Source organism: Periplaneta americana, chromosome 8 (assembly GCF_040183065.1).
Source record: "Periplaneta americana isolate PAMFEO1 chromosome 8, P.americana_PAMFEO1_priV1, whole genome shotgun sequence".
NCBI lineage: Eukaryota > Metazoa > Arthropoda > Insecta > Blattodea > Blattidae > Periplaneta > Periplaneta americana.
In genome coordinates this window covers 33677944-33966301 of record NC_091124.1, presented here as the reverse complement: position 1 = coordinate 33966301, position 288358 = coordinate 33677944, and the positions used below count along the sequence as shown (strand labels likewise).

At 35.3% G+C, this 288358-nt stretch overlaps 1 long non-coding RNA gene across 1 annotated transcript; it reads left to right on the top strand.

Moving 5' to 3' along the window:
- Positions 1–56354: 56354 nt before the first annotated feature.
- LOC138704643 (uncharacterized) lies at positions 56355–275470 on the top strand. The gene is made up of 3 exons (XR_011333382.1): positions 56355–56401; positions 201287–201345; positions 275409–275470. It is a non-coding gene; the product is annotated as an uncharacterized lncRNA (long non-coding RNA).
- Positions 275471–288358: the final 12888 nt, after the last annotated feature.

Here is a 288358-nt window from a genome sequence, read left to right as displayed (position 1 = left end):
GCCCGTCGGCTACAATTTGCCGAACCGCAGAACATCCCCCAACTCCTTCACCCTTCATCCCTTCCACAACTTACCCTTTAAATCCTATGAACCGAGATATCCGAATCTACGTCGAAATTCTAACCTCCCCCCCACCTCATCGTTGCATTCCCCTGCCTGGAGTTCACTTCAATTCCGGAGGCGCCGGATCGCCACAGAATTCCTGGCTCCTTCCTCTTGTATCTCCTGCCGCACCCTAGCAGCATAAAAGAGCATTGTACGGGTCCGACACAGGGAGCACGGCCTAAATTATTCTGCGTCTCCAATTACAATTTGAATGGAACATCCTATACGGCTTGTTATATGTCTTCCTCATAGACTAGATGAATTCCTAGTACTGGAAGTTAGTTTCAGAAACTTCGTCCCCTCGCTTGATAATCTTAAGAGGCTTCAAATTTTGTGTTCGAAGTCATCTATCGATATTCTGCCATTCTCTTCAAACAACCAGTAAGTCAATTCAGTCAGTGAATTCACCCAGTGAATAAGTAATTCAGTTTACCAAACATCCTAATACATTACCTTCCAGACAGTTATTTATTCCTAGTGTGAAAGTTACACAGTCAGCTAGTAAGCTAGCTATTCAGTCATTCAGTCTGTAACTTAGTCATTACTTAGTCAAATAGTTTAAATAACCAGTCACTTGGTTCATCCAGAATGCCAGTTCTGTAAATGAGTCAGAAAGTCAACAAACCATTCACTCGCTCAGTCAATAAACTAGTTAGCCACTCCGTCAGTCAGAAACTTAGTCAGTATTCAACCATACAATAAACCAGTTAGCGACTTATTCAGAGAACCAGTCTTTCATTTATTCATTTAACCAACTTATAAACCAGTTATCCACGTATTCATAGTCAGTCTTTCATTGACCCAGCCAATAAAACAAGTTGTCCACTCATTCAGACAGCCAGACATTCATTCAGCCAGACAATGAATCAGCCATTCATTCAGAAAGGCAGGAATTCATTCCCCTAGGCAATAAACTAGTTGTCCACTCATTCAAATAGCCAGTCAATAATTCACTTAGTCAATAAATCAGTTGTCCACACATTCAGAAACCAAGGTATTCATTCACTTAGCAAATAAATCAGTTCTCCACTCATTCAGACAGCAAGACATTCATTCAGCCAGAAAATTAAAACAAGTTGTCCACTCATTCAGACAGCAAGACATTCATTCAGCCGGACAATAAAACAAATTGTCCACTCATTCAGACAGCAAGACATTCATTCAGCCGGACAATAAAACAAGTTGTCCACTCATTCAGACAGCAAGACATTCATTCAGCCAGACAATAAAACAAGTTGTCCACTCATTCAGATAGCCAGGCATTCATTCAGCCGGACAATAAAACAAGTTGTCCACTCATTCAGACAGCAAGACATTCATTCAGCCAGACAATAAAACAAGTTGTCCACTCATTTAGACAGCAAGACATTCATTCAGCCAGGCAATAAAACAAGTTGTCCACTCATTCAGATAGCCAGGCATTCATTCAGCCGGACAATAAAACAAGTTGTCCACTCATTCAGACAGCAAGACATTCATTCAGCCGGACAATAAAACAAGTTGTCCACTCATTCAGACAGCAAGACATTCATTCAGCCGGACAATAAAACAAGTTGTCCACTCATTCAGACAGCAAGACATTCATTCAGCCAGACAATAAAACAAGTTGTCCACTCATTCAGATAGCCAGGCATTCATTCAGCCAGACAATAAAACAAGTTGTCCACTCATTCAAACAGTAAGACATTCATTCAGCCAGACAATAAAACAAGTTGTCCACTCATTCAGACAGCAAGACATTCATTCAGCCGGACAATAAAACAAGTTGTCCACTCATTCAGACAGCCAGACATTCATTCAGCCAGACAATAAAACAAGTTGTCCACTCATTCAGACAGCAAGACATTCATTCAGCCGGACAATAAAACAAGTTGTCCACTCATTCAGACAGCCAGACATTCATTCAGCCAGACAATAAAACAAGTTGTCCACTCATTCAGATAGCCAGGCATTCATTCAGCCGGACAATAAAACAAGTTGTCCACTCATTCAGACAGCAAGACATTCATTCAGCCAGACAATAAAACAAGTTGTCCACTCATTTAGACAGCAAGACATTCATTCAGCCAGGCAATAAAACAAGTTGTCCACTCATTCAGATAGCCAGGCATTCATTCAGCCGGACAATAAAACAAGTTGTCCACTCATTCAGACAGCAAGACATTCATTCAGCCGGACAATAAAACAAGTTGTCCACTCATTCAGACAGCAAGACATTCATTCAGCCAGACAATAAAACAAGTTGTCCACTCATTCAGACAGCAAGACATTCATTCAGCCAGACAATAAAACAAGTTGTCCACTCATTCAGATAGCCAGGCATTCATTCAGCCAGACAATAAAACAAGTTGTCCACTCATTCAAACAGTAAGACATTCATTCAGCCAGACAATAAAACAAGTTGTCCACTCATTCAGACAGCAAGACATTCATTCAGCCGGACAATAAAACAAGTTGTCCACTCATTCAGACAGCCAGACATTCATTCAGCCAGACAATAAAACAAGTTGTCCACTCATTCAGACAGCAAGACATTCATTCAGCCGGACAATAAAACAAGTTGTCCACTCATTCAGACAGCCAGACATTCATTCAGCCAGACAATAAAACAAGTCGTCCACTCATTCAGACAGCAAGTCATTCATACACTCAGCCAATATACTAGTTGTCCACTCATTGAGACAGCAAGACATTCATTCACTTAGCCAATAAACCAGTTGTCCACTCATTCAGACAGCCAGGGGGGAAAATGGTTAGTGTTTCACCCTTAGGATATTAAGTAAACTGATCCAAACTATAGCACCCGCAGAAAAATCTATTGAGCCGCATATAGAGACACAAGGAGATGGATTTTATTGTATGTGAGACATAAAACATTCTGAGGTTTATAGAACTACATAATGTAAATGTAAGAGTTTGAATCTTACTGCTACGTTAATATAGCACCAACCAGTATAAAATATTAAACAAATAATTTAATCATACCTCATGTTCATTCTACAATAAAAAAAATGTTTGGAGTTTTAACGTCTCTTGAAGGTACACAACATGTTTAGGCATTTCAATTTAAAAAAATTATATTTCACATTATTTCATTTAACAAAGCATGAAAATAATCACTGCTAGAAATATAATGTTTCTACGTGGTGTTTTTTTTTTTTTTTTTTTTTTTTTTTGGTTGCTGCGCGAAAACAACGCTTACAGGAAGTTTCAAAAAGTAATTCACCTTCGTTTCTAGTCTCGCATATAAATTGCGCGAAACTTTAAAAATATTCGGCTAGTCCGTATAGTTTTGTACCTTTACATGCGTAACAGCGACTAAAACGCTTTAAAGACTTGTCAGTAGTTTTTGATGTCGTTAACGATGAAATTTTAATATTGTCATGGATGTTGAAAATGTTTCATATCAAGTGTTGTGATAGAGCCTACTATATATTACTACATAGATGCGCCTAATTAGCAGAATGCTTTGTGTCTAAAGAAATCAGAAAATGGCACAATGTGGTCTGTTGTTGTGACGTGAATCAAAGGCCCCACATACCGGGTAAGGCATCATGTCACAAACACGTTCACGTCTGAGTATTTGTCACAATCTGAATATTATTCAACGCCTCGAAAACGGCGCAATTATTAAGGATATTGCTGGAGAGTTTAAGGAAATATTTATATATTTACTTATTTATTTATTTGCTTACTTGATGACGTATTTATTTATTTATTTATTTATTGTCTCTTTACATATTTTTCTATTTATTTATTTATTATTTATTTATTTACTTATTTATTTGTTTATTTATTTATTTTTCTCTTCTTTCTGTATTTATGTTTTTATTTATTTATTTATTATTTATTTACCTATTTATTATTTGTTTGTTTATTCCTTTATTTATTTACCTCTTTCTTTATCTGATCTTTCTATAATTATTTTTTCTTTATTTATTTACCTATTTATTATCTATTTCTTTATTCCTTTCTTTACTTATCTGTTTCTGCCTTTAGTTATTTATCATTTCTTTATTTACCTCTTTATTTATTTGTCTCTTTCTTTTTCGTCTCTTTCTTCAATTATTTTTTCTTTATTTATTTATTTACCTATTTATTATTTATTTGTTTATTCCTTTCTTTACTTCTCTATTTCTGCCTTTCGTTATTTATCATTTATTTAGTTACTTACTTTTACTTTTAAAGGCTTCTCCACTTTATAAGCGGTTGCCTTGGATTCCCTTTTTCCATTCTTCTCTGTTATTCCAGGATCCATCTTCCAGGCCTCTAGCTCTCATTGCTTCTATAATTCTTCCCCTCCACATATATCTAGGCCGTCCTCTTTTTCTTCTTCCAGGTGGAGACCAATTCAATACTTTCTTGGGCCACCTCTCGTCTGACATCCGTTATTTATTTATTTACCTCTTTATTTATCCATCTCTTTCTTTACAACTCCTTTCTTTAATTATCTTTTTCTTTATTTATCTCTATTTATTTATTTATTTATTTATTTGTTTATTTATTTATTAGCTATTTACTTATCTATTTATTATTTATTTATTAGCCATTTACTTATCTATTTATTATTTATTTATTCATTTATTATTGTATTTTACAGATATATATATATATATACATATACACAGTATACTTGAAATGAAAATTAATTTCTATTATCGTTGTAGCAGATTCACTTTTTATAATGATATTAACAAGTCTTAAATACCCATTCCCGTATGATCGATTTTTTACTGTCCATAATATTAATTCACTTTCATGCTCTACCTAAACATGATGCTTGTCGATTGCAGGGGACTTGCTCCGCGTCTTATATCTTTCTACTATATCAACGAAGCAGTGTACTATGAACAACAATATTATAACGAGGAAGCGCTGGGATATGATCGTGAACCAGATTGCCGTTTTACTCGTACTAGTTCAAACTGGAACTGCTTAATGAATTTTTTTAATTTATTGACCGCCTCCACTTGTTCATTTGCCCCTGTTGTTGAGGAATGTAACGTAATGAAGACACGTGCCTTGTTATGCAGATGAGTGCCTCACCTGTAATTAGCTTCGGGCATTACGTAATTACAGCAGATTTCGCACAGTGTGTCGTGATTAATGTTTGACGCACACGGAACAGCCGCATTAGCGATGCAAACCGCTTCGAAATGGGGGGAATTTATACACTTTTAACTGGCGGGCTGACCTTTGCAGCGGGCCGCTCGATAGCAGAGACCCACACGGTGGGGCGAGAGTGCAAGTTAGCGCAGAAAATTCATAAATATTTTCACAATCGCAGTAAGGTTCTCGAAGTCCATGGGTTGTAAACTGGACGAGGGCGTTGGATTTTGAAGGATGACAAGAATTCTTTGAATGTGAGCATGGCTTCTTTCGAAATAAAAGTAAAGCCGACTGCCGTAATACAGGGTGTGGCAGAATGGTCTCCCCGATGAGGATCACAAATAACAAGAGTAACATAGATCCTTTTCAAAATTTATTTTACCATCTTACAGAAGAATGTTTGCAACTGACATCACTTTGTTTTAAGGGGTTAGGTACAGCTTTAACCAGTACAATTTTTGGAAATATTCAACATTTTTATCCTCCTTTGCTGTACCTTGTACAATAATGAAAATTGGTAGCCTATGTGTTAAACATTGTCCTCCTGCTATATGAAAAAAATATATATTTTTACGATTTAAAAAAAACTTATATATAAATTTAAAATGGTGGCAGTTCACTGTGCAGTGATGAAGCTTTTCCCTCATCACTCATAAACTTTTTAACTTTTTCATGTTATTTCTCTTTTATTTTATTGCTGAAACTCATGTTTGCAATATCATGCTCTTTCAACTACATTTCTTAATATATATATATATATATATATATATATATATATATATATATATATATTCATTTTGTATTAGAGGAAAATACTGATATTTGTCCATTTTTTAATGAATTTATTTTTTATCAGACAATCTATCAAAAGTAGAGAAGTGATTTTGCGTTATATTGTAGATATGACATGCATAAATAAACACAAAATTTCATCGCAGAATGTTGGATAGTTTTTGAGTTATGACGGAAATGCTTCATCATTGCATAATGAACTGTCACCATTTTGAATTTTGCAAAAAAATATAAGTAACTATTTAATCGTAAATATATATATGTATTTTTTCATATAGCAGAAGGACAGTATTTTACACATACTAATTTTCATTATTGTACAAGGAAGAAAAAAATGTTGAATATTTCCAAAATTTTACTATTGTAAGCTGTACCTAACCCCTTGAAGATAATATCGCTCACTCCTCAAACATTGACTTGCATTCTTCTTGCTCAAAAACCACAATATGTATACCATATATAGTTTTTGGTTTGACATAGGTAGGCCTATTTGAATATAATGTTTGTACATTAAACTGAAATCCTTTAACAACATTTCCTCTGCTACCCGATCTGTTCACATTAACGGACTGTTCCTTTAATATTCAAACTTAACAGGTTTGCCAACATCTAATCACTTACCAACTAAATGCAGCCAGTATAACTATTTTATCTCCAACTGAAATTGTAAATCCTCTATACAAAAAGCGATGTTATAGTTCAACAACAACAACAACAATAACAATAATAATAATAATATTAATAATAACAATAATAACAATAATGGGCTCTACCTCCATGCCCCCCAAGTGCCTTCATGGCATGTTACGGGGATACCTTTACCTTTTACCTTTTTTTAATAACAATAATAATATGAACTTTATAAAACTGGAAACTCCTGTAAATAATGGGTATTCATAATCTCTCTGTAAAAATATTAGATTGGCAACACTTATAACCAATTTCTTCCCATCATTCCTATAGGAACACAGGAATCACACTCCAACCCAGTTCGACAAGCTATTGAACTTCCATCATAAGGTTTAAATCCCCCCTTGATCCATACCATACCTTTCATAAAAAATTAATAATCTACGACAATATGAAAGAGAATATTCAGAATGCGTTTTATAATACAGTGTGTCTATGAAATAGTGTTACAAGGTTATACTGCAATAACTTGTCAACTATTGAGAGTTTTTAAAATCTGTTTGCTATATAATATTAAAAAATAAGTTTCTAGTTTTACAACGTTTGTTGGCTCATTACAGCCCACCGTTCTTCATTTGTTTTGTTACAAAATGCGTAGTGTGCACGAGAAGGCTCCTTGTATAGGAACGGTTAGAAAGACAAAAAGCATAACTCAGTTGCAAAACAACTTGTGAGGGTCTATAGGAGACGAAATTACTTCCAGGCGTGACATTAAGCTTAAGGAAACAGTGTAGGTAAGACTTTATGCCTAGGAAGACCATCTGTTGTTGATGTAGTTGAGGCATTACAAGAAGCATGTGAACTCTAATGTGTACTTAAACTTCAAGAAATTCAAGCATCATTGCCTGTTCGAAAACGTTTTGGTTCCCCCACGTACAGCTGTTAATGTGAGAGAGTTTTGATAGTCACTTCCCTGGACGATGGATCGGTCTAGATGGTCCAATCGCCTGGCCGCAGTGGTCACCAGATTTCATCCCCAAATCTTGCCCATCTGGAGATTTCTAACTAATAATCATGACTTACATAAAACTCGTTATGTCATAAATGTCCGGAAATTTTGTTAACGTATAACCATGCAGAGCATGTTAGATCGTACATACGTTGGTCGACTTTTGAAGAGAATCTCAGATCTGTTTCATCGAATTTCTTCCTGTAATCGTATTTAATGTTACACGATTAGTGTTTACTTATGTTCAACGCTTCACTAACTCACGCCTTGTGATCCCAGAATGCAATGGCCAGAATTTTACAGGCCGAGAGAGCGACTTTGAACTTCTTTTTTTTCTCGGTGACGTTGGATGCTTCCATTCCAGTGATGGTCATTTGGCTTTAGATGTGTAATGGTGCACCTCGGTACGATGGTTTCCAAGAAGTCTGCTTCTTCTTCATTAAATCGCTGAAAGCACGTTAGAGAAGCTGAAAGACAACTTCCTTTGTGTCCACTTTGAATTAGCCTTTCCCAGTCTCTCCTTCAAAGAAGTACTTCTTGGATATTGTGACGGACTTTTGTTATCTAATTCTGTGGTAGTGCCACTCATCTTTCGTCTGTCATTCAGAATAATTTCTTTAACGCTTGCTGTTTTCTTCGCATTTGTTCAGCGACTAGTCTGCTAAATGTAATACTCGTAAGAGATATTAATTTGAGTTTCATGAATTGATTTTCTCTTCATATGTTGAACAATGATTATATTTAAATATCTAAATAATTGTATTTTTACTTCGTAAATGGTAGTCCAAAGTAATTATCTTCACATCTCTAATGCATTCAGATTAACTGATAATTTAGATAAGTTTCAGGAACAGTATTTCACAAATTATTATTATTATTATTATTATTATTATTATTATTATTATTATTATTATTATTATTATTATTCAGTGAAGAAGTGTAGTGTGCCAGTGAAGTGTGAAGTGTGTTGTGTCAGTGAAGTGTGTTGTGTAAGTGAAGTGTGTTTCTGTCAGTGAAGCTTTATAGTTTATAGTGGCAGTGCAAAGTATTGAACAGTGAAATGTTTTTGAAGTGTTAGTGAAATCAGGATAGAATCAGTTAAATGTATCGTAGTTCCAGTGCAGTGAGTGAGTTGTCAGCGAAATGAGTGTATTGCTGAAAGGTACTTTTGCAGGTATGAACATATCATACTCGTGGGTTTTAGTTCGAACTTAGGGTTAAGATACAAATTAGATTTACTTTAAATGTTATTTTAAAATGATCGTGCTTCATTTAATTTAGGATGCTCTCTGTTATTATTACTATTATTATTATTATTATTCATTATTATTATTATTAGTATTATTATTAATTTATTATTAATTGCATTTTTTTAGTAATTGTGTTTGTTATTGTCCTTATTAAGTGTAATTAGTTACCACTGTCACCGGGTTTATACCCATTTTCAGTGTGAATAAATACATATACACATGCATTATTATTTATGCACTTGTATTAATTTTAGATCTGGTTGAGTGTAAGAGAAGGCCTTAAGGCCTTAGCTCTGCCAGGTAAAATAAAATTATTATTATTATCATTATTATTATTATTAATATTATTACTGGAGCAACTCTTTTTAGAACTCTGCCAATCATTATCTCACGTGTATTATTATTACTATTATTATTATTATTATTATTATTATTATTATTTTATTACTGGACCAACTTTTTTTTTAGAACTTTACCAATCATATCTCACGTGTAGCAAAACTACAGCATATACAGGGTGATCCGTTTGGGTATGGATAAAATAAAAACCCCGTAAAACATTTACTACTGAACTTTATTTCTTGAAACTTTGTGCATACAACACTGAAAGATGGGAGATTCCTCAGAGCTCAACATGACCCCCATTGCGCACCCTGCACAACTCCTATCGGTGATGCAATTCAGCCCATGTCCATTGTAACATAAGAGGGGTGATTTGTTGAAAAGCTTGAGTAATTTTTACTCTCAGATCATCAATGTTCCTGGGTTTCTGCGAATAGACAATGTCTCTAACAAAACCCCACACGAAGATTTCAGGAAGAGTTAGATTGGAGACTTTGGGGGCTAAGCCAAGAGATAGCTGCTTCTCGTACTGGGTTTCGCCTGCGACCTCCTGCGTGTCTTTTAACACAGAACCTGTTTCTCCAAATGTTCGATACTACAACATTATGGAATCGTATTTAGGTACATTACGCACACCATACTCACGTCGAAATTCCCTTTGAACTCTTTTAACACTCTCAAATTTAGCATACCAAAGAACATATTGTGCCCGCTGTTGATTTGTAGTAGCCATTTCAATCGTCTACGATTTTCATTTGTCCTTTCAGTATATAGAAACTCCCATCTGTTATTCATAATATAACCAACAAAAAAATTTTCCTATATCATAATACATTTGTAATAATAAATTAATATTAACCATACCCAAACGGATCAGACTCTAGTTTTTTTTTTATATATATTTTTTTCAATTTATCTGTGAATAAAGTAATAAACGTCCATGTTTGAGACACAAGAAAGAAAATTGTAATAATTTGACATTAAGGGTTTACTCTGACGTCACACATAGTACCATGGCAACAGGAGTATAAATGGTTGTTTCTCTGTTTTATGATATAGTATCCGCTTCAAGAACTTGAAAGTGTTTGTTATATAGTTTTGTTGTTTATAACTGTAGATAACAAAATTGGAAAATTATTCTTTTGAAAACGTGGAAAAATTAAAATAACTTGCAGCAACAGTAACAGTTATAAATGACAAAGTTCAGGAAATTAAACTCAGAATAAATATAGGGAATGCCTATTATTATTCGGTTGAGAAGCTTTTATCATCCAGTCTGCTTCCAAAAAAACTGAAAGTTTGAATTTATAAAAACAGTTAGGCCTATATTACCGGTTGTTCTGTGTGTTTGTGAAATGTAACGTTGAGACAGGAACAGAGGTTAAGGGTGTTCGAGAATGAGGTGTTTACGAAAATATTTGGGGCTAAGAAGGATGAAGTTACAGGAGAATGCAGGAAGTCAGAGAACGCAAAACTGCACGCTTTGTATTCTTCACCTGACATAATTGGGAACATTAAATCCAGACGTTTGAGATGGGCAGGGCATGTAACACGTATGAGCGAATCCAGACATGCATATAGAATGTTAGTTGGGAGGCCGGAGGGAAAAAAATCTTTGGGGAGGCCGAGACGTAGATATGACGTTGGGGAGGTCGAGACGTAGATATGATGGTAGAGACTGGATTAATCTTGCTCAGGATAGGGACCGATGGCGGGCTTATGTGAGGAAGGCAATAAACCTCCGGGTTCTCTAAAAACCATTTTGGCTCTTATGGGATCTTGGTCTCTAAATGCAATGGTCTTTGGTCTTACGAGATCTGTAGATATTATCGAACCATATTTTATGCATAATTTATATAGGCTACTGTATTTGCTAAAATGCCAAGAATTGTTTTCGCTGTTTTACAAATTCATCACATTTTAAGGACATTGAACCCAAGAACTTCGTATGTAAGGCTGAATTTTGCGTTGCAAACGTCGCATTTTGAAGTAATTATTATTATTATTTTTTGTTCATCTCGCCACTACGATGTATTTACGTCGTCTGTATGCCTCCAGGGGTATAGGAGCGGAATCCGAACAGTATTGTATGCAATTCTGAGATAATTGAGAAATTAAATCTAAAAAAAAAATATTAGGGAAATCCAAAATCTTCCTAAAAATGTTAAGAATTCTTATAATTGTTCAAAATCCATCGTCCTATGAGAGTATTGAACACAGGAAATGTCTTCGAGGATGACCCGGCAATGCTTGGTCGTAACCCAACGCTTTGGGAAGGCATGACCTACTCTATTCGCTGTTCCCAGACTCATTAAATCAGACTGCGTCTCATGACGCAAGGCTCAGGTTATCAGGTGATTAGTGGCGCCACTACCTGGCCAAGCTGTGCGCTTCCCGTCACTGGATTGCCACTTCACATCATCCACTTCGAAAAACGGTTCACGTGAGGATCCTCGACACACCGGCTGCAGCGTTTGTGCTGATTGGCCAATTTATGGGTTAATTTGACGTCAGGTGATTACCGACCGGGCACATAACTGAATGTTCGTTATTTCGATTATTTAGTTATTTACTTATGCACTGGTTTGTTTACTTAAATTGTTCACAAGGATACAAAAATTGATCCCACTGGTGATGAATACGTTGAAAAATAACTCAACAATTCCTATAAGTTCCAATAAAACTTTCTATAAAATTTTGTTCTCTTTCTGTAAATGGCCTCAGGGAAACATTTTTACGGCCCTTGTAATTGCGCTCGAGTGGCCAAAATTTGTGTAAGGACTTCTTTTGATAGGCCTATTATTAAAATGATGGAAAGAAAAAGATTAATTTTTTTATCTGCCCCCATGAGAATCTTTGCTTGTAAGTACAAAGGAGAATACCATATATACCTTCTTCATTGGCATATCCAGACAAATCGTGCCAATTCAAAGAGAGAAGCTTGACAATATATGCAAACTGATGCGTTACATACCACATGAATATCAAGAATTTTACAATAATATTCTTCAGTGGACTATTGTGGAAAAATAAGTTCATTTATCCATGACCATAACGAAAAACATGCCTTTACTAAATACTTTTGCGTTTGTAAAGTAGGCTTTTATTCAACATTACTTTATTCCACTAGTGAGATATAGTAATATGCGTTACAAGAGCGGTATGTTGAAGTTTTCATGTTCGAGGAAAAGTTTGAAAAAGCGAAACGTAGTTGAGCTTTTTTAATTTCCGAAAATTGAAAGAAAACATACCGCTCGTGTATCGTACATTATTTTGTGCGAAGATCGTTTATTACATACCTGAAAGAGGAATTTCTAATTAGTTGCAATGAAATCTCCATCTTGGTTTCTGTTCAATGACGGCAAATTTGCAAAACTAAAATATCTATCTTCAACATTGTTGCTTTAAAATGTTTTCTATGTTTACTATACTCCAGCAGGCCGTGATATACGTCTGTATTTTTTCCCCCCAGTCTATAAATGCGAACTTAAAACAAACTGTAAGGTTATGTAATGATTTAGAGTTTACTTAATTTTTGCAAATATTTAAAAACAATAATAACAGTGCAATTTAGGTGAAATTGCAGTGGTAAGTTTCCAATTTATAATTATTACTATATTGAACGTCTCTAAAAATAATATGTTAAAAGCTTAAAGCAGTAAAATCAATATGTCACTTAAGCGGTAAGAAGAGGGAAATTGTTGTGTGTGTTAGGTTGGGAATACTGAATGTGGAATTTTAGACTTTCCGCGGATTGGTTTTGTGCGGAAACCAAGCAAATACGCACGATCTCGCACAAAAGACTTTACCTCACAGTTTGAACTTTATCTCACAGTTCATTAGTATTTTCCTAGTACCCGGGCACACACGTATACTTTTCCATTCAACTATTACTCAAGAAGTTAATATATTAGTTACTAGATGTCACTACCTCTACTTTATTACCATTTCTTAAATATATATACACTCAATCTCTTCCTCCTTCTATTTTCTCTTGTAGGAGTTTCATTGTCAAAACAAAATTAATGGTTCACTGAACTTGTAAACATTTATAGGGTAAACTAGGGTCTGTTGGACAGTCGGGCATGTTGGACACTCCGTACTTTAACGTGTTACCACACCACTTGTGGGCACCACATTCTGCTAGAAATCAATGACGGAAATAGCCCCACTCGTGGCTACTTCTGTCATTGACTTCCAGCTGAATGTGGTGCCCACAAGTGGCGTGTTAACACGTTAAAGTACGGAGTGTCCAACATGCCCGACTGTGCAACAGACCCTAGTTTACCCTATAGTTAAGTACTCTTTGTCCCTTGTGGCAGCTCACGAATAGTGAGAAGATTTCTAAATTTCTACGTCATAATTTGTCCATTGCATTCATATCTAATACGTATTTTTTTTTAATTCGTAATAATTTACCTTTTGGGTTTTGGGAGGTGAAAAGACTTGAACCTGCGAAGTTGCGTTTATAGGATTTTATAACAACACGCGTTAGTCAACTGAGCTAAACAGATACGATGATAAATTACGTTTTAATATTCCTCTTAAGTTTACAGAAGTAAAATGTGAAATTATTTTAATCACATTAGCCCCGTGAACACTTCTAAATAATCCCTGAAACTTCAAAAAGACGAAAATACACGTTTAAAATGAAAAAATATATATTAAAATTATTTAATTAATTATAATTTGTTATTTATCCCAGGCCTTAGACACCACTCTTCACTAATCATAGCCTCCCAAATCATAACCTATCTAGTACACGTACTTACTGGCTTTTAAGACCCCGGAGGTTCATTGCCGCCCTCACATAAGCCCGCCATTGGTCCCTTTCCTGAGCAAGATTAATCCAGTCTCCATCATCATATTCCACCTCCCTCAAATCCATTTTAATATTATCTTCCCATCTACGTCTCGGCCTCCCCAAAGGTTTAGTACACGTATCGATTCTAAAATCCATGCCATGATACGTGATTATATGAGGGCTAATTTTCAACATATTTTCTTTTACAAAACAGAATTTTTCGTTATGGTCATGGATAAAATTACGTATGGTACTTATGAGCGTGATCTTTATTGCGCTCGTGTAATTTAATCTTTCCACTCGCGCAATAAAGATGCACTTACCTCACAAGTATCATAAATAACTATTATGTGCTGAATTTATGTATTAAGTACACAGTAGGCCTATACATATATTATATCCCTAATATGACAAATAAATTTTGTTGAACTGAAATTATTATACTACAATTTTGATTCCTTGCAGTAACAGCACATGTCAAGCTAATGTATGTATTGATTTATTTCATTAACAATTTATTAGATTCCAGTAAATTTGGTATAAAACCACACATCTATAAGGCTTCTGTCTGAAGAAGCCAGTGCTATAACCAATGATGTGGTCTACCACCAGTAATACCGGTTTTTTGTATCTATTGAAAAATTTAGTTTTCATGGCATATGTTGTTTCTGCAATCCCCGATTCAAATGTGTTGTGAATTCCATAGTTGCTTCGTACAGAATTTTTTTTTTTTTTCAATTGTTAACTACAAGATTACATTTTTCTTACGCATTTACCACAAAAAGTGTTACAAATCACGTCATTCTTGTAAACTCTTTAAGACTGTACAAACAACATAGCCTATATGTTTCAAATACACGTGATTTGACCAATGAAATACAAGCAAGTCTGGATGAACTTGGATTGGCAAATATTGACTCCTCTGATCAGATAAACGTACCATCTTTACGAAAACTCATACGAGACAAAGAATTTGACTCCTGGTGTACGTTGCCTCCTCAGAAGGGAAAGGGAGTCATTCTATACAAAGAATACACGCTTGGTAATAAATGGGTAACTAAACCGAATGGATTGACCAGCAGCGAATGGAAGGACGCTATTAAAGATGACTGCCAACGTATGTCCAGTACGTGCTCTACCAGGTAGGTCTCAGAATGGAACCCACTGCCGACATTGTCGGAGTGAGAAAGAAACACTTGCTCGCATTCTGGGAGCCTGTCCTCATGGAGAACTACTGAGGAATAGTCGTCACCACAAGATTCGATCCCTCCTGGCATCGGCCCTACGAGGAAAACACTACCAAGTAGAGGAGGAGGTCCATGGTTTGTCCACAAATGGATCTACAAGGCGCATTGACATAATCGCTATCCCGACAAGATCAACAAGCGGATTCATAATTGATCCAACTGTAAGGATGGAAATGTACGAAAATCAACCTGCTGAGGTACATCAGGAAAAATGCGACATATACGACCACACTATACCATATTATAAGGAAAAAATCATCTAACTCGATCGAAGTTATTGGATTACTGATTGGGGCTAGAGGGACCATCACAAAAAGATTCGCACATTTTTGCAAGCAGTTTGGTCTAGGACAAACTCTTGTGACTGAAGTATCTGTCTGTAGTGAAGGGATCTATAAAAATCCTAAGAAACCATCTCTACAGTTATATAGATTGATCTCTTTGCTATGGCGATCTGCTCACTTAAGTTGGGTCTTGCATCTAGTGCTAAACAGACGACAGTGATCACCTAACAGCAAATAGATACCGTACTAGGAAATTTTATGTTTTTTTCTGGAATTAATGATCTTTTGTTTAGTCGTCAATTATTTATAATTGTGTTATTTCTTTTTCTTTTCCTTCTCCATTGTTTTTTTTTTCATTATAATTGTTTACCTACCATTTACTAAAAAAAAAAACAATTTTTTGGTAAACTTTGTCTTCTAGGCAGGCTTCACTTGGAGGAAGCTGAATAAAATTCAAAATAATAAGGATGCAAAATTTAACTGTAAATAACCAAGTTGTTAAAGTCGTGTCACCTGTAACAATTGTGATAAGTGTGTAAGAATAAAGTAATTTTTATTTGAAAATTGGGGGAAAAAATTCTGTACAAAGCAACTAAGTAATTGACAACACATTTTTAGCTACAGAATACTAGCCAGTTAAAGAAAGAATACTTCTGAATTGTTCATTCTCTAGTTGTAATATTCTTTTACCTTTAAAACTAAAGAAAAAAAGATATTTTTTGACAACTTCAAATTAGTGTATCTCTGAAAATATTCAGAATAGAATCCTTGTTTATATGACAGTTTTTACTCAAAATGTCTCCAGAAATAAGCTCCGCAAGAGGCGGTAACTCTTTATGAATCACCCTGTATAATTACTAAATAATACAAACCTGCCAACAGAAAAAAACATTGACGTATTTCCCTACGATTTAGGAGATAAGATATAGATGGTAGGGTAAGGTGGTACATTATGGATCACTAAAGACAGATTTTATTGTTCCAACCAACATGCATGTCTGTGCATTATGATTTTATGTCTAAATAATCTTTGGACATGTTCTGATATGATACAAGTGTTTAAACAAAATTACTTCACTTAAGTTAAGCACTGAAAAATAAATTACATTTAACAAAAAATGATCCATAATGTACCTCAGTGGGTACAATTCGGATCCCTACATAGTACATATAGAATCACTGGCATTTGCCACAAATAAACTGTTTTTTACCTTTTCCACCTACACAGATATCATGATACCACATTTGGCACCCTTGACAACAAATTCAGTCCCCTTTCCTTTTGGATTCCGGACTATAATAATTCAGCAAACAGAATCTACATACATCTTTTCTTTTTGGTGATTCTTTGATGACACCAACACACTTCCTTTTAGCACTGTTGCGCTTCTCGCCTTGGATTTTGGTTTTATTTGTGGTTTCATTGCCACATATCTAAACACGAGTGATGTCAATGTTTTGTGGGGAAGGAAGGTGGACAGAGGTCTGCAGTTTCCGTTTTCGGTACGACTCCTTTCTAGGTGGAGAAGGCAACAAATTTTTTATTATATCCTCTGGTGACGAAAAACAACTTTTATGAATCGAGAAGTTGCCGCTAGTTTTGGTGGATGATCGAGTTTCTGAAACTATAGGCTTGGTCGAATTTGTTTGTCTGCTTCAGGGCTCTCCAGAGGTTTGGGGCCTAGTAGTGCTAGCGGTTGCATGACCAGCATTATTTCCGGCATCATTATTTGATTATATAGACGTGACTGCACGTTCAAATTTTTCCTCCGGAACAATGTCATCGTTGAATGGAAATATCCCAGTACATTGAAAACCTTTTAACAGTTGCACCTACGGAATCCGTGCTGTTCCAAGCCATGTTGAATATGGACAAAATCTTTTCTTCGACAGATTTTCATTTGGATGAATCCATTCAATTGCATTCTTATGGTATTTGGTCTTCAGTGACTTAAACAATGTTCTGTCTAATGGTTGTAAGACATGAGTGCTATGTGGTGGTAACCCTAAAAATTCATCTCATTCATCTGAAAATATTCCAAGGCTTGCAAACTCACATGGCTTGAATGATTGTCCAGAACTATCAAGACTCTGCCTGGGGTTTTGTATGTATTGAAGTGATTCAACCATGCCAAGAAGAGATTTTCATTTATGTACCCTGACTCGCTCATTGCCACTATCGATCCTGGAGGCAAGCTGTCGTGAAATTCTGGGTGTTTCCTAACACTTTCAAAAATGACTATTGGATGGATGAATCCACAAGATGTGTTACAACATGCAACGATGGTTACATTTTCATCTCTTTCTGCGTTCCCCTTTCCCCTTTTGACATACTATCTTAGAAGGCCTGTTATTAAGTGGAAAACCACACTCATCCATAAAGGACACATTATAAGGCTTGGCACACAATTCAAATTGGTCCGTAACTTCTTTCAAGTTGCCGAAAAAATACGTAACTGATTGCCTATTTAATCCTTGAGCTCTGGCACGTGACAGGCACTCGGGTTCCCTTACACTCGAATTTGAATACCTCGTTAGAAATGCGAGAAACCAATCAATCCCTGTAACTCTGTTCTCCGTATTCCATGGATGTTTCACCGGACTTGCCTCTGCAAAGTTAAATGCGGCTTGCCTCACCTGAAGAGGTGTTAAACCAAGACTATTGCGTCTCCTACACGACGCTTTCTCCCAGTAGCTCTCTGTTCTTCAAGCTTCAGTTTTCTATGGAGTGCAGTAAAAGTAACTCGAAAGCCTCACATATAAACAAATACCCTTCCTTGACGCTCTTAATTGCAGTGTTCATCACTGATGGCTTCCACTTTCGTCTGCATTTAGGTTCTGTTTTTACCCTTGACATCTACCTATGAACATGTAAGAAAAAAATATTAAAATCAACAAAAAAAACGAAAAAAAATTGTAATATATATATATATATATATATATATATATATATATATATATATATATACGTGTAGGACTATATATCAAAATAATTACAACGAAAATAATCGTCTAACTTCTCCCGACCCCAGTTACACTACTAGGCTATATCCATATTGTAGCTAGACTACTGATCCATATTGTACTTTAGTAATGTTAAATGTATGGGGATCGTTCATTGTTACAATGCAACAATAGGTGACAGCACTTGCACCTACAGTCGTCTATTTCATGGCATCATAAGACTGTATAAAAAGGAAAATGATTCTGCCATGTTTGAAGCTACACCAGGAACTTAAATACTGTGCAGTTTTATAAATTGAATATCTTCCATGTGCAAGTATTTACCTTCCTATGCAAAATAAATTGTAGAGCTTCAATGAAAGGCACAGCTGTACTGAAACTCACGTGATAAACACAACAAGGATCCTCCTTCTTGACGCACTGCTCAAAACAGTTCTACCAACAATAGTCTTGTAGAAAATTACGCTAATCTTAGCGTGATCCGTATTGTATCTATATCCATAATGTACCACCTTACCCTATAGGCCTATGTTCACTTTGTAATTCACAGTGTTTTCATTTGTCATAAACTGTGTAACCAAGACTAATGGACTTATTAGCATTCGTGTGGATTGTGGAACAGTTTTTGATGAAGGGTCATTCTTCATGTTATTTTAATACCTCTAACAAAACCTCTAAAGAAATCTTTCTGGACATCTGGTGTGGAGGGGATGTCTTTTCACCCCCTCCCCTATAAGCTGCGACATCAGCACCCTTCTGTGTGTCCAATATGTCCTGATGAACCCGACGTACCTGCAGTCTCTTGTTTGTACACGTGCGCAGACCCCTTGTCGTCGTTTTTGTTAGCAGATAGGTTGTGGCGTGTAGCTATCTAGCTTTGACAAATTAGGGTCTGCCTCGGGTGAGAAAGGGTTGCAAGGGTTAGGGGTGGGTTTTTTGAAACCCGAACAGTGAAGAGCGAGACCACCTTGACATTTTTTTACTATGAAAGCAGTACATAAATCTAACAGAATTTAATTCAGTGAAAGCTGCCTCATTTGTAATCTAAAATACATACTTTCTTGTTTTAATCCGGGATTCAAAAATGTTGTAGACTCAGTTTCATAGAATTCCAATATTTGTTGATATTATTATTATTATTATTATTATTATTATTATTATTATTATTATTATTATTATTATTATTATTATTATTACTTACTTACTTACTTACTTACTTATTACTTACGGCTTTTAAGGAATCCGGAGTTTCATTCCCCGCCCTATCGATCCTTATCCTGAGCAAGATTAATCCAGTCTCTATCATCATATCCCACTACCCTCAAATCCATTTTAAGGGGTTGGGTACAGATTACAGCAGTAAAATTTTGGAAATATTCAACATTTTTTTCCTCCAGTACTCTACTTTGTACAATAATGAAAATTAGTATGTGTAAAACACTGTCCTTCTGCTATATGAAAAAAATATATATATTTTTACGATTTAAAAACATTGTTTACATTTTTGTTTTCAAAATTCGGTTCACTGTGGAGTGATGAAGCGTTTCCCACATAACTCAAAAACTATCCAACATTCTGTGATGAAATTTTTTGTGTGCATTTATGTATGTCATATCTACAATATGATGGAAGATCACTTCTCTACCTTTGATAGATTGTCTGATAAAAAATAAATTCATTTTAAAAAATTGTCAAATATTAGTATTTTCTATTACACAAAATAAAATAAAAACTATTATTTATTAAGGAATGTAGTTGAAAGAGCATGATATTGTAAACATGAGTTTCAGCAGTAAAATAAAAGAGAGAGAACATGAAAAAGTTAACAAGTTTATGAGTTACTAGCTGAAAGTACCCGGCGTTGCCCGGGTTTTCCTTTCTGCTTCTATTTTTAATTAAACTGTTTATTAAATTTTCGGAAACCTCGGAAACCTAACTGTACACAACCAAAACAAATTGTCTTTACTAAGCTTCCCTCCCCCTTAAAGATGAATCTTTACTTAACGTCACTTACATGAATTAATGAAGTCCTTAGCCAAATGCCTGCCAGGGTTAACTCAATTTAAAACAGTTGTAAATCAGGCACCGAAAAGAAAACATTTCATCATGTTAATAAGTATTTAATGAATTTCAATCTTAAGGCATATAAACTTGCAAATGTTTATTTGCTATTTAATAACAATATATGAACGTTTTCGCCGTTTAGGGCATCTTCAGATATAACAAAACATATTATCTGGACCTATAATAGTATATTATGCAAATAACAAGGAAAATAGAGAACAATATATGTGATACATGAAATCCATGAGCTTTATGTAGATATAACATGATACAGGATGAATATTGAGATAATCTTTGAATTTGAACTTAGACTGGACGAATGTGTTATTTTATACATATAGCTCATGTTACAATTAATATACAATGTTTAAAATTTGTCAATGATGTTAATTTTAAAATTTACAATGATGATAATAAAATATTTAAAGTAATCATGGCTGAAAGTTGTTGTAAGTTACAAGATGGTATGCGCAGTTAATGTTCGTGTGTTTTGTAATTATTTCACTTAGAGGTCATTGACTTTGAAATGGCTACTCTGATGTGATGACATCCTATTACGTGTTCTCAGGTTTATTGAAGTATACGAATGAAAAAGTTCTATAAATTTGTATGTACTGGTGTGATGTGTTCAAGATAGTTTTCGTAGTTGATGTTGAGAACTGTTCTCTTAAAACCTCCAACACATCAACACCAGTACATACAAATTTATAGAACTTCTTCATTCATATACTTCAATAAACCTGAGAACACGTAATAGGATGTCATCACATCAGAGTAGCAATTTCAAAGTCAATGACCTCTAAGTGAAACAATTACAAAACACACAACATCAACTACGAAAACTATCTTGAACTTATGACAATTCTCAGCCATGATTACTCTAAATATTTTATTATCTTCATTATAAAATTTAAATTTTAACATTGACTAATTTAATCACTGTATATCAATTGTAAAGTAGTCATCAACGTCAAACAACATTCACTCAAATGCCAACGGCCTCTCTAAGTGAAATAATTACAAAACACACGAACATTAACTGCGCATACCATCTTGTAACTTACAACAACTTTCAGCCATGATTACTTTAAATATTTTATTATCATCATTGTAAATTTTAAAATTAACATCATTGACAAATTTTAAACATTGTATATTAATTGTAACATGAGCTATATGTATAAAATAACACATTCGTCCAGTCTAAGTTCAAATTCAAAGATTATCTCAATATTCATCCTGTATCATGTTATATCTACATAAAGCTCATGAATTTCATGTATCACATATATTGTTCTCTATTTTCCTTGTTATTTGCATAATATACTATTATAGGTCCAGATAATGTTTTGTTATATCTGAAGATGCCCTAAACGGCGAAAACGTTCATATATCGTTATTAAATAGCAAATAAACATTTGCAAGTTTATATGCCTTAAGATTGAAATTCATTAAATAGGCTACTTATTAATAATTTACCAGGCATATTGATATATTAAAATGAATTGTAAATTTCATCATGTGCCTGACGTTAAACTGTTGTTTTAAATTTATTATTTATTTGTTTGTTTTTATTTATTTATTTATTTATTTATTCTGATATAGTTAAGGCCATTAGGCCTTCTCTTCCACACCGCCAGAAATACAAATAAAGTAATAGAAAAATCAAACTGTAAACAAAGTAAAACCCAACGAAAATATAATTCCTTCTCCTCTTTCTGATCAATTTTAGCATCGAATCAATATATACATATATAATTTAATTTATATTGGAAGATTTTTTTACATCTTGATCGCTGTACACCCACTTATATCATACCCAGTTTTTTTTTAATATAACTTGAAACTATATCTCATAAATTCAGAACATAGACTATTATATTAATTCTAATTTTACACACAGAATACAGATACAGTATAAACTCGCAATAAGTATAGGTATAGGTCTACCTGTATTTTAGAAATTAAGAGATTTTTATTTCCACAACGCTTAACATACTAAATTTGCAAAGTGAACAACAATATTTTGATAATTAATATAATGTTATTTTCAGTGGGCTTATGTACATTCACATACTATATTAGCAACATGACAAAAGTATCACTGAATTGCTTATTGACATGTGTAAAATTTTTTTTTTTTTTTTTTTTTTTTTTTTTCACTTCTTTGTATAAAATATAGTTGAGGATGTGAAAAACACGCAGTTTTTAAGTTAATGTCTGCAACTTTGAGCGACTGCCCTTGAGCTTCATTTTAATATGGCCATTACAAATGCTAGTGACATTGAAATTGCAGTTGCTTAAAATTGAATAAGTATTCTAGCAATACGTGGAATAAAAACATCTCCTTTTATTTTTTCAGTTAATATTGCCAATTCTATTACGTTTCGTATGAGTTTTTCACACCAATTCTTATTCGTGCATAATTTTGGTGAGTCAATATTTCGCAATAGTACTATTGGTTATTCATTATTAAGTAAATTATTTGGTAGCAATCCTTGTAGTTTCAAAGAATTCTAGAATTCAGTTGTATGAAACAGTTTGCTCACTATCTACAAAACTGCATCGAGGAATTCATAATATGGTCCTGGACTGCGTAAAGATACTTAATGTATGAATTATCTAGTTTTAGCCTTCATGATGTGTAACAACAGTGTAATTTAATTTCGTGTTAAAATTTCCATGGCCTCGTGAAAGTCGATGTTGAATACAACAGACAATAATAGAAAACAATTGACTGTAGAAGATTTTGTATTATAATATTACGAATGAAGATTTGATCTATTTATTTTTATTTTTTTATAATTTTAATTAATTTAACTTCCATTTGCACAATTTTAATGTAGCCTATGTTCTTCTCCTGGTTATGAAGGTTAAATGTGCAAACTTTGGCACATATCGGTCAAAGCGTGTAGATTTGTATAGGGAACATACATACATACATGCATATATACCCACATTCAATTTTATATATTAAGATGAGGGAAACGCCTCATCACTGCCAACATTTTGAATTTTGAAAAATATATATATAATTTTTTTAATCGTAAAAATGTTTTTTTTTTTTCAAATAGCAGAAGGGCAGTGTTTTATACATACCAATTGTCATTATTATGCAAGATACAGTACTGGAGGAAAAAAATGTTGAAAATTTCCAAAAATTTTACTGCTGTAAGCTATACCTAACCCCTTAATATTATCCTCTCATCTACGTCTCGACTTCCCCAAAGATCTTTTCCCTCCGGTCTCCCAACTAACACTCTATTTGCATTTCTGGATTCGCCCTATTATTATTATTATTATTATTATTATTATTATTATTATTATTATTATTATTATTACTTTCCGTTCATAGTTTGCTGCCCGATGGCAGGTCTGCTTTTCTCTTTGTCTCCGGATATGATCCACATATCTTAATGCCGTCTATCATCTGATATCTTCTTCTGCCCCGAACTCTTCTTCCGTTCACCATTCCTTCCAGTGCATCCTACAGCAGACAGTTTCTTCTCAGCCGTGACCCAGCCAATTCCTTTTTCTCTTCCTAACCAGTTTCAGCATCATTCTTTCTTCACCCACTCTTTCAAACGCAGCTTCATTTCTTATTCTGTCTGTCTTTACCAACAACCAAAAATGCATTTAAAAATAGGCTTAAGGACCTTACTAATAGACGGTAATTATACACAGTATTTAAAGGGTGTAAATGATATGTTGTTATTGAAGTGTTGTATCAGTGAAGAATTATGTTGTGTCAGTGAAGTGTGTTGCATCAGTGAAGAAGTATGTTGTGTCAGTGAAGTGTGTTGTATCAGTGAAGAAGTATGTCGTGTCAGTGAAGTGTGCTGTGTAAGTGAAACGTGTTCCTGTCAGTGAAGCTTTATAGTTTATAGTGGCAGTGCAAAGTATTTGAACAGTGAAATGTTTTTGAAGTGTTAGTGAAATCAGGATAGAATCAGTGAAATGTGTCGTAGTTCCAGTGCAGTGAGTGAGTTGACAGCGAAATGAGTGTAATGTTGAAAGGTACTTGTGCAGATATGATCATATACTCGTGGGTTTTAGTTCGATCTTAGTTTTAAGATACAAATTAGAATATTTCAAATGTTATTTTAAGTGATCGTTTCATTTAATTTGGTATATTGACTTGTTATTATTATTATTATTATTATTATTATTATTATTATTATTATTATTATTAGTATTAATTATTAGTATTATTATTATTATTATTAGTATTAATTATTAGTATTATTATTAATTGTATTTTTAATTAATAAGTTTATTATTGTCATTATTGAGTGTAATTAGTTACCACTGCCACCGGGTATATACCCATTGCAGTGTGAATAAATACATACATTTCACACACTCTCATTTTTCTCCATATCCACATTTCAGATGCTTCCAGTCGCTTCTCTTCATTTCGCCATAATGGTCATCTTTCTGCATCATACAATGTCACACTCCACACAAAACACTTCACTAATCTCTTTCTTAGCTCTTTTTCCATAGATCCGCAGAAGATGCTTCTTTATCAATTAAAAGCTTCCTTGGCCATTGCTATCCTCCTTTTGACTTCTTGGCAGCAGCTCATGTTACTGCTTGTAGTACATCCCAAATGTTTGTAGCTGTCCACTTGCTCTACTGCCTCATTTAGAATTTTGAAAGTTTACCTTCTTTATTAGGATTATTTTTATAAATATTTTTATTACTGCATTACTGTTGTTATTAGTAGAGCCCGGATGTTTGGCAAAATGCCTTTTTTTACTGGGTGGAAGTAAATCATTATTTTCATAGATATAAATGTGATTTGGAGTAAATCAAAGTAATTGGGCCAATTTATATTTTGCCTCTTTAAGGTGTCTCTTACGAATAAATGCCTTTTTGTCATTTTAAAGCAATATTTCTTGTTTATTTGCAATTTTCTAATTAATTGTAATTTAATGTGTTTGAAATTTAAATATTTGAAACAATGACTAACTTTACTAACAACAGCAAATAAAAGTAATTTATTTCGGTGCTTAATCTGCTAATAATCGTGCTTTAATACTATTGGTGTAATATGAATAATGATCGACAATCCACAGTTACAAATATAATATTGTCATGTCTTCACGATACCTACAATCAGCTTTATAATTTTAAATATTAACCTCGTTCTCATAGAAGTTGTCACGTAGCATTTTCAATTGTTTGCTTTCATAATTTCAAATCTTACTGTTACAATTTTGTGCTACACGTGTTTATTATTGTAGGAGAAAGAAATTTGAGTGAGGAACAGTCAGTTATTGTCGGGTGACAGAAGGTATAACATCTGTTCGCTAGAATGCCTAAATTCAGTAAACCATTGAAAAGTAAACTTCATGCTTACATTAGTGAATTTGGTGCCCATGTGTTTTCAACCGATGGAAGAGTTTTGTTATTAAGGTTTGTGAAAAGACAGTTAATCACGAAAAAAAAAACTATTTTATAAGTCAACATGTGTCACCTACGAAGTAAATTATGTTGATATAATTTAAATTTATTTCTAAAATATATTATGCCTTTTCAAAATTTATAATGTCTTTTTCAAAGATTGTTGTGCCTTTTTTTACGTTTTTATTGCTTTTCTTGCCTGCCTATTTTAACTGTTTAAATTGCCTAAACATTTGGGCTGTAGTTATTAAGGTACGTCACACGTCGCTACTTTTGCAGCGCTGCAGTACAAAAAACTGCGCAACTCTTGTACTGCGACGTGTGAACAACGGTGCAACCCGAAAAGTAGCAGCTGCCGAACCTGCTGCCCGCTACTTTTCCATGCTGCGCGCAGCTTAAAAGTAGCGACGTGGGAACAGGGTTCTCAGGGTTGCAGCCGCAGCATTTTTGATATCGGTTTTGTTGAAACTTTTGCTGCGGTTGCAACCAGTGTTACCACCCAAATGTGCCAATGATACTTTTATTGTTTGGATATATTTTAATGTTAAATGTGATGAAAATAAATTATTTATAACAGTTATTAAATACACAACACAGTCTGAGCATAATTGCTGACGATATAATTCATTTTTTAAATTTTCCGTAGCGTAGTTCCAAACAAGAGGGTTGCCAACAGTGATTACGTGAATATGCTGTTGGATATCATTTAAGTATATAGGCGTTTTTAAAAGCTTTATATATATATATATATATATATATATATATATATATATATATATAATTTATTTCAAGAAATAGTCTGCCCAGGCATCCTGGGTTGCCAAAAACACAGAATAACACACATATAAGAATAGTAATGATTGCAGTAAGATAGATGAGCCAAATTTAAATGTGAACTAGGAGCTTAAGTTTAAGAAATAATAAATTTGTACATATATTTGTAACAATCACACACTAACGAATGGAAAAGGGGGGGGGGGTATTATGATATTCCGTATAAATGATTTTTCAGAATTGCCACAGACCCTTTAATGGTTGAAGTAATTATTTTTGGAATGATGTCATGGATTCCAAATGTTTTGATAGTGTTTACAGTTGATCGTGGGATGGTGCCCCTCGCTCCGATCATTAAACCATGTACTTCCCAGGTGCCTTCCATCTGATATTTTTCTCGAAAATACGGAATAGTAGGCTCATAATAATGTCAATTTCTCAATACTAGATACGACAGAAAAGCAAATAATAGATAAGGAAGCTTTCGCATGAGTTTCTTAATAATGCGAACATAACCACAAAATGTATATTGAGAAGTCAACACGGAGATGGAAACCTGCAGCATGACTGCGGCTGCAAAAGTAGCGCCTTGCGTGTGAACAGACTCGCAACCTCCAGTTGCAACTTTTGCAGCACTCGGGTTGCGCAGCACGAAAAGTAGCGTGCAGCGTGCTACTTTTGGCTTACGTGTGAACACGACACGCAACTTTTGCAGCTGTAGTACGAATGTTGCGCTGCAAAAGTAGCGATGTGTAACCGTACCTTTAGCGGTGGTGGTGGTGGTGGTGGTGGTGGTGGTGGTGGTGGCGGCGGTGGCGGCGTCGGCGGCGGTGGCAGGTGTGTTTTCAGTTCACACTCTTTTGGGCAAAATCATGAACACACCCCACCACAACAGGAAACCAGAAGATAGCGCTGAACCTCAGTAGGCTTCAGACAATGACAGACACCACGTCGAAACTAGTCAACGATGTAATTTTTACAATATTAACACAGTAAAGAAGATACAATCTAAATTAGTGATCATACAAGTGTTAAAAGTGTGCACCAAGCAATGAGGTAATATTCCACTGTGATCTTTAGATTATAACCGTATGCCTACATCTATATATATTATTTGAACTGGTAATGGAAATTACGGGAAAACGACTGAAAGGATTTTAATAAATGACCCCTCATTTTGAAGCTTGAAACCCAAAGTTTTTCAGAAAAATAGTAATTTTTAGTGAAATGTCAATTTTCCTACATCATTTTCCTATTTTACAAAATTCATCTGTCATCAGTTTTGAGAAATAGGTAATGGCCCTTTTAGAATAAAACAAAACACAAACACACTACAATAAACAATATCACACGAAGGCTATGACCTGCAGGATTGCTAACATATTTAGAGTTCAGATGGCTGACATAGCTTCAATTGTGTAACTTTTTCTGAACGTTTCTGTAATATTGGTTATTAAAAACTTCAAGACTTACTTAACAGAATATTCTCTGAAGTGTAATTTTCTGAGTACATCTGTCTGTGTATTGGATATTAAAAACTACAAAACTTAGGAATGTTTGATGACATTATTACCATTAAAAATGAAATATTATTATAGTTAATGCCATGATGTATTTGTCACAAATTATATAGATTAATGCTTTATTGATGATATGAAAGCGAAATCTTTTGGGATTATATAAGTAGGCGTAGAGAATATCTGAAGTTAGATCTTCATTTCTATAATATTTACTGAGTGACGGCTATATAGTAGTCTATACAAAACTTACGTAAGATAACAATATTGTTATTAAAGTGAAATATTTTTATAGTTATTAGTCAAGTGGTATGAGTCTTTTCCATATATTTAATTGCGGTATGGTATAGATATTTAAAGCTGAACGTTAGAATTTTTAAAACAGTTATGCTACCCATTGTTTTTTATGGTTATGAAACTTGGTTTTTCACTTTGAGAGAAGAACAGAGATTAAGGGTGTTCGAAAATAAGATGCTTAGGAAAACATTTGGGGCTAAGAGGGATGAAGTCATAGGAGAATGGAGAAAGTTATACAACGTAGAACTACACGCATTGTATTCTTCACCTAACATAATTAGGAACATTAAATCCAGACATTTGGCAGCGCATGTAGCACGTATGGGTTAATCTAGAAATGGTATAGAGTGTTAATTGGAAGACCTGAAGGGAAAAGACCTTGAGGTAGGCAGACGTAGATGGAAGAATAATATTAAAATCGATTTGAGAAAGGTGGGATGATGGTAGAGACTGGATTAATCTTGCTTAAGATAGGGACTTCCAAAATGTCTGGTATTCTTCATCGGAAATAAATATGAAAAATTTTAATTTGAATTGTAATGAACATAGTTTATAGCATTTGCTGCACAAGCCACTAGTTCACTATAAACACAGTCTATTACAGTATATATAGTCACGAAGCTCAATATGTAGGGAATATGCATCCATAGATTGTTGCTAACCACTAAGATCGCTACTATCGCCTCATCACAGACAATACGAAATAGTACCGCTGAGAGGATAAAAAGAAAGGAGGGAGCACTCCAAGCAAATATGCTTGAAATCAGTACGACGGATATGACGTCAAACTACACCTTCTATGCCCCTTAATTCCTCGCGAAATACCGCCAACCGCCAAATATTCAGTTGCTACTATCGGTTTCGGTCATATGTAGACGGTTTAGAATGGATGTGGAGGTAACAGGAGTATTAGCACATTATTATATAAATGTATATTTCACTGTATATTTATTAAAAGTGCTATGGTTGTGACAAGGACTGAACATTTCATTTCGACATTCTTTCTTTTATCAAGAAGGAGGTTGGCACTCCTTCACATGTTAAAACATAGGGGGACATATCAAAGGACATATTTTATAGTTGAGCCGAGCTGAATATTAGCTTATTTATAAAAAAAATAACATCTGCTGAACTTGACCACATTTTTTAAATATTCAAAACAACATGAAACAATTTGTAATCGCAATAATATGAACAAAACATGTGATAAAAACATCGGAAAAGAGATGAAGTATGAGTAATTTGACGGCCATACTAGTACACCTTTTTGGTTCCACTGTTTCAAGCTTATGGCCCAGTGTTGTAGTACCCGCACAGTCTATTGTTCCTAGTACCCTCAACAACTCAAGCTTCGTGACTGTATTACTAGACTGTGCTATAAAGCCGGTAATTCCTAGAGCGGTAACCTAGCAACCAAACTAGGCAAAATGAATGTTGCAACTTTTTAGCAGCACAGAAAAGCCTACACGTGTACCTCCCTCATCTGTTAGCACGTCGTTACTTTTAATCGCGCCATTAAGGGTGAACGATCCTTTCGGAGTGCTGGCGTGTCCCTCTTCACACTGCTGCAGCTGTCGCAATATGGGGCGTTTGACAGGAGATTGTCACCATGCAACAATATAACTCACAATGAGATGCGCGGGTTTTAAATTCCAACCCCTGTAGAATAAAGATGAAACCTCATCTCAAAGGGATCATTGTAACGTATGAAAACATGTTTTGTTGCCTGCAATATTGGGAGGTTTATTTCATCCCCTCGTGAGGGGTGGTTTTACACGGAGTACTACTTGTTAAAAAGGTGTGGGATATGCTAAAGAAAACCCCAGGGGGGGCTGTGAAACTTCATTTTCATAATCTGAAGATAGTTCAACATTGACAAGCATTCAATTGGGGGTTCGTGGTGATGTCATTCGCTTTATTCCCGCTAGAGGTCTACAGCTGACGACAGCGCAGCCGTTTTAGACGCCGTGTCGTAATGGTGCCTTCATTGCTTTGAAACTGAGTTAGAATTTAGTTGTTTTCAAACAATTACATGGAAGTGCGTGGGACGTTTTAAAAGTTATTTATGTTAAATTATTGAGTAGCTTCTGACCACGCTTAGTTGATTATTTTTAATTTAGGTCCTCCTCTTCTTCCCGTACTGTTATGTTATGTTATGTTATGTTATGTTATGTTATGTTATGTTATGTTATGTTATGTTATGTTATGTTATGTTATGTTATGTTATGTTATGTTATGTTATGAGTAGGCCTATATATCATAAATACTGGGTGTTTAGTTCAAAATGTGTATTGGCTCGCTGTATGCCGTCATGTGGCTAGCTGATGAGCCTAGAGAATTCAATCTTCCTACACTTCCGCAGCTCAGGTGTATAATCTAAGAGGCAGAGAAGTTGGCTAGCAAGTACGGCGTTCATTCTGAAGAGTACGTGCCGATACGTACGGTAACGCCGGTAGTGGCAGGAATGTGAACTGTTTGGAAATACATACTGTCGGGATATGGGGAGAGGGTTAAGACGATTACTTACGTATTTGTTGACATTAACTTCGACGGTCAACATGGACACGGAGCATTTGATTTGTGTTGTGGAATGTTACCGTACGCAACCGATGATAACAAATACCCTGCTTACGACTTGCCGGCGCAAAACACAGTTCGAAAGAGGTTATGGTTGCACACAGACCGTACAGACCGCCATCTGTTGCTACGACGTTCAAGTTATACCGTACACGTTCTCAAGTTCAGATTGAAGAACGCCTTAAATAATAGGCAACTTCTCTAACATATAAACTGAAACTCGCTTCAAATCGGTGACCCAACAACAGTGACGTCATGACACACTTTGAAATGAACACCCAGTATTATATTCTATTATATCACACGTTTTTAGCTTCAGAATACTAGCCAATTGAAGAAAGAATAGTTGTGAAAAGTTCATTCTTTATTTGTAACATTCTTTTGCTCTTAAAACTAAAGAAAAAAGGTATTTTTAACAACTTCAAATTAGTGTAATTCTGAAAATATTGAGGATAGGATCCATATTAACATCACAGTTTTTTACTCAGAATGTCTCCAGAAATAAACTCAGTAAGTAGTGGTGTCTCCAGCGTATAGGTAGGGTAAACTCATCGAATTCCGTGATAATAAGATTTTATTACTATTATTTCCATATTAAGACACAAAATAATATTGTTTATTACTGTAAACATTTGTTCAAACGTCGTAATATGACAATCCGTGAAATAATAACTGATAACTGTATTTACTTAGAGAGAAAAAAATTAAAATCGTCACTCAATTTCATTTAATTCCGTGATATTTCACTTAATTCCGTGACACTGTAACCTTAATTCCATGACACAATAGTTTACATAAAATGAAGACAGAATAATCTTACACTGTGACCTTGAACATTGACATGAACGTAATTATCCTAATTAAAGTTATTCATTATTCATATAATCAACTTGAATCATCACTATCAACATTCAGAAGTGGCACAACTATCACACACAAAATATCAGCAACATATTCTGCAATTTGACACTTCTCATGATATGTTTTCCCACAGAATGAGCAAGCTATCCAATTTTCATTATTTCGTTTTTAGACGTCAGCATTATAGGATCCGTTACAAACTCCACAAACCCAATCTTCATCGTTAGAACTGGCTCGTGATGTGGATGGCTTTCCTTGAGAAGATTTTGTAGACCTGCGGTGAAGCATCAGCTGGAGGTTTGGTTGGTAGCGTAAGGCACTTGGCTCTGACATCTATTTTGCTGTTAACGGTTCTCTTTTTCTTTGATGGATCATATGTGGGTGTTTTCAACAAATCTCTTACAGTCTGACGTCGTTTCTCTTGTGTTCAAACAGGCAACTGAACAGAATCATTTTGTTGTGATGAAACAGACAGCTGAGCGAACTCTTTCTTCTGGAAGGTCACCCTGCGTTTGTTGGCTTCCAAGAGTTGGCTTGTCTTTTAACTTGCTAGCTGTAAGGGCTTCATCTGTCACAGAAGATGGGTTGAATGGTTAAACGCCCGTTTTAGAAAACTCTGAACGGATATTTGTTGGTGTCATAGCTTTCTCATATGCCACATTGAAAAACTTTTGCAAGTCAAATTTTGTTGGAGCAACATTGGAGTTCGTCACGTGAAAGTTCTCCAACTTATTTCTCTAAGCTTGCTTCAAGGGACGATAAACACTGACACCTAATGGTTACGGAATATGGCTGTTATGAGAGGGCATGGTGAAGAGGACGATCTTGTTTTCTCTGACCAAAGCCAACACATCAGGACCTACGTAACTTCCATGTGAGTCCATCAACAAAAGGAAAGGTCTGTTTGGAGGGATGTTCTTCACAAAGTCACGCAGCCAATCAAGAAAGAGATCACAATTGATCCACCCATTTGCTGAGAGTCAGATACTCAGTTATCTTTAAGAATCTGGGTAGATAAAGCTTGAGACCAGTTCCTGACTAAAAAAATGTCTTGAGAGTTCCGAGAATCGAACCCACGTGCGGGTCAGAGAACAGAGTGCTGATCCCTACGCGAAGATGGTCATTATTAAATATGTATATCATATGCAAAATTTTGATTTTAATTGGCGTTAATATTCGATTACTTAATATAAATTATCTAATTATTATAAATAAATAATGTAAAAAATTTTATATATTCAAATTTGTTTTAAAATTAAGCAGATATAATTAATTAATATAGGTGATAACTAGTCATACAGGTCATGTGACGTTCATTTAACGAGTTTTCATTTGCTGTTCACTTAATTCCGTGATACAGTAATGGCTGCCAAATGTTAAAATCCTTAAGAAATTGTGCAGACAACTTAAGGTTTGTAGACTAAATCATATAAGTTAACTGACAACTGTGTACACATTCTAAATCTTCAAAGCAATCTCTATAGAAATATATATTTATACATACATATAATTATGCACATACCTGTTTTTAAAAACTTATTTTAGGATACGACACCAGGACAACTCAAACCAAGCTTCTTAGCAAGGGCGCGCTATGAAATGACTTCCTGTTAGCAGTGCACTTGTTCCCAGAAGCCCAAACTTCTTGAGATGGTAGCTGATTAGCGCTGCTATCCATTGAACAAACTACCAGCAATTTGTCATGTACACATAATTCAATGATATTCATTATATTCAGTATAACGGAATTACATGAGTCACGGAATTAGATGAGTTTACCCTACTTAAGTATGGACACTTCGCGTCGGTACCTTTGATATAGCCGGACTGATTTCAATGACCTTCAAGCCAGCTAGAGCGTGAGATTCTGCTTTCCCCCTAGAGTTGGCGCTGACATCACATTATCTAGCAGTCGACACAGCGGAAATATAACACATATAATTAATACATCTAGGTACATTATGTAATCAAATAAAATAAATTGGATCCATAAAATAATAAATCCGTCATTAACTGTAATGTGTAGACTCTAGAGTTCCTTTATAATGAGAGTTGAGACGTTGACCCCAACAACAATTAAAATATGTAATGATTTGATAGTAGTGAAAATGGAAAAACAAAACTCTAATGAGAAGTAAAACCATATAACTATGTTATGTTTTGTTTCCGTGGCGCTACAGCCCGTGAAGGGCCTAGACCGACCAGCCGGCTGCTGGCCTCACGCCCACATGTCGAAGCAGAGGTGGACGATCATCCAACCAGAATGGAGGTATCGTGTGGTTAGCACGATGATCCTCCCAGCCGTTATAGCTGGCATTCGCAACCGCATTTCGCTACCTATCGTTGCATCACGATGCTGGGTGGGCACCGGTACCATACACTGGCCGAAATTTAATGAGAAAATTTCTTCCCCCATGAGGACTCGAACCAGCGCGCATTCCGTAACGCGAGTCCTAGGCAGGATGCCTTAGACCACGACGCTACGGCGCGGGACTACCTATATTATATTATATACAAATATTAAACGAATTTGATACATAATTTTATAATGTATTATATTATTTTTTAATATAATTTATTATATCTGAAATATAAAAAAAAAATATTATTACAACTAGTTTGTCACTGAGAAATAAGGAAAAACTATTAACTTGAATTTATTTGAAGCAAAGCGTACTGGATTATGCAATAAGGTAGGCGATGTTTGGATCGTGTGTCTCAACTCATACTCAATTATTATCTTAGCCTATGATCGATTACACTAACCTCTAGTGCTTGAAAATAGAACTAAACGCCGGTGCACAGAGAAACAAAACACAGGAAAATTCGCTCAGTGTCCTTTCTTTATATCCCTATTCGCTGGTGTTACCTTGTATATAGTATATCTTTATATTATATTATATTATATTATATTATATCATATTATATTATCATATCATATAATTTCATTTTATTTTGTTTTGTTTTATTTAACGACATCTTCAGCTTTAGATTTTATTCAGTGCCCAAATTTGTGGATGAGAATTGGTAGACAAATTTTTATGTAGGTCTATGAGGGACGGATTCTTTTCTTCTTCTCCTCCTCCTCCTTCTTCTTCTTCTTCTTCTTCTTCTTCTTATTATTATTATTATTATTATTATTACCACTCTTCAAATATGTCCAGTATCCCGATGTTATTAATCTCTTCAACAACAAGTTTCCAACAAGTCAAAAAATTCGAGCACTCCCATCAGTTATGTATATTCCTTAGCAATGAAGACTGTCTTCTTTCAACACCACATTTACCTTCTGAATTACCATCCCATACAAAGCTCTCCTTCGAAAACCAAACAGTTGATCAAGTACAGCCCAATACAATAATAGACGTCAGGAGAATAATGGTGGTGGTCGTGGTGATGGTGGTCGTGGTGGTGGTGGTCGTGGTGATGGTGGGCGGGTGGTGGTGGTGGCGGCGGCGGCAAAATGGTCCCCTTATGATTAATCGAAGTCTCCGCGTGTTTGCAGTAGCCACATTCAAGACCTTACCCTTCTATACCCTTCACATTACGCCACCGGGGATAATGGTGTAATTAAATTACTGCATTATTGTCAAATATTAGAACTCGGTTCCCCTTAATTTGCAACCGGATATGCTTCCACTTGAGCCACAGTGCAGTACAAAGACCTGACTGACATGGCAGTAGATAAACAATCACATAAAATAAGTGATGAGCGAGACATTCTTGTTCAGCCTGTGCTAATGACTAACCCTTCCTTGTAGACGGCGAAGACAACGGGGCCTTTGTGAGCCTTGTCACTCCCTCCTCGCCCCGGTTAGCGCGCTTGATAAAGATGTGATTTATGCTTTCGGATGTGTCAGCAATCCTCTACCGTGACTCCAGTAGTAACATATAACTTTGTGGATGTGATTAGTGGTCGGTAGAATCGAATGTTTTGAAATTGAGTAAGTTACTCGAATACCTTTTATGAATCGAAACTTTCATTAGACTGCAAAAACTCGTGAAGATTCGGGTAATTATCTCATCTATACTAATAATAAATCTGTAGCCGAAATTTTTCTGGTAATTTTCTATTTTCCAAAAATAATTGGTCCTAACATTTATAATTAACCACCCTGAAACCGAAAATAGCTTTTTTGAAAGTTTTGTTTGTATGTATGTCTGTCTGTATGTTTGTTACCTTTTCACGCGATAATGGCTGAACGGATTTCGATTAAAATTGGAATATAAATTAAGTTCGTTGTAACTTAGATTTTAGGCTATATGGCATTCAAAATACATTATTTAAAAGGGGGGTTATAAGGGGGCCTGAATTAAATAAATCGAAATATCTAGCTTATTATTGATGTTTGTGAAAAATGTTACATAACAAAAGTTTCTTTAAAAATAATTTGCGATAAGTTTTATTCCTTGAAAAATTTTGATAGGACTGATATTTAATGAGATAAATGAGTTTTAAAATTAAAGTAACTGCCATCTAAGGCCGTGTAATGAATTAAAAAACAAATCACTTCGTCTATAAGGGGCCTTGGACAGCAACAATCGAAAAGTATGAAAGATAGCCTACAGAGAATGTTTCTCTGTTTGTATGAAGCAATATCGGAAGCTAAATTAACCGATTTCCATAATTAATTATTATTTCACCATTGGAAAGTGTAGTTTCTCTAGCTGGACATAATGCTATAATGTTATTACAGTAACTTCTGATATAATATAATATAATATTATATTATATTATATTATATTATATTATATTATATTATATTATATTATATTATATTATATTATATTATATAATTTAAGTTATTTGAAGGGTTCAGAACCATAGTGGGCCAAGCTCCATTTACTGAATACGTAGAAAACAAGGGTTAAAATTAAGTAATTCAATGGAAACCTATAACAAGTAAAATAAAATATACACATTAAATCTAAATAATGTCAATCTTCATTAAACTATGGTTGCATTTAATAAAAATTAAGAAACATGTTAAAGGAATTGTCATTGCACCAAATGAGTGTCTCTGGACCAAAATGATCGCATTTTAATTATTTGGATGCAATTTAAATTAAGTAACATATTGAACGATTAATCCTTGTATCAAACACGAATGTTCCCTGGATCAAATGTCCTATTTTAATAATGTAATTACTTTATATTTATATCTAACGGGTGCAGCGGAGCGCACGGGTACGGCTAGTATTGTCATATTTTTCACGATCTGATGTATCTAAAAAACATTCTGAGATCTAATATTTATTTAGGTACGGTATATATCAGCAATAACGTAGAATTCGCATTTCAGATGTTTCTGTTGCCTGGGTTACTCTGCAGTCTTCTTTTATTTATTTTTTCCTTTCTAGTTTGCTTTTCAAACTTTCTACCATAATAATACTGCACCATTAACCGAAGTTGCCCAGACAGATCTGCAGTCGGCATTCTTTTGTAAGTCTGAAGTTTTTATTGTTGATAATGTTGGTTTCTTCTTTACTTCCGAATGATTGGAAGAACTAAGGAAGGCAATATTCAAGTTTCTAGTTGATCAGCGCGTCTTATTTGCGTCTGATAATAAATCTAGTTTTCAACTGTTTTTAGCCCACTTTGTTTCCAAGACTACAACATGATGGTACTGGAAACCAGAAGCGGCTCGTGTGTTTTATTTACTGGCATGCGTGCCCATGAAATCATTTTATGTGACAGATATGTTGGGATGTGTTTTTCCTATTTATTAAATTAAGCACGGAATTTGTTTTCTTTCCCATGAGTCTGGTATTATTATTATTATTATTATTATTATTATTATTATTACTATTACTACTACTACTACTACTACTACTACTACTACTACTACTATTGTTCGATACATCAAAGCGGACATTAAATAGTTCTCACACTATAAAATTCGATATTTTTTTTTTCTTTAAGATTTATTTTGTAACACTTCTTGTTTAAACGAGTCAAAGTCAGGATAGGAGAAGAAATGTCTGAAGGAAGTGAAATAGGGGCAGGATTACGAAAATGATGTCCTTTATCACCCAATGCTATTCAACATCTACTTGGAGTATTTAGTGAAGAACTGTTTTCGGAACATAGGAGGGATGATAGTAGGAGGAAGAAGAATAAAGCGCATAAGATTTCCTGATGATACGGCTTTGTTAGCAGAAGATGAGATGATACTAAGGGATATGCTACTGGAGCTAAATGACAGCTGTGAGCAGTATGGAATGAAGATAAATGCAAACAAGACGAAGACCATGGTTATCGGAAGAAATATAAAGAAGGTAAACTTGCGAATTCTAAATGAGGTAGTAGAGCAAGTGGACAGTTTTAAATACTTGGGGTGCACTATAAGCAGTAACATGAGCTGCTGCCAGAAAGTCAAAAGGTGGATAGCAATGGGAAAGAAAGCTTTTAATATAAAAAGGAGTATTTTCTGCTGACATCTGGAAAAAGAACCAAAGAAGAGTCTAGTGAAGTGCTTTGTGTGAAGTGTGGCATTGCATGAGGCAGAAACATGGACTTTAAGACGAAGTGAAGAGAAGCGAATAGAAGGATTTGAAATGTGGATTTGGAGAAGAATGGAGCGTGTGAAATGGAGAGACAGAATAAAAAGTGAAGCTGTGTTGGAAAGAGTGGGTGAAGAAAGAATGATGCTAAAACTGATCAGGAAGAGGAAAAGGAATTGGTTGGGTCACTGGCTGAGTAGAATTGCCTACTGAAGAAAGGAATGGCGAACGGGAGAAGAGTTCGGGGCAGAAGAAGATATCAGATGATAGACGACATTATGATTTATGGATCATATGCGAAGACTAAGAGGAAGACAGAAAATAGAAAAGATTGGAGAATGCTGGGTTTGCAGTGAAAGACCTGCCCTTGGGCAGAAAACTATGAATAAAATGGACTCCTTGTTGATATTATTTTATGTGCATAAGTAAGACATAGGAATTCAAACAAAATTTAGTTTAGGTTATTGGCTTCAAGCCTAGGCGTTTGCAATGAAATACTCCAAAAACTTGAGTCTTGAACATGCTGGTCCTTCCCCCACCCCCACTTTTATTAACCTGTAAAATCCCCGCGGCCGGTTGGAATGTCCTTCGGTAATGAAAGCATTTCAAGAATTCTTTTCTTATTGGAAAACTTTTAGAAAACTAATCCCGCAACATGATGGCGGGATGAGGTTGGGGGGGGGGGTATGAAAGTCCAACTCTCATCAATTAATGGCCCTCTTCCCTTTTTTTTTTTTTTTTTTTTTTTTTTTCGCTCTTTCTTTAAGAGAAAGAAATTCTTCCTTCTGAAGATCTCAAAGTCATTAACTTCTTTTGTACGGTTTTAACAATGACCAACTAAAAGTTATGACATGTCAGGGATGAAAAGTCTAAAACTGTATTTATACGCTTTGTTACAACCCCCCGGATGAGGGAGGAAATGGACAGAATTGGACAGCTTGGTTTAAAATGGGATCACTACAGCGTTACGAAAACATGTTTACATCCCCCTCGTATGGAGGTTTTTGTCTGAGTGTATTTCAGCTTCTTCCTCTGTGTCATTTTGAGGGCTGAGGGGGGCATATGAGCTGTAATCCGCCCCCTTACCCCCACAGGAGAGGAAGAGAGGGATGTATTTAGGGCGGGATCATGGATTTTGTGTCTGGAAACAGGGCGGCATTGTAAAAACATTGCAGTGGCTGGATAGACCAGACGACGCCGACATCACTGCAGTGGCGGCTCGTGTGTATGCGTTACTATTCATTCAGCAGTGAAATCTGTTCGTCAGCCAGATATCTTGTTTCATCATGAGAGTGCGACTCTTTGTCTGTTTCTATTTTCTGTCATTTTTAGTGCTGTTAAGTGCTAGTGCACTTACTACCTTGAGGGCTGTTATTAATATCCCATGACTCTTAAGCACTTCTTCTGATACACCGAACAACAAATTTTTACTTTTTTGTCTTGCTCCGAAATAAAAATATATCCCTACTAATATGAGTGCCCTAAATCTGGATTTAAAATCCAAATTGCCTCATCACGTACCATTTTCCGGGGAAAATTAATTGGATTTTTTATCATAAAACTTATTTATTTTTAATTTTTTACTGCTACTGATAAAATTACAACACACTAGGGATTCAAAATGCCTCATCATAATTGAAAAATTTATACTGGATACAAAAATGATGGTACATAGTTTAAAACACAACAACAATAAAAATATTTCACGCGCATAATGAGAAAAATCTCGGAATTTGAACTTACATTTAAATAATTTTCTAGATGACTTTTGTTCATAACTGAACCTGGGACTATATTTTAGAAGGAACCAACAATAGTCTGCAAGCATGCTGGATGATGATTTTCCTTTATATCGCCTTTTCATTTTAAATAAATGGTTCAGAACCATAGTGGGCCAAGCGCCGTTTATTAAAAACGGAGAAAGCAAGGGTTAAAGTTAAATGAATACTATAGTTTAATGAAGATTGACATATCATTTAGTTTTAATGTGTATACTTTATATTAAGCTACTTGCTATGTGTTTCCATTGAATTATGGTGATAACTTCATTTTAACCCCTGTTTTCTACGGTTTTAGTAAATGGCGCTTGGCCCACTATGGTTCTGAACCCTTCAAATATTTCTTGATGAAATATTTCCCCATGCTCGTCACTTACCGCTCCAAAGTTAGGAGGAAAGAAATCCAAATGAGAATGTAAAAAGTGTATTTTGAGAGACATATTACACTCCATTTTGTCATATGCACCCAAGATGGTTTCCACAACAAGTTCTATGTAGTTGTCTGCCCTAGAATTTCCAAGGAAATTTGAGCAAACGACTTTGAAAACGCGCCATTTTTTCTGTAACGGAAAGTTTTTCCTCAAAGGGTCAGCCGTAACTTTGTGAATTTGTGGACCGATGAAAATGCCCTCTTTTAATTTGCCTTCACTCAAACTGAAAACCACAGCCTTGTTTGTTCATTGCATAGACCTCACTTTGAACTGTTATGAAATTTACTTAATAGAAGAGACCAATATCTGTTTATTAGAAGTACAAAAGAACATGCCAACGACCATAATAAACAGGGACTAAGCCATAAACTTATAAAATGCATTAGCTTTTGTTTTGGTTTATACCCCCAACCCGCGCCAATGTTTCCTGGAGGAGCGCTTATCGAAAAGTGAAATCATAGCGTATCTCAAAAACCTTACGTGATACGAAGAAAAGAGATGCATTTTCGGATTCAGCGCACATCAATCCATAAGGGACACGTTGTTTTAAGTTGGAGCAAAGTTCTTCTTTTTCAGTGATAATTTAGTAACTAAATTTTATTTTCTTCTGTTTACTTTTCTTCTTTTTTCCTCCATAACTGTTCTTCCTCTTCTTTTTTTCTACAGAGTAAAGAGGGGTAATTTGAATAACGGATAAATATGGATAATGCTAAGGTTTTAGGAGCACTAAAATAAAACGTGCGACGCCATGTTGAAAAGTGATAGGTAGTGAAAAGAAGGCAATCTTTGTGAATTCTCTCTCTATAAATCAGATCCTTCAAGCTGAACTGGAAATCTAGATATTTTTTTTTTTCTGTTGGAAGGTGTGTAGCAAAATTCATATACATTGACAGCTTATTAGTAATATACGTTACAAGAGCGGTATGTTGACGTTTTCATGTTCGAGGAAAAGATTGAAAAAGCGAAACGTAGTTGAGCTTTTTTAATTTCTGAGAACATGAAAACAAACATACCGCACGTGTATCGTACATTATTTTGTGCGAAGATCGTTTATTACATAGCTGAAAGACGAATTTCTAATTAGTTGCAATGAAATCTCCATGTTGGTTTCTGTTTAATGACGCCAACTTCGGAACATCAAAATATCTTTCTTCAACATTGTTGCTATAAAATGTTTTCTGTGTTTACTATACTCCAGCAGGCCGTGATATACGTCTGTCTTTTTTTTCCCCCAGTCTATAAATGCGAACTTAAAACAAACGGTAAGGTTATGAGATTATTTATTTTTCATTTTAATATTGTAACAATATTATTTATATAACTTATTGCAGTAATAACATCGGCATCTGGAATCTCGTTGATTTTTTCACGGCTTGCTTAATGTTACTTGTATCAGGAATGCAATAAGTTTCGTGGAGTAGTAGACTTTACTTAATTTTTGCAAATATTTAAAAACAATAATTAACATTGCAATTTATGGTGAAATTGCAGTGGTAAGTTTCCAACTTATAATTATTACTATGTTAAACGTCTCTAAAAATAATATGTTAAAAGCCTAAAGCAGTAAAATGAATGTCGCGCTTAAGCGGTAAGAAGAGGGAAATTGTTATGTGTGTTACGCTGGGAATACTGAATTTGGTATTTCACACTTACCTCTTATTGGTTCTGTGCGGAAAACAAGCAAATACGCACGATCTCGCACAAAATATTTTACTTCATTTACTTAAGCTTTTATAAAAATCTGTGATAATGTAGTGCACTTGTTTTAACCTGTAAGCATTTCATGGACGCCTTAGCAGTTGGTACCCCTAGTTGTGATGCACTCTAGTATATGAGCTTCGTACTATGATCAAATTCTGTTTTGTAGACAAGCGGGAAAATTTGAATAGTCTTTCACGGGGCAATTTGAATCACATATTTACAACACTAGTAGTAATTTTTAATCCCATATTTATTACTCATTCTTTATTTTCAAAACAGAATGAAAGTAAAAACTTATCTTAGACAAAAAAGAAATATCATGTACAGTCTGATCCGTTTGGGTATGGATAATATCAATTTATTATTACAAAGCTATTATGAAAAAATTCTTCTTGGTTATATTATGATTAAAAGATGGGCGTTTCCATATATAACAATCAATAATGTATAATCTGAAAGGACAAATGAAAATCGTAGATGATTAAAATGGCTACTACAAATCAACAGCGGACACAATGTGTTGTTTGGTATGCTAAATTTGAGAATGTTAAAAGAGTTCAAAGAGAGTTTCGAAGTGAGTATGGTGTGCGTAATGTACCTAAATACGATTCCATAATGTTGTAGTATCGAACATTTGGAGAAACAGGTTCTGTGTTAAAAGACACGCAGGAGGTCGCAGGCGAAACCCAGTACGAGAAGCAGCTATCTCCTGGCTTGGCCCCCAAAGTCTCCAGATCTAACTCTTCCTTAATTCTTCGTGTGGGGTTTTGTTAGAGACATTGTCTATTCGCAGAAACCCGGGAACATTGATGATCTGAGAGTAAAAATTACTCAAGCTTTTCAACAAATCACCCCTCTTATGTTAACAACGGACAAGGGCTGAATTGCATCACCGTTATGAGTGATGCAGGGTGCGCAATAGGGGTGATGTTGAGCTCTGAGGAATCTCCCATCTTTCAGTGTTGTATGCACAAAGTTTCAAGAAATAACGTTCAGTAGTAAATGTTTTACGGTGTTTTTATTTTATCCATACCCAAACGGATCATCCGTATATTATTTAAACCTGGTTGAGTGGAAGAGAAGGCCTTATGGCTTAAACTCTGTCAGGCGCAATAAAACTACTACTACTACTACTACTACTACTACTACTACTACTGCTACTGCTACTACGACTACTACTGCTACTGCTACTACGACTACGACGACTACTACTACTACTGCTACTGCTACTACGACTACTACTACTACTGCTACTACTACTGCTACTGCTACTACGACTACTACTGCTACTACTACTACTGCTACTGCTACTGCTACTACTAGACGGCATTTCGGAAGGCGGTTAGCTTCTATATGCGCCGTAGCATTTCTGGTATGTGACGTCACAAGCTTGTACAGTAGAACCATTCAGAATCAGTCTATAACAAGCACTTCCCGAGTTCGTTTGTTCACATGCGAGTGTTTCAATACATTGAATAAGTAAAACTAACATTTACTGTGTGTATGTAAGGTAAATAAATGGAAGAAGAGACTGTAAAAACACAAGTATTACACAAGCAGGCGCGGAAAATAGTCTTTAAGGTGTATAATTATGTTAAAAACGTTAACGAGCAGAACGCTGCCGGCCATCTTGATGCTGGCAGCAACGCTGCCAACACGCAAGAAACGACTGCAGAAGCATGTGGTGTGGGATTGAGAACCGTGCAAAAAATATTGTTAGTGAAGGAAAGAGGGTTTGTTTGATGTCATGCTTACAGTAATCAAAGGCTAAGATCATTACTGTCTTTTGATAATTTAAATTCTCTCCTGCACTATTTGTATTACACGTGCGCGTGGAGTACGATGTGGCAATGTTGTACGCTGCCTTGCTCTCTCTATCTGTCTCTCTCGACGCAAACGCTAGCAGACTACCGCCTTCCGAATTGCCGTCGACTCTACTACTACTACTACTACTACTACTTACTTACTTACTTACTTACCTACCCATCTATATCTGTATATAGTCGTGTATCTATCTGTATATTACTTCTTTTCTTAGCCTCTTCGTTTTTTTTCCTTAGTATTTTTCACATTGAGGTGTAGATGTATTTGCGTTTCTTATTTGTTTCATCCTACGCCGTTCTTAAGTAGGTCTAATGGTTGTCTCAATTGAATACTATTCGTATATTATCATATTTATTCTTGTTTCACATTAGACATGAAGCAGGGCAGTGGCGGTTCCTGGGGGGAGGGAAGGGAGGAACGTCCTCCTCACATTTTTCTTCTTTTGAAAGTAAATACCAAATGAAATATACTCCTTGAAATTCGAGAAAGATTCGATAACTTTTAAGTTCACAGCTATAAGAAAACCTCGGTTGATCGAGTTTTAAACGACGCTCACTCATATGCTGCTAGAAAACTGCGAGAATGATGCGAGATTGTTTGTGTGGAGGAAAGTCAATCCATTCCTCCTTTACTGCAGTTAACACATACAGACAACAGCGCGCTAGAGGCCAGAGAAAGAAGCAGAGTTTTAAAGCCAGTAAATGAACGGAGAGGGAGGAAATCCTCCTCTGAATCAGCGCATGGGCGGGAAATAGAAACCGACTGGTCTTGCAGCAAGCTCGCTACCGCTGCCATCTAACGATGTTGCATTCAACTAGAATATAACACATCTAGAAGGAGACACAATAAAAACAGTTTTAACGCAAGGCTATGAAAGACACCATATGATTTTTTTTTTTTCAATTATAAATCAAAATATATTATTATGGTTTGAAACTTTCGAGAATATCTGAAAGTTGAAGTTGGATTTATATAAAACAAAGAGGAAGTAGTTCTAAGTTAGTATCGCACATCTTTTTGGCCTCTGAAATTCACTTCCATCCATTGTCTACTAGACAGGACAACAACCAAGTTGTCATTGTTGTACAAATATATTTGATATTGAAAGTACTGCAAACTACATTATCTTTAACATAAAAAATTAATCGGCCACCGGCAGCTTTGAACAATAATGGTAGTATGACTTTACAAGAACTGACATTCTTCAAAAGCATGTGATACTGAACTTGTAAAATGTACATGTGGCAACACAGACCACGTAGTGGGTGCAGTGTTCTCGCTTTCCTAAACAGATTATTTCTCATTCCCATTTCCATAAAACGGTTCCGGTTACGTGTTAGTAACTGACCTCTTCCAACACGTGTGATGCTGTAGTGTGCGTGAAAAATGATGCGAGGTTGTGAATTTCCTTGTAATTGTTAATTTGTGCAGTTATTCAACAATGAATGGAAGTGAAAACATAATATATTTTGGACAATTTAGGAAAGACAGTTTACGAAAACAAATTATTGCTATACAAAAGGAAAGGCCAACCCTAACACTACCTGGTCTTACATGTATGCATGTAGGCTAATTTGTAGCATGTTTCTCTCAAGGTGTCATTTTACGCTGTTAACTTCTTTCCTCCTCTTAAGAAATATGCAGGAGCCGCCACTGAGCAGGGCCTCCGGGAAGTGGAATCGACACGAATTCCAAGCCTTCGCCTTTAACATACTGTAGTTGGGTATCACATTGACAACAGGTAAACATCGATGTCATAGCTGACGCTGTTAACTTCTTTCCTCCTCTTAAGAAATATGCAGGAGCCGCCACTGAGCAGGGCCTCCGGGAAGTGGAATCGACACGAATTCCAAGCCTTCGCCTTTAACATACTGTAGTTGGGTATCACATTGACAACAGGTAAACATCGATGTCATAGCTGGAATTGAAACCCAGGACCGTAGCTTCTACACGGCATTAGAAGTGTAGCGTACGCCAATACAGAGTTTGTTAATGATCCCTCCCCACCACGGCATGTCGTAGTGGGTCGGCTCCAAGAAGTCCAGAGCTCCGTGTTCCGCTAATTGTAGGCAGGAACATGTGTGCAGGCTTAGGTGTAAGCCCTACGACGAGACAGCAGGTCCTGAGTTATTGGCCCGTAGCCTGCTTCTGCTAGCCCATCTTGAAGCCCTTCTCTTCCCTGCATACTATTTTACATCATCTTTACTGTTCGCATTCAGACTTCACTCTTCTTTATTTTCATAAATAAACACAGCTAAAGACTTTTATTGAGAAGCAAGGCGACGATTGGCTTTGTACCATGTGTGATTAGTATTAAATAAATAAATAATTTTCATTAAAATTATATCAAGTCATTCAAAAATCATTTTATAGTTTAAAGTGTTACATAATATATATTATATTATTTCAGGTATTAATCACCCTGTAGGCTGTGTCTCAGTGAAACGTACAGCAGACTCGTATACCCCAGATTCGATCAGATTCTTTTCCAATTCACTGCGAGCTAAAGCAAGGAGCTGCACTATCACCTTTACTTTTTAACTTCGCTCTAGAATATGCCATTAGGAAAGTCCAGCATAACAGACAGGGTTTAGAATTGAACGGGTTACATCAGCTTCTTGTCTATGCGGATGACGTGAATATGCTAGGAGAAAATCCACAAACGATTAGGAAAAACACGGGAATTTTACTTGAAGCAAGTAAAGCGAAAGGTTTGGAAGTAAATCCCGAAAAGACAAAGTATATGATTATGTCTCGTGACCAGAATATTGTACGAAATGGGAATATAAAGATTGGAAGTTTATCCTTTGAAGAGTTGAAAAAATTCAAATTCCTGGGAGCAACAGTAACAAATATGAATGACACTCGGAAGGAAATTAAACACAGAATAAATATGGGAAATGCCTGTTCTTATTCGGTTGAGAAGCTTTTATCATCCAGTCTGCTGTCAAAAAATTTGGAAGTTAGAATTTATAAAACAATTATATTACCGGTTGTTCTTTATGGTTGTGAAACTTGGATCTCACTTTGAGAGAGGAACATAGGTTAAGGGTGTTTGAGAATAAGGTGCTTAGGAAAATATTTGGGGCTAAGAGGGATGAAGTTACAGGAGAATGGAGAAAGTTATACAACACAGAACTGCACGCATTATATTCTAAACCTGACATAATTAAGAACAATAAATCGACACGTTTGATATGGCCAAGGCACGTAGCACATATGGGCGAATCCAGAAATGCATGTAGTGTGTTAGTTGGGAGGCCGGAGAGAATAAAACTTTAGGGGAGGCCAAGACGTAGATTGGGAGGATAATATTAAAATGGATTTGAGGAAATTGGAATATGATGGTAGGGACTGGATTAATCTTGCTCAGCATAGTGACCGATGGCCGGCATATGTGAGGGCGGCAATGAACCTCCGGGTTTATTAAAATCCATTTGTCAGTAAGTAATCACCATGTTGGCCAAACGTAGGGGTTTGATTTTTACACAACTTTAGAAATATTATAGCAAAATCTGTTCTCCCGTTCACCATTCGTTTCAGTGTATCCTTCAGTTTCTTCTCAGCCAGTGACCCAACCAATTCTTTTTCCTCTTCCTGATCAGTTTCAGCATTATTCTTTGTTCATCCACTCTTTCCAACGCAACTTCATTTCATATTCTGTCTGTCCACTTCACACGTTCCATTCTTCTCCATATCCACATTTCAAATGCTTCCATTCGCTTCTCTTCATTTCGTCGTAATGTCCATATTTCTGCCCCATTTAATGCCACTCTCCATACAAAGCACTTCACTAATCTCTTCCTTAGTTCTTTTCCCAGAGGTTCGCAGAAGATGCTCCTTTTTCTATTAAAAAGCTTCCTTTGCCATTGCTATTCTCCTTTTGACTTCCTGGCAGCAGCTCATGTTACTGCTTATAGTACACCCCAAGTATTTGAAGCTGTCCACTTGCTCTACTACCTCATTCTGTTTCGCAAGTATATCTTCTGTATTTTTCTTCCTATGACCATGGCCTTCGTCTTGTTTGCATTTATCTTCATCCCATATTGCTCACAGCTGTCATTTAGCCCCAGTAGCATATCCCTTAGTATTATTTCCTCCTCTGCTATCAACACCATATCATTTGCAAATCTTATGCATTTTATTCTTCTTCCTCCTACTATCACTCCTCCCATATTCTGAGAACAGTTTTTCACTAAATCCTCCAAGTAGATGTTGAACAGGGTAGGTGATAAAGGACATCCTTGACGTACTCCTCTCCCAATTTCACTTCCTTCTGACATTTCTTCTCCTATCCTGACTTTAACCCGTTTCATATAAAGATTACTGAACAGTCGTCTCTCTTTCCAATCCACAACAATTTTCTTTAGGATCCCTATCAGTTTATTCCAATCCACTTTGTCAGAAGCTTTTTCTAGGTCCACAAATACTACATCTGCTTTAGCCTTACTTATATTCGGTATTTTTTGCTATTAATTTATTTCTGTTAGCTTTTCGCTCGGGTACATTAATTTCATTACCACCCTGTGAACTCACTCATCTGCACCTAATCTTTGTTGTAGGCACAGCATCGTTAAATGATGTACGAATAACTGTATAGTCTGATGCTTGACGCTGGTTATCTTCTGTGCTGCGGGTAATGGAGGTAATTAGAGATAATCACGGATAATCTGTTGTATGCAGCTTCATTGCTTGGCCTCCTAAATTCAGTGAGAATTAGTGCAGGAGCTGGAAAGTAGTACCAGTACAACCGTGGTGTTGTCAGCATCACGTTCCGGCCGTTTTATCCACAAGTAAACTTTCAACATTTTAAGGAGTACTTCCAGAAAAAAAGTGTAATACCATATTGATGGAAAGTTAACAGTTTTCTCAGAAAAAGAAATGTTTTTTTTTTCAAATGTTTAACACTATCTTATTTGACAAATGTTTCGAGTATGATCGTGATTTTTGCACATATAGAAAATCTAATATAGAATCACATATTCCGCTGGCGTATTTCAATAGCGTTGACGGTTTTCGTGTAAATTTAATTTGAAACCATTAATTTCAAGCCGCTCAACGATGCGAGCAAATTGTAACATTATAGCCAGAAAGGCAGGTGAGAGGTAGTTCACCTAGGCAGACAGACCTGAGTTCAATGACCTCTTACATCTGTATTACGAGAAGAAAGAGCGGCGATGTTGCCAGACTGCTGAAACTTCGAACTTAATTTTGTAATTAGCCGTGCATTTAATCACAAAACGTAATGTAGGTTTTCTATTCATTTAAGTGTACCCTATCGCCCCTTTCAATCTGCAGGATTATTTCACTTCCACTCTGTATACATTAAACAAAGCTGAACATGTTAAATACATTAAATAATACTGAAACATGTTAAATATGTATGTATTTATTTACACTGCAAGTGGGCAAGCGCCCGGTGGTAGTGGTATACACAATATAAACAATCTATGCTAATAATAAATCTGTAGCCGAAATTTTTCTGGTAATTTTCGATGTTCCAAAAATAATTGGTCCTAACATATGTAATTAACAACCCTGAAACCGAAAATCGGTTTTTTTGAAATTTTTGTTTGTATGTGTGTCTGTCTGTCTGTCTGTCTGGATGTTTGTTACCTTTTCACGCGATAATGGCTGAACCGATGTGTATGAAAATTGGAATATAAATTAAGTTCGTTGTAACTTAGATTTTAGGCTATATGACATTAAAAATACGTTATTTAAAAGAGGGGTTATAATGGGGCCTGAATTAAATAAATCGAAATATCTCGCTTATTATTGATTTTTGTGAAATATGTTGCACAACAAAAGTTTCTTTGAAAATGATATCCGATAGGTTTTATTCTTTGCAAAATTTTGATAGGACTGATATTTAATGAGATAAATGAGTTTTAAAATTATAATACAATGCCATCTAAGGGGCCTTGGACAACAACAATCGAAAGGTATGAAACATAGCCTACAGAGGATGTTTCTGTGTTTGTATGAAATAATATCGAAAGCTAAATTAACCGATTTGTATGATTAATTATTATTTCACCGTTGGAAAGTGTAGTTTCTCTAGATGGACATAATGCAGTAATGTTATTACAGTAACTTCTGAGTGCTCTCTGGACCAAATGACCGCATTTTAATTATTTAAATACAATTTAAGTTAAGTAACATATTAAACGATTTATCCTTCTTTCAAACACGAATGTTCCCTGGATCAAACGTCCTATTTTAATTATGTAATTACTTTATATTTATTTCTAACGGGTGCAGCGGAGCGTACGGGTACGGCTAGTACACAATAAAATTACAATACACAATACAATTATACAATACATAATAAAATTAGATGCACAATACAATAATTATATACACAATACAATTATACACAATAATTACAATTAACAATAATAATAATAATTATAATAATAATAATAATAATAATACATGAAATAACCTACCGTCGCGAGGGGTGACTTTGTGCCATGAGGGTGACTTTGTGCATTCGCGAAAAACGTATGGAAATATTCTTTAAGACCGTGACAAGGTTTTAAAGTCTACTTCCTTACGTTTAGTAGTCTTTAAAACCTTGTGACGGTTTTAATGACTACTTCCTTACGTTTTTTTATGAAATGCGCGAATTTGACAAAGTCACCCTCATAGCACAAAGTCACCCCGCTCGACGGTAATTAATAAGTGAACTTAATTTTAAACATCTATAGGCCCTACATAAGTTTCACATTGGTACTACGGATAATAATCTTTCACTTTACTCTCATCTCACTCACTGAACTGGCACTATGACACATTTCACTGACACTATAGAACACATTTTATTGACACTATATAACACATTTCACTGACACTATAGAACACATTTCATTGACACTATATAACACATTTCACTGACACTATAAAACACATTTCATTGACACTATAAATTATCACTGATCGAAACTATTCACTGCGCTGTAAAACCATAACTTCACTGACTCACCACGCTTCACTGATACAACAGTTCAAATAAGTCAAATAATTACACCCTTATGCATACTTATAAACAGAACTACATTTAAACTAAACATTTCTAGTCTAAGACTCTCTTACAAGCATTTTTAAATAATTACAATTCAAACCAAGTGAGTAACCTGTCAAGCTAAGTAAATACATGTCACCTTAAAAAATAGATGTCACCTTAATTTTAATTTACACTTTATACACAACTTTTTAAGTTATTCTTGAATCTCCTTAAGGAAGGACAGCCCTCAAAGACCGCTGCAGGTAGGTCATTCCAGTCATTTATATTTAAAAATGAGAATTTACCTACATCCGTTTTCTGTTTCCTACATTTTATTTTAAAATTATTATCGTTCCTACAATAGTACGTTGGCTTCTCTAACCGAGCAGTCATGTCTACCCATGCTTTTTGACCTAGATGTGCTCTATACAATGATGTTATATATTAAAACATAAAATTAAATTAGATGAATTTACACCCGTATGAGCAGCTCTCGTGTTTGGGGGTTCAAAATACAATTATAAGAAGGCTGATAGAAAAAGATAAAATTGATAATAAAAATTGGTATTTCATTTTGGCGGACCCCCAAAATTTTATGTATAATTCATAGCTTGTAATAATGTTTTATTCGTTAAACATTTGCATTCTATAGTTAAACATCGTTAATAAATTAACAGTGATATTAATTATCAGTTGTAGCTCTCGAATATAATCCTAAAATATATACGAGTAAATACAAAGTTATTTTGTGCGAGGTCGTGCGTATTTGCTTGGATTCACAAAACCAATCCGCGGAAAGTCTAAAATTCCACATTCAGTATTCCCAACCTAACACACATAACAATTTCCCTCTTCTTACCGCTTAAGTGACATATTGATTTTACTTTTTTAGGCTTTTAACGTATTATTTTTAGAGACGTTCAATATAGTAATAATTATTATAAATTGGAAACTTACCACTGCAATTTCACCTAAATTGCACTGTTAATTATTATTTTTAAATATTTGCAAAAATTAAGTAAACTCTACAACTCCACTAAAGTTACTGCATTCGTGATGCAAGTAACATTAAGGAAGCCGTGAAAAAATCAACAAGATTCCAGACTTATCATAGACTGGGGGAAAAAAAAAGACAGACGTATATCACGGCCTGCTGGAGTATAGTAAACACAGAAAACATTTTAAAGCAACAATTTTGAAGATAGATATTTTTGTTTTGCAAATTTGCCGTCATTGAACAGAAACCAAGATGGGAGATTTCATTGCAACTAATTAGAAATTCCTCTTTCAGGTATGTAATAAACGATCTTCGCACAAAATAATGTACGATACACGAGCGGTATGTGTTCTTTCAATTCTCGGAAATTAAAAAAGCTCAACTACGTTTCGCTTTTTCAAACTTTTCCTCGAACATGAAAACTTCAACATACCCCTCTTGTAACGCATATTAAGTACTATTACAATTTGCTGTAAAAAGAGCAACCAGATTTTAGGCTTAATGTAAGTTTATTGATGAAATGGTTGATGTTGCTTTGCGAAGTGTAGCTCAAAGATGCTCCAAGTTGCAAATCTACCTTAACATAAATTTTATTTCTATTTTTGTTCTTCATGAAATTAGAGCAGAAAATGTACTTTCACACAAGTATGCTGATGCAAATAGCATTAAGTGTTGTATAGTAATTCGGGAAAGATCGGAGTCTGACGTATGTGTGGTGATGCATTCAACCAAGATTGCTACATGGACTTGTAGGAAACACGATTTTTTAAGCTCGAATCAAAAAAAATATTTCTAACAACCCCTCTTATTAAATACCATGATTTATTCTCAGATCTGAAACCTGGACCCTGAAGAAAAATGTCGTAAAACTATCCTTCCACAAAGTAAACTTCCACGTCTCATTTTATTAAGAGTGCAGATATCGTATTTTATAACAGGAAGTTAATCAGAATCAAATAGAAGCATTTGCCTCATGTTGTGACGTATTGAAGTGTTGCTGTTGACTACTGTTCTGTACAGATTCTGTTCAAATGTTTATGTTATACGTGGGTTGAATGTGTCAATGTGTCATTTATTTTCGGTTTTGTCATAACCCTTGAAAACGTACAGCACGAAATAGCTTGTCGCTGCGTCGTCAACACTTTTATGGTATCACGTTTCAACTGTTAACATATGAATTTTCAATGTTACCATGACGATCGATTCTTTAATGTTTTTACGCTGGAAACAGAAGAGAGTAACAGCGGAATTCGTTTGTTTTATCATATAAATTTATCCTGAAAGAATATGTGACGATCAGGAAGTGGTAACTTATAATTCAATTAAACGTATTATATACCAAACGAATATTTTTGGGTGGTTTATAAAATTTATAGCTGAAAGACTTAGAGAGATGTGAAAAAGAAAATTAGTTCCTTTAAATAAAACCTTGACTACACATTAATTCCTAATTCTGAATCAATGTATTTCTATGTATTTTTATTTTAAGTTTATTATTTTCCATTTTGTTTTATACATGAAAATAATTGTAATATTATTACCTTGAAATATTATTATTCAGAAACATTCTTAAATGAAAAGGTTTAATGCATATTATACTGAAATGAAAATACTCATAGATGCTGAATATCAACAAAATCCGTTCAATATTTTAGTAGAAATTGCTGTACACAGACAGACTAGTACTGAAATTATTATATTTCATGTATATCATTCCCATAAGGAAGTAAGAGACCAGTGTGAAATAATAGACATTAATAAATTTGTGAAAGGAAGAAAAAAGGAATGGAATAATCATGTTACAGGAATGAGAGATGATAGAATAGCAGAAGTAGCCAGGGACATGAAACACCGAGGAAGAAGAGGCCGCAACAAAGATGGAAAAATGATCTGCAATCAACATCTAGTGAATCTCCAGGATAAAGCGTGAAGAAAAACAGGTTACGACCTATATAGAAGAAGAAGAAGAAGAAGAAGAAGAAGTATATCATTCATCATTCCCTGATAAATTGACTCGTAGATACTGAATATGAACAAATCCGCCTAACAGTTTAGTAGAAATCGCTGTACACAGACAGACTAGTACTACAATTATTATATTTCATGTACATCATTCCCTGAGAAACTGACTCGTAGATACTGAATATGAACAAAATCCGTCCAATAGTGTAGTAGAAATCGCTGTACACAGACAGACTAGTACTAAAATTGTTATATTTCATGTACATCATTCTCTGATAAATTGACTCTTAGATACTGAATATGAACAAAATCCGTCCAATAGTTTAGTAGAAATCTCCGTACACAGACAGACTAGTACTGAACTTATTATATTTCATGTACATCATTCCCTGATAAATTGACTCGTAGATACTGAATATGAACAAAATTCGTGCAATAGTCTAGTAGAAATCGCTGTATATAGACAGACTAATATTAAAATTATTATATTTCATGTACATCATTCCCTGATAAATTGACTCGTAGATACTGAATATGAGGAAAATCCGTCCAATAGTTTAGTAGAAATCGCTGTACACAGACAGACTAGTACTAAAATTATTATATTTCATGTACATCATTTCCTGATAAATTTACTTGTAGATACTGAATATGGACAAAAATCCGTCCAATAGTTTAGTAGAAATCGCTGTACACAGACAGACTAGTACTAAAATTATTATATTTCATGTACATCATTTCCTGATAAATTTACTTGTAGATACTGAATATGGACAAAAATCCGTCCAATAGTTTAGTAGAAATCGCTGTACACAGACAGACTAGTACTAAAATTATTATATTTCATGTACATCATTCCCTGATAAATTCGCTCGTAGTTACTGAAAATCAGTAAATTCCAGAAAATATATCAGGATATATTGCGGTACATAAATATACAAAGTGCCTGTATTGTCATAACCTAGGTTTTCCTTATCGGGCATGCTAAAACATGTATTGTCTGGATATTTTTTTTTGCAATAATCAGTGCATTACATGTGGTTTATACTTCATAGGCCTATTATGTGTTAGTAAAATGGAAACTCCAAGAAAGAAAATGTATCCTTTCAGAAATTTAATCATTAGAAAAAAAGAAAGAAAAAGAATTGAATGTCTCAAAACCACGAAATACACGTCACTCCGTGAAAGTTGGGACATGCTGTCTTGTCACCTAGCAACCGCAACTTTGGCGTTCCTTCTTACCCGTTCCCGTAATGCTATCTATAATTCCGCTCCCCTAGCTACCTCGGGGGAATTGACCCCTATCCTTCCGCTTCTGTAATTTTCTCAACATCCCCTCCTCTTCGCAACCCCTTTTAGTGTTACTTGGCAGTATTACCCGTATAAGAAGGAAAAGGGGGGCGGAATTAGAGGTGGCCAAGTCGTGAATGCACATTCGCAGGGAGTCGACCCCCTTGCATATAAATTTTACGAATGTGGTCACTTTTGTATTTGCATCTTGTAAATGTTGTAGGCAACCCCATATATATTTCCAAGGCTGTAACACAAACATAGTGGGAAAGAGGGTGAAATTTGAGGTTTTACGTCCCTGGTGCTTCCAGCCTTTCATTAAACTAAATGCATTAAAAATTTAACCAAAAATGTGGAAGGGATGAATTTATAGCACCTCTTGAAATCCTGTATTACATCCCTTGCAGAGAAACATGGCGTCTTTGGTTGTTTTATCTGCATCTACGCAGTCCTTTTTAAGAATGAGAAAGCTCTTTGTAGAAATAACATATTTACCTACCTAATTTTTACATTATCTTATCTATCTGTCTATCTATCTATCTATCTATCTATCTATCTATCTATCTATCTATCTATCTGTCTGTCTGTCTGTCTGTCTGTATGTCTGTATGTCTATCTATTAAATTTTTGTTATTTGCTTTTATATTTATTTTATTTGATTTAAAAGATCCAGGTCTCAACGACCAAACTAAAAGATGTGATACAATCATGATACACAGTATATATTCATAGCTTGTCTTTCCTATTATTTGTTATTTGTTTTTAGATCGACGAATCTTAAATTTATAAAATTGTATTTATGATACTCATTTCATTTGTTTCAGGTATTTATCTACCCCTTGATGTCTCTGATCTGGTTTCCATGGCATTGTAAGTACAGCACATGATTGACAACTGATATACTATAAACGGTATGAAGGATTTATTGATGGATGAATAGAGATGAATGGATGGAGAGATGGAAGGATTTATGGATGGATGGATGGAGAGTAGGAAGGATTTATGGATGGATGAATAGAGATGGATGGGGGATGCATGGAGAGTTGGAAGGATTTAGGGATGGATGAATAGAGATGGATGGATGCATGGCGAGTTGGAAGGATTTATGGCTGGATGAATAGAGATGAATGGATGGATAGTTGGAAGGATTTATCGATGGATGAATAGAGGTGAATGGATGGAGAGTTGGAAGGATTTATCGATGGATGAATAGAGATGAATGGATGCATGGAGAGTTGGAAGGATTTATGGATGGATGAATAGAGATGAATGGATGGATAGTTGGAAGGATTTATCGATGGATGAATAGAGATGAATGGATGGAGAGTTGGAAGGATTTATCGATGGATGAATAGAGATGAATGGATGCATGGAGAGTTGGAAGGATTTATGGATGGATGAATAGAGATGGATGGATCCATGGAGAGTTGGAAGGATTTATGGATGGATGAATGAAGAGTTGGAAGGATTTATGGATGGATGGATGGATGCAGAGTTAGAAGGATTTATTGAGGGATGAATAGAGATGGATGGATGTATAGATAGTTGGAAGGATTTATGGATGGATGTGGATGGATGGATGAAGAGTTGGAAGGATTTATGGATCAATGGCTGGATGGACGATTAGAGATCGATAGGTGGAGAGTTAAAGGATTTATGGATGGATGGATGGAGACTTGGAAGGATTTATGGATGGATGAATAGAGATGGATGGATAGATGGATGGATGGTTAAGCGTATGTAAGCAGATAGGCAGTATGTTTCATAGGCAAATAGGCAAGTGGAAAACCAAGTACAGCGACAGTATTTTTCGATTGCTGGTAAAATTCATATTCTGGGAATAATAAGTTAATTAAGTAATATAATATCGCTGCAATCGAAAAGTATTAGGAATAAATTTGAATAAGGAACATAAAAAAAATGTCCATCCCAGGCAGGATTCGAACCACAAAAGTCTTAGTTACCAGTCTATCGTGCTCTGGAGTGAACAAGGCTCTGAAATCAGCTATAAGGGTCAGTCCGGTCTTTTTGCCTCTACTGTATATATTTTTTATGAACATAGCCTACACAGATTTTATATCTTGTTATTCGCTTGAAATACCCGTATTGTAGGTAATCCTTGAGGTATTGAGAGAAGGAACAGGACTAGCTTACCCCTGGTAACTTGTTTGAACTCATAAATTCTACTTGCAACACTCCAGGACTCGAGGCTGGGTGCCTGGCGTGGGAGTACGACGTATTAACCACGAGACTAAACGCGTCACCACAGTTATCTGTCCTCAGAGTTGCTCTTGTGTGAAGGGGAGGTGAGCTATGCGATGTGTGTACCGCACGCAGATAAAAACTGAGCGTGTGCCTTAGTGTGCGAATTCCAGTCTGCGATGAGAACTCATCTGCTTTCGCTCCTTCCCCCTCGCACGCGATGTGGGCTCTTAAATCCAGAAGCGTCTTTTGTCTGCCTTGTACTCGTCCCCCCCAGCCCACAAAGGCTTCTTGCTCTCTTTCAGATCTCCCTTCAAAATTCAATTGCAGAGTATCTGCCTCTTCTTTTTTCCTCTTACTTCTTCGTATGTATTTTTTTCTGTTACTCCTCTTCTAACATTCGTATCTTTTTGTCTTTCTTTTCTTTTTGGTCCTATTTTATATCCTTTCACTCATTCATTCTTTGTTTGATTTGTTAATGTAATTGCCTTTCGTTTTTGGAAGCATTTCTCTGTTTTCATTCATTAATATTCATCCGTTAATAGATTTTATTTTCTATATCAATTAATCTCCTTTCTGATTTCTGTTCAGTCAAACATTCATCCTGCTATGCAAATCTACTCTTTCAGGTAAGGCTCCCTGTAAAGCAGATTTGAATAATTTCAAGGGAAAAATTGTTCCAGGACCGGGTATCGATCCTGGGACCTCTGGTTGAACGTACTAGCGCTCTTTCCAACTGAGCTACCCGGGAACTTCACCCGACACCGTCTCAACTTTTCCCTTTTATATCCACACAACACGCGTGGGCTGACGAAGCGCCAGAGACCCACATCGAGTGCACACAAACTCTGTGTGACTTGGAATTGTGGTTTTCTGTTAACGTACACAGTGACGTATATATTATGCAAATATACTCTTTCAGGTAAGGCTCCCTGTAAAGCAGATTTGAATAATTTCAAGGGAAAAAATCGATCCCGGGACCTCTGGTTGAACGTACCAGCGCTCTTTCCAACTGAGCTACCCGGGAACTTCACCCGACACCGTCTCAACTTTTCCCTTTTATATCCACACAACTTGCGTGGGCTGACGAAGCGCCAGAGACCCACATCGAGTGACTCGCTTGTTCATATATTAACTGGTTCGTTAATAGGCTACATTTATTCACTTGTTGAAATATCAATTGATGCCATGTATCGTCATACGCACCTCCAATTCCTGTGCTTTATACGCACTCCCTGTGTGTCTACGCACTTCTCGTTTATCTATCTACTCAGATATCCCTGTATCTACCTACGCATCTATCCATTTATATAATTACTCACCTATCTACGCATGTATCTTTGTATCTATCCATTCACCTACATTTATCTATATACATAAATGTAATGAACCACGTTACAGATCTTGAAACATTTTCGCTCGCTCAACAATTTATGTCCATCGCTGTACTCGTGTAACCTGCTCTTACCTCTCCGTGTAAGTCTTTCTACGAATCTGTCCATATTTCATCGTACGTTGGAAAGTAGTCATGAATCCATCAATCTACACAACTACCAGTGTATTACCTTGCATATCAGCTGTATATCTATGCGCCCAACCATGCTTTTTACGCACCTCTCCGTATATCTGTCTACGAATCTATTCATAGACTATGTCTATCTGAACACATATAGGCCTACATACATATATAAAAATCTACCGGTAAATATATCTACGAAACTAGTTATTTATCTATACAGCTACCTGTGTTTCTATGCGCCTAATCATGTATCTATACATCCATCCATATATCTATGCACCTACTCGTGTATCTATGCATCCATCCATGTATCTATGCACCTACCCTAGTATCTATGCGTCCATCCATGTATCTTCTTACGCAACTATTTGTGTATCTATACATCCATCCATATATCTATGCACCTACTCGTGTATCTATGCATCCATCCATGTATCTATGCATCCATCCATGTATCTATGCACCTACCCCAGTATCTATGCGTCCATCCATGTATCTTCTTACGCAACTATTTGTGTATCTATACATCCATCCATATATCTATGCACCTACTCATGTATCTATGCATCCATCCATGTATCTATGCACCTACCCTAGTATCTATGCGTCCATCCATGTATCTTCTTACGCAACTATTTGTGTATCTATACATCCATCCATATATCTATGCACCTACTCGTGTATCTATGCATCCATCCATGTATCTATGCACCTATCCGAATATCTATGCATCCATCCATGTATCTATTTACGCAACCTATGTATCTAAGCATGCATCCATGTATCTGTCTATGCACTTATCCGTGTTTCTATACATCCATCCATATATCTATATATGCACCTACCTTTGTATCTATGCATCCAGCCATCTATCTATGCACCTACCGTGTCTCTATACATGCATCCACGTATCTATTTACGCAACTACCTGTATATCAGACTGTGCATCCACCCATGTGTCTATCTATGCATCTATCCGTGTATCCATGCATCTATCGATATATCTATTTATGCATCTATCCTTGCATCCTTGCACCTATCCATATCTACGCATCTAACCGTGTACCCATGCATGTATCTACGCATCTACCCATGAATCCAAACAACCATCCATGTATCTATCTACGTATCTACCAATGTATCGTCCACACCTGTGGAGTAACGGTTAGCGCGTCTGGCCGCGAAACCAGGTGGCCCGGGTTCGATTCCCGGTCGGGGCAAGTTACCTGGTTGAGATTTTTTCCGGGGTTTTCTCTCAACCCAATATGAGCAAATGCTGGGTAACTTTCGGTGTTGGACCCCGGACTCATTTCACCGGCACTATCACTTTCATCTCATTCAGACGCTAAATAACCTAAGATGTTGATAAAGCGTCGTAAAATAATCTACTAAATAAAAAATAAAAAATCAGCGTATCTATTTATTTGTCCATGTATCTACGTACCTATTGTTGTACCTATCTTCGCAGCTATGTATCTACCTTCGCACCTGTCCATTTGATTATCTACACACCTCTCCCTCTATTTATTTACGCACCTATCCCTGTGTTTATCTATACAGATACACCTATTCGTGTTTCTACAAGCGCAACTACTCTTGTAACCTTCTCCGCACCTGCCCATGTATCTACGTACAAATGTCCATGTACGAGGCGTGTTCTTAAAGTAAGTTCCAAAAGGGTGTAGTAAGTAAACGGGAAGATATTTACAAACTATTTTTGTTGCATTGTATTGCCCACACTTCAATTACTTCTCAACATAATCTCCACCATTATTGGGGCATTTATCGAGTCGTGGAACCAAGTCCTTCTACCCCTCATTGTAGAATTCGCCCGCCTGCAATGCGAACCACTCCCGCACTGCTGTTTTCACTTCGTCGCCATCAAAACGTTGACCACAGAGGAACTTCTTGAGGTGCTGGAAGAGATGAAAGTCACTCGGAGCCTAACCCGGGCTGTAGGGGGGATGGTCAATTTGTTCCGAGCCAAATTTCGAGATGAGATTTTGGGTGTCGTCGCCATCAAAACGTTGACCACCGAGGAACTTCTTGAGGTGCAGGAAGAGATGAAAGTCGCTCGGAACCAAATCCGGGCTGTAGGGGGGATGGTCAATTTGTTCCCAGTCAAATTTCGAGATGAGATTTTGGGTGGCGTCGCCATCAAAACGTTGACCACCGAGGAACTTCTTGAGGTGCTGGAAGAGATGAAAGTCACTCGGAACCAAATCCGGGCTGTAGAAGGGATGGTCAATTTGTTCCTGTCCTCATGATTTTTTTTTCATCGACAGCACGCACCAAATTGTCATTGACCAAAGATGGCCGACCGGTATGCTGCTCGTCATGCACAGAGACGCGGCCCTCTTTGAACTTCCTAACCCATCTCCTGACCATTCCATCACCAATGGCATCATCACCATACACCTCACAAAGTTGACGATGAATGTCAGCTGGTTTGATGTTTCTCGCATTCAAGAAACGGATAACAGAGCGCATCTCACAGTCGGCGGGGTGCTCGAGCACTTTAAACATTTCAACTGATCACAACTAACCACACACACGGACTGAAGCTCTGAAACTGCATGCACAGCTTGTCTGAAGATTGAAGAAGAAAACACGCATGTGCAAAACAACGATTGCAGCGATGTGACGGCTATAATTGAAAACGGAACTTACTTTAAGAACACGCCTCGTATCTGTTTGAACACATATACATTCGAACCTACTAGTCAACCTATCTACACACCTACCGATTGACTATTTACTTGTACCTATCCGTATATTTATTTTCGTACCTACCCATGTTTCTACCTACTCACCTCTCCCTGTATCAACACACTTGTTCACATGTCCGCCGAAGTACCTACGCAGTCTAATGTAAATTACCAACATTTGTGTCTGTCCGCCAAATTAGTATTCAAACTTCTGAGTGTTTGTCGTTTACTATTTTTTCTTAGTTTATGTAATTCTTTCGCCCTTTCAGTCCATGATAAATTATTTATTCGACAATTTCGCACTTCCAGAATGGCTTTTCCAATGAGGTCATTCCTTCGTACGTACCCCTCGAGCAGAATGACGTAGTTTAGTCGTATTTTCTTATCGCTTATATTTCGCCTTTATATATCTGTTATTTTGTGCTGTCGTAAGTTCCTCTCGTGCGCTTTGGCTGTCTCATATAATCTGTTTCCTTATGCATCGTCATTCCTTTATCTTCGACTCGCCGAACTTCGAGTTGTCCGCTTCACTCGCTGCTGCCCGGTGTCAGTTGGATAGGTAGGCTGCCAGTGTAACCGCGATCAGTGGCGTGCACACTACACAAGACTGGCTCCACAATTTTTTACTTTTGACTCGCGCCAAAGATGAAGAACATCCAACATTTCGGAACTGTTTATCGGTTCTGTCGTTATAGAACGTAAAAATGAGAAAAGTGATCCTGTAACAATAGACATCCACAGCAGGGTTGCCACCTTTCATTTTCAGAAATGGGTAAAAATTTGGGGATTTTTTACCCATGAGAAATGAAGCTGTAGGGTAAAGTTGCCTAATTCCGTGACATATTTAATAAAGTCTATATTTATGCCAAAATTGTAATAAAAATTTCAAATAACACCTAAAGTTTTTACAACATTCAGTGTCAACAGTTTCACAAGTTTGATATATAATATATGATTTTTCATTGTTATACAGTGGCTCCTAAATCCGTGACAGGGATCCAAATTCCGTGATAATGGTTTCCTAATTCCGTGAGCGATATCCTATTTCCGTTATACTACAATAATCCTCATTAACTGCTCAGAAAACAAACCTGTATTTGGAAAAACACTTTAAAGTCCTGGTATATTGTTTTATCATGGATTAAGCAATAAATCACAACATAGAAAAGGGGCCTAAGTGACAAATTTAATAGAAAATACTTGTGTAACTACAGGAATACATATTAAATATTAATATATTATAAACAAAATAAACAAAGTTAAATTCAATACAAAATTAAATTTGAATAAATTGGATTATAAGACATTATTTCTCACTATTTATATTCCTAACAACAGCAGTAATTTAGTTAAATATATGCCCTATTATTTTATTATAATTATAATTGATGTTTTCTATAACTTATTTCTATTATTATTTCCACGAACTATTTTCTTGCATAGACATCAATTTTCACAATTTAGCGTTGACGTCACTGGTCGAGTGAGCCAGGAAGGAGAAATATGAAAATAAATCCGAAAATGGGAAAGCTCCTGTAGCATTGTTATTGTCTCATAATGTTTAAATAGTCATACAAATTGATTCAGCTGACTTTAATCTACAGTAATATATCATTTTTATAACGCTATATTAAATCTTACCTGAAAGATAAAATGTTTCTTCAGGAGCGGTCACAAGAGAAAGAAAAACTTACTGGTCAACCACTTTTCGCTGAACAAAAGCTTCTGCAGTCGACTGCTTCTATTCAAAAGGCGGGTAGTCAATAGAATAGAAAAGAAGACATCTCCTGGCGTCGTTAGGTATTTGAAAAACTTAAAAGTCAGAGACCACAACTCCATGACAGTCAATTGAAATTTTATCATGGGATTACGCACCTTTACCCTACTAGAAAGAGGGAATGAAGAAAGCTAAAGCTGATCAGGAAGAGGACAAGAAATTGGCTGGGTAGTAGTAGTGGTAGGTTTATTACATTAGGAATTTGATTAAAATTTATGTAAATGTTACAAATACAAGTTGTTGTGAAGTGAGGAATTGTATTTTTCTACTCAACAAAATAATGTATGGTCGGAGACCTAATTGATATCTCAGCTGCTGACTACGGACTTCAAGGTTCCGTGTTCAATCCCGAGTACTTGCGAGACTTTTCTCATCACTGAACATAAAGAACAATCCAGAGGTATATTTAGTTTCGTGTAAAATTGAGTATCGGTCTTTCCTGGGAGTTTTATTGGGTTATTTTACGACGCTGTATCAACATCTAGGTTATTTTGCGTCTGAATGAAATGAAGGTGATAATGCCGGTGAAATGAGTCAGGGGTCCAGCACCGAAAGTTACCCAGCATTTGCTCGTATTGGGTTGAGGGAAAACCCCGGAAAAAACCTCAACCAGGCAACTTGTCCCGACCGGGATTGGAACCCGGGCCACCTGGTTTCGCGTCCAGATGCGCTGACCGTTACTGCACAGGTGTGGACTTCCCGGGAGTAAAAAGGTGATTGGAGACAGATTTTGTCCATACTATTGATGATAAATTTAAAGATATGCTTTTAGCACAAACTTTTACGCAGTATAGGAATATATTGAATGCAATTTTAATTAATTTGTTTATAAATAGTTTTGACTTTTGACTAAGTCTACTGAATTTTTGTGGCGTTTAAATAAACTAAATACCACCTTATTCTAGTGCCGAAGTCATGAAACATGGACTTCTATATCTATTCACCCATGCGCGTCCATTATCTCTAATATCATATCTTTACTTTTGTATGAGTTATGATTTGCTAATAGACACAATTGATGTAAAAAAAAACTGTTCATTTACGTGCCTTTCAAACAATAGAACATAATCGTTTCGGAAATTGAGTTGACAGTGCTTCATTGCTGTATGCACAAACATTTAGTTTTTTTTTTTTTTTCAACCTATGTCATGGGTAGAAAACTTTTGATTTTTCATCCCACAGTTACAAATAGATCAGCCTAAACTTTCTCTGGATACGCAGAAAATCTCATGAAGGTCTCTAGGTGCAGTTACTGGGTCAAATATTTAAATCTTCTACTTCTTGAGGCGCTACAACATCTAGATGTTTGGCCTTTAGACCACTGAGCCATAGCGGTGGACTCATATTTAAATATTACTTACAAATGGCTTTTATGCAACCCGGAGGTTCATTGCCGCCCTCACATAAACCCGCCATCGATCCCTATCCTGTGCAAGATTAATCCAGTCCCACCTCCCTCAAATACATTTTAATATTATCCTCCCATCTACGTCTTGGCCTCCCCAAAGGTCTTTTTTCCTCCGGTCTCCCAACTAACACTCTATATGCATTTCTGGATTCGCCCATACGTGCTACATGCCCTGCCCATCTCAAACGTCTGAATTTGTTTCTAATTATGTCAGGTGAAGAAAACAATTCGTGCAGTTCTGCATTGTGTAACTTTCTCCATTCTCATATAACTTCATCCCTCTTAGCCCCAAATATTTTCCTAAGAACCTTATTCTCAAACACCCTTAATCTCTGTTCCTCTCTCAAAGTGAGAGTCCAAGTTTCACACCCATACAGAACAACCGGTAATTTAACTGTTATATAAATTCTAACTTTCAGATTTTTTAACAGCAGACTAGATGATAAAAGCACCTCAACCGAATAATAACAGGCATTTCCTATATTTATTCTGCATTTAATTCCACTTACCAAATCTCATGACCTTATTCTTTTGCTGTGGTTGTGCCGGAGAATCAGTCCCATTCCGAGGCTTATTGTATGGATTCGCAACAAGCTGTTTTTTACGGTGATGGGTTGTTAGCCTTTCGCCCAACCCCCAAGCTGGAGGACCACCCCTCATTGGCTGTCCAGGACTGCTTATTCAATATATTCGCAGCCACCCTCCATATATGGAGGTCGTCTCCTCTATCCGCAACCTGAGGACGCGCCATGCCGTGGTGATAAGGACCCACAATGCATGGTATAACTTATTTAAATCACTGAACATAAATGTAAATACTACCAGGAACACTTACAATTATCGTCTTTCTTCCCATATCGGTAAGAATACTTTTATAAGATGCAAATGACTTACTGATATTTATACTTTTAAGAGAGAATAACGAAGACACCACTTCTAACTACAAGTACAGCTTGCCTGACATAATTACTGCCTTAAAATCAGATATACCTCACAAACGATTTGTTGTGTAATAAATTTAATTTAAGACTTTAATACGTCTCTATCGGAGATACAAACGAGAAAAATTATAGCCGGAAGCATTTACCTCGTGCATTACTTGGCCACGTACTGGGGTTCTGTAAGAAGGGAGAGCTACTGTGTAACAACAGACACCATCGTGCCCGTACAGCAATTGCCAAACTGCTAAGAAACAGAGGAGTACATGAAGTCATGTTATAGTTGTAATCCCCTGGTAGAGGGGCAGAGAAGGCCTGACGGCCTTATCTCTACCAGGTTAAATAAATAAATCTAATCTAATCTAAGTACATGAGGAGATTCATTGTGTGTCTGAAGATGATTCTCATAGAAGAGTCGATATAATTGCCATCAATAGAAGAACCCAGAAAGCGATGGTCTTAGACCCTACGATTTTCTTTGAACGAGACACAAATCAAGCACTGCAGATAAATGATGACAAGCGAGCTAAATATGTACCTTGTCTTCCTTACCTCAGTGAAAAATACGGCATTTCGCTTTACAACTGGGATGTTGCAGGCTTACTATTTGGAGCGAGGGGTTGTTTACCAAAATTTACATGTAATATCCTTAAATCCTTTCAAATTCCCTTTTATGAGGTTCAGAAGATTGTAATGGAAATTCTGAAAGCCTCTCTTTAAATTCTACACTATCACCTATATGTTAACACGTAAAATTTTGTTTTAATGTACAAATCGAATCATTATGTTGCTCGTTTCATTTCCCTTTATCTTTTATGGTTGTTAATTCCGAATCCCAATGGTCAACCTCACTTGAGGACGGATGATTTGAAATAAATCTTAGTAGTAACTGGGGCCGGACTTACTTGACAACACTAGCCATCACCATGGTTTCCAGCAAAGCGAGTACATATCATGTATGTATGTATTGCGAGTAATTTTACGGCTGTCGCCGTCTCCCGCTTCTCAACTTCCAGGTACTCCGGTTTTGCCAATCGCCCATTTGTAGACCCCTGCAGACCATATCCTCCTGAACCTCCTTGCTCCATTTTTTCATTGGCCTTCCTCTTCTCTTTTTTTTCCGGGGGAGTCCAGTTGAAGACCTTATTAGGCCAGCGGTCGGCTGACATTCTCTGGAGATGCCCATACCATATCAGGCGTTTAGTTTCCACTGATTGTAAGATATCTCCTGATACTCGCATTCTATTACGGACATCCTGATTCCTAATGTGATCCATCCTCGAAATTTGACAACTACGGCGCCAGTAATCCATTTCTAAAGCCAACAATTTCTTCTTCATCCTGTCTCTCATTTGCCAAGTTTCATATCATACGAGGGAAATATTGTCAAGAACAAATGAAAGTATAGGACGAGTCTATCTCATACGAGGGGAATATCGTAAAAAAAAAATGAAAGCATAGAACGAGCCTGTCTCAAACGAGGGGAGAATGCTGAAGTTGCTAAAAAACTAAAGAATAAATTAACCAAACATACATCATGCACTGTTGGGTCTATTATACAAGGTGGATATGAAGTAGCCTATAGAATAGTGCTTGTAGCTTTCCTACTTTAATTTTATGAAGAAATTCTTCCATTTTTTTGTCACTGTGAACCGACATATAACTGTAGAACCTGGGGAAAGTGGAAACGCACACACAGTTGTTGAACATAAGACATGTAACAGTCCATCGAAACTCAACGTTTGGTGTATGCCTACCTTGATTTCAGCATTTTTGTGTGTAGTTACATTGTAACGTTCCTATCATAACATTTTCTAGGTAAATATTAATTTTATTGTCGAAGACATTTTACGTCTAGATTAGATGTTCATTTATTTCGCTCCTTCTCACAGACTTACTATGTAAATTGCAATTTAACTCTCGGAGACACTTCCTGTCTACGTGCAATGTTAATTTCGACGTGTCAGACGTTTTCTGTCGGCACGCCAGAGAGTGTCACCGGCTCGATGCAGATGGTATCAACTCGCTGCCGGGCACTTGCACATGGCGGAAGAGCCGCTGACGTCTTGCCTTCACTGGCGGATATTTCACAACTGCCAAACCGTAAGTTTCTACCCTGAAGGAAGCATGGCACAAGTCTGCTTGTAGCCTATATCACGCCATGTTACCATGGCAACGAACAGTTCTCTGATGACGACGGAAAACGTTTTTCATTTTATAATATCGCTTGCTTTTGTTTTATTTGAATAATCGTTTTATAAATGACAAATCTAGTAAACTAGTGGCTTGTACAGAAAATGCTGCTCCAAACTAAGTTCGTTAGATGTTCAAATAAAAATTTTTCAGATTTATTTTCAATGAAGAATACTTGTCTCTTTGATAGTTATTTGCTTCCATAATTCATTCATTCATTCATTCATTTATTTTATTCCATAGATCTTACATGAGCAATGAAGCTTTAAGATGTGGAACATGTCAACATTTTACAATATTACAATTACAATTTTTACAAATTTTTATAGTTTTACAATTTAGTAATTTTCTACAATTTTTACAATTTTGTACAATTTTTTTACATTTTTTTACATTTTTTTTTACATTTTTTTACATTTTGGCGAGATGTAGTGAGATGAGATGAGGTCCGAGGATTCGCCAAAATATTACCCGGCATTTGCCTTTTCGGTGGGGGAAACCTCGGAAAAACCCAACCAGGTAATCAAATCAAAGGGGGTAATCAAATCAAAGGGGTTGATGTCAAGGACTCGCCATAGACCATCCGGCTTCAGTCCCACGGCTGGGGAAAACCTCCGAAGAAACCAAAGTCCAAAGGGGGGTCCAACCCAAGCCCGAACGCAGCTCCGGATCAGCAGCCCAGCGAGTCTGTCGACTGACCAACATCGATGGCTCTACTAAAAGTATACAATACATAGCCAATCAGATTATTAAATTTACAAACGCAAACGATCATTCATAAGTTGAGCTATATTATAATACAAAACAATTTAATTAAATTTAAGGCATAAACAATTCAACCAGTTGTGATATACAGAAATTGATAATACATATCATGCAAACTACTTCAAATTACAAACAAACAATTTATCAGTAGAGCTATATAGATTACTATTCAATTTAAAGCATATACAATTCATCGGCCAAATCTATACAAATATATACAATACAAAGTAGCATACTTTCATTAAGCTATACAAATTTGTGCAATTAATATCAAGTAGATTAATTCAATTTATAATCATAAACAATTCATCAGTTGAGCTATACATATTACCATTCAATTTACAGTAGGTCTGTATACAATTCATCAGTAGAGCTACACTGACTAGTAATCATTTAAGAACATTTACAATTCATCAGCCAAACTATACAAACATATACAATCAAATTAGTTCAATTTACAAACTTATTTTCGTTAAGCTATACAATTCATATGAAGTAGATTAATTCAATTTATAAGCTTAAACAATTCATCAGTTGACCTATACAGTATACTATTCAATTTACAGTACATACAATTCATCAGTGAAACATACTCCCTCTGAATGGATTTTTTAGGCCAAATACTTTTTCCTGAACCTATCCAACTTCAGTTTTTGAGTTTCAACGCGAAAACGCAAGTATCAATGTCAGGACGATAGCAGTAGCTATTTCAGATTATTGTGGATTGTAGGCAAAAGTTTAAAAAATGTCAGGTTTGCTAAGCTTTCGAACAATAGCATTTTCGTATAGCTGCTGCATGTATAACTTGAAATGTAGAGCGTAAAATCATTTTATCCTACTAAGAGATCTTCCTGAAATGATCTGGAGACTACAAAATTTTCTAGGCCTCTTATTTTATCAGTAAGTAATACCTTTTTATCTTTCCTTAGCAACTGTAATTTTTGCGCTCTCTCGAGCCAATACTGAAGACAATGACACATCAATATCTACACTACACCGCCATTAAGTATATGAAAAAGACCCAACCACACTGGTTTAATAAGTATAAAAATATTTCAATTTTAATAACAATATTATTATCTTACTTAAGTTTTGTAGTTATATATAGCAGTCACTCAGTAAATTATAGAAATGAAGATCTAAATTAACGTCAAAACGTTTCACTTTCATGTCATCAATATAGCATCAATATTATGTACAATTAATGAAGAATAGACGCATCATGATATTAACTATAATAATATTTAATTTCTAATGGTAATAATGTCATCAAACCACCTCAAGTTTCGTAGATTTGAATATCCAATACACAGCTGTACTCAGAAAATTATACAATGCAGAATCAGTTTTTAATAACAAATTGAATTGAGCTCTAAATATGTCGGCAATCCTGCAGGTCATGGCCTTCGTGCAATAGCCTATTGTTTATTATAGTGTGTGTTTTGTTCTGAAATTCAATCAAGTCGGCCGTGATTCAATAAAATTAGTTCTCAAAACTGACAACAGAAGGATTTTGGAAAATAGGAAAATTATGTAGGAAAATTGACATTTCACTGAAAACTATTATTTTTCCGAAAAACTTTGGATGCCAGGCATGAAAATGAGGGGTCACTCATTAAAATCCGTTCAGCCGTTTTCCCGTAATTTCCATTACCAGTTCAAATTATATATATAGATTATGTTAAAGACTCGCATTCAGGGAGGTCCCAGGTTAAAATCCCAGGTTCGGCCAATTTGATCATGGATTTTAGTACTGATTCTAGAGATCTATATCCATAGTTTTACATGGTGAACATCTCTGCAGACTACTTATATATAGAGGTTCGTATAACTCCGGAGAGATGCCGGTAGATGGCAGCAAAGTGAAATCAAATTATAAACAGCGTATAGTTCCTAACAATAATGATATGATCTTACAATTAAAGCGATTTTATATGAACCTAAAAAAAAAAGATATTACAAAATAAATGCACGTGCCAATATAACGGGTGTCTCTAAAATACTCCAACAAACTTTGAGGGGTTGTTTTACACACAACAAGGAAGGAAAAGATATCAAACGCATGGATATTACAAAGTAAAGAGAAACGACTAGAAGCATTTGTAATGTGCATATGGAGAAGGATGGAGAATGTGAAATGGACAGACAGAGTAAGAAATGAAGCTGTGTTCGAAAGAGTGGCTGAAGAAAGAATGATGCTGAAACTGATCAGGAAGGGGAAAGAGGAATTGGTTGGATCACTGGTGAGAAGAAACTGCCTACTGAAGGATACACTTGAAGGAATGGTGAACGGGAGAAGAGTTCGATGCAGAAGAAGATATGAAATGATAAACGACAATAAGATATATGGATCATATGTGAAGACTAAGTGGAAGGCAGAAAATAGGAAATGTTGGGGAATGGTGGGTTTGCAGTGAAAGACCTGCTATTTAGCAGAACACTATGTACGTTTATGTCCGCAACAGAAGCATTTCAGAGCTAAAACCATTTTCATATTCAGAATAGATCTTAGAACTGCCATCAACTCAACTGAATATAGACCTGAGCACGATGCTTCATTGACCGTTTTACACGAACCAATATCCCAGGCATTCGGGGATTACACATGCTTAAAATTACCTTATGTTCTGCCAAACAAACTAGCAGGACAGGCTTACCTGTTTGGATTTCCTCTGAGAATTCTTAGAGCCTTAAAACGCCACATAACTGCACAATTAATACGTCTATAAATAACTTATTAGCCACCGGCGTGGCTCAGTCGGTTAAGACACTTGCCTGCCGGTCTGAAGTTGCGTTCGGGCGCGGGTTCGATCCCCGCTTGGGCTGATTACCTGGTTGGGTTTTTTCCGAGGTTTTCCCCAACCGTAATGTGAATGCAAGGTAATCTATGGCGAATCCTCGGCCTCATCTCGCCAAATATCATCTCGCTATCACCAAACTCATCGACGCTAAATAACCTAGTAGTTGATACAGCGTCGTTAAATAACCAACTAAAATAAAAATAATAACTTATTGTATTATGCTACGTGTTATAATATTAAATACGTTATGTAGTCCTCACATTACAGTGTAATTATTCATGAAACCTATGAAAAGAACATAGAAACATCAGCGTTTCCATGACTACACCGTGTGCTTGTCAGAAACTGAATAAAAACAAATGCTTTCCACCAAATTCGTTTCTTTGTCTTCATGTAATGCTTTTACCTTACACTGTGAAATTTAATTAACCTTAAGCTCGTGGGCACATCCCCTAAGAGATAAGCTTTCACTTCCAGCTTAATGTTGTAAATGCTGCTTTCACTTCCAACTGTATGTTGTAAATGAAGTTCTCTTCCAAGAACATGATACTATCATGAATGCCACTCAATTCTTCTTACATCTTGTGTTGTAGTAAACAGCTTAAAAAATATCATAAATTCTGATAATGTTTGTTAATATTGCAAGGACTTTCCTAGATACGGTACTGGAAACCTGAGTTCGATTCCTAGCAGAGAAATTATTTATTATTTAACTGATTCAATTTTACTCGCAGAGTTAAGACCATAAAATCTTCTCTTCCACTCACCCAGTAAAAAATACATAGAAAATACAAATAATAGCAATGCAGAAAATAATGTAATAATAATAATAATAATAATAATAATAATAATAATAATAATACCGTAACAGACGTAGCTCAGCCGGCAGAGACGCTTGCCTTCTGATCCGGAGTTGCGTTCGAACTTAGAGTTTCTACAAAGAAAACGTATGCCACCTGTAGCTCCTGTACGAAATTTCATAAAAATCTATTATTAGAATACAAATTATTAATTTTGTTTAAGAGCGCTCCTTTAAAAGGATAGTTCCTCTTACACAAACCCAATCAGAGTTTCTACAGAAAAAAATATTTGCTATCTGTAACTTCTGTACGAAGTTTCATACAAACCTGTTATATAGAAGAGAAGTTCCTAAACCATTCTCTGTAAAGAGACAAATCTAATTTCTTTTACATAAACGTAATCAGAGTTTCTACACAAAAAATATTTGCTACCTGTAACTCCTGTAAAAAATTTCATACAAATCTGTTATATAGAAGAGAAGTTCCTAAACCATTCCCTATAAAGAGGCAGATCTAATTTCTCTTACATAAACGTAATCAGAGTTTCTACACAAAAAAATATTTGCTACTAGTAACTCCTGTACGAAGTTTCATATAAATCTGTTACATAGAAGAGAAGTTCCCTATAATTTCTCTTACATAAACGTAATCAGAGTTTCTACACAAATATTTGCTACCTGTAACTCCTGTACAAAATTTCATATAAATCTGTTATATAGAAGAAAAGTTCCCTATAATTTCTCTTACATAAACGTAATCACAGTTTCTACACAAAAAATATTTGCTACCTGCAACTCCTGTACAAAATTTCATACAAATCTCTTATATGGAAGAGAAGTTCCTAAACCAAGTCTAATTTCTCTTGCACAAACGTAAGTAGAATTTCTACACCAAAATATGTACTACCTGTGAGTCGTGTACAAAATTTCGTAAAAGTCTAGTATATAGAAGAGAAGTTATTAATTTTGTTTTAAACGACCCTCTGTAAAGGGGTAGTTCCTTTTTCACAAACGCAATCAATTTCTATTTAAAAAACATACAGTATGCTCCCTGTAACTACTATACGAGCTTTAATAAAAACCTGTTACAGTATAAACGCAATCAGAGTTTCTACACAAAAAATATTTGCTACCTGTAACTCCTGTACAAAATTTAATATAATTTTGTTATATAGAAGAGAAGTTATTTCTCTTACATAAACGTAATCAGAGTTTCTACAAAAAAAAAATATTTGCTACTTGCAACTCCTGTACAAAATTTCATACAAATCTCTTATATGGAAGAGAAGTTCCTAAACCAAGTCTAATTTCTCTTGCACAAACGTAAACAGAATTTCTACACGAAAATATGAACTACCTGTGAGTCGTGTATAAAGTTTCGTAAAGTCTGGTATATAGAAGAGAAGTTATTAATTTTGTTTTAAACGATCCTCTGTAAAGGGGTAGTTCCTTTTTCACAAACGCAATCAATTTCTACTTAAAAAAACATATGCTCCCTGTAACTACTATACGAACTTTAATAAAAACCTGTTACAGTATAAACGCAATCAGAGTTTCTACACAAAAAATATTTGCTACCTGTAACTCCTGTACAAAATTTAATATAATTTTGTTATATAGAAGAGAAGTTATTTCTCTTACATAAACGTAATCAGAGTTTCTACAAAAAAAAAATATTTGCTACTTGCAACTCCTGTACAAAATTTCATACAAATCTCTTATATGGAAGAGAAGTTCCTAAACCAAGTCTAATTTCTCTTGCACAAACGTAAACAGAATTTCTACACGAAAATATGAACTACCTGTGAGTCGTGTACAAAGTCTCGTAAAAGTCTGGTATATAGAAGAGAAGTTATTAATTTTGTTTTAAACGACCCTCTGTAAAAGGGTAGTTCCTTTTTCACAAACGCAATCAATTTCTACTTAAAAAAAACATATGCTCCCTGTAACTACTATACGAACTTTAATAAAAACCTGTTACAGTATATAGAAAAGAAGTTATCAATTCTCTCCATCTAGATTTGCTCACTATGGCGTCCATTGCATGGAAAGAATCTGAAACGCTACCACTCTCACTAAGATCAAGATTAAGATACGTTTGTAGTTACAGAATTTAATATGCTTGCAGAGTGTACCATCAATAAGGCTTATATGAAGTTTTTTTTTATTGCCTGTGCTTTTCTATAAGCTTCGTGTAGCGCCTAGAAAGTTTTAGCAGTAACATGAAATTTGTTGGTCGACGTTTTCATTATTTCTTTTTCCGCAACAGTATATTCTGTACACATCTTCTTAAAAATAAATAACACAGAACGGGAAACATACCATAAAAGCAGATATAAGCCTTGGAGCGCGTCGCAGAGTTCATTTGTTTTATCTTGTTTCGTCTGTGCATGGAAGCCCATAGCGACAGGACAGAAGAACGTATAATAGCGTACCCAAGAGATGGAGATGGCTGTGCAGAGAATGTACAAACATCTAGGCAACTACGTATTTTTAAATATTACTTGAGGACAAAATTAATATTTTATAGCATTTAATAGCAGTTTCTTCATTTTCATTCCCTTTATATTGAAGTTTTTTTTTTCATTTCTTATTTTCTTTTAATTTTCATATGGAAACCACTTCGTATTTTACGTTTATTTTTTCTTATTCTTGGCTGCTATTAACCAAACAGTCCTTGCTACAGAAATGTAAATTCGTTTCTCTACTGTAGGTAAAGGACGTGTCTTATCTTAAAGCTATTCTGTGTTGTCTCTTGTGGAGTTAGTGTCAATTACCACGAAGATATTTACAGCAAAACCCGTTTTTAACAAATAACAGGGGAACTAATGAGTTTTTTTCACTTAATATAATCAAACAAGCGCTCATTGTAGAAATGAAATATTTTTACGCCATTTAACTGTATTATAATGAATATTCACCATTCATTTATTCATAGTTCTCTGTCCGAGAGCAGATATTTCATTGCAAACCCAGCATTCTCCAATCTTTCCTATTTTTCTGTCATAATACCTACTAAATTTACTATTAAAACACACTGTCGATGATATAAAAATTCACAATAACATTTTTTTTATTCTATTTTTAAATTTGCATTTTTCATACTAAACATAGGAAGATATTTCTACAAGCTTATACTTTCAATCGAGATATCGATACATACTATCGATTGTAATACACTGCTGCTAGTGTCGCACTACTGGTGTGACCATACTTGTAAAAGAATCGATCTCAGACGTTTGGAATTGGTTCGAAATTTCACCAAAACAGGTTGTGTATTCGAAAATCCATTATGGTAGACCTGCAGTGACTTTTCAAATCATTTCTTATAAAATAGAACGTTAAAACAAGGTTTTACTGTATATTCGTATACACGAACGTGGGTAATGTGTTTAAGCGAGAGAATATCTTAAATGTTTTTTTTTAATTACATTATTGTTTATTTAACGACGCTCGCAAGTGAAGAGGTTATATCAGTTCGCCGGTGTGCCGGAATTTTACCCTGCAGGAGTTCTTTTGCATGCCAGTAAAGGCACACTTTAATGTCATCGACCTGGGCCGGGATCGAACCCGCAACCTCGATCACCGAAGGTCAGCGCTATACCGACTACGTCTTAAATGTTCAATGAATGATAGCAATAATGATGATAATAATAATAATAATAATAATAATAATAATAATAATAATAATAATAATGCAATTATGGAAAACGGAAGGGTGGAATTTAAAAAACGAAGATAACACGAACTAAAATTTGATTCCTTGACTGCATAGAAAGGAGTATTTGCACAAAATCTGTCAAAAATACCTCTGAAAGAAAATACGAGTAGTTATTTACGTTACATGAGCCTGAAGTGAGGCTTTACCTATAAGGTCACGCAAGGCCGGAATTTCGGGTGAATGTATGAAAAGTTGTTGAATTTCCTTATATTTTGTATTTAATAATATTAAGATGAAATTGTCCACACCTTTGGACTAACGGTTAGCTCGTCTAGCCGTGAAACCAGGTGGCCCGAGTTCAATTCCCGGTCGGGTCAAGTTACCTGGTTGAGGTTTTTTCCGGAGTTTTCCCTCAACCCAATATGAGTAAATGCTGGGTAACTTTCGGTGCTGGACCCCGGACTCATTTCACCGGCATTATCACCTTCATCTCATTCAGACGCTAAATAACCTGAAATGTTGATAAAACGTCGTAAAATAACTTACTAAAATAAAAAAGATGAAATTGTCCACACCTGTGAACTAACGGTTAGCGCGTCTAGCCGTGAAACCAGGTGGCCCGGGTTCGATTCCCGGTCGGGTCAAGTTACCTGGTTGAGTTTTTTTTCCGGGGTTTTCCCTCAACCCAATAAGAACAAATGCTGGGTGACTTTCGGTGCTGGACCCCGGACTCATTTCACCGGCATTATCACCATCTCATTCAGACGCTAAATAACCTAAGATGTTGATAAAACGTCGTAAAATAACCTACAAAAATAAAAAAAATACTATCGTTGAGAAACTGTGAACAATGAGATCACTAGGACACCTCTCAACAGAACTACGTAATATAATAGACACGATGCGATGATATGTTTTTATGTTGGTAGAAGTTGAGTGACGTAAGTATAAAATAAGTATAAAATTTCATTTTCTCCATTCTTTTAAGCCTATGAAATTCGACAGTGTATGAAATAAAATAAGGCTATAATTATAGGAGTGCTATAGGATATTGTGATTTTTGGAACAGATTATGTCCTTGGAAACGTTTTCCTAAACAGCATCTTAGATAGCCTACATAGCAAATTTTAATTTACAAGGATAGGAGAAATAATAATTACACTAAGAAAACACTCGTACTATTTGAAATGCTTTTATGTCTTTCACTCATTTTTCCAATATAAAGATTTAATAGAAATTCGTTTGTTTTTGTTTCCATAGTAATTTTGTGCATTGGCTAACTACACTATTATAAATTTCAAAACATTTGAAGGCAGCTATCATGCAATGCTTTACACATACCAGGAAAGACGTCAGTTTTGATATAATCGTTGTTGACTTGCTTTACTATAATTGACTCAGCTAAATACCCATAAATCACCAAAATGTCGTCCCGGCTACAGAGTACAAAATCTCACGGCTTTTAGCTCGGACGACAGCGTGAAATCCCGCATAATCTCTGAAGACTCACGGCGAGGCGGTGCAGGGATATATCGATGTGAAATATGGACTTTAAAGGAAGGCAAACCGTCTATAGCTCAGTGGCAGGACAGTCTCACACCTAAACGGATACAGTTCGACCCTTGCAAGATTATGCGGGGTTTATGGTGGACGAAGCTGCTGTTGGAAAGATTTTCTCCTAACAAATTCGGCATCTCTTGTAATACTGTAATTCAATAATTTTTCCATTATCAGTATTTCGCCATCTCGTCAACTGTGAATTTCTTCTTATATTTAAACAGAGAAATACTTGTAATTAAAGAAGGAATATGGTGCGACATTTTTGTGTTTTTATGCTATGCCATAAAGCAGAAATGTCCAACGTTTCAGACAGAAATTCGAACGTTTCAGATAGACATGTCCAATGTTTCAGACAAATGCCTAGCGTTTCAGACGGGAATGTCCAACGTTTCAGACTGGAATCTCTAGCGTTTCAGACTAGATGTTCAACGTTTCAGACTGGAATCTCTAGCGTTTCAGACTGGAATGTATAAAGTTTCAGACTGGAATGTCTAACGTTTCGGATTGGAATCTCTAGCGTTTCAGACAGGAATATCTAGCGTTTCAGACGGGAATGTCCAACGTTTCAGACTGGAATCTCTAGCATTTCAGACTGGAATGTCCAACGTTTCAGACTGGAATCTCTAGCGTTTCAGACTGAAATTTATAGCTTTTCAGACTGGAATCTCTAGCATTTCAGACTGGAATGTCCAAAGTTTCAGACTGAAATCTGTAGCGTTTCAGACTGGAATGTCTAATGTTTCATACTGGAATCTCTAGCGTTTCAGGCTGGAATGTATAACATTTTAGTCAGGAATCTCTAGCGATTCAGACTGGAATGTCTAACGTTTCAAACTCAAATCTCTGGCCTTTCAGACTGGAAAGTCTAACGTTTCAGACGGGAATGTCCAACGTTTCAGACTGGAATCTTTAGCATTTCAGACTGGAATGTCTAACGTTTCAGAGTGGACTGTCTAGCATTTCAGACTGAAATCTCTAGCGTTTCAGACTGAAATCTCTAGCGTTTCAGACTGAAATCTCTAGCGTTTCAGACTGAAATCTCTAGCGTTTCGGACTGGAATTTCTAACGTTTCAGACTGGAATGTATAGCGTTTCAGACTAAAATCTCTAGCGTTTCAAACTGGAATCTCTAGCGTTTCAGACGGGAATGTCCAACGTTTCAGACTGGAATCTCTAGCGTTTCAGAATGGAATGTCTAACGTTTCAGACTGGAATCTCTAGTGTTTCAGACTGGAATCTCTAGCGTTTCAGAATGGAATGTCCAACGTTTCGGACTGGAATCTCTAGCGTTTCAGAATGGAATGTCCAAAGTTTCAGACCGGAATCTCCAACGTTTCAGACGGAAATGTCTATCGTTTCGGACGGGAATGTCCAAAAGTTTCAAACATTGTAATTTATAATTATTTATCAATCGTTCCTTTTAAATTAATGATATATTCACAGACAATAAGATAATTGTGATTATAGTTCTTTATTTAACGTTCCTTTGTAAACTACAAAACTTTTTTATAGAGGATGAGGTGAAATTATTGTAATTGTAAATCTATAGTTAACTTCCTACAAACTATAGAGATTTAGTACGTTAAGATGATAATTTTATTTATTTATTTATTTAACACTGCTTGTAATCGGAGGCGATAAGATTACAATTATTGTCATTCTTTATCAACATTCGTTTTAAAATAATCTTTTATCTGCAGAGGCAGATTAAGAACTTTGGGGTGATTATGATGATGATTCTGATGATTTTTAGAGGCAATGTGGTTTCATAAATTTGATAAATAATTACTGTGATGACAATGATAATGATAACGAAGCATTCTAAGAAAGCCTATCCTTCAGTAACTTTTTCGCACACAGATGCTTTCAACTACAGGAGCGCCCCTGTTAGAAATAGAGTTCTGTTACCTGCCGTTAATCTATAACACGAGACATCTTTATTCCCCTCCCCCGACTGAAAAAAAAATTGTCGTTCTTCTAAATACATCACAATAGGTCGGTTTTGAACCTGCGAACATCGAATGAAACACCTAGCATAATAACAACTACATCAGCGATGATAACGATTAAGTTTTCCCTCGTGAATCCCATAGAAAATGTCTGGGCTGTTGATTAAATATTTGGTAGTCATTTAGTGATAATATAAGAATCATGGAATATATTACAATGTGGGAAAATTGAAATACTCGTAGAAAATCTGGTTTCCATACGCTTTGTCACGAATCACCTTGAAACCTATCGGGGATCGATTTCCTATCCTTCTGGTCCGTAGGCGTTTCACTAGTCTTGAGCCCCAGTTTTGTACTGACCCAAATGTAAAACGAAAAAGAAATGGGGAGGAAATGTTAAAAATAAAGACAGCTCGTGTCTTGAAGAGGCATATAAAAAGAAGTGCCAAATCGCCTTTCGTCTTTGTATTTGCACGCAAGCTGAACAAGGGGGCCGTGCTGCTGAGTTACGAGTGAGCGTATCAATGCAATCAAGCCCCTTTGATGCAAGGCCTGAGCTGCCTATTGTTACTTCCAAACCAAGCTGCTTATGAAATACCTGTCCAGGATTAAGGTGCGCTGACGCAGTTTCAGGACTGCTAAGCTCCTTGGTTACGTCTATTAAGGAAAGCAAAGGCATTGAAGGTAGAAAGTCGATAGAAATAAAAATTTACGGAAAGTCAAAATTTAAGCAAAATGAATAAAATACGAGTACAGGGTGATCCGTTTGGGTATGGATAAAATAAAAACACCGTAAAACATTTACTACTGAACTTTATTTGTTGAAACTTTGTGCATACAACACTGAAAGATGGGAGATTCCTCAGAGCTCAACATGACCCCCATTGCGCACCCTGCACAACTCATAACGGTGATGCAATTCAGTCCATGTCCGTTATAACATAAGAGGAGTGATTTGTTGAAAAGCTTGAGTAATTCTTACTCTCAGATCATCAATGTTCCCGACTTTCTGTGAATAGATAATGTCTTTAACAAAACCCCACACGAAGAAGTCAGGAGGGGTTAGATTTGGGTAGTTTCGGGGCCAAGACAAGAAATAGCTACTTCTCGTATTGGATTTCGACTGCGATCTCCTGCATGTTTGTTTAACACAGTGTTTCTCCAAATGTTCAATAACACAACATTATGGAATCTATTTAGGTACTTTATGCACACCATACTCACGTCGAAATTCCCTTTGAACTCTTTTAACACACTCTAATTTAGCATACCAAAGAAAACATTGTGTCCGCTGTTGATTTGTAGTAGCCATTTTAATCATCTACGATTTTCATTTGTCCTTTCAGATGATGCATTGTTGATTGTCATTTATGGAAACTCCTATCTTTTAATCACAATATAACCAGCAAGAAATTTGTCCTATCATAATAACTTTACAATAGTAAATTAATATTACCCATACCCAAACGGATCAGACTGTATATACTTCTATTAAAAAAATTAAAAAATTATTTAATACCATGTGATATACAAAGTTTTACTTAAGTGTACAATATCAGTCCTGTCTATACAGGGTGTAACAAAAATAACTTGGGCAAACTTCAGGTATGGATTTCTCATATGTATGTATATGAAAAAGATCATAGTGCATTCCAATACGTTTGTAAGTTTGCTTTCTGGGATTATTGTGGTGCATTCTTTTTACATTTCCTTAGATGAACTATTCAAAATGTCCGCGTCCTGCCTGAATACAGGCCGCAGCTCATAGTCTCATCGAGATCCGTACATGGTTTCACCTAGAAACATCTGCTCTATAAAAAGATATAAGGTAAACAGATTTTTTCAGCCTACCCATTATTTACACCTTAGCTTCGCCACTGATATTGAATCTGTTTTGAAAATGGAAATCACATTGAACATATCCTATGATGTTGACGAGCTAGTTCTCATATCTCGGAAGATATTAATTTTAGGACCCATGTTTATTAGATTTTTTCTTTGTTTTGATTAATACTACCACCACTCAGAACATTGAAATTTTTAACACCCTGTATAAAGAGAAAGTTTATGTCATCGTCACGGCCTCAAGTTTCAAAACTCCCTGAGTTATTTTTGGCGGTATCGCGTCTAATTGAAAAGTTGAAAGAACGTCAAAACGTGATGAAAAAAGAGAGAGTCAGAATAATTCTTGTTTGCATACATCCATCTCCGTCTGTGGATGAAACGGAAGAGACGAAGATTGGTAATAAAATGCTCAATAGAGAGACTGCCTTGCGTGCCTCGAGAATTCTGAGAGCTGGCGTTATAATAATTCACTTCGGATTGAAATTCTATTTCTCCAAGAGACGCGAGAGGTAAGGTAAATCAATAAAGAAACGGTGCCTTCTACCCTTCTTTACTAACATATCCTACACCTCGGGAAAAATAAAATTTCAGCGCTTATGTATGAAGTTCTTCATTTTCAATATTTCACTCCAAACAATTTGAAATGTCGAGTTCTCTCTCTCTCTTTTTTACGTTGGTTATGGAGAAAGAGAGTGTGTAATTCTGAGTCATACTACGACCCCACTGTTACAATGTTCCTGCATATTCCCGCTATAATTCTGCTATGTTTGTAGTTTTCTGCCGCAGAAAACAAGAATAAAACTTTTACAATTATACTTTTATTCTTTGTATTACATGGAAATGTGATATAGAATTCGTTTAACCTTACTAAGGTTGCGATGTTCCTTTTTTATATTATTAGAGTCAGACATTTTGCTCTTAATTTTCGTTTCTCTAAATTTCAACATACTTACTTACCTACCTACTTACTTACCTACCTACTTACTTACTTACTTATTTACTTACTTACTTACTGGCTTCCAAGGAACCCGGAGGTTCATTGCCGCCCTCACATAAGCCCGCCATCGGTACCTATCCTGAGCAAGATTAATCCAATCTCTATCATCATATCCCACCTCCCTCAAATGCATTTTAATATTATCTTCCCATCTACGTCTCGGCCTCCCGAAAGGTCTTTTTCTCTCCGGCCTCCCAACTAACACTCTTAGGTATATGCATTTCTGGATTCGCTCATACGTGCTACATGCCCTGCCCATCTCAAACGTCTGGATTTAATATTCCTGATTATGTCAGGTGAAGAATACAATGCGTGCAGTTCTGTGTTGTGTAACTTTCTCCATTCTCCTGTAACTTCATCCCTCTTAGCCCCAAATATTTTCCTAAGAACCTTATTCTCAAACACCCTTAATCTCTGTTCCTCTCTCAAAGTGAGATTCCAAGTTTCACAACCATACAGAACAACCGGTAATATAACTGTTTTATAAATTCTAACTGTAAGATTTTTTGACAGCAGACTGGATGATAAAAGCTTCTCAACCGAATAATAACACGAATTCCTATATTTATTCTGCGTTTAATTTCCTCCCGAGTGCCATTTATATTTGTTACTGTTGCTCCAAGATATTTGAATTTTTCCACCTCTTCGAAGGATAAATTTCCAATTTTTATATTTCCATTTTCTACAATATTCTGGTCACGAGACATAATCATATACTTCGTCTTTTCGGGATTTACTTCGCTTTGCTTGCTTCAAGTAAAATTTCCGTGTTTTCCCTAATCGTTTGTGGATTTTCTCCTAACATAATAATAATAATAATAATAATAATAATAATAATAATAATAATAGTGGTAGTGGTGGTGGTGGTAGTATCAACATTAAGGCAACCAAAAACTTTGCAACTAGAAGAATATATTGTAACATTATCTGACGCTTCAGTTGCGTATGATGTAATTAATGTTTACTGAAGGCTGAATTCTGACGTCTGTATGTAAATTCCCTATCTCTCCGTTCATGGTCCGTTCACCATGACCACAGACTAGGAAATTGCATCAGTTGCCACTGCATGCTACTTCAAACTGCTGACGTCAGGGCATTTGTAGTAAATGATATCAGAAGAAAGAGTAAAAAATACGAGAGGCGAACTTCTGGAATGGGGTTTTAATTTCCGTCTTCTAGTACAGTTCTCGACCTTTGGTTTGGAAGCAATCAGAACCTCTTGCGTGTTTGGGTGATGCCTATAGCGTCGGGTTCACATCCAGAATAGGGTGACAGAGATTTAATCTCTATAATTACATCAAACGTTTATGCTGTTCGTGATTGTTATTGTGAGAATGGTAGGGATTGGTAAGGATGTATGGGATTCATTTCATTTAGTATTCTGCCCAAGGGCAAGTCTTTCACTGCAAACCCAGCTTTCTCCAATATTTCCTATTTTCTGCCTCCCTCTTAGTCTCCGCGTATGATCCATATATCTTAATGTCGTCTATCATCTGATATCTTCTTTTATCACGAACTCTTCTACCGTTCACCGTTCCTTCCAGTGCATCCTTCAGTAGGCAGTTTTTTTCTCAGTCAGTGACCCAAACAATTCCTTTTCCTCTTCTTGATCAGTTTCACATCGTTCTTTCTTCATTCACTCTTCCCAACACACCTTCATTTCTTATTATGTCTGTCCACTTCACACGTTCCATTCTTCTCCATATCCATATTTCAAATGCTTCCAGTCGCTTCTCCACTTCGTCGTTATGTCCATGTGTCTGTCCCATACAATGTCACACTCCATATAAAGCACTTCACTACTCTCTTTCTTAGTTCCTTTCCAGAGATCCGCAGAAATGCTCCGTTTTCTATTAAAAGCTTCCTTTGCCATTGCTATTCTCCTTTTGACTTCCTGGCAGCAGCTCATGTTACTGCGTATAGTACACCCCAAGTATTTGAAGCTGTCCACTTGCTCTACTGCCTCATTTATCAATTCGCACGTTTACTTTCTTTACCTTTCTTCCTATGACCATGGTCGTCGTTTTGTTGGCATTTATCTTCATCCCATACTGCTGACAGCTATTATTTACCTCTAGTAGCATATATTTTATCTTTTAAGTTTTAATTTTTGTATTGTCAAAATAGTAACACATTTTTTCCGCTAGTCGCTAAGACGTGCATTTTATTGTAACTGCTAATGTTAAAAAAAATCGTTAGATTCGTCTTACCAGTATCGGCTTGGTGACGTGGTGCTTTCATATCCATATCCATGGATTCACTTGTGTTCACCTTTGCTCTCACTCCATCCCCATCCAACGCCCTCGATATATGTAAGAGCACTCTAGACGAAAGCGCGACGCATGTAATGTTCTTCCATTAGGCGGGGGTAAGAGCTATCGGAAATCCTTATTAAAATTGTAACGGCGACAATCTGGCGCCTTGCCCTGCAGTACGTTTTTCTGAAATAAAATTTTACTTCTCTTGTGATAAAGAACTCTTTTGATTTGGCTCTGATTTTTATAAAATATTGTGGGATACATTAAAAATAACTTTATGCTCGACCATGCCGAAATGTAGTAATTATACACCTGGTAGCAGTCCTTTTTAACTTCGCTCTAGAATATGCCATTAGGAAAGTTCAGGATAACAGGCAGGGTTTGGAATTGAACGGGTCACATCAGCTTCTTGTCTATGCAGATGACGTGAATATGTTAGGGGAAAATACACAAACGATTAGGGAAAACACGGAAATTTTACTTGAAGCAAGTAAAGCGATCGGTTTGGAAGTAAATCCCGAAAAGACGAAGTATATGATTATGCCTCGTGACCAGAATATTGTACGAAATGGAAATATAAAAATTGGAGATTTATCCTTCGAAGAGGTGGAAAAATTCGAATACCTTGGAGCAACAGTAACAAATATAAATGACACTCGGGAGGAAATTAAACGCAGAATAAATATGGGAAATGCGTGTTATTATTCGATTGAGAAGCTCTTATCATCCAGTCTGCTGTCCAAAAATCTGAAAGTTAGAATTTATAAAATAGTTATATTACCGGTTGTTCTGTATGGTTGTGAAACTTGGACTCTCACTCTGAGAGAGGAACATAGGTTAAGGGTGTTTGAGAATAAGGTGCTTAGGAAAATATTTGGGGCTAAGCGGGATGAATCTACAGGAGAATGGAGAAAGTTACACAACACAGAACTGCACGCATTGTATTCTTCACCTAACATAATTAGGAACTTAAAATCCAGACGTTTGAGATGGGCAGGGCATGTAGCACGTATGGGCGAGTCCAGAAATGCATATAGAGTGTTAGTTGGGAGACCGGAGGGAAAAAGACCTTTAGGGAGGCCGAGACGTAGATGGGAGGATAATATTAAAATGGATTTGAGGGAGGTGGGGTGTGATGATAGAGACTGGAATAATCTTGCACAGGATAGGGACCAATGGCGGGCTTATGTGAGGGCGGCAATGAACCTTCGGGTTCCTTAAAAGCCATTTGTAAGTAAGGTAGCAGTCCTTTAAAGCATGTCATTAAAGTACACCTACTCATTAAAGTTCAGGTGTTTTCAGCCAATGACAACTCAGCTTACAGGTGTTCAGCCAATAACGAGTCAGCTTTGTACCGTTATAAAACCGCAAGTATCGATTCTCGGATATGCAATCGAAAGAGAATTATGGAAAAGTCACGGAGGCTGGAAATCCAATACTGTCGCAGAAGGTTATGTTCTGTTACTATAATAATTAGCGTTAATTGTAAATAATATTCAAATAAATTCAATTTGTCATCTCGTTTTTCAATGTCGAATTGAATAATCAAAGTTATACCAAGTTTAACGGGATTACACAAGGTCAATGACATTGTTCCTCGGAAAAAATCAATACTTTCGCGTCTGCGCACATCTCACAATTCACGACCTAGAACAAGGTCACTTCCGATCTTGTCAGATACAAATAAAATGTATACATCTGAATACTGTAATTTCAAGTTAGAAATATGGTCGAGCATAAAAAGTCGTATGAAACCCGCCTATAATGGTAATTAAGAAGCTCGTATGAAAATTATGAAACTCGCTTGCGCTCGTTTCATAAACATCCATACTCGCTTCTTAATTACTATCATTATAGGCTCGTTGCATAATGTACTATTTTTTAACGAAAGGGTGAAGTTTAATACGTTTGACATGGTCAGGGCATGTAGCACGTATGGGCGAATCCAGAAATGCATATAGAGTGTTAGTTGGGAGGCCGGAGGGAATAAGACTTTTGGGGAGGCCGAGACGTAGATGGAAGGATAATATTAACATAGATTTGAGGGAGGTGGGATATGATGATAGAGACTGGATTAATCTTGTTCAGGATAGGGACCGATGGCGGGCTTATGTGAGGGCGGCAATGAACCTCCGGCTTCCTTAAAAGCCAGTAAGTAAGTAAGGGTGAAGTTCAATATTGGGTAGAAGACGACAGCGATTCTGGCGAGTAGGAATGGACAAAAATAACCGATTTTTTTCATAAGGTAAATTAATTATTTACTGTTACCGGTATTTTTACTTGTCTGTTTATCATGGTAACCGGCCATTTTCATCAATGAAAGAACGGTTATTTTTTTAATATATATTAAATCAAATGTAATTTAAGTCCATCTGAAATGCCAGTCGAACATCGTTTCTTCTTATTTGCACTCTATGTAATCAATACATATATACAGGGTGCAGGGTTGGGCAGTATTTGAAATACATTTGTATTTTGTAATTTGTAAGGATTTTCGAAAGTATTTTGTATATAAATACATAAAATTTATGTATTTTGTATTTCAAATACTTAAAATACTTTTTTCCTTCTTGTCCTTCAAGTTTTGGATTTGGATTTGAAGAATGAACTTTTGTCTTATTTGCCTATCTATTTCAGATCTGCTAGTTTTCTTGCCACAACTGGTTCTCTTAATGCCATAAAGAAATCTCCAACAACATCAAGGATCCATCACCCAACACTTGCTAAATGGTGAGCATTATGGAATGCGTCTAGGAGACCCAAATCCTCAGAAATTATCAGATATCTTGATATATTCATCAAAGTTTCCTTGCCCAACTCGATGGAATTCTCTTCATGACTCAGTCGCTCAAATATTGAAATTCAAACATGATATAAACAGGTGTAACAGAGAACTGCTCAGCTGGTTTCACACACATATTCTGTGTCCTCTTCTTATCATTTGGTGAGGCAGTGTCAGGTAGCCATCTCATTTTCAATGGCAGAGGAACAACCCTGTACGCTCTAGAGAATTACCCAACAGTGAAACAAGCTTTTATAAAGTATAATACAAGTTTGTGTACCTCTGCACCTGTAGTAAGACTGTTCTGTTTTGCAGGATTTATCCATTCACAGGCAAGGGGATCCTTATCTGATAAACTTCTTGAGAAACTGTTTTTTTAAGGGAGCAGTAATTATTCATGTGTAGCATAATTTCATTGCTGACTGGGAAAAGGAAGAATGTTCAGTTGCAGTGTTTATATAAAATTTCCAGGTAAAAATACTTTTAATGTTAATATGACATTTTAGATTTTCAGTAATATTCTTATTTCTTTAGGCCTATATATTGTATCGAGTATTTCAAATACAAATGTATTTTGAGTATTTGAAATACAAATGTATTTCAAATACAGTTTTTTGAACTACTTTGTATTTATATTTCAAATACTTCAATGTCAGTATTTTGCCCAGCCTTGACAGGGTGTAAACGATACGAACTGCCAAAAAAAATTCTTGTGGTGGAGCATAAATAATTGAAGAAAAAGTCAAATAACGTTTTTATTTATCTGCTATGCTTTTCTCAGAAAAAAATGAAAAGGCATCTTTGAGACTGAACAGGCTTATAGGCTATTCTTGAGAAAGAAGAATTTAAATTACTTTAGAATTAGACTATGTTAATTAACGATTTGCTTTTACACTCCACGCATTTATCAATCACCCTTATTTGTGCACGAAACACAAATAATGATGGATACATTACGATTGCACATTCGTTTGTTTCCCTTTTATGTTTTGTCACGGCCGGCTGCATTCGAAACGGTATGTTTTTTAAACACATAAGAATTATTTCAGTCATCCAAGACCTACTCTATCTATTCTGTTACCGTAGTAACACAAAATGTAGCCAGATATCTTTATTCACGGCCGACTTGATGCTTAGTTCGCGAAGCGAGCATCAAGTCGGCCGTGCTTTAATGCTAAAACGGTGAAGGTTGGTCCACAATAAACCGGAAACGAGAACCAGAACAAAAACGGGAAACGAAGAACGTGAACATGAAGATTTTTGTTTCAAATTAACCGAGAACGGAAACGGCTGTGATTATCGATTTGTATGTTAATAACGGTATGTGAAGTCGATATTATGCATTCTCCTGTTATTTGTGTATACTTGACCAATGGCGTTCTCTCAAGAGTACAAGCCAACCAACATAAACACAGGTTAACCAACTTCAAAATTTAAGACACGGAATATTTAAGAATTCAATTCACGTGATAGTCTGGTCACATATATTTTATTTTAGTAGGTTATTTTACGACGCTGCATCAACATCTTAGGTTATTTAGCGTCTGACTGAGGTGAAGGTGATAATGCCGGTGAAATGAGTCCGGGTCCAGCACTTAAAGTTACCCAGCATTTGCTCAAATTGGGTTGAGGGAAAACTCCGGAAAAAACCTCAACCAGGAACTTGCCCCGACCGGGATTCGAACCCGGGCCACCTGGTTTCGTGGCCAGACGCACTAACCGTTACTCCACAGCTGTGGAATGGTCACATATACACGTAGCATATATGGAAACTAATTTACTGAATTTCCGCGTTAGTTACAAGCAATGAATGGTCAAGAAATTGTCATGGCCTCTTTGCTACAAAATATACGACGACCAAATAACTTTTTGATGGCAGCAGAATGAATATAGTAGGCTGTGATCGGAAATAAGAACGGCAAAGTTCCCGTTCCCGGGCTCCGGTAAGCTTCTCGTTAATTCTGAATGCTCACATTTAAATACATTTAAAATGTTTCCGTTCTCATTCTAGTTGTCGTTTCCATTCCCGGTTTATTGTGAACCAGCCTTTAACTGTTTCACTTTAAATTTCATTTTAAGAAATATTTAAAATTTGGAAAGGAAGGTAAAAATTGTAATATGCAGTGAGCGAACTGTACAAGGACTTCTGTATTCGGTTTCTATGGTAACACGTTTCGACTTTAGGGAGCCATATGCTCTCTGAATATGTTCCTGGCTGAAATACTCGCAGTGACAACTCGAATCGCGTATTAAAAATGTATTAACAGCGGCACAGTTCCTGGCCTTTTGATTTCCGTGGTTAAATTGAATTGCAAATTTAGTACAAGATAGCGAAGTCAAAGGCGAAATTGCGACCAAAATTCCCACTAGTTTGGTGTGCTCATGTTAAATATTTCAGATTCATTTATCGTGTGGTATCGCTTGCATGCCAATATTTGTGCAAGGTATTGCATTGCCAAGCAAATGACACCGCCAGCGATCGGTCTGTCTGTCTGTCTCCCTGATGGGTTCGTGATGGGTTGTCTCGGAGTACAGCTGTCAGCGATACATTTTATTCGAGAGTAGCTGGCATCTCTGTGGACCTTGTCAATATGATGACTATATATTTGACTTCATAGAAAAGAGGTCAGGAATTGAAATTGACATATTCCCAGGAGTCTCAGGTAATATTACAATGGACATGTTACATTTTTGCAGATTATCTCGCATTACTGACACCTTCAGAAATGACTTAGCTTATAATTTTCATAACAAGAAGTATGAAAATTTCATCTGAAAACGAAAATCATTGCATTTTGCGGTAAAGAAGCGTTTCGAAAAAAGAATTTCTAGACAAAATTCTTGAAAGGATGATTGAATTTAATTATTTACGATAAAATCTGCCGTTAAATGTGAAAATGGTATTAACAATAATAAATACACAAGAAAATGAAATAGTTTTTTAAATAATTCACGAAAAGTTTTCATGAAATATCCAAAAAGATGAGAATTCGCGTGAAATTTGAATAAGTCTATTTCGCAAATAATAATAATAATAATAATAATAATAATAATAATAATAATATTAATTACTGGCTTTTAAGGAACCCGGAGGTTCATTGCCGCCCTCACATAAGCCCGCCATTGGTCCCTATCCTGTGCAAGATTAATCCAGCCTCTATCATCATATCCCACCTTCCTCAAATCCATTTTAATATTATCTTCCCATCTACGTCTCGGCCTCTCCAAAGGTCTTCTTCCCTCCGGTCTTCCAACTAACACGCTAAGTAGGCCTATATGCATTTCTGGATTCGCCCATACGTGCTACATGCCCTGCCAATGTCAAACGTCTGGATTTAATGTTCCTAATTATGTCAGGTGAAGAATACAATGCGTGGAGTTCTGTGTTGTGTAACTTTCTCCATTCCCCTGTAACTTCATCCATCTTAGCCCCAAATATCTTCCTAAGCACCCTATTCTCAAACACCCTTAATCTCTGTTTCTCTTTCAAAGTGAGAGTCCAAGTTTCACAACCATAAAGAACAGCCGGTAGGCCTAATATAACTGTTTTATAAATTCTAACTTTCAGATTTTTTGACAGCAGACTGGATGATAAAAGCTTCTCAACCGAATAATAACACGCATTTCCCATATTTATTCTGTGTTTAATTTCCTCCCGAGTATCATTTATATTTGTTACTGTTGCTCCCAGGTAATAATAATAATAATAATAATAATAATAATAATAATAATAATAATAATAATAATAATAAATAGGGTAATGAATATAAAAAAAGCCTAACCTGTTATTGCTCTTAATTAAGACATGACTTATAATATATTTCATTGGCCGGTATGACCTTGGCCTCCTGCAATACGAAATTCCTGGATAAACATTTGACAATAGCTGTAGAAATTATGATTGGTCAACCAGCAAAATTAAATAAATATTTGAGGTAATAAGATTTTATTATGACCCAAATACTTTTATTTACTGAGTTATCGACAAGATAACTGAATAAGACTATTTCGCGAATGTCTTTATAAGTAATTTATAACACAAAAACAGATTAAACTATAAATTAAGATATTTAATACTTAAATTTGCTAGCATGGTCATTGCGCATTATCACGGCCCACTGTATTGTTAAGGAAACAATTAAAATATGTTACATCTGAACATCAGCTGCGACAAGATATTTAACAAATACGCATCAGGTGCGACAATATTGGTTTTGATTGGATAAAAATTAGTAGATTCTTACACTCTCTTGGTGCATTGATACACGAGCGAACTAGTCTGTACAATTATAACATAGTATTTATTTATTTATTTATATATTTATTTATTTATTTATCAGAGCTTCCTCAAATTAGAGGCTGCCATTAGACAAAGCATACAAAACAATACAAGAACAAATAGATGATGAGAGCTAAAAGAGTAAGAAAAGAGGCAAACAAATACACTAACAAACAATGGCAGTTTACAGAAGAAAAAAATTAAAGTAAATAATCAATGAAAGCTAAGAACGAAAAAGAAAAATGATAATGGTGCGTGAATTTTTTCCATACACTGAATTAGAGTCCATATATGTGGTTCCGTAAAAGTTTGACTGACTCTCTAATTATGAGGAGGGCCAGTTCATTCAGAAAAGATTTGTGCAGTCCTAGGGTCTTACAGAATTGAGAAGAGAAGTTGGGTATAGTTCCTCCTGCTCCAAACATCAATCCCGTAACACTGATATCGTGAAGTTGGTATTATCTTTATAATACGAGATGGTTGGAACGTAGATTGCTCTTTTCTCCTCATGTACGTCTTCGGGCTGTCACGTTTCAAACCTGATGGTGGGATCGATTGTCATACCCTGAGACAGGGATTCGCTAATGGCGATTATGTCAATTCGTCTGTTACTGCCATTGTCGGCGGTTCCGTGGATTTCTTCATAGACGGTGTATTTTAGTTTTCTAAGGGCATCGGCCAATTTAGTTCTAATTGCATGGTGCCTATGTATACGCAATGTTTCGCCATAAGGGCAGGCTCCCAGGACATGTCCAAGGGTTTCTATCTCACTGAGCCATTGCCTGCAGTGGTTGTCCTTAGACCTACCGGGTGTGGCTCTTATCAGACTATCATATTAGTGTCATATACTTAACTTTATTTCAATTGGTAATTATGTATGGAATTATAGGATGGGGTAGCTTACTTAAATCCAATTTTAAACTACTTTATTTATTACAGAAGAATATAATTAAAATATGTCTTCATAAATCTATTGATTTTCCATCTCAAAAATTGTTTTTAGACTTTAATGTTCTTAAAATAAGACAAATTTATTATATTGTATTAATAAAATTCGTACATTAAAATCGAAATAGTTTTGAATTGTATTCTCATAGTTATGAAACAAAAGGTATGAATTCTTTAAGATTGTTTGAACCAAAATGCAACACTGTTACAGTACTTAATTATAGTAGTAATTTAGGCCCTAAGAATATATAACAAATTTATATTTAAATGTCCTAATCTTGTGAATTCTAATTGTTCTGTATTAAATTAAAAAAGTTACGAATGGATTTTATAAAAATTGAAAAATTGTAAATTTAAATTTATATATTCTTATTGCGTAGTAGACATAAGACAAAGTATATTATATACTTAATTTCAATTCAAGAATCCGTCCCTGAGCACGAGTTCTACTCTTTCAGGGGCGAGCTGAAGTTTTTCTGTATATATTTTGTTTTATGTTACAATTATTAGCAAAATAAATAAATAAATTTAGTATTTAGTATTTATTTATTTATTTATTTATTTATTTAACCTGGTAGGGATAAGGCCATCAGGCCTTCTCTGCCCCTCTACCAGGAGATTCCAACTATAATACGAATAATAAAATTATAATTAGTATTAAATTTAGAATTACAATTACAATAAAAATCAAAGTATGAAAAGATTACCTCACTAATTAAAGCTAGATAATTTATCATAGAAAAACAAAGAATATTTTATATTTACTGAATTACAAATTAAACTTACAGTAACAAAATTCTATAGTGAATAAATTACTGGATATTGAAATATTTTGTGATAGATTAAGGAAACTATTTACAAGAAATCAATTACTGACCAAGTGCCTAGTAAGTTTGCGTTTGAATTCAATTTTATTCCGACAGTCCCTGATGCTAGCAGGTAGCGAATTCCAGAGTCTTGGCAGGGCTATTGTGAAAGAGGATGAGTATGAGGAGGTGCGATGGGATGGTATTGTTAGTATTGTTTCATGACGAGAGCGTGTGTTCAGATTATGGTGGGAAGAAAGGTAAATGAAGCGAGACGACAGGTACGAAGGAATAGAAGAGTTCAAGATTTCGAAGAGAAGGAAAAGTGAATGTAAATTTCATTTTTTTTATCTAGTTTAAGCCAACCTATTGCTTCCAGGGATGGGGTAACATGATCATATTTACGAACATTACTTACAAAACGTACACACGAATTATGAGCACGTTGAAGTTTCGTTTTGTTGTCGCTGGAGAGGTCAGTCAGTAAAATGTCCGCATAGTCGAAATAGGGAAATACAAGTGTCTGCAGAAGGGACGTTTTTAAGAAAGAGGGGAGATGAACATTTATCCTTTTTAGCACATGGATAATAGAATATACTTTTCTGCAGGTTTCTGTGATTTGCATGTCCCAGTTGAGATTATTATCCATGTGAATGCGAAGATTTTTTACTGAAGAACTGAAAGGGATATGCACTGTACTTACTTTAACGGGGGAAATATCAAGGTGTTTTACATCCCCATAATCATCCCACTAATGTTAAGTATAATATAAAATTAATAAAATTGTAACAAAATAAAGTGAAGATGTAATCACGCAATCGACGGGGTTTAGAAATCCCATGTCGCCTTTCAATTGTTTTTATGTTTCCGTTATAGGCTAATGTTGTTACAGTTTGTGTACCCATAATAGTTTGACAATGTTTCCGCTAGGTTCGTGATATAATGGGCTTTTCATGTATTAGGCCTAACCTGCATCAATATTACGAAAGCTGCTTGTAGCGTCCAACAAGAGGCAGGCGTTTTGATCGGCAAAGGCTTGTAATTGAGCATCTATATTGATTGCTGTGATCCCATACAAGATAAATCCGTCTCTGTGGTCAGTGGTTCTAATTTACGCTCTCCACGATACACGAAGCAAACTCTGAAAACTTAATACTTCCAGGAATTAAGGCTGTGTTTCAATATGTTGGTTCCTTGCTTCTGACATTCTTAACTCCTGTAGTAACTGCAGTTCATTTGTGACTATATTCATTCATTCATTCATTCATTCATTCATTCATTCATTCCAGTGACGTACGCAGAATTTTGTCATTATTCAAATTGTGTACAATTTACATTATCGGTATTTCAAATTTTGTGTATTATTACTACTTACTTACTTACAAATGGCTTTTAAGGAACCCGGAGGTTCATTGCCGCCCTCACATAAGCCCGCCACCGGTCCCTATCTTTTGCAAGATTAATCCAGTCTTTATCATCATATCCCACCTCCCTCAAATCTATTTTAACATTATCCTCCCTTCTACGTCTCCACCTCCCCAAAGGTCTTTTTCCCTCCGGCCTCCCAACTAACACTCTATATGCATTTCTGGATCCGCCCATACGTGCTACACGCCCTGCCCATCTCAAATGTGTGGATTTAATGTTCCTAATTATGTCATTTGAATAATACAATGCCTGCAGTTCTGCGTTGTGTATCTTTCTCCATTCTCTTGTAACTTCATCCCTATTAGCCACAAATATTTTCCTAAGAACCTTATTCTGAAAAACTCTTAATCTCTGTTCCTCTCTGAAAGTGTGAGTCCAAGTTTCACAACCATACAGAACAACCGGTAATATAACTGTTTTATAAATTCTAACTTTCACATTTTTTGACAGCAGACTAGATGACAAAAGCTTCTCAACCGAACAATAACAGGCATTTTCCATATTTATTCTGCGTTTAATTTGCTCCCGAGTGTCATTTATATTTGTTACTGTTGCTCCAAGATATTTGAGTTTTTCCACCTCTTCGAAGAATAAATCTCCAATTTTTAAATTTCCATTTCGAACAATATTCTGGTCACGAGACATAATCATATACTTTGTCTTTTCGGGGTTAGTTCCAAACTTATCTCTTTACTTGCTTGAAGTAAAATTTCATGTCATCCTCATAGACAAGAAGCTGATGTAACCCTCTGTGTTATCCTAATGGCAGTGTATTATTATTATTATTATTATTATTATTATTATTATTATTATTATTATTATTATTATTATTATTATTATCAGCTAAATACTCGTACATGCATATCAAATTAATTACACTGCAGTACAGTGTTAAAGAAAGTAAATATTACACAGTATTTTTTACTTCTTTAATTCGAGACTTTTCACGCAATCATTGGGATTACCTTAAATTCCCTCTCAATTTTTTCTGTTTTATGTGCGTTACTTCTTTTTCTTCTACTTCTACTTCATCTGTTTATATTTTTGTCTTTGAAATTAAGGAATTTTCTTTTATAAATGGCCTACATTAATATTGAAACATTTTTATCGTTTTTTATGATGTGGAAATCTTGATGTCAAGCGCTTATTCCAAGAAGGGTCCAACTCATCATTTTAAAATTTTACAGCAGGGACAAAAAACTGAATATCTCTGTATTCAACCCGGACACAAAATCAATTCTTCAACATCTTCTATTTAAAGCACTTCCAGGAAGATACGGTATAATTTATGCTTTCTGTGTGACTGCTTGAAAAGGCTTTAATTATGACTTTAAAATAACAAAATTGGGCCCCTCTTGTACAATACTACTATTTTAGAAATAAAAATCCTATTAAATTCTTATTATTAATATAATTTGAACACGAATTAAATCCTAAACTATTACATTAAGTATTTTTGAAACAGATAAGATGATATATTAAGTAAACTGAAGCTCCAAACTGCAAAATGTTCCATATTATGAACTTACTGAGTTAGCCTGTACTAAGGGAGGGGGAGGTACACCATTGATCTGCAAAAATTTAGTGAAATTCATTTTTTTATATCTCGGCTACAATAAACGCTAAATAAACAAAACTTTTAATGCTTAATATACATACATTACACTTTATAAAACATTATTAAGAATATTAAAATAGCTAATAATTACCTCCAAAAATAATTTTAATTTTGCACAAGTTTTTGTACAACCGTTAAGCATTTACATAATAAAATATAGTGTAAGGGTTGGTAATATTGTGATAGAGTAATATTATGATAATTCTTTTTGAGAATTTATTACAATTTTTTTGAACGAGAGAAGGACCGGTTTTGTGCAGCAACTTGTCCACGAACATTCCCTTAATACGTTGACGTAAAAAAACCGATCTTCCTGTTGCTCAGTAAAATTGTAATAAATTCTCAAAAAGAACTATCATAATATTACTCATATCACAATATTACCAACCTTTCCCCTACAATTAATTAAATATCTGCATGATTCTTTTACTGGAATATTGTAAATACCTACATCAACAACATAGTCTAGGATCTTTACCTATTCCTTCAAGAAATATTTTTTTTCTTAATTTAATCGTTACTTTCAATATTAAATTTTCTAAAAAAAATTTATTAAGAAACAAATATTACCTTAAGGAATAAATAAAAGATCCTAGACTATGTTGTTGATGTTGGACTTTAGAATATTTCTGTAATAGAATCATGCAGATATTTAATTAATTTTATATTTTATTATGTAAATGCTTTACAGTTATAAAAAAAATTATGCAAATTTTACATTACTTTTTACAAGAAATTATTACCCATTTTAATATTCTGAATAGTGTTTTATAAAATGTAATGTTTGTATATTAAGTATAAAAAGTTGTGCTCATTTAGCTTTTATGCTCGACCATTCCGAAATGTAGTAATTATACACCTGGTAGCAGTCCTTTAATGCATGTCATTATAGTACACCTATTCATTAAAGTTCAGGTTTTCGATTATTCTCGGATATGCAATCGAAAGACAACTAGCAAAACATCACGCAGGCTGGAAATCCAATACTGTCGCAGAAGGTTATGTTCTGTTACTATAATAATTAGCGTTAATTATTGTAAATAATATTCAAATAAATTCAGTTTGTCATCTCGTTTTTCAATGTCGAATTCAATTTCAAGATTATATTAAGTTTACTCTCTAGGTTGTATCAAGGTCGTTCGACATTCGTTGCACGGAAAAAATCAATACTTTCGCGTCTGCGCACATCTCACAATTTACGAGATTGCACAAGGTCAGTCCGCTCCCCAGTCACATAAGAATAAAATGAATACTTAGGAATAATTTCAAGTTAGAAATGTGGTCGAGCATAAAAAGTCGTATGAAAATTATGAAACTCGCTTGCGCTCGTTTCATAAACATTCTCGCGTCTTAATTACTATCATTATAGGCTCGTTGCGTAATGTACTATTATATTAGTTGATATATAAAAAAATTAATTTCACTAAATGTTTGGAGGCCAATGGTGTACCTCTCCCCTTAATGAAATAACAGTCTTGTGAATAGAAGCTGGCAAAAGATGGGTCCAGCTGTAAATGTCAGGGCCGTTCTTCTACAACCTGGAATACGGCGTTACAATAAGGTATTAAATGAAATAATTCGGCCCTACTTCTATCAATCTAGATATTCATTACAAGTTTCCTGCTGAATTATAATTGTGACTGGACCCTTTTTATTGACCAGATGCGTCTTCTAAAGAAGTACAATAAAATTTAAAAAGTGAGTTTTTTAATTGCTAGTTGAGTCCTTTTTTTAGTAGCAGCTTCTATTACATTTAAAAGTTTATTTTCTATACAGTATCCTTGTAACTTTTCTCTGAATCGAATGTAACATATTTTTAACACAGAATTTAATAATTTCCGTAAATCAGAATATTTCTTCTGTGTCAGTAAATCTTCCGTAGTTTTTACATTTCTCTTTTACTCTCTTCTGCTGTAACAGGCCTATTACTAATGAACCTTGTTTCTGCGGTTCATATTTCTAAGCAGTAAGAAGATGAAGGTAATTCCACAGCTTTATAAAACTTTTAATTGTCGTTCTTAACTTCTTTCCACGCTTTAAACTCAGGAAAGTTTACTTCCATTGCATATTATCGTCTTTAAACTTCCTTGGCTGATATAGTATTTTCTCGTATGATTCGTTCCCTTTATTTATTGCCTCACGTGTTCTGACTGCCTTCATTTGTTTCCTTATCGTATTTTGTTTATAATCATATATCCCTTTGTGCTGAACGAACAATCATTCGAAGGATATTTTTTGTGTATCTCGATTAGTTCTCCACTCTTTTTTCCCCCCCTCTCGATTGTTCTTTTTTTTTTTTTTTTCTTTCTGTTCTGTTTCTTCATTCGATTTCAGCGAAGCGCATTCTTTGAACGCCCACGATACGCAATTACAGAGGAATCCTATGTTTCCCAATCCTTGGAAGTTGTGTTAGGCACACAGACCGATTGTACCAACCGTATAAGCCTTGAAGTTTCTCAGTTGTTGTTCGTACGCGTCTTAAATTTCCCTCCAGTATTACAAATTCTCGCAATGCTGTAATCGCTAGTGTTAGTTATATAATTAGGTAAGATAGATGAAAACATTCTTACATTTCTGTCTGATTTTTTTGTTAAACGAAAAGACAGATCAATACAGAAAAGTAGCGACTCCAGCAATTCTATAAAATAGCAAACCTCCGCGAGTTCGAACATACACAAGGTACCGTAAACTGGGGTTACTTTGAACACAGAGGAAACTTTGAACATTTTTTCAGAAAATGATATTTAGGTTTCTAGATGCCACACTTGTTCGATGGAGGTAAATTTGGTATGAGAATGATTTTTATGATAATTTACCTTCATCTATAACAAGTGCAGCATCTAGAAACCTAAATATGATTTTCTGAAAAAAATGTTCAAAGTTTCCTCTGTGTTCAAAGTAACCCCACTTTACGGTACTCGATAAGGAAGTTAAGAAGGGAGACGTTTTAAGAGATACCGATTTAAGCCAAGGCATGGAGTGATGAAGTAGAAAAACGAAACGAAAAAAGAAGAATAAGATCTGGCAATACTCTTAGAGAAAGAGGAAGTAGAATCAAAAGAACAAGACGAAATAGTGGAGCAAAGTATAGAACAAACAAAAATAAAATCCAGTTTTCCGACTGATCTGGAGCTACATTCGGGCGTTAGTTCGATTCCCGCTTGGATTGATTATTTGGTTGGTTTTTTCCAACGTTTTCGAAACTGTAAGGAAAATGTCAGTTAATCCTTTGGCGACTCCTCAACCTCCTCTCGCCAAATACCAACTCGTTATCACCAATCCCATCGACGCTAGTAGCTGATACAGCGTCGTAAAATAACCAACTACAAAAAATCATGAATTTCCCAACGTTAAAATATTATCTGTGAATCAGAATCCATATGAAAAAATATGAACGTGCTGTATTTAGTAAATGCAGTGTTCATGGAACACTTTTTCATCACTAATTTCTATAATGAAAGTACTAGAGCATTCGAAAAGTAATGGCAACATACTTACTGTTTCACACTAAATTTATTTAGGTTACTTTTGGTATTACATACTTAAAATATAGTATCCTGCCATGTCAACAATACGTTACCAAATTCTTGGAAGATGGCGGACTCCATCTGCAGCATCATTTCTGGATATCTCTGTCACTGATCGAACTAAAGCTCTTCGGATGTCAGCTCTTGATTGAAAGCGAATGCCTCGCTTCCACCCAGCTTGCAATACGTCATGTCTTAGCAACAAATATTTTGAAACTAGCATTCCGATTGTGCTGAAAATTTGCATCTAACAGACAGGTAAAAAATTAAAGAAATCGGGTTAAAATGACTATTACACTTTTACTACGTCATATTACTTTTGACCAATAAAACGGTACGAAAGGACGTCTTTCAAACAATCATGGCTGCTTATCGCGCAATTTTATCGCTTCCCTAGCATTTGTTTAATTTTATCGCTTCCCCAGCATTTGTTTGTTTTTATCACTGCCATAGCATTTGTTTCTTTGTTTGCCAACATTTCAAACTGCAAATTCTTTACTGTACGATACTATAAAACATGCTTTGCGATCGTCATTTGTTTATAGCATAGACCGTTAACTGAAAATGGCGGCTCCGTTCAAACTTTTTGGTGAAGCTAACATTAGTGAAATAGAATTTTAGTAAGTTTTAAATATTTTATTGTATTAGAGTGCTTTGTTTCTTCTAATATTTATATACTTTCTTCTAATCGTGTAATAGTTAATAAAATCCCACTCAATTTTTTATTTTCTCTAGATGAGTCTGCTGGTGTTCCACTCGGAGATTTATCGATAAAATCAAAACCTCTAGTGACATTACTGTTGACTATTTCGTTTATATGACGTCATTCCATTTTCAACCAATGAAGTGTAATTAAATTTTGAATTCCAGCTAATCACAGTCATACATCGCGATAATTTTTGCATCTCGATTTATCACTATCAATTTATCGCATGGGCATTCTTTTGTTTAGTCAGTGTCGCCAATTGCTTCACCCTAAATCGATGAGCACGAATCCATTGTACTAAATAAAGTGCCAAATCCTACTTCCACATCTACATCTTCTAATTCCACGTCCACCGTATTTAAAGAAAATTACACTCTTTCATAACAATTGTTAATTTAATTAATGAAGCTATTAATCAGGTTATTTGTAATTATACTATAAAATGTTTAAATTAAATAATGATTTCAGCAGATAATGAAAACGTATTTCTGTTTTAATAACAAGAGAAAAGCGCAACACATGTAATTAACATTGTTAAACTCGTATTTCGCTTTTCTCAATTGGCGTTACTGAATAACATTCAATATCTTTATTGCAGTAATCGTTATTCATCTATTTCGACTTCAGAATGTGTGAATAGATTAAGTATTCATAAATATACAGTTATTAACATTTTGTGAGCGAATTTTAGGGATATATTATGTACATTTTTATTTTATTCACGAAATAGTCCTAATAAATTTCACTCGTGGATTTATCGGCAAATCTCAGACCTCTTGTGAGATTACTATAGGGTATTACACTTTTACTACGTCACACTACTTTTGACCAATAAACCGGTACGAAAGGACGTCTTTCAACCAATCATGGCTGCTTATCGCACAATTTTATCGCGTCCCTAGCATTTGTTTAATTTTATCGCGTCCCTAGCATTTGTTTATTTTTATCACTACCCTAGCATTTGTTTCTTTGTTTGCCAACATTTCAAACTGCACTGGTCTGGACGTCAAAAAAACAGAAAAGTACAAACCACTCCAGTCGATGCACAGCACTTTCAAATATGACTCGCATTGGCATTCAAGAACAAGAATTAATAAAAATCACTGGTCATATATGAAGAGCACCATTCCGAAATCCTGAATAAGTTGAGGGATATACCATGTACATAAACGAGTTCACTTCTTTTACGCACACGTCCAATATAACATCAACTGAACCACCAACCACTAAAACATTCAAATTTGAAAATTGTACTTTCAATAATTGTTTCTTTTAAAATTATTCTTATTTATTTTTTATTTCATCATGGTTAATTAAAACGTTTCTTGTTTATTTCATCATCCCTAATTAAAATTTTTCTAACACTTGTTTACATTATTTAGGTTATGTTTGTTATAGCTTCTGCTATATGATATTATGGATAGTGACGTATCAGAGATTGTTCAATACTAAGATTTATTGAAAATCATCTGTCAAGTGACGTTGATTACTGGCATCCGGATGATTGAAGTGGAATGCAAATGTTTTAATAAAAATGAAACTGAATCAACAAAGCCTTCTTGACTAGTAACCGTCCACAGAGTTCAGTGAAGATTCCATAGTTGGCACAACTGATAACAAGAAAACATAATCATAAAACACTACTGCCATCTAGCGTAATGTTGAGATGATACAATAATACATTTGAAGACAGTTGTATTTTCGTAAGCCAATTACTATTTTATTGTATTGGAGTACTTTGTTACTTCTAATCTTTATATACTTTCTTCTAATCGTGTAATAGTCAATTAAATGCTACTCCAGTTTTGATTTTCTCTAGATAAATTTGCTCGTGTTCCACTCGCAGATTTATCGATAAAATCGAAACCTCTAGTGAGATTACTGTTGATAAAATTTTCAAAACTCAGTCCCAATGTCCGTTAATAGTGTGATGATTCTGGTGACTACCGGTATATGAGCATCGATATGGTGATTGTATTTATCAGTTTATGATTTAATAATGGTGGTGATTCAGTAATAATGTGATAGTGATGTGATGATATACGATAATGGAGATGGCGATATGAAAATGACTATATTACTTGGACCTTGTCTCTGATAACAATGATGCCGAAATCTTACAGTAACTTTTCAGAATCGAATTAAAGTTTCTTTTGTGAAAGACTTCAATTCATACATAGATATGGCGGAGGCATCCTGAAAGCCTCCCTTGTGTCCCCCGCCGAGGAGACTGCTATAGAATCTTTTCCTCTGCAGCATTTCTTTCACTTTATTGTACACCTTCGGAGACTGACGACGTGTTAGAATTCTTCGGTGTGTGAAATTCCTCACTAGAAATTGGATCATTCAGTGGTTGAATTTTCAAAACTGCCTTATTTTTGGCGTAGGAGAGAGAGAACCATAAGCTCTAGCTAACACTTCTTTTCCCTCTATTTCCATATTTATCAGATGTGAATGTTGGGAAATTCCTTGAAGCGTAGAACTAGTTGCTGGAATAACTGTCACTCCTTCAGCACAGAAATTCACTTTCCCACCGCTTCACACGAGAGTTCGTACAGAAGTGCAATTCAGCATTAAATGGCTAACAAGTGCTACATAATTAAAGCTCTCGTTGAATTTTTTTTTTCCTCATTGTGTGAAGTGTGGAGAAACTGCTGCGAATTCACATACGTTTACAACATTTCTGATAGTCAATTATATTTGGGATTTTCTCTCTTTTTATGTTTCCCCTTCATTGAGTCCTTCCTTTACTCATGTCTATTACTATATGTATTTCTCTATCGGTGTGCCTGTTTTATCATTTAGTGCATGTATACCGTGTGTATTTCGAACTGTAGTACACTGGGCTCCAAAGAAATTTCGAGTCCAAGTCGCTATCGATTTGAAATTATCGTGCTACAAGGTCTTCGCTTAATACAAAAATAATTATACAGGGTCATCATTTTATTTTTACTAATATTTCTAATATTAACCTGGCTATACCTTTGGATTAACGGTTGAGAACCGGGAACACCGTTTTCTACCCCCTTCCACGACTGGAGTTCGATGATACTGGCGTAAAATACAAACAAATCACTTTACTAGGTATAGGAGGGAATAAAAGTAGTTCATCCATTTACGTAAACTAGGAAATATCGCGATTTTGAGTTTGATAATTTTCATTAGGTTTTTGTTTAATCAAAATACAGTACTGTATTAACAATAAGTGTTTTACTCACGAACTGAACTATCCATTCGGACGTATTCATTATACAGTGTATATTATACTATCTACAGTACATTAGCGTAAAATATAGAGAATGGAGTTAAATTGAAAAATAATCATAATATGAATTTTGAAACACATTTTTGAAAATGGTGACCGTTGATTTCGATACAGGCTTCAGTTCTTTTGTGCAAATTGTCACACTATAGACTATTGTACCTAATCCCAATTACCAGTTTCGTCTTTCGTACTAGTAACTCATGTTGAAATAATTCTGTACCTACTCTATAAAAGAATACCTTACGTACTGTAAATTCAGTCTTCACTTCTGCCCGATTCGAAAAGATAAAATTACTCAGACATGCTATCTACTATCCGTTCAAGTGGTTTTGTCTCAGGGTCGTACAAAGGGGGAAAATCACGTGACAGTTACTTAACGAGGCCTTTTTATTTAAGTTATTTCAAACAGTTGTATAATATTACGTAGATGTCCAATTTCTAACAGAAATTAATGTTTTTAGAAAAGAGCTAAGACAGCCCAGCCACTAGACTTTACAGAGGGGCGAGCAGAAGCGGGTGGGGGAAACCGGGATGGGACGTAGGCAAACGGACGACAGTACCTGTGCGAAAATATAATTGAATATTGAAAACTCTTTCGTTACTGGAAAACGCGAACATATTTCTGAAACTTACAATGCTCACTAACTCAGTACTGTTTACTATGACCGTAAGGCGGCTTTGACTGCATACGAGACCTTGGTTTTGTGTGGAGGACGGTTGTAAGTTTACTAGTAGAGGGGGTGGGAGTGAAGTAGCCTACATTAAAAAGCTCAGGCACAATAAAAATTGAAGTAAAAATAAAACGATGTCCCTGTACAAACACATCTGAACTGGTCTGAATTTTCCAAAGAGTTTTTATTCCATGCAAAGGAGAAACGTGTAGTTAATTGTTTCAATTTTCAGTTCTGAATCTGCAGCCTATTTATAAATCCACACTTTTGGGATGGGCAGGGTATGTATCATGTATGGGCGAATTCGAAAATGCATATAGAGTGTTAGTTTGGAGGCCAGAGGAAAAAAGACCTTTAGGGAGGCTGAGACGTTGATGGGAGGATAATATTAAAATGGATTTGAGGGAGGTTGGATATGATGATAGGGACTGGATTAATCTTGCTCAGGATAAGAATCGATGGCGTGCTTATGTGAGGGCGGCAATGAACCTTCGGGTTCCATAAAACTCATTTGTAAGTAAGTGTCTGTATTTATAATATTTGTAGTTATATTCATAATAAAATTGATACCTTTTTTTGTTAATACAATATTAAACGTAACTGGCTGTATATATCGATTGCAACAATGACAGCATCCATGAATAAGGAAGGCTGTGGAACACCATAAAAATTCATCACTGTTAAGAATGTGTTCTAAATTCAATTAATTCTGTAAACTGTGAGATCTAGATTTCAGTATTGCTTTATATTAAGTACAAATGTTTTCTTATTAAAATATTGAAGATAGTCGATTTAGTATAATTTAATATTGCTATCTGGTCGTTATCTTTTTTAAATTTTCATTTATATCTTGTATTTATATCTATATTTAACACTTTTTGTTTCATGTTTCTTTGTAATGTTAGCATTCATTAACACAGTATGATGATATTAAAATGACAATTCCCAAAATGAACTTCTTACAAAGGCCATATGGCCATGGAAAACAAAAACGCTACGAACTTAGGCAACGACATGTTGTATGGGGGGTTGAAAAAATTGGAAACAAAGAGAGGTTCTACATAAGATTTTATAATGCGACTGGAGGAGGATTGAATCAACAGGAATGACGTTAGCCTCAATACGCTTTACTCTATTCCAACATTTTGTTATCTCGTATTATGTAGGAACACGAATATGCTACAAAACCTCACATTTACGAATACATACATTCTTGATGTGAAACTCGAAATTCGCGAAGGCTGTGTACACTCTGCAAGCCCGCTTGTCGCATTCAGAGCACATTTCTACTTTCTGAGAAGAAGCTTTTAAAGAATTTCGTGCCTGCAATTTTTAAGCCGTCAAGTTTTGTATGATTTAGATTTGTTGCTAAACACGAACCAAGAATACAAACAAACTTGAATAGCGCTAAAAGTTTGTTCAGCATTCAAGTCGGAGATAAACAAATGAAAGCCGATTTTATCGAGTCGTATCTTCCCGTGCCAAATATTTTATACCGAGCTTTTGTTTCAAAACTTTCCAGTGTGAACAACTGTTTATTTCAATTTAACTAAATTTAAACAAAAAACATGGCAGTTTAGATATTGGAGGGAAGTTTTAATCCAGTGTTAAGTGCACTTTATGTTTCATTCCCTTTAAATTTCAAATGGCATCCCTGTATTTTGATACTACTGAAATTTGAAAGAGTATTCAGTTGTTTATACATCTCATTCATTTGTTGTACATCTTTTGTTTTCTATCGTCACTTGGAAACCTGGATTGTTGTTATTGTTGATTAGAGCTGAAGAGAATAAAACTACACAGATTACTGTAAATTACTGATTATTTCAGGTGATAACACAAACTAATATTCAGGTATATTGTAGTTGTGTCTTAGACACCTATTCTTCAAACATTTGAAAGAGGATAGAGTATAATAGAAGCCTAAGTTTGAATTGAGGTTATTTAAGTATGGTTTTGATATTGTGACAATGCTATGTAGAGCAGTTCCGAAATAGACTGCATTACTATCTAGCCGGCATGAAGCAGAGATTTAATTTAATAAATTTAATTGATTATTAAATTTAAAATATTACCCAAACATATACTGTTTTTTCGTCGTACAACAAATTTTTTTTTCATGTTAAATATATCAAATGATTTATATAAGAGATGTGTTGGGTAATCAAGCGTCCTTTTCAAGCATATTTAAAATACTCTATTTTTTAAAAGTAGGTAATGGTGGAAGTGAATATTGTGTTATCCCGCTGCATCCTATTATTCCATACTGTGTAACCGATTGAACTAAAGCTAGCGGCATTGTTCTGAGTGATTTATCTGGCACGAATTGTTGTAATTGTACAAATTTATGTATAATTGTATGCAGTTTGGAGCATAAATAATCAACATGATTGTTTCATTGTTTGATTACTATTAATGTTCTTATACACAGATTACTGAGGAGTGGATTTCTATGTAATTAAATATTATTTTTGCGTGTGATAAAACACAATTAACAAAGTTAAAAATTCCGAACATGAAGTTTCAAGTTTAAAATTCGAATTTTATTTCACATAAAAACACATATTTTCACAAAAAAAAATATGTAAATGCATATTTTCAGGAAATCTATTATAAACACACAAATCTTGGAGTTTTTTTACTTAAATAATTTTTTACAAGAACTTTTGAACATTTTAAAACTAAATCAATTATGTCACTCAGAAATACGTTAGCCTATCTTTTTAAGAATGCTTCGTTGCTTCGTGTTTCTAAGCGCTGTGTGGTGTATCCGTGATCCATTTTTGTAATAGTATCGCCACAAGTTCTGAGAACTGCTAGGCAGCATATCAATGTTATTATTAGAGAATAAATTAACATGGACAAGAAGGAGATATCTTGCAACACATAATTAGGAATGTTTATTGTTGCCAAAGATGTTTTCATTCCACGCTTTGTTTGTGAAACACAACAGATAAGAGCTCCGGTATGAACATTATTTAATTTAAACAAATCTCTCGCCTCTCGCTCATGTCTATCAAGTAAGGCAATACGTCTTGTTGTGATTCCCTGTTATCAGGCTTCGTCAATCGATATCCTTCAAGATATACTGAAAGATGGTTGTTTAAAAAACGATTTGGCTTTCCTATTAGCAAATCTAAGCTTTTGTGTGACACCATAAAAACATTCAAAAACCTGTTGTCTGAAACAGGGAGGTGCGTGCCGTGGAAATTAAACTAGACTCGCTACCAGTTTCAGAAGTACAAGTACTAAGGGACAAATTCCAGAATGTGTTTGGGAAAAACAGTGGATATAAAAAAAATGTGTAAAGTTGCTCAAGAATTGGAGGGTATGCCTGTGGGTGAAATTGACGGTGTTTGTGTTTGTGTTTGTGACATTCCTCTTTTTAAATATGCACGTCTGACGTCCTGTGATGTGGAAAGATCGTTTTCACAGTATAAGTCGTTGTTCAGAGATAATCGGCATGCATTTGTTATGGAGAATTTGGAAATGACCTTTGTTGTTCATTGCAATTCTCAGCCAGCTACTAGCACTCAAGTGTGGTTGGTGAGTACATAGTAACTTTTTTTTTCCAAGCTAAGTAAGGTATTTTTGTGATATTTAAAAAAAAAATATATATATTTTTTTATTTTTAGCAAATATTTTTGTACTTTTTACCACATAAAAATAAATATATTTTAATTTTTTAGCACATAAAAATCCGCTCCCTATAGATTACACGTCTCTTACTTTGAATCTGAACTCTAATACTCGTATGTTGTCGTCAACTGAGGGGGTTTCCTCTTACAAAATATCAAATTTTGGCCTGACGATTATGAATTATGAAGAAATATCGTCACAAATTTGACTTTTATGCCATCTGAAAGCTTGAACTTCCTAGTTTTCAAAAATATATCACTTTTGTCTCTATGATGTTTGGTTAATTAATTAGCTTAAATTTTATTGACCAGGAACGCCCTTTCTTTAAACCGGAAATGCAGTTCTGCTAGTGTCAATCCGTCACATTCTGTCAATTTTATATATTTTTCCTGTAGTAACAATTCGACTTTGGCGGTAGAGTTCGACTGTATTATTTTTCATACAATCAGGAAGCTGTGTGTTTGATTTACAATTTTTCATATCCTCGGGATGCAGATGATTTTTCTCCATGTTCAGGTTTACAGCATTTTACAACACTAATGTTAACACAAAATACACTTAGAATTGATATATTCTCATCATTCTTGCACCAAAATGAAACTGATTAATGTAGGTAAGTGCCAAACTACAAACAGTGTCCTACTGTTTAAGAAAGCTAATTTAAAACTCCAAGGATGCTATGCATAGACATTTCGCTAGCCCGCGCTACGAGCGTGCTAAACTAGCCCCGGCTATCGACTGGTTCCTTGTACAGGATTCATATCATATCATATCGCTAACACTGGTTTATGAATACGAAAAACGTTAGTTCACTGATCATCCACCGGAACCCGCGCTAAGAATGTCTATGAATATGGCCCAAGATCTTAAATATTTATCTTTGTGTCTGAAATTTAAAAAAAAAAAACAAAATTATATATTTTTTTTAGTGGGATAAGGTAGGAAAAAACTTTTCACAGCTAATTCCGTGTTCTTTTAGAAGTAAGACAGAGGAACAAACTTTATGTTGACATAAAAACTGTGGGCCAAGGACTAAAACAAACAAATTTCAGTTTTCGCTATTAAAAATTGCCCCGTGTCGCCCAAATAAATAAATAAATATATATATATATATATATATATATATATATATATATATATATTGTGTGAAAATTCTTAGTTTCTTCGAAATCTTGAACTCTTCTATTCCTTCGTACCTGTCGTCTCGCTTCTCGTACCTTTCTTCCCACCATAATCTGAACACACGCTCTCGCCATGAAACAATACTAACAATACCATCCCATCGCACCTCCTCATACTCATCCTCTTTCACAATAGCCCTGCCAAGACTCTGGAATTCGCTACCTGCTAGCATCAGGGATTGTCGAAATGAAATTGCATTCAAACGAAAACTTACTAGACACTTGGTCAGTAGTAATTGATTTCTTGTAAATTGTTTCCTTAATCTATCAAAAAATATTTCAATATCCAGTAATTTCATCACTATACAATTTTGTTATTGTAGGTTTAATTTGTAATTCAGTAAATATAAAATATTCTTTGCTTTTCTATGATAAATTATCTAGCTTTAATTAGTCAGATAATCTTTTCGTACTTTCAGTTTTATTGTAATTGTAAATTTAATACTAATTGTAATTTTATTCTTCATATTATAGTTAGAATCTCCTGGTAGAGGGGCAGAGAAGGCCTGACGGCCTTATCTCTACCAGGTTAAGTAAATAAATACTAAATACTACTAAATAATCTGTGAAAAAAAATAGTTTTTAAAAATCGTATAAAAATTCCAAATTTGTCTCCTAAGGGTAGATAAATACCTTATAGTAAATAATCAAGAGTATTCGAGAAAACGTACGACCGCCAGTTTTGGGATTCGAACTCTGATCTCCACTGTAGGTGAAGTCCCTCCCTGGTAGTGCACCCCATGTTTAAGCCCAGACTACTGATCTCCTTATGTAGGCCTAGCAATACTCTGCATTAAGCCAGCCTGTGAGTTCTCCACGAACCTGTCTTCTTACATGTACTTTACACGTTGATTTCGCTGCAGTCCGACAGTTTAACAGTCTGTAACATCCCTGCTTAAACTGTTTCGTCGTGTATAGCCCCTAGTCACGACATGCGAATAAAACGGCTGCCTTTTGTTCGTTTATTTCGTTTTATAATCGTCCGAAAATGGAATACGTTTAAAGACAATGTTAAAGGTAGCTTTTCCTACTGCAATTTACATTAAAGCACAGGGTGGTTTTCAATCTCGTCAACATAACCAGAGAAATACCAGACTCCGCCATTATTTCCTCACATAAGCAAAGTCTATGAATCCCCATTGAAACAACCTCTAGTTTTTTGGAAGAGCGCAAGACCGCAAAAAAAAAAATAGGATTATTTTGAAATTTCTATAAGTTTTTACTGCTATATATATATATATATATATATATATATATATATATATATATATATATATATATATATATATCTCCAAAGATAGGATCTTGACATGCTGATATCACAGAAACAAATATATGTGTATATATATATATATGATTTAATTATAACCCTAATATACCTTCGGGTAAAATAAGGTTTTATAAACTTGGAAATTCAATAATAAATTATATATATATATATATATATATATATATATATATATACCTACATCACCCATGAAAAACAAGGAGATAAAATATTTAAAATATACAGATTGTTGGGAATCAGTTTTATAGACGCATACGTCCACAATTATCACGTTGCCAATAACACTTCAGGGGTCGGTACTCGGACCATTGTTGTTCACAATATATGTCGATGATATTACATCTCTTGTAAGGCATTGTACTTATCACTTGTATGCTGACGACCTTCAATGCTACATCTCTTCCCGCTTAGACAGACTAATGACGCTATAGATAAATTGAACGAAGACATTGACTCGATTGTGACATGGACAAAGAAGCTCCGTCTTAAAATCAATCCTGGAAAGACACAAGCAATCATATTAGGACACAAACGGCAAACCGACGCTGTAAAGCACCTCGACATTTCCCCCGTTAAAGTAAGTACAGTGCATATCCCTTTCAGTTCTTCGGTAAAAAATCTTGGCATTCACATGGATAATAATCTCAACTGGGACATGCAAATCACAGAAACCTGCAGAAAAGTATATTCTATTATCCATGTGCTAAAAAGGATAAATGTTCATTTCCCCTCTTGCTTAAAAAAAGTCCCTTCTGCAGACACTTGTATTTCCCTATTTCGACTATGCGGACATTTTACTGACACCTCTCTAGCGACAATAAAACGAAACTTCAACGAGCTCATAATTTGTGTGTACGTTTTGCAAGCAATGTTCGTAAATATGATCATATTACCCCATCCCTGGAAGCAATAGGTTGGCTTAAACTAGATAAGAAATAGTAATATACGTTACAAGAGCGGTATGTTGACGTTTTCATGTTCGAGGAAAAGATTGAAAAAGCGAAACGTAGTTGAGCTTTTTTAATTTCCGAGAACGTGAAAACAAACATACCGCTCGTGTATCGTACATTATTTTATGCGAAGATCGTTTATTACTTACCTGAAAGACGAATTTCTAATTAGTTGCAATGAAATCTCCATCTTGGTTTCTGTTTAATGACGGCAACTTTAGAAAACAAAAATATCTATACTCCAGCAGGCCGTGATATACGTCTGTCTTTTTTTCCCCCCAGTCTATAAATGCGAACTTAAAACAAACGGTAAGGTTATGTAATGATTAATTTTGCATTTTAATATTTTAACAATATTATTTATATAACATATTGCAGTAATAACATCGGCATCTGGAGTCTTGTTGATTTTTTCACGGCTTCCATAATGGTACTTGTATCAGGAATACAATAGCTTTCGTGGAGTAGTAGACTTTACTTAATTTTCGTAAATATTTAAAAACAATAATTAACATTGCAATTTAGGTGAAATTGCGGTGGTAAGTTTCCAATTTATATTTATTACCATGTTAAACGTCCCTAAAAATAATATGTTAAAAGCCTAAAGCAGTAAAATGAATGTCGCGCTTAAGCGGTAAGAAGAGGGAAATTGTTATAAGTGTTACGTTGGGAATACTGAATGTGGTATTTCACACTTACCGCGTATTGGTTCTGTGCGGAAAACAAGCAAATACGCACGATCTCGCACAAAGAAATTTACATTCACTTCTCTTTCTCTTCGAAATCTTGAACTCTTCTATTCCTTCGTTCCTGTCGTCTCGCTTCATTTACCTTTATTCCCACCATAATCTGAACTCACGCTCTCGTCATGAAACAATACTAACAATACCATCCCATCGCACCTCCTCATACTCATCTTCTTTCACAATAGCCCTGCCAAGACTGGAATTCGCTACCGGCTAGCATCAGGGACTGTCGAAATAAAATTGCATTCAAACGCAAACTTACTAGGCACTTGGTCAGTAATTGATTTCTTGTAAATAGTTTCCTTAATCTATCACAAAATATTTCAATATTCAGTAATTTCATCACTATACAATTTTGTTATTCTAGATTTAATTTGTAATTCAGTAAATATAAAATATTCTTTGTTTCTCTATGATAAATAATCTAGCTTTAATTAGTGAGGTAATCTTTTCGTACTTTAATTTTATTGTAATTGTAATTGTAAATTTAATACTAATTATAATGTTATTTGTAATTGCAATCGTAAATTTAAAACTAATTGTAATTTTATTGTTCATATTGTAGTTGGAATCTCCTGGTAGAGGGGCAGAGAAGGCCTGACGGCCTTATCTCTACCAGGTTAAATAAATAAATACTAAATACTACTACTAAATACTTCACTGAAATCAGATATTTTACGACTTTGGATTATGAAAGAATGCTTTGTGCGAGATCATGCGTATTTGCTTGGTTTCCGCACAAAACCAACCCGCGGTAAGTCTACAATTCCACATTCAGTATTCCTAACCGAACACACATATAACAATTTCCCTCTTCTTACCGCTTAAGTGACATATTGATTTTACTGCTTTAGGCTTTTAACATATTATTTGTAGAGACGTTCAATATAGTAATAATTATAAATTGGAAACTTACCACTGCAATTTCACCTAAATTGCACTGTTAATTATTGTTTTTAAATATTTGCAAAAATTAAGTAAACTCTACACCTCCACTAAATTTACTGCATTTCGTGATGCATGTAACATTAAGGAAGCCGTTTGTTTTAAGTTCGCATTTATAGACTGGGGGAAAAAAGACAGACGTATATCACGGCCTGCTGGAGTATAATAAACACAGAAAACATTTTAAAGCAACAATGTTGAAGATAGATATTTTTGTTTTCCAAAATTGCCGTCATTGAACAGAAACCAAGATGGAGATTTCATTGCAACTAATTAAAAATTCCTCTTATAGGTATGTAATAAACGATCTTCGCACAAAATAATGTACGATACACGAGCGGTGTGTTTTCTTTCAATTCTCGAAAATTAAAAAAGCTCAACTACGTTTCGCTTTTTCAAACTTTTCCTCGAACATGAAAACTTCAACATACCGCTCTTGTAACGCATATTACTATTTCGTTTGTAATTCAAACCACGAGACATTTTTGTCTTCCCGTTTGATTTTTATATACGAAGTAACTTAACTTATTAAATGATGTTATGTTTCCACTCTCGTGTTGTAAAGTGTTATTTCTTCCTATTGGTTTCAAGGCCATAATTTTTAAATAAATTTTAAAACGTAACGGTATTAAAAATATATATTATCGCTGATATTATAGGCAACACGTCAAAGAAATCGGTAGTCGCAAATTTTTACTGCGCTGTACTCTATACATATGTGGAAGAGACTACCTGTAGACAAGAAGAACCAGGGAAATACGAGGAGAACAAGGGGAAGACAAGGAGAAGAAGGGAAGTGAAAGGATAACAAGGTAAAAATAAGGAAAAAGGGGGAATACAAGGAGAACAAGGGGAAAAAGAGGAAAACTGGGAGACTGCAAGGAGAACAATTGAACGATAAGGGGAAAAAAGGGAACGACAATGAGAACAAGGTGAATGCAAAGACAACAAATAGAAGACAAAAACAAAAAGGATCGGAGGGAATGAGGGAAAGATAGAACAAGGGAAAGGCAAAGCTAACAAGGGGACGACAAGGAGAACAAAGGGACGAAAAGAAAACAAGTAGACGACAAGAAAAACAAATGGAATACATGGAAAATAAGTGGAACAAGGGTGAAAAAATACTAGAATAACAAGAGGACTGAAAAGAGAACAAGAGGAATTCAAACATTTTTTTTTTTTTTTCATTTATTGTATTCCATAGATCTTACATTAGCAATGAACCTTTAAGATGTGGAACAAGTCAAAATTTTACAAGATTACAATTACAATATTTATGCAATTTCAATTTTTTACAATTTTTTGGCGAGATGTAGTGAGATGAGGTGATGCCAAGGATTCGCCAACAGATTACCTGGCATTTGCCTTATGGGGAAAACCTCGGAAAAAAATGCAACCAGGTAATCAGACCAAACGGGGGTGAAGTGAAGTGAAGTGAGGCCGAAGGCTCGCCAAGGAACAAGGGAAAGATAAGGAAACCAAGGAGAAAAGGGGGAATGTAAGGAGAAAGATATGGAAAAGAAAGGAAAGGCAAGAATGACAAGGAGACGACAAGAACAACAAAGGGAATACGAGGAAAATAAGATAACAATGGAGAAAAACAACGGGGACAAGGGGTAAAAATACAAGGAGAACAAGGGACTGAAAAGAGAATATGGGAAAGACAGGGAAAACAAGGAGAAAAGGTGAATACAAGGAGAACAAAAGAAAAATAAGGAAAGCTGGGGGACTAGAAGGAGAACAAGAGAACGATGATGTAAACAAGGGGAAAATAAGAGCAAAAGGAACAAGCGGAGTAAAAGGAATATAGAGAGAAGAAAAGAAAGACAAGCATCACAAGGGAACGATTAGGAGAACAAGAAAACAAAGAGACGACAGGAAGAACAAACGAAATAGAAGGAAAACAAGTGAGAAAATGCAAAGTGAACAATGGCAAAAATGCAAGACAGGGAAATACAAGGGTGGTGGTCAGTTCGCAAGTTACTTCCCCATCCCTAACAAGAAGAAAGATGTTCTGCCTGAAAAACTGAACTGTTTAAAACACATGAAACATGTAACGGAAAACTAAGTTTCATACTTGTGATTTTTTTTTTTTTTGAGTTGTCACCTTTCAACAAAAGGCGACCCGCTGAAGCACAATGTAAAAAGCTTTTTTATAGCACAGCACAAAGAGTGAATGGTTTGATGTTCCTGCCAAAGAATAGTATTTACTCGGACATTGGCACAGGAGCACATGGGTGTAATCCTGTAGATATCTGCAACCTCAATTTCACATAATAATTGTGATCCTCAGCTAACAAAAGGCGTTCTGAAATAAGCTTACCTCGGCGCATGTAGAGGCACAATGGAGATTGTCTATGTGCATGTCCTCTTAAACGCGTGGGAAATAAGTTGAACGAGAATATGTCGTCATATCATAGTGGCCAGTAGTCGTCTGAAAATTTCTGGTAGCTTTCATAGCATTTCTAAATGTGGTCTCTTCAGATATAAATTTCGTCTTTTTTTCTTCCATTGTCAATTATGGTAAAATGGTTGACTTGGTTTAGTTTGAATGATTTTGTTCAGTTGGTTGATTGGCTTCGTTTGTTTGTTCCCTTCCTTTAATTTGATTGGATAGTTTGGCTTCATTCCTTTACATTCAGTTTCTTTTCGTAATCTAAGCAAACCAAGATAAACATCAAACCAAAACCTAAGGAAACCATAACTCTCCCATTCAAATCACAAACCAAACCAAACCAAAACTAACCTATTGATAATAAAACTAACCTAATCAAGACAGAACTAACCTGATCAAACCGAAACTAAACTCATGGAACTAATACTAACCACTTCAAACCAAAACCAAACAAATCAAAACAAAACTAACCTATGAAACCAAGGTAACCTAAGGAAACCGGAACTCTACTGTTCAAATCACAAGTACGAGTAATCTAATCAAGCCAAACCTAACCTGTTAGTAACAAAAATAACTTAATCAAACCAAAACTAACCTGTCGATGACAAACTAACCTAATCAAACCAAAACTAATATATTTAAAACAATTAAATCGATCGAACCAAACTAACCCAAGGAAACAAAAACTCGACTATTCAAAACACAATTAACCTTATCAAAAAACTAAACTGTCGATGAAAAAACTAACCTAATGAAACCAAAACTAACCTATTGAAAACAAAACTAACCTAAGCAAAACGAAACTAAGCTGATGAAACTAATACTAATCTCTTCAACCCAGAAGTAAGCAGAGTAAACAAAATCTAATCTAAGGAAACAAAACTGGCCTATTTTTATACCACAAGTAACCTAATAAAATCTAAACTAATGTATTGATAATAAAGCTAATCTAATCAAACCAAAACAGATCTATATAAAACAAAACTAAATTTATCAAACTAGACTAGCCCAAGGAAACCAAAACTAGCCTATCGATGACAAAACTAACCTAATTAAGCTAAAACTAATATAAGTTATTTAAAAAAGAATTAAATTGATCAAACCAAACTAATTCAAGGAAACCAAAACTCCACTATTCAAACCACACCTAACCTACTGATGACAAAACTAAATTAATCAAACCAAACTAACACAAAGGAAACTAAAACTCTTCTATCTAAACCAAAAGCAACCTAATCAAACCAAACCTAATCTATTGATAACAAAACTAACCTATCGATGACAAAACTAACCTAATTAGACTAAAACTAATATAAGTTATTTAAAACAGAATTAAATAATTTAATTCAATTATTGATCAAACCAAGCTAACCCAAGGAAACCAAAACTCCACTATTCAAACCACACCTAACCTGCTGATGACAAAACTAAATTAATCAAACCAAACTAACACAAAGGAAACTAAAACTCTTCTATCTAAACCACAAGCAACCTAATCAAACCAAAACTAACCTATTGATAACAAAACTAACCTAATCAAACCAAAACTAGTATGTTTAAAACAAAACTAAGTTAATCAAACTAAACCAACCCAAGGAAACCAAAAGTCGTCTATTCAAACCACAAGTAACCTAATTAAACCAAAACTAACCCATTGAAAAGAAAACTAACACAAACAATCCACAAGGAATTCGCGTATCTCTATAGCTCTGGGAAAAGCTGGGATTTATATAGTTTCCACATAATTTAACCTTTACATGACTGAAGTAGTTTTACAATACGCTCTAGTGAGTAAGGATTGAATTATCATCCGTTTCTCCTTTGGACCTCTAAATTCCTGCAAAAGTGCATTGGAATAAAAAAAAGAAAGCCGAGTGAGATAGTGAAGCAATCCGTTGCCATGACAACGTCATGTTTATGAATTTCATGTTGAAGTTTGCCGATAAGCTATTAATGTTTGACTATAATTATATGTGTACAAAACCGCCTTTGCTTATCATAAAATAAATACATTTTCATTAACGTTTTCGATACATGTGTATCATCTTCAGATGTGAAATGTTAGATTAATATGATGAAAACCTTGCCTATTAGATGGAACTTAATGTGGTAATTTTCGGGTCATGTTAGTGTGATTGCTTGGACTTAACTTAGGTTGATCTATGATATACATGCTATGTTAGGTTAAACCACTGCAAGTCATATGATATGATCTAAAATATAAAATAAAACTGTTTAAGAATTGTAACCACTATTAGCGTAGTTATTGAAATGTGAACACTTTGTATGAACACTAAAAGTTTAAATCGCTTTGAATATGTGTTGGCTGTATTTGCCGATTTAAATCACTGCAAGTCATGTGATATGATCTAAAATATATAAAAATTAAAACTGTTTAAGAATTGTAACCACTATTAGCGTAGTTATTGAAATGTGAACACTTTGTATAAACACTTTAAAAGTTTAAATCACTTTGAACATGTGTTGGCTGTATTTGTCGATTTAAATCACTGCAAGTCATGTGATATGATCTAAAATATATAAAAATTAAAACTGTTTAAGAATTGTAACCACTGTTAGCGTAGTTATTGAAATGTGAACACTTTGTATAAACACTTTAAAAGCTTAAATCACTTTGAACATGTGTTGGCTGTATTTGCCGATTTAAATCACTGCAAGTCATGTGATATGATCTAAAATATATAAAAATTAAAACTGTTTAAGAATTGTAACCACTATTAGCGTAGTTATTGAAATGTGAACACTTTGTATGAACACTAAAAGTTTAAATCACTTTGAACATGTGTTGGCTGTATTTGCCGATTTAAATCACTGCAAGTCATGTGATATGATCTAAAATATATAAAAATTAAAACTGTTTAAGAATTGTAACCACTATTAGCGTAGTTATTGAAATGTGAACACTTTGTATGAACACTAAAAGTTTAAATCACTTTGAATATGTGTTGGCTGTATTTGCCGATTTAAATCACTGCAAGTCATGTGATGTGATCTAAAATATATAAAAATTTAAACTGTTTAAGAATTGTAACCACTATTAGCGTAGTTATTGAAATGTGAACACTTTGTATGAACACTAAAAGTTTAAATCACTTTGAACATGTGTTGGCTGTATTTGCCGATTTAAATCACTGCAAGTCATGTGATATGATCTAAAATATATAAAAATTGAAACTGTTTAAGAATTGTAACCACTATTAGCGTAGTCATTGAAATGTGAACACTTTGTAAAATCACTTTGGAAAATTATAATCACGTTGAACATATGTTGGCTGTATTTGCCGATTTAAAGTTCAAAGTGATTTAAACTTTTAGTGTTCATACAAAGTGTTCACATTTCAATAACTACGCTAATAGTGGTTACAATTCTTAAACAGTTTTATTTTATATTTTAGATCATATCATATGACTTGCAGTGATTTAACCTAACATAGCATGTATATCATAGATCAACCTAAGTTAAGTCCAAGCAATCACACTAACATGACCCGAAAATTACCACATTAAGTTCCATCTAATAGGCAAGGTTTTCATCATATTAATCTAACATTTCACATCTGAAGATGATACACATGTATCGAAAACGTTAATGAAAATTTATTTATTTTATGATAAGCAAAGGCGGTTTTGTACACATATAATTATAGTCAAACGTCATGTTTATTAGCACAGCTTAGGAATTCAAAATTAAGTCCGACCTAGTATTGCGTTTTGCAGACATCGATAGTGATATGTTTTAATATTTATATCGCAACTGAAGTAATGAAATTAAACCCGTTGAGCAAGCGAAAACAAAGGAGAGCTATAAATTAGTGCTACACAGGGGGCGGCGTTGCAGGGCCCCCTGCAGTACCCACCACTGCTCGGAAGCGAGCTTAAACAGGAATACTCTGTTTTACCATATTGCAAATTCAAGAATCCATGCAGTGAGCGTCCGAATGACGTAGACTGGAGAACAAATGGCATCCTTTTGAGTGTAACGAGGTGAAGCTATTAGCGTCGTCCCTGTAGGAGTGTCGGGTTGCATAACGGGCAGGTGGCGCTCTGATAACACTGCAAGAGCGGCACACAGCCCTCGTATTGTGTGGCGGAGCATAAAACACGCAACTGCTGCTATCTGAGGTGCTGAGAGGCTTAGAATTGCGACGCCCGGCGGTCGATAACGCCCGTAAGATACGAATCTCGATATCGCCTTCAAGCGATGTATTGTTTTCGTCTCTGATATATATCGGTGGCCCTGGCTGGTGATGGTGGTGTATAAATCTCCAAACGAAATTTGCATTGCTTCATTATACACATAGTAGCCTGCCTTAAAATAAGGGAGTAGAAATACAGGAACATCATTTTATTTTTACTTAAATTTTTATTCTACCTGAGTTTTTTAATGTACTTCACTCCCACTCCTCCTACTAATGAAGTTCAACCGTCCTGCACACAGATCCAAGGCCGCGTATACAGTCATAGTAGCCTTGCGGTCATAGTAAACACTACGTTCCAAAAATATGTTGGCGTTTTCCAGTGACGAAAGAGCTTTCAATATTGAATCATTTTCGCACAGGTACTATCGTCCATTTGCCTACGTCGTATCCCGGTTTCCCCCACCTTCTTTTATTCGCCAGCTAGTAGCTGGGCTGTCTTAGCTCTTTTCTGAGAACATTAATTTCTGTTAGGAATTGGACGTCTACGTAATATTATACAACTGTTTAAAACAACTTAAATAAAAGGGCTTCGTTAAGTAATTAACTGCCACGTGATTTCCTTCCTTTTTACGACCCTACGACATAACCACTTGGACGGACAGTAGGTAGTATGTCTGAGTAATTTTATCTTTTCGGATCGGGCAGAAGTAAAGATTGAATTTACAGTACGTAAGGTACTCTTATAGAATAGGTACAGAATTGTTTCAACATGAGTTACTAGTTACAAGGACGAAACTGGTAATTGGGATTAGGTACAATAGTCTATAGTGCGATAATATGCACATTAGAACTGAAGTCTGTATCAAAATGAACGGCCACCATTTTCAAAAATGTGTTTAAATATCTATATTATGATTATTTTTCAATTTAACTTCATTCTCTATATTGTACGCTAATGTGCTGTAGACAGTATATATACTGCAGCTCAGTTCGTGAGTAAAAACACTCATTATTAATACCCTACTGAATTTTGATTAAACAAAAACCTAATGAAAATGATCAAACTCAAAAGCGTGATATTTCCTACTTTACGTAAATGGATGAACTAATTTTCTTCCCTCCTATACCAAGCAAAGTGATTTGTTTATATATTACGCCAGTATCATCAAACTCCGGTCGTGGAAGGGAGTAGCAAACGGTGTTGTTCCAAAGGTATAGCCAGGTTAATATTAAAAATGTTAGTAAAAATGAAATGATGTCCCTGTAGATGAGCATCAAATAACACGTACTTTCTCCTTACACACTAGGGTGGAGTGAACCTATACATGAAATTTTTTTATAGTAATATAGTTACAAAATTTTGTATTTTCACTTAACTTAGAAATGTGAAAAATATGGAGTTTCTATATTTAATTTTTGAGGTGCCCCAAGGGCTTTGAAGTTTCTTAAAATTATAATTTTTTTTTGTATCTTTGTACATTTGTTGAATTATTTTGCTTTTCATTACATAGCTAATGAATTGCTGTAAAATCACATATTTAAACTTTATTTGGAAGACTCTAAATTGGGGTGCGTTGCTCCACAAGATCGTCTGTGGTGATGGTTGGCCTCCCACTGCGCTCCTCGTCATGCACATTTTGGCGTCCTGCTGAAAATTGTCAACATCAACAACGCATCATCTGCTTGTTCATGACAGTAGGTCCATAGACCTGGCACAGCTGACGATAAATTTCAATCGGCGCTATGCCCTGTGCATTCAAAAACTTGCACTTCACACGCGGCGGGAGCTGGAATAGGAACGTCCATCTTCAACCAATGCAACGAAGCTACTGAGAGCACTCGGGAAGTTCCGCTAGCGCATGCGCCATGCCAGGACATTACTCTATCACGTACACGCAGTCGCTTTGCGCAACATGTGGTTTGCTAGCTGTGGGACGAGTGGGAAAGTTACTTCATGGACGCGCCTCGTATAACACTAGAAAAGGATATCATATTGACCTTGGATACACTAGATTAGCAAAAGTTCAAAATTGTTATAAGATTGTTGGAATTAAGCTAGTTTATTTACTTCTCCAGTGTGCAGCATCCTGTAGTATTAATAAACTGGCTTGTGAGCAAAGTATTTTATAATATGAATGAGTTTGAAATGGCTGGTAAATTATATCTTATATTTTTAAATAATTATAAAGTTTCTAGTTTCTATTTTTGACTAATCTATTGTAATATTTTGTTAATGGCTGCTCTGACTCTTAAATATCTCTTTACATGGTAACAATATAATTGTCTACTTCACTCTCAACCTGAACCTTAGCGAAATAAGCCCGCTTATTTAGAAGTATAGGGGAAACAAACTGGCCACGAGAAGGTGAAAGAATATAAGTTATAATAATAGAAATTCAACTTATTTCCCCTACCTCCATTTCCCCCTCGGCCCACAGTTATATCCGGAATAAATTCAATGGGGTGAATGCGATTTATTTGTTCAGGGGAGCTGTACATTAAATCATAGCTACAATTGTGAACCTGTCCTGAAAATTCTCCCTAATTTTGTAACCCTCCGGAATCACAATGCCCTGTCATCCATCATTGAAAGAGTTGTCACCTTTTGGTTTCTGCAACGTGGGGTCTTCCGTTGTAATGGCCCGCCGTTGGTTCAGTGATTTGTGAATTCAATATCTATATTCTTTGTTTTCATTGTATAGAGGTAGCAGTTGGTATGACTTGTAACCTAAGGTTCCGAAGTTCGGTCAATAACAAAATGAGTTATTTTTTAATAGAAGTCATTAACAGCGTACCTAAAAGAAATTGAAAATGAAGTAAGTAAAAATAAAATCGGTATTAACCACGGAGTTAAACAAGGTTCCAGTACCTTTGTTTTCATTCGGCTTCCGACCTATATGATCTTCTCTGAATTGTAACATCTGTCTATCATTAATCAGAGCAGATAATCCGCATGTTAACATGATGAGACAGATGTCGAACTCAAATCGTCGTGTGATTCCCTCTGCCTTTCTTTTCCCGAAGACTTTACTAAAGCTACAATTCGAAATTTTTTAGAAGAACTGAGAGGTCGTGAATATGAATCATGGAAGACCCTTTCAGGACGGGGAAAAGGTGTTGAGATGTACAGCGAAGTAACAGCCGCCAACAATTGGATTGCAAACAAGAAAGACTTCCGACTAGTGAATGGATATCTAGCCTGAAAATGACAGCAAATTTAGCAGCTGTTCGTTCCGTTCCCGGCAGATCTCTCGACGGTACCCGGTGCAGACGTGGCTGCTCGGAGACTGAAACTTTAGCACACGTCTTGGGATTCTGTGAACAGGGATTGCTCTTGAGGAACTCTAGACATCATCTTGTAAGATCCAAAATTGCTACCGCATTAAGAAATATGGGCTGGATAGTAGAAGAAAAAATCTCCTGTCTAGCTAAAAATGGGTCAACGAGACGAGTAGATATTTTAGCGTACAATGCTGACACTAAACATGGCATCATTGTGGACCCCACGATACGTTTTGAAGTAGGATGTCATGAGTCAGCTGAGGTCCACCTTGAGAAGAAGTCGATCTATGAGCCTACAGTCAACTATTTCAAGCTGAAATATGCCTTAATTCACGTTGAGGTATTCGGCTTGCTCATAGGTGCTAGAGGGACTATACCAGCTTTTTTCGAAGAATTTCGACGGCAGTTTGCTCTGCCAACATCTCTGAGGGAAGACATTGTGATAATTGTGTTAAAAAATCCTGCCAAATCCTAATTAATCACATGGTGCCACATTAATAGCAAGTGCAATTTTTCACGTCCTTTTCTTTGTTTCCGTTCTTTAAAATTTAATATCTATGTTTACATATGTATAATAATTTTTTTGAGGATATACTGAGTCCGTAAGGGCTACCCTCAATGGGGGGGGGGCAGTTTAATATATTATTTGTACTCTCGACCACCCCTCTTAGCGTACAGTATTTCGCCGTTCGTGATGGTGTTTTGCTCCGAATTTCTTGGGAATGTTGGGCGGAGACCTCTCGACTTCATGATAAGCCTCCAATGTGACCTATGCCATTGGCTAATTAGCAATTGCCCCTCTCCCTTCCTCTGATGGCAGTGTTTACGTCGCCTGTTGGATATTATAGAACGCAGTATAGAATTTAGATAGGATCTTGAAATATTTGCACTAACAGACAAAATAAGAACATACCGACAAAACTCGACAGAATGAATGAAAAAAATATATCATCATCATCATATCATCATCATCTTTTTCTTTTTCAAGATTTAGGCCTTTCAACCTGTTCCGCCTCCATTAAAATTGATCTCGTCAACGTTTTACTCGATGAAGAAAAATATCGTAATCAAATAACACAATACAAACCAAGGCGAAGGCGAGATGTAGGCAAATATAGGAAGAGATGGGTTGAAGTCGAAACAGGTGTAATGACCCAGACGTGAAATAAGACAATCATGTTTTAGAAATTTAGATAGTCCTCAGTTCTCGCATTTTCTGTTAAGGGATTAGGTACAGCTTACAGCGGTACCTATATTTTTTGGAAATATTCAAGATTTTTTTCCTCCAGTACTGTATCACGTACAGTAATGAAAATTGGTATGTGTAAAACACTGTCCTTCTGCTATATGAAAAAAAAAATATTTTTACGATTAAAAGATTTTTTTTTTTTTTCAAAATTCAAAATGGTGGCAGTTTGCTGTGCAGTGATGAAGCGTTTCCCTAATAAATTTGTTAACATTTTCATGTTCTCTCTCTTTTATTTTATTGCTGAAACTCATGTTTACAATATCACCCTCTTTCAACTACATTCTTTAATCAATAATATTTTTTTTATTTTGTATTAGAAGAAAATACTGATATTTGACTATTTTTTAAATTAATTTATTTTTTATCACACAATCTATCAAAGGTAGACAAGTGATAGTTTTTCAGTTATATGGGAAACGCTTCATCACTGCATAGTGAACTGAATTTTGAAAAAAAAATGTAAATAATTTTTTTTAATCGTAAAAATATATATATTTTTTCATATAGCAGAAGAATAGTGTTTTACACATAGGGGAGAGTCGGGTAGTATCGGACATCGGGTAATATCGGACAGTGAGTTTCTTTCATCTACCACACGATGATAGTACCTGATTGACATGGTTACGTTTCTGTGATGTCGCATAGAGAAACGTAACTATGTCATTCAGGTACTACCATATGGTGGTAGATGAAAGAAACGCACTGTTCGATATTACCCGACTCTCCCCTACTAATTTTCATTATTGTACAAGATCCAGTAATGGAGGAAAAAAATGTTTAATATTTCCTAAATTGTACTGCTGTAAGCTGTACCTTACCCCTTAAGGACATTTTGTTTTACGTCGATTTCATCAATAGAACTGCTTCATAACACAGGGACTAACAAAATGTTTCAAAAAGAAAATTATTGTTCTTCTGCTTAAAACAAATTAAATATGGCATGAAAACGTTTTCTTTTAAACGGTATTAAAAAAAATGTACGACGCAATTTAAAAAACGTTCTCGATGATGTTACAACTTGCACAACAATAGTAGCAAAAATATTTTGTTTCGATAAAAATATTCCTTTCTATATAGAAGATTTGACGTAACGAGCTTTTTGTCCAAAAAGCTTTTATTTAAAATTTAATTGCAATGATCCGTTACGTTTGATATGTCATTCCGACATTCGTTTTCTTTTTTCATGCTTGACTGATTCAGTAATTTCTGGCATAGATAGTTTACATTGACCCCTTCAATTGTTTGTAAACATTGTTTCATGTGATACAGAGGGCCTTGTTTGAAATGTATTGAATTTTCAAGTCTCTTACAACATTTTGACATTTCGAGGTTATTTGATGATGATGATGATGATGATGACGATGACGATGACGATGACGACGACGACGATGATGATGATGATGAAATGTTGCTTTTTTGTCCAACAATTTACATCTTTAAACAAAAATAACAAATGAATTTCTTTAATGCAATAGAACAATTTCTCTCAAAGAATAAAGCTGGGAAATAAATGGAACTTTATTTATTGAAAATCAATTGGTGGCCCAGATTTTTATTTCTCGAGGCAACAGGTACTTCCAAAACGTCTGAAACTTTTCCCGGCGACATTTTACGATATGGAAGTCCAATTCTTTGGTTATGGACTCTCAAACACATGTTATAACCCAGTTAGAGAGTTCCCGTCTCGTGATGAAAGAGAAGGCTAGACCTTCGTCTGTTTCTGTGTGTAAAAACCCACATGACGCTAATGATATGTGCATTCGTAACTGGCCGAAGAGAAGAAAGTACAGCTACGTTTTCAGACGGCACGTGCTAGTCGACGCAAAACACGTGTCATATCTACTTTTTTTATATAAAAGAAATCTCGGTGTCATTTAAAACTTCGCCTTCATGAGTGTTTGTTGTGTGAGAGGAAAAGTTTAATTTTTTGGAATAAAGCTATCTGAGAGTGGCAGAATATAGTATATGAGAATTTTAAAACTAAGAATGAATATTCTGCCGATATCAGACCAAATGATTACAGATTAACAATATGTCTTTATAAAAAGAAGGCCCTGTATGGGCTGTATCTTTAGTATGACTTTCTTTTAAGGGGTTAGGTACAGCTTATAGCAGTAAAATTTTTGGAAATATTCAACTTTTTTTCCTCCATTACTGTATCTTGTACAGTAGTGACAAAGAAACCGGACCGACCCTTGTAGCTGATTTCAGAGCCTTGTTCACTCCAGAGCACGATAGACTGGTAACTAAGACTTTCGTGGTTCGAATCCTGCCTGGGAAGGAAACTTTTTTTTTTTATTTTGTTTCTCATTCAAATTTATTCCCAATACTTTTCGATTGCTGGTAAAATTCATGTTCTGGGAATAATAAGTTAATTAAGTAGTAAAATATCTTTGCAATCGAAAAGTATTGGGAATAAATTTGAATAAGGAACAAGAAAGGTTTCCTTCCCAGGCAGGATTCGAACCACGAAAGTCTTAGTTACCAGTCTACCGTGCTCTGGAGTGAACAAGACTCTGAAATCAGCTACAAGGGTCGGTCCGGTTTTTTTTGCCACTATTGTACAATAATGAAAATTGGTATGTGTAAAACACTGTCCTTCTGTTAATATGAAACAAATATTTTTAAGATTAAAAATAAATTTTTTATATATATATACGAAATGGTGGCAGTTCACTGTGCAGTGATGAAGCGTTTCCGTCATAACTCATAAACTTGTTAACTTTTTCATGTTCTCTCTCTTTTATTTTATTGCTGAAACTCGTGTTTACAATATCATGCTCTTTCAACTACATTCCTAATAAATATTTTTTTTTTATTTTGTGTTAGAAAAAAATTCTGATATTTGACCATTTTTAAATGCATTTATTTTTTATCAGACAATCTATGAAAGATAGAGAAGTGATTTTACATCATATTGGAAATATGACATGCATAAATACACACAAGAAATTTCATCACAGAATGTTGGATAGTTTTTGAAACATAAACGACACAATAAATCTAAATTTATAGATTAGGATAAAGGAAAGGAGATAGGCCTATTTCCGCCCAAGTCCTATTGCTTACTTCACTTTAAAAACAAAAACACAATTAGGCACTGTGCATCATTGGTGGATTTTAGGCTACCAGCGAGAGCCGAAAGCTATGACGTCTGCCTTTTAGGTCCACACCTGTGGAGTAACGGTTAGCGCGTCTAGCCGCGAAACCATGTGGCCCGGGTTCATTTCTCGGTCGGGACAAGTTACCTAGTTGAGGTTTCTTCCGGGGTATTCCCTCAACCCAATATGAGCAAATACTGGGTAACTTTCGGTGTTGGACCCCGCACTCATTTCACCGGCATTATCACCTTCATCTCATTCAGACGCTAAAGAACCTAAGCTGTTGATAAAGCGTCGTAAAATAACCTACTAAAATAAAAAAATCTGGTTTTTACAATCCGTCACTCAGCAATGCTTGCCTGCCTGTCTACTCGTATCGGTCCGAAACATTATGTCTCTGCCGTGAAGGTGGAATGGGGAGTTAAGGGGTACTCTACAGCAGAGTGCTGCATTGGAGTTAAATCGCTCGCTTGAACTCGGTCGACTGTCGCATCCTCGAGTGAGATACGATCGGTCGTGATACGCTCGTAATAAATAAAATCGCAGTACAAGGTCATCTCACCGACATGTCTTGTCTTGTATGGAAGGCGACAGATAAGATACGCATATGTTTTGCTCACACGGTAAAAATAAGGCTTTATTTTCTGCGTTTATGACAAACGTTTAATGGAACAGTCAATGGAACGTACCAAAACAGGAACATGAAGTTATAAATAAAATAGTATGAAAAACTTCGATATACAGTTATTATTGCTAATTAGTAATTATTCAATATTTGATTTACCACATATACAGTATAATATGATAGGTCCATACATAGTGTTCCGCCTATATACTGCGACAATGTAGAAACGTTTTACAAAATATTATTGATATAGCAGTAGATTAATGACAATATTAGTACAGAGATAACGTCACAGAAAATATAATAAAACGAATAATCATGCTGCACAACTGTTACAGACGCAAAGATTGATACACTAATTATTATATATTATTATTATTATTATTATTATTATTATTATTATTATTATTATTATTATTATTACTAGAAAACCTGATACGATTCTTGCATTATCGTGATTGTGTTCTCCGTTTATAATAATTACATTTACATCCAATAACATCTATCAGATGTGGCAAAAACAAAATTAACTCCTGTGTGGGGGAAAAAAAAATTACCTACAACATTTATATTACATTTTAAAGCAAGTTTTGTAGTTGTACTATGGAGAGGTTAGTTAAACACTATAAAGTTTTGAAATGATAAACATCTATGATGTTATTATACAGTTCATCACTGTAACAAGAACGAATGTCTAACGCTCGGCTTATACCGTTCGATGATTTATCGCTCGTGACAATTTTACCCATCATGCATGTGCGCTTCCTATCGGATTATGCTATGAACTACTTGGCGCTCGAGCGAAAACGTCCGATGCAGACCTCTGGTCTATAGTGACTCGATTGGGTTATTAACGCCCAGCCTGAAATAAAGGCAGATCCCTTAAATAACTTCTCATAGCTACTGAGATTGGACTTGATTGGGTTTGAAACAGTGATTATTATCATCATCATCATCCTTCACGAATTAGGCCTCTGTAGACCTGTTTCGGCCCCATCTAGCAGTCTTCTTAAAGGTCTTCCTGGTCGACGATGTCCTCTAGGTTTATACTGCATCATAATTTTTGGGATTCTTGAATTTTCCATTCTTCTTACATGATCTAGCCAATTGAATTTGTATCTGCTGATTTTTTCTTCTACTGACTCTACTTCTAATTGTTCAAAAATTTCTTCATTCCTTTTGTGATTATTATTATTATTATTATTATTGTTATTATTATTGTTATTATTATTATTGTTATTATTATTATTGTTATTGTTATTATTATTGTTATTATTATTGTTATTATTATTATTATTATTATTATTATTGTTATTATTATTGTTATTATTATTATTATTGTTATTATTATTATTGTTGTTATTATTGTTATTATTATTGTTATTAGTATTATTATTATTATTATTATTATTATTATTATTATTATTATTATTTGTATGAAAACGTGCGTTTGGTGGCGCAGGCCATTTAACTGGGAATTGAATCTGGGTCAGCTGGAAGAGACTCAACTCAGCCGCCGCACTGTCCCGCATTTAACAGAAGCAGCGCCTGAGAACTATGCATTTAATATTGCATGCAGATTGCGACAGACAGACAGACACAAGTTTAGTGTTGTACACAACACCGCTGCGACAAGGCGGTGTGGGATATTGGCTTCCTGTAACTTGGGATGCGGTAGTCAGGCAACAAAGTTACCCCCTCCCCCACCCTCGGGGACGAGAGCTGGAGAATTCGATCTAGCCAAAACAATCCCGAGCCAATCCTCCACCCCCCTCCCATACTTCAAGTCCGTCCGTCTTTTGTTACTCTGTAATTGGGTTTCGCACTCTCCGGAAACTCGTCACATATGGAAGTTGAATATTGCTTGAGCCGACATATCCGTTACTCTTAAACGGTGCATGGTTCACTAACGGATGGTTTTAGGATGAATTTCTGTTTCGAATTAAGGACGTTTCAAATCAAGCCTCCAAACAACAGAGGGTCGACCATTTTGTTTTGATTTTTTGCTCTTCCTGTTCATCATTGAAGCTTAAGAATTCGTTTAATTTTAACAAACCAGAGCCATCTATCGCTGCAGTATTATAATAGTTAATAATTATTTAATAAAAAGATGATAAAATAATTATATTACTAATAAATAAGATATTTAAAGCAACATAATATAATTTCATTGACCAGCATGGCCTTGGCCTCCTGCAGTGTAAAATTTATCAGTAAACATTTGACAGTCGCTATAGAAATTATGATTAGTGAAACAGAAAATTAAACATATTTTTGAGGTTATGACGTTTTATTTTGAACTGGGTACTTTTATTTAGTGAATTATCGACAAGATGATAACTCTAGTGATATTTGAATAAGACTATTTCGCGAATACAGCATTAATAATAATTTATAACATACAGAAATAGATCATGTTATAAATTTAATACTTATTGTTACTTTTACAAAGAAGACCATCATGCAATACCATGGCCCACTGTATTATTAAGGAAAGAATGAAAATATAATAGAACATTTGAACATCAAGTACGACAAGATGTTAAACAAATGCACATCAAATGCGACAAGATTGCAGTTGATAATTGGCTTTTATTTGGTTAAAACTCGATAGATTCTTATACTACATTGGGCCATTTGTACGTAAGCGAAATAGTCGTTTTAAATTACAGATTTTGTTTTAACGCTACTGCTTGGCAATTGTTTCTTTCCTGATAGACAATTTAGAAGGTCATGGTGGGCATTCCGTTGTTATAGTAAAGTGTAACACCAGCAAACTCAAAAATAAATAAAGCGATAGCTTGAAATCAATTTCCAGAAATCTGTGTTGAAAGAAATTAGGGGTTTCAAGAAATATGAAGCAATGAAGAAAGTGTTTCTGTGCTAGCACTAAATAAAAATATCAGTTCAGAATAGGGTTGCCAACTTTTTTGGAGAAAATACGGGAGACTATGTAATCGACAAAAATTCACATAGCCTATAAAATAGATAAATTATTCCGTTCAGCTACTGAAAACAACTTTATTCTACACTTCGGCAGGTAGGATTAAATTAAGAGTATTTTGAGGCAGATTTTGTCTAGTGTAGTAGTTGAAGTCGACTGCAAGTTTTCAGCTCTGATTTGATTAAATGTGTCGTGTTCATGTTTCGAACATCTGTCCAATTATTGTTCATGAACTGAAACACCCTCTTTATATGAGCATTACTACTTCGTATGCTTAGAACAAAACTAGCGAGTTTTTTTTTCACATTTATAATATTAACACTGTTTGATTTTAAACGAGTAAGCACTAAAACCCATTTTTGGCAAGCATTACGTTCCATAAGGACTGCATATTTTAATGCATCTCTTGAACAACAATATTCATCATATAATTATTAGTTATCATTCACGGCAAAATCAAATGTTTAGAATCAAAAAAATTACTTTATGCAAAAATAAGGGAAAAAATGCTCGAAGAGAAGCGGGAGCCGGGAGACTGTTAAAAATTAGGGGCAAATACGGGAAATACGGGAGGGTTGACAACCCTAGTTCGGAATAAAATGTTATAATCTTAAATATGTCTAATTTTTATGTTTCATTAATGATATTATTATTGTTAGTATTTTTAATAATTATTATTATTATTATTATTATTATTATTACTACTATTATTATTGTTATTATTTTGTAAAGGAATTTTCTGTGATAACACAGGTTTCCTCAACCAAAAGCTATCTTCTTTTTCCTGTTCCCTCGATCTAGCGAGTCTTCATCTGTCAGGTTTATTTTTCGCATAATCTTCATTTCCTCTGTTAATATTGGTTGTGGTCTACCTCTCTTCCTTCTTCCTTCTGGTTTCCAAATTAGGGCTTCTCATTTAATCTTTTCTCTTCTCATAACAGGCCTGTATCATCTTAGTTGCATTTCTTCTATCACTTCAAGAGCATTTCTTGTAACATCTATTTTCTCTCTTACCGTAGCATTTTTTTTTCTTCAACTTTTCCCTTTTTGAAATTTTTGCCGAACGCCTTAGATAATCCATCTCTGTAACTATCAAACTGTTTATAATTATGTTTTTGTCAAGCTTCAGCTCCCATAAAATTCTTTTTTGACTATTGTGTTATATATGATATTATTATTTTAGTTTCTTTAATAATATTTCTACTCCATATGATTTGATTAAGCATATTAATTACTATATTTGTTTCAATGACTTTTCTTTCTGTATCCAAATCAGATGATCCATTCCTTTGAATGACTGATCCCAGATACTTAAAACTTTTCAGTATTCAGTTTTTTACCATTTATCTCCTTATCAGAGGGATCCGTGCTTACATACTCTGTTTTTTCGTAATTAATTTTTAGTCCCCATTTTGAATATTCATCCTCTAGTTTTCTACCCATTTATTATTATTATTATTATTATTATTATTATTATTATTAATGTTTAAATACGTAAGAAAAGTTCAATTTAGTGAGATCGTTCACAAGTTCGTGTAATGTGATAACATTTTTCTTCTTGTATCAAAGTTTGTGAAAAATACGCAACTGATCTGACAATACTTGAACAGTCGTTATGTTGAATCTACGTCATTACAAGATTCTGTACAATTTGAGAGATCTGACAGTTCATCACTTTTAACACAGACCCTCGTCGTAAGTGCCAACGCCGCAGTGACGTCATATTTGGCACAGTACTGCGAGTAGCCTGTGTATTGATCCCGGCAGTGGTACTGCACAAGTACTGCGCTACTGAACTGCCGCATCCCAATATCTGCATCGCTATTTTTCTTGTGTAGATTTATAATAAGCATTACCCTACATAGCCTACATAATCTTCCTGTACTGTAATTTAAGCTGAAATTAAAATGAGGAAAAAATATAGCAGCCGGTTATGTACGTAGTGGTTGAAGCGCAGTTTTGTTACTGCGTGGAGGCCACAGTCTGGAGTTCGAACCACTGTTGGGATATCATTGTTATAATTTGAAATAGAATGTGGTTGTGATGTCGTAATGTGATCAATGTTTTTATCTATTCGTAATTTACATTACACAGACGGGGTTAAGTATTAAACAAGCCTAAAATTATATATATATATATATATATATATATATATATATATATATATATTACAGTTTTACTCAAAAACCATTTTGGCAGTATTGTCAACTCCCGATTTATATCACACAGTTCATTCGACGTGTGGTTAACGGGATAGGTATAGCTTACAGCGGTAACATTTTTGGAAATATTCAACATTTTTTTCCTCCATTACTGTATCTTGTACAATAATGGAAATTGGTATGTGTAAAACACTGTCCTTCTGTTATATGAAAAAAATATAGCTTTACGATTTAAAAATATATATTTATATATCTTTTTTTCAAAATTCAAAATGGTGGCAGTTCACTATGCAGTGATGAAGCGTTTCCCTCATAACTCATAAACTTGTTAACTTTTTCATGTTCTCTCTCTTTTATTTTATTGCTGAAACTCATGTTTACAATATCATGCTCTTTTAACTACATTCCTTAATAAATAATATATATTTTTTATTTTGTGTTAGAAGAAAATACTGATATTTGACCCTTTTTTAAATTACTTTATTTTTTTATCAGACAATCTATGAAAGACAGAGAAGTGATTTTACATCATATTGTAGATATGACATGCATAAATACACACAAAAAATTTCATCACAGAATGTTGGGTAGTTTATGAGTTATGAGGGAAACGCTTCATCACTGCACAGTGAACTGCCACCATTTTGAATTTTGAAAAACAAAATGTAAATAACTTTTTTAAATCGTAAAAAATATTATTTTCATATAGCAGAAGGACAGTGTTTTACACATACTAATTGTCATTGTTGTACAAGATACAGTAATGGAGAAAAAAAAGTTGAATAGCCTATTTCCAAAATTGTATTGCTGTAAGCTGTACCTAACCCATTAAATCAGTTACTTTCGTAGATTACATGCAAGACGATATGGTTAATAGTTTGTGCTGTATCACATTCATTTGTTTATAACCACTCTCCCGTCAGCATGCGTTCATATAATCTAGTACGTTACAGTAGAATCTCTATTATCCAAGTTAATGTGGATCAAGACTATCTCGGATAAGCAAGACTTTTGATTTTTACCGCACTACTGCGATACGGGAACGTTTGCGAACACAAGAAATAATGTTTAATTACATGCCCTCTATCACATTTCTAAATTAGGACTAGTTATCCTGAAAAATCGTGTATCATTTTTTAAATTTTATTTCGTCTTTGTTGGACCAGAGTATTTTACAATGTATCTGAAAGTTAGAATTTATAAAACAGTTATATTACCGGTTCTTCTATATGGTTGTGAAACTTGGACTCTCACTCTGAGAGAGGAACATAGGTTAAGGGTGTTTGAGAATAAGGTGCTTAGGAAAATATTTGGGGCTAAGCGGGATGAAGTTACAGGAGAATGGAGAAAGTTACACAACACAGAACTGCACGCTTTGTATTCTTCACCTGTCATAATTAGGAACTTAAAATCCAGACGTTTGAGATGGGCAGGACATGTAGCACGTATGGGCGAATCCAGAAATGCATATAGAGTGTTAGTTGGGAGACCGGAGGGAAAAAGACCTTTAGGGAGGCCGAGACGTAGATGGGACGATAATATTAAAATGGATTTGAGGGAGGTGGGGTATGATGATAGAGACTGGATTAATCTTGCACAGGATAGGGACCGATGGCGGGCTTATGTGAGGGCGGCAATGAACCTTCGGGTTCCTTAAAAGCCATTTGTAAGTAAGTAAGTATCCATCCATTTTCTGGAAGTTTCGGGGGAATTAAATTTGTAAAGTTTAGGAATACGGGCAACCCCCTCATCCCCGACCTTCCCCGCCACAAGCACCACTCAAGTCAATGCCGGTGATTGAACGTGAGGTCTCGGAACTGTAAGCCCTGTTCTGCCTGCGCTGAGAACCAAAAGGGCTCGTCTGCACTCAAGTTTGCCCTGTGTTATAGTAAGGGTAATAGTTTTGGCGAGAGTGGAGAGTATCCCGTTACCTCTGTACACATTATAACCTTACAAATACTATTGTTTAGTCGACTGCCCGAAAGACAGGTTTGAACCTCAAAGCTGATACCAATAAGCTATTACTCATGAGGCAACTAAGCCAGGAGTTATTGGGGTAGTGTTGTCAGTCCCTTTCCCCTCTAATCCATACATAACTGGTTAATTACATGTTACACCAATCAGACTTCAGATACATACAAACAATTATTGTTCTTCCTCTAACACATATCGCTAAGTGAGATGTACTCCCTGATAAAAGATGTACAGTAGTGGCAAAAAAAACCGGACCGACCCTTGTATCTGATTTTAGAGCCTTGTTCACTCCAGAGCACAATAGACTGGTAACTAAGACTTTCGTGGTTCCAATCCTGCCTGGGAAGGAAACATTTTTTTTTGTTCCTTATTCAAATTTATTCCCAATACTTTTCGATTGCAGCGATATTTTACTACTTAATTAAATTATTATTCCCAGAACATGAATTTTACCAGCAATCGTAAAAGTATTGGGAATAAATTTGAATAAGGACCAAAAAAAAAAGAGTTTCCTTCCCAGACAGGATTCGAACCACGAAAGTCTTAGTTACCAGTCTATCGTGCTCTGGAGTGAACAAGGCTCTGAAATCAGCTACAAGGGTCGGTCTGGGTTTTTTTTTTGCCACAACTGTACATATCAGCCAGAACCTCAATCAGAGGATTTCTTATTGGATATAGGGGAGAGTCGGGTAGTATCGGACAGCGGGTAATATCGGACAGTGAGTTTCTTTCATCTATCACACGATGATAGTACCTGATTGACATGGTTACGTTTCTGTGATGTCGCATAGAGAAACGTAACCATGTCATTCAGGTACTACCATATGATGGTAGATGAAAGAAATGCACTGTCCGATACTACCCGACTGTCCCCTACAGTATCATATAGAAAATGCAGTAAAAAAAAAAAAAAAGGTAACAAGATTCAAGTCTCTAAGACATTGCCAGAAGATACATTACAATGAATAGAAATCACATAAAGCATCTCCTATGATGATGTTGAACAAGACGTATTCGTATCTTCATGAGTGATGCCTTATTGATGTCATGAGGTTCAAACCTCTCTTAGGTCAGTTGACTAAACAACAACCCAAAAAAAATAATAAAGCAAAGAGCTCGCATTGTAACATGTGCTGTTCTTACAATACCAATTTAAAAGCCCTTATATCGTGCAAAATGTAATTTTAGGATCCATTTTAATTTATTACACCTTTTTCGTATTTTGATGAATAGTTCCACCTCTCAAAATACTTAATGCTTTTTTTTAACACCCTGTATAGTGAAAATTTGGAAAACTTGACGTAATTGATTGGATAAATGTTTGTTTTCTGAAAATAATCTAATACAGTATAGTTTGTTGTACAGAGGAAAGCTTTCACGGGCTTGTGAAGGTAATAATAATAATAATAATAATAATAATAATACTTACAAATGGCTTTTAGAGAACCCGGAGGTTCATTGCCGCCCTCACATAAGCCCTGCAACGGCCCCTATCCTGAGCGAGATTAATGCAGTCCCTACCATCATATCCCACCTCTCTCAAATCCATTTTAATATTATCCTCCCATCTCCGTTTCGGTCTCATGAAAGGTATTTCTCCCTCTGGCCTCCCAACTAACACTCTATATGCATTTCTGGATTCGCCCATACGTGCTACATATCCTGTCAATTTCAAACGTCTGAATTTAATGTTCCTAATTATATCAGGTGAAGAATACTGTAATGAATGCAGTTTTGCGTTGTGTAACTTTTTCCATTCTTCTTATAATAATATTTTTTTAGTGGATTATTTTACGACGTTTAGGTTATCTAGCGTCTGCATGAGGTGAAGGTGATAATGCCAGTGAAAAGAGTCCGAGGTCCAGCACCGATAGTTAGCCAGCATTTCCTCATGTTGGGTTGAGGGGAAAGCCCCGGAAGAAACCTCAACCAGGTAAATTGCCTCGACCGGTATTGGAACCCGGGCCACCTGGTTTCGAGCCCGACGCGCTAACCGTTACTCCACAGGTGTGGACTATAATAATAATAATAATAATACATCCTGATTATACAACTTTTAACACTGTATCACTTCGGACATTCTTATGTTAAATTCTAACGTACCTTGTTTACATGTTTCGACCTATTTATGGGTCATCCTCAGAACTGGTCGTTGGTCGTCTCAATTTCAGAACACACACACTCTTTGACACTACACTATACCACACGAACACACCCTCACAGGAAACAAAACAGGAGGCGCCAAGACCAACAACGACCAGTTCTGAGGTTGACCCATAAATAGGTCGAAACATGTAGACAAGGTACGTTAGAATTTAACACAAGAAAGTCTTATCATACATATTCCGAAATAATAATAATAATAATAATAATAATAATAATAATAATAATAATAATAATAATAATAATAATCCGTGGCGCTACAGCCCATGAAGGGCCCAGACCCACCAGCCGGCTACTGGCCCACATGCCGAAGCAGAGGTGGACGATCATCCAACCAGAATGGAGGTATCGTGTGGTTAGCACGATGATCCCCCCAGTCGTTATAGCTGGCCCGAAATAATAATAGTAATAATAATATAAGAAGAAGAAGAAGAAAAAGAAGAAAATAGTACTATATTATAATAATCAACTTTGTGGCTCCCATTTTTTCGGATTTGAAAAGCAAATTCAAATTGAAATAACCATTATTTCACACTTTTTCCAAATAGCTCAGTAAATTTTATTTTATTTTCCGAAGGATGCTACGCTTTATATTTCTGTATTCTTTAGTAACCCGTGGCCTTTGCCTGGATTTGCACCATCGATCCTGGGATTTAACAGTAACCATTTAAGTGCATAACATATCTAATGTACCTTCGCTGACACGTTTTCCCCGAATTGTAATTTTAATGGTGTGTCGGTGTATTGACAGACCATTACGGTTGTGTTCCGCGCTGGTACGTTTCTGGCGTTGTGTACGCTTTTGTCAGGGCATCTCATGAATTCCCTTGTGGCTGCACCAGAATGCAGGAATCACCTGATTGGAATGCCGGCCGACACGCCGTCTATTCGAAGCTTTCCAGGCCAGAACTAATTAACGCCACATCCGAACACCTCGCCTCTTTCTGCACTCGGTAAACAAGATTGTTGTCGTGCGTGTTATTCTTGCGTCCAGTATTTTAGTCGCAGATCGTTGTCATACTAACAGCGTGCAGACAGTAAATTTTGTCAGCTGACCGGAGAGCCATGGAATTTGTGAAGAAGTTCTTACAGTTAAGAGGGCTTGGGAATCGCCTATCTCTACAACATTAAATTTCACCAAGTCATGTACCATTTTCTCAGAAACCTTCATATGTAGAAATACGAAACTTTTACCACATATTACAGAAAGCTTATTGATGATATAGACACAAGTACGTTTAGTTATTATAAAAACTTTACAGATTAAATTGTTTATATTACTTACTTACAGATGGCTTTTAAGGAACCCGCACGTTCATTGCCGCCCTCACATAAGCCCGCCATCCGTCCCTGAGCAAGATTAATCCAGTCCCTATCTCACCTTCCTCAAATCCATTTTAATATTATCCTCCCATCTACGTCTTGGCCTCCCCAAAAGGTCTTTTTCCCTCCGGTCTCCCAACTAACACTATATGCATTTCTGGATTCGCCCATACGTGCTACATTCCCTGCCCATCTCAAATGTCTGGATTTAATGTTCCTAATTATATCAGGTGAAGAATACAATGCGTGCAGTTCTGCGTTGTGTAACTTTCTCCATTCTCCTCTAACTTCATCCCTCTTAACCTCCAATATTTTCGCAAGAATCTTATTCTCAAACACACTTAATCTCTGTTCCTCTCTCAGAGTGAGGGTGCAAGTTTCACAACCATACAGAACAACCGGTAATATAACTGTTTTATAAATTCTAACTTTTGGCTTTTTTGACAGCAGACTAGATGACAAAAGCTTCTCAACCGAATAATAACAGGCATTTCCCATATTTATTCTGCGTTTAATTTCCTCCCGAGTGTCATTCATATTTGTTACTGTCGCTCCAAGATATTTGAGTTTTTCCACCTCTTCAAAGGATAAATTTCCAATTTTTATATTTCCATTTCGTACAATATTCTGGTCACGAGACATAATCATATACTTTGTCTTTTCGAGATTTGCTTCCAAACCTATCTCTTTACTTGCTTCAAGTAAAATTTCCGTGTTTTCCCTAATCGTTTGTGGATTTTCTCCTAACATATTCACGTCATCCGCATTAACAAGAAGCTGATGTAACCCGTTCAATTCCAAACCCTCTCTGTTATCCTGAACTTTCCTATGGCATATTATAGCGCAAAGTTAAAAACTAAAGGTGATAGTGCAGCTTCTTGCTTAGGCCGCAATGAATTGGTAAAGCATCAGACAGAAACTGGCCTATGCGGACTCTGCTGTAAGTTTCACTGAGACACATTTTAATTAATCGAACTAGTTTCTTGGGAACACCAAATTCAATAAGAGTATTATATAAAACTTCTCTTTTAACCGAGTCGTATGCTTTTTTTAAATCTATGAAACTGAATTTTGAAAAGAAAAAAAGGAAAGATTTTTTTTAACATGAAAACATTTCTCTACGTTAAAAGTAGGAAATACTTACGGAGAACATGTGGTAAAATTTTGAGCTTTGTATCTTAAAAAGAAACTGAGATAATGGGTCATGTGTTTAAAAAAAAATGTAATTTTTGGGAAACTTAGTTCAAAGTTGAAAAACATCAATTCACAGGTCCAACAAAATTTTACTGTTGTAAAATGTATGTATGTATTTATTTACACTGCAAGTGGGCAAGCACCCGGTGGCAGTGGTATATACAATATTAACAATACACAATAAAATGATAACCAATACACAATAAAATTTACAATACACAATACAATTTTACACACAATACAATAATAATACACAATACAATTTAACACAATAATAATAAAACATAAAATAAAATACCTAATTTTACAATACAACCTACATATTTATCTATAGGTCCTACATAAGTTTCAATAGTCTTTCTCTTTACTCTCATCTCATTCCCTGTAGTGGCACTATGACGCATTTCACTGACACTTTAGCACACATTTCACTGACACTATAGAACACATTTCATTGACGCTATAAATTATCACTGATCGGAACTGTTCACTGCACTGTAAAACCATAACTTCACTGACTCACCTCGGTTCACTGATACAACAGTTCAAATAAGTCAAATAATTACACCCTTATGCATACTTATAAACAGAACTACATTTAAACTAAACATTTCTAGTCTAAGGCCCTCTTACACGCTAGTTTTAAATAATTTACAATTCAAACCAAGGAAGTAAACTCGTCAGCCTAGATAAATACATGTCACCTTAAAAAAATTAAATGTTGAATGTCACCTTAATTTTAATTTTCACTTTATATACAACTTTTTAAATTATTCTTGAATCTCCTTGAGGAAGGACAGCCCTCAAAGACCGCTGCAGGTAAGTCATTCCAATCATTTATAGTTCTATTTAAAAATGAGAATTTACCTACATCCGTTTTCTGTTTCCTACATTTGATTTTAAAATCATGATCGTTCCTACCATAGTACGTTGGCTTTTCTAACCGAGCCGTTATGTCTACCCATGCTTTCTGACCTAGATGTGCTCTATACAATGATGTTATTCTAGTTTTCCTACGTCTGTTTTCCAAAGTTTCCCATTTAAGTTCTTTTATCGTATCGTTTCCATCTTCTCTTTTACCTTTAACAAATTTAGCTGCCCTATACTGGATTCTTTCTAACCCCTTAAAAGAACCACGTTGGGGCCATGCGTTTTGGTCCAATAAAACTCGTATTTGGTCCAAGCTTAGAAGGACAAATACAGTACACTTCAATATATGTATCTAACTCCGGTTAAGAGGACCAGCCGCATTATTGGACCAAAACGCGTGGTCCGAACGTGGTCCTATTAAGCGGAATCCACTGTGTTCTAACTCCCAACATATGCAGTTCAATAAAAGTGAAGGATTAAGTTTATAAAGCATATATAAGTTACATACAAAAGTTTAATTAGTTTTTGAGTAAATGGGTCATGAAGTTAGCAAATTTAACGTTAATGACATAAGGACATTTATTGTAGGTCTTTCGCACCTCGTCCGTAAACGTTACATTTGTACACAAAGTATCACTTTCTGTCCTAGTTACGTAAATAACTATTGTGTTCTGTTAAAAATGGGAATACTGTATCCTGGGGAGGAGGGGAAACTATCGCAAAGAGCATCTTTCATGTTCATCACAAACTAGTCTTTCTCTCTTTGGAATTCGAAACGCAGCCTCTGGAATGGAAAGCATTGCGCAGTGTAGGCTGGCAAGGAAGCATAAAACAAACCTAAAAATGGAGCCGTGTTGTGCATTTTGAGTGAAGCATTCGCTTGAAAGCAAACCTTGCTGCTTTGACAAGAGGCAAAACATTTACTTTGTCGACACGCCGTCGCTTCCACTTGGCCGAATATGGCGGTACCGGCCCCCCATTTACAGGCCAATAATTACCATACACCGCGAGCTTAACTCTCTGTAATTGTAGACAGTCTGCACGTAGTTTAAAATTGCTGCAAAGATGTACAACAGTTCTGCGTCGATTTTATGCAATTCAGAATAAACCATGCATTGCAAATTACTCTGTTGTCTTATTATATACTCAGCATATTATTATCACTACTACTGCTACTGGTCTGACACTGTGGAGTAACGGTTACCACATCTGACTGTGAAACTAGCGATCCTGGCTTCAAATCCTGGTGGGGACAGTTTGTCTCATTGAGGTTTTTCCGTGGTTTTCCGTCAATCCATTAAGAGCAAATGCTGGGTAACTTTCGGCGTTGGACCCTGGACTCATTTCGATGGCATTATCACCTTCATCTAACTCAGACACTAGATAGCCATTGCAGTTGATAAAGCTTCGTAAAATACTCAATTAAAAAACTACTACTACTACTACTACTACTACTACTACTACTACTACTAGTACTCTTACTCTATTACTGGCAACTATTACTGCTACTACTACTGTTATTGCTATTAATATTTCTACTGCTAATACTATTACTATTAATTCTACTGTTACAACTATTACAGTAGTAGTACCAGTAACAGTAGTAGTATATTAATAGTCGCAGCAGCAATAGCTGCTGTTGCTGTTGCTGCTTCTGTTGTAGTTGTTGCTGTTACGTTTGTTGCTATTATAGTTGTTGAGTTGTTGTTATGTTTGTTGCTGTTGTAGTTGTTGCTGTTATGTTTGTTGCTATTATAGTTGTTGCTGTTGTAGTTGTTGCTGTTATGTTTGTTGCTACTATAGTTGTTGCTGTTACGTTTGTTGCTATTATAGTTGTTGTAGTTGTTGCTGTTATGTTTGTTGCTGTTGTAGTTGTTGCTATTATAGTTGTTGTAGTTATGTTTGTTGCTATTATAGTTATTGCTGTTATGTTTGTTGCTGTTGTAGTTGTTGCTGTTATAGTTGTTGTAGTTATGTTTGTTGCTATTATAGTTATTGCTGTTATGTTTGTTGCTGTTGTAGTTGTTGCTATTATAGTTGTTGTAGTTATGTTTGTTGCTATTATAGTTATTGCTGTTATGTTTGTTGCTGTTGTAGTTGTTGCTATTATAGTTGTTGTAGTTATGTTTGTTGCTATTATAGTTATTGCTGTTATGTTTGTTGCTGTTGTAGTTGTTGCTGTTATGTTTGTTGCTATTATAGTTGTTGTAGTTGTAGTTGTTGCTGTTATATTTGTTGCTATTACAGTTGTTGTAGTTGTTGCTGTTATGTTTGTTGCTGTTATGTTTGTTGCTATTATAGTTGTTGTAGTTGTTGCTGTTATGTTTGTTGCTGCTGTAGTTGTTGCTGTTATGTTTGTTGCTATTATAGTTGTTGTAGTTGTAGTTGTTGCTGTTATGTTTGTTGCTATTATAGTTGTTGTAGTTGTTGCTGTTATGTTTGTTGCTGTTGTAGTTGTTGCTATTATAGTTGTTGTAGTTGTTGCTGTTATGTTTGTTGCTATTATAGTTGTTGCTGTTATGTTTGTTGCTGTTGTAGTTGTTGCTGTTATGTTTGTTGCTATTATAGTTGTTGTAGTTGTTGCTGTTATGTTTGTTGCTATTATAGTTGTTGTAGTTGTTGCTGTTATGTTTGTTGCTGTTGTAGTTGTTGCTATTATAGTTGTTGTAGTTGTTGCTGTTATGTTTGTTGCTATTATAGTTGTTGCTGTTATGTTTGTTGCTGTTGTAGTTGTTGCTGTTATGTTTGTTGCTATTATAGTTGTTGTAGTTGTTGCTGTTATGTTTGTTGCTATTATAGTTGTTGTAGTTGTTGCTGTTATGTTTGTTGCTGTTGTTGCTGTTATGTTTGTTGCTGCTGTAGTTGTTGCTGTTATGTTTGTTGCTATTATAGTTGTTGTAGTTGTAGTTGTTGCTGTTATGTTTGTTGCTATTATAGTTGTTGTAGTTGTTGCTGTTATGTTTGTTGCTGTTGCAGTTGTTGCTGTTATGTTTGTTGCTATTATAGTTGTTGTAGTTGTTGCTATTATAGTTGTAGTTGTTGCTGTTATGTTTGTTGCTGCTGTAGTTGTTGTTGTTATGTTTGTTGCTATTATAGTTGTTGTAGTTGTAGTTGTTGCTGTTATGTTTGTTGCTATTATAGTTGTTGTAGTTGTTGAAGTTGTTGTAGTTGTTGAGTTGTTGAAGTTGTAGTTGTTGAGTCGAAGCTGTTGCTGTTATAGTTGTTGAGTTGTTGTAGTTGTTGCTGTTGTACTTGTTGCTATTGCTATTGCTGTTGTAGTTGTAGAATTGTTGTAGTTTCTGCTGTTGTTTGTTGTTGTAGTTGTAGTGTTGCTGTTGTAGTTGTTGCTGTTATGTTTGTTGCTGTTGTAGTTGTTGAGTTGTTGTTGATGTTGTAGTAGTGGTAGTGGCATGTTATGAAATATTTTCCCTTAAGGAATTTTTTTAGCTTATAGATTTTGCTAAATTTTATAATTGTACTGATTAATTGTAAATGTTGTTTAACATTTTCCCCTAATGAAGCATCTGTTTAACTCTTCATATTGTTATGTACGAGTAACTACTAATTAGAATTTTTTTTGTAAATGTTTCCTCTTTTATACATTTTCTATCTCTCTCTCTCTCTTTCTCTCTGTACGTATTGCTTTTGCTGAGTTTTTATTATATCTTGTACTTATAAAAATTGTAGCTCTTTCTGAAAAAAATTGCCGCTATTAAATAATTTTTAAGCTTATTGATTTTACTAATATTTGTCATTGTAATCATATAATTATATAGTATTTTTTTCCTGAAACCATCCACCTTATTAATCCTTTTTTAGGTTATTCCTTTCATTATATTTTATAATTTTACTGATCTAATTAAACAGTTTGATCCCAAAAAGCGATTAGTCCAGTTTTATGAAAGGACAGAGTTAGTTCTTCTATCCACCAGTCCACGGTCTGAGCGAGTTTTCAAGTGGCATGCATAATAATTAGACCTCAGAGTTGAGGCACTTAAAAACTAACCTAAAATAGGCCCAGAATTGATCTAAATAGGCATTGAAACATAGATTTAGGTACCTAAAGATACAATTTCAAGGAGATAAAAATACTATTTTATGCAGCTAAAATGTAATTTCTGTCCGTACAAACTATAGTAACTATAAAAATGCAATTAATTAGTGAATATTAAGCATTACAGTATACAGTGACAAAAACAGTAAAAAAATATTGCGGCTAAAAACTTTTTGTTAAGTCCTTAATTATGAATACCGGTACGTAATTTTTAATAATTCATCGACCTCATTGCTCTAAGGCTGCTAATACATAAGTGCTTATATTACAATTAAATTAATTAATTTACCAATGAATTTACAATTAACACATTATTCATAATTGGCATTGCAATACATAACAACGTTTTTCTATAATTTTCTATTGTGAAACTTTGCCTTTTCTTAGACAGAACCATTCTATCAGCGAAAAAAATTCTTCTCAATGATACCGAAGGAATGGATGCATATTTAAATCTAGCAATATTTGTCATGCTGATTTCTTTAGGCAGAACTACATCCTCCCGATTCATGACATTCCTACTGTCTGCTTAAGTGCTCAACAAAACCAGACACCTTCCAGAAATTTCTTCATTTCTACAACCAAACTATTACAGGATATTTGAACCATACCCACCCCATGATATTCAAAACTTTCTTTTCCACTGCTACACGAAAATTTAAAAATATAAACGTAACAAATAGAAATAGGCAATTTTAGGTTCTAGAACCTTAAAAATAGGTTTCAGTGAACAAAATAGGCATTTTAGGCACCATTAAACCGCTTACAAACGTTCATATTTTGTATAAAATGTGAAGATATTTAACTGGTTTTAGTTTATCTCTACAGAAAAAAATGGCATTTAACCTAAAATCCGAAGTTTAGTAATAACACAAACTTTTAAACAAGGATTGGAGTTGTTTTGGAAGAAAGCTAGCTTAAAATATAATGATAGAGGTCTAAAAAATAATATACAGTGTGTTTCCGAGGTGGTATTACAAACTTTCAGGGATGATGGCGAAGGGCACATGTATCAATTTAAGATAAGGAAGCATGGTTCGGAAATGACTGAGTCGAACGTTATAAGCAAAAATAGTTGTTTGGAAATGGAATTGTAATTTGGCACCACGTGCCCTTCTTCCCTTAACCTTTGGAACAGTCGTGGAAAGATGGTATGGACCGGATGTCTCCTACGTGGGTACTTGTCCGATACAATGTGTGAGCTTGTCTACTGTTCCCATTGGCTCATCCGTATTCGAAAATCAGGTCTGCTTATTCCGCTCTCGTGTACTTCTCCATTTCACTAGGACTGATCGACTGGACACTGCAACTTGTACACATACACTGCTGTCTACAGACGTGCATATCAGGACCGACCATGTCCGTTACACATAACGCTATCTGCATTGCTTTAGTGTAGTTTCCTGTCCCCACCCCTCAGACAGCGCATTGAATGGAATACTGTAAGTAGACAACGTAAACAACGTCAGATGAATGCAGTATGTGTAAGATGTACAGATAAATATACATAATAAGGTGTATAGAAGAATAAAATTATTTCTTTTCCACACAACTACAGTGAAACCTCTCATTTACGGACATCGAAGGGACGTAACAATCTGTCCGCAACTGGGAGGTGTCCTTTATTGGGAGGGAGACTCCCCAATCTAACAGTAACTTTATAATATGCATTATGTATCCCTTCACGCTTTAAATTAAATGTATTACTGTAGTTTAATTCTAAATACAGTCTGCTGTACTACAATAAATTCTTTGCAACTTTGAACTACAGTAGATAAGACCGAAAAAGGAAAATACAGTACTGTGCCATGCAATTTTATTCTAGGGGTACAGTTATGCAGTACTGTAATTTACAGTTTTCAACTTAACCTTTACGTTCAGGTGCCATGTCTCTCGAAACAGAACAACTGATTGAAGTGAAGAGAATAATCCTACTAACCCTATCATGTGTCGAATACAATTTCACGATCGCGGAAACCTTGGACCCATCAGACAGGTTAAATTTTGAGATTTTGTTTAACCACCCGCTTCTAGCTAAGAAGGGGTAGTTAGCTGAGCTAGTGGTAGCCTACGAGATCCTTATTGTCTTCTTTCATTTTAAGGAATTTCTGTACAGTTCTCAAAACTAAATTTTCCATTTTTGTAACACATTAGGTCTTGAAATCCAAGTTCTGTCCGCAATCAGGAGGTAAAGCAAGCTTTAGGACTCTGAAACAGCTGTCCGTGTCTGAGAGTGTCCGTAAACGAGAGTTAAATTTATCATTATTTCTATATTATTTCAGTTGGGACATAAAAATCTGTCCGCATATGAGGAGTGTCCGTATCTTGGGGGTGTCCGTAAGGAGAGGTTTCACTGTATTTTTGCTTGTAACTTTCGAGTCGGTCTTTTCCGGACCAGGGTTCCTTATCTCAAATTGATACATGTGCCCTTCGCCATCGTCCCTGAGAGTTTGTAACATCACCTCGGAAACACTCTGTATATGTATATATCATAAATATATCCGGATGAACTGAGCGATTTTTGGGACTCTTCAATAAATTATAGTCTAATTTTTTCTGAAAATGTTTCCCATTATTAAGTAGTTGTTTTAAACTTGCTAATTTTGGTAAATTTATAATTGTACTGAGATATATTTCCTTCTCATATTACTGCCACTACTACCAACATAACATAGCCATCCCCAAAGTTTGTCTGGGATGCGTTGTCTTCGTACAGACACAGCTAATTGTGATTGGCATGAGAAGACTGACGGGTTTTAGACGTTTTAGGAGTATTTTTTGCCACATATAAAGACGCTGGAAACTTTTCGATCCTTAAATCCCTTCGAATAGAGTTTTGTAGCGTCATGGTACTTTTTTTTTTTTGTGGAGTTTGTATAATGTGAAAATAAAACGGCCGACTTCACGTAATGCTTACTAAGCAGTAATGTCGCATCATTGTTTCTAGTTGAACGAAACTCTTTTGGGCTCAAATACAAGATTAGCCACGAAACGCAAAGGAAGCACGCCCATTACCGTACCCTGAACTAAGTGCCTGGCGATTGCTAAAATCAATTCTACAGACTGTGGAATGTATCTTGCGGCATGCAAAAGCTACCTATATCGCGAATGAGGCCACATCGAAGAACTGTAATATGTCCAGAACAATTTTAACGGGTTATTTTACGACGCTGTATCAACATCTCAGGTTATTTAGCGTCTGAATGAAATGAAGGTGATGTCTATGAGCATTTGCTCATTTTGGGTTGGAGAAAACCCCGGATAAGCCTGAACCAGTTTACGATGAAAGAGTAATGGAACGGATAAAAATTCTCTCCGGCGCCGGGATTTGAACCCGGGTTTTTAGCTGAAAACCCGGGTTCAAATCCTGGCGCCGGAGAGAATTTTTCTCCGTTCCATTACTCTTTCATCGTATGATGATGCAGAATATCTGCATGGAAATATCATATGTACTTCGGTACATTAAAATAATATCTGAACCAGTTTGTTTACCCCGACCGGCATTCGAACCCGGGACACCTGGTTTTGCGGTCAGACACGCTAACCGTTACTTCACAGGTATAGACACAGAACAAATTTATTGATTTCAAGATAGTTACGAGATATTGTTTTCTATTGCTTTGTACAAAGTATTTTATTCTGTCGTTTAAGGACGATTTGTTAGCTGCGAGAGTTAACACAATGTAAGTGATGTATCTGTGCAGATAGAAGGAAGCAATGGAATAGTATGGATGGCTAAGAAGTGACTTCTAGTATCTAGAAAAATATTAATTTATTTTAACTAGATTATTATTATGTTCACAAAATTGGAGAGTTGACTAATATTTTGTTCTCGAGTAGAAGATCTAGCACAGTAGAAACACATATAAAAAGTTTGTCTATTTTGAGAAAAATAACTTTTTTAAACGTTTTTTTTTAATTCACCTGGTAATTTACAGATACGATATATCACTTTTTAGTCATCGATATCGCCAAGTAGGTTAGTCACCGTGATTCCAAATTTCCCGATACTCTCTGTTTCTTTGTGTATGTGGGGCACGTGCCACACCTTATACAGGGCGTTTCAAAACATACGGTACCCATTTCATCGAGAGAAAAACATTGAAGAAAGTTCATATGGGCTATTCCATCTCAAGTCGACCGAAATACAGAGAAAATTGACCTTGCAATTTTTAAATACAATGAAACTTTTTCTGTCCGTTGACAACTGTGATACAATGCTTTGTGCAAAGTTTGAGGCATCAGAACTCCATAGTGTTTAAATTAAAAATATTTAAATTTATCGTATTTTCATAAAATTAGCAAATTTAAACTGTTGTGGCTCCGAAACCCTTTCACCCAAGTCCAGGCGTGTGAAAATAATTTATTTAATACCCTCGAAACTTATTGCCGAGCCACTAAGCAAACAATGCTGAATCCCTCTTAATAATGTAAGATTTTTTCTCAATATTTCTACATTTTTACAAATGGGCAAAAAGCCTAAAAGTAAGTAAAATCAGATTATCTGTCTCTCTGTATATAATAAAAATAAGGATTACTTCTTATCATAACCTACCAAATGTCAGCTTCAAAATGAGCTCCCGTTCAATGTTCTGCAGTAAATGGTTGCAGAGTTCTGAGCGCTGAAAGAGGCTTGTTTTTATAAAATCGCTAAATTTGTCGCTCAATAGTACGAAAACCGTTTGACTTTCGATAGTATATTTTTGAAAATGCACTGTCCTCAGCACCTTGTATAAATAGGGAAAAAATTAAAGTATTAAAAAAATGCGAGGTTTTTTACTGATCGATTTCATATGGAATAGCCCATATACACATTTGTCACATGTGCCTTTGTTTCAGTATATAAATCATCCGAACTCTACATACATAAGCTCTCTCACCAATTTATGGCTGGCCTACGTGTTCTCCGGACTTGAATACATTAAACTTTTGTGAGGCTACTTGAAAAGAATTGTTTATTCACAACCCATTCCTAACATTGAAATACTTGCCAAAGTATCCAAGACAACTGCAACTTACCCGACAAACACCCGGCATCTTTGAAGGCATATGTTAACCTACGACACGACGACTGTAAGTTTGCTTTCAGGCTGCAGGTGGTCTTTTGAGCACCTTCTGTAATGGTAAGCATTCTCACACTAGTGACATACAAACATGGCTGTAACTTGGAACTAACATCAAATGGGACAAATAATCACTGGTGAACAATGAAAATGTTTCAGGCTCAAAAATAGCTAATTCTTATGTATTTCCACCTGCTGAATTAAAAAATCACCATAAAAATGACAGATTAGCTCTTTCTTTGGAGATAAAGTGACATTTCAGTTTTTAGAGTCAATATTTTCAGTTTGGGGGAAATTTTGTTTTGCGAGTTGGCACACCTGTCAAATAACAAAACACAAATGCTCTTCAGCTGTTTGTAAGTTACAAACATAGATATTGCTGCTGTGACTGTGAATTTCATATTATTTCTGCTGTAATTAAGGCAGAATTTCTGGTTTGGAAGTGTTTTTAAAGTGAAAAATTTGTAAAAATGGCACGAAAATTGTGTGTTTGAAGTAGAAAATGAAGACAGTGTGGAACAAGAAGAAGAACCCAACAAGGCTTCCACATCCCATGACCCTGATTTTGAGGAAAAAATATGATAAACCGCACAGACTGAGTCAAGCGGAATTGAGTGATCTCATTAGAGACCTTGACCTGTCAAAGGAGAAGGCAGAAATTCTAGGGTCTAGACTACAGCAATGGAATCTTCTCGAACGTGATGTCAGGGTCTCACAGTACAGACAACGTGACAGGGATCTGCTTCCTTTTTTTTCTTTCTTTTTTTTTTTTTTTTTTTTTTTTTAAGAAAAACAACCTTGTTTGCTGCGAAATTGATGAAATGTTTGAATTTGAACCATGATCCAACTGAATGGAGGCTATTCATAGACTCCTCCAAGCTTAGTTTGAAAGCTGTATTACTTCACAATGGCAACCGTCTTCCTTCTATTCCTGTTGGTCATGGAGTTCACATGAAGGAGATTTATGCAAATATGACAGCCCTCTTCGACTCAATCAAATATCATGAACACAAGTGAAAAATCTGTGGTGATCTAAAAGTCATTGCTGTACTCTTAGGAATGCAACTGGGGTACACAAAATATTGCTACTTTTTATGTATGTGGGACTGCAGGGATAGGAAATCACATTATATTCAAGCAGACTAGCCTGCAAGAAATCTGAACCCTAGCGAGAAAAATGTCGTTGCCGAGCCTCTCGTGGACCCAAAAGATATTCTTCTTCCACCCCTGCATATTAAGCTGGGTTTGATAAAAAATTTTGTCACAGGTATGAACCAAGAAGGACAGGTCTTTAAGTACGTAAGAGAGAAATTTCCGAAATTAAGTGATGCCAAAGTTAAGGAAGGTATTTTTGTCGGGCCACAAATTCGAGAACTTGTAAATGATCCTGCATTTGACCAAGTTTTGGAGGGGAAAGGAAAGGAAGTTTGGGAAGCCTTCAAGGGAGTTATTCATGGATTTTTAGGCAACAAAATAGATGATAACTACACTCAGTTGGTGACAGTGCTCCTGCAAAAATACCATCAACTCGGATGCAATATGTCCTTTAAAATCCATTTTCTCCACTCCCACCTAGACTTTTTGCCTCCTAGTTGTGGAGCTTTCAGTGATGAACACGGAAGAAGGTTCCATCACGATATTTCTGTTATGGAACAAAGATATCAGGGCCGTTGGAATGAAACAATGCTTGCGGATTACTGCTGGTCTTTGCGTAGGGATGCTCCGGAACTCACAAGAGGCAAGCTAAAAGACGACGATCTCATGAAGCCACATATGATTCTCTTCAGACCCAACCATCTGCCAGGTATTCTTCCATAAATTTGGAACTTATAGAATGTAACTGCCATTAAAAAAAATGTAAATGTACTTTCAATGTTGTTGGCATATGTAATTAAAATGTATCATTTTTTATTGTCATATTCGTTTTTCTCAACCCAAAATTAGTAAGAATTGACTCATGAAGTGCAAGAAATATTCAGTTTTTTTTGTTGCCCAGTGTAATGATCATTTGAAGAATTTGCATTGTTTTTTTAAGTCGCCCGTTCACCTATGAAATGGGCCCTACATGTTACGAAGCACCCTGTTTAAGACCATGCAGCAAACTTCCTCCTTTTTATTAGTAAATTTAAACAAAATATCTGCTGGTTTTGTATTGCGTAATAACACACAAAAAATGTATGCATGTGTGCATAGCTACGAGTTTTATACTTCTATTTATACATAACGCATACGTCATTACTCTCCACTTTTAAATTGGTTACTTTTTCGCAGCTCGCAGAACAAATAAATAGTCATAAAACTCCGAACAGCTCTGTGAATATTTGATTTTACACTGAATTCCTGCTTTCACAATATCAACATCTAGACGACTGCGACTGTTATTCCAAGCGTTTCCCATGGTAGAAGATAAACGTTGTGTAAAATCATTGTTTACAGGGCTTGATAACACAACCTGAAGCACTTTATACAAATTAGACAAAGCTTCTTACATTACTGAAATGAAAAGTTCCATTTTGTTTCACAAGGAAAATGTTCTGAGGTTGAGATGTAATTTATTGTTAGCTGGCCTATTTGAAATATCTTATTTTATAGATTTTATTAGTTACATTAGATTGTTTTATTCGAGAAATAGCTCTAAAAATACATGTGATAATTTTGAACTTGACTAGATAAATCCACTCGCTGACTTACAGATAAGTTCAAAATCACTCGTGGCATTACATACAGTGATATACAGGGAGTTTAAAAATAATTTGATTTATTGATAAATGGTAGTATTCATCAAAACAAGAAAACATAGTCAAATAAACATGGGCCCTAAAGTTAATATCTTCCGAGATATGAATACTTGTTCACTAATATCATGGTAGATGTTCAATTCATTAACGTATCGTCCTTTCCTACGTTTTAGGAAATCACATCTTGTTACTATTTTCTTTACTGCATTTCTGGTATAATATTGCATACCCCATAAGAAACAAGCAAAGAGTTCACATCAGAAAATATACTGTTCTAACAAAATCAATTGAATTCAATTCAATTTATTAAGCCATTAAACGTACAGTGATAGCTTCGTCACAAATACAGAGGGGGGGGACATACATTTGAAAATACACAAATAATTTGAAAACAGTAAAGTTTAATTAGAATGAAAACACAAAACATTTTGAAACTCTAAAAATGAGTGAAAACACTCACTCTTAATGTATTATTTGTAACTAAATGTAAATAACTTTATTTATTAAAATCAGTTTCATATGAATTTATGTTAAGAAACTCATCTACAGAGTAGAAAGGATTAATTAAAAGCCAATTGTAAAATCTAGTTTTGAAACTATTGGTTCGAACTTACAACATTGACCAGGAAGCTTATTATATAATTTCATCCTCATGACAGAAGAATTTGTACTAATTTTATGTAATCTACAGTATGGAATATGAATTTGTTCACTATTTCTAATTTCATGATCATATACATTGGCTACTAATGAGTAATTGTCTATATTATGTCGAGTGTAAAGGACTAGGTCGTATATATAATATAAATTTATGGCTGTTAGTATCTACGATTGTTTGAAAAATGGTCGGCAATGTTCAAGATAGTTTGATTGACATAGAATTCTAATGGCTTTCTTTTGCATAATCAGGACACTCCCAATTTTGGTATCATTTTCCCAGAAAATTAAGGCATACCGGATTATCGACTGAAAGAACGAAAAGTAGGCACATCTTAAATAATTTTGAGAAACGCATGTCACTAATTTCTTTAATATATATGTAACTCTTGATAACTTTGTGCATATATATTCGATATGTTTTTTCCCATATTAAACTGGAGTATAAAAAGTCCTAGAAATTTGGTATAGTTTTGTATGTTGTCCTTTTTAATTACATGATTTAGGCTAAAAGTTATGTTGATACTCTTTTCTTGATTAAGCTTAAAACCATTAGATTAAAAGTCCTTGTTTCGTACAAATTTAATTTTAGGACCCATATCTATTAGGCTTTTTATTCGTCTTTTTATGAATACTATTATCTCTCAGAATTATGTTTTTTCAATAGTATTTACATTGATCATCTATGATGTTGATGAACAAGTGCTAATTTTTCGGAATATATTAATTTTAGAACTCATGTTTATTAGACTTTGTTTCTTGTTTTGATGACTACTACAAACTCTCAGAATATTGAATGGTCTTTTTTTCAATAGAAATCACATTGAGCATCTCCTTTATAAATGATGAACAAGCATTCATATCTCGGAAGATATTAATTTTCGGTCCCCATGTTTATTAGATTCTTTTCTTGTCTTGATGAATATTACCATTGAAATTTTTAACATTCTGTATTTTAGGACTTCTAGCCATCTAGAGTTACATTAATCAGTTTTCCGAACCTATATTCTGATTTTCGATTGTCTGGGCGACACCCTGTAGATTAGTAAGTAACCCTATAAAGAAATCATTGCTCCGTACTGTTTTTACAGACGTGTGGCGACAATCTTGGACCTATTAGCGTCGACATTGATGCCTCTTCCGATTGCCAGAGGTCGTTAGCATTCAGTCCTTTGCCTCCACGACAATCCTTGGCTTATAATGTCCTGGGAAGTGATACTTCACATCCCTGATGATCACTTCACCACACCCGGGACCCATCATAAAGAAATCAACCTTCCGTTTAGGAAAAAGGTGATAAAAAGAATAAGTAGTAAGGTGGCAGTTTTTCACTGCATATCAGTTCAGCGCTGCACGGAGAAAACCAGAGCTGACAACGAAATTTGGAGAGTGGTGGGAAGGCAAAAAACACCCCGACGCTACTTGAGGAGTACTTGTGACGTCAAGTCACATGATGGCCGGGTGGTGGGAGGGGGGGAAGAGTTGTGGTTTCTTTCTCCACATCGCAGAAACCCTGTATGAATAATACATAAGTAATGCCTTAAAGAAAAATTTTTGAGTGCTTTGCTTCTATAAAAACAAAACACAAACGCTCTGTCATTAAGGGATTGTCTTTTGTTTTTCATCCCGCTAGAATTGCAGGACTTAATACTTAAAGTAAGCGTGCATATAACAAAAGAAAACGTAGAATCAATGCTCAAGAATTTTTAATTGCTGTGCTAATGCATGAGCCTTTGTAATTTTTAGGAGTCGTTCGAGAATTATTTTGTGTGCCTTACTATTCACACAAAATGTTGTGATGATGATGATCATGATGATGATGATGATGATGATGATGATGATGACGACGACGACTTTGTATATAGATAAAAAGAAGAAGCATGAATGCTCTTATAAAACTCGTCCATTGCCGTCTTCATTCTCCCCAAGTTCCATTTTGATGCCCCGAAATTAGAAACTTTACCTTGGGTGTGGTATGTAAACTTGTAAACTTGTAGTGCAATAACGGTCATTACAATCTAATATATAAAAGTGAATGCATGTTTATATATGTATGTATGTATGTATGTATGTATGTATGTATGTATGTATGTATGTATGTATGTGTGCATACGAGTATGATCTCTATATAAATCTATACGCTTTGACCGATATTTGCCAAAGTTTGCGCATTTTAACCTTCGTAACTAGGAGAAAAATATAGGCTACATTAAAATAGGACAAATGGACGTTAAGCTATTTAAAACAATAAAAAATAAAAGTAAACACGATCAAACATTCTGTAGTAATGTCACAAGAGATCTGGGATTTCACGATAAATCCACGAGCGAATTGTTTTTCGTGTCCTAATAGTTATACAACCCATTACCCATCAGTGGATGGACGAACTGCGCTTAATAACTTTACTGCGCATACGTTACATCCCTCCACAGTCCTCGGTTCGCAACCTAATTGGGTAGTTTGTCTTGTGTTCGTAAGGTAATGTGGCTGCAACTTGACGGTGCTCCAGCTCACTTTAATGCAAATGTGCGGCACCACCTGGACGCCACTTATCCAAATCGATGGATTGGTGGAGGGCCTTTCCATGGCCATCACGGTCACCAGATCTTACACTTCTTGACTGTTTTCTCTGGGGTACTATGAAGAGGTCCACACCTGTGGAATAACGGTCAGCGAGTCTGGCCACGAAACCAGGTGGCCCGGGTTCGAATCCCGGTGGGGCAAGTTACCTGGGCTTTTCCCTGAACCCAATACGAGCAAATGCTGGGTAACTTTCGGTGCTGGACCCCGGACTCATTTCACCGGCATTATCACCTTCATATCATTCAGACGCTAAATAACCTAGATGTTGATACAGCGTCGAAAATAACCCAATAAAAAAAACCATGAAGAGTATGCTGTTCCTGTAACATCAGAGGAGTATCTTATCGCGCAAATCCACGCAACGACTGAATTACTGAGCACACAACCGCATTTATTTCTCCATGTTCGTGAATCTCTGCACCGCTGCTGTGGAGGAGGTGAAAATGTTTAATCCTTTTGTACAGTAACGGTGTTGCAGATTGTACCTTTCACAAAATTTTAAATAACTTATCTCAGAGATCATTCAGTGGATCTTTCTCATTTCTTGTGCACATATAAGTGGTATTTGGGTCTCTCATTTGGCATCAACAAATTTACAATTATCAAATTAATTTATTATTTTTATTTATACAGTTTAAATGAAGTAATTTGCTGCTACATAAGAGGAAAAACATGGTATCTCCTCAACAATTTGACAGTTTCTAAGTTAATTTTTTTAATTTCTGACTCCAGAAATGCAGTGTTAGAGGATGGACCACCGTGAACTTCCTGCATTGCAAAGATTTTGAACTGTATTTTTTTTTATTTTGTCATATGGAAAAAAAAGTCATTTTTATTTTGCATTGTTTACTTAAAATTTATTAAATTATGCTTATATTTCTATGAAAGTGGTACATCGTCTACAGTTTGAGTGTCTACAGATATTCTGAAAATTTGAAACAGTTTGGACAATTAATTCAAGAGATACCATGTTTTAGTTTCAAAAATAGCAGAAAATTATTTCCTTTAAATTTTGTAAATAAAAAAATGAACTACAGGGTGATCCGTTTGGTTATGGATAAAATAAAAACACCGTAAAACATTTACTGCTGAACCTTATTTGTTGAAACTTTGTGCATACAACACTGAAAAAGGGAAGATTTCTCAAAGCTCAACATGACCCCCATTGCGCACCCTGCACAACTCATAACGGTGATGCAATTCAGCCCATGTCCGTTGTAACACAAGAGGGGTGATTTGTTGAAAAGCTTGAGTAATTTTTACTCTCAGATCATCAATGTTCCTGGGCTTCTGTGAATAGACAATGTCTTTAACAAAACCCCACACGAAGAAGTCAGGAGGGGTTAGATCTGGGGAGTTTGGGGACCAAGCCAAGAGATAGCTGCTTCTCGTACTGGGTTTCGCCTGCGACCTCTTGCATGCTTTTTAACACAGAACCTGTTTCTACAGTTGTGCGGTACCACAACATTATGGAATCGTATTTAGGTACATTACGCACACCATACTCACGTCAAAATTTCCTCTGAACTCTTTTAACACTCTCAAATTTAGCATACCAAAGAACACATTGTGCCCGCTGTTGATTTGTAGTAGCCATTTTAATCATCTAAGATTTTCATTTGTCCTTTCAGATTATGCATTGTTGATTGTCATATATGGAAACTCCCATCTCTTAAACATAATATAACCAGCAAGAAATTGTTTCTACTATCGTAATTAATATTATCCATACCCAAACGGATTAGACTGTATTACGATAATTATAAATTTATTGATGCCAAATGCCACTTATTTGTGTACAAAAAATGAGACATCCACTGAATTATATCTGAGATATTTAAAATTTTGTGTAAAGGTTACAATTTGCAGCATTGCTACTGTATGAGCCCTCTTAATTTACCGCACAATGTGATGCCTAAATTCAGTAAACCATTGCGAAGTAAACTTCATGCTTACGTTAGTGAATTTGGTGCCCATGTGTTTTCAACCGATGGAACAGTTTTATTACGTAAGGTTTGTGAAAAGACAGTTAATCACGAAAAAAAAAAAAAAAAGGGATTTTATAAGTCAACATGTGTCACCTACGAAGTAAATATGTGAGTTATATTGATAAAATTTAAATTTATTGCTAAAATATATTATACCTTTTTTAAAAATTTATAATGCCTTTTTCAAAATTGATTGTGCCTTTTTCTACGTTTTATTGCCTTCTTTCTTGCCTGCCTATTTAACTGTTAGAAATGCCTAAACATAATAATAATAATAATAATAATAATAATAATAATAATAACAACAATAAGTAAAGTTTATTCTGAGAAGGTGTGTGACAATAATATTACAGAGTAATACTTCATAGTATTCCCAGTGAGTATTTTGATTATAAACCTTTATGGATGTATAGATTCCATTCTTTAAAATGACAGAAGATAGGCGGGGGAAAAATGTTGCTATGTTTATGGCATCAATCGATTTCTACGTTTAGATCCTTTTTTCTCCTCCATTTGAAATATCCCATGAGTTTGTTTATACAAAAAGAAAGCATGCTTCAGGATTAGAGCTATATGTCATCCAGTCACCCTCCAAAGATCCCCGGTACGCAATCTGTTTGGTTTTTGTTACAACGACGTCACAAGCCAAGATCCATCAGTTTCTATTACTGAGAGGAGAAGTCACGTCTGATAAAACGCACAAATAGATCGTCTCCAAGTGATCTAACTTCCCGTCACTGTCAAGCTAGGTTCTAGTCTTGGCGTCTCCAGACAACTTTCACGGACATTGGTTACATACTTGTTAAATTAAAACGTCGCCGTGGCGAAAATGGGACCTTTCCATTACATATCTTACGTGTTTCGTAACAATTTACTTCCTTTCTCATATTCGATATCGTATTATAGTGCGTTTCACGAATATAGAGGGTTGTCTCCCCGGCTTTTTAAACAATTAGCAGGTCAGTTTTGTAAGGGGGCGAAGGACTACAGAACGTTTCAAAAGAAACTTCATAATCCTGATAGAACACTCGTGTATATATCATGTAAACTTTATTTTTTTTTCATGGAGTGCAGTTTCATAGAAAGGACTTTGCCGACAGACCTTCTACTGCCCCCTACTAATTGATTGTCATAAATAAACGTCTTCCTCACTGTGACGGAAATCTTGTCTTCTCTTGTTAGTAACTAATCACAACCCTCGTTCAGAAGAATTGACAGGTGCCCGTCAAATCCACGTGGAGGCAGAGTTGCCGCATCTTTTCCGAATTTCAAGAATCCCGTCAGTTTCGCTGCATAATTTCGAAGGTCACCAGGATTGTCGCAACTGTGGAAATTTGGGACGAGGGGACAGAATGGAATTGTCAGAGCTGTTGTGTAGGAAGTCATAAATCTGTAAGTGGGTGTTCAAAGGAGCCACCGAACTGCACTCCTTGAAATAAAATAAGGTATACTATACTGCGTTATCCGTAACAACCACAGAGTTAGGTGAAATGCGAGGTAAAAGCTCCTCCTGAAAACAGTTTTTAAACGACCGCTCTCCATTTTCTTATGATAATCCTTAGTTGAACGCGACTTGAACAGACGTAACTCATTTTTTACAAACTCCTGTTCACTACCGGCATGGAGAACTATAATCCTGGAACCTTTACTAATCGGTGCTCACAGAACTGGTCCGTCATCACCAGACAGTGTGTGCGGGATGACTTAAGGAAAAGTGAAGTTGTTTCGTGTCAGAGTATATGGCACATGCCGCGTCGTCCGTCTTTTGTGTACCTGGAGAGTACAGCACCGTACAAAACGAAGGAACCCCGGTCCACATTGCAACGCAATGTGTGCAGTTGTGTTATCCTGCTATTTAGTACGAGTTGAATAGTGTAGTGCTGATCCATTCATAATGTCGAAGTCAAAACGTTAAATTCGCTTAGAAATACGAAATGCAATTAAGAAGTATGAGAGTGACATTTTATGTATTAACGAAGACAATATCTTGTTTGATGTATGTAAAATTGAAATAAAAACCAGAACAACTCAGGCTATAGAGAAACATTGCAACAGTACATCGCACAGGAAATGCGTTGAAATGAAATCTGAAGAACCATCATCATCATCATCATCATCATCATAATTTAGTTGTGCGGGTCTAAACGACACGTGCAACATGATGCTCAGTACAATTATTCTTCTAAAGAAATTGAGTGATCCCCATTTTAGAGGTTTTCTTCAGAAATTCTCTCCATACAAAAACTGTTTAAGCGATAGGCGAAGACGATTCAGCTTCGACAACTTACGAGAATATATCGTCGTTTACTGCAACGCTGGTAATTGCATCAATGATGACGAGGACTGAACTTGCAAGGAATGTACTACAGTACGTTATTTTTCTTTTCCTTCTGACTGTACGGAGATACAGTAGCATGTTGACGTCGTCTTTACGTTTAAAACCTGTTGAGCCAATGGTCTGAATGAAAAAAATGTAACATATAGTAAATGTGCACCTACATTCAACGATAAGTCATCCCGCATCCTTTCTAATAATAATAATAATAATAATAATAATAATAATAATAATAATAATAATAATATAATAATAATAATAATAATAAAATAACCTTCGAAGGACATATTGTGGTCCACACCTGTGGAGTAACGGTCAGCGCGTCTGGCCGCGAAACCAGGTGTCCCGGATTCGAATCTCGGTCGGGGCAAGTTAAGGCTGGTTCACAATAAACCGGGAACGAGAATCAGAATGAAAACGAGAAGCAGAGGACGTGAATATGAACTTCTTTTATTCACAATAAACCGAGAACGTAGACGACTATGCATATCGATATGCATGTCAATAACGATATGTAAAGTCGATATTACGCAGTCTGATGTTATTTGTTTATAATTGACCAATGGCATTCTCTCATGAGTACAAGGGAACCAACATAAACACAGGTTAACCAACTTCGAAATTTCAACTGAAACATTTCATTAGGTACGGTACTATAAATATACCCATGCATCTTTATTATCACAACCTATTTTAAGTCTACCATAACGTAAAATAATTAGAGAAGAAACATTTGCAATAGAACAAAAAATGAACACAACAGTAGTTATTGAATTGAAGCGTGAATATGTAGTGTGTAATACAACCAATACAGTAATAAAATATGATTCACTTACGATCGGTGTTCAAAGATGCAGCTATTGAAAGCCACGTATTCTCCTTCATTTTCTGATCTTTATTCGAGGCACATCGTAAACGTGAGGATTTTCCTCAACACTCAATATTAGAATCTCATCAAATAAAACTTGCTCCATGATGCACAGCACAGAACAAAATAATGCATAGGTTATGTCACGGTCTTCTTGCTACAAAATATACGACGACAAAAATAGCTTTTAGATGGCAATAGAATGACTCTAGTGGGCTGTGATCAGAAACGTCAATGCCAAAGTTGAAACTTGGCCAACTCTCCGTTCCCGATCTCGGGCTCCGGCAAGCTTTTCGTTAATTGTGAATGCTCACATTTAAATGTACACATTTTAACAATTTTACCGTTTTCGTTTTCGTTCCGATTCTCGTTTCCTGTTTATTGTGAACCAGCCTTTACCTGGTTGAGGTTTTTTCCGGGGTTTTCCCCTCAACCCAATACGAGCAAATGCTGGGTAGCTTTCGGTGCTGGACCTCGGACTCATGTAACCGGCATTATCACCTTCATTTCATTCAGACGCTAAATAACCTAGATGTTGATAAAGCGTCGTAAAATAGCGCAATAAAATAAAAAAAAAACATTATGCGACATTTTAACTAGTTTCATAGCGAAATTTGAATGACAAACATCGAAAAGGACGGAGAAACAAAGTACAGCTGTACTAGAAGTGAAGTATTTGATGTTAACACGCTGAAATACACAAACTCTCAGAAGTGACAAGTTCCTGATGGTACAAGGGCTTTGAACGACGACAGTGGAAGTAGAAGCCTGGAGTCTCACAAAGCAGGATACAGTTCCAGGGAAGGGGGGGGGGGGGCTAACCAGGGGAGATAACACTGATTAATCATCTTTGTCCTTGTGAATAGCGAGGCGGGGCTGAACCCCAGGTAGAACACAATACTCTGATGGAAGCCTAGTTAAGTAGGAGGCTCCTCTGCTTATGTAATAAATAGCTATCAGATCCCTAGGTTGGCTTGCATACGGCGAAGTAGCAAGGAACTCTTACGACGATTCGTAATTTAATGTCGTTTTACAACTACAAAAGCTATTCAGAGATGATGACATGATAATATACTCAGAACCTTTTAATCAACTTCTCTTGTAAACTACAGCAAGAATTCACGGTGGATTGATTAGAGCAGGCCTGCACAAACAGCGCTCAACGAGCGCGCGCGCTCCTTCGGAGCGGGAGAGCTGTGTTTACCGCTCGCCGAAACGGAGATGAAGATACGTCAGAATGACATAGACTTGCTATGGGTAGAGGAGAGGGAAACGACCACTCAGTTATCTAGTGGAGTGCAGTGTGTAGGCCTATTCTCAGTAACTGTTTCACGTTGCTTACCTACTGCTACAGTACAGTATGGAGGAATCTAAAAGACGGAACATAACATTTAACATTTAACGATTTACAGCTCGAACTTATTGATCTTCAATGTTACCTAAGGGCTAAAGATCGTTTGAATAATACTACTAGCCTGGTTCAGTTTTACAAGACTAAACATTAACAATACTGTCCACGACTACACAGGCTGGCTGTGAAAATGATTGCTATGTTTGGCTCAACATTTATATTTGTGAGCAACTGTTTTCTATAATCAACTTTAATAAAGGCAGACATCGAACATGTGTAACTGATGTTTCATTACGATCAGTAGGCTACTGTTCCTTTCAGCTGCCAACAGCATAAAACCTCGTTTTGATGTACTGATAAATAAAAATATAACAAAATGATATTGTACATTTAAGTAGCTATAGAATTTCTATTACGTCTGTAAAATAAATATTTATTTATTAATTAATAATAGTCCAAGATAGTTTTGGAAACACTGAACGGGAATTCATTTCATAAACACTCGTAATAGTACTTCCTTTTGTGTATATTTTGTACGAGATACACCCCTTCTTGAGTCCACCCTTATACAGAGCGCAGCTAATATCTGCATTCCGCTCATGAGCTGTGAGCCGGCTCGGAGAGCGCAAACCTTGTACAGGCCTGGATTAGAGAATAATTTTTTTGCTTTTTTTATGACGCTTTTTCAGCTGCTATGGTTATCTAGCGTCTGAATGAGATGAAGGTGGTAATACTATCGAAATGAGTCCAGGGTCCAACGCCGAAAGTTACCTAGGATTTGCTCTTAATGGGTTCACAGAAAACTCCGGAAAAAACCTCAACCAAGTAACTTGTCCCAACCAGGATATCAACCCAGGCCCGCTCGTTGCACGGTCAGACATGCTAACCGTTACTTCATAGCTGTGGAATAGCGCAGTGGTTCCCAACCTTTTTTGACTGACGACACACTTTACTGAACGCCCACGATATCGCGACACACCGGTTGGGAACCACTGGACTAGCGGATTGTAACTGTAATTCTTTATACAGGGCGATTCAAAACAACACCGACAACGCTTTGTATGTTGTGCAGGTCGGCAAACTGATAATTTTTCAAGTGGGAACCCATGTCCGGAAATACATGGTATGGGTACTGTGGGACGTCGAAGTTTGAGAAAGATTTGGGTATGGTGAAGGGTGTTCTTCAATTGAAAATGCTACGTGACAACTTCTATTAGAACGAGCTTAATATTTAAAATTATAAAGCTGATTGTTGGTATCGTGAAGACATGACAATATTATATTTGTAACTGTGGATCGTCGATCATTATTCATATTACACCAATAGTATTAGAGCACGATTATTAGCAGATTAAACACCGAAATAAATTACTTTTATTTACTATTGTTAGTAAAGATAGTCATTGTTTCAAATATTTAAATTTTATACACATTACATTAAAATTAATTAGAAAATTGCAAACAAACAAGAAATATTGCTTTAAAATGCACAAAAAACGACATTTATTATTGAATTACTTACTTACTTACTGGCTTTTAAGGAACCCGGAGGTTCATTGCCGCCCTCACACAAGCCCGCTATCGGTCCCTACCCTGAGCAAGATTAATCCAGTCTCTATCATCATATCCCACCTCCCTCAAATCCATTTTAATATTATCTTCCCATCTATGTCTCGGCCTCCCCAAAGGTCTTTTTCCCTCAGTCATCCCATTTAACACTATATACATTTCTGGATTCGCCCATACGTGCTACATGCCCTGCCCATTTCAAACGTCTGGATTTAATGGTCCTGATTATGTCAGGTGAAGAATACAATACGTGCAGTTCTGTGTTGTGTAACTTTCTCCATTCTCCTGTAACTTCATCCCACTTAGCCCCAAATATTTTTCTAAGCACCATATTCTCAAACACCCTTAACCTATGTTCCTCTCTCAAAGTGAGAGTCCAAGTTTCACAACCATATAGAACAACCGGTAATATAACTGTTTTATAAATTCTAACTATCACATTTTTTGACAACAGACTGGATGATAAAAGCGTCTCAACCGAATAATAACACGCATTTCCCATATTTATTCTGCGTTTAATTTCCTCCCGAGTATCATTTATATTTGTTACTGTTGCTCCCAGGTATTTGAATTTTTCCACCTCTTCAAAGGATAAATTTCCAATTTTTAGATTTCCATTTCATACAATATTCTTGTTACGAGACATAATCATATACTTTGTGTTTTCGGGATTTACTTCCAAACCTATCGCTTTATTTGCTTCAAGTAAAATTCCCGTGTTTTCCCTAATCGTTTGTGGAGTTTTTCCTAACATATTCACGTCATCCGCATAGACAAAAAGCTGATGTAACCCGTTCAATTCCAAACCCTCTCTGTTATCCTGGACTTTCCTAATGTCATATTCTAGAGCAAAGGTAAAAAGTAAAGGTGATAGTGCATCTCCTTGCTTTAGCCCACAGTGAATTGGAAACGCATCGGACAGAAACTGACCTATACGGACTCTGCTGTATTGAATTAGTATTAAAAAAGCAAAATAGGGAAAATAAAAATTGGCCCTATCACTTTGATTTACTCTAAATCACATTTATATCTATGAAAATAATGACTACTTCCACGCAGTAGAAAAAGGCATTTTGCCAAACATCCGGACATTATTATTATTATTATTATTATTATTATTATTATTATTATTATTATTATTATTATTATTATTATTATTTTCAGTGCACTACTATTAGCATTGCATATTTTCCCTATTGTGCTCTTCTGTTTTGTGTCTTTCTTCTAGTTCTTTGCTCACTTGGGCTTGTAGGTTTTAAAATTCCGAAAATGAAATGTCGGTTTTCTTTCAGGGAAGATTTGTGAGGGTGCGAGTTCGATTATTAATGACCTTTCATTTTTTGTATCCACTGTAATCTATTCTGTGCATTTCCCATCTCCCTTTTGGTTTATTTTTTTTTTACCTCTCTCTCTCTTCTTTTTTCTTTCCCACCCAGCTTTCGTTGCTATGGTGAAATCGTTCCATTGAACGATTCTAGCAAGAGCAACGATCCCACCTATCCACAAACAGCTGAGAGCTAGCAGTTAGCATTCTTTGGGAAATCTTCTTGAAATCTTAGTTTCTCTTCCAACGATATACAAATTTCTCTTCGTTGTCAGTTTGTGCTTTACAAGGTTCTGATTTTGAGAATTAATAACTGCATGCTATACCAGACGGGCAGCAGTTTTAATGTACAACAAGAGGCAGATACCTATATGACAGTGATAGCGGTGGTATAATGATGGAAAAAGATTGGTGATATTATTATTATTATTATTATTATTATTATTATTATTATTATTATTATTATTATTATTATACTTATGGCTTTTAGGGAACCCGGAGGTTCATTGCAGCCCTCACATTAGTCCTCCAAAGGTCCCTATCCTGACCAAGATTAATCCATACGATGAAAGAGTAATGGAACGGAGAAAAACTCTCTCCGGCGCCGGGATTTGAACCCGGATTTTCAGCTCTACGTGCTGATGCTTTATCCACTAAGCCACACCGGATACCCACCCCGGCGCCGGACAGAATCGCCTCAGTTTAAGTTCCAAATCTTGGGTTCCCTCTAGTGGCCGCCCTCTGCACTACGTCATAGATGTCTATGAACGTAGGACTGAAGTCCACACATGTGCTGAGGTGCACTCGTTATGAGTGACTAGTTGGCCGGGATCCGACGGAATAAGCGCCGTCTTAAATTACAAAGGGTGCTATTCATAGACATTTCGCTAGCCCGCGCTGCGAGCGTGCTAAACAGGATTCATATCATATCATATATCGCTAACACTAGTTTATGAATACGAAAAACGTTAGTTCGCTGATCAACCACCGAAAGCCCGCGCTAAGAATGTCTATCAATACGGCCCAAAGTGATTTACGCATATCATATATATTATTTAATGTACCGAAGTACATATGATATTTCCCTGCAGATATTCTGCGTCATCATAATATATAAGATTAATCCAGTCCTTACCATCATATTCCACCTCCTTCAAATCCATTTTAATATTATCCACCCATCTACGGCTCAGCCTTCCCAAAGGTCATTTTCCCTCAGGTCTCCCAACTAACACTCTATATGCATTTCTGGATTCATCCATACGTGCTACATGCCCTACCCATCCCAAACGTCTGGATTTAATGTTCCTAATTATGTCAGGTGAAGAATACAATGCGTGCAGTTCTGCGTTGTGTAAGTTTCTCCATTCTCTTGTAATTTCGTCCCTCTTTGCCCCAAACATTTTCCTAAGTCCCTTATTCTCGAACACCCTGAACTTCGGTTCCTCTCTCAAAGTGAGACTCCAAGCTTCACAACCATACAGAACAACCGGTAATTCATTCATTTAGTGTTCTGCCCGACGGCAGATCTTTCACTGCAAATCCAGCTTTCTCCAATTTCCTATTTTCTGCCTTCCTCTTCGTTTTCTCATATGATCTACATATCTTAATGTCGTCTATGTTCTGATATCTTTTTCTATCTCGAACTCCTCTTCCGTTCACCATTCCTTCCAGTGCATCCTTCATTAGGCAGTTTCTTCTCAGTCAGTGACCCAGCCAATTCCTTTTCCTCTTCCTGATCAGTTTCAGCATCATTCTTTCTTCACCCACTCTTTCCAACACAGCTTCATTTCTTATTCTGTCTGTCCATTTCACACGCTCCATTCTTCTCCATATCCACATTTCAAATGCTTCTCTTCACTTCGTCATAATGTCCATGTTTTTGCCCGATACAATGTCACACTCCATACAAAGCACTTCACTAGTCTCTTCCTTAGTTCTTTTTTATCAGAGGTTCGCAGAAAATGCTCCTTTATCTATTAAAAGCTTCGTTTGCCATTGCTATCCTTCTTTTGACTTCCTGATAGCACAACCGGTAATAAGCTGCTCAACCGAATAATAATTTCAGATTATTTTATATAATTACTAGTGGCTTGTGCAGCAAATGCTGCTGCAAACTAAGTTCGTTAGACGTTCAAATAAAAATTTTTCAGATTTATTTTCAATGAAGAATACTTGTCTTTTTAATAGTTATTTGCTTCCATAATGAAGAAACATACTCCCTCTGAATGGATTTTTTTAGGCCAAATACTTTCTCTTGAACCAATCCAACTTCAGTTTTTGAGTTTCAACGCGAAAACGCAAGTATCAATTTCAGGACGATAGCAGTAGCTATTTCAGGTCATTGTGGATTGTAGGCGAAAGTTAAAAAAAGTCAGGTCTGCTAAGCTTTCGAACAATAGCATTTTCGTATAGCTGCTGCATGTAGAACTTGAAATGTAGAGCGTAAAATCATTTTATCCTACTAAGAGATCTTGCTGAAATGATCTGGATACTACAACATTTTCTATGCCTCTTATTTTATCAGTAAGTAATACCTTTTTATCTTTCCTTAGGAACTGTAATTTTTGCGCTCTCTCGAGCCGATACTGAAGACAATGACACATATCAATATCTACACTACACCGCCATTAAGTATATGAAAAAGACCCAACCCCACTGGGCTAATAAGTATAAAAATATTTGATTTTTAATAACAATATTATTATCTTATTTAAGTTTTGTAGTTATATATAGCAGTCACTCAGTAAATTATAGAAATGAAGATCTAAATTAACGTCAAAACGTTTCACTTTCATGTCATCAATATAGCATCAATATTATGTACAATTAATGAAAAATAGATGCATCATGATATTAACTATAATAATATTTAATTTCTAATGATAATAATGTCAACAAACCACCTCAAGTTTCGTAGTTTTGAATATCCAATACACAGCTGTACTCAGAAAATTATTATACACTGCAGAATCAGTTTTTAATAACAAATTTAAATGAGCTCTAAATATGTTAGCAATCCTGCAGGTCATGGCCTTCGTGTAATAGCCTATTGTTTATTGTAGTGTGTGTTTTATTCTGAAATTCAATGAAGTCGGCCGTGATTCGATAAAATTAGTTCTCAAAACTGACAACAGATGGATTTTGGAAAATAGGAAAATTATGTAGGAAAATTGACATTTCACTGAAAACTACTACTTTTCCGAAAAACTTTGGGTTCCAAGCTTCAAAATGAGGGGCCATTTATTAAAATCCGTTCAGCCGTTTTCTCGTAATTTCCATTACCAGTTCAAATTATATATATAGATAAGCTACTCACTGTTCTTTTCTAATTAGAATTTGAATCCGTGACTGCAATCCCATCGCTTCGTTAACGCCGTTGCCTACTCCATTTCTGAACTAATTTCAGTACGCTCCTTATAATATAAGCAAGTTACAAAGTTTTGCCTAGCCACACAGTATCCAAACACGCTTTGTGCATCCCTTGTAGAAAGTTCTTTAATATGATTCCAGTCATTTAGCACGCAACATTTGCCTGAACCTTGAGCAGAGCACAGCGTTTCTCTGGTTATTTGCCACGGAACGTTTGCTCTGATGAGATGAGACTTTAATATTTTGCGCCTTCGGGATGTCGCTCTTATCCTGCAATCGCGGACTGTAAAGAAAACTCATTCCTCACTATGAGAAGCGAAAACTGTCTTAAAACTTCATGTGTTCCCCCTATCATTATGCCGTTGTCAGGGTAATGAAGGCGGTGTACACATTTTGTAATTCCTGGCCACAACCTCTTCAGACTGCATTATCAGAGGATTGTCTGTATTTGAGTCCAGGTTAGGTCTGTTATTCAGGGGAGACTGTTGTACCTTTAGCATAGTGTAGCTTTGAACTTTTTTTTTTGTTTATTTTTTGCTGCTACCTAGAGGACTCAAACTGAAGTAGATTGTAGAGAAAGCCGCTAAGTAGTTCTGGTCGTAGTTTCAGTTAACTTTACTGCAAAGTGTGAGTTCCGTGGACAGAAGTTTTTCTAGTACCAAAAGTAAATATTTCGTTCATTGATATGTTTTCTAACACAAAACCAGATTGTATTTGTTAATATCTTTCAAGTACAGGGTGTTCCCTATCATCTCATGAGTAATAACATTTTAATTTCCATGATTTATTCGAATCTCTAGTTTTGGGAGCCATATTTGTTTAAACGTGCACCCTCTTCTACCTTTGAACACAATAGTAATATGCGATACAAGAGCGGTATGTTGATGTTTTCATGTTCGAGGAAAAGATTGAAAAAGCGAAACGTAGTTGAGCTTTTTTTAATTTCCGAGAACATGAAAACAAACATACCGCTCGTCTATCGTACATTATTTTGTGCGAAGATCATTTATTCCGTACCTGAAAGAGGAATTTCTAATTAGTTGCAATGAAATCTCCATCTTGGTTTCTGTTCAATGACGGCAACTTTTAAAAACTAAAATATCTATCTTCAACATTGTTGCTATAAAATGTTTTCTGTGTTTACTATATACCAGCAGGCCGTGATAAACGTCTGTCTTTTTTTCCCCCCAGTCTATAAATGCGAACTTAAAACAAACGGTAAGGTTATGTAATGATTTATTTTTCATTTTAATATTTTAACAATATTATTTATATAACATATTGCAGTAATAACATCGGCATCTGGAATCTTGTTGATTTTTTCACGGATTCCTTAATGTTACTTGCATTGCAAATACACTTTTGTGGTGTTGTAGAGTTTACGTAATTTTTGCAAATATTTAAAAACAATAATTAACAGTGCAATTTAGTTGAAATTGCAGTGGTAAATTTCCAATTTATAATTATTACTATGTTAAACGTTTCTAAAAATAATATGTTAAAAGCCTAAAGCAATAAAATGAATATGGCGCTTAAGCGGTAAGAAGAGGGAAATTGTTATGTGTGTTACGTTGGGAATACTGAATGTTGTATTTCACACTTACCGCGTATTGGTTTTGTGCGGAAAGCAAGCAAATACGCACGATCTCGCACAAAACATTTTGTACTGTGGAACATGTTCCAAAGTACACGATACTATCTATTTTCTTTTTTATTTTATTTTAAGGTCATGTCACGAAGTAAATCTGGAGTTAAAGAGGCCTTCAATTGATACGAATGTCTTGAAGAAAGCTGTTGAAGCAGTTATTGTTCCTCCAGGAAATAAAATCTCAGTCAGAGAAGCCTGCTCTGGTTTATGATGGCAAATACATCTATACTAATAATAAATCTGTAGCCGAAATTTTTCTGGTAATTTTCGATTTTCCAAAAATAATTGGTCCTAACATATATAATTAACCGCCCTGAAACCAAAAATCGCATTTTTGAAATTTTTGTTTGTATGTCTGCCTGTATGTTTGTTACCTTTTCACGCTATAATGGCTGAACCGATTTATATGAAAATTGGAATATAAATTAAGTTCGTTGTAACTTAGGTTTTAGGCTATATGGCATTCAAAATACATTATTTAAAAGGGGGATTATAAGGGGGCCTGAATTAAATAAATCGAAATATCTCGCTTATTATTGATTTTTGTGAAAAATGTTACATAACAAAAGTTTCTTTAAAATAATTTGCGATAAGTTTTATTCCTTGAAAAATTTTGATAGGACTGATATTTAATGAGATAAATGAGTTTTAAAATTAAAATAACGCCATCTAAGACGGTGCAATGAATTAAGAACAAATGACTTCGTCTATAAGGGGCCTTGGACAACAACAATCGAAACAGGGGCCTTGGACAGCAACAATCGAAAGCTATTAAACTTAGCCTACAGACAATGTTTCTGTGTTTGTATGAAGTAATATCAGAAGCTAAATTAACCGATTTGTATAATTAATTATTATTTCACCATTGGAAAGTGTAGTTTCTCTAGATGGACATAATGCTATAATGTTATTACAGTAACGTTTGAGTAAATCGAGGACAAGTAAGATTAAAATAACTTCTTATGCACAGAAAATTTGATAGGCTATTTTGTACATTCGTTTTCTGTATTTTTTAAAATAATATTTATGTACACTCATTTTAATCTCAGAGAATTAACGAACAACGAGAGTGTATTGATTTAGTATGCAGTAATAGTACGTTAGCTTAGCAATCCATTATTTTATAATTCAAATTTTGACTATGCTCAATTGAATCGTGTTAAAATACATAAAACATATATGCAATAAATGCAATGCAAAAAAATTAGGTAATGAGCGAAGCAGATTATCTTGCGCTGTTGTAAATGTTGTTCCCTGGATCAAACGTCCTATTTTAATTATGTAATTACTTTATATGTATTTCTAACAGGTGCAGCGGAGCGCACGGGTACGGCTAGTTTTAAATATGATTGTCAGTTTTTACAGCTATATTCCCACATATATTTAATGTGTTCCGACTTAAAAGAGGGTATGTTCCAAGGCACATGAACCTGTTGTACCTTTGAACACATTACATATCCCTTCATTTTATTTTTTCCATCCTGAATAGATTTGTAAAACAGGAAAATAATACAGGAAGTTGTAAAGGAATCTTCAATAATTATTTCAAGCATTTTTTCATTTAAAAATTACATTTCCCAAAATTAGAAAAAATAAATAAAATGTGAAAAGTGTGTAAAGGTACAACAACCTCCCCTAAAAATCTATTGTGATACTTTGGCACAACAGGCTGCAGTTGGGGTTTCCCAATACAGACATCGATATAATTCCATCAATATTCACTAGCATTTCTACGATCACGATGGGGACCTGCATTATCCTTGATATACAGCATGCTTTAGTAGGGACGGGTGTTTATGAGAATGTTCCTAAATTGGAATTAGCACTACATACTATTTGTAGCAACTTGATTCTTTACACTTAAATTCTGGATCCTAATATACAGTCTTAAAGATTTTACAAGAGTGGTATGATTTATAACCATTGTTGTGATAAATGCGTAAGAAAAATATAATTTTGTCGTTAAAAGTAATAAAGAAAAAATTCTACATGAAGCAATAATGGAGTTCAGAACACAATTCTAGCTTAGAATACTAGCCAATTAAAGAAATATACTTCTGAATAGTTTATTGTCTGTCTGTAATATTCTTTTGTGCGAGATCGTGCGTATTTTCTTGGTTTCCGCACAAAACCAATCCGCAGAAAGTCTAAAATTCCACATTCAGTATTCCCAACCTAACACACATAACAATTTCCCCCTTCTTACCGCTTAAGTGACATATTCATTTTACTGCTTTAGGCTTTTAACATATTATTTTTAGAGACGTTCAATATAGTAATAATTATAAATTGTAAACTTGCCACTGCTATTTCACCTAAATTGCACTGTTAATTATTGTTTTTAAATATTTGCAAAAATTAAATAAACTCTACAACTCCACTAAAGTTACTGCATTCGTGATGCAAGTAACATTAAGGAAGCCGTGAAAAAATCAACAAGATTCCAGATGCCGATGTTATTACTGCAATATATTATATAAATAATATTGTTAAAGTATTAAAATGAAAAATAAATCATTACATAACCTTACCGTTTGTTTTAAGTTCGCATTTATAGATTGGGGGAAAAAAAAAGACAGACGTATATCACGGCCTGCTGGAGTATGGTGAACACAGAAAACATTTTAAAGCAACAATGTTGAAGCTAGATATTTTAGTTTTTAAAAGTTGCCGTCATTGAACAGAAATCAAGATGGAGATTTCATTGCAACTAATTAGAAATTCCTCTTTCAGGTATATAATAAACGATCTTTGCACAAAATAATGTACGATACACGAGCGGTATGTTTGTTTTCATGTTCTCGGAAATTAAAAAAGCTCAACTACATTTCGCTTTTTCAATCTTTTCCTCGAACATGAAAACTTCAACATACCGCTCTTGTAACGCACATTACTATTGTGCGAGATCGTGCGTATTTTCTTGGTTTCCGCACAAAACCAATCCGCGGAAAGTCTAAAATTCCACATTCAGTATTCCCAACCTAACACACATAACAATTTCCCTCTTCTTACCGCTTAAGTGACATATTGATTTTACTGCTTTAGGCTTTCAACATATTATTTTCAGAGACGTTCAATATAGTAATAATTATAAATTGGAAACTTACCACTGCAATTTCACCTAAATTGCACTGTTAATTATTGTTTTTAAATATTTGCAAAAATTAAATAAACTCTGCAACTCCACTAAAGTTACTGCATTCGTGATGCAAGTGACATTAAGGAAGCCGTGAAAAAATCAACAAACTCGCCGATGTTATTACTGCAATATGTTATATAAATAATATTGTTAAAATATTAAAATGAAAAATAAATCATTACATAACCTTACCGTTTGTTTTAAATTCGCATTTATAGATTGGGGGAAAAAAAAGACAGACGTATATTACGGCCTGCTGGAGTATGGTGAACACAGAAAACATTTTAAAGCAACAATGTTGAAGATAGAAATTTTTGTTTTGAAAATTTGCCGTCATTGAACAGAAACCTAGATGGAGATTTCATTGCAACTAATTAGAAATTCCTCTTTCAGGTACGTAATAAACGATCTTCGCACAAAATAATGTACGATACACGAGCGGTATGTTTTCTTTCAATTCTCGGAAATTGAAAAAGCTCAACTACGTTTCGCTTTTTCAAACTTTTCCTCGAACATGAAAACTTCAACATACCGCTCTTGTAACGCATATTACTGTTACACTTGAAACTAAAGAAAAATATATTTTTCAAACAATTTCAAATTACTGTAACTCTGAAAATATTGAGAATAGACCCATGTGTATATGACATTTTTTGCTCTAAATGTCTTCGGAAATACGATCCTGGCGATAACTCCATGTGAATTATCCAGTTACTTATTTACTTACTTACAAATGGCTTTTACGATTGCCGCCCTCACATAAGTCCGCCATCGGTCCCTATTCTGTGCAAGATTAATCCAGTCCCTATCATCATATCTCACCTCCCTCAAATCCATTTTAATCCTTATTTACGTCTCGGCCTCCCCAAAGGTCTTTTTCCCTCCGGCCGTACAACTAACACTCTATATGCATTTCTGGATTCACCCATACGTGCTACATGTCCTACCCATCTCAAACGTCTGGATTTAATGTTCCTAATTATGTCAGGTTAAGAATACAATGCGTGCAGTTCTGTGTTGTGTAACTTTCTCCATTCTCCTGTACCTTCATTTCTTTTAGCCCCAAATATTTTCCTAAGAACCTTATTCTCAAACACGCTTAATCTCTGTTCCTCTCTCAAAGTGAGAGTCCAATTTTCACAATCATAGAGAACAACCGGTAATATAACTGTTTTATAAATTCTAACTTTAAGATTTTTTGACAGCGGACTAGATGACAAAAGAAAGCTTCTCAAGCGAATAATAACAGCCATTTCCCATATTCATTCTGCGTTTAATTTCCTCCCGAGTGTCATTTATATTTGTTACTGTTGCTCCAAGATATTTGAATTCTTCCACCTCGTGAATCACTCTGTATAAAAACAAATGACGATGAATCCGCTAACATAGTAAGTATAGGTTGCGCATTACATTTCTTCAAATGTTTTTAATAGCAGAAGCATAAGCTGGGCGATGAATGAAAAAAATGAAGTTTCTTAACTAACTAATGCATTGCGGGTGGTATCAACGCAGTCCCATAAGGAACAAAATAATATTTGTTACAATTTTTCTCCAGCAGTACGCAGAAAAACGTTTCACGTTAAAAGACTTAGGGCCGGTTTTTCCAAGTATTGTTAGAAAATTTAACGACTGTTAAACTCTAAACAGTTTGTTAATTAATGAAATTGTATGTTTTCAACACCAGTTTGGTTTAACAGATTGTTAACAGTTTGTTAATTTTAAATGTAGGATTTCGGGGAGTTAACTCGTTTAACAGTTAGTTAAATATGGCCGATGTCTCCACAGCTGTTCGAACAGAAGTTGCGAAATTAATATTTTGTGTCTCTCTAATATAACAGTTAAAAAATACTTTGAACTGTTTAAATACATGTATTATTTTATTTCTTTCGTATTTCGTATCCATAATAACAATGAGGAAATATAACCTTACTTTGTAATTATTATTCAGCACTTCACCTACAACTTTCATTTGTCAACTGTTTGTTTATGGAGTGTGGCCTACTATGACAGGTTGTCATTTTATGCAAGTTTCATGACTCACTCTATAATATAGAATTTAAAGAATAATTTTAGCCAATCAAAAATTGTCTTACATGTGTAGAATCATTACCAACTGCTGTTGAGTAGTTAAAATAGTGCTAACAGACGTTATAGTTAAGTGTTGGTTATCTTAAACAAAATTATGTTGAACAAATGTAAAATACATTAACAAAGCGTTAAAAATAAACAGACTGTTAATTTAACATTTGTTAAGCAAAATTAAACATTACTTGGACAAACTGGCCATTAGTCGTATATGGTTATAATTCCTTTGAAATATTTGTTAAAAATCCTATTGAAGTAATTTTTCGGTTTTCCCTCTCATTTTGGTATCACACTTTCACTACCTTGTTTCAATTGCAAAAAGTGCAGCGACAGAATTTTTCGATAACACCGGCGAGCGAGCGCCCGATGCGGCCTACTGAAACGCGCTGGGAATGCTTACTCGTAGCGCTCGCTGGTAATTGGGGACCTGCCCACTACTGACCTGTGCTGAGCGTGCAGGTTTTGTGATAAATTAATGCACAAAATGTAGCAGTAAACAAATTATCGGCTGGCGCCAGCAAAATAAGCAGCGAGCCAGTCCCCTGTGTCAGTATGTGAACACGGAACCGCCTGCTACAAGCCTATTACAGTTCCCTGTGTGCTAGGCCTACAGACAGCATATCGGGGATGAACGAGAGGTAAAAATGAATGGAATGATGAACGAATGAATCTAAGATTAACGATTGAATACAGAATGAATGGAGAAAGAATGGATTGATGAAAAAATGAGTGAGTGGTACTGTTTATAAGAGACAAAATGAGGAAGCTATGATTTAGGAGCCGAATGAATGGAACAATGAATTAGGAACTGATTGAGTGTAGCAGTGGATTACGAACTCAGAACTCATTGATTGTAGCAATTAATCAGGGACTGAATTGAATTTAGGAATGAAGGAGGAACTGAATCAGTTTAGCAATGGATTAGGAACTGAGTGAATGTAGTAATGAATTACGAACTGAAAGGGTGTAGCAATGAAATAAGAACTAATTGAGTGTAGCAATAAAACAGAAGCTGAAAATATCAATGAATTAGAAACTGAATTAGTGTAGCAATGAAATAGGGACTGAATTAGTGTAGCAATGAATTCTGAACTGAATGAGTTTAGCAGTTAAGTAGGAACTGAATGAATGTAGAAATGAATCAGAAACTGAATTAGTGTAGCAATAAATTAGGAACCTCAACTAGTGTAGCAATGAAATAGAAACTGAATGAGTGTAGCAATGAAATATGAACTGAATTAGTGTAGAAATGAATTAGTATAGAAATAAATCAGGAACTGAATAAGTGTAAAAATGAATGAGAAATTGAATGAATGTATCAATAAAATAGAAACTGAATGAGTGTAGCAATGAAATAGGAACTAAATGAGTATAGAAATAAGTCAGGAACTGAATGAGTGCAAAAAATGAATGAGAAACTGAATGAGTGTAGAAATGGAATATGAACTGAGTGAGTGTAAAATGAATGAGAAACTGGGTGAGTGTAGAAGTGATTCAGGAACTGAATGAGTGTACAAATAAATCAGGAACTGAATGAATATAGCAATGGAACAGGAACTGAATGAGTGTAGAAATGAATCAGGAACTGAATGAATGTAACAATGAAATAGGAACTGAATGAGTGTACAAATAAATCAGGAACTGAATGAATGTAGCAATGGAACAGGAACTGAATGAGTGTAGAAATGGATCAGTAACTGAATGAATGTAACAATGAAATAGGAACTGAATGAGTGTAGAAATTAATTAAGAATTTAAGTAATGGGAAAAATGATGTAAGAACTGATGGAGATGGTTAATGAATCCAGAACTGAATGAGTGGGGTAATGAATTAAGAACTGAGTGAGTGGAGGATTGAATGTATAAATTAATTTTGGAATGAATAAATGAATCAATACGTCTTTAATTACAAGAAAATGTTTTTCGTATGCGTACAGCAATCCTATATCGACAAATATTAATTACCAACTAAGGCTAGAAGATATTTCAGGAGACATCCAGAACATGACAAAGCAACGAGGTAGACCGTCTGATCTAATCCATTCATGGACAATGATATTTTACGGTGTACATCCTACATTTCTTTACCCGTTTCTTTATTCCCACCCCTGCATGCAAACCTTATGTTTTCTTGTTCGCAAATTGTTCTTTAGAAATAGAATCATTCGGTAATTTGCCCAATCTCATATGCCGGTTTGAAGAAGCCACTTCTGTTTTTCTCTTTTTCTTTCTTTCTACAGAGGCAATCGCGATCGTCAGCTGAAAGGTAATTTGTTAGCTGTGAGTACGGCGATGTAGGTGCTTAGAATGCTTTCTGCAGAGGAAGAACCGTACAACCACCAACTCACTTTCCCTTGTTACTTTCTCGTAATTACATTGAAAGTATTACAGAAGTAGCGTGTTGAGCATCATGAATCAATATCATGAAAGTGACACATACATTCCCTTTACTTCTTATGTGCTCGGCAACAATTTCGTTTATCAAGTCACCAAAGCTATTACTGTTTATGTAATTTGATATCTTGTACGAAAAATCGTTTAATTTATCATATTATGATCGTACGTAAGAAAAGCCACTTCATTTACCATTTTATCTTATGTAAGCAAAACAATTATCTTATGATTCTTATGTAAAGAAAAGCATTTAATGTATGTATGATCATATGGAGGGATAACCATTTAATTTATCATATATGATATATGTAAGAATAATCATTTATCATATATGATGGTACGTAAGGAAAACCATTTAATTTATCATATATACGATCTATGTAAGAATAATCATTTATCATATGTGATGGTACGTAAGGAAAACCATTTAATTTATCGTATGTGATGGTACGTAAGGAAAACCATTTAATTTATTGTATATGATCTATGTAAGAATAATCATTTATCATATGTGATGGTACATAAGGAAAACCATTTAATTTATCGTATGTGATGGTACGTAAGGAAAACCATTTAATTTATAGTATATGATCTATGTAAGAATAATCATTTATCATATGTGATGGTACATAAGGTGAACCATTTAATTATTCATATATGATCTATGTAAGAATAATCATTTATCATATGTGATGGTACATAAGGAGAATCATTTAATTTATCATATATGATCTATGTAAGAATAATCATTTATCATATGTGATGGTACGTAAGGAAAATCATTTAATTTATCGTATATGATCTATGTAAGAATAATCATTTATTATATGTGATGGTACGTAAGGAGAACCATTTAATTTATCATATATGATGGTACATAAGGAAAACCATTTAATTTATCGTATATGATCTATGTAAGAATAATCATTTATCATATGTGATGGTACGTAAGGAGAACCATTTAATTTATCATATGTGATGGTACATAAGGAAAACAATTTAATTTATCGTATGTGATGATACATAAGGAAAACCATTTAATTTATCATATGTGATGGTACGTAAGGAAAACCATTTAATTTATCGTATGTGATGGTACGTAAGGAAAACCATTTAATTTATCGTATATGATCTATGTAAGAATAATCATTTATCATATGTGATGGTACGTAAGGAAAACCATTTAATTTATCGTATATGATCTATGTAAGAATAATCATTTATCATATGTGTAGGTACGTAAGGAGAACCATTTAATTTATCATATGTGATGGTACATAAGGAGAACCATTTAATTTATCGTATGTGATGGTACATAAGGAAAACCATTTAATTTATCATACGTGATGTTACGTAAGGAAAACCATTTACAGTAATTTATCGTATGTGATGGTACGTAAGGAAAACCATTTAATTTATCGTATATGATCTATGTAAGAATAATCATTTATCATATGTGGTGGTACGTAAGGAAAACCATTTAATTTATCGTATGTGATGGTACATAAGGAAAACCATTTAATTTATCGTATGTGATGGTACGTAAGGAAAACCATTTAATTTATCATATGTGATGCTACATAAGGAAAACCATTTAATTTATCATATGTGATGGTACATAAGGAAAACCATTTAATTTATCATATGTGATGGTACGTAAGGAAAACCATTTAATTTATCGCATGTGATGGTACGTAAGGAGAACCATTTAATTTATCATGTGTTCATGTGTGATGGTACATAAGGAAAACAATTTAATTTATCATATGTGATGGTACATAAGGAAAACCATTTAATTTGTCATATGTGATGGTACGTAAGGAAAACCATTTAATTTATCGTATGTGATGGTACGTAAGGAAAACCATTTAATTTATCGTATATGATCTATGTAAGAATAATCATTTATCATATGTGATGGTACGTAAGGAAAACCATTTAATTTATCATATGTGATGGTACATAAGGAAAACCATTTAATTTATCGTATGTGATGGTACGTAAGGAGAACCATTTAATTTATCATATGTGATGGTACGTAAGGAAAACCATTTAATTTATCGTATGTGATGGTACGTAAGGAAAACCATTTAATTTATCGTATATGATCTATGTAAGAATAATCATTTATCATATGTGATGGTACGTAAGGAAAACCATTTACTTTATCGTATATGATCTATGTAAGAATAATCATTTATCATATGTGATGGTAAGGAAAACCATTTAATTTATCATATCATCGTATCTAAGAAAAAATCGCTTGAGTTATAATTTTATTGTATGCAAAAGCAATATATATATACTTACATGATCGTATGTAAAAAAAAAACAATTTATCATGCGATCATATGTAAAAACATTCAATTTATCTTATGATCGTATTCAAGAAAAATGTTTAATTTATCATATGATCGTATACAGGAACATCACTTTATTTTTACCAACATTTTTAACATTAACCTGGCTATACTCGGAAACACTGTTATCCCCTTCCATTACAGGAGTTTGGTGTTACTAGTGCAATATGTAAACAAATCATTTTACTAGCTATAGGAGGAGGGAAAAATAGTGTATCCATTTATGTTACAGGGAAATACGATATTACGACTTTCAGTTTGTTTATTACTTTTGCGATATTTTATCAAAATACAGTAGAGTAGATCTAGTAACAGTTTTTTTGTTTCACAAACTCAACGCTTCAGGCGGTTGTACTCATTATATAATAGGTACTTTATTCAGCATATTACCGTACTTTCGGTAACTCTAATCTTCAATTCTGCTCAGTCCACATAGGTAAAGTTATTCAGTCATGCTGCACACCGTACCTGTGCGAAATAAGCAGGGGCAAGTGTTTATGGAGATCGCGAAAATCACGACATAATAGATATACAATAGATTTTTACTAATCTTTACGAATCAAGTGATTCTGATTAATAATATGCGGATAACACAATCGCGACAAATCGCGAAATAGAGTCCTAACAGCGAAATATGAACACATTCGTGAATTATTACTATTGCGTCGTTTTATAGCGAATTTCATATTCTGAGTTCTTTTTTCGGACTTTTTTTTTCATTTGAATTTGTTATAAATTCAAGTAGGCTACATTACATTAGCGAACTCAAAAGAGGGAGAATTCAACATTTCACTAATAATTTGAAAGTGTTAATTTGAGGGCTGTTTTTTTATGAACAAATATTGTCTATTGGCCATACCGCACCTTTACCAGAATCCATCGAACCTTTAATGTTAATTATTTGGAAAGTAATATTCATACTGAGTTAATACTCCAATTTCGAAATAATTGTATTTTTCAAAATTTCCATTAATATCCGCCAAGAGTATAAATCAATCTCCGCCGACACCAATATTAAAAACCACAAATGATAAAATTAATCTCCATAAATACCTGCCCCTGGAAATAAGCTTCAATAATATAGGCTCTTTCTTCTATACAAAACGCAACCATATTTCTGAAACACACTATATTCTTTACCCTGCTAGCAGACTTCGAATGCAACAGCGGCCGTATGTTTGTGTGGCTGACGTTAGCAAGGACATTAGTGAAAGGGGTGAGAGTCAAGTACATTCAGAAACGCAGGTACAATAAAAATGCAAGTAAAAATAAAGTGATGTCCCGGTATAAGGGTAACCATTTAATTTACCATGTAATAGTATGCAAGAAACATCATTTATTAAAAAATTTAACACACAAAGACAATATTACAGTATTAAAACACACATTGAAAATAATGTTTAAACCATACGGGTGCTATTCATAGACATTTCGCTAGCCCGCGCTACGAGCGTGCTAAACTAGCCCCGGATATCGACTGGTTACTTGTACAGGATTCATATCTCATATCGCCAACACTGGTTTATGAATACGAAAAACGTTAGTTCGCTGATCATCCACCGGAAGCCCGCGCTAAGAATGTCTATGAATAGGGCCCTAAATGTTTCAGGACGTGCAGTCCTATCTTCAGTGATCATCTGTAAGGAGAATAATGTCTTGACATAATGTTACTAAAAATTACAATGTTGAAATAAATTAAAATGTTAATTTCCTGATTTAGAAGGTCAAACTGGTAGAACATTTGTTACAAGATATAAAGAACATAGACAAATTTCACACAGTAATAGGGTTCAATCAGCGTTCAACGAACACATTTATAACAACCAACATTTCTTTACGAATATAGAATCAGATATGACTATCCTGCATGTACAAAGTAAAGGTCAAACTTTAAACATTCCAGAATACATACAGATTTATAAAGACAAAATTACAAATAAAAGTAATTCAAATGATAAAGCTCCAATTGACAGTAACATTGTCATTGACCTGTGTATTGCTTTTCAATTTGACCAGCGTAGTCATAACTAGACTTCGTTGAATTGCCACACGCAGCATGTAATCAGGTTGCCGATGTACGGTAGTATAGAGGAGGTGAGCGACCGCCCGGTCTCGTAGTATAAGCAGTTCATGTTAAGAGTTGTGACCGGTCCAAATAGATAGAGCAGCTACAGCTAATGTATACCTATGTAAGCACTTGTTTCTGCATTACTGTGGTTGGAATAGTCAAAGCTTAACATTTTTCCAGTGCAGACAAGAATTCAATCAAACATACTACAATGAGAGTGTTGCTGTTCAAAATAATTACCCCTGGAATACCCTTACCCCCGCAGCCAATCTTGACCCGTTGGGGAACGTGGTTGGATGCTGTTAATTATTATGCAGAGGTAATTGATGCATTGGATAGTACAGACAGTTCCGCTGTTGCAGCTGTAAAATCATTGCCTTCTGAACAGCTATTGGAAGATATTTTGGTCATTGATTCTAATTTTACAATCGTGTCCAAAGTATCATCCTGTTAGAATCGTCTAAACTACAACACTCAGATGCCCGTAATATAATGGATAAAGTATCACAAACCGTTATTCAAAATAACAATTCACTAATTTCAGAAAAAATGAAATGTAAGTTGAGAAACATTATTGCTAAAAATTGTGCCTATTCACAAATTCGTATTATAAATGATGTACTATCGGGTCCACGACAAGAAATCTGAAGTTGGTGTACTAAAAAGTAGTGACTTTCCGTTCTTCAAATATGTACGTATTACATCGTGTGATGTTGGACGTACATTTTTCCAAAATAAAAACTGTTTGTGACCATCGGAGGAGGTTACCTTGCAGTCGCTCAAAGTGTACGTAATTCTTCACTGCAATGCACATATTCAAGGATGATGTATCTTACATTAAATTTTAAGAGTTAATATATCTCACTATAAAATAATTGTGTATTTACATGTTTAGACATTTGCTACTTCAATGCTCATTCATTATATTTCTTGAATGCAGGATACAGGTTTTATTGTAACCGCAGTATACTGCTCAGTGTTTACATTAGAGGCATACTCGATCCTTTGGACGCCCCCTTCTCATACAGTCTATACCGCGTGCGCAGTAAACCTTGCGATTCTCGTGGCAATTCCACGAAGTCTAGTCATAACACACGCCGCATTCAGTCTCTACCCACACCGGCGTCGCATCTCGGCGAACACCAGCTGGTTAGTCGTAAGTAGTCTATTCGTTCTGTACTGTGACCGTTTTCAATTTTAAACTCATTATTAAGCTTCAATTTCAACATTGTAAGTTTTAGTAACATTATATCAAGAGATTATTGTCCTTACAGATGACCACTGAATATAGGATCGCACGTCCTGAAACATGTATAGTTTAAACATGATTTTCAATGTGTGTTTTAATACTGTAATAATTATATTGTCTTCGTATGTTAAATTTTTTAATCAATTGAATGAAAACTCTGTCGAATTAAGACTAGGTTTTAACACGTCTTTTACAAGCATGTCCAACGTTATAAACACCATTTAATTTAGCATGTGATAGTATGTAAAAAAAACATTTATCATGTGATCGTGTAGAAGAAAAACATGTGCAAGAAAACCATTGTATTTATCATATGATCTTATGTAGTACGCATCTCTCTATTCATTACTGATCATATGTAAGAATCACCATTCCAGTTATAATATGATCGTATATAAGAAACACCATCATATGATCGTTAGCAAGAAAGAAAACCATTTCATTTAAATATGATCGTAAGTAAACCATTCCATTTATCGCGTAATCAAACGTAAGAAAAACTATATCACTTATCATTTTTTCCAAAAAAAAAAAAAATCAATTTTATTTATATGAAATTTCATAGGCATTTGAAAATATTATCATTGTTGTGTACTGGTTAAGCAGCTATTTATCTTTCTTTTACTAAAGATCCGTTAATTTTTCGTAGGCTACAATACATGATACATTCTGAATACTATTGAAAAACTCGTAGTACACCAGTGGACAGCTAGATGTCATATTAGAAACTATTTGTTGGCTACCGGGGGATATTTGAAGAGCAAACTTTCAAAACATGACATGTCCATTTTCAGAAAATTCTACAAATAAACAAATTTTTTCTATGGATAAATTTGATACGAATCTATAGCAAAAAAAAAAATCTTTATATTTCACCACAGGAAATATTTTGCTCATTGCAGAGATGTATTTTTTTTTTCATCTGAAGTATGTTTTCTGAAAATGGACGTGTCATGTTTTGAAAGTTTGCTCCTCATTTATTGTAGAAGGTCGTTTTGTGGGTATTCCTTCTCCTCCTTTTTTAAGCTTCGTTGGTTCTCTGCCATCTGTCAAGATAGAGGAAAGTTTTTAAGTTGTTTGTGAGGTACTTCATATCTCTAATTGCTACATTGAAGTAAACTTGATTCGCTGGATTATTGAGTCTGGTAACACTATTCTTATGGCACTGCGCTGATATTTTGCAAACATATCTTAAGTTTTAGATATAGGTCAAACGCCTTGGCAATGAAACACAAGTAAACATAAATGAGGGAGTCAGAAGCAAAGGAGTACAAGTTACATTTCTAACAACATGCGTTAAATGCATCCAGGGCAAGCTAAGACATCTAAAATTTTAGTGGCAAAGGGATATATCTTTTAACCACATCACACACTAAAATTGAAATTAAAAATTGCACGGAATTTACGAAAGATTAAGTACTTTCAACCACACTTTCTCAAAAATGACTGAAGTGCACTTATACCCTTTTGCTTTTGACCCCCTCAAAGGTAATAGAAAGAAAAGAAAGTAAAAGAAAATAATAATAAAATGTTAGATTTACTGTATTTCACATTTAGGTCATTTTATTTTATTAAATTTTGCAGTTGATTGCTTGAATAATAATGAATGTGTTTATAATGTAATTCAAATGTTACGTTTCACAGTCTTTATGATTAGCAAACAAGTCTTCATTTCCCGTACCGGGGATCAAAGTAGTGTCCTCTGCATTAGTATCCACAAACGATGCCGCTCGTGCCACAGCTGAGTAATTTTCCTTTCTGTTTCATTCTGGAAAAAGTAATGAAAAAGTTTGTGAATGTTTCATTTTCAACCTACGCACATTCCCTCCATCTGTCGACAATAGAGGAAAACATCGGTTTTTTTTTTTTTTTTTTTTTTTTTTTTTTAAGTTGGTGATATAGTGTACGATGTCGTAATTTTCGGACGACTCGCCATAGAGTGCGGGTCAGAGCGAACGGGGGTTATTGATAACGCCGGCCGCACCGTCTACAAAGTGGTCCACCCCCTCCCCTTTGCCTGTAGTCGGTCTGTCTGGCACATTTTCATGATTTAAATCCATCTCTCTGGAAGTTCCCTGCGCCGCATACTAACAGTGCAGAGTACATTTTCAGCGGTTTTGAAAAATCCACAACAAAACTCTGCAGAGATGCGCTCGATGTGAACAGACGGGACAATTTCCCTAATCTAAACGACTGTGATGAAAAAAGACCTGTGTCGCCACAAATTACTCATCTGTGTTAATGGATTGTTTACGTTTAACATGGGGCTTCGAAAGTTCATCTATCAAAAGCCTCTTACATGCTCATCTCCCAGGGAAGTCTAAGCTAAACTCTCTCTCTGCTGGCTATTGTGTTAGAGTTCGTAGTTACGGAAACTGTCTTTTGTTTCTTCATAACTTCTATTTCTCCAGAGAGATATGTATGAAATTGTTACTAGATTGTACGTATTAAATTTAAAATAAAAGAAGAGAAAACATTACGGTAAAAATATATTAAGAGAAAGTATTAAGAAAAGAATCAAAGAAAGAACAGAATGTAGTTTTTTAAGAAAGAACGAAATACTTTCTTTTTTTATTATTTTTTTTATTAGGCTACATTCCATTCTTTCTTTGATTTCTCCCTTGATACTTTCTCTTCTGTATTTTCAGTAATACTTTCTCTTAATTGTGTATCTTTTCCTTAATTAATTTTCTTCTTTCTTAGATTCTTTTCTTAATATTCTGTACTTTCTATTATGTTTTCCTGAACACTTTTTCTTCTCTCGTTTATTCCTTTCTTAATAGAATATATTTTGTTCTTTGATTTTTCCCTTAATATTTTTCCTTCCGTTATTATTTCCTTAATACTTGCTCTTCTTTTATTTTTTCCTTAATACTTTCTCTTCTTTTATTTTTTCCTTAATGCTTTCTCTTCTTTTGTTTTCTTCCTTAATACTTTTTTTTTCTTATTTCTTCTTTCATACTTTCTCGTCTTTCATTTCTCCCTTAATACTTTCTCATCATTCATTTTTCTCGTCTTTTAATTTTTCCTTAATACTTTCTCTTCTTTTATTTTTTCCTTTATACTTACCCTTCTTTTATTTTTCCTTAATACTCTCCCTTCTTTTATTTTTTTCCGTAATATTTTCTCTTCTTTTATTTTTTCCTTAATAGTTTCTCTTCTTTTATTTTTTCCTTAATGCTTTCTCTTCTTCTGTTTTCTTCCTTAATACTTTTTCTTTCTTATTTCTTCTTTCATACTTTCTCGTCTTTTATTTTTCCCTTAATACTTTCTCAGCTTTCATTTTTCTCTTCTTTTATTTTTTCCTTGATACTTTCTCTTCTTTTATTTTTTCCTTAATACTTTCTCTTCTTTTATTTTTTTCTTAATACTTTATCTTCTTTTATTATTTCCTTAATACTTTCTCTTTTATTTTTTCCTTAATACTTTCCCTTCTTTCATTTTTTTCTGTAATATTTTCTCATCTTTTATTTTTTCCTTGATACTTTCTCTTCTTTTGTTTTTTTCCTGAATACTTTTTCTTCATTTATTTTTTTCTTAATACTTTCTCTTCTTTTATTTTTCCTGAATACTTTTTCTTCATTTATTTTTTCCTTAATACTTTCTCTTTTTTTATTTCTTTCTTAATACTTTTTCTTCATTTATTTTTTCCTTAATACTTTCTCTTCTTTTATTTTTTTCTTAATACTTTCTCTTCTTTTATTTTTTTTCGTTAATACTTTCCCTTCTTTCATTTTTTTCCTTAATATTTTCTCATCTTTTATTTTTTCCTTGATACTTTCTCTTCTTTTGTTTATTTTTTCCTGAATACTTTTTCTTCATTTATTTTTTCCTTAATACTTTCCCTTCTTTCATTTTTTTCCTTAATATTTTCTCATCTTTTATTTTTTCCTTGATACTTTCTCTTCTTTTGTTTTTTTTTTCCTGAATACTTTTTCTTCATTTATTTTTTCCTTAATACTTTCCCTTCTTTTATTTTTTTCTGTAATATTTTCTCTTCTTTTATTTTTTCCTTAATAGTTTCTCTTCTTTTATTTTTTCCTTAATGCTTTCTCTTCTTCTGTTTTCTTCCTTAATACTTTTTCTTTCTTATTTCTTCTTTCATACTTTCTCGTCTTTTATTTTTCCCTTAATACTTTCTCAGCTTTTATTTTTCTCTTCTTTTATTTTTTCCTTGATACTTTCTCTTCTTTTATTTTTTCCTTAATACTTTCTCTTCTTTTATTTTTTTCTTAATACTTTCTCTTCTTTTATTATTTCCTTAATACTTTCTCTTTTATTTTTTCCGTAATACTTTCCCTTCTTTCATTTTTTTCTGTAATATTTTCTCATCTTTTATTTTTTTCCTTGATACTTTCTCTTCTTTTGTTTTTTTTTCCTGAATACCTTTTCTTCATTTATTTTTTTCTTAATACTTTCTCTTCTTTTATTTTTTCCTGAATACTTTTTCTTCATTTATTTTTTCCTTAATACTTTCTCTTCTTTTATTTTTTTCTTAATACTTTTTCTTCATTTATTTTTTCCTTAATACTTTCTCCTCTTTTATTTTTTTCTTAATACTTTCTCTTCTTTTATTTTTTCCTTAATACTTTCCCTTCTTTCATTTTTTTCCTTAATATTTTCTCATCTTTTATTTTTTCCTTGATACTTTCTCTTCTTTTGTTTTTTTTTTCCTGAATACTTTTTCTTCATTTATTTTTTCCTTAAACTTTCTCTTCTTTTATTTTTTCCTTAATACTTTCTCTTCTTTTATTTTTTTCCTTGATACTTTCTCCTTTTTATTTTTTCCGTAAATTTTCTCTTCTTTTATTCTTTTTCCTTAACACTTTCTCTTCTTTTATTTTTCCCTAATACTTTCTCTTCGTTGATTTTTTCTTAATACTTTCTCTTATATCTTTAATTTTTTTCCTTATTACGTTATCCTATTATCATTAAATTATTTCCTTAATTTGTTTTCTCAGATTTTGTGATTATTTCTTTACTCTATAGTATTGTCTTTGTGATTATTTCATAGGCTTCATTCATTAATATACTCGTATATTCTATAATTCTCCCTCTTCTTCATTCCTCGCCGGTGTGTGCAGTACTTGTCTTGTTCCTTCTTGATTGAAGACTTCCCCAGCTTTTCGCACACTCAGTTTAATTCGTACACGTGCGACGCGTTCAGTTGGTCATGTCCACTACTGTAAACCTCCCACCCTGACGCCCACATGACGTATGGAGGACGCTCTGCAGCTGTTTAATAGAGCCGCTGTGCCCTCCCTACACTCCAATCTTGTGATTTATTCCTTCCACCCGCCCCTCCACACATAAACTTTGGCTGGCCCACATACCCCCTGCAAGTCCAACTAAGCGCTGGTTTGTTTGCGTGTTGCAATATTAAGACAGTTGGCCTCTAAATTTCCCTAAAACATAGATGCTAGATCTGACCCACTGGGCTAGAATGTGTTGTGGAAACGATATGTTGCCTACAACACGCATACTATTATTTTCTTCTCATAATTTTAATTTGGTTCTTCATGTTACCATCATCGTTACTTCGTGGCTGTTTTGTCTTCTCAGCTTTTCCTGTCATCCTTTCCTATCATCCGTCTGCGTCCATCTTTCTCTTTCTGTGCCTTCATCACCTTCTTGCCCAATGTTCTATCTTTCTTACGCATTTATTTATTCTTCTTTCCCATCAAATTCGTCTACCTTAACTTTCTTTCTTCTCTACCTTTCTTTCCTCTTCACCTTCCCTCAGCACATTTCTTCACAATTCCTACCTCTCCACTTTTTTATCCATCTAGCTTTTTTCCCACCCCAACTTTCTCCAGTTTCTTCTATTTCTTACCTTAATAACTTTCTTCACATTCTTCCGTCACTACCTATATCCACTTTTTACCCTTCCCAGCTTTCTCCACTTTCTCCCCTCACTACCTATCTCCACTTTCTTTCCTCACTACCTATCTCCACTTTCTTCCCTCCCCAGCTTTCTCCACTTTCTCCCCTCACTACCTATCTCCACTTTCTTCCCTTCCCACTATTCTCCACTTTCTTCTCTAACTACCTTCCTCCACTCTCTTCACTAACTACCTTTCTCCACTTTCTTCTCTCTCCATCTTAGTTTCCTCCCTAATTTTGTCTCCTTCCCACCTTTCTCTAATTTTACTTCTCTTCCTTTCTTCCCTTCCCACCTTTCTCTACTTTCTTCCCTTAATACTTTTCTCCACTTTCTTCCCTCCCCAGCTTTCTCAACTCTCTTCTCCAAGTTTCTCCACTTCCTTCCCTCCCCACTATTCTCCACTTCCTTCCCTAACTACCTTTCTCCAACTTCTTCCCTAACTACCTTTCTCCACTTTCATCGTTTTCCATTTTCCCTCTCCAACTTAGTTCCCTCCCAAACTTTATCCCCTTCCCATTTTTCTACAATTTTTACTTCTCTTCCTTTATTCCCTTTTCACCTTTCTCCACTTTCGTTCCTTTCCACTTTTCTCCTCTCTCCACTTTCTTTCCTCTTCGCCGTCCCTCTATCTTTCTCGATTTTCTTCCTTCTCCACCTTCCTTCCTCATCTTTCTCCATTTTCTTCCCTCCCCACCTTTCTCCACATTCTTCCGCTACTTTTTCTCCACTTTCTTCCATCACTATCTTTCTCAACTTTCATTCCTCCCCAGCTTTCTCCACTTTCTACCCTCCCCAGCTTTCTCCAATTTCTTCCCTCACTATCTTTCTCCACTTTCTTCCCTCACTATCTTTCTCTACTTCCTTCTTACTTTTCTCCACTTTCTTCCCTTTTCATTTTCCCTCTCCAATTTTATTCCCTCAAACTTCCTCCCCTTTTCATCTTTCTCCAATTTTTACTTCTCTTCCTTTCTTCCCACTCAAACTTTCTCCGCTTTCGTCGTCCCTTTCCACCTTTCTCTTCTCCTCACCTTTCTCCACTTTCTTACCTCTCCACCTTCCTTCCCTATTTCTCGATTTTTTCCCATCTCCACCATCCTTCCCTCTCAATCTATCTTCATTCTCTTCCATCCCCACCTTTCTCCAATTTTCACTCTTCACTTTGGCCCACTTTCTATCCTCCCCACATTTCTCCACTTTCTTCCCTCTTCGCTTTTCTTTCCCTACTTTTGGTTTGTAAAACTGTGAACTCACCCATTCGTTTGTCACGATTTTTGCACGTCTGTTTCCAGCAATATGAAAATTTTCCGTACCAGTGATGCTACTAGCACTACAATAACGAATAATCACTGAGCTGTTAATAGTTGTAGGCACGCTATTATTAATCAAAATCATATGACTAGAAGTACGCGGGAGGGCTTGGTGAATAACTGCGCAACCTAGACGGTCAGTCATACATTTTCGTGAACTCTTCCTCCCAGGATTCGATTAGGACGCTTTGCAGTACGATCCATGCCCTAAAGAAGTGTGAGAGAGAAAAAATTGCACTTTCTACAGCAAATCCAAGTCATATTTGCTGCATTTGTAGATGGGAGAAGAAGCTAATTGCAGTATTGCGGTAATAGCAAATTTTTCATGAGAAGGTGACCTATATTTACATGGAATGTTAGTCTTGTTTTTTTAACAGAGAGGGTATTTGGCACGCTGACACTTGTGCTGCTGGTGTTAACCCAGGTTGGTGCACGCCGCCCCTAATGGCCGTGTTTATAAGGCTGCGGGACGTGACATGTGGTCCAGCCCAGCTGCTGCGCCCTGTAACGAGTCGTGTTCTTTCTGTGCCTGTCAACTCGCTACACAACAGCAGTTGCCATGGCGACCTCGCCGATGTTTCTTTCCGTTGTAAATACCACATGAAATTGATTGTTGCCGCCCACACTTAACTAATTTCTGAAACTAAGCGCTCCGGATCGGTAATCCTATCAGATTAGAATCAGTGCGCAGCGACCAGTTTCAAACCCCCGCCCGGTGACAATTACGTGATCGGATAAAATCCGCGCTGGATTATCTGCTGGAAAAATATTCACTCGTCCTGGTGAAATGGAACTGCTGGAAACCTCCCGGAGAAACCGTTTGAAAAGTGTGCACCACTCTAGTGAGGTGCACGAGAGATATGGTCTGAATTTTTATTTGATCTTGACAGTCACCCGCGTACTCTGCGGCAACGAGTGGGTTGCGCGTAGGCGTGGGTTCGAAACCCATTTGGATCAATTACCTGATTCGGTTTCCTGCTATATTTTCGGCAACTATAAGGCAAATGTCCGATAATCCCATAGCGAAATCTTACTCATTTGGCCAAATAATATTTTGCATCCACGACGCTCGATGGCCTAGTAATTGATACAGCGTCGTTAAACAATAGATTAATAGTAATATGCGTTACAAGAGAGGTATGTTTAAGTTTTCATGTTCGAGGAAAAGTTTGAAAAAGCGAAACGTAGTTGAGCTTTTTTAATTTTCGAGAATTGAAAGAAAACATACCGCTCGTGTATGTACATTATTTTGTACGAAGATCGTTTATTATATACCTGAAAGAGGAATTTCTAATTAGTTGCAATGAAATCTCCATCTTGGTTTCTGTTCAATGACGGCAAATTTGCAAAACAAAAATATCTATCTTCAACAATGTTGCTTTAAAATGTTTTCTGTGTTTACTATACTCCAGCAGGCCGTGATATACGTCTGTCTCTTTTTTTCCCCCAGTCTATAAATGCGAACTTAAAACAAACGGTAAGGTTATGTAATGATTTATTTTTCATTTTAATATTTTAACAATATTATTTATATAACATATTGCAGTAATAACATCGGCAAGTTTGTTGATTTTTTCACGGCTTCCTTAATGTTACTTGCATCACGAATGCAGCAACTTTAGTGGAGTTGTAGAGTTTACTTAATTTTTGCAAATATTTAAAGACAATAATTAACGGTGCAATTTAGGTGAAATTGCAGTGGTAAGCTTCCAATTTATAATTGTTACTATATGGAACGTCCCTAAAAATAATATGTTAAAAGCCTAAAGCAGTAAAATCAATATGTCACTTAAGCGGTAAGAAGAGGGCAATTGTTATGTGTGTTAGGTTGGGAATACTGAATGTGGAATTTTAGACTTTCCGCTGATTGGTTTTGTGCGGAAACCAAGCAAATACGCACGATCTCGCACAAAAAATGTTACCGTGGCCAAGAGGGAAGTGATATGACCCACAACACAGTAATCTCCCGTCAAACAGTTTTCTTTTTAAGTTTCTTCCTTCCCTTTTATTCTTATTCTTTCTTTCTCTCATTCTTCCTCTCTTCTCTCATTCCCCTCTTCCTTTCTTTCTCTTTTCCTTATTTTCTTCTCTTCTCTTTCCTTCCTTTTATTTTCCTTCTTCCCTTTCTTTTCTTCTCTTCATATTCATTTTCTTTTTCTATTTATCCTTTTATTCCTCTTCTCTTTCCTTCTCTTCCTTTCTTCATTTCCTTCTCTTTTTCATCTACTCCTCTTCCTATTCTCTCCCTTTTTCTTTCTAGTCTTTTACATATTATCTTCCTTTCTTCTTTTCTTCCTATTCTCTCCCTTTTCTTCTCTTCCACTTCTCTTTTTTCTGTTGTCTTCCTTTTCTTTTATATCTATTCTTCTCTTTTCTTCCCTCTCCTTTATTGTCTTCTTCCTATTCTTTTCTTTCCCTCTTTTTCCTTCCCTTATGCTCGTCTCTTTTCTTTTACATTTCTTCTCTTATTCTTCTCTTTTTTCCTTTAACTTTCTTCTCTTATTTTCCTCTCTTTTCCTTTGAATTTCTTCTCCTATTCTTCTCTCTTTTCTTTTACCTTTATTCTCTTATTCTTCTCTCTTTTCCTTTACCTTTCTTCTCTTATTCTTCTCTCTTTTCTTTTACCTTTCTTCTCTTATTCTTCTCTCTTTTCCGTTACCTTTCTTCTCTTATTCTTCTTTTTTTTCCTTTAACTTTCTTCTCTTATTTTCCTCTCTTTTCCTTTGCATTTCTTCTCTTATTCTTCTCTCTTTTCTTTTACCTTTATTCTCTTATTCTTCTCTCTTTTCCTTTACCTTCATTCTCTTATTCTTCTCTCTTTTCCTTTACCTTTCTTCTCTTATTCTTCTCTCTTTTCCGTTACCTTTCTTCTCTTATTCTTCTCTCTTTTCCTTCACCTTTCTTCTCTTATTGTTCTCTCTTTTCTTTCACCTTTATTCTCTTATTCTTCTCTTTTCTTTTACCTTTCTTCTCTTCCTAGTTTCTCTCTTTCTATTTTTCTCTCTCATTTTCTTCTCTTCTTTCTATTCTCTCCTCTTTCGTCTCTTCTTCCTGTTCTTCTCTTCCTTCCTTCTCTTCCCTTCTCTTCTTCCAATTCTTCTCTCCCTTCCTTTTTTCCTTTCTTCATTCTATTCTTCTCTCCCTTCTCTTCCTGTTCTTCTTTCCTTTCTTCTCTTCTTATTCCTCTCTTTTCTTCTCTTCCCTTTCTTATCTGTCAATTATTCTCTCTTTTCTTTCTTTCTTCATCCTATTCTTCTCTCTTTTCTTCTCTTCTTTCTGTTCTTCTCTTTCCTTTCTTTTCTTATTCATCTCTTTCTTTTCTCTTCCCTTCTCTTCTTGCAATTCTCCCCTCTTCTTTTCTTTCCGTTTCTCTCGCGTCTTCTTGTTTCCTTACTTCCATTTTTCCTCTCTCCTTCACCTCTATTTATTCTTACCCTTCAGTCATCGGCGTAGCTCAGTCGGCTAAGGCGCTTGTCTGCCGATCCAGAGTTGCGCTCGGGTGCTGATTGCCTGGTTGGGTTTTTCCGAGGTTTTCCCCAACCGTAAGGCAGATGTCACGTAATCTATGGCGAATCCTCGGCGTCATCTCGCTATCACTAATTCCATCGACGCTAAATAATCTCGTAGTTGATACAGCGTCGTTAAATAACCAATTTTTAAAAATCTTACTTTCCTTCCTCCTTATCTTCGTTTTTATTTTATCCTCCTCGTCTGCCGTTTCCTTCTTTACCATCCCTCTTTATCATTTTGATCTATCCCTCCTTGTACTCAATCTTTCTTCTGTTTCTCTTCATTTTCCATCTCTTTTCCTCCGTCTTGTATCTCACCTTCTGATTCTCCCTTTCCTCTCCACTTTTTCCTCTCATCTTTTTCTTATCAGTCTCTCTTTCATATGTATTCGTATTTTTAAACCTGTTTCCTTAACTTCCCTTTTTCTCTTTTGCATGGTCTTTCTCCCCCTGTCTAGCACAGTTCTTCCCCTTTCGTCTCCTCCTCCTTTTGACGAGGGTAGCTCTACCTCCCAATATCTTGTTCCCTTTTTTTACTGTACAGTAAATTATAACTGAATTTCTCCTCGTATAGAAAAGCATTTGTTGGCAAAGTACGCTGAAAGTGCACAACTCAGCTTCGACGGCTGCTATTCAACATCAGACAGCTCTGAAACGCATTCTGCCCGACACTCGTCAGACTCGACGCGTCATCTCCGTTACCCGTGTAACCGCAGTCACAAATTCGCGACATCCTGAGCGTTACAAGCCTGTCGCCATGTTATTTTGCCATATGTGAACCTCTGACATACTTCCCCGTTGTTCCTGCAGTTGCAGTCATTGTCATACCAGCCCAATTTACATGGCAGTTGTAGTCCGCGCCTCTTTTCCGAGTGAGAGCGTTATGCCACTTGTTCACTCAACATGTGGGTAATTGTGCGCGAAATTTCCATATGGTGGTAACAGTCGTATTTCACTTACGCTTCGCTTTTGTCTATTTTCTTATTTTCTTACTAGCCGTAACCGTGCGCTCCGCTGCACCTGTTAGAAATAAATATAAACTAATTACATAATTAAAATAGGACGTTCGATCCAGAGAACAACTTTTACAACAGCGCAAGATAATCTGCTTCGCCCGTTACCCAATTTTTTTTGCACTGCATTTATTGCATATATATTTTATGTATTTTAACACGATTCAATTGAGCATAGTTAAAATTTGAATTATAAAATAATGGATTGCTAAGCTAACGTACTATTACTGCATACTAAATCAATACACTCTCGTTGTTAGTTAATTCTCTGAGATTAAAATGAGTGTACATAAATATTATTTTAAGAAATACAGAGAACGAATGTACAAAAAAGCCTATCAAAATTTTCTGTGCATAAGAAGCTATTTTAATCTTACCTGTCCTCGATTTATTCTGACGTTACTGTAATAACATTATAGCATTATGTCCTTCTAGAGAAACTACACTTTCCAATGGTGAAATATTAATTAATTATACAAATCGGTTAATTTAGCTTCTGATATTACTTCATACAAACACAGAAACATTCTCTGTAGGCTATGTTTAATAGCTTTCGATTGTTGATGTCCAAGGCCCCTGTTTCGATTGTTGTTGTCCAAGGCCCGTTATAGACGAAGTCAATTGTTCTTAATTCATTGCACAGTCTTAGATGGCGTTATTTTAATTTTAAAACTCATTTATCTCATTAAATATCAGTCCTATCAAAATTTTGTAAAGCATAAAACTTATCGGAAATCATTTTTGAAGAAACTTTTGTTATGTAACATTTTTCACAGAAATCAGTAATAAGCGAGATATTTCGATTTATTTAATTCAGGCTCCCTTATAACCCCCCTTTTAAATAAAGTATTTTGAATGCCATATAGCCTAAAATCTAAGTTACAACGAACTTAATTTATATTCCAATTTTCATATAAATCGGTTCAGCCATTATCGCGTGAAAAGGTAACAAACATACAGACAGACATACAAACAAAAATTGCAAAAATGCGATTTTCGATTTCAGGGTTGTTAATTATATATGTTAGGACCAATTATTTTTGGAAAATCGAAAATTACCAGAAAAATTTAAGCTACAGATTTATTATTAGTATAGATATTTAACCTTAAATAATGCACTTAATTTCAGGGGATTAATCGTTGAGATATTTCATACAGAAAAGTTAAAATACAATTTTGCTTAATTTAAAAGACATTACTGGTCCGACAAGTTAAGTATAGGCCTATAATATAAAATGAATGATAAAAATCTTTCAATAACTGTCTTAGTTTATTAGTCTAATGAATTATACAGGGATATCATTTTATTTTTATTAACATTTCTAATATTAACCTTGCTATACCTTTGGATTAACGATTGAGAACCGGAAACACCGTTTGCTACCCGCTTCCACTATTGGAGTTCGATGATATTGGCGTAAAATACAAACAAATCACTTACTAGGTATAGGAGGGAAGAAAAGTAGTTCGTCCATTTACCTAAACCAGGAAATATCGCAATATTGTGTTTGATAATTTTCATTAGGCTTTTTTTAATCAAAATACAGTACTGTATTAACAATAAGTGTTCTTACTCACGAACTGAGCCATCCATGAGAACATATTCATTATGCAGTGTATATTATAGTGTCTACAGCACATTAGTGTACAATATAGAGAATAAAGTTAAAATGAAAAATAATCAAAATATGAATATTTAAACACGTTTTTGAAAATGGTGGCCGTTCATTTCGATACAGGTTTCAGTTCTTTTGTGCATTTTATCGCACTATAGACTATTGCATCTAATTCCAATTACCAGTTTCGTCCTTCGTACTAGTAACTCATCTTGAAATAATTCTGTACCTACTCTATAAAAGAGTACCTTACGTACTGTAAATTCTATCTTCACTTCTGCCCGATCCGCACAGATAAAATTACTCAGACATGCTATGTACTGTCCGTCCAAGTGGTTTTGTTGCAGGATCGTAGAAAGGGGGGGGGAAATCAAGTGACAGTTAATTACTTAACGAGGCCCTTTTATTTAAGTTATTTTAAACAATTGTATGGGTATAATATTACGTAGACGTCCAATTCCTAACAGAAATTAATGTTTTCAGAAAAGAGCTAAGACAGCCCAGCCACTAGTCTTTACAAAGGGGCAAGCACCCTTCGGGTGGGGGAAACCAGGATGCGACGTAGGCAAACGGACAACAGTACCTGTGCGAAAATATGATTCAATATTGAAAGCTCTTTCGTCACTGAAAAACGCGAACATATTTCTGGAACGTACTATACTCACTAACTCAGTACTGTTTACTATATGCGGCCTTGGTTCTGTGTGGAGGACAGTTGGAACTTCATTAGTAGAGGTTTGGGAGTGAAGTACATTCAAAAACTCAGGTACAATAAAAATTGAAGTAAAAATAAAATGATGTCCCTGTACAAATAAAAAACATTTAGGTCTTAGTTACAATTATGTGACCAGCGCTTTCGCCGTGTATGGCATTATCAGGTCTAAAAGAGTAACATATATCAATATTATGAATATAAAAACATGAACAATGTGCAAATATAATATGACCTTGCATGACGAAGAATATAAAATCAGTGGTTACAAAAAATGTTATATGGCTGGCTGCACAAACACACAATTGCGAGCATTTTGTACATCTACATCAAACATTGTACTTTCTTTAAAGACTTCTATTTCAACGTATGCTGTCTGGCTATTTTAATACATTAACTTTATAAGAATATTCATTACTTACGTTAAAAAAATAGTGAAACCTATTTTTGTAAATAATTGTACATCCAAATAATTGGTTTCTCTCGCTATGAATATTTATGCTATGAACTGTTGAATTAGTTACGAAGTTTTCACGCTTACATACGAGGGAGTTTATTAATGAAAAAATATACTGACAAGCCATGGGCATTATTTGTAGTTTTTTTTTTTAAATGATCCTACACGATTGCCTAGATTTGGCACCTACTATTATTCTAATTACTCTTTTTTGTACTAGGAGTCGGCCTCGGTAGCGTAGTTGGTATAGCGCTGGCCTTCTATGCTCGAAGTTGCGGGTTCGATCCCGACCAAGGTCGATGGTATTTAAGTGTGTTTAAATTCGACAGGCTTATGTCAATAGATTTACTGGCATGTAAAAGAACTCCAGCGGGACAAAATTCTGGCACACCGGCGACGCTGATGTAACCATCTGTAGAATTTCCACAGAATATTATTCAAAACTCATTACCAAGTGAAGTATGCAAAGTATATTGTTTTTAAGGTATTGATATTTACTATCTCCTACATAGATCTAATAGCAGAACATACTGATGTAAGTTTGGGGGTAATTTCTTTAAAATGATTTTTTTTAATTTAACACTTTATGGATTAGTAAGCCAACAAATTTGGTTGTTGTTGTTTCTATTAGGGATTTATTGTTAATTATTGCTCTTGAAATTTGCGAGGTTGAATTTGGACAAGATTTAAATTGAATTATGTTAGTATGAAAATGACCTTCCACTCCCCTATTCAAAACACATCCAATGAAGGGGTTGTTCACGATGGTACAATTCAAGTACTTTAAATTCTACGTTTTTTTTTCCTGAAAAACTATCGAAAGCACAGCAAAATGGTATGAGACTTTTTTTGTTTCTCTTCACTAAAGGAATCATCCATCAAAATTAATTACATAAGCAAAGCTTCACCCGGTATGTTATAGGCTAATATATATGCTGAAAACTTTTAACCTGTCGTATCAGATAGATAACCATCTCATTACTGAAAATAACTAAGCAAGTGGGCGTTCTCGTACAGACACGAATGTATTCCTTTATTCTTGTGCATGAACTGAAATAAGCATGTCATCCATTATCTTAATGCAGCAGTAGTGTGTCCTTCGTGTAAGACCAGCACTAGCTGAGATCTCTTCAAGATTATATTGAATGCAAATAGCTTATATATATATATATATATATATAATTTGAACTGGTAATGGAAATTACGGAAAAATGGCTGAACGGATTTTAATAAATGGCCCCTCATTTTGTAGCTTGGAACCCAAAGTTTTTTCGGAAAAATAGTAGTTTTCAGTGAAATGTCAATTTTCCTACATAATTTTCCTATTTTCCAAAATCCATCTGTCGTCAGTTTTGAGAACTAGGTAATTGCATTCAGGAGAAGCGAAGCGAGCATCAAGTCGGCCGTGTTGCATTTCAGAATAAAACAAACCACACACTACAGTAAACAATATTACTGGGTGTTCAGTTCAAAGTGTGTCATGGCTCGCTGTATGTCGTCATGTGGCTAGCCGATGAGCCTAGAGAATTCAATCTTCCTACATTTCCGCAAAGGCGTATTACCTATATGCAAGAGAAGTTGCCTACTAAGTACGGCGTTCATTCTGAAGAGTACTTACCGATACGTACGGTAACGCCTGTAGTGGCAGGAATGTGAACTGTTTGGAAACACGTACTGAGGTGAGTTTTTTTCTTACTGTCGGGATATGGGGAGAGGGTTAAGACGATTACTTTACGTACAGTATTTGTTGACATTAACTTCGACGGTCAACATGGACACGGAGCATTTGATTTGTATTGTGGAATGTTGCCGTACGCAACCGATGATAACAAATACCCTGGGTACGACTTGCCCGCGCAAAACACAGTTCGAAAGAAGTTATGGTAGCAGACAGACCGTACAGACCGCCATCTGTTGCTACGACGTTCAAGTTATACCGTACACGTTCTTAAGTTCAGATTGAACGCCTTGATTAATAGGCAACTTCTCTGACATAAAAGCTGAAACTCGCTTCAAATCGCTGACTCACCAACAGTGACGTCATGACACACTTTGAAATGAACACCCAGTACACGAAGGCCATGATCTGCAAGAATGCTGACATATTTAGAACTCAAATTAAATTGGTTATTAAAAACTTAACTTACTAAAAATAATTTACAGGTTCGATTCTGTGGTGTGTAATTTTCTGGGTACAGCTGTGTATTGGATATTAAAAACTACAAAACTTGAGGTGGTTTGATGACATTATTACCATTAGAAATGAAATATTATTGTAGTTAATGCCATGATGTGACTATTTTTCATTAATTATACATATTAATGCTATATTGATGATATGAAAGTGAAACGTTTTGGGGTTATATAAGTAGATGTAGAGAATAACTTAAATTAGGTTTTGATTTCTATATTTTACTGAGTGGCGGCTATATAGTATATATAGTATATGTTACTGAAAGCTATAAAACTTACGTAAGATAATATTATTAAAAATCAAATATTTTTATAGTTATTAATCAAGTGGGGTTGGGTCTTCTTCATATATTTAATGGCGGTGTGGTGTAGATATTTATATGCGTGGTTCTCTTCAGCATTGGCTCGAGAGAGAGTATCTTTCATTATTATGGAAGCAAATAAATTCCCGAATGTCTGGTATTCTTCATTGAAAATAAATCTGAAAAATGTTTATTTGAACGTCTAATGAACTTAGTTTGCAGCATTTGCTGCACAAGCCACTAGTCTAATATAAATTAATATATTGAAAGCTGTAATGTGACTTTATCTCTAATCTCAGATGTTTTCTTGTTTCAGGTAAGGCCAGTCGCCATGGAGCTGATCATGTCATTTCCATGATCCTGTACTTGAAAGCAGTAAGTTCTGTAATACGTAGTAATAATATATTAACACGTTCTGTAATACATAACAGTAATTTTGTAAGTTATGCAATCCATAATAATATGTTTAACACATAGAAATGCAGGGTGTTTAAAAATGAATGGTGCAAAAGTAAACTTTATTTATTCATGACAGAACGAACTTAACACATATGTATTAAGCATGAAAAGACGCATTAACTTCCAAATTTTACCTTTCCACTACAAAAGCTCGATTTGAGCCCCGTTGGTGACACGACAGATATCGAGACTGTACTCCATTTCTGTCAGGACTCACGGCATGTTAATCGATTCAAATTCAAATCGTTAATCGATTAAATATTTTGATCGCTCGACAGCACTATTTAGAACGCCTGCATTACTTAAGACATGATATATTAAGAAAACAGAAAACAAACACACACGATCAAGCTGACACACTTTTATCATTCTTTCTCTTTATTTAAATTCGCACAAAAAGCAGGTCATTTCTCGTTCATGTCAAAGAATATTTCTGTTACACATTGTCTTTCAGTAGAGCAACTGTTAGTGATAAAAGACAAAATGTTGTGTTCTTTTTTTTTCGCAGACCACGTAGAATTGAGATTTAGAGTTTACGAGTTATTATATTTTTAATATTCCAGCGTTCTTCTCCTTTTAACAGAGAAAAGGCTGAGTCTTGAGTCCTTCGACGAAGCGAAAATGGTAGTTTAACTTGCCGTAACTCGGAAACCAGTAAAGATTTTGGGTGGCAATAACTTTTAAAATTAATTTCAATTCATTTTCAACATTTCTCTCACTTTGACTCCCCCCCCCCCCCGTCTAACGTGAAAAACAAAAAAGTTTGCCGCTTACCAACTCATGAAGGTGTAAATATCTATTTTGAACTGATCACTTCGAAGTTACTATTTTTTCTCTCCGTTTCCAAAAGATGATTTTGATTTCAAATTTTTGTCTATGTTTTCCTCAGACATTCACTATTCAATCATGAGATATACAGCGCGATTGATTGACTGTCTTAGGAGCTACAACGTGATAAATACTTATGGCAACGGGAAACTGATTTCGCTCTCCCTCTGGCTCTAGTATCGCCGTCTCTCTCACACACGAGACGTCACTCTCTTGCACAAGCCACCTATATTACAACGCCGCAGCGATCTCTTATTGGTTCTCCTCATATGCAGGAGATTTGCCACGGAAAACAGTACGCAAACTCGTTGCAGGATCATTGTTTACAGCTGACGCAAAACTTCAAAAGACAGCCAAATTCAGATTTTTGTTTTATTTGAAAGGATTATCTTTTTCCGCGAGTATTTCGCTAAGGAAACATGTCTTCAAGTACTAATTTCGCGACTGTGATATTACAGAGGATTGTTTCCGATCTCTGCTAACGAATTTGAATGACGTCATGTGAGTCAGGCATCACACCGACAGCTGAACTGCGGCGAGAGGTGACAGACCAGTAATGAGTGATTTCATAATCAGAGTGCACGGTGTATCACAGTAGCAATGCCCAAGGAATTCGAGCCTTTTTGGGAGGAGTACATAACAACCCTTTCCGATGCCAAGTACAGTTACGTGAAAGTCATAGGAGCCTGCAAAAAACGTGGTTTCGTTATTTCCAAGAAAGGCATCTTGTGTGTACCTAATAAGACTGGCAAAGCTCGGATGGGATTAATTCCAGAGTGCAAAAAGCAAGCAAATCCACCCCCGTCACAAGTCGCCGCACCCCACGACATGATACAAATTAATTCCATTCGAGCGTTATCAATCTTATTAAGTACACAGAAGATGCCTTTCTTGGAAATAACGAAACCTCGTTTATAGCAGACTTCTTTTATTTTCACTTAACTGTACTTGGCATTGAAAAGGGTTGTTATGTACCCCTCCCAAAAAAGGCTCGATTTTCTTGGGAATTTCTGCTGTGAGTCGCCGTGCACTCTGACTATTGAGATCACTCACTACTGGTCTGTCACCTCGCGCCACAGTTCAGCTGTCGGTGTGATGCCTGACATGATGTCATTCAAATTCGTTATCAGAGATCGGAAACAACCTTGTATTTCGTCGAAATCATTAGATTTCGCGGTTAAATATCATTAATTTTTTTAATTATCTTCTTGAGATTTGTGTTTTTTGCTGATACAATTTAAGTTTTCAAACATTTCATGTATGTTGTTAGGAACTTGCCAAAAAGTCACACCGCTAAAGATGATATGACGGTAACGGGACGGTCAGGGAAAGTCTACAATGCAGCTGTTGTATTCGATATGAGCTTTATAAAATATACGGACAATCACATCTCATTCATTCCCTTTGGTTAGAAGCCATTAGCTGATGAGCTTGAACTGAACCTTGCTGAGGCCCGAGAACCACAAGCTGTCGACCGCTGTCATCCTATTTATCTGCTTCAGAGAACTAGTGAAAGGCCAAAGAATCCGCTCCTTTAAGATGAAATTACTTGTTCCGAGTGTGGAATTATTCCAACTATTCCGGGTTTGAGGAAGTCGATACTGGAAGGGTCTCTGCCCTCCCCCAATTCCGAGAGAAACAGATGAGCCCCCTGTACCAGTAATTGGAATGTTTCCCCCTCTCCGCCTACTCACTTCTGCGAGACACAAAAACAAGTCTTGAAGTTCTGCTGTACAAGTGATCGAGCACAGAAAACCCAACTTGGACATTCTTTGTGAGGATTCCTTACCGAGAAACTAGAAGCTCTGCTGTCCAGAAAGTGATTGGGAATCGAGATGACTTCTTCTGTTTAATGTACGGTGCTGACGTCAAGATAGAACACCCAGGCTTTTATATACTAGAGTGACTACAGTGATGTGGCCTACATATTTTCAATATTAATGATGCATATTAAATTATACTTGTATGGTTTATCTACAACTTATCAATCTATATTAATACGGAATTAATTTTCCGTCTTATTACATTACAAAATTACATTTCGTAATAAGTTAAAAATTAAAAATTAAAAATTAATCTTGTAATATAATAACCACAATTTAGTTGAATCTATAAATGTTATATAACCAATTTTAGATCATGTTCTATGCACATATTTGCTACTTAAATATTTAAAGATTTAAATTACTGCTATTTCGTTCATTTATTCATTCACTCATTCTTTCACTCTCTCATTCGTTCACTTATTCATTCGCTCATTCTTTCACTCATTCATTCGTTCATTTATTCATTCACTCAATCTTTCACTCATTCATTCGTTCATTTATTCATTCACTCAATCTTTCATTCATTCATTCGTTCATTTATTCATTCACTTATTCTTTCATTCACTCATTCGTTCATTTATTCATTCGCTCATTTTTTCACTCATTCATTCGTTCATTTATTCATTCACTCAATCATTCATTCATTCGTTGATTTATTCATTCACTCATTCATTCGTTCATTTATTCATTCACTCAATCTTTCATTCATTCATTCGTTCATTTATTCATTCACTCATTCTTTCACTCATTCATTCGTTCATTTATTCATTCACTCATTCTTTCATTCACTCATTCGTTCATTTATTCATTCACTCATTCATTCGTTCATTTATTCATTCACTCATTCTTTCACTCATTCATTCGTTCATTTATTCATTCACTTATTCCTTCATTCACTCGCTCTTTCAGTCATTCATTCGTTCATTTATTCATTCACTCATTCTTTCATTCACTCATTCGTTCATTTATTCATTCACTCATTCTTTCACTCATTCATTCCTTCATTTATTCATTCACTCATTCTTTCACTCATTCATTCGTTCATTTATTCATTCACTTATTCCTTCATTCACTCGCTCTTTCAGTCATTCATTCGTTCATTTATTCATTCACTCATTCTTTCATTCGTTCATTTATTCATTCACTCATTCGTTCATTTATTCATTCACTCATTCTTTCATTCGTTCATTTATTCATTCACTCATTCTTTCATTCACTCATTCGTTCAGTTATTCATTCACTCATTCTTTCATTCATTCATTCGTTCATTTATTCATTCACTCTTTCTTTCATTCACTCATTCGTTCATTTATTCATTCGCTCATTCCTTCACTCATTCATTCGTTCATTTTTCATTCACTCATTCTTTCATTCACTCATTCGTTCATTTATTCATTCACTCTTTCTTTCATTCACTCATTCGTTCATTTATTCATTCACTCTTTCTTTCATTCACTCATTCGTTCATTTATTCATTCGCTCTTTCTTTCATTCACTCATTCGTTCATTTATTCATTCACTCATTCATTTATTCATTCACTCATTCATTTATTCATTCACTCATTCTTTCATTCACTCATTCGTTCATTTATTAATTCACTCATTCTTTCACTCATTCATTCGTTTATTTATTCAGTCACTCATTCTTTCATTCACTCGTTCGTTCATTTATTCATTCACTCATTCTTTCACTCATTCATTCGTTTATTTATTCAGTCACTCATTCTTTCATTCACTCATTCGTTTATTTATTCATTCACTCATTTGTTTATTTATTCATTCACTCATTCTTTCATTCATTCGTTCACTCATTCGTTCATTTATTCATTCACGCATACTTTCATTCACTCATTCTTTCACTCATTCATTCGTTAATTTATTCCTTACTGTCCATCTCGCTCCGTTATATAATTATTGGATAGGATGTAGTCATCCTGCCTGTAGTAGGCCTATTAGGTTAATTTAATTCTTAAATTCGTTCTTACATAACCTAAAAATGGCATCCGAAAAATAAAGTTTTTTCACGCAGTCCAAGCAAGAGATCTCATAAATCTCCTGTCACTTTTTATCATGGCGGACACATTTATTTAGAATAAATATGTGCAGTAATACATTATGAGGACTGTAGCAAAGAATAAATTAGTTCATATTTTGTTTAGCATAGACTGTGAGAGAGAGTAGTTTTGAAGTTTTAAGTCGTTGAAAAAAAAATGTATTTACATTTTTGTACTTTATGCAGTATTATTTTAGTACTGAATCCTTTACAAATTGTATTATACAAAGTGAGGTTAGATTGGATCGGTTAACTTTAGGGCTTTACGTTAAAGATTGCTTTACCTTTATTATGAGTTCATTTTTAAGCTTAGGGCCTATATTAGTACAACGAGCCTATAATGAGAGTAATTAAGACGCTCGTATGAAAATTATGAAACGAGCGCAACGCTCGTATGAAAATTATGAAACTCGCTTGCGCTCGTTTCATAAACATACATACTCGCGTCTTAATTACCATTATAGGCAAGTTTCATACGACTTTTTATGCTAGACCATATTTCTAACTTGAAATTATTCAGAAGTATTCATTTTATTCGTACCTGACTGAAGATCGGAAGTGACCTTGTGCATAGCTCGTAAATTGTGAGATGTGCGCAGACGCGAAAGTATTGATTTTTTTTCCGAGGAACAATAATGTCATTGACCTTGATGTAATGCAGAGAATAACATGAACCAATTTTGATATAACCTGGAAATTGATTTAGAATTGAAAAACGAGATGACAAATTGAATTTATTTGAATATTATTTACAATTAACGCTAATTATTATAGTAACAGAACATAACCTTCTGCGACAGTATTGGATTTCCAGCCTTCGTGACGTTTCCCTCGTTGTCTTTCGATTGCATATCCGAGAATAATCGAAAACCTGAACTTTAATGAATAGGTGTACTTTAATGACATGCATTAAAGGACTGCTACCAGGTGTATAATTACCACATTTCGGCATGGTCGAATATGCCGAAATGTAGTAATTATACACCTGGTAGCAGTCCTTTAATGCATGTCATTAAAGTACACCTACTCATTAAAGGTCAGATCTTTCAGCCAATGACGACTCAGGTTACAACTGTTCAGCGAATGACAGGTCAGCTTTCTACCATTATAAAACCGCAAGTATCGATTATTCTCGGATATGCAATCGAAAGAGAATTAGCGAAAAGTCACGGAGGCTGGAAATCCAATACTGTCGCAGAAGGTTATGTTCTGTTACTATAATTAGCGTTAATTGTAAATAATATTCAAATAAATTCAATTTGTCATCTCGTTTTTCAATGTCTAATTTAATTTCAATGCTATCTCTGCAGGTTCTTATGGCCTAGCAAGGTCAATGTGGACATCTGTTCCTCGGAAAAAATCATTACTTTCGCGTCTGCGCACATCTCACAACATACGGGACATTCGTCAAGGTCAGATACAAAGAAAATTAATAATATCAAGTTAGAAATATGGTCGAGCATAAAAAGTCGTATGAAACTCGCCTATAATGGTAATTAAGAAGCTCGTATGAAAAATATGAAACTCGCTTGCGCTCGTTTCATAAATATCCATACTCGCTTCTTAATTACCTTCATTATAGGCTCGTTGCATAATGTACTATTATACTACGATGTAGTTATTACTCAAGATTAAAGATTAATTAGTGAATTTTAGCCTTACATATAACTATATTTCTTCTGTCAGAATTACTTACCTCGCTTTAAAGGAGTTCTCTTTTACGTCCGCCCCACACCATGTCCTCTTCTGTGGCATGAAACTTGCGTCTTTTGTCGTTGCTTTCTATACACGACTTGAGTTCTAGAAAAGACTCGCGGACCTACCCTCAATCCAATCTTGTTTTGCCGGGGGTGATTCACAATTCCTTAAATTGTGTGCGGCCTTCAGCCACCCCCTGCGCTGTAACGACCACTAAAAGAGCCCTGCGCCATGTCACACATCAGATCCAATCCTCTTCCAGCGGCCAGCCAACAATACGTTTTTGTCACCACATTCGTCTCAAACACCGTGTGAAATATAAAATTCCATTTATTACATTCTCTTGTACGTATGTAATTCTGAACCCTTGTTATTCACTTTGTAGCATACAAGGCTACAAATACAGGGACATCACTTTATTTTTACCAACATTTTTAACATTAACCTGGCTATACTCCGAAACACTGTTACCCCCTTCCATTACAGGAGTTTGATGTTATACCTTATTTTATTTCAAGTAGTGCAGTTCGGTGGCTCCTTTGAACACCCACTTACAGATTTATGACTTCCTACACAAACAACTCTGACAATTCCATCCTGTCCCCTCGTCCCAACATTGCACACTTGCCACAATCCTGGTGACCTTCGAAATTATGCAGTGAAACTGACAGGATTCTTGAAATTCGGAAAAGATGCGGCAACTCTGTCTCCACGTGGATTTGACGGGCACCTGTCAATTCTTCTGAACGAGGATTGTGATTGGTTACTAACAAGAGAAGACAAGATTTCCGTCACAGTAAGGAAGACATTTATTTATGACAACCAATTAGTAGGGGGCAGTAGAAGGTCTGTCGGCAAAGTCCTTTCTACGAAACTGCACTCCATGAAAAAAAATAAAGTATACTAGACTAGACGGCAATTCGGAAGGCGGGTGGCCACTACTGGGTGTTCATTTCAAAGTGTGTCATGACGTCACTGTTGTTGGGTCACCGATTTGAAGCGAGTTTCAGCTTAAATGTTAGAGAAGTTGCCTATTATTTAAGGCGTTCTTCAATCTGAACTTGAGAACGTGTACGGTATAACTTGAACGTCGTAGCAACAGATGGCGGTCTGTACGGTCTGTGTGCTACCATAACCTCTTTCGAACTGTGTTTTGCGCCGGCAAGTCGTACGCAGAGTATTTGTTATCATCGGTTGCGTACGGTAACATTCCACAACACAAATCAAATGCTCCGTCGAAGTTAATGTAAACAAATACGTAAGTAATCGTCTTAACCCTTTCCCCATATCCCGACAGTACGTATTTCCAAACAGTTCACATTCCTGCCACTACTGGCGTTACCGTACGTATCGGCACGTACTCTTCAGAATGAACGCCGTACTTGCTAGCCAACTTCTCTGCCTCTTAGATTATACACCTGAGCTGCGGAAGTGTAGGAAGATTGAATTCTCTAGGCTCATCAGCTAGCCACATGAAGGCATACAGCGAGCCAAGACACATTTTGAACTGAACACCCAGTAGATGCGCCGTAGCCTGTATGGCATGTGACGTCACAAGCTTGAACAGGAGAACTAATCAGAATCAGTCTATAACAAGCACTTCCTGAGTTCGTTTGTTCATGTGCGAGTGTTTCAATACATTGAATAAGTAAAACTAACATTTACTATGTGTATGTAAGGTAAATAAATGGAAGAAGAGACTGTAAAAACACAAGTATTACACAAGCAGGCGCGGAAAATAGTGTTTAAGGTGTATAATTATGTTAAAAACGTTAACGAGCAGAACGCTGCCGGCCATCTTGATGCTGGCAGCAACGTTGCCAACGTGCAAGAAACGACTGCAGAAGCATGTGGTGTGGGATTGAGAAACGTGCAAAGAATATTGTTAGTGAAGGAAAGAGGGTTTGTTTGGTGCCATGCTTACAGTAATCAACGGCTAAGGTCATTAGTGTCTTTTGATAATTTAAATTCTCTCCTGCGCTATTTGTATTGCACGTGCGTGAAGTACGATGTGGCAATGTTGTACGCTGCCTTGCTCTCTCTATCTGTCTCTCTCGACGCAAACGCTAGCAGACTACCGCCTTCCGAATTGCCGTGGACTCTAGTGCAATATGTAAACAAATCATTTTACTAGGTATAGGAGGAGAGAAAAGTAGTGTATCAATTTATGTTGTAGGGAAATACGATATTACGATTTTCAGTTTGATCATCACTTTTATGGAATTTATCAAAATACAGTAGAGTAGTAACATTTTTTTTTTCAAAAACTCAACTTTTCAGGCGGCTATGTTCGTTATGTAATGTCTACTTTATTTAGCATATTAATTATTGATGTTAACATACAATATAGAGAGTGCATTTAAATTGAGGGGCTCATAAGTAAAGGACTGTAAGTTACTTTTGAGAAAATGGGGTTTAAATATTTAAGCTTTCGTAAAATCGGTGAAATTTTTATTTAAATTTTAATGTGTGATGAGATTAAAATATCCGTTTGCCACTAAAATTTTAGATACTTTAGCTTACATTGGATGCACTTAACTCATGTTATTACAAATGTCACTAGCATTCCTTTGCTTCTAGCCACCTCAATTCAAAATAAGCTAATCTGAATTTTTAAACAAGTTGCTGAAAATGGTTGCCGTTCATTTCAATTCTTTACGCATATTATTAAAAACATATTGTAGCATATTCTCTGAAATTGAATTTATCGTTTCTTGAATATAATTTTTAGTACGATATTATTAATATAGGTTCTTTCTTCTATAGAAAACGCAACCATATTTCTGAAACACACTATACACTGCAGTGTTTACTTCACTGCTTGAAGACTTTGAATGCAATAGCGGCCGTAAGTTTGTGTGTCTGACGGGAGCAAGGACATTAGTGAAGGGGTCGCAGTGAAGTACATTCAGAAATGCAGGTACAATAAAAATGTAAGTAAAAATAAAATGATGTCCCTGTACATTGGGCCGGAGTTCGATTGTGGGCAGAAAAGAGGATTTTTATTTATTATACAGGGTGTTTCCGGGCTAGTGTTACAAACTTTCAGGGATGATGGCGAAGGGCACATGTATCAATTTGAAATAATGAATCCTGGTTCGGAAATGACCGAGTCGAAAGTTACAAGCAAAAATAGTCCTGTGGAAATGAAATAATTTTATTCCTCTGTACACCTTATTTATGTGTATTTATCTGTACATCTTACACATACTGTATTCATCTGACGTTGTTTACGTTGTCTACCTACAGTATTCCATTCAGTGCGCTGTCTGAGGGATGGGGACAGGAAACTACACTAAAGCAATGCAGATAACGTAATGTGTAACGGATATGGTCTGTCCTGATATGCACGTCTGTAGACAGCAGTGTATGTGTACAAGTTGTAGTGTCCAGTCGATCAGTCCTAGTGAAATGAAGGACTACACGAGAGCGGAATATGCAGACCTGATTTTCGAATACGGAAGAGCCAGTGGGAAGAGTAGACAAGCTCACAGATTGTATCCGGCGAAGTACCCACGTAGGAGACATCCGGCCCATACCATTTTTCTACGACTGTTACAAAGGTTAAGGGAAGGAGGGCACGTGGTGCCAAATTACAATTACAATTCACACAACTATTTTTGCTTATAACTTTCGAATCAGTCATTTCCGGACCAGGGTTTCTTATCTCAAATTGATACATGTGCCTTTCCCCATCATCCCTGAAAGTTTGTAACACTAGTCCGGAAACACTCTGTATATTGAAATTAAGTGCGTTTTCTTTCCTTGTTTTTGCCCTATGTTCTTCCAAGTAGCTGAACATTGTATATAATAATAGTAATAATAATAGTAATAATAATAATAATTTATTAATAGTAGTAATAATATAATTCAAGAAATTATGCAACAGTACTGTAATTAAATGTAGAATGGATCGAGACCAATCGCGTGGAAAATGAAGAGGCACGACGTTCATCTTACACTTGTTTTTCCATGGTACAATGTGTGATGTCCGAGTTCACAGAAAAACCTCTCATGACAAATCGTTACAATTTTTTTCTCCTTGTACGTCGAGTGTAGACGTTCCCCGTCATTGTCATCATCATCATCATCATCATCATCATCATCATCATCATCTTCCTAACAAGTATTAGGCCAAGTGGCCTGTTACGGTCTCAAACTAGAATTTTCAGTCCATCTCTTCTTTGGACGGCCTAGAGATCTTTTGTCATATGGATGGTAATGAAACAGTGCTTTTGGATTCTGCATCAATTCATTCGTTCGAGATGACCCTTCCACTGAAGTTGATATTTGGTGATGAACTGCATAATGGGTTCTATTTGAAGTTCTTGCATTATGTCCTCATTTTTTTATGATCCCAGCAAGTATATCCAACTGTTGCTCTCATAAACCTCATCTCACTTGCTGTTATTCTACGGACATCTTTATTCTTCACAGTCCACGCTTCACTACTATAGCGTAATACTGGCTGTGCTAAGGTTTTATACAAGCCTATTCTTGTGTGTCTTTGTACTAGTGAAGGTTTCATGATTTTATTAATGATGCCCATTGTTTTATTATATTTACATATTTTTTCAGCAATATCTACTTCATCGTAAGGTGATAGTGTATAGCCAAGGTAAGTGAAGGTATTTACTCTTTCTATTATTTTATTATTCAAACAGATTTTACTTGGTACAAGGAATTTCCCATAAAATGACATGATTTTCGATTTTTCAGTATTAATTTCCATGTTATATTTTTCACTGACCATATTTAAATGTGTACTGAATATTGTAAATCATCTTCAGTTGATGCTATGAGAACTAAATCATCAGCGAAAAGTAAAGCATCAAGCTGCAAATTTCGATTAATTGGAATAAATCCATGGCGTATCTGTCGCCAGTCTTGAATGATTCTATATATATAATAAACAGAAGTGGTGAAAGGCCACAGCCTTGTCGTACTCCACTATAAATGGGTCGCCACTGTGAAAGTTTATTGTTGCTTCGAATTGCTATGATGGTTGTTTTTTATATATATATATATATATATATATATATATATATATATATATATATTGTAAATATTTTGTATAATCTGTTTCACCTCTCTGGGCTAGCAACCCATTGAGCGTCATTTTCACATTGCTTTCAAGTCTCAACAGAAGCCCCGTCATTGTTATTATTATTATTATTATTATTATTATTATTATTATTATTATTATTATTATTATTATTAACAACCCTTGATGCCTTCATTTCATAATTTATGGCACACTGTTGAATACAGTGAAATGTGACGCATTTGTATAACCATTCTGAATACGTTCTCTTAAAATAACATCGGAGATATCGAAGCTTGTAGGGAAAAAATAAAGTGTTTCTAGACCCATTTTACATAAACTTTTTTAATCTTCGGTTGACAAGAATACGTCCCTAGCATATTTGACACCAATTTAAGTACACTCTGTATACACTGCCACTGATAATTTAAGAACCGAAGACCTCCTTGATGTTGCTAGTAATAAATTCTCGTATATTATAATAATAGTAGAGGATGTAGGCCTAACTTAACGTAGATTTTTCTTTGGGTAAAGGCCATGTAGGGAAATGGGACGATGATTTCAAAGTGTCCACACGAGCACTTGTAATTTGGAACTCCCTTTGGCCACTTTGATGGGAGCTGGCCTCCGCAACCAGGAGAAGCGTTATCGAATCCGTCGGGAATTGAAACCCAGCTCTCTAGTACACATTTACCCTCTGTTTGACTAATTGCAGTCTCGTGTTTACAAAGGGGCAGATCGGATTGACTGTGATTTGCCAACTAAATACCAGCAAATGTATGCAGAAAGGTAGTCCTAAGTGTGATACTGCCCGATTTCTGCATTGATTTACGTAGTAGTAAGAGCTATGTTACCAGATTTCTAGAGTGACTGTGCAGAAACAGGTTATAATTATTATTTTATTATAGGTTATTAATTAACGAAGAGAAGCCGATAAAGAAGAAAAAAAGAAAACAATGAAGGAAAAAAGGAGGGAAAATAGCGGAGAAAAATAAGGAGAGAAGGAGAGAAAATAGAACAATGAGGAGAAAAATGCGGGAAAATAGAACAGAAGCATGAGGAAGAAAAGAAGGGAAATTGGAAGAGAAGAATGAAAAGAAAATGAGGGAAAATAGAGAAATTAGTAAGGAGAAAATAAAGGCAAAAAGGAAGACAAGGACGAGGAGAAAAATGAAAACAAGTATGAGGAAAACTTGGAGGCAAAGAGGAGTAGAAGAATAAGGACAAAAGGAGATAACATAGAAATTAAGAATGAGGAGAAAATTGAGACAAAAAATAAGGCATAAGAGAGGAGAAGTTGAAAACAAGAATGATGGAGACAAAATGGAGGGAAAATAGAAAAGAAGGATGAAAAACAGAAAAAAGAAAGAGGAGAAAATGAAAACAAAGAGAATACAAAAAAGAGTGAAAATAGAAAACAAGAAAGACAAAATGGAGGGAAAACATAAAAGGAGGATGAAAAGAAAAAGGAGGAAAAACAGAAAAAAGAATGAGGAGAAAATGGAAACGAAGTGGAAGACAAGGGTAAAGAGGAAAACGAGGAAAAAGTTTAAAAAGAAATAAAACAATAAAGAAGAAAAACAGGAAAGAGAATGAGAAGAAAATGGAAACAAATTAAAAGACAAGGGTTAAGAGGAAAATGAGGAAAAAAATTAAAAACTGGGATGAGAACAATAAAGAAGAAAAACAGGAAAAAGAATGAGAATAAAAGGGAAACAAAGTACAAGACAAGGGTAAAGAGGAAAATGAGGAAAAAAATTAAAAACCAGGATGAAAACAATAAAGAAGAAAAATAGAAAAAAAAGAATGAGGACAAAATCAAGACAAAAAGGATTACAAAAATATAAAATGAAAATGACGACAAAATGGAGGGAAAATAGGAAAGAAATATGAAAAGAAAAAGAAAAAACGGATAAAAAATGAGGAGAAAATAGAAGACAAAAAGGAGCACAAAAAAGAGAGAAAACATGAAATAAGAATGACTACAAAATTGAGGGAAAATAGAAAAGAAGGCTGAAAGAAAAAACGGGGGGAAAACAGAAAAATGAACGCGGAAAAAATGGAGTCAAAATGGAAGACAAGAATATGGAGGAAAAGAAGGGAAAATAGAAGAGAAGAATGAAAAGAAAAAGGAGGCAAAATAGAAAACAAAAATGAATAGAAAAATGAAAGAAAGTACAAGAGAATATTGAGGAGAAAAAGGATGGAAAAAAGACGAGAGGATGAAAAAGAAAAGAAAGGTAAAATTGAGCTGATAACGCGGGAAAAGGACTAGAATTAAACGAAGAGAAATAAAAGGAACAATAAAGATGAGACGAAGGGAAATAGAAGAAAGCAGAGAAAACAAAAGGATGAGCTGAAGAAAGGTAAGAAAAAAGAGAAGAATGTGCATAAAATGGGAAGAGGAAATAAAGTTGGAAGTGCGAAAAGAAGGTAGAGAAGTAAAAGGAAGGGTAGGAATGGATATCTTTGTCTATTTGTCCAGACTTTTATGTCCACCTTGCACTACTGGTGCTATTATTGGTACCAAGGTTAACACAGACCATTGCTTTAATAACGAGTAAAAATCCATGCCGTATACGAGACTCGAACTGAAGTCCATAGCTTCATCATTGTGAAATCCTGCTCGCCATTTATGCCGCTTGCACAGCGAGCCGGTCTAGTGATGTTGTATCACATAATAAACTGATCGTGGGCGTTTTATTTATTGTTCCTGTTCACGGTTTTATTGAGTGGTTTGTGCTGACAGTACCGCCATCGTGCTGCATGTAACTCATTGAATAATTTTGTTCATCCAGCGAAAACTTTGACGTTCGTGATTTCACCTTTTTGTGTATAAATACAGGATGATATCAGACGCACACGTTTAAAGCTAGGCTTCATCTCTGTCTGACATACACATCAAATCCGAAGAGAAATTTTATTTCGTTTCCTCTACCATTTCATCCGGTCTCTTCGCGTTTCCTGCCTAGTTTCCTGTCCGTATAGTCCGCAACATGAACCTTTTTGCCTGTCCGCAGGGAATGCCCTGCCCATCACTATCAAAATATGAGTGGAAAGCGTTCTGTACATTTCGCAAGCCTGCCAACTCCCTAGCGCCAAACACATGATCTGACCTATAACTGCAATAATTCCTGAACGATTTGTGAAATTCAATAACTGGTCAATTGTGTGTCAGTCATCAAATAACAAAGGACTGTCTACAATGCGAATTTTTGCCGATTCATTGGGTGTTTGTATACAAGCAGATATTTATCCGTCAGCCTCGTGTTGTTCTGTTACTTAAAAAAATCACAAAAATATGTCATAGCCTAGTGTTTAAGAGCTATTTTGCAAATCGGAAGGCCGCGAGTTCTAAAATATAACTTTATTTGTTTTATTTAATAGTTTGCATTTGTTTCTTCTACAGTCAGTTATTTCTTCTACAGTCAGTTGTTTTTATTTCAGTTGTATTTTACAATAATTGAATTTCACACACCGAGCTTTATGGGACCGTGATAGGTATACAAAATTAAATAGAATTGTTTATACATCAAGAAGGACAGCCAATGCTGCTCATCGGAGTGACTACTACCGCGGAGGAATCGGAGATTACGAATAAAGCTCTCCACCGGTGATCTCCGGTACTACCGTAGGTGGAACAGGGGACATACGGAGGGATGCGGTGGTTCGGAGCGAAGCAACGGTTAGCTCAAGGACGACCGGCGCGTACGGACTGACGGTAGTTGTGAGTGGAATAAAATGGCACCAAATCGGATATCCGTCGCATGGAAATTCTTTAATTTACTTGAAGATAATAATAAAGTCGCACACTGTAAACTTTGTGGGCGAATTTACTCTAAGGGTGGTGGAACTTCGAATTTGTTAGACCATTTGAAGCGATCGCACAATCGCGAACTTGATGAAAGAGCCGACAAAAACAATTACGCAAAATATTTGATACGATTTCTTTTTAAATTGTTTTAGTACTGTTCTTCCCAAAGGCCCACAGTATAGGAAAAAGTCTTGAAATTTCTCTGAAACGTAACTTTCGAGGCAATAAAAAACATATGAAATATTTAAAAGACGATTTGAGTTATATTTTACTGTTTAGACAACTTGATTTATATTTTGCTGTTTAGACAACTCGAGTTATATTTTGCTGTTTAGACAACTTGATTTATATTTTGCTGTTTAGACAACTCGAGATATATTTTGCTGTTTAGACAACTTGATTTATATTTTGCTGTTTAGACAACTCGAGTTATATTTTGCTGTTTAGACAACTTGATTTGTATTTTGCTGTTTAGACAACTCGAGTTATATTTTGCTGTTTAGACAACTTGATTTATATTTTGCTGTTTAGACAACTCGAGTTATATTTTACTGTTTAGACAACTTGATTTGTATTTTGCTGTTTAGACAACTCGAGTTATATTTTGCTGTTTAGACAACTTGATTTATATTTTGCTGTTTAGACAACTCGAGTTATATTTTACTGTTTAGACAACTTGATTTATATTTTGCTGTTTAGACAACTCGAGTTATATTTTACTGTTTAGACAACTTGATTTATATTTTGCTGTTTAGACAACTCGAGTTATATTTTACTGTTTAGACAACTTGATTTATATTTTGCTGTTTAGACAACTCGAGTTATATTTTACTGTTTAGACAACTTGATTTATATTTTGCTGTTTAGACAACTCGAGTTATATTTTGCTGTTTAGACAACTCGAGTTATATTTTGCTGTTTAGACAACTCGAGTTATATTTTGCTGTTTAGACAACTTGATTTATATTTTGCTGTTTAGACAACTTGATTTATATTTTGCTGTTTAGACAACTTGAGTTATATTTTAGTGTTTGGATTAAAATATTGAGTTTCTGAATGAAACCAAAGAAACATGTGGTAATAATATAATTACAATTATCCTTAAGTTGATATCCGCTTATATTTTTATTACGGAGAAAGAGTGGCGCGTTTTAGAAAAGGCAGTTCAAATACTGACACCCTTTAACACAATAATCACAATCCTGTCCGGTGAAAAATCTGAACAAATTATGTTGGACAGTAAACTTTAACCCATTGATAGTCCACGTTTTTTTTTGTTTCATTCTGATGCTCCCTTAATATATTTTACGTTAAACTAAACCGATTAGAATAATAATTGACAAACACTGTTTGCGATTAAACGAGAGTTTCTAGGAGAACTACAGTATACATGTTTACATTAGCTACTGAATGCTTTACTTCTGCGTTAGTTTTGCAGTTAGATTGAATGTTATTAATTTGATCAATGACATAAAACTAATACACCTTTCCACATATACTATGAATTTCAAAACTAGAAAAAAAAATCTGTCAGCTAACGAAACACTTCAAGCAAAACAAAAAAAAAAAAAAAAAAAAAGAGCCGAAGAAAGAATTTAACATAATAAAGAGAATAAACAACAACAAATTAGAACTTATTTTAAAAGATACGCGGACTTCAGCGGACTCGAATCACTACCTGATCCGATTAAAGGAAAGCTCAGCGGAACGTGTATGTCTGCGCCACAGCATATATACAACCTGCGCGGCATCAATCGGAGGTAATCCGGAGGTTTCCGATTGAAAGCGCGCAAACAACTGCTCCGGAGAAAACCTAATCATAAGCAGCACTAGACAGAGCCATCTACATAGAAAGCCGGAGACTTGGGTTGGCAGTACTGTAAATAACTGTCAAGCGGAGACCTACTGCAAAACCGAAGACCGCGAGTTCTAAAATATAATTTTGTTTTATTTAACATTTTGCATTTGTTTCTCCTACAGTCAGTTATTTTTATTTCAGTTGTATTTTACAATAATTGAATTTCACACACCGAGCTTTACGGGACCGTGATAGATATACAAAATTAAACATAATTGTTTATACATCAAGAAGGACAGAATCATCTACATAGAAAACCGGGGCCTTCGATTGACAATACTGTAAATAACTGTCAAGTGGAGACCTTCTGCAAAACCGAAGGCCGCGAGTTCTAAAATATAATTTTGTTTTATTTAACATTTTGTATTTGTTTCTTCTACAGTCAGTTGTTTTCATTTCAGTTGTATTTTACAATAATTGAATTTCACACACCGAGCTTCATGGGACCGTGATAGGTATACAAAATTAAACAGAATTGTTTATACATCAGGAAGGACAGAGCCATCTACATAGAAAGCCGGAGCCTTCGGTTGGCAATACTGTAAATAACTGTCAAACGGAGGCCTACAATACAAAAGCATGTGTTTATGTTAATGTCGATTTTCAATGCACCCGTAGATGAATGTTGTAATATAAGCCATAACTCAACCACACAACAGTTCAGTCTAAGCAGAACACATCACAAACTCCAACGATAACTACAGCAACATAGACATGAAAATACTGCATATTGAAAGGGGAGGGGGGGGAGCAGAAAATCGAGTCTAGATTCTAGAACAATAAGAAATTTACAAACACACCTACAACACAGCATCAACACTCAATTGAATTTCAAAAAACACACGCTTTTCGACACAATCATGAACACACCCCACCACAACAAGAAACCAGAAGAAAGCGCTGGCACTTACTAGAATTCAGAGGATGATGCAAACAACATCGAAACTAGTCTATCAAGTAACATAATACCAAAAATTTATAATGTTAACACAGTGAAGAAGTTATTTATTTATTTATTTATTTATTTATTTATTTATTTATTTATTTATTTATTTATTTATTTATTTATTTATTAAATAACTTAATAGTACATCAGTGTTAAAGTAGTGTATTCAAGAATGAAGAAAGTTCATCACTGTGGAGTAACAATTAGCATGCCTGACCGTGGAACGAGTGGGCTCGGGTTCAAATCATGGTTGGGACGAGTTATCTGGTTAAGGTTTTTTCGGGGTTTTCCCTCAACCCATTAAGACCAAATGCTGAGAATCTTTCGGCGCTTGACCCTGTATTCATATCGCTGGCATTATCACCTTTATATCATTGAGACGCTTGATAACCGCGCCAGTTGATAAAGCGTCGTAAAACACTAAAAATAATAATGAAAAATGGAGAATAAGAAAAAATGTTAAATCTGGAAATCGTTGGTGGAACCCAAATGCACGAAAAAAATTTAACACAATTGTTCAAATATTAGCATGTGTTAAAAAACAACGTACTCATATTAGTACATTTTTAACATCTGTTAATGAAACCGGTCCTATATAGCAAACTGTGTTACACTAGGATCTTGAAGGGCTTTGGTACCTCTTATTAGTGGTCTAAAACCCACAACCTGCCATCTATCAATCTTTGAACAAACCGCTTGGAATATGCATTCCGGTAGATGGCGCTTCGACAACACGCGAACACAGGAGTTACCCTATTTTTCGAGGAGGTGATAATAAATCTGAAACTATGGAGAGTGTTCCTGGAATGACGACAAAAACCCGAGAAAAATACTCACAACTTTGGCTTTGTCCACAACTTCTTTGTCCATCGCCTGGATTTGAGCTAGGATCTCCTGTCATCTTAAGAGAGCTCTCTTCCAATTGAGCTACTAAGAGACACCCTGTACTAGGGACTTATAAAACTGGCAAGCTCGTAGGACTTGAAATCCATACTGCTTCTAATGCCTATTATCTGCAAAGGTTGGAGACCTAACCTCCTGCTATCCTCTGGATTTCGTGGCCTCTAATAAGGTTGCCACCGGGTATTTAACCATTTGCATTGTGAATAAATACATACAAGGGATAGATTTGCTTATTAAAATGCCATGTTTCTCACGGCAGTGCATGCATTGCCTAAAACGTTCGGCTTTAATTTTAGAGGATGCCGCTTTGTGCCTAGGGCAGCGCTTTGTAATCAGTTGTGACGCGGTACAATGTGTGCCACAGAGGGTTTACTGATCTGCCGCTAGAGTGGGGAAAGATACAAAAAATTAGTATCACAAAGATGGGCATATTTGATCATTATTGCTACTGTCTATTGTCCGCTACCTTGTGGGCATCCATGGCGCCTAATAGGGATAACTTTGCTTATTAAAATAAGATAATATCTGGTGTATACCTAAATACATCGGAGGTTAGATAGTAGATACCTGGTAGGGTAGATGGGAGATATCTCGGAGGGTAGATGGTGAATTTCTAGGACAGTAAATGGTGGATGTCTGGGAGGGTAAATGGTGGATACCTAGGAGGGTAAATAGTGAATTTCTGAGAGTAGATGGTGGATGTCTGGAAGTGTAGATAGCGAATATCTGGAAGGGTTTATGTTGGATATCCGGCAAGGAATGTAGATAGTGGATATCTGGGAGTGTAGGTGATGGATATCTGAAAGTGTAGATGGTGGGTGGCTGGGAGTCTATAGTGAATATCTGGGAGGATAGATGGTGGATATCTGGGAATGTAGGTGATGGATATCTGAGAGTTTAGATGGTGTATGTCTGGGTGTATGGATGGTAGTTGTCTGGAAGTGTAGATGGTAGATGTCTGGGAGTGTAGATGGTGGGTGTCTGGGAGTCTATGGTGAATATCTGGGAGGATAGATGGTGGATATCTGGGAATGTAGGTGATGGATATCTGAGAGTGTAGATGGTTGATGTCTGGGTGTGTGTATGGTAGATGTCTGGGAGTGTAGATGGTGGATGTCTGGGAGTGTAGATGGTGGGTGTCTGGGAGTGTAGATGGTGGGTGTCTGGGAGTCTGTATGGTGAATATCTGGGAGGATAGATGGTGGATGTCTGGGAGTGTAGGTGATGGATATATGGAAGTGTAGGTGATGGATATCTGGGATTGCAGATGGTGAATGTCTGAGAGTGTAGATGGTGGATGTCTGGGAGTGTAGATGGTGGATGTCTGGGAGTGTAGATGGTGGATGTCTGGGAGTCTGTATGGTGAATATCTAGGAGGATAGATGGTGGATGTCTGGGAGTGTAGGTGATGGATATCTGGGAGTGTAGATGGTGGGTGTCTGGAAGTCTGTATGGTGAATATCTGGGATGATAGATGGTGGATATCTGGGAGTGTAGGTGATGGATATCTGGGAGTGTAGATGATGGATATCTGGGAGTGTAGATGGTGAATGTCTGGGAGTGTAGATGGTGGATGTCTGGGAGTCTTTATGGTGAATATCTAGGAGGCTAGATGGTGGATATCTGGAAGTGTAGGTGATGGATATCTGAGAGTGTAGATGGTGGATGTCTGGGAGTCTGTATGGTTAATATCTGGGAGGATAGATAGTGGATATCGGGGAATGTAGACAGTGGAGATCTCAGATAATGGATGTCTGAGAGTGAATATCTGGGAGTCTAAACGATGGTTATCTGGGAGTGTAGACTTTGGATATCTAAGAGTGTAGATAATGGATGTCTGGAGTGTAGTTGATGAATATCTGGGAGGGTAGATGTTGAATTACCGATAGGATATATGTTGGATATCTGGGAGGGTAGCTATTGGATCCCGGTAAGATATATGTTGGATATCTGGGAAGGTAGATGTTGGATTCTCAGTAGGGTATATGGTGGATACTGCGAGAGTAGATGGTGGGTACCTAAGAGAAGAGATTGTGAATATCTGGGAGGATATACAGATGGATATCTAGAAGGATGAATGGATATATTAGTGAATATTTGGAAGCACATATCATTTGTGAGTCCAATTTGAGGATAAATCTCACTGTGGACTGTAATTCTTATGCAGTTGGCGAGACAGCATAATTTATACTGTTGAGTACTGCATATTGTTTATATTCACATAAAATATTGAAACATAATTAAATATTTTTTTCTTTTTTGTCACATATTTTCCCGATTTTTAGCACATAAAAATCCGAGCACTATACATTACATTACATTACGACATATATTGGAATGGATGGAACATAGATCGAAGATATAAAAAGCCGGGATTCTGTCTACGATGGAAGATTTTGTTTTCCTGTTCCAGAAACTTATCTCTCAGCCAGTTTTATTCATTCGAGTTTTATTACCGATGTAATGCAGGAATCTGTCAATACTGTTTGTTCCCTTTGTAACGCGATTCCACTGAACCTGCAAGAAGCTTCTGGATCGCAGAGAGAACACAGAAGTCGATTACAATTTTATTCACGTTTTCTGAATCTGCGTTGGTCCAGGTAACCCGATACCCAGACTTAGTGTTTCGTCTGCGTTGATTAATTAAGCATATCTGCTTGAAAGCTTATGAAATGTAATCAAAACCAACATCTCGGCACTTAGCAAACTTTGTTGCCTTTGCAATTGCTTTTAATCTGGCCTGATAACAGCCACTGATGTAATGCAATCCCCCAACTTTTAATTGGTTGTCTGGCAACCTCGCAGAATCGTGTTGCGACATCGCCATCCTAGACTGCCTAATCACTTTAATTTTTTTCCCCCACTCTGTATCATTAGCTGCATTGCAATCTCATTTCTGCATGTCGTATTTGTTAATATAATGAACGGAGATGACAATTACAAATACAGGGTGTTAAAAAATGTGTTCAATATTGTGACAGCTGCAACGGGGTTTGAACACGCGTCCGACAGGGCTCGCGGCAGCCGAAACGCTGGTACAGGGAGCATCTGCATGCTGAAGGGCAGAGGGGGTGTATTACGTCAACGCGACGAGGGGAGGGTGCGCGCGCAACTGCTGCGTGCGGAGTGAAGGGAGGGACGGACCCTCCCGACTCTTCCAGAAGCCCGTCGAAGTGGAAAAATCGCGAATTCGAAGTTTCTCGGTTACGTCGCTGTGGTTATAAATTACGGACGCGAAGGAGTGTGTGTGTGTGATTCATGTTTAGTTCAGTGAGTAAGCCAGTGAACAGAGCAAGCCAGTCTTGTGTACCGGAGTTCGACTTGAGTGTGTGTCCGCAACTGTGTCAGCATCCGAAGGCCTGAGTTCGAGTGCAGTGGACCGCAGTTGGAGGGACCTGAGTTCGAGTACAGTGGACTGTCTCTGAAGGTCTGTGGTTCGAGATACTGTGAACTCTAGTGACTGAGCTAGAAGAACTGTGAACTGAGAACTGACAGTTCTGATTTGTAAATAGCGCTTTGTAAATATTAGTTAAGATTAACAGTTCATTGTTGTTAGTAATAAAAACGTCACAATATTTTCAGAGGCGGTAGTATTCATCAAAAGAAAAATAAACAAAGCTTAAGTAGGGAGCGGGTAAGAATGAAATTAGTATTTTCTACTTTTTTTCTAGCTGCGTTCTTGATTTTTTGTGCACATAATCACGGTGTCATAGATAATGATGTGGTGAAGTTTCATTTCTGAGTCAATCAGTTTCTGGGTTATTAACAAAAATACCCTGAAAAATTTGCAGATTCAAAATGTAATGTGTCGCTCAATGTTTGAGTAAAATGTTTGAAAATTTGTTTGCATATTTATGAAAACATAAGGCATCAGTTTTTCCTATATCTTTATTACAAAAGGAGGCAAAAATTTTATAACTAATGCATACCTAAAAATAGAAATTTTCCTTCCACTATGAATATTTAATTTTGTATTTAGAAAAGTATTCATTTAATCATAAAAGTCCATGTTCTGTTTTGTTAACCATAGTGTATAGAACATGCAGTAAAAATGTTTCATGTTCCTAGCATCAGAATTGTAAGAGCCTTGACACTTCGAACCTGACGAAATGTGCTGAAAAAAAAAAAGTGTGAGAAAACAACGTGTAAAATTTGGAATTGAAGTTAAAGGGTGAAGCTTGTTGAACATATAAATAAGAGATTATTGATTCATTTTTTACAAGAAAACGAAAATGAGATTTTTGACTGAAAATGACCAAAATTTCACCCGCCACTCCCCTTAATAAATATGTCCTAAAATTAAATTTTGTACGAAACAAGGGCTTTAAAATTGGTATAGTGAGAACAGCATGTCTTATTATGTGAGCTCTGTACTTGTTTCGTATTAGTTAGGCCTATGCAATATAATGTCGGAAATGCAGTAAACAAAAGGGTAAAAAGGTGTGCAGTCGTTTGGTGTCTGCAGTAAACAGTATACCCAATACATTAAATGTCATTAATTGAAAATATTGACCTTTGCAGAGTTTGTAGAATGGTTTAAGATGTTGCTCTCTTGTAACACAGCCGTCGTACCTTCTTATAAAGTCAGGGAGACGTGAACATGAAAACTTGCAATTCCGAGTTCGTATATTAATGTTTAATTTATTTTAAAACAATACAGAATGATAGGACGCTGAAATAGACCAAGGCTTCTATACTCGCAATAGGTTACCTCGTTTTTCATTAGCCAATCATATAGCTAGTTGGTTGATGACGCACGAAGAGTCCATGCTGATTGGTCCTTTTATTTTCAAATTGCTCTATTTCCACAAGTCTCTATTTCCTTATTTCTGTTCTTGTTACCGCAACTGAATAAATCCTCAATGTTTTGATTATTTAAGGACTCTACGTTAACTATGTTTCCGTTTATCTTCATTTTATCTTGTACTAAAGTTGCCCTAAATCCTTTACCTCGAGCTTCTTTTAATATTGGAATTAACTTCTTTCGTTTCTCTCTAATTTCTTTTGCAAAGTCATTTTCTATTAATATATTTGTGCCTTTGAGTTGACGCGTATTGGTAATGATGTGTTCTTTGATAAAGTAACTGTTCAATTTCACAATAATTGGTCTTTTATTTCCCTTACCTACTCTATACGCGTTATTTATCGCACTTATGTCCAAGTTTAGACTGAAATACTTAGTTAATAATTCTAACACCACGTAACCAGTATCAATCCCTTTTTCATGATTGCACTCTTCAACACCATAAATTACAATGTTATTAATTCTGCTATCATTTTCCCATTTTTTAACTATCGATTTTAACACCGCCTGCTCTTGGATAACCTCCTTTAACTTCTTTTCCACTTCAGTGTACTTGTTTACTAATGTATCTATATCACTTGCTACTTTGTTTAGTAGAACACTTGCCTTCAGTCTGTCTTCTCTCGTTTCTTTCATATAGTTTACCCATTCTCTTTGAAACACTTCATCACTGTAGACTCTTCCTTCTGTATCTCCAGGACCAGGGTTTAACTCCACATTTCCAATAATCAGTAGAATTGATAAAACAGCCGCTGCCACAAATATGTTGATTCTATCCGACACTATTACATTATCACCTTTTGAACATCTGCAACACTGCCTTGCATTGAAGCACCCGATTCGCGCCCTGTAAGAATTTAGGTCGTCGCCCATACCTTCTTCACACGCTAACCTACTTGCATATGCTGCTTACTACACAACCGTTCTCTACGACTGCACTTTGTGAACTGGATATTTTCAAATTGATAAGCGTGCATTATAAATATAATCGCCTCAAATAAAAACGTTACAAGGAATATAAACCAAGTGTGTACGTATCATGGAATAAAATAAATACGTTGAAAGTGTTTATACCGTGTATATAAAAACTGTACTTACACTTGTCACTGCATTATTTTTCTGTATTTCTTAACAATTCGTCTGCTCTCAGTGTCTGCCGTCCGTTTTCGTCTGCTAGTTTCCAGGCTTGTGTTCACATACTAGAGTCGTATAAAGAACCTAGTTTTGACCGTACAATCAACAATAAAATTTCACGTGGAACGTTATGTACGAACATTGCCACATATTCTTTAGATCTTTTTATAAATCGTGTTCTTGCCATGAAACTCACTGTAAATTTTTTCAGTATAATTGAAACTATTTAGCCATGCTGATGATGGCATGGTTAAACCTTCAAAAGAAAGAATAATGTACAAAAATTTAAAGAGGGCCAAGATGGTTGTGTTTTTGTTTTCAATGTATGTTTATAAAAACCTAACAGTGATTGATTTTAATATCTCATTCTAAAGTTTGGAAAAAGGGGCATGTACCGGTAATGAAATGTCAACAACACGTTCATTTACTATAATCATTATAACTCAACAATGAATTGTCACTGGAGGCTATTATTATTAACCCACTGATTATGCCATAACGACAAAATGTCATTAATCGTTAATATAAAATCAATATAATGAGAATTGTAGTGACTATTACACTCTTACTACGTCATAGGCTACTACTTTTGACCAATAAAACGGTACGAAAGGACGTATTTCAACCAATCATGGCTGCTTATCGCACAATTTTATCGCGTCCCTAGCATTTGTTTAATTTTATCGCGTCCCTAGCATTTGTTTCTTTTTTAAGAGGCATGATGAGGCCGATAAGCTAATTACTATAAATGACAATTTATTACATGTGCCGTCTATGCTTATCCTTATTTAACAAATATATTGGTTATACAATATTTTGTTACATAATATATATTTATTTGAACGTTTTCGGCTCTATGGAGCCATCATCAGAAACAAGTAAGCCCATATGTATGGTGTGAGTACACTATTTGTTAAATAAGGATAAGCATAGACGGCACATGTAATAAATTGTCATTTGTTTCTTTGTTTGCCAACATTTGAAACTGCGCTCGTCTGGACGTCAATATATATATATATATATATATATATATATATATATATATATATATATAATTACAAACCACTCCAGTCGATGCACAGCAGTTTCAAATATGACTCGCATTGGCATTCAAGAATAATAATTAATAAAAATCATTGATCATACCTATGCATCTTCTGAAATCCGATTTACAAATAAATGAAGAGCACCATTCGGAAATTCTGAATAAGTTGAATACACCATGTAGGCCTAAATCAACGAGTTCCACTTCTATTACGCACACGTCCAATACAACATCAATTGAACCACCAACCACATTCAAATTTGAAAATTGTACATTCAATAATTATTCCTTTTAAAATTATTCATGTTTATTTTTTATGTCATCGTCGTTAATTAAAACTTTTCTAACACTTGTGTATATTAGTTAGGTTATGTTATAGCTTCTGCTATATGATATTATGGATAGTCACGTATCAGAGATTGTTTAATATTAAGATTTATTGAAAATCATCTGTCAAGTGACGTTGATTACTGGGATTCGGATAATTGAAGTGGAATGTTGCATTTTAATAAAAATGAAACTGAATCAACAAAGCCTTCTTGACTAGTAACATTGCCATCGTGTATAATTTGGTATAATAGATCGAGAACTTCTCGACGAGAAGGAATTGCTCACTACTGCCATCTAGCGTAATATTTGTAATGTTGAGATGGTACAATAATACATTTGAAGACAGTTGTATTTTCGTAAGTCAATTAATATTTTATTGTATTGGAGTACTTCGTTACTTCTAATCTTTATATACTTTCTTCTAATCGTGTAATAGTCAATTAAATCCCACTCGAGTTCTGATTTTCTCTAGATAAATCAAAACGTCTCGTGAGATTACTGTTGAAAAAACATCACTGGTATTAGTCGTTAACCCTCCACCCCTTTGGTATGCAACTGTTAGTATAAGTAGCATGATTACAAAAGAAAGAAAATAATTTGTAGGTTAACACAGATGAATCTAATTATACAAAGCTTGTATTAATTTAGGCTACTTATGTAGGCCTACGTGATTTATTTAAACTTACCTGTAGACTTTAACATTCTCGGTCGTTTCGGCTTTATTTTCATTCATGCTGTTCGAAAATCAGGAACAAAATCGTCATCTTTAAAATGATCAGAGCATACTCTGCTTGTATCAAAATTGAATTTATCCTGTCTTTTTCACGCAATTACCCATTTTTTCTAATTGCTAAATTTTTAGAAATGGTAAAGAAAGACAATTCTATATTTTTATCGTTAGAATTGTTGCATACCGCAACAGCACACCTTTGACCTGGCATAATACATTCAAGACAACATAAACAAGAAAAAACACGAGATACTGCTTTGAAGCATTTGAGCTTTGGCGCGCTGAGCTATCTTGTGACGTAAGAATCGCTCTCCTTTCCCCGTCAATCCCTCGCCAACGAGCTCGATAGTAATGCAACCTATGAGAAGTTTAGAAGCCTTGGAAGTAGACAACGAAATATGATAAAAATACATCGAGATAAATAAACAAAAAACAATGCAGATGGTATTCAGAAAAGGTGGCAGAACATCAGCAAACGACGAATTAAAACTGGAGAACCAACCGCTAGAAATAGTAAACAAATTCAAATATCTGGGTGTAACACTACAGCCAACCATGAAATCTTTCAGCAACCACATCTTGGACAGAACGACAGTAGCAATCAAAGCAATGCACAATATAAAGAACATAATGTTGCTATCCCTAACAACGGCCATGAAATTATTCATGACTACAATCAACCCCATAGTCACATACGGCATTGACTCAATATGGGAAAAATTATCAAAGACGGATCTGCAAAGGATAGAAAAAGTGAAGGCGAAATTTCTCAAAAGAGAGCTAGGAGTTGGAACAACAGCTCCAAGTCGACTGGTATACGTCCTAGCGAGAGAGAACTACTACGTCGAAGATTTGAGCATGACACTACCAAACACCAAAGCGTGCCAAACACTGCGGGAGGAGCTAGAAAGGAAACTAGCCGAGATAGACCTGGAATTCTATGGAGTCGACGCAATGATAGAAAGAAACTGGACCAAAGAAAACCAACAGCAGAGACATACAATCACCAGATACGCGATCCATGGATTCCACCACAAGATCTGTGCAACAAACAAGATTCCACAGCCCAGAGGAGAACTGTGTGTGTTGTTTGTGCAAAGACAAATGTGACAGATATCATCTCCTGAAGTGCAAGAACAGGAAAAAAAACACTATCTGAATACAGCAAAGAGTGAACAATTTCAAACACAAATACTAAATTGAGTGAACCTTATTGTTATTATTATTATTATTATAATAAAAAAGACATCGATTTTATGTTTCCATGGTTACCAAATATCTTCATGGTTATGTTTATGTTCCCATCGTGAATAGTGGTATGAAGACTGAATGAATGAATGAATGAATGAATGAATGAATGAATGAATGAATGAATGAATGAATGAATGGGGGAAGTGGGAGGAGAAACTTTAAAGGTACGTGAAAACACGTCCTTGCAAGGGGGGAGTTGGGGCTGTGAAAAACTGAATATGTGAGCTCCAAGCCTCTTGGCCACTTGTCTCACTTCGGGTTTCGCCGCCCCAGTCAAGGAGCGCTAGAAATTTCCAGTGGGTAAGCCGAAAATGGACGTAACTGATTAGCTACAACATACGGGGGGGAGGGGCAGAAGTACAGCGACCTGATCCGGAGGAGAGACGCGATGGTACCAACTAGGAGGAGTGATGAAAGTCTAGGCACGAGCCAGTTTGGCTGTTTGAAGATTCGAACTCGCAGGGATTAATCTTAACGGCAATAGCCAATTGGCTCTTTGATGATTTTTCTCAGATCAGGAGACCAGCCAATTGGCTCTTTGATGACTCCATTGATCTGTACAAGGGGACGATTGAATTCTATTAGGGCCTGAGTTCGATGTGAATAATCATTAATTTTGAGCCGTCACCAATGTCTGGGGAAGTGAATGCAGGTCCGTGCCCATTTCTTTTAGGGCTCATCCCGACATTTGTCTTAACGCCTTAGGAATACCACGGAAAAACCTTAGGCAGGATGAGATGTCTCAATTTCAGAGACTAGCCAGTTGGCTCGTAGGTAAAATGACTTGATTCGATGGATGTAGACTAGCCAATTGGCTCTATTACAACTCCATCTATCAGCAAAACGGAATTATTGGGGACGATATGTTAGCTCAAGTTATTTAATCATCATAACGGTATTAGCCAATTGGCTTTTTGATTGTTTCTGTCAGATCGGAGTTTAGTCATTGGCTCTTCACTCCGTAGACTTGTAAGAGGGATAGAATGGATTTATAGCCCGAGTTAGAGCAGGTTGTTTATTCGATTAAGTCATGAATTAATAATCTACCTAAATCTGGGAGTGACACCTGCCTCCCTGTTTTCCTGTCTTAAGAGAATAGCTATCTGGTGTCTTCGCCGTAACCTAGGATCATACCGGCCGAGGCCTGATATGAGCGGGTTGGGGCTGGCACGAGCGGCCTCATACAGGTTTCTAGCCAATCGAGCAATGAACTCGTCTACGGTTGGCAAATTTAGCTCATCGTGGAACTTCTCTCTCGAAGCGACTCGCGGGAGATGTGTTAAGATGCGAATCACCTGGTTCTGGATAACTTGGAGTTTCCGGAGATGGGTCATTGCCGCGAACCCCCGTGCGGGTGCGGCATAGGTTATTACAGACCGAATGAGGGCCTTATACATGGTAAGTCCTACCCCCAGGTTGTCAGGAGTGAAGGCCGCCAGAATGGGATAGTGTCTATCAATCCATTGGCCTTACGAAGAAGGGAATGGATATGATCTCGGAGGGCGAGATGAGAGTCCATAATGATCCCTAAGTATTTAATTTGGTTCATCCACGGCATTGCTTGTCCGAAAAGTGTGGGTGGAGGTGGTATGTCTTCGAGCCTCGCTCTTAGTGAAAAGAGTATGGCCTGACATTTATGAAGCATATGAGCTCCTCATTTCTGGTGTTCATTGTAGATGTTCACAGTACGGTCCGCAACGTCTGTGTTCCGTAACTTTTTTCTGTCGAATTTTTTGTTGTATGTTTGAAAGATTTACCCTTTGGCTGTCGCATAAGATGTTTCTACATGCTTAACATTAATATCTAACTTGTATAAGTACTTCTTACAACTCTTTGTGTGGCGGAATTTAGAAATCTGGTGTTCCCCGAAGATGAATTAGTATAACAACGCGTCTAGATTGGATGACGCGACAACGGAAGGGATGACAGATGAGCGAATTTCGGCGCCAGAATTATGTCGAGGGAAGCGGCAGACAGCTTCCTCCCCAGACATTGTTGATGTTCTTAATTGCACCACTTGGTAAGAAAAATAGTGCGATCAACCCGGTGACGACTCCACCCTCGTTCGCCCGAGGGGAGAAAAACTCGAGAAAATAGAACTCCTCACGCGTCTCCTACACCGCTGCATTGCCGCATGTGTCTGATTCACACACGACTCATGATGTCCCCTCATGCGTGTTCTGTTTTGCTAAGAAAGCGAGCCGGGACTGCACGACGCGCCTCTTATCTCAAGAAACTGATTACGTCTTCTCAAATACATCTGTGAACGAGTGCGGAAAGTCTGTGATTTGTGCCAAACATATTTCTTTCAACTCCTGCATAAATAGAGCGCAACTATATTCGAGAGAGTCGATTTTGTAAAGTAAGAGTTATCGGTATTCAGTGTGTCCACCCGTCTGGAAATCCGGTAATACCGGGAAATGTCTGGGAATTTGGTAAATTACGCAAAAATTGGGAATATCAGGGGATTCTCGAAAAAAAAATCGTAGAATCAACAACATTCTATTTAAAACAAAATTTGGCTCAGTTTCTGAAAATGATCCTTACATTCCTTCATGGAAATGTCACTCTTGTTTGTTTATTGTGCTTCCTCAAATTAGAGGCTGCCATTAGACAAAGCATACAATAGTAATATGCGTTACAAGAGCGGTATGTTGACGTTTTCATGGTCGAGGAAAAGATTGAAAAAGCGAAACGTAGTTGAGCGTTTTTAATTTCCGAGAACATGAAAACAAACATACCGCTCGTGTATCGTACATTATTTTGTGCGAAGATCGTTTATTACATACCTGAAAGACGAATTAGTTGCAATGAAATCTCCATGTTGGTTTCTATTTAATGACGGCAACTTCGGAAAACCAAAATATCTTTCTTCAACATTGTTGCTATTAAATGTTTTCTGTGTTTACTATACTCCAGCAGGCCGTGATATACGTCTGTCTTTTTTTCCCCCCCAGTCTATAAATGCGAACTTGACACAAACGGTAAGGTTATGTAATGATTTATTTTTCATTTTAATATTTTAACAATATTATTTATATAACATATTGCAGTAATAACATCGGCATCTGGAATCGTGTTGATTTTTTCACGGCTTCCTTAATGTTACTTGTATCAGGAATACAATAAGTTTCGTGGAGTAGTAGACTTTACTTAATTTTTGCAAATATTTGAAAACAATAATTAACATTGCAATTTAGGTGAAATTGTAGTGGTAAGTTTCCAATTTATAATTATTACTATGTTAAACGTCTCTAAAAATAATATGTTAAAAGCCTAAAGCAGAAAAATGAATGTCGCGCTTAAGCGGTAAGAAGAGGGAAATTGTTATGTGTTACTGAATGTGGTATTTCACACTTACCGCGTATTGGTTCTGTGCGGAAAACAAGCAACTACGCACGATCTCGCACAAAACATTATAAATGATTAAAGATAACAGAACAAGAAAAAAGTAAACAAGTACACAAACAAACAAACAAACAAACAATGACAATTTACAAAATAAAAAAAGTTACAAGTAAAGAAGCAATGAAAGCTAATAAGAGAGAGAAAAAAGATAATGTTGCATTAGTTTTGTCAGTACACTGAATTAGAGTCCATATAGGTGGTTCCGTAAAAGTTTGACTCTCTAATTATGAGGAGGGCCAGTTCATTAAGAAACGATTTGTGCAGTCCTAGGCTCTTACAGAATTGAGAAGCGAAGTTAGGTATCGTTCCTCTTGCTCCAAACATCAATCCCGTAACACTGATATCGTGAAGTTGGTATTTATTTTTATAATACAACGTAGATTCTCGTTTCTCCATTCTTGTGTAACTTCGTTCCTCTTAGCCCCAAATATTTTCCTAAGAACCTTATTCTCAAAGATCCTTAATCTCTCTTCCTTTCTCAAAGTGAGAATCCAAGTTTCACAACCACACAGAAACGAGCTACATGCGCTGCCTATCTCAAACGTCTGGATTTAATGTTCGTAATTATGTCAGGTGAAGAATACAATGCGTGCAGTTCTGCGCTGTGTAACTTTCTCAATTCTCGTGTAACTTCGTTCCTCTTAGCCCCAAATATTTTCCTAAGAACCTTATTCTCAAAGATCCTTAATCTCTGTTCCTTTCTCAAAGTGAGAGTCCAAGTTTCACAACCACACAGAAGAACCGGTAATATAACTGTTTTATAAATTCTAACTTTCAGATTTTTTGACAGCAGACTAGATGACAAAAGCTTCTCAACCGAATAATAACAGGCATTTCCCATATTTACAATGAACGAATTGAAAAGATCTCCATTAATAAAAATATGGTCCATGCTGGAAGGAATGGCAGTGCACTTTGTCTTCAAAAGCTAAAACAGAAACAAAAAGCATTGGATGAACAAAGTGCTAAGAAAATAACAACCGGGAATATCGGGAAATATCAGGGCATTCTGGAAAAGAATACTGGAATGTGTAGTGATCTTCCAACAGTAAGTTTTAAAACAGAAAATATGAATTCGTTTCTGAAAATAATCTTTATATTGTTTCATGAAAATGTCACCATTGATCGAGGGTTTTCTGTAAAGAAAGAAATATTAATTCGAAATATATACTGCAAGAACCTCTTGTGGCTCAAAGAAGGATCTATGATGCAAATCAAGATTTTCAGGTATAATTCCCTGTAAAGTTGATTTGAATAATTTCGAGGGAAAAATTGTTCCGGAGCCGGGTATCGAACCCGGGACCTTTGGTTTAACGTACCAACGCTCTACCACTGAGCTACTCGGGAACTCTAACCGACACCGATCACTGACTTTCCGCACTCGTTCACAGATGTATTTGAGAAGACGTAATCAGTTTCTTGAGATAAGAGGTACGTTAAACCAAAGGTCCCGGGTTCGATACCCGGTTCCGGAACAATTTTTCCCTCGAAATTATTCAAGGGTCTATGATGTTATTCAAATATTAGAGGAATTGAAAAGTTGTTCATTAATAAAAAATATATGGTCCATGCTGTAAGGGATGGCAGTGCATTATATATTTAAAATCTAAAAAGAAATAGAAAACATTGGATGAACAAAGTGCTAAGAAAATAGCAACAGCGAATATCGGAAAATATCAGGGAATTCTGTAAATTACGGTAAAACCGGAAAATATCAGGGAATTCTGAAAACAATCCAGTTTTAAAAAAAGAGTTTTTATTCGTTTTTGAAAATGATACATACATACATACATACATACATACATACATACATACATACATACATACATACATACATACATACATACATAAAGTCGACCTGGATGGCGAGTTGGTATAACGCTGCCCTTCTATGCCCAAGGTTGCGGATTCGATCCCGGGCCAAGTCGATGGCATTTAAGTGTGCTTAAATGCGACAGGCTCATGTCGGTAGATTTACTGGCATGTAAAAGAACTTCTGCGGGACAAAATTCCGGAACATCCGGCGACGCTGATATAACCTCTGCAGTTGCGAGCGTCGTTAAATAAAACATAACATTTACATACATACATTCATTCATTCATTCATTCATTCATTCATTCATTCATTCATTCAATCATTCATTATATTCTATAGATCTTACATGAGCAATGAAGCTTTAAGATGTGGAACAAGTCAAAGTATTACAATTACAATTTTTACAATATTTTACAATATTTTGGCGAAATGTAGTGAGATGAGGTGAGATCCAAGGATTCGCCAAACGATTACCCGGCATTTGCCTTTTGGTTGGGGAAAACCTCGAGAAAAACCCAACCAGGTAATCAGATCAAAGGGATGAGATGAAGTGATGCCGAGGACTCGCCATAGACCATCCGGCTTCAATCCCACGGCTGGGGAAAACCTCGGAAGAAACGTACGTACGTACATACATACATACATACATACATACATACATACATACATACATACATACATGTAATCTTCTATTCCTTCCTACCTGTCGTCTGGCTTCACTTACCTTTCTTCCCACCATAATCTGAACACACGCTCTCGTCATGAAACAATACCATCCCATCGCACCTCCTCATACTCATCCTCTTTCACAATAGCCCTGCCAAGACTCTGGAATTCGCTATCTGCTAGCATCAGGGACTGTGGAAATAAAATTGAATTCAAACGCAAACTTACTAGGCACTTGGTCAGTAATTGATTTCTTGTAAATAATTTCCTTAAATCACAAAATATTTCAATATCCAGTAATTTCATCACTATACAATTTTGTTATTCTAGGTTTAATTTGTAATTCAGTAAATATAAAATATTCTTTGTTTTTCTATGATAAATTATCTAGCTTTAATTAGTGAGGTAATCGTTTCGTACTTTGATTTTTATTGTAATTGTAATCGTAATTTTATTTGTAATTGTAATTGTAAATTTAATACTAATTGTAATTTTATTGTTCATATTATAGATGGAATCTCCTGGTAGAGGGGCAGAGAAGGCCTGACGGCCTTATCTCTACCAGGTTAAATAAATAAATACTAAATACTAATAGTCATGTATTCATTCATTCTCTTTTTGCTAAGTACGATAAACCATCACCTCGTTTTGGTTTCTGCACCCATTCCGTTAGCGACATGTTTCCTAGGAAACCTTTATGTCCTCGACGCCGCTCACACAATGGTTATTCCGCATCGTTCTGCCCGTTGCGACATTCCATTAAAATGTAAATTAACGAGATATACCTTTATTTGTTTCTGGAGGTTGTTCATTAAAAAAAATATACGTAAGAGATAAAATCATCATTTGTACTTTCAGGCGACGACATGCGTTAGCAGCACGGCAGAGAAAACATTAGGGTATAATTTCCATTGCTGTAACCATGGAGATCTGCTGGCAAAGCCCTGCCAGCCATTTGGTACGGGCGGTCTGGTTATGCACACATTAATGGAATTAGAGAGGAACCATTCCTAAATGTCTTAAGGAAGCTCTATTTAGGAAATGTTTGTCGGGATTATATTCTCAAGGCGCTGAATTACCGAATGCTACATAGCCTCTGCAATTACCACTACTAGTTGGCATTCTACCCCACCCCTCTTCGTCCTGTCCTCTCTTTTACTCCTTTGCAAACCTTCCCTGAAAAGTTTCATTTTCATGAATATGATGCAAAATTCTGTTGCTATTTTAGTGCAAACATTTGAATCGCTAACTGGTTCTGTGGAGGTTTTGCGGTAATGCGATTTTGAGAAGTGAAACTAACCTCCGTAGAACACCTCTAAACAGAGGGTGGGCTAGGCGTGACCGCCAGCACGAATTAATGCAGATCCACTCTCCAGATAACACACCTTGTGTAGTGTAACTTGAAGTAGCTACAATTTTTTTATCACAATTCACTAAGATAAACCAAAGGTTTAATGTATGTTGAACAAACTCTTCACATTTTGTGCAGTGATATTTTTTAATGAAATACCATTCTGAATGTTTGTTTGTTTTGCTTTCACATTAAAGAAATTGTTGTAAAACCGAGCAAATTTCGCGCAAACGAACCAAGACATTTATGCGTGTATTTTATTGAATTCTATTTATTAACACTCCATGGTATTCATGCATTCCTTCACAGCTAGAATATAGAACAAGTCAAAAAAACTTAATACTATTATAAAGCCTTTATTTATAGTCACAATCTAGATGAAATATATTCGGGCTATTCCATATGAAATCGATCAGTAAAAAACCTCGCATTTTTTATACTCTAATTTTTCCCTACTTATACAAGGTGCTGAGGGGAGTGCATTTTCAAAAATATACTATCGAAAGTCAAAGGGTTTTCGTATTATTGAGCGGCAAATTTAGCGTATTTTATAAAAACAAGCCTTTTTCAGCGGTCAGAACTCTGGAACCATTTACTGCAGAACATTGAACGAGAGCTCATTTTGAAGCTGACATTTGGTAGGTTATGTTAAGAAGTAATCCTTATTTTTATTGTACACAGAGAAACAGATAATCTGATTTTACTTGCTTTTAGGCTTTTTGGCCATTTGTGAAAATGTAAAGAAATATTGAGAAAAAACCTTGCATTATTAAGAGGGATTCGGCATTGTTTGCTTAGTGGTACGGCAATAAGTTTCGAGGGTATTAAATAGATTATTTTCACATGCCTAGACTTGAACGGCGCAGTACCGCACGCACTGGCCGAGAGCTGAAGATAAGCGAGCATTGGGCGTCATTTTACTCCTGTGTTTATGAAAACCTGTGATAAAGCTAGCACAGCCATGACTGCTAGACGACACATCACGTGTTTGTACTTTCAAAGCGGAATCTAACCATATATTTTTGAAATATTTTTTCCTAGCCAAAGGCGTCTTAATGAGGAAAAATCTAAATTTTTCCATTTCCATAAAAAGTAAGAAAATCTGTTTATATGCCAATATAAACTTTAATTTCTCAGCATCAAAATAAACCATGATTTTGATCATTTGGTGAAAGGGTTTCGGAGCTACAACAGTTTAAAGTTGCTAATTTTATGAAAATACGATAAATTTAAGTATTTTTAATTTAAACACTATGAAGTTCTGATGCCTGAAACTTTGCACAAAGCATTGTATTACAGTTCTCTACGTACAAAAAAAAAGTTTCATTGTATTTAGAAATTGTAAAGTCAATTTTCTCTATATTTCGGTCGATTTGAGATGGAATAGCTCATATAGAAACGAGGTTTGCAATATAATCTACTAGTACAACACAAAGTTTCAGTATCAATTTCAGGAAGCGTTATTGAATGTCATGAATTCACCTACAGAATAGAAGCGTGAGAAATTAGGTACTTCTTTAATTTGGCCCTAAATTAGCTTATGTTTTGAGTTTCATTTTTTATATCGATAGGGAGACTATTAAAATGTTTACTGCCATAATATAACACACTCCTTTTTGATAGCACGATAGACTTGCCCTTCAGGTCCGTCTTAACGAAGGTTTACTGTAGTGAAGATGTTTATCAGAGAGGATTGTAATCGTGGCTGAACTGCATGACTGGATTACGTGCGACTCAAGTTTCAGTCTATTAAGTATATGCTCTTCGCAGGTCGATTTCAAGATCCGATCCTTGTGTTAAATGACATCAGGCAACGTGAGTGGCTTGAGGGCGCCCACGAAGCACTTGACTGGCTTCCGTAAAGGAACGCACGCTACAATGCACCCCACCCTCGATAACGCCCCAATTGAGCCGCGTACCTGGCTGACTTTGATGGATGTGCCAGGCAAGGCTACAGGAGCTCCTGGAATAGCAGGCAGCGAACATCTGGACTCAGAGACCCCTCTCAAAACTATAATGGATTGCTGTAATTGTATTTGCATTTCTTGTTATCAGTGGTCTGTTCAAATATCTGGTCACTTATAAAACACCTGCTTTGTGCACAAGTAGAAAACTGTAAATCTGGACACGAGAACCTGTTAGAGAATGTTTCAATTATGAAATACAAGCTAGGAACTTTTTATATCTTTCATTTTCCGCATTGGTACCGACTTACAAACCAATGCGATGTAGGGAAGGATATTATTTTGGACCTACACTAGACATATCTATAATACAGATCTCCCTGGCTTTGTGATCAACATTGAATGAGGCCATCGCAGATTTAATACAGGATAGCACATGACAAGGGACAACCACCCAGTCCTGTGGACGGAAGATGAATCTCCACTGTCTACGCCGGAAATCGAAGCACGGATCGCTTCAATGGGAAACGCCTACGTTATAGTGATATACTAAGGTAGGATATCATCAACAGCCTCGTGTTATGTCCGTGCCATGTTATGAACATCATGTTTCTGTATCACTACATCATCAGACATTACTTTTGTCCGTATCATAGCATTATAAAATATCATTTATCAGTAATATAGCATCACACATAATATATCGTTTAATTACTGCCATGACATCATTACACAATATTTTAAATATAATGGCATTATCAAACGTCATTTATCAATATCATGGCGTCATCCGAATATCTTTTAACAGTGTCATGGCCTCCTGGAACATTTTTTTATCAATGCAACGATATCATCAAACATCATTTATCAATACAACGGTGTCATACACCACTTTGTTAATACAGTTGCATCATCAAACATTCATCAATATTACTATGTCGCCAATCATCATTTATATATACAATGACATCATTGTACATAATATATCAATACAACAGCATCATCAAACATTTATGAATACAACAGCATCATCAAACATCATTTATCAATGCAACAGCATCGTCAAGCATCATTTATCAATACAACAGCATCGTCAAACATCATTATTTAAGACAACAGCATCATCAAACATCATTTATCAACACAAGAGCATCATGAAACGTCATTTATCAACACAACAGCTTCATCAAACATCATTTATCAATAAAACAGCATCATCAAACATCATTTATTAATGCAACAGCATTGTCACACGTTATTTATCAACACAACGGCATCATCAAGCATCATTAATCAATACAACAGCATCATTAAACATCATTAATCAAGACAACAGCATCGTCAAACATTAAGACAATAGCATCGTCAAGCATCATTTATCAATACAACAGCATCATCAAACATCATTAATCAATACATCAGCATAATCAAACATCATTATTTAAGACAACAGCATCATCAAACATCATTTATCAACACAAGAGCATCATCAAACATCATTTATCAATAAAACAGCATCATCAAACATCATTCATTAATGCAACAGCATTGTCATACGTTATTTATCAACACAACGGCATCATCAAACATCATTAATCAATACAACAGCATCATTAAACATCATTAATCAAGGCGACAGGATCGTCAAACATTAAGACAACAGCATCGTCAAGCATCATTTATCAATACAACAGCATCGCCAAGCATCATTTATCAATATAACAACATCATCAAACATCATTAATCAATACAACAGCATAATCAAACATCATTATTTAAGACAACAGCTTCATCAAACATCATTTATCAATAAAACAGCATCATCAAACATCATTCATTAATGCAACGGCATTGTCATACGTTATTTATCAACACAACGGCATCATCAAACATCATTAATCAATACAACAGCATCATTAAACATCATTAATCAAGACAACAGCATCGTCAAACATTAAGACAACAGCATCGTCGAGCATCATTTATCAAGACAACAGCATCGTCGAGCATCATTTATCAATACAACAGCATCGTCAAGCATCATTTATCAATACAACAGCATCATCAAACATCATTAATCAATAAAACAGCATCATAAAACATCATTATTTAAGATAACAGCATCATCAAACATCATTTATCAGCATGACCATCATGAAACATCATTTATCAACACAACAGCTTCATCAAACAGCATTGTCATACGTTATTTATCAACACAACGGTATCATCAAACATCATTAATCAATACAACAGCATCATTAGACATCAAATTCATCAAGACAACAGCATCGTCAAACATTAAGACAACAGCATCATCAAACATCATTTATCAAGACAACAGCATTATCAAACATCATTAATCAAGACAGCATCATCATCAAACGTCATTAATCAAGATAACAGTTTCATCAAACATAATGTATCAAGACAACAGCATTATCAAACATCATTAATCAATAAAACAGCATCATCGAACATCATTAATGAACAGAATAGCACCACCAAACATCATTAATCAATGCAACAGTATACTGTATGAGTATCATATCATAAACGTCATGATTCCAACATCATAACTTACCATTTCTACATCTCTTTAACATCATATCATGAAGATCTTCTGTTCATCATCGTCCTCCTCAAAACAACCATTTTTTTAGTTATTTATTGAACGACGCTGTTTCAATTACTAGGTTATTTAGCGTCGATGGAATTGGTGATAGCGAGATGGTATTTGGAGAGACGTGGTTGAGGATTCACCTTTGATTTATCTGACATTCTCCTTACGGTTGGGGAAAACCTCGGGAAAAATCAAGCGGGAATCAAAACCACGCACGCCGAATGAGCTACACCGGTGGCTACGTCCATCATTATCATATCATCACAATAATTATTCAACAATGTTTTAGTATCTTTTTTTCCGTCCCGGTTTTGGATAGTATTCTGGGTAAACAGTAGACAATCGCCATTAGGACTCTTTGGGCAGCAAAACGAGACACATTCGTAAAGGAGATGACTATGCACTTCAACACGAAAAATCGAACGCTGGTCAACCAATTTTTTTGCCGGGGACTGTACCAGCAAAGACTGTGAAGTATTTTAACCGCAGTTTTACATTTTTTATAAAGATGCGGCATTTTTATCGTGATATAACCTTGGAATTACGGACTAATGCGTGCCGTGTGATTTATAGAACAATGCAGACAAGCGACAGTCGCCCTCCGTTAACTCGATATATCGTAATGGCCGCTTAATATTTGCATGGCCGGTGAGAACATGTGCGATGTATCCCTGTCGTTAATTTAAAGGCGCGTAATCCGATTATTAGTAAGATAAATTGTAACCAAAACAAACAGCGCCGCGGGCGGGAGAGATTTACATCTACGGTTCCCTCAGAAAACATTTCCAGCGTAAAATCGTGTTCGGCTTAATAGTGCGTTCGTAGCCCGGACATTAGTGATGCAAAATACGCAACGATTCTTTTAATTTGTTTTCTGTTAAACACTGATTTATAGTCAGGTAAAATGTGTGTATGTAGGCCTTTGTGTAGTGGACTTCACTACAAAATATTAACTGGTTCTTCCGTTTTATTTCTGCATGATACAGTATTTCAAAATATTTAGAAATTAGAATAAAAGCCTCAACTGTCACTAAGTCGTAGATTTAACATTACATGATCTTGACATTCTTCAGTATGTCTTCCCGGTTAATGCATAATACAATTTATTTTCTTCTTTTATGTGACATACTTAGGGTTGTGATTTTTTGGTATTAACTATATACAGGGTGTTTCAGAAATACTTCGACAAGTTTATCTTCTTTACTTGTATTGCTATGATCATGGTCTTCGTCTTGTTTGCATTTATCTTCGTCCCATACTGCTCACAGCTGTTATTTAGCTCCATTAGCATATCTCTTAATATCAACTCATCTTCAGCTAACAACGCCATATCATCAGCAAATCTTATACACTTTATGTTTCATATTTGCAAATAATTCCGTTAAAAACTTGATATATTCGGTCTTTTGCATTAAACTTTGATACTGACGTAATTCAGTGCCTTGTTATGTCAAAGTGTATTAGGAAATCATGAACTTCTTTTCTCAATTTGCTCTTATTAACTAATTGTTTCATTTTGGTGGTGAACAATTCAAGAATTTTTGTACTTACTTACTTACTGGCTTTTAAGGAACCCGGAGGTTCTTTGCCGCCCTCACATAAGCCCGCCATTGGTCCCTATCCTGAGCAAGATTAATCAACTCTCTATCATCATACCCCACCTCCCTCAAATCAATTTTAATATTATCCTCCCATCTACTTCTCGGCCTTCCCAAAGGTCTTTTCCCCTCCGGCCTCCCAACTAACACTCTATATGCATTTCTGGATTCGCCCATACGTGCTACATGCCCTGCCCATCTCAAACGTCTGGATTTAATGTTCCTAATTATGTCAGGTGAAGAATACAATGCGTGCAGTTCTGTGTTGTGTAACTCTCTCCATTCTCCTGTAACTTCATCCCTCTTAGCCCCAAATATTTTCCTAAGCACCTTATTCTCAAACACCCTTAACCTATGTTCCTATCTCAAAGTGAGAGTCCAAGTTTCACAACCATAAACAACAACCGGTAATATAACTGTTTTATAAATTCTAACTTTCAGATTTTTTTACAGCAGACTGGATGATAAAAGCTTCTCAACCGAATAATAACACGCATTTCCCATATTTATTCTGTGTTTAATTTCCTCCCGAATATCATTTATATTTGTTATTGTTGCTCCAAGATATTTGAACTTCTCCACCTCTTCAAAAGATAAATTTCCAATTTTTATATTTCCATTTCGTACAATATTCTGGTCACGAGACATAATCATATACTTAGTCTTTTCGGGATTTACTTCCAAACCTATCTCTTTACTTGCTTCCAGTAACAAGATTTTTTTTAGTTTAGTAAAAAAGAAAACCAGTTTTTCTTGCTTCCCGAAAAAACAATGTCAGGTGTACTTATAGAGTTTTGGAACTCACCGCTTCAATTAAGGTTGGTTCACAATAAACCGGGAACGGAAACGACAACGAGAGCGAGAATGGAAATATTGTTAAAATAAATGTATTTAAATGTGAGCATTCAGAATAGTTAATTGTGAATGCTCACATTTAAATACATTTATTTTAACATTATTTCCGTTCTCGTTCTTGTCGTTTCCGTTCCCGGTTTATTGTGAACCAGCCTTTAGTCTTATACTGATATTTTTTTCTTTATTACAGCGATGTTGTCTTTAACACCCTATAACCGATGTTAAGTGTCTCATTTCACGTCTTTATTTTACAATACGGGTATCTTCCCTTGCATACAATAATCATTACTCAATGCAGATATGCAAATACCCAGTTGTGATTTGGGTCGTCTTAGCGGAACTTCAATAATGTATGTGGGGCACGGCGGTTTCAGTCCTGGCCTTGGTGTTAATTATTCAACCCACAGGATTCGTGAGGTGACGGCTGGAATCAGCATCTCCTGGAGATGCGGACTAGAGCTCCCATGCACACGAACAGGGTCCAGAATAACAAAATGATCCTCTGTCGTATGGTTTCCATAGCTACATTCTAATACACAGTACGAAAGTACGCATTTATTTCTCCAGTTTATTATCTTCCATCTCGCCATCGTTGAAAATGACTAGGGACCGTATTTTGTCCCAGGATGCTAAAGATTAACTATTGTTTCGTCAAGTGAGACAACAAAACATGGACCACTTTAACAATTACACTAAGATTTAGAATTTAAATTATTTACACTATGTACACCAGAACTGTAGCATTGTAATAGTAATATACGTTACAAGAGCGGTATGTTGACGTTTTCATGGTCGAGGAAAAGATTGAAAAAGCGAAACGTAGTTGAGCTTTTTTAATTTCCGAGAACGTGAAAACAAACATACCGCTCGTGTATCGTACATTATTTTGTGCGAAGATCGTTTATTACATACCTGAAAGACGAATTTCTAATTAGTTGCAATGAAATCTCCATGTTGGTTTCTGTTTAATGACGGCAACTTCGGAAAACCAAAATATCTTTCTTCAACATTGTTGCTATAAAATGTTTTCTGTGTTTACTATACTCCAGCAGGCCGTGATATACGTCTGTCTTTTTTTTCCCCCAGTCTTTAAATGCGAACTTAAAACAAACGGTAAGGTTATGTAATGATTTATTTTTTTCATTTTAATATTTTAACAATATTATTTATATAACATATTGCAGTAATAACATCGGCATCTGGAATCTTGTTGATTTTTTTACGGCTTCCTTAATGTTACTTGTATCAGGAATGCAATAAGTTTCGTGGAGTAGTAGACTTTACTTAATTTTTGCAAATATTTAAAAACAATAATTAACATTGCAATTTAGGTGAAATTGCAGTGGTAAGTTTCCAATTTATAATTATTACTATGTTAAACGCCTCTAAAAATAATATGTTAAAAGCCTAAAGCGGTAAAATGAATGTCGCGCTTAAGCGGTAAGAAGAGGGAAATTGTTATGTGTGTTACGTTGGGAATACTGAATGTGGTATTTCACACTTACCGCGTATTGGTTCTGTGCGGAAAACAAGCAAATGCGCACGATCTCGCACAAAATTCCTTTGAAAAACGAAAAATTACACTGGACAACAAATTTAAACTTTGTTTCTGTCCTTTAGATGAAACTATGTAATTTTAACTAAATGAGAAGTGCTGAGTTCATTTCTGAAAGACAGAATTTTCCAACATATACCATTTTTATGCTACACGCACTTCTCTTATTTACACAAATTTGTTACACTAGCACATAAAGTAACCTTTGTTTGGCCAAAATTCACAAATTAAAATGTCTTTTTTATCTTTTACGTTTGTAGACAGCATCTGCAGTCTCTTTGATGAGTGACCTGCAATGTTCAGCTTGCATTCCACCTTCCACTGAAGCGCTTTTAGAAGGTAGATATATCTTGGTGAAACCTCTCCCCGTGTTCATCGCTTACAGCACCAAGGTTTTTTGGAAAGAAGTTCAGGTGGCTGTCAAGAAAGTATACTCTCAGTGACATGTTGCATCTCATAAGGTGAAAGTAGTGCATCATTTCACAAACATTAAACAACTATTCATTTTGGAGAAACAGTACATGCTGGACAGAAACTGCAGATTCGTTTTTGCCGTCACAAAATACATTTTATACACATATTTCTATAAAAAGGACAAATTTCATGCTGTACAGTGTTATATTTGATCATATCAAATATCTGCACATTTAAAGGACAAAACTAAAATTCTTTCAATCATTTATTGTATTGCATTGTATTTATTAACATTCCATGGTATTCATACATTGTTTTGTAGCTAGAATATGGAACAAGTCAAAAAAGTTAATACTATTATAAAGTCTTAATTTATAGTCACAGTCTAGATGAAATATATATACAGACGAGATTTACAATATAGTCTACTAGTACAACACAAAGTTTTAGTATCAATTTCATTAAGTGTTATTGAATGTCATGAATTCACCTACAGATTAGAAGGCGTGAGAAATTAGGTACGTCTTTAATTTGGCCCTAAATAATCTTATGTTTTGAGTTTCATTTTTTATATCGATAGGGAGGCTATTAAAAATTTTTACTGCCATATAACGCACTCCTTTTCGATAGCACGATAGACTTGCCGATGGAGTATGAAAGTCATTTTTTGACGTGTATTTATGCTATGAACAGTTGAATTAGTTACAAAGTTTTCACGATTACATACGAGGAAGATTATTAATGAAAAGATATACTGACAAGCCATGGGCATTATCTGTAGTTTTTTTTAAATAGTCCTACACGATTCCGTAGATTTGGCACCTACTATTATTCTAATTACTCTTTTTTGTAATAGGAATATACTGTTACTATCTGTGGGATTTCCCCAGAATATTATTCCAAAACTCATTACCGAGTGGAAGTATGCAAAGTATAGGCCTATTTAAGGTATTGATATTTACTATCTTTTGCATAGATCTAATAGCAAAACAAGCTGAATTTAGTTTGGGGGTAATTTCTTTAATATGATTTTTCCAGTTTAACACATTATCGATTTTTAAGCCAAGAAATTTGGTTGTTGTTGTTTCTAATAGGGATCTATTGTTAATTATTGCGCTAGAAATGTGCGATGTTGAATTTGCACAGGATTTAAATTGAATTATGCTAGTTTTGTTACAATTTAGTACCAATTTATTGACTGAGAACCAGTCACATATTTTGAAGAGAATTTCCTCTGTTGAAGATTGGAATGTGTTGGAGTTATTGGCTGTAATTACTATACTTGTGTCATCTGCAAATAATACGGGATGACCTGTAGCTTTTATTAGGGGGGCAAGATCATTTATAAACACTAGAAAAAGTAGGGGACCTAATATTGATCATAATACATCACTCTCTTAAATTGACTGAGCATGTTGGGAATTAATTGCGTTCCCAAAACACGCTATGAAATACCATTAAGTACGAGAAAAATTCGTATCGGCACCGGGAATCGAACCCAGGACCTCTCAGCTGTGCGCGCTGAGTGCTCTCTAACCAACTGAGCTATGCCGGGACCCGATTCACGACGCTGGCCGAACTCCTCTCGTAGTATCGTGTTACGGCCTTACTGCCTGCACTTGAGACGATACACGTCATATGTGTACAGGAGCGCATATTACATGACTTTATGGCCATATTCAACAACAGTTTCTTTAAACTGTTAACATCATATATGTATCAAATATGAATGACTAGTCATACTAGTCGAGCAAAATATAATGAGGTGGGCGAGACCTCATTCATATTTGATACACGCTATGAAATGTTTCATATAAAACAATTTTTATCTCGAAAAGAATACAAAAACAAGCAAAATAAATTATGTTAAACTTTTTGTTTGAAATATCTAAAAAAATAACTTCCTGAAATTATTGGCATCAATCTACGGTTCACCCTGTATAGATCGCATAATGGACCAAATATAAATTCCGCCCCAGGTCCAATTTTAGAAGAGTCAAGCCGAGGGCATACTTGCATAGATTGAAATTTACTTTGACTATTGAACCAAAACAGAATTCTGTGATTTGAGAATTTAAATGAACAGAATTAACAGGAGGTGATTATGATACAGTGTGTTCTTGAGGTAACTTTAGGAACATTGTCTCCCAGATAGCGCTTGTGTCTGTGTTCGAATCTCGCTTGCACTTATTGAAGTAAATGTAATATAATTCGTGAATTTAGCTTTTCAAAACACTATTTCAGTAACACATACTACCAATTTCAACGACGTAAGATAAAACTGTAGTTGATACATCGTTGTTAAACCTGCTAAGTAGCAATATAAATATGAAAGCAGTAGTTCGTTTCCTGTTATTTGCTGAGTCCATATTGAAACTGAAGGCTTTACAACACGCGATGAAGCATTTAATAAAGAATTCTTGTAGTCCTGTCTTATGTACTGCAGAAAAGATCTAAAGAAGGCTATTTCATTAGTCATACTAATTTAGTTAGATCAGTTTTTGAACTGTATAAATTTATTAAAAAAATATTTGCATCTGACTCTAGCTGCATATTGATAAACTTTAAGAGATTTTCATCTATTTTTGTAAATAGCAATTTTGTATTCCTGTGAGATACACAGGGCTTTCATTTCAAAACTTCCCAGTCTAAATAATTATTTAAAATGAATTAAATTTAAACAAAAATCACGGCAATTTAGATATTGAGGGGGAAGTCTGAAACAAGGCTTAATTGCATTTTAGATTTCAGCCCCATCCCCAGCCAACCCCAGTTTTAAATTTCAAATGGTACCCCTATATTTTTATACTTAAATATGAAAGAGCATTCAATTGTTTATACACTTCAATCACTTGTTTTCGCATCTTTTGTTTTCTATCGTCGCCTGGCAACCTGGATTGTTGTTATTGTTGATTAGAGCTGAAGAGAATAAAGCTACAAAAACTTATTGAGCATATCATGTAATAGTTGTGTTTATGTATTAAATTATTTTGTGCGAGATCGTGCGTATTTGCTTGCTTTCCGCACAAAACCAATACGCGGTAAGTGTGAAATACCACATTCAATATTCCCAAAGTAACACACATAACAATTTCCCTCTTCTTACCGCTTAAGCGCGACATTCATTTTTCTGCTTTAGGCTTTTAACATATTATTTTTAGAGACGTTTAACATAGTAATAATTATAAATTGGAAACTTACCACTGCAATTTCACCTAAATTGCACTGTTAATTATTGTTTTTAAATATTTGCAAAAATTAAGTAAACTCTACAACACCACAAAAGTTACCGCATTTGTAATGCAAGTAACATTAAGGAAGCCGTGAAAAAATCAACAAGATTCCAGATGCCGATGTTATTACTGCAATATGTTGCATAAATAATATTGTTAAAATATTAAAATGAAAAATAAATCATTACATAACCTTACCGTTTGTTTTAAGTTCGCATTTATAGACTGGGGGGGGGGGGGAAAGACATACGTATATCACGGCCTGCTGGAATATAGTAAACACAGAAAACATTTTATAGCAACAATGTTGAAGATAGATATTTTAGTTTTTAAAAGTTGCCGTCATTGAACAGAAACCAACATGGAGATTTCATTGCAACTAATTAGAAATTCGTCTTTCAGGTATGTAATAAACGATCTTCGCACAAAATGATGTACGATACACGAGCGGTATGTTTCTTTCATGTTCGAGGAAAAGTTTGAAAAAGCGAAACGCAGTTGAGCTTTTTTAATTTCCGAGAACATGAAAACATCAACATACCGCTCTTGTAACGCATATTACTATTAAAATGGTGTATACCCTTCAAGAGAGAACATAAATTATTCTTATTGACTAAATTTATGAAATTACACAAAATAAGCTATGTTTTCATCCTACAATCAACTGATAATAACAAAAATACAGGTTGCTAGGCGACGATAGAAAACAAAAGATGTGAAAACAAATGAAGAGGTGTATAAACAATTGAATGCTCTTTCATATTTAAGTATGAAAATGTAGGGGTGTTATTTGAAATTTCTAAAATGGGGTGGCTGGGAGGGGGGGGGTTAAATCTAAAACGCAATTAAGCCTGGTTTTAGACTGGAAAGTTTTGAAATGAAAGCCCTGTATTGTAGAGTGCTTTCCCCTTTGTTACAACTTCTTTCTGACGTACGTCCACTGAAAAACGAAACACAGGTTGAAATTGAAGCGTTAAATTACAAAAGAATGACAAATGAGTTCTATAAAACTAAAAAAAAGACATAATAGTGATGTAAAGAGATACAAAATGACCTAGATTTGAAAAACAGAAAAGAATGACTAAAATTGACACATTAGTCATACGTTTTTATAGCCAGAATGTCACAAGCAACATTTATAAATAACCTACCATTATCTAGCGTTACAAAATGAAAAAATTGTCGTTATACTGCGAACCGTGATGATAACAAATAGCCACTGAAACAGTATGAACTATGTTTTATTGAATGGATATCGTAAGATGAAGTTTGTTTTATTCATGCTATGGCACACTACAGAAGATAATGCTAGACTACGGCCACTGACTTCAATATAAAGCTGTACGCGTCGTGGTAAGGACATCATAAGCTCGAAAAGGCAGGTATTTCCTCTGTCAGTTATTTATTTATTTATTTATTTATTTATTTATTTATTTATTTATTTATTTATTTATTTATTTATTTATTTATTTATTTATTTTGCTAATAATTATAACATAACATATATTATATGTAGAAAAAACTTTAGCTCGCCCCTGAAAGAGTAGAACTCGTGCTCAGGGGCGGATTCCTGAATTGAAATTAATAAGTATACAATACAATTTGTCTTGTGTCTACTATGCAATTATAGTATATAAATTTAAATTTAGAATTTTTCAATTTTTATAAAATCCATACATAACTTTTTAAATTTAATACTAGAACTATTCGAATTGACAAGATTAGGATATTTAAATATAAATTTGTTATATATTCTTGGGCCTAAATTACTACTATGATTAAATACTGTAACAGTGTTGCATTTTGGTTCAAACAATCTTAAAGAATTCATACCTTTTGTTTCATAACTATGAGAATACAAATCAAAATTATTTCGATTTTTATGTATGAATTTTATTAATACAATATAATAAATTTGTCTTACGTTAAGTACATTAAAGTCTAAAAACAAATTTTGATATGGAAAATCAGTAGGTTTATGAAGACATATTTTAATTATTTTCTTCTGTAATAAATAAAGTGGATTAAAATTGGATTTAAATGAGCTACCCCATCCTATAATTCCGTACATAATTACCGATTGAAATAAAGTTAAATATATTGTGCGAAATAAACTTATTGACAAGTAATTCCTCAAGAAAACAAAATAATATAGTATTTCACGTAATTTATTTCAATGGTAATTAATGTATTGGTTCCATTTTAAATGATTATCGAAAATTATGCCTAAATACTTAACTTCAGAGGACTCTTTAATAATCGGACATTTACACTGTATAAGACAACAATCAGAATTATGCAATTTAATAATTAATATAGATGTAGGAGGTTTGTTACATTTTTCAGATAATGAGAATGGAATAATTATGGTTTTATTTTCGTTGATAGAAAGGTAAGTTTACTGTATGTCAAACCATTTTTTATTAATTTAAGTCTATTATTTGAATTATTATATGCATCATACCAAGTTTTTCCACCAAAAACTAAAACTGTGTCATCTGCATAAGAATAGTGAACACCATTGTATTGTTGTAAGTCAATTTTTAATAAGTCATTAATATATATTAAAATAGAATAGGGCCTAGAACTGTACCTTGGGGAACACCTATATTAATAATTGAAGGTTCACTTGAATAATTGTCAATTTTCGTTATTTGAATTCTGTCGTTAAGATAAGATTTTATTAAGTTTAAAGCATTACCTTTGATTCCTAATAAGTCTAATTTCTCAATTAAGATATCATGTTTCACTGTATCAAATGCTTTTCTTACGTCCAGGAATATATCAATACATTTGTTACCTTGATCAAATTCTCTAACAGTTTTTTTAGTAACTTGATATATTGCATTATCTGTACTGAATTTTTTTCGAAAACCAAATTTATTATCACTTAATATATTACGTTTATCAAGATAATTCATTAATCGAACTTTAATACATTGTTCTAGTAATTTTGAAATATATGAAAGTAATGATATTGGTCTATAATTGTTCATATTTCTTTTGTCTCCTGTTTTAAAAATAGGTTTCACAATTGCATTTTTTAATTTATTTGGGAATTTGCCATTTAGAAAACATAAATTAAAAATATGAGTTAGAGGTTTGGCAATATAATTTATAACCATCTTAAGTATTTTAGCACTTATGTTATCAGGACCAGGTGATACATTATTTTTTTAAGTTTTGGCTATATGGATTATTTCGTCATCTGTTACGGGGTAAAGATACATACAAACATTTACTGAAGTTACACTGCTAAGAAAATTGTTATTTTTTTATAGACGATACAATATCCAAGCCAATGTTTGTAAAATACGAGTTAAATTCTGTTGCAATATGTTTTTATCACTTAAGATTAAACCATTTCGAGAAACTATCTCAGTAAATTGTTCTTTTTTATTTACTTCAATATTTGCCGCTTCTCGCACAGTTTGCCAAAACATTTTAGAATTATTGCTATATTGCTATTGTTTCTCATTGTGAGATACGAATAACAAACTCAGTTTTGCTCGTCACATGTAATAATCAAATTTCTCTTTCCTTCAGAGACTTCTACTTTGATACCTTCCTCCCTAGATGTCGCTAATTATATTCCCTATTTTTCATTTTTATTTTGTGTTCTGCCCAAGGGCAGGTCTTTCACTGCAAACCCAGCTTTCTCCAGTCTTTTCTATTTTCTGCTTTCCTCTTAGTCTCCGCATATGATCCATATATCTTAATGCCGTCTATCATCTGATATCTTCTTCTGCCCCGAACTCTTCTCCCGTTTACCATTCCTTCCAGTGCATCCTTCAGTAGGGAGTTTCTGCTCAACCAGTGACCCAACCAATTCCTTTTCCTCTTCCTGGTCAGTTTCAGAATCATTCTTTCTTCACTCACTCTTTCCAACACAGCTTCATTTCTTATTCTGTCTGTCCACTTCACACGCCTCATCCTTTTCCATATCCATATTTCAAATGCTTCTATTCGTTTCTCTTCACTTCGTCGTAATGTCCATGTTTCTACTCCATACAATGCCACACTCCAAACAAAGCTCTTCACTAGTAGGCCTATCTTCCTTAGTTATTTTTTCAGAGGTTCGCAGAAGATGCTCCTTTTTCTATTAAAAGCTTCCTTTGCCATTGCTATCCTCCTTTTGACTTCCTGGCAGCAGCTCATGTTACTGCTTATAGTACAGCCCAAGTATTTGAAGTTGTCCACTTGCTCTACTGCCTCATCTAGAATTCGCAAGTTTATCTTCTGAACTTTTTTTTTTATTTGCATTTATCTTCATTCCATACTGCTCACAGCTGTCATTTAGCTCCAGTAGCATATCCCTTAGTATCATTTCCTCTTCTGCTAACAACGCCAATATCATCAGCAAACCTTATACACTTTATTCTTCCTCCTACTATCACTCCTCCAATGTTCTGAAAACAGTTATTTACTAAATCCTCCAAGTAGATGTTAAACAGGTTAGGTGCTAAAGGACATCCTTGACGTACTCCTCTCTCAATTTCACTTCCTTCTGACATTTTTAATGTAAATACATATTTTCAAATATTCATATAAAACACATAAAAATTAAGGTTTCATCAGATAATTTTCTACAAAAGTCCCATTTCAAATTAATCATCATACGAACGTTCAGTGCAGTTGTTTAAATGTGACAGTTGGTAACTGTATCTCGGAACTGCCTATCTGTATACTTGCGGAACTGCAGTCTGTTCTCTCACCACAAGCGATAAGAGCTGTCACCACTAAAAAATTGTACTGTAACTAACACACATAAACATTGATGTGTCATTTAGGAGTACCTTGTAAGTTATAACGCTGATTCAGGGAGCAATTATAATTTCATAAACATCAACTGCCTTTGTTTTCGTTTCCAATCATAAAAGTGTCTCTAAGGAGTGCATGTTGTTTGCCAATGGCCAGGGCGCTCTTTTTCTCACTATATGGCAGTGTTCCGCGATAATCTTCAGTCACTTCTGATGCACAACTTGAGGATGAATCTCATTGTGTACTGTAATAATTTAGCAGTTGGCGAGACAGCATAATTTATACTTGTGAATACTGCGTGTTGTTTATATTCACATAAAATAATTGAAATGTAATTAAATTTCTTTCGTTTTTTTTTTGTCACATTTTTCCGATTTTTAGCACATAAAAAATAAATATTTTCCCTATATTTAGCACCTAAAAATCCGAGCCCTACACATCACTGTAGGGGGAAAGGAATTGGCCACCCTGCCCTATTATCTCCTGGCTTGGTTGCCTCATGGGTCATGCATTGTTAGTGTAAACAACAATATATAATTTTGTAGAAACTTTCAGCTTTATCCATAGTATAAAGCTACGAAATACAATTTTATTCCGGTAGTCGTAATTCGGAATGAAGTGTCTAGTCCAGAACTGGTCTTCTTGTCTCAGAATGACGTAGTGCAAAGCCTTCTGATAGAGGTCCATCTCCCTGTCTGTAACAGTTGGCGGTGGATACAGAAGCTGAATGTGCTATCAGCTGTGACACGTGTCAAGTCTAGAGATCTGCATTGTAGTTGTCACAAGTCTGTTTTATCACTCTACCGCTTCCTTACGTTTCTCGCGCGACGCCAGTTCTGTGTGACGACAAGACGTACGTAACTGCATGCGATGGAAGAAATACGCAAGGGAATGTCAGAAACCAAGGTTGCTATAGTTACGAAATTTATAAATACGATGTACTGAATTATATGAGCAGTAATATCATTATTTTATAAAAATTCAAAGCAGATATTAATGCAAGGGTCATAAAAAGTGTCCACTGTAGCCAATATCTTTTACTATAGCCTACGGATTTTGTTCATATTCATGTACATGAAATATAATAATTTTATTACTAGTCTGTCTGTGTACAGCGATTTCTACTAAACTATAGGACGGATTTTGTTCATATTCAGTATCTACGAATCAATTTATCAGGGAATGATGTACATGAAATATAATAATTTTATTACTAGTATGTCTGTGTACAGCGATTTCTACTAAACTATAGGACGGATTTTGTTCATATTCAGTATCTACAAGTCAATTTATCAGGGAATGATGTACATGAAATATAATAATTTTAGTACTAGTCTGTCTGTGTACAGCGATTTCTACTAAACTATTGGACGGATTTTGTTCATATTCTATATCTACGAGTCAATTTATCACAGAATGATGTACATGAAATATAATAATTTTAGTACTAGTCTGTTTGTGTACAGCGATTTCTAGTAAACTATTGGACGGATTTTGTTCATATTCAGTATCTACAAGTCAATTTATCAGGGAATGATGTACATGAAATATAATCATTTTAGTACTAGTCTGTCTGTGTACAGCGATTTCTAGTAAACTATTGGACGGATTTTGTTCATATTCAGTATCTACAAGTCAATTTATCAGGGAATGATGTACATGAAATATAATAATTTTAGTACTAGTCTGTCTGTGTACAGCGATTTCTACTAAACTATTGGACGGATTTTGTTCATATTCAGTATCTACAAGTCAATTTATCAGGGAATGATGTACATGAAATATAATAATTTTAGTACTAGTCTGTCTGTGTACAGCGATTTCTACTAAACTATTGGACGGATTTTGTTCATATTCAGTATCTACGAGTCAATTTATCAGGGAATGATGTACATGAAATATAATAATTTTAGTACTAGTCTGTCTGTGTACAGCGATTTCTACTAAACTATTGGACGGATTTTGTTCATATTCAGTATCTACAAGTCAATTTATCAGGGAATGATGTACATGAAATATAATAATTTTAGTACTAGTATGTCTGTGTACAACAATTTCTACTAAACTATTGGACGGATTGTGTTCATATTTAGTATCTACGAGTCAATTTATCACAGAATGATTTGCATGAAATATAATAATTTTAGTACTAGTCTGTCTGTGTACAGCGATTTCTACTAAACTATTGGACGGATTTTGTTCATATTCAGTATCTACAAGTCAATTTATCAGGGAATGATGTACGTGAAATATAATAATTTTAGTACTAGTATGTCTGTGTACAGCAATTTCTACTAAACTATTGGACGGATTGTGTTCATATTTAGTATCTACGAGTCAATTTATCACAGAATGATGTGCATGAAATATAATAATTTTAGTACTAGTCTGTCTGTGTACAGCGATTTCTACTAAACTATTGGACGGATTTTGTTCATATTCAGTATCTACAAGTCAATTTATCAGGGAATGATGTACGTGAAATATAATAATTTTAGTACTAGTATGTCTGTGTACAGCAATTTCTACTAAACTATTGGACGGATTGTGTTCATATTTAGTATCTACGAGTCAATTTATCACAGAATGATGTGCATGAAATATAATAATTTTAGTACTAGTCTGTCTGTGTACAGCGATTTCTAGTATACTATTGAAGGAATTTTGTTTATATTCAGTTTTGCACCGCTATTAAGTAAAATTTTGCTGTGGAGTTACTGTTTAAAGTTAATTTTATCTCTCGGAACAAATATCAAAAGTCCTTCAATAACTGTCTATTAAAAATACAAAATATTACATATTTAATAGACAGTTATTGAAGGACTTTTGATATTTGTTTCTTTAAATTTGTTAACTTGTCGGACCAACATGCCTTTCAAATTTATCTCTCGGGTTAATCATATCAGAAGCAGTGTCAGTGTGCGTCAAACTGCCTCTTATCTTAGTCAGTGAGGTTAATTAATTATGTGACAGACTATTGCTATTTACGCATGCGCACGGCTAGCGCTGCTTGCAGCTGCAATTACGCTCTTGTCACTCTGTATTGAAGGCTATAACAGCTGAATAACAATCAGCGTTTCGGTGTAATCAATAACAAAGAAGAATTTTCTGGGCCACATGCAATGCAAATCGCAGTCAACGCTGCCAACTTTAGAGGACTGTTCCTAGATTTAGGGAATTTTGATACTGATGAGATAACTAAGGAATATTTTTTAAAGACATTACTACATGTTATACGTAGTCTAAGTGTTTCAATCTTTGATCTTGATTTTTTTCCTTAATGAAAGCAGGTGGTCTTTGTTTTTATTTATAGTACATATAGTAAAATTTCGTTTCCCCTGCCTTTTTCCCATACAATTTAATGCTAGAATATTTCAATTTCATTTCGTTTTAACGAAAAATTCAGAATTACCTAACAAAAATTTCGCTCCTGTGCCGAAAAAATCTACTTCTTTATTGAAATAGTAATTTATGGTATGAAATAGTAATATTAGGTTTTATGTGCTAGTTATTGATGGAGTTTTTACATTGGCCCAACTTATTGAGAAACATCGAGAGTGTAATATTCCAACACACATAACATTTATTGATTTCCAAAAAGCATTTGATACTGTAAATAGATCAACACTTTGGAACATTTTAAAGAAAGAAGGGATACCTCAAAATTTAATTTATGCCATTCAAAGCATGTACAGAAACATTAAGATTAAAATTAAAATTAACAACAAGATTAGTTTAACGACTAGGATAACAAATCAAGGCGTAAAACAGGGTTGTCCGCTGTCTCCTTGTTTATTTAATATATGTGTATATATATATATATATATATATATATATATATATATATATTAATGCACTTATTAAGGACTGGCATATTGATTTTATGATCGATAACAAACCCTTTAATACTCTGCTCTACGCAGATGATTTAATTATATTAGCTAACACCGAATACAACTTACAAATGGCAATTCATAGGCTATATCAAAAGCAAAAGAGTACAATTTAGAAATTTCTATACAAAAAAAAGACAAAAAACCATGGACTTTATTGGTAAAAATTCTATAAGAACTAAAATAGTTATCAATAACTTTGGAGTAGAATAAGTAAATGTTTTTACTTAGCTTGGCTGTAATCTCTCGTATATTCATTCTCGAGATATAGATAATAAATTAGCCAAATTTCAACAGCTGCTAGGAACAATTAGAAATACCATGTTTAAGAGGGGTCCGGCAAGACACAATTTTGAAATTCTACAAAATAATGGCCATTTCAACTAGTGATGGGCGAAGTTGTTCTTTTCCCAGAACAGTTCCGACTGTTCCGGTTCCGAAAAAATACTATGTTCCAAATAACAGTTCCGAAATAACAGTCACCAGTGGTGATGAGTCGGAGTCGTTGAGTCGTTCAAACGAACGGTACAGTACCCTCCCTCTTCACCATGCAGCTCACACTGGAGCACTCACAGGCATGACATAGTACACATTCTTATCTATAGATGGCACTGCAATGCACATTCGAATCGATTTTGGAAAATTGCTGTGCATGCGGACAGAACTCAAAAGCTTAATGTTAGTAATTACACAGCTGTTGACTACAAGGACAGAATACAACACTTTGTTTTCGTACATAAAGTTATAAAGACATGGTAGCCAAGTAAAAAAAAATAACATAACATTTAAAACATACGGTATGTAATTTCTGTTCTCTCTATTACATAATAAAAAAAAACAAATCATTAATTTTTAATTTTACTTTTCTTAATGCACAGTTATAATAATAATAATAATAATAATAATAATAATAATAATAATAATAATAATAAATATTACAATTTCATAAATAAAAAAGATATATATTGGCAGTACTGAAACCTGGAAACCCCGCAGTGGGTTAGTAAAATGTTGGAATCGCATCTTTACCAAAGTGTAATTTAAACTTCGCATTAAACCTCGCTCTCCAAATCAGTACTTATATGGGTAGTTTCCAACAAATAATGCTACAACATTTTTGTCGTTCTTTGATAACAGAGAAGATAGCACAAAAACTTGTGCTTGTCAGACTTAACCTCAACAAACGACATACAGACATTGTAACTAAACCACTCATTACCATTTACGACTTTAACCTTTGTATAGAATCAGCTGATCAATTAATTAATAATAGTATGCGTACTTTATGACTTTGTAGAATGTTTATAAAACAGAATTAGTCAACTAATGGTGAAATAAACCATAAAGCGGGAATCAATATTACAGATTATTGAATACTTACTATAACATTACAGATGATTGGCCAGTCTTACAAATGTTGATATTAAAGTTCGCGCCACCGCAAGGATTTCAATGTCCATGCGCCCCCCTCCAACCACGTGAGAGTTTCAAGTACAGTGTAACTGCAGCTGTCGTTGGTTCATCGGAACAAGCTCCGACGTTCCGACTGTTATCTCGGAGTCGGAACATACCTTGTGCAACGCGGTACTGCGAGCCCGCAACAGCTGGGCAAGTGAGCAGCTCGGAGTCGGAACACTGTTATTTCGGAACAGGAGGTTCCGACCTACTGTTCATTTTTGCAACAGTTCCGAGGGAGTCGGAACATACCTTGTGCCACGCGGTACTGCGAGGCCGCAACAGTTGGCAAGTGAGCAGCTCGGAGTCGGAACACTGTTGTTTCGGAACAGGAGGTTCCGACCTACTGTTCATTTTTGCAACAGTTCCGAGGGAGTCGGAACATACCTTGTGCCACGCGGTACTGCGAGGCCGCAACAGTTGGCAAGTGAGCAGCTCGGAGTCGGAACACTGTTGTTTCGGAACAGGAGGTTCCGACCTACTGTTCATTTTTGCAACAGTTCCGAGGGAGTCGGAACATACCTTGTGCCACGCGGTACTGCGAGGCCGCAACAGTTGGCAAGTGAGCAGCTCGGAGTCGGAACACTGTTGTTTCGGAACAGGAGGTTCCGACCTACTGTTCATTTTTGCAACAGTTCCGAGGGAGTCGGAACATACCTTGTGCCACGCGGTACTGCGAGGCCGCAACAGTTGGCAAGTGAGCAGCTCGGAGTCGGAACACTGTTATTTCGGAACAGGAGGTTCCGACATACTGTTCATTTTTGCAACAGTTCCGAGACCGGAACAGTTCCAAAATAACTGTTGTGTTATTTTTTACCCATCTCTAATTCCAACTTTGCTATATGGATCAGAAGCTTGGACTCTAACAACTAGTCAACTGAAAAGAATAGAAGCAGCTGAGATGAGATTACTAAGACCGCTAGCAGGCTATACTCTCTATGACCATAAATATAATGAAGACATCCGACAAGAACTAAATATCGCAGCCATTACAGGGACAATCCACAAGTATCGGAGCAACTGGCATGAGCATGTTCTACGGATGCCACATGATAGACTACCCAGGAGATTATTAAATTAAAGACCCCTTGGATACAGAGATCGTGGACGCCCGAAGAAGCGATGGTGAGACCAGCTTTTCACCTGAGACGGAACAGGCCAGATGTACTAAACCCTGATAGCTATTGATGATGATGATCTGCTAGTTAAAAAATTTCCACAAGCAAATATCACATCATGATCTCACACCCTGTACTCATTTTCAGCTGATTTCTGACAAAATTCTTACGTTGTCTTCTCCTCTTAGTGACCGTGGATGTTGACCGCCATTAAATCAATACCTGCGTGATTTCGTTCCATCTTCCAATAGCCTCACAGGACTTGGTTGGCATCTCTCTTTGATGGAAAGGCATCGGTTATTAGCCGTGCCGTCAGATGATGTCTGCATCAACGAATATTCCTGCTGTTTGATGCAACCCCGGGGTTTCTAGTTGTGGAATCCCCATTATCAGATCTACCCTGTTAATTAACACTATCTGCACTCCGCCAGGTGGGGCCTGTCTTTACGCTGTCACCTCTCTACAGTCCCTGGGGTCTTAAGCCGCTCCGTTGGTCTCGCGCTCAGCTCCCTGCACCTCACGGACGCAGTGCTGTCAACCCACTAACACTGAAATTTGCGACTCAAAACCAGATATGATATTTCATTAACAATTTATCATCTGTAACATCGTATGATATTCACCTATAGTGAGTTTCACGGAAAATTAATTCCTAAAAAGCTTATATGGTCATCGTTTCAATGTTGCCAACTGTTACCAGGTATAAACGAAGCAGTAAAATCACGATGCTATGTATTGTAACAATATTTATTGATTCATTCAAATACAGTAGAACTTGGTTATAGCGACCTCGTTTTGTGCGACACCTCGCCTATAACGTCAAATATTCTGTGGTCCCAACTAATTCCCCATAAGACATATGCTTTTCTACCTTGCTTAATACGACAAACGCATATGCGTCTACCTCGCATATAACGTCATTTTCAACCTCAGTTTGGAATAAGATTTTCTAAGAACCAAAGTATTTTAAGAAATATTTTGTTGAAATCTGACCCTGACAAATTCTTTACAGTCCCCTTCTGTCATAGACCTCTGGAATGCAGGTGGAATCCCCACCCCCACTGTAACCTGCCCAAATTCAATGCGGTATTATTTCAGTTTCGACAGGAAGTTTTCACTAAGTACACGCACTTTAATGCAGTATGGCCACTAGAAGAAGTGAGTGACGCTTTAGAAGTCATTAGAATTATGAACATGTCCTATGAAGCTAGGGAAGGGAGCAGTGAAATTGCAACTGAAATTATGAACATAGAACGTAATTTAGCCCTAGAAAGTGTGTATTGGCCAAGTAGAAGACAACAAAGTAAAATGACTAATTACTTCACTTCTAAGTAAAGTAGTTTGGTGAGTACTGAACAAACTGTTTTAATACAGAATACTGTATTTATAATTGTACGCCTACGTGGATTTTATGATGTTCATTGTAGGCTTAAAAGTCAATACATAAATCTAAAATAAGTCTAATTAAGTTTGTTATTTTTAATTTTCCACCTCACTAGATTGCTAATGTGAATCTCGGTTACTACGACACTCGTTTATAACAGCATAATGTTTAAGGTCCCTTGGATATCTTTATAACCAAGTTCTACTGTATTTCTTAATTTAATTCATAATATGATTGATTAATATAGTACACCTTGTCCCGCTTAGAGGGATCGAGAAATAAGTGCTAATTTAAAGTATAAATAATGGTTTTATAACATAACTTTTTGTACAACTTGATGTAAAAACTCTCCGAGTTTCGGAGAATGGTCAATGCAACTCGATGTGTGCGCCTCGAGCTACCCTGAAGACATCTAAAAGGTACTCAACCGTCTGCCAAGTGTTCCATAACATTTGTGGAGTGATTAGCGCAGCTGCATTTATAGTGCGTTGATTCAGTTTTTTCAAAGTGTCAACTGTACCACGTTGGTACACAACATTCGTCATAAAGCCCCAGAAAAAGGTCATTGGGCGTCAAGTCGGGTGACCTAGGTGGCCAGGCAAGGGTTCTCCGTCACCGGCGTGGCTCAGTCGGTTAAGGCGCTTGCCTGCCTGAAGCTCTCTATGTAGGTGAAAAAGAGCCAATTGTTGGTGATTTATTGTGTTGTGAGACATTGAATCTGTTCATATAGGTACGTTCTTACTAATGTAACTTCAATTACAAGTTAGTAAAGTATTTTTCTTCTTACAGAGGGGTTTAAACATTACAATTGAAAAAAATATATATTATTTTAAAATTCTCCAAATATAATGTGAGTTTTAGTATAACACACGTTCGGTTACAACAATTCTTTTACCATTCAATACAGCATCATTTAGTATGTTGCATCCCTGTCTTAAAGTTTGCGCGTTCTTGCGCATTTACCGGTAATTAATTTTTTTCAGTGGTGGGGCATACGATAACTGTTTCATATTTGGCTTAACAACAAGAAAGAATCATGGAATAAGGAAGTTTCTAATCACTGTGTGAGTGTTTTAGGCCTGCAGAATTATTGACAATACATCGAGCAAAAGGTTATCTAACCTTAACAAACGTACAGTGAATCAGAACGCAAATCACTAGCAGGACATAATAACTTCTCTGCATTCTAACAGATTGTCATGAAACTTTGTACTTGCCTTACAGGTGGTACACATGTTTTGTGTACAAACTCTGATTACGTTTGTACAAGAAAAATTACCCCTTTATAGCGGGTGCATTTAAACAAAATTAATAACTTCTCTCTTATCTAACAGATTTTTATGGAACTTCATACAGACGTTACAGGTGAAATATATTTTTTGTCTACAAAGTCCAATTATGTTTAGAAGAGGAACTGCTCCTTTACAGTGGTGCATTTAGACAAAATAACTTCTCTCCTATATAATATATTTTTATCAAACTTTATACAACAATTAGGCCTACAGGTAGCATACAGATGTAATCAGAGTTTGTACACAGAAATATATGCTACCTGTAACTCCTGTACAAAATTTCATAAAAACCTGTTATGTAGGAGAGAAGTTAATTTTTCATTGTATTGTATTGTATTTATTAACATTCCATGGTATTCATACATTGCTTTACAGCTGGAATATGGAACAAGTCAAAAAACTTAATACTATTATAAAATCTTAATTTACTGTATAGTCACAGTCTAGATGAAATATATACAGACGAGATTTACAATATAGTCTACTAGTACAACACAAAGTTTTATTATCAATTTCATGAAGTGTTATTGAATGTCATGAATTCACCTACAAAATAGAAGGCGTGAGAAATTAGGTACTTCTTTAATTTGGCCCTAAATAATGCACTCCCTGTAAAGGGGTACTTCCTCTTATGGAACCGTAAATATAATACAAACTTTTAAATTAATTTAATTTAATTTATTTAATTATTTTCTATATCACTAAATAACAAGATAAACAAGTGATTACTTAGAGGTCGTTCTACATTCAAATAGTCACTGCGTAAAGTACATACTCAACAATCCACACATAACAAACATAGTGAAGACATAAAAGCATGTATATAGTAAAATCTTCCATCTCATAGATAATTTCAGTATGTTAATATTAAATATGCATATTTTCAATTACATTTTATATATGTAATCCTTGTTAATTATTTTTAATCTTTTTTAATCTGAAGGTCGTCTTTTTTAAATTTTTAAACTTTTGCAATATGTAATATGGATTTGTTACCATATATATATATATATATATATATATATATATATATATATATATATATTTTTTGTATAGGTTTTTGTGTATTTAGTTTGTGTGTGAGTTAAGACTATGTATGTGTTTAGTTTGTAAGTGTAAAGTGTAAGCTCTCTTGGACTGGCTCCCCAAGTGTAGTAGACCTTCAGCTCACCCTACACTCTCCTGTAGGAGGCCGTTGCCCTTATGGGATTTCAGGCTTTTTGTATTTCGTATTTCGTGTGTGTGTATATATATATATATATATATATATATATATCCTTTACATTAGTCTGATGATGCCCACAATCAGAGGCGAAATCTTTAATTAAGTTGTATGAGCAAAAAATAACTTTGTGGATATATTTTGCTGTAAATAAGTCAAAGACTGAAATATCAAAACTTCACATGTTTGTATTATCATTATAGGACTTACTGGAACAAATACAAAAATGAATTCAAAATTCAAACCGTAAATATAGTTTTTACACAAAAAATATATTCTACCTGTAACTTCCATACAGTGTTTCATAAAAATCTATTAGATAGAGAAGTTACTATTTTAGTCTAAAACTACCCTATAAAAAGGGTAGTTCCTCGTATACAAACATAGAGTTAGTAGACAAAAATTATGTGCTATTCGTAAGGTCTATACAAAGTTTCATAAAAATTCTTTGGAATGTAGAGAAGTTATTTTGTCCAGCTTGATTTTCGTTTTTGCACACTGTGCAACGATTCAAATTAAATGTGGTTGGAGTAGTTGTTTTGAAAATAAAACCGCTATCTTCAGAATGCTACCTTTTCGATTATAGTGTTTAATATTTATTCCCTGTTTTGCCTCAACGCAATGGCCGTGATGAAGCCAGGACTATATAAATTGTACCATTTCTGCACTGCCAGTTATACACTCAAACATTTGTGCACTATTCATAATGTGTACGTATGATTAGTTGCTATGATACATGAAGCTCCCCTCACAAACGCGTTGTATTTCAATATAATTAGCATTTCGGAGAACTCTATTGTAAATACAAATTCAACGCGCTAGTAATTTGTATACCCATGCCGCTCGTTTAGCGAGTTGCATATACTGCAGGCCATGCTCGATGAACGTTACGTGGAATCACACACGAAACCCTCCAAATTGTTGTGATGTGGTTTCATATTGTCTGTCTAAAATTAAACCAGCCGGTGATTAATTTGTTTCGTTCTGATTTTCGGCTCCGGATGCTCCTCTGTGGGATTTTATACTTACACGGTAATTAAAAGTTTTCGTCTTTCCACCGTTCATTGGGACTTAAAACAGGATAACAGTAACACAGGCCTGCGATGAAAAAACTTTTTTAAAAATTTTAGCTCCCCTTTATGTATTTTTGTGTCCTGAAGCCTGAAATGACGTCAAATATGGCACATCACACACCATTTTTACACAAAACTATGTTTTATGTTTTATAGTAGGACAGACTGTTGTACCTTGAATCACTTTTCACATTTTATTTTATTTTTTTTTTTTAATTTCCGGAAAAGAAATGTTTAAAATTAAAAAAAATGCTTGAAATAATTATTGCAGATACCTTTACAACTTCCTACAGATATTTTCGTGTTTTACAGATCTATTAAGGATGAAAAAAATAAAATGAAGGGATATGTAAAGTGATCCATGGTACAACAGGTTCGTGTACCTTGGATCATATCCTCTTGTATTTTGGAACATTGAAACACAGGAAATATAACTGTAAAAACTCACAATAATTTTAAAAATGTACTGTATATGCCATCATTAGTAAAGAGACAATAAATTCATGATATAATTTTTTGTTGGCTGAAAAAAATAATCATTTTCATTTCATGCTGCACAAGGTATTCACTCACTATTCATTGCAACTCCGGAATATTGTCCTATAAAACTTTTGTAATTTATGTATGTTGTGTAAGGAGAGAGAATATCATCGAAATGATAGCCGTCCAAATCTTGGATTTAAAATATCGGCATCATAATCAATTCAAATGAACAAAAAGAAAATGTAAATTAATGTTAAAAAATACATAATGAAATTTTAAAAAAGAATATTCTGCGACAAGATGTGGTAGCTATCAAAACGATAAAAATTTAGTGAAAATAAATAATATACATTGAATATTATAAAGATGAATAGAGATGGTGATTGATGATGTTCAATGATTTTAGAATGGTTGATGCAATTGTCTGAAGAGTCTTATCAGGAACCTTTAATTTTCTGAGGATCTCCTATGTAAATTTAGGAATTGTTCCTCGCGCACCAAACATAAGTCCAATGACGTTTTTATAAAGTAAGTGGATTAGTAGCGATTTTCTTAAAAGTTTTTATTTAAATATATGTGAGGAACATAATTTATGTAAATATCCTTTCTGTAAATGGTGGAAACGTATTTCTGAGAACTCTTAATTTCACACAACACCACAGTTACTGAGTAATTTACACATTTAATTATTTATGAAAAATTAACAAGTTTGAATAAATTGTTACAGGTAGCTTTCATTTTATGTTTGGTCTCGTCTGTAAAATTAGCTACTCTACCTACTGTTAAATTGTTTCTCACAAGAAACAAATTTTGTATATTTCATTTTATTTCAGTATTTTTTTTTTTTTTAATTTTTAGGTTATAATGTATCTTCAGAGTAGTAACTTTCGAGGAATATCACTTTTCTTGACGTCTTACAAAATTTTGTCCAATATTATTTTGAGAAGATTAACTCCATATGTAGATGAAATTATTGGGGATCATCAGTGTGGTTTTAGGTGTAATAGATCAACTATTGGCCAGATATTTTGTATTCGACAGATAATGGAGAAAAAATGGCAGTATAAGGGTACAGTACATCAGTTATTCATAGATTTCAAAAAGGCATATGACTTGGTTAAGAGAGAAGTTTTATATGATATTCTTATTGAATTTGGAATTCCCAAGAAACTAGTTCCATTAATTAAAATGTGTCTCAGTGAAACGTACAGCAGAGTCCGTATAGGTCAGTTTCTGTCAGATGCGTTTCCAATTCACTGTGGGCTAAAGCAAGGAGATGCACTATCACCTTTACTCTTTAACTTTGCTCTAGAGTTTGCCATTAGGAAAGTCCAGGATAACAGAGATGGTTTGGAATTGAACGGGTTACATCAGCTTCTTGTCTATGCGGATGACGTGAATATGTTAGGAAAAAAATCCACAAACGATTAGGCCTATGGAAAATACGGGAATTTTACTTGAAGCAAGTGAAGAGATAATTTTGGAAGTAAATCCCGAAAAGACAAAGTATATGATTATGTCTCGTGATGGGAATATTGTACGAAATGAAAATATAAAAATTGGAAATTTATCCTTTGAAGAGGTAGAAAGATTCAAATACCTGGGAGCAACAGTAATATAAATGATACTCTGGAGGAAATTAAACACAGAATAAATATGGGAAATGCCTGCTATTATTCGGTTGAGAAGCTTTTATCATCCACTCTGCTTTCAAAAAATCTTAAAGTTAGAATTTATAAAACACTTATATTACCGGTTGTTCTGTATGGTTGTGAAACTTTGACTCTCACTTTGAGAGAGGAACATAGGTTAAGGGTGTTTGAGAACAAGGTGCTTAAAAATATTTGGGGCTAAGAGGGATGAAGTTACAGGAGAATGGAGAAAGTTACACAACGCAGAACTGCACGCATTGTATTCCTCACCTGACATAATTAGGAACATTAAATCCAGACGTTTGAGATGGGCAGGGCATGTAGCACGTATGGGCGAATCCAGAAATGCATATATAGTGTTAGTTGAGAGGCCGGAGGGAAAAAGTCCTTTGGGGAGACCGAGATGTAAGTGGGAACATAATATTAAAATGGATTTGTGGGAGGTGGGATATGATGGTAGAGACTGGATTAATCTTGCTCTTGGCGGGCTTATGTGAGGTCGGCAATGAACCTTCTGGTTCCTTAAAAGCCAGCAAGTAAGTAAGTAATGTATCTTCATAACATAATTACAATTTTGTTTTAAATTTTTGGCTGCTTCTAGGCCATTACAATTTGTTATGGAGGTCAACATTTAATTTTTGAAGGATACAAGTCTATCTCTACAATTTACAATGTGTTAAACATAACGTCACCTAGGCTGTTACATCTGTCGTGTGTCATAATTTACGAATATCAATTAATCACTCATAAATGTACGACCTGCATATGTTTTTGTCGAAGGAAAATAATTTGGTTACCATGACTAACCACAGACCAGAACACGCTTGTGGGTGTGGTTATAGCTGGCCAGCCACAAAATAGTCCGGAATTATTTGTAGGATTACCGCATAATGTGACTAGACGAGAGCGTCAGAAATTGCTAATAACTCATACACCCCGTTGAGAACGCTCGCCGAGTGGCTGAGTTGATTAGAGGGCAGCATTTACCTTCTCTGGTAGAGGTGCTGTGGAAAGCAAGAAGATGACGTGTAATAGAAAGCACCAAAAACCCAGCACACGAAAATGTAACACATGCGTAACTGTATCAGTGTACTAGTATGTATAGGGATGGATGGATAATTCCGTGACATATTTAATAAAGTCTATATTTATGCCGAAATTGTACTAAAAATTTTCAAATAACACCTAAATGACGTTATTTGGACCTTTAGCTACAGTTTTTACAACATTCAGTGTCAACAGTGTCACAAGTTTGGTATATAATATATGATTCTTCACTGCTATACAGTGACTCCTAAATCCGTGACAGGGATCCAAATTCCGTGATAGTGGTTTCTTAATTCCGTGATATTATAATAATCCTCAATAACTGCTCAGAAAACAAACGTGTATTTGGAAAAATACTTTAAAGTCATGGTATATTGTTTTAATATGGATTAAGCAATAAATTGCAACATAGAAAAAGGGCTTATGCGACAAATTTCATAGAAAATACTTGTGTAACTACAGGAATATATATTACACATTAATTTATTATAAACAAAATAAACTGAAAGTTAAATTGAATACAAAATTAAATTTCAATAAATTAAACTATAACACAATTATTTCTCATTATTTATATTCCTAACAACAGCAGTGATTAAGTTAAACATATGCCCTATTATTTTATTATAATTATAATTGATGTTTTCTATAACTTATTTCTATTATTATTCACACGAACTATTTGCTTTCATAGACATTAATTTTCACAGTTTAACGTCGGCATCACTGGTAGAGTGAGCCAGGAAGGAGAAATATGAAAATAAATCCGAAAATGGGAAAGCTCCTGTAGCATTGTTATTGTCTCACAATGTTTAAATAATCATATACATTGATTCAGCTGATTTTAATCTACAGTAATATATCATTTTTATAACGCTATATTAATTCTTACCTCAAATATAAAATGTTTCTTCAGGAGCGGTCACAAGAGAAAGAAAAACTTACTGGTCAACCACCTTTCACTGAACAAAAGCTTCTGCAGTCGATTGCTTCTATTCAAAAGGCGGGTAGTCAATAGAATTGAAAAGAAGACATCTCCAGGCATCTGTTAGGTATTTCAAAAACTTAAAAGTCAGAGACCACAACTCCATGGCAGTTAAGTGAAATTTTATCACGGGATTAGGGGTATCACGAAATTAGGCACCTTTACCCTATAGGGATGGGTGGGTAATTTGACAAATGAAAGGATGGATGGATGGATGGATGGATGGAGGGCTAAAAGCCATTAGTAAGTAACTATTACTTACAAATAGCTTTTAGAGAACTCAGAGGTTCATTGTCGCCCTCACATAAGACCGCCATCGGTCCCTATCCTGAGCAAGATTAATCCAGTCCCTACATGATATCCCACCTCCCACAAATCCATTTTAACATTGTCCTCCCATTTACGTCCCAGCCTCCCCAAAAGTCTCCCAACTAGCACTCTATTTGCATTTCGAACCCGGTCCACTTGGTTTCGCGGCCAGACACGCTAACCATTACTCCACAGGTATGGACCCAAATATTTTCCTAAGCACTTTATTCTCAAATACCCTTAGTCTCTGTTCCTCTTTCAAAAGTGAGAGTCTAAGTTTCAGAACCAGTAATGTAACTGTTTTATAAATTCTAACTTTCACCTTTCTTGAGAGCAGACTGGATGACAAAAGCTTCTCAGCAGAATAATAGCAGACGTTTCCCATATTTATTTGCATTTAATTTCCTCCCGAGTGCCATTTATATTTGTTACTGTTGCTTCAAGATATTTGACTTTTTCCACCTCTTGAAAGCATAAATTTCCAATTTTTATATATCCATTTCGCACTATGTTCTGGTCACGAGACATAATCATATACTTTGTCTTTTCGGGATTTACTTCCAAACCTATCGCTTTACTTGCTTCAAGTTAAATTTCCGTGTTTTCCCTAATCGTTGTGGATTTTCTTCTGACGTATTCACGTCATCAGCATAGACAAGCAGCTGATGTAACCCGTTCAATTCCAAACCCTCACTGTTATCCTGGACTTTCCTAATGGCATATTCTAGAGCGAAGTTAAAAAGTAAAGGTGATAGTACATCTCCTTGGTTTAGCCCGCAGTGAATTGGAAAAGCGTCAACAGAAACTGGGCTATACTGACTCTGCTGTACGTTTCATTGAGACACATTTTAATTAATCGAACTAGCTTCTTGGGAATACCAAATTCAATAAGAATATTATATAAAACTTCTCTCTTAACCGAGTAAGCAACTATTACGCAATCGAAACCTAACCCTATTTTTTGAGGAATTGTCATTTGGTCTACATGGGTGCAGACATTCCGAGCACACACTGTAAAACACGTTTGCAACTATGGAAACAGGAGGAAGAGTCTCTGTTGTATATTTAGGCCGTAATTCGGTTTGGCGTGGCCTTGCCGTGTGTTTTAACTTGATAATATTGCAGCACCCCGCGGACACCTGTCGCAACTCTTCGTGAGGGTGGGGGGGGGTGTTAAGTCTCCTAACCTTTCCCCACCACATTCCGCCTCACGCACACTTTTCCTCAAAGCTTGCATATTGTAATTTAGGAATTTTTCCCCGCGCTGGCTTATAGGCAGGCGTAGATGGCTTCTCTTTCATCCCAAGTACGCAGCAGGGGTTTGTGATGGTTGTTTATACAGAAGGAATGGTGTGCAGGTGGACCCATCTGGAAGTTTGATCTTTGCCAGGCATATTTCTGCTTGAAGGAGAAAGTATGGTTGCTGTTTGCTTTTCCGAACTTGTATAAGCTACAATAGAGTCAGGTCTATCTCCTGCGTTTGGAGGCGTGCTGCGAAAAGTTATGCAACGTCCTGAGTCCTGAGACATTTTTTGTTTTATTTTTAAAGTTAAACGTAATTCTAAACTTAAAAAAATAGTTACTTAAATTATGAAAAATTTTCTAAAAATTTTGCAGGTTTTGCAGTTAGATCACAAATGAAGGTATATTAGCTATTATACAGAGATGTTTCCGATCTCTGATAACGAATTTGAATGACATCATGTGCATCAGGAGTCACACGACAGCTGAACTGTGGCGCGAGGTGACAGACCAGTAGTGAGTGATCTCATAGTCAGAGTGCACGGCGACTCACAGCAGAAATTCCCAAGAAAATCGAGCCTTTTTAGAAGGGGTACATTACGACTCTTTCCAATGCCAAGTACAGTTGTGAAAATAAAAGAATCCTACAATAAACGAGGTTTCGTTATTTACAAGAAAGGCATCTTCTGTGTACTTAAGATATATGTACACCCACAAAACCCAAAGCATGATGAAAGATTAGAATTTTCAAAATATAACTAATTTAATGGAGAATTTTCTCCCCTTTAATTTGATATAATAATTATTTAATTAATGTAAATGAAAATAAAAAATAGCTCTATGTCAGGCACTCAAGAATAGTTTTAGCTATAAAACAGTGAAGAAACTGTGGCTCTATCTTAAAAACTACATGAGCTATCATATTTCAAGTTGTATATGTCAAAATTATTAACAAAATAATTTTTATAAACAATTTAGACATAATTTCAAGGGATCTGTTCACGTCACTCTCTTTCTGGTACAATTCTCAATTGTATAAAAATGTTACAGAGCAAAATTGTGCAAAACAAAATTTAGGTGTACATATACCTTAATAAGATTGATAAAGCTCGAATGGAATTAATTTGTATCATCTCGTGGGGTGCGGCGACTTGTGACGGGGGGTGGATTTGCTTGCTTTTTTCCACTTTGAAATTAATCCCATCCGAGCTTTGCCAGTCTTATTAGGTACACACAAGAAAGCTCCTATGATTTTCACGTAACTGTACTTCGCATGTATGTACCGTTCGTCCGAGTGGTTATGTCATAGGGCCATCGAAACTTTACAAATCATGTGCAGTTATATAACTGGGCCCTTTTCTTTAAGTTACTTTAATTAAAAGCCGTGGCGCTACAGCCCGTGAAGGGCCTAGACCGACCAGCCGGCTGCTGGCCTCACACCCACATGCCGAACCAGAGGTGGACGATCATCCAACCAGAATGGATGTATCGTGTGGTTAGCACGAAGAGCCCCCCAGCCGTTATAGCTGGCATTCGCAACTGGATTTCGCTACCTATCGTAGCTTCCCAAGTGCATCACGATGCTGGGTGGAGACCCGTCCCATACACTGGCCGAAATTTCATGAGAAAATTTCTTCCCCCATGAGGACTCGAACCAGCGCGCATTCCGTAATGGGAGTCCTAGACAGGATGCCTTAGACCACGACGCCACGGCACGGGACAAGTTACTGTAAACAGTTGTATAATATTGCGTGGAAGTCCAATATTACGAACTGCAAATATTTTCAGGAAAGATGTAAGACAGTCCAGCTACAAGCCTTTATAGAGAGGCCAGCAGAAACAGGAATGGGATACCGGGATGCGACATAAACACTCGGACAGACAGTTGTATGTGTGGACCAGGATCTGGAAAAGTTTTCGACATTGTGGATTGGAATAAATTTATGGGGTATTCTGAAAATTTGTGTGGATTGGAAAGAGAGGAGGCTATTCAGTAATCTTTATTTTCCTGAGTCCTGAGACATTTGTTGTTTTTGAAGTTCAATCAAATTCTACACTTCAAAAAAAGTACTGACATGAAAAATGCTTAAAAAAATTCTGCAAGTTACAGTTACGGCACAAATGCAGGTATATTATACTATACGTCGGATCTTTACACATACATCCTATGTCATAATCATGTATGAAGTATAGTATAGTATAATATACTTTCAGGACTTAGGAGGCTACATGAAGCAACGAGTCAAAGTCAAAATGGGAGAATAAATGTCAAAGGAAAGTGGAATAGGGAGAGCAGTACGACAAGAATGTCTTTTATCACCTACCCTGTTCAACATCTGCTTGAAGGATTTAGTGAAGAACTGTTTTCAGATCGTGGGAGGAATGATAGTAGGAAGAAGAAGAATAAAGTGTGTAACATTTTTGCTGATGATACGGCGTTGTTAGCAGAAGAAGAGATGATACCAAAGGATATGCTACTGGAGTTAAATGACAGCTGTGAGCAGTATGGGATGAAGATAAATGCAAACAAGACGAAGACCATGGTTATCGGAAGAAAAGTGAAAAAGGTAAATTTACGAATTCTAAATGAGGTAGTAGAGTAAGTGGACAGCTTCAAATACTTGGGGTGTACTATAAGCAGTACCATGAACTGCAGCCAGGAAGTCAAACGGAGGACAGCAATGGCCAAGGAAGGTTTTAATAGAAAAAGGAGCATCTTCTGCGGACCTCTGGAAAAGAAGTGAGACTAATGAAGTATTTCGTGTGGAGTGTGGCATTTATGGTTGCAGAAACATGGACATGAAGTGAAGAGAAACGACTGGAAGCATTTGAAATGTAGATATGGAGAAGCAAGGAGCGTGTGAAATGGACAGACAGAATAGAAAGATTGGGTGAAGAGAGAATAATGCTGAAAATGATCAGAAAGAGAAAAAAAATTGGCTGGGCCACTGGCTAAGAATAAACTACCTACCAAAGGATGCACTGGAAGGAATGGTGAACGGGGAAGAAGAAGACATCAGGTGATAGACAACATTAAAATATAGAGGTCGTATGTCGTATAGAACTCGCTTCCGAGTGATATAAGGGGTTGTTGGACAATAACTTCATTTAGGTCAAAATTACATAAATTCTTACTTAACAGATTAATTGCTGATTAATATTTGTTACTTATATTGAAACTAACATCTGTCCATTCTTCTTCTTCTTATTATTATTATTATTATTATTATTATTATTATTATTATTATTATTATTATTATTATTATTATTATCATTAATTTCTCTAAATAGATTTACAAAACCTCTAATGGTAATTACATTAATATTCTCATTATAGAAATAGAAATATGTATATTCTCCCTGTAAAATAGTCCTAGTAAGCTTATATTAAATTAATTTTCATCATTTTACTAGCTTACTTACTTACAAATGGCTTTTAAGGAACCCGAAGGTTCATTGCCGCCCTCACATAAGCCCGCCAGCGGTCCCTATCCTGTGCAAGATTAATCCAGTCTCTATCATCATACCCCACCTCCCTCAAATCCATTTTAATATTTTCCTCCCATCTACGTCTCGGCCTCCCTAAAGGTCTTTTTCCCTCCCTAAAGGTCTTTTACTAGCTCTCTCAAATATTAAATTAATTATAATTCATTGAATTAAATTAGCTCATAAATTAAGTTGCTACTTTACCTTATAGATTTATCTAAATTTAAATAAATGTGTAGTGAAGAATATTGCTGAAGAACCTTTTAAGTGTAGTGTAAATATTTGCAATTTAAATTTATGTATTGTATTGATTAAGGCTGGTTGAATGGCCTTAACTCTGCCAGCGAAAATAAAACTTTATTATTATTATTATTATTATTATTATTATTATTATTATTATTATTATTATTATTATTATTATTATTATGTAGAGACGAAAAGTAGGTGGTAAAGAGGAAAGGAGAATTCTGTGTTTCCAGTGAAGAATCTTCACTTTTTATGAATGAAAATCTTTTCCAGCGGCTGATATGAACTTGGTGGACAAACTCGCATCCAAGCTTAGTCACATATGTCAAAAACTCTAGCTCATGAACACTGCACCATATGAGGTACACCCTGTATCCTTGTTTGTAAACTAGAATAAACATGGGAGTAGGAAGCAGTAAGCATAAGTTCTTCAATTGCTTTAATGCAGCAGTATTGTGTACCTTGTCAAAAGTAGATCGCTTCTTCTGACGTCACCAGATACATATTGAATGAAAGTAGCTTATGAATCATTTATCATCAGTTTTTAAACTAATGGCGGGTACTTGACTTTTCATTATTCACCCATAGGCTATCATGATAAAAGCTGCTGTCTGTTTCTGATCTCGAATATGTTTTTGTTTCAGGTAAGAACTGTGTCTGTGTGGCGGCAGATGATTTCGAACACGTGACGCTGTTCTTGCATTCAGTAAGTTGAGCAATGCATGACAATGCCTGTGTTAGTTTTTATGATACAGACGTGGACAAATTATTAGACTAAAACATTTTCTTGGAAAAACAATATAATTCGTCATATCAACTATCACTGACGCTGTTCTTGCATTCAGTAAGTTGAGCAATACATGACAATGCCTGTGTTAGTTTTTATAATACAGACGTGGACAAATTATTAGACTAAAACATTTTCTTGGAAAAACAATATAATTCGTCATATCAACTATCACTGACGCTGTTCTTGCATTCAGTAAGTTGAGCAATACATGACAATGCCTGTGTTAGTTTTTATAATACAGACGTGGACAAATTATTAGACTGAAACATTTTCTTGGAAAAACAATATAATTCGTCATATCAACTATCACTGACGCTGTTCTTGCATTCAGTAAGTTGAGCAATACATGACAATGCCTGTGTTAGTTTTTATAATACAGACGTGGACAAATTATTAGACTAAAACATTTTCTTGGAAAAACAATATAATTCGTCATATCAACTATCACTGACGCTGTTCTTGCATTCAATAAGTTGAGCAATACATGGCAATGCCTGTGTTAGTTTTTATAATACAGACGTGGACAAATTATTAGACTGAAACATTTTCTTGGAAACACAATATAATTCGTCATATCAACTATCAGTATAATTCACAGAGTCTCTATTGTTGTAAATATGATTGTTTACATTTCCTGTTATATTTTTCCAATGGTTAAGTATCTTTTTTCTGGCTATGTTGGTACTATATGTTGTGATTTAATTATATACTGCAGAAGATATTCTCCCATGGCCCGAAAGAAGACCGGACATGAACGAAATTGAAAATATGTGATCTATACTGAAGAAGAAAGTGAACAAAAAGAGGCTTACAACAAAACATGGACTCATTTAAGCACTGTCTGATATCTGGCTAAATGATGCTGATATTCAAAGAAAGTGTCAAGCTTTGGTTTCCAGCATCCCTGACAGAATCAACGTGTTAATAAAGAATAAGGGAATGTTCACAAAATATTAGTAACCTCAAGACTCAATTTTCTGTTCATTATATCTGTACAAAGTACATTTTTGATCATTATTTCTACCAATAAATACAGCTTCGTTGCACATACAATTAATTTAGCCTAATAATTTGTCCACGTCTGTATATTAACATTCGACAATTTTATTTAATACATAGTAATATGTTCAGTAGATTCATTAATAAGCATTGCTTTCAGTATGTTCTTTAATACATAACATTGTGTTCGTTAAGTCCTGTAATACATAAAAGTGCTTTAAATGGGTTCATTTATGCATAGTGCGTTCGGTAGGTTATTTTATACATAACACTACTTTCAATAAAGTTTTATAATGCATAACAATGCGTTTATTATACTTTTTAAAAATCCCCATTGCCAAATAAACAAGATAAATAAGTGGTTACTTACAGTTTTTTTTTTTTTTCCACATTCATACAATTACTGCATAAAGTGCATATTCAATGATCTGCCCATGACCAACATAGCGAAGATGGAAAAGAATTATTTCGTAAAATTTTTTATCTCATATAGACCATTTTTAGTACGTTTATTATTTTTAATCATTTATTTTTCCATTTCATGGTTGTTTTTAAAGTTTTTAAACTTGGTTTTTTTTTTTGTAATATGTTTAATATGGATTTACTTATACTCATTAGTCTGATTACCCTCATAATAAGGGCGGTACGTTCACTAAGATGTATTAGCAAAAATAAGTTTTTTGATATTTGCTATAATAAATAAATCGAAGGGTGTTGTATATCGCCCACACTTTTAATATTTATCTTGACGATGCAATAAGAAGATTGAAACAGACAATGACTGAATTAAACTTTCAAGATAATTTTAATATAAAAAATTTTATAAGTACACTTCTATTTGCAGATGATCAAGTTCTTATATCAGATAATGAAGATGTCTTACAAAGATCAATTTTTGAATTACAAACAATTGCTGGAGAATATAACTTAGAAATATCTGTCCAGAAAACTAAGTCGATGGCGTTTCAGGGAAAATTTCCTCTTAGATGTAAATTATTAATACAAAAATCAAAGAATTGAACAAGTAAGTTCCTTTAAATTTTTGAAGTGTGATCTATCATATATGGGAGAGATATATGCAGAAAAGAAGATAGAAAAATTTAATCGAATTTGTGGAACTATTAGGACAACTCTAAAAGGTAAAGTTAGAAAGGAAACATACATGAAATTCTATAAAACAATGGCAGTGCCATGCGGATTATATGGCAGTGAAACTTGGACCCTTGATACAAAAACACGTAGTAAAATACAAGCAGCTGAGATGAAATTTCTGAGAGGATGCCTAGGAGTCATAAAAAGGGATAGACTACGTAATGAGGACATCCGAAATCTTCTAGGAGTATACGAATTGAATAATAAAGTAGATGATTATAGACAAACATGGAAAGACCACGTAAACAGAATGAACAATGAAAGACTACCTAAGAAGATTCTAAATTATAAACCGAAAGGTAAAAGGAACATTGGAAGACCCAAAAGAAGATGGTTGGATCAAAGACGCAACAGACCGAGAGGTCTAATGCCTGAAGAAGAAGAAGAAGAAGAAGAAAGTCAAAGACTGAACTATCAGATCTTTACATTTTGTATAGGGACATCATTTTATTTTTACTTGCATTTTTATTGCACCTGAATTTCTGAATGTACTTCACTCCCACCCCTTCACTAATGTCCTTGCTCCCGTCAGACACACAAACTTACGGCCGCTGTTGCATTCGAAGTCTTCAAGCAGTGAAGTAAACACTGCAGTGTATAGTGTGTTTCAGAAATATGGTTGCGTTTTCTATAGAAGAAAGAACCTATATTAATAATATGGTACTAAAAAATTATATTCAAGAAACGATAAATTCAATTTCAGAGAATATGCTTCAAAATGTTTTTAATAATATGCGTAAAGAATTGAAGCCTGCATTGTAATGAATGGCAACCATTTTCAGCAACTTGTTTAAAAATTCAGATTAGCTTATTTTGAATTGAGGTGGCTAGAAGCAAAGGAATGCTAGTGACATTTGTAATAACATGAGTTAAGTGCATCCAGTGTAAGCTAAAGTATCTAAAATTTTAGTGGCAAAGGGATACTTTAATCTCATCACACATTAAAATTTAAATAAAAATTTCACCGATTTTACGAAAGCTTAAATATTTAAACCCCATTTTCTCAAAAGTAACTTAAGTGCACTTACAGCCCTTTACTTATGTCCCCCTGAATTTAAATGCACTCTTTATATTGTACGTTAATACCAATAATTAATATGCTAAATAAAGTAGACATTACACAATGAACATAGCCGCCTGAAAAGTTGAGTTTTGAAAAAAAAAAATACTACTCTACTGTATTTTGATAAATTCCATAAACGTGATGATCAAACTGAAAATCGTAATATCGTATTTCCCTACAACATAAATGGATACACTACTTTTCTCTCCTCCTATAGATAGTAAAATGATTTGTTTACATATTGCACTAGTAACATCAAACTCCTGTAATGGAAGGGGGTAACAGTGTTTCCGAGTATAGCCAGGTTAATGTTAAAAATGTTGGTAAAAATAAAGTGATGTCCCTGTATTATCTTCCATTTGAAGTTTTGATAAAAATTTGTCAGCAGAAGTTATTGGAAGTACAGTGGAAGGTGCGTGGCGCGGACTTTGTGCACGCCCTGTTGTTCCAGAGATTCAAACTTCTCCGTGGAACTGTTATCTCTCCCCTTCCTGCCGCCGCTCGTCGCAGTATAAATCGCATGAACGCCAGAGCCACCTGGCGGCTGCGAGCCGAGTTTTGTAATGAACACTGCTGAGGCGCTGTTTAATTAAACTCTATTTACTGTTTGTGCTGGTTGACGTAACACTTGAGGATCCTCGTCACACGTCACGCATCAACAAACCCCCGGCCCGGTCTGCAACGTGCCACGGCCAGGTGATTCTGTCTTTGTGGCTGTCTTGCTTATTAAATTAAGAGACCAGCGGCACATTTATCATACATTGCACGCACCTTCTAATTAAGCCCTTGTTTCGCGAAAAGAAAAATCCTTTTGTAGCTCAGTCAGCCGGCAAACCTCACTAGGGGAACCAATGTTCGGTTCTGGGACCTGTTTAATAAAAGTTACAAAGCTACAAGCAACATGTTGATAGTGTAAAGCATACAAGCAACAAGTTCTTGTAACTTCTGTTTCATAAAATTTCATCGTACACTTGCATGATAAGAGGCGCCTTACAACTCCCGTGACGTCATTTTACAAGTAATCAGCAGTTATTTGCAGTTACATTAAGGGGTTAGGTACAGCTTACAGTAGGCCTACGTAAATTTTTGGAAATATTCAACATTTTTTTCCTCCATTACTGTATCTTGTACAATAATGAAAATTACTATGTGTACTGTTCTCCAACCAGGAGATCAACCGTAAAAAGAATGTCCTTACTATTGCGTCATCTATTGGCGTGAAGTAGATAGATAATATTACCGTTATAACGTCAGTTTAAAAACCATGCGCTCTGCTGCATATGTTATTTCCTGTATGAAGAGATTAAAAGATCAGGAGATTGACAGTGATCGAATTTTGTAACTAGGGTAGTATCAATATGTGTTTGTATCAACGTTATTGTTTGTGCTGTGAGAGCTAGCCAATACAGATACGAGTACCCACGTGTGTGACCTTATGATATCTTATGACATCAACATTCATTCACAGCATTACCCCGCTTCGTCTCAGTCCCCAAAGACTTTCTCCTGGTTGGAGTACAGTAAAACACTGTCCTTCTGCTATATGAAAAAAAATATTTTTACGATTAAAAAAATTATTTACATTCCCCCCCCCCAAATTCCATTCACTGTGGAGTGGAGAAGTATTTCCCACATAACTCAAAAACTATCCAACATTATGTGATGAATTTTTTGTGTGTGTTTATGCATGTCATATCTATAATATGATGCAAGATCACTTCTCTACCTTTGATAGATTGTCTGACAAAAAATAAATTCGTTTAAAAATGGTCATATATCAGTATTTTCTTCTAAAATAAAATGAAAGAAAATATTATTTATTAAGGAATGTAGTTGAAAGAGCAAGATATTGTAAACATGAGTTTCAGCAATAAATTAAAAGATAGAGAACATGAAAAAGTTAACAAGTTTATGCGTTATGAGGGAAACGCTTCATCACTGCACAGTGAACTGCCACCATTTTGAATTTTGAAAAAAATATATGAAAATATTTTTTTAATCGTGAAAATATATATATTTTTTTTTTCATGTAGCAGAAGGGACAGTGTTTTACACATACCGTACTAATTTTCAATATTCTACAAGATACAGTAATGGAGGAAAAAAAATGTTGAATTTTTCCAAAATTTTACTACTGTAATATATATATATATATATATATATATATATATATATATATATATAGTTTTAGAAGAAAATACCGATATTTGTCCATTTTTTAATGAATTTATTTTTTAACAGACAATCTATCAAAGGTAGAGAAGTGATTTTGCATCATTTTGTAAGTATGACATGCATAAATACACACGAAAAATTTCATCACAGAATATTGGATAGGTTTTGAGTTATGAGGGAAACAGTGAACTGCCACCATTTTGGATTTTTTCCAGAAGTGATTTTGCATCATTTTGTAAGTATGACATGCATAAATACACACAAAACATTTCATCACAGATTGTTGGATAGATTTTGAGTATGTGGGGAAAGGCTTCATCACTGCACAGTGAACTGCCACCATTTTGAATTTTGAAAAAGAAATATGTAAATATTTGTTTTAATCGTAAAAATATATATATATATATATTTTTTTTTTTTTTTTCATATAGCAGAAGGACAGTGTTTTACACATACCAGGGCGGGTAAATCAGATACTAATTTTAATTAATTATTGTACAAGAAACAATAATGGAGGAAAAAATGTTGAATATTTCCAAATTTTACTGCTGTTTTATATATTTTTTTAATTTTGTGTTAGAAGAAAATACCGATATTTGTCCATTTTTTAAATGAATTTATTTTTTATCAGACAATCTATCAAAGGTAGAGAAGTGATTTTGCATCATTTTGTAGGTATGACATGTATAAATACGCACAAAAAAATTCATCACAGAATATTGGATAGTTTTTTGGTTATGAGGGAAACGCTTCATCACTGCACAGTGAACTGCCACTATTTTGAATTTTTGAAAAAAAAAAAATTATATATAAATATTTTTTAAATCGGAATTTTTTTTCGTATAGCAGAAGGACAGTGTTTTACACATACTAATTTTAATTATTGTACAAGATACAATAATGGAGGGAAAAAATGTTGAATATTTCCATAGTTTTACTGCTGTAAGCTGTACCTAACCCCTTATAAGATTGGCAAGGCTGGTGTAGAGTGGCAAGGGTATGTGGAAAGTGTCGCGATGGGATCGTAGCAGCCATCCCATCAATTTTACGGTCTGGCGAGACGACAGAGTCAGCCCTGGTAGCACGCAGAGACTGCGTTCATTCATTTCGGCCGGCCAGACTCTATCGACTTTTTATAGCTCTGTTTCTAATGTTTAGTGCCACTCCTCCCACCACATCACTCCCATTTCGTGTATTAAAACTCTCCCCACTCCTCGACTCCTCCTTAATTTATTCCCGATCCTATACGCAATGGGGAGAAGCTTTCCCCGATTCCACAACTTCATGTACACATTTTCTTGAATCCACAATTTCTGGCTTAATCAATCCCGAATTGAATCTGTTAACATCGTTTCAATTAGGTTCCATCGGCCGCATGAGGCTCGCCTCCACTTTGTTTCAAAAGGAAATCACTTCAAACACAATCAGATGGTCTACAGATCCTGAGTAAACATTCCCCTTTCAATTTCTCGTTGTACGAAGTATAGGTATAGTAAATGTAATTTAATGTACAAATAGTGAAATAGACTTCAATACAGGGTGTAAACGGTAGAGATACCGAAAATGTTCTCGGTGATGAGGATGGTGTTCCTGAACAAAATAGTCTCAAGTCAAGGGCTGCCGAACATTGAAATATTTCAAATCCAAGTTAGAAAATTATCTTATGACGAGTTGCCAAACTAACTTACTATTATGACAAGTGTTGTATTGCATATTTCCACGTATTCACATTTTTTGTATGTTCTAGTGATATTTAACTTATTTTATATTTTTGTTTTCATATTTTCCGATAATGGTATCTCTCTAATGTGATACGTTGAGCTATATATAATCATAATTTTCCTTACTGTGTGTACTTAAAAATATTGTATTCATTGTATGCATTGTACTGCACTATTTTATTACTACTATTGGTATTATTACTATTATTATTATTATTATTATTATTATCATTATTATTATTACTATTCTTATTTTTATCATCATTATTATTATTATTGTCTTATTTTTTTATACTTTGTATGCCTCATTTATTTTGACCTGCTGTTCACATTTTATTATGCCTTTTTCTTTCTTTCTGTATATTATATATTATGTCTGATTTCTTCTTACTTGTTGTTTACATTTTATTATTATTATCTTATTCAGTTTTGTGTGTAAGATTGTTGTGTACTCGTAAATTTGTAGTGTTTTTTATAACGCAGTTTTTACTCCTGGTTGAGTGTTAGAGAAGGCCGTATGGCCTTAACTCTGCCAGGTTAAATAAATCATTATTATTATTAATTTTTCGAAATTGGGAACTTTAAACTAATAAACAAAAATGCATGTTTCTGTAACAAACCATAATACTTACTTGTGGCTTTTAAGTAACATAAGCCCGCCATCGGTCCCTATCATGAGCAAGATTAATCCAGTCCCTACTATAATATCCCTCCTCCCTAAAATCCATTTCAATATTATCCTCTCATCTACGTCTTTGCCTCCCCAAAGGTCTTTTCCCCTCCGTCCTCCCAACTAACACTCTATATGCATTTCTGGATTCGGCCGTACTTGCTACTTGGGAACAAACAACGTACTTCATTACAGAATTCCTTTCAAACACTCTCGAAGTTGAGAAAAGACTATCGAAATTAAAAGTCATGGAAAGAGAGAGTTTCCTTTCTGTAGAACGCCTAACTGATACTGATCGGCTACACGCTTAACAGGTGTGTCAGAGAAGTTTCCGCCCTCGTAGGAGTGTTGGTTTTCATTTTATACAGTACATCGTAATATTTACTCTTTCCATTTCACTTTTTCTGCGTCTATTATAGACTTGCTTTTGACATTTTGGACTTGATTTCTTTACATACCTTTTTTTCAATATTTTTTATCTAAAAATAATTTTCTATGATAAGTTAACATTTTCTAGAAATGTGATTGGAATTGAGATTATTATTTCATTCTTTTATTATTTTTATCTGTTTCTCTTTGTCCTTTTTATTTTCCTTTTTTTGCGTTTCTCTTCCACTTTTTAGTATATTTCCTTCATTTCTTATTCTGTCTGTCCACTTCACACTTTCCATTCTTCTCCATTTCAAATGCCTCTAGTCGCTTCTGTTTACTTCGTCGTAATGTACATGTTTCTGTCCCATGCAATGCTACACTCCACACAAAGCACTTTACTAGTCTCTTTCTTACTAGAGATTTTTTCCACAGGTCCGTAGAAGATGCTCCTCTTTCTATTAAAAGCTATCCTTTGCCATTGCTATCCTTCTTTTGACTTCCTGGCAGCAGCTTTATTTATTTGTTTATTTATTTATTTATTTATATATATTTATATATTAGTTATTTATTAGTTATTTATTTATTTATTTATTTATTTATTTATTTATTTATTTATTCATTCATTCACTCATTTACTCATTCACTCATTCATTCATCCATTCATTTATTTATTTATTTATTTATTTATAGTACACCCCAAGTATTTGAAGCAGCTGTCCACTTGCTCTACTGCCTCATTTAGAATCCGAAAGTTTACCATCTTTACTTTTCTTTCTATGACCATGGTCTTCGTCTTGTTTGCATTTATCTTCATCCCATACTGCTCACAGCTATCATATAGTTCCAGTAGCATATCCCTTAGTATCATCTCCTCTTCTACTAACAACGCCATATCATCAGCAAATATTATACTTCATCCTCCTAATATCACTCCTCCCATGTTCTGAAAACAGTTCTTTACCAAATCCCTATTTAAATTCTTTCTGACATTTATTTCTCCTATCCTGATTTTGACTAGTTGTTTCATATAAAGATTACTGAACAGTCCACGCCAATTTTCTTTAGGATCCCCATCAGTTTGTTCCAATCCACTTTGTCAAACGCTTTTTCTAAGTCTACAAATCTTATATACTTACTGGCTTTTAAGGAACCCGGAGGTTCATTGCCGCCCCCACATAAGCACGCCATTGGTCCCTATCCTGACCAAGATTAATCCATTCTCTATCATCATGTCCCACCTCCCTCAAATCTATTTTAATATTATCTTCCCATCTACGTCTCGGTCTCCCTAAAGGTCTTTTTCGCTCCGGCCTCCCAACTAACACTCTATATTCATTTCTGGATTCGCCCATACGTGCTACATGCCCTGTCCATCTCAAACGTCAGGATTTAATGTTCCTAATTATGTCAGGTGAAGAATACAGTGCGTGCAGTTCTGTGTTGTGTAACTTTCTCCATTCTCCTGTATCTTCATCCCTCTTAGCCCCAAATATTTTCCTAAGTACCTTATTCTCAAACACCCTTAACCTATGTTCCTCTCTCAAAGTGAGAGTCCAAGTTTCACAACCATACAGAACAACCGATAATGTAACTGTTTTATAAATTCTAACTTTCAGATTTTTTGACAGCAGACTAGATGACAAAAGATTCTCAACCGAATAATTACAGACATTTCCCATATTTATTTTGCGTTTATATTTGTTAGTGTTGCTTCAAGATATTTGAATTTTTCCACCTCTTCGAAGGATTAATTTCCAATTTTTATATTTCCATTTCGTAAAATATTGTGGTCACGAGACGTAATCATATAGCTACTTTGTATTTTCGAGATTTACTTCCAAGCCTTTCAATATAATGAACAATATAATAATAATAATAATAATAATAATAATAATAATAATAATAATAATAATAATAATAATAATAATAATAATAATTAGAATTATTCAAAGTTGCACAACCATACAGAACAACCGGTAATATAACTGTTTTATAAATTCTAACTTTCAGATTTTTTGACAGCAGACTGGATAATAAAAGCTTCTCAACCGAATAATAACAGGCACTGCCCATATTTATTCTGTGTTTAATTTGCTCACGAGTATCTTAAATACACTTCTTTATTCTTCTCTAGGTTTCTTTCGCCGATTGTTCGTAGCATATTTATTCAATAGACACAAAAGTCGGAAGCCAAAATTTCACTTAATCTGGATAAATAGTGCTGAATATACAAAGAAAAATGTGGACTATATTTACAGGACCGATTTTTAACGTGTATTTTTTTGTCGTCCATAACAAAATTCGCGAATATTTCGCATACCCTTCGGGCTAAAAATGTTGCCCCCTAAATTCTGTTGCCCAGGACCAACTGCCCCTGTCTATCCTTTGGTAAATATGGCCCGCGTCCTACACATCTCTCTCATTTACCCACCTTTTAACTTTTATTTTTCCTGTGAATGTTGCTTGTTTTGCGAAAGCAATATTTATAGTAAGGACAGCATATTCTCTCTTTTGTAAAATTAAATTCTCAGAATTTCACATTTAATAAAACTTTCACAATTAAATGTAATGTGAATTTGGAAGGAAACACACCAAAGCCCATTTGGCCTTCTGATTATTAACAGCGGTCCCAGAACTCGGATGTGGCCAGGCTATTTGTGTTGCTAGGGATTCTGGGGTCTTAATAACAAACGAAAGTCTCTTTCCACTTATTCTCTATGCTGCAAAGAAATGTAAGGATCCAGCCAGCAGGAAGTGGATGGATGGATGTGTATGGATTTAGCCGTGGTTAGAGCAGAGAAAGGTTTCCTTTTTTGTGTGTACAGCCCCAGAGTGCGTTAGGGCTAATGGAGCTTTTATGTAGATATAAGAAAACGTACGTCTTCCTTACGGAAATCTTTTTTTAGCTGTTTTTCAATCTAGTAGCAAAAGGAAGAGCAGAAAAATCATACGCGGGCTTGAGAAATGATATCGTGCTCTATGTTTATATGCACGCCCTTTTGTTGCGGAAAAAGATAGAGGCAAGGCGAAAGTGAGGATAAAGATAAAAATGGGATTGCAATAGATACAGGGTGATTCACGAGGATTTACCGTCCCTTACGGAGCTTATTTCCGAAGACATTTTGAGCAAAAAAATCATATAAACATTTGTCCTAATCTCAATATTTTCAGAATTACATTAATTTGAAGTTGTTTGAAAAATACCATTATTCTTGAGTTTTAGGGGTAAAAGAATATTACAGATAAGAAATGAACGATTCAGGAGTATCATTTTTTTAATTTGCTAGTATTCTGAAGTTAAAAATGTGTTGTGAATTCCATAGTTGCTTCGTACAGATTTTTTTTTTCGATTTTTAACTACAAAATTACATTTTCTTACGCTTTTATCACAATTGTTATAAATCACGCCACTCTTGTAAATTATTTAAGATTGTACATTACGATGCATAATTAAACTGTAAAAAGTCAAGTTCCTAAAGTCGTATGATTTGTAACCATTTTTTGATAAGTGCGTCATTTTTAGTTAAAAATTGACAAATAAAATCTGTGCAAAACAATTAACAACACATTTTTAGCTTCAGAACACTATCAAATTAAAGAACTGATACTCCTGAATAGTTCATTCTTTATTTGTAATATTTTTTACCCTTAAAACTAAAGAAAAAGGTATTTTACTAACAACTTCATATTAATGTATCTTTGAAGATATTGAGATTAGGAATGTCTTCGGCAATAAGCTCCGTAAAGGACGGTAAATCCTCGTGAATCACCCTGTATAAGAACAAGTTTACTGGTGTATCATATTGCAGGCATATGGGTTGCAGATATTTCTAACAAAGAGTTTGCTCATATCCCAAATTGTATTGCATTTCTTTCCTATGGCGATTGTTTTTATTATTTATTAGAATTGTTTTCGTTTTTTATTTTACTGTTTGCATTTAATTTCATCTTATATTTTATAAATGTGTTTTAATTTATTCTTTCATAAATTTACTTCTTCTTTACTTATTTATATTTATTAATTTCATATTACTTCTTTTGTTTTCACCGTCTCTCTCTCTCCTTCTCCCCTTTTCTCTTCTCTTCTTTAAGACTATTTTTTTATTCGTTTCTTCCTTTCTGTTCTAGTTTTGTATCTTTCTCTTCCCTCCCTCTTTTTTTTCCTGTTCTCTTCAATCCTTTCTCTCCTAATCTGTCGTTTTCTCATTCTTTGCTTTACTTTGTATCCTTCCTTTTTCCACTATTTATTTTTTTATTGCTTGTACCTTTCATTTCTTTCCTTTTTCTTGTATCGTCTCCTTTACATATTTAATTACTTTTTTGGTATAACACATCCTGGCGTGATTACATAAGCTGTCTCCGATACGGACTACCCCGATTTTTTTACTCATAATAGTAGCTATTATCACCTGATAACATATTAACTATTTCTTTTGAATCACCCTGCATTTTTCTCAGTCCGAATTGTATGCCTATTAGAGATGAACGAAACTAACTGCCGCTCTCGCTCGCTGTGTACGCTGCATTTGTCTTTTGAGTCTCGCTTATCATTCTCGAAATAGCATTTGGTCGGCGTGGAAAGATTTCGTAACTTTGAATAACATACATCATTGAAATAAATAACATTATAAATGTTTAAATCAGACAAAAAG